General features: G+C 39.3%; 1 protein-coding gene across 5 annotated transcripts; it reads left to right on the forward strand.

The window, feature by feature from the left end:
* The first annotated feature begins 41,268 nt into the window (after positions 1-41,268).
* On the forward strand, positions 41,269-243,374 carry CHN1 (chimerin 1). 5 transcript variants are annotated; one of them, XM_070803164.1, is made up of 14 exons: positions 41,269-41,430; positions 41,561-41,756; positions 89,973-90,011; positions 96,970-97,025; positions 112,670-112,701; positions 115,070-115,183; positions 159,507-159,795; positions 195,767-195,844; positions 220,727-220,811; positions 230,509-230,682; positions 231,406-231,483; positions 234,293-234,430; positions 240,837-240,942; positions 242,585-243,374. In XM_070803164.1, exons 2-14 carry the CDS (start codon positions 41,738-41,740, stop codon positions 242,754-242,756), a joined length of 1,380 nt encoding a protein of 459 aa, XP_070659265.1. In that variant the 5' UTR covers positions 41,269-41,430; positions 41,561-41,737; the 3' UTR covers positions 242,757-243,374. The 5 variants fall into 5 exon arrangements, with proteins under 5 accessions (XP_070659265.1, XP_070659263.1, XP_070659266.1 ...); XM_070803162.1 differs by having other exon boundaries at positions 41,269-41,426; XM_070803165.1 differs by lacking the exons at positions 112,670-112,701; positions 115,070-115,183; positions 159,507-159,795 and having other exon boundaries at positions 41,271-41,426.
* Positions 243,375-263,745: the final 20,371 nt, after the last annotated feature.

The following is a 263,745-nucleotide window of genomic DNA, read 5'->3' on the forward strand; positions in this document are numbered from 1 at the left end:
TGAGCGACTGAGCACACACGCATGCACACATACTCCAATATACAATAAAATAGTTGTTTTCTTAAAAGACATATACTAATCAGACAAAAATTAAATACAGAGGAAAAAATGTAAAAGCAACAACATACAAGGAAATTCCCATAGGATTATCAGCTGATTTTTCAGCAGAAACTCTGCAGGCAAGAAGAGAGTGGCATGATAGCTTTAGAGTGATGAAAGGGGAAACCTACAACCAAGAATACTACCTCGGTAGGCTCGCATTCTGGAGAAGGCAATGGCACCCCACTCCAATACTCTTGCCTGGAAAGTCCCATGGACAGAGGAGCCTGGTAGTCTGCAGTCCAGGGGGTCACTGAGGGTCGGACAACTGAGCGACTTCACTTTCACTTTTCACTTTCATGCATTGGAGAAGGAAATGGCAACCCACTCCAGTATTCTTGCCTGGAGAATCCCAGGGACGGGGGAGCCTGGTGGGCTGCCGTCTATGGGGTCGCACAGAGTTGGACATGACTGAAGTGACTCAGCAGCAGCAGCAGGCTCTCATTCAGATTCAACAGAGAAATCAAGAGCTAAGAGAATTCAGCACTACCAAACCAGCTTCACAACAAACTCAAGGAATTTCTCTAGGAGAGTGGGAGGGAGGGAAGGCCACAACTAGAAATAAAATTACAAGTGGGAAGATCATCAGTAAAGAAAAACATACAGTAATATAGGAAATTATCCATACACAAAAATGATAAAACCAAAGACTAGGAGAAGAGAGTACAAACACCAGAAATGGGAATTGCATTTTAAATTAAGAGACCAGCAACTTAACCTTCAGGCAGACTGAATATCAAATAGCTCATGCAATTCAATATTTTAAATAAGAGTCAAAAAATGGGTGGAAGACCTAAATGACATTTCTCCAAAGAAGACATATAGATAGCCAAGAGACACATGAAAAGATGCTTAACATCACTAATTATTAGAGAAATGCATATCAAAGCAAAATGAGGTATCACTTCATACTGGTCATAATGGCCATCAAAAAATCTACAAACAATAAATGCTGGAGAGGATGTGGAAAAAAGAGAACCCTCTTGCACTGTTCCTGGGAATGTAAATTGATACAGCTACTATGGAGAACACTGGTGATTCCTTAAAAAAGTGACTAAAAATAGAACTACCATATCACCCAGCAATCCCCCTACTGGGCATATACCCTGAAAAAAAACCATCCTCTGAAAAGACACATGCCACCCTAGTGTTCACTGCAGCACTATTACAAGAGCTAGAACATGGAAGCCACCTAAATGTCCATCAGCAGGTGAATGGATAAAGAAGTTGTGGTACATATATATAATGGAGTATTATTCATATAAAAGAACAAAATTGGGTCATTTGTAGAGACATGAATGCACCTAGAGCCTGTCATACAAAGTAAGTCAGAAAGAGAAAAATAAATATCCTATATTAACACATATATGTGGAATCTAGTAAAATGGTAGAGATGCAGGCATAGAAACAGATGGGTGGACGTGGTGGGGCAGGGGCAGGCTGGAAGGGTGGGATGAATTGGGAGATTGGGGTCAGCATGTGTACACTGTATGTAAAATAGATGGCTAGTAGGAACCTGCTGTGTAGTTCAGGGGGTGCAGCTTGATGCTCTGTGGTGACCTAGATGGGTGGGATGACGTGGGCTGGGAGGGAGGTCCAAGAGGGAGGGGATGTACGTATACATACAGTCGATTCACTGTGTTGGACAGCAGAAACCAACACAACTACATCACATTAAAAAAAAAAACCTTATGGGAACTGCGAACCAAAAAACTACATTAGATAACACACAAAAAAAGTAAAAACAACCTAAACACAACACTAAAAGAGAGTCATCAAATCACAAAAGAACGAAAGAGGGGAGGGAGAAAAAAACACCTGCAAAAAACAAATCCAAAACAAAATGGTAATAGGAACAAAAACCGCTATAAGAGACAAGGAAGGGCACTATAGAATGAACAAGGGATCAGTACCAGAAGACGATGTAACAATTTTAAATACACATGCACTTAACACAGGAGCACCTTAATACATAAGGCAAACACTAACAGCCATAAAAGGAGAAATCGAAAGTAACACAGTAATAGTGGGGACTTCAACACCTCACTTACACCAATGGACAGGTTACTGTATGGTCTTGGCACAAAACAGAGATCAATAGAACAGGAAAGTCCAGAGATAAAACCATGCACCTATGGTCAACTAATCTATGTCAAAGGAGGCAAGACTATACAACAGAAAAGATAGTCTCTTCAGTAAGTGGTGCTGGGAAAACTGGACAGCTACATGTAAAAGAATGAAATTAGAACTCTTAACACCATGCACAAGTGACTGTGTCAAAATGGATTAAAGACCTAAATATAAGGCTGGATAATATAAAACTCCTAGAGGAAAATATGGACAGCCCACTCTGACATTTATTCTAGCAATATCTTTTTTAATCCACCTCCTAAAGGAATTAAAAAGAAACAATTGGGACCTAATTAAATGTAAAAGCTTTTGCACAGCCAAGGAAACCATAAACAAAATGAAAAGACAACCTACAGAATGGGAGAAAATATTTGCAAAGTGACCGAAAAGAGGTTAACCTCCAAAATATACAAACAGCTCATGCAGCTCAATAACAACAACAAAAAGGGCAAAAGACCTAAATAGACATTTCTCCAAAAAAGACAGACAGACGGCCAACAGGCACATTTACGATGCTCAGGATCACCAATACAATAAGGTATCACCTCACACGGTCAGAATGTGTGCATGCTAAGTCACTTCAGTCATGTCTGACTCTGCGACCCTATGGACTGTAGCCTGTGAGGTTCCTCTGTCCATGGGATTCTCCAGGCAAGAATACTGGAGTGAGTTGCCATTTCCTCCTCCAGGGATCTTCCTGACCCAGCGATTGAACCCGCGTCTCTTACATTTCCTGCATTGGCAGGCAAGTTCTTCACCACTAGGGCCACCAGAATGGCCACCATCAAAAACTCTACAAACAATAAATGATGAAGAGGATGTGCAGAAAGGGGAACCCTCCTACACTGTTGGTGGGAATGTAAATTGGTACAACCATTATGGAGAACAATAATGGACAGTCTTCCTTAAAAAAATAAATATGATCTAGCAATCCTACTCCTGTGCATATGGAGAAAACCTTAACTCAAAAAGATACACACACCCCAATATTTATTGCAACACTTTACAATAGCGAAGACATGGATGAAATCTAAATGTCCATCAACAGAGAAACAGATAAAGAAGATGTGATACATATACACAATGGATTTTAGCCATAAAAAAGAATGAAATAATGCCATTTACAGCAACATGGATGGACCTAGAGGTTATCATACTAAGTGAAGTAAGTCAGACAGAGGAAATCAAACATCACATGGTATTGCTTGTATATATATGGAATCTTAAAAATGGTACAAATGAGCTGATTTACAAAACAGAAATAGAGTCACAGATGCAAAAAACAAACGTGGTTACCAGAGGGGAAAGGGCGGAGGGGGCTATATTAGGAGATCAGGACTGAAAAATACACACTGCTATATACAAAATAGATAACTAATGAGGACCTATTGTATAGCACAGGAAACTACTCAATATTCTGTAATAACCTATATGGGAAAAGAATCTAAAAAGAATGGCTATATGCATATGCATAACTGATTCACTTGGCTGTACACCTGAAACTAACACAGCACTGTAAATCAACCATACACCAATAATTTTTTTTTTTAAAAAAAGAACATAAAATGGAGAAAGAACAATCTCTTCAATAAACAGTGTTGACAAACTGGACAGCCATATGCAAAAGAATGAAGCTGGACCACCATCTTCTACCATACACAGAGACTAACTCAAAGTTGATTCAAGACTTGAACATAAGCCCTGAAACCATAAAACTCGAAAACAGGAGGTAAACACCATGAAGTTGGTATTGGAAACAATTTTTTGGATTTGATACCAAAAGGCAACAAAAGCAAAGATAAATAAGTAGGACTACATCAGACGAAAAAGGTTCTCCACAGCAAAAGAAATCAACAAAATGAAAAGGAAATGTACCAAATGGGGGGAAATGTTTGAAAGTCATATATCTGATATGGGATTAATATCCATACTATACAAAGAACGCACGCAACTCAACAGAAAAAATAAATAATAAAGCCTATCAATTGAAAAATTACATACAGAAGAAAATGGTAAGTTTCACCACAGATTTCTTATCCAAATAAGCAAGTCTCCTTTGTGTCTCCTTCAAATGGCTGGAGAAGACTGATGAATCTAGATTTCTATATTCAGTGAAAATACTTTTCAAAGATGAAAGACAAATAAGGATTTGTTAGACAAGCAAATACTGAAAGAATTTATTATCTTCAGAATTGAACGGCAAGAAATGTCAAAAGTCAAGCAGTGTTAACAGACAGAAACTTAGATTGACAAAAAGGAAATTTTCTTGAAATGGCTAAAATGGAAGTAAATACAAAAGAGTTTTTATGTCTAATCACATTTTTTCTAATGTCTAATCAGATTTACAATGTTGTATTAGTTCCAGGTATATGGCAAAGTGAATCATTAACTGTCTAAAGCAAAAATAATAGCAATGTATTGTTATAGCATATGCAAAAGTTATATATATCTCCACAGTAGCATAAAACGTGGAAGGAGAGATTGAAATAATACTGTTGTAAGATTCTTATACTGTATGTGAAGTATATGATACCATTTAAAGATACAGTATGATTAAGATAAATGTTGTAAATCCTAGGTCTACTACTAAGAAAAATGTATAAATAATATCCTCTTTGAATTATATAAACCACAAATTAATATGAAAAAACAATGATACAAAAATTTCTCATCAGATTAGAAAAATAAATCAGATGTGACCAGGTATTGGGGGAGCATGTGAGAACATTAGACCAAGGTAGAAGCATATATTGGTACCATGATTTCAAAGAGCAACTTGATAACACTTTATAAAGCTGATGACAGTTTCTCTTCTCTTGTCTAATTTTCTATAAATGTTTCATAATTAAAATTTAAAAATAAAATATTACATTAAACAAATAATTTTACTAAAATTACACTAAGTTTTTCAGAGTAGCACATTGCCAGTTTTTCATGCATAACATCATGCATCCATGTGTGTTTAGTCGCATCCAGCCCTTTGGGACCCCACGGACTGCAGCCTGCCAGGCTCCTCTGTTCATGGAATTTTTCAGGCAAGAATACTGCAGTTAGTTGCCATTTCCTTCTCCAGAGGATCCTCCTGACCCAGGGATTGAACCTGCATCTCCTACACTGGCAGGCAGACTCTTTACCAGTGAGCCACTTCAGAGGTTAAGTTCAGTTTCTCAGTCGTGTCCAACTCTTTGTGACCCCATGGACTGCAGCACCCCAGGCCTCCCTGTCCATCACCAACTCCCGGAACTTACTCAAGCTCATGTCCATCGAGTCGGTGATGCCATCGAACCATCTCATTCTCTGTCGTCCCCTTCTCTTCCCACCTTCAATCTTTCCCAGCGTCAGGGTCTTTTCCCATGAGTCAGTTCTTCACATCAGGTGGCCAAAGTATTGGAGTTTCAGCTTCAGCATTAGTCCTTTCAATGAATATTCAGGACTGATTTCCTTTAGGATTGACTGGTTTTATCTCCTTGCAGTCCAAGGGACTCTCAAGAGTCTTCTCCAACACCACAGTTCAAAAGCATCAGTTCTTTGGCGCTCAGCTTTCTTTATGGTCCAACTCTCACAACTGCACATGACTACTGGAAAAACCATAACTTTGACTAAATGGACCTTTGTTGGCAAAGTAATGCCTCTGCTTTTTAATATGCTGTCTAGGTTGGTCATAACTTTCCTTCCAAGGAGCAAGCGTCTTTTAATTTCATGGCTGCAGTCATCATCTACAAGTGATTCTGGAGCCCAAGAAAATAAAGTATCTCACTGTTTCCATTGTTTCCCCATCTCTTTGCCATGAAGTGATGCCATGATCTTAGTTTTCTGAATGTGTTACCTGCGAGGTAAAACTTGCTTTTTAAAACGCCATGATCAAATCCCAATTCCTACATGTTGATTCTTTTGAGGGTATTCAAAATCTTAAATATAGGCAAATATTTACAACAAGAGCAGTAAATTTGAAACAAGTAGCCAGTGATTTTTTTACCGTAAAATGCCACTGCTGATCAGCTTTTGATATATTCAATATGCTTCAGAGATTTTCTGTCCTACATTTGTGTGAAATACTCTTTTGGACAGAGAAAAGATGTTGATATAGCACTAGGTCATATTCCTTCAAGACAAAGCAAAATGGACCCAATTTAAGCAATGCATCTTCAATATATACCAGAACCTCTTTCTGAAACTAAAAGAACAAATGTTGTATCTTCCCAAATGGAAAGTCTATTAGCAAAATTACATTTAGAAGGAAAGTAAATAGTTAGGAGTTTTTTATAAAGCTTTTTTTTTCCCCCTGATCTTAAGATCAGACGTGAGGGTGAAGGAGAGGGAGGGATGAATTGAGAGAGCAGCATTGAAAATACACATTACCAAATGCAAAATTAGATAGCCAATGGAAATTTACTGTATGATGCAGACAGCTCAAATTCAGTGCCCAGTGATGACCTAGAGGGGTGGGAGATTGAAGAGAGAGGGGACATGCATATGCCTGTGGCTGATTCATGTTGCTGTATGGCAGAAACCAACACAATATTGTAAAGCAATTGTCCTTCAATCAAAATTAAGTGAAAAAAAACTATACTTCAATAAATTTTTTAAAAATGTATCTAAATGTAAACTGGTATATTTATGTTGTACTTAATGACTAGCAAGCAGAAGCCACTAAGAAATTCACTACAAAAATACTGTATGGAACCTGATAAATATTATGAAAATATTAAAATCATGATTTACATGCTAATTACAACTGTGCAAAGAGATGCATAGGATAAGATGAAGTAAACATTTTAAAAGGAAAATGTTTCTGTTTTCCCAGTGATTTAACTTTTATTTATTTTTTTTTTTTTGGAATTTTGCATTTTCTTTTTGGATGTTTGCTGTTTTGGGAGAACTTAAGGATGGAGATAATGCGGAATGTAACCCTACCTCCTCCAAACACATAAAAATGCTATATATAATATTTGAAATATTTCAATGTACAGCTGAGCTATAAAGCAAGAGGAGTGCCATAAATAAGGAGGACACCCACAGCAGAGAGTTGGATTTGAAGTTAGGTGTCCTTCGCAGTGAGAGACTGCCCTGGGCTCCCATTGTAAAGCCAGAGCCAGGAAAACATGACACCAATAAAACTAATCCCCGGCAGAAGAACTGATTATATGTCTTTCCAGCAATGTCTCTACACTATAGGGAAGAGCACAGTTTTCAGTGGAAGACGGTGATGTCTACAGCAATCTACTCCTTTGCTTTGGCTACTTTTTTTTTTTTTCCCAAACAAGCAAGGGTTCTATTTGGGGAAACGCCTGTGAGAGAAAAGGTGAAGGAGCCTGATAAAGCTGACCCCTCGTAAAATAGAGAAGGAGGGAAAGTAGAGAGGAGGCTCAAGAAGGGTCATCAGGGCCATGGGATTGGGGATATCCTTGAGCCAAAGTTCACTATCAGAGGGGCCCCAATATCCCAGCCACATCCAGGCTTTGGTTAGAAGCAGCTGGTGGGAAGAGGGCGATGTGGCCATAGAGTAAACGTGGCCATGGATTTCAGAGTCAGCAGCTGGGGGGGCCCTTCGTCAGTGATGCTCCCTGTACTTGAAGGTCTGTCTCCCGCTCCCTCACTGGGCTATTGCAAAGATCCAAAGAAAAAATGACATGCAAGGACACCGAGAAGAGGCTAAGGTGATTGCTAAAATCGGAATCCAGCCTTCCTGCTTGAGTCTTGATTGCATTTCCCCCCTTCTCTGGCTATCAAATAGTGAGCATACTCTTCTTCCCATACTGAACATACTCTCATCTTCCAAAGGAAGAAAACCAAAAGTCCCATCAAGTTACTACATCCAGTTCAAAGTCCAAGGCTGATGCAGCACACCCGTATCTCTGAGATCTGGATTTGGCTCTGTGTGACCTCACAACACATGAACTAGTGGACATGCTATCTTCCCTCAGACCCCCCAGTACTCTTACTGCTACTGCTGCTAAGTTGCTTCAGTCGTGTCCGACTCTGTGCGACCCCAGAGACGGCAGCCCATCAGGCTCCTTCGTCCCTGGGATTCTCCAGGCAAGAAGACTGGAGTGGGTTGCCATTTCCTTCTCCAATGCAGGAAAGTGAAAAGTGAAAGGGAAGTCGTGTCTGACTCTTCGAGACCCCATGGACTGCAGCCTACCAGGCTCCTCTGTCCATGGGATTTTCCAGGCAAGAGTACTGGAGTGGGTTTAGTACTCTTACTAAACCACTGCAAATTCAGGAGAGGACAACTACTACAGATACTTCCCTCCAGAAAAAGGACCACTGGAGAATACACAGCAATCACTGGTCCGCAGCAACTACAGAGTCTGATGGGACAGGCATTGTGAGGATTTTTTTTGCTGGCAGTTGGGGAATTTCCTGGATGAGGCCTGATGCCACTTGTTGATGGAATTTCCCTTTTTTCTGTGGCCCCAGATCACCTTTCTGGAGGTTCTTCCATGTTCTGTATCCTCTTTGGCCACATCATGGTGGGTGTTGTTGATTTCACAGCCTACTTCCTGCCTCTGCAAGTTTTGGGGCCAGAGAGTGTTTCAATCTGTTAAAAGCTTTTTAGTCTAGGCTCAGAGATTCTTCTGCAATATAACTTTCTCAAAATCTCAACTGGCTTATGATCTTTTTGTTTCAAGTTAGTGTCATGAGCCAGTAGGCACACCCAACTTTCATTCCAATTCTTAGCTTTCCAAAAACATCACTTTACTACATTACTGTCTCACTCCCAGGCCTCTCTCTCTCTCTAATCACTGGCAGTTTGATGCCATCAGACTTCAGTGAGAAGACTCAATCCTTTGTTGCTGGGTTTATTACTGATTGGCCTTTGATATTCAAACTTTTTCTTCAGGTCTCTTATTCTTTGGAGTTTAGGAGTAGGTAGTACTCTTGCCTGGAAAATCCCATGGATGGAGGAGCCTGGTAGGCTGCACTCCATGGGGTCGCTAGGAGTCAGACACGACTGAGCGACTTCACTTTCACTTTTCACTTTCTTCTTTCCTGCATTAGAAAAGGAAATGGCAACCCACTCCAGTGTTCTTGCCTGGAGAATCCCAGGGACAGGGGAGCCTGGTGGGCTGCCGTCTCTGGGGTCGCACAGAGTTGGACACGACTGAAGCGACTTAGCAGCAGCAGCAGCAGCTTCTCAATCTGCCACTCTGTCCCCTCAGACCTAGACAAGAGGGACTACTGCCCTCGGCTCCATACTTCAGCGAGTCTCTGTGTCACTCAAGATCTGACAGTCAGCCCTGGCACAGCACCAACAGCTGTTCACAACTTACACCATTCAGGCCCCACGAATACACTTCTCTACATCTCTTTCATGTATCATCAAAACAAAGTAACTACATCAGAGTGACATGTACCTTTGTGGGCTGTCACTGCTGATATCAGAGATGAACACTAATTTGTAGTGGATGAAGATTCAAGTTATGGAAGTGAAAGAAAAAAGACTAATTTGTCAAATCTCTTCTCTGAACATGAATGCAATAAATTCATGCACAAAGTACGACTTCCCAGTAATGTCAAATGCTCATTTTCTTTTCCTGTTCCAATCTGTAGTATTGTCAAAAGATGTACATAGTGCCAGAGAAACATTGTGCAATATTAATAATTCATGTTACTCTTTTTTTTTTCATGTTACTCTTAAATTTGTAAATATCAGATCTAGATGCATGCATAAAGTGATGCCAGTTTCCTTTATATTGGCAACTGGATAGACACTGAACACTAAAATTGCAATAAAAATTATAAAATAGCAATAAGATTAACATTTCAAAATATTAAAGTTATTTACACTTATTAACTTGATTTATAAGCTTAATATCCATATATTACAATAAAATTATATATTATTTTACCTTTTCATAGATTGAAAATTTTGCTATTTATGGGAGAAAATGTTTTTGAAAACAAAATAATTTTAATTTTTGATTTTGACTTTGCATCTATATAATTTTCCATTTTGATAAAATTCTACTTAAACTTTTATACTTTGAATAATTACTTTGCTTTTAACCCTTTATATCACTACTGTCAAAAGAACAGGAATATAAAATCTTACTATATCTATAATTAGTGATTTCATAAAAGAATTATATCAAATGTCATAAATTTTATTTCTTAATATTCTTGCTCATGTAATATTATTGACCCAACAAAGACCACCTAAAATATGTGCAATAATTATCTGTGACATTTTGTTGACTCTCAGTCATAAAAAATAGATTTAAACTAGTTTTTATTTTTTCATTATGGAACTATATTTGTTAAGGCAGGAAGGTGGAACATATTTTATTTAATATTTTATCTCCATTTATAACTTTCACATATCTAGACAACTGAATATAAATTTTTGTGCTCTGGCCTCAGACCTCAAAAATGTTATGGGCAAGCCTACCTACAAGGCCTCAAATTCCAAGATTCTCTTTATTCCCTTTCATTTGTGTGTGCAAACTGGGCAATTCTTACCATCTTAAACATGGCTTATCACCATGCCAAAATTGCGGGGAGGGGACTCTTGAAAGTCTCAAATCAACAATTCCATGGATCACAAATGTCATTTCTACTCACAACCAACGATTAGTCACACAGCTTAACCCACCACAAGGGGACTCGAAAGATTTGGTCAGGACAGATGATGTGTTATTTTCCTATTTTACAGATGAGGCAATGAAAGTCTAAGAAACCCGGGTCACGTGGTTACCCGAGCAACAGAGTCAGAATTTAAACACAGGCACTTTTGGTTATGAACCTTTTTTTTTTTTTTTTTTTAACCACTATGCTACACAAATCCCCTGGGAATATGAAGAACTCTTGGGTACTGCTCTGAACATGTACAAAATGTGAAGTCACGGTTCAAGTGGATCTCACACAGTTCTCAAGGATTCAAGAAAGCCACACTAATATCTAAGAGTAATTTTCTTACAGTGTTCTGACCCTAGAACTGCATACCCAGCCAAATTATCTTTTATATGTATCAGTATCAACATTACTGAGGAGATAAACATCCAAGAGCCTCTTGATGAGGGTGAAAGAGGAGAGCGAAAAAGCTGGCTTGGAACTCAACTTAATAAAACTAAGCTCATGGAATCCAGTCTCATCAGTTCATGCAAATAAAAGGGGGAAAACTGAAGGCAGTGACAGATTTTATCTTCTTGGGCTCCAAAATCACTGCAGATGGTGACCACAGCCATGAAACTAAAGCTATGACAAACTACACAGTGTGTTAAAAAGCAGAGACATCACTTTGCCCACAAAGATCCATACAGTCAAAGCTATGATTTTTCCAGTAGTCATGTACAGATGTGAGAGCTGGACCATAAAGAAGGCTGAGCACCGAAAAATTGATGCTTTTGAACTGTGGTGCTGGAGAAGACTCTTGAGAGTTCTTTGGACTGCAAGGAGCTCAAACTAGTCAATCCTAAAGGAAATCAACCCTGAATATTCATTGGAAGGACGGATACTGAAGCTTAAGCTCCAATACTTCGGCCATCTAATGTGAAGAGCTGACTCTTTGAAAAAGACTCTGATGCTGGGAAAGAATGAAGGCAAAAGGAGAAGAGGGTGGCAGAGGATGAGATAGTTAGATACCATCACCAACTCAATGGACATGAATTTGAGCAAATTCCAAGAGATGGAGAACAGAGGAGCCTGGTGTGCTGAAGTCCATGGCGTCGCAAAAAGTCAGAAATGACTTAGTGACTGAACAGCAACTATACATCCAAAGGCGCTGGAGGTTCATTTTCTCACCTCTCTCAGTAGCTTAACAAGAAGCCCATTTAGCAGGTTTAAATGAGCCCAGTAGAAGAACAGGTTAAAACCAAAGGCTGAGCTCTGGAGGCTCTTTATTAGCCTCCTGAACCAGGAAACCCCACTGTTATATCCACTAAGTGTTCCTCCATCTTCCCTATAATTATATAAAGTGCTTTGGAGGCCTCATTTCCTGGCAGCCATTCCACATGCATGCAGTCCACGTAGGTCATACCAAGATCAGCCTTCTGTGGAGTAATGGGAGCTCAGGGCACTGATGCCTTGTGCTACTACTCTGTTTTTTCCCCCAAATAATCTAAGTCAATATTACATGACACTATAGACATGTACAGCATTCACGACCAGACACATTTTCAAAATCTAGGAATCCAGAATGTATGCAACATACTCCCAGCTCATTTTTTCCCTAAAGAAAAAAAACCCAGGGGAGGAAAAAGAATAAGAATAACTTATAAAATAAGAAGATCTGTTATATCAAAGAGTTATGAAAATAAAACCAATAAAATGTTAAGTCCAAATAATTATTGTGAATTTAAGTAGAACTGTTTAAGAAAGTCTTTAAATGTTATAGGCATAAAAAAATTAATCATCTGGAACAAAAGCTTAACATGGTTTCAACAAATCTTGAAAGATATGGTGGGGTTATGCCCCCAACAGAATGAAATTGACTAGAATTCTTGATCTGTTTTGAAGATAGCAGTTCTCAATATCCATTTTCCCCATCCTAAACAGCACTGGAATCTTTAGTGCCATTTGGCCATCCAGCTACAGATTAATGTGCTGGGCAGGGTCCATTCAGGAAAGCTGAAACCATACTAATTAAATAATAAGAATTTAATATAAGAAATTAGTTTAACAGCTGTTAGAGGACTTCCCCGTTAGTTCAGTGGTTAGGGATCCACCTGCCAATGCAGGTGACACGGTCCCTGGTCTGGGAGGATCCCACATGGCGCTGAGCAACTAAGTCTGTGAGCTACAACTAACGAACCCACGCATCGCAACTACTGAAGCCTGTGTGCCTTGGGGCCCACGCTCCCCAGCAAGAGAAACCACCGCAGTGAGAAGCCTGCGCACCGCGACGAGTAGCCCCACTCACTGCAACTAAATAAAGCTTAATCACAGCAACAAAGATCCCATGCAGCCAAAAAAAAACAAAACAGATGTTGGAAGACTGAAGAATGTGGCGGTAAAACAGAGGTAAATAACTTCAGGAAGAAGCTACAACTCCTAGGGCTTTGGGAACAAAGAGAAGAAATTAAAGTTGTAGAACCTAAAGGTTCAGAGAAAGGGTCTCCCAGAGCTGTGATTCAGACTTCTGAGGTCTGGTTCTAGGAGAGCCAAAGAAGTTGGAGACTGAAACCAATTGGTGCCACTGGGACGTACAACCATTCCCGGCATGACATGAAAACGACAGCCAGCAAATAAAGAAGTACTCCCCTGTCCCCTTCTGTCTTCCAGCTTGTCCTACCTCCACCGCATTCTCTTCGTGGAATTTATCACAAAGTCAGCTGACACAGAAGAAACATAGTTTGCAGAGTCCCAGTTCCAGCATCAAAAACCAGAATTTAGGAGGGTGGAAATAGATCTGAGAGACAAGCATTCAACAGCCGCCCCTCTGCTTTTTCCCAGCGTCCCTTGCTACGGGGAGGCCGTTTCTTGTTCATTGAACGAATGGGAATCACCTAAGCAATTGCTGGGTCATGCCCTGCCCTTGTTCTCTTTCCTTGGGCTATGATGTCCACGTGGAGGCGAGCCATGATGGCCACACAAGTGAGTCAACACCTGATGGTGAAGTAATACAATTTAAAGGAAATTGTGGAGCCACCGTACATGAATGCAGAAAACGTTAATTCAGCAGAAATTGTGACATTGAGTGAAAAGGTAACAAAACAATACTATATAACATAATAAACAGAAAGTTAGGTGAAAGAGCAACCAGCCCCCAACTATACTCTCTGTACAAGAGATGCATATAAAGCAAAAAGAGAGAAGGTTGAAAATGAAGAGATGGGAAAAAAGATATGGTAGGAAAATGCAAACTAATAAAATTAGGGGTGGAGGAACACTCAAAGTCTAATGTATTACATGAGACAAAAAACATTTAAAATAGTAAAAATGTATCAAAAATATGAATAAGCCTTCTATTCTGAACAACACATCACCAAAACACGTTGTAACCAAGTGAACCATGGATAAACTGGATTCCAAGAATTTTGATTTCTTGATGAGAGACCGCAAAGGAATTGGACTTAGATTATCACACAACCCAAATTCAATTCAGCTTTTTTTGTTCCAAACATATTCTTATATTAGGTAAAACAGCCCAGAATTTGAGAAACATACTTGTAATTATTGAGTAATTATAGGAAGCTTTTGTGAGGAGACTGGGTTTTCCCTTGACGGGGTGGATACTTTCACTGTCAGTCATTCTGGGAATAGCTCAGACCACACAGAAGGACATTTTGCGCTGGAGTGCAAAGTGTCCCGGGAATGAGAGCCATGATCTGGAGCATGGAGATGTCTGGTGTGAGCTACTCCTTGCTCCGGTGGGCTGGGAGTGAGGAATGGGCGTCAGGTCAGGAGCCCTGGGAAGGTCTGGCCTATTCGGAAGTTTTTGTTCTTGTGTTGTTCCTTTGTGGGTCCCGCCTCCACCACCCCGTATGATACTTTCTCCACAATTGCTATAGACCTTTGGGAAAATCTCAGTAAGTTTTTTCAAATGTTCGCACCTGACCCCAGTTTTCACTGTGGGTGATGGAGGCAAAGCTGGTGCAAGGAGACGCAGCTGAAAGCTCAGTGCAGCCCCAGCAGGCTGGTGGCCAGGGACATCAGTGTCCTTTTGGCCTTGCAGCTCCCCCACCATCTCAGGCCTCTTCAGACTCCCTAACCAGAGGCCGGTTGCCGCTGGCAGCTCGCTGGGCCCACGTGCTCTGCGTCTGCAATGTCCTACCATCACCCTGGCCAGTGAGGCTTCAGGCCTAGGACCTCATCACCAGCCCACCTCCTACTCCAAGAGGAAAGGCCCTCCGGCTAAGTGCCCACAGTTCTGGGCCAGCACTACTCTTATAGCCAGATTTTATTCTTTATTTGTGTGTGTGTATGGGGGTGATCTTTTGAGATGGTTTTGAGCTGTCATAGGTGCTTCACTCAAAGAAATACGGAGCAAGTGAGGAGAGCAATAATGAGGGTTCATTTGGGAGTGGATCAGGTGTTGGGAGGCAGTGAAGGTGGCTGAAATCTGGATGGGATGCCACAAGGTCCCTACTGTGTCGCTCTCACTACTCAGCAACGTTAAAGAGCATCACACAACGTTGAGCATTTTGGAGTTCTTAGGTCAGTGCAGAAGGGCTGGAGCTTCACCCTGGGTCTGATCCACACTCAAACCAAGGAGACTGGGACTCAGGAGCACAGAAGGCAGTGGAAGAACACAGCGGAAGTAGTGGGGAGGCTTTCAAATTCAACTCCTGGAATTTGGGTTCTGTCCAAGTTTCATCAAGATTTCCAGAGAAACACAGAGGCCCCAAGCAATGAAGAGTCCAAGGACATTTCTTGTAGTGGCCTCCAAAATTAGCAGAAGTCTTGGATCACAGAGACCCAGCAGGAAAAAGACAGTACACTTGGGTTATGTGAGGAGCGTTTAATAAAGAGACTATGTAATAATACAAAGAGCAGCACGGAGATCCTACAAGTTCAGTAACGGGTGAGAGTTGCTGCGAGAGCAAGGACAGTGAGAAGTTGCTAAAACTCAGAGAAATAGAGAGAGCTGTGTCACGGTGAGGCTACCTGGGGGAACCTGGGAAATTCAGTTGAGAGCTGCAGCCAGCCCCCAGTGACCCCACAGGAAGGGAGCTAGACGAACAAATATCCCAACCTTTCTCCACCCTCCCTCCAATCTCCTGTCCACTGTCCAAACTCAGCGAGAAGCCAGAGGATAAAGAAACCTGTCCATCCAGTCAACACAAGTCAACCCCCTGGGGCACAATACAAGATGAAGACTTGTATTCTTCTTGGGTGGACACTGGGCCTCGGGGGGAGGAAGAGAGAGCGGAAGATGTGCTACACAACTCTAGCACATTGGTTTTCAGGCAGAAATAACAATGAATCGGAAAGGATGCACTTGTACTTAATCTCTCCTATTTATCAAGCATTCTGTACCCCAAACTTCACAAAATTTTTTTAAAAAAGCTTCTGTTCACCATAACAACTCTAGCGGTGGGGGCGGGGCAGATATTGGTATTACAGAGTGAAAAAGCCAAGGTTCAGAGAGGTTAAGAGGCTGGCCCAAAGTCACAGAGCTGGTAAGCATCAAGTTTAGTGTTCAAACCCAGAATGCACACAGAGGGAAAGGGAGGCTTTGGGTTGATACATAAAATCCTATTTTACCACTTCTGATGAGAAAGAAAAAAATGTACTTCTTTTACTTAAATAGTTGTTCTACTGGCTTAGAGTACCTTCATAAGAGATTAACCATTTCAGTTTTCAACAGAGCGCTTTTAGTAATGAATTTACAGAAGACCCGGTATGTCTAGCATAGAAGTGACAGGCACTATTAAATGGAACTACAAGGGCCACTAAGCATCTTTGGTTTAAAAGGCAATGTGATTTTTTTTAATATGAAATTTTATTTCTTTTTTTGGCCACACCCTCTGCAGTGGAAGCACAGTCTTCACCACTGGACCACCAGGGAAGTCCCAAAATTTTAATTTTTTTAAAAGGTTTAAGAATTGCAAATACAAAGTGATTTCTCAATCACGCATACATTCATATTTCTTTCTCAGATGAGACCTGCCTCCTGCATCACTCCCTTCACCAGGTCCTTTGAAGGGGACAAAAAGAAGGACCCCCTCATCTCCATTTCCTTTAAAGACAAGCAGGACCGTGCGTAACACTTGAGAAAAGCAAAGTTCTCCTTTATACTACAGCTGGTCTAGAAAACTGGAATGAGTTGGAAAGTAAATATTAGCACTGAACTGCAGCTGGCAGCGTGTTTACTTTTCAGTGCATTTCCTTCTGAATCAAAAGAAATTTTACTTTTGAATGAATTGAACAAAGCACCACCTAGTGGTAGTCGGAAATATTTAAAAGTGAAGAGTTCAGGGAACACAAGAAAATACGGAACGAATTCACTATCGGTTTACTTTACCAGGTAACTTTCAATATTAAAATATTGAAGGGTTTACATAGTTGGGGTTGGGGTGGGGGGCTATAACTGTAAAAAGTCAGGCAGATAAACTCCTGTTGAACCAAGTATCCCTGAATACTCCTTTCTTAATGCACATGCTGTGTCATGTACACAGCCAATGGCACACAGATTCTACTTGTGTAGAGAAATACACCCTCCCCACATTTCAAAATTTTCATTTCAAAACTAGCAGGCTACCTGAATGGGAAGGAAGTCCAAAAGGGAGGGGATATACGTCTATGTATGGCCAATTCATTTCGTTGTACAGTACAAACTTACACACAGTTGTAAAGCAACTATACTCCAATAAAAATTAATTTAAAAAGAAAAACTAGCAGGCTATGATCGCTTGCTTCACTAGATGTGTCAATAAGCCTGGCAGTGTCCCTTCTGTGCGTAGCCTCCAGTCACCTCCACTCTTCTCAAATCTTGATCCATTCACCCGTCTCTCTGAAGGAGCTGCTGTGCCTGTGACTTCACACAGAAGAGGGGAGCCGTCACAGAGAAACTCTCACCTTCCTGCTACTGAAGTGACACACTTCCCTCCTGAGAGGACAGAGAGGTGTCTTTTTTCCATCTGAGCTCAAGCCTACTACTTCCATCCGAATATCGGCATCTCTCTTGGAATGTTCCTCTTTCTGCCATCTCCAGGCACCTCCCTGCAGACTCATCCCCAGCTTCCTTACAGTGGGCTGTCTCTCCCATCCTGGCAGCGGCGGTGGTGGTTTAGTTACTAAGTCGTGTCTGATCCCTGCGACCCCATAGACTGTAGCCCTGCAGGCTCCTCTGTCCATGGGATTCTCCAGGCAAGAACACTAGAGTGGGCTGCCATTTCCTTCTCCCTCTCCCATCCTCCAAGCAGACAAACCTCACATTTATTCAGTGACCGCTTCTATCTATCCTTAGTCCTGTTTCCCTTCTTTACAGGTTATCTGCCTTTTCTGTCCCCAGTTCTTAATCTGCCATTTGTTCCTTAACCAAATGGATTCTGGGAACTTAAGGCCTCTCCGCAGCATTGACCTCAGCGGTCATTCCTTCCTTCCTGAAGTGATCTTTGTCCCTTGATTTCTATGGCACTCTCCTGCTTTCTCCCACCACCCTCACCTCCTTGGCTTGTAGATGGCCACCTTCTGTCTCGCTGTGTTCACACAGGTCTCTCCCTGTGTCTTCTTCATGCTGGCTTCCCTCTGTGTCCAAATGTTCCCTTTCTACAAGTGACAGAAAAAGAGAAGATGTAGAGACACAGAGAGGGAGGGCACGTGAAGCTGAGCCAAAGTAGAGTGATGCAGCTACAAGCCCAGGAAAGCCAAAGAAGGCAGTGATACCCAAAGCCAGGACAGTAGCATGGAACAGATCCCCATGAAGAGCTTCCAGCAAGAACCAACCCTGCTCACACCTTGTTTAAGTGCTGGCCCCCAGAACTGTGACAGAAGACACTTACTGGGTCTTACCCAGTCTGTGGTAATTTGTTATTGTTACTGTTCAGTCACTCAGTCATGTCTGACTTTTTGAGACCCCATGGACTGCAGCATACCAGGCTTCCCTGTCCTTCACCATCTCCTGGAGCTCACTCAAACTCATGTCCATTGAGTTGGTGATGCCATCCAACCATCTCATCCTCTGTTGTCCCCTTCTCCCACCTTCAATCTTTCCCAGTATCAGGGTCTTTTCTCATGAGTCAGCTCTTTGCATCAGGTGGCCAAAGTATTGGAGCTTCAGCTTCAACATCAGTCCTTTCAATGAATATTCAGGGTTGATTTCCTTGGGACTGACTGGTTTGATCTCCTTGCTGTCCAAGGGACTCTCAAGAGTCTTCTCCAATACCATAGTTCAAAAGCATCAATTCTTGGGTGCTTAGCCTTCTTTAGGATCCAACTCTCACATCCATACATGACAACTGGAAAAACCATAGCTGTGACTAGATGGACCTTTGTCAGCAAAGTAATGTCTCTGCTTTTTAATACGCTGTCTAGGTTATTTGTTAGAGTAGCCCTATTGCACAACCTTTGTGGCCAGAAGTGCCACATTTACACAAAGAGAAGCTCCTCTGAACTGGCTGAAAACTGTCATACGTGGAATAAAACCTCCAAAAGCTCAGCTGAACGCTGGCTTTAGCAGACAAGCAGCAGGCAGGCAGGAGTTACCAGGCAAGCTGGCCCCTGATACCCTGACAACCAGGATCAGCCACCCACAGCAGGGTGGAGGTGCTGGGCGCAGAGCCTGCAGAGGTAGTGATGACTGCTGACCTGGGATCCGGGGAAAGGAGACCAAGTCTCCCAAAAAGGGAGAGCTGACTACAAGCCAGAGGAGATGGAGAACAGAAACTAGCCTGGGCTAGTCAGCTGACAAGATCACACTTTAGGACAATGGAACCAGGTAGCTGCCACTGGTTCCGCTACCCCTGGACACTCAAACTGCACTGCTGTCCCACTGAAGAACTCCTCAGTGGTCCCTTCCTCTTGGCATTGTTGCTCAAGAGTTAAAGCCACAGGTGGTAGCTAGCATCTGACTACCCGAGCTCAGGTCCCCAGCTGCCCATGCTAACTTCCAGGAGATGGAAAGAGGTTACCTGTCTGCTTCTGCCTCTGCCATGAGAGGGAGGCCTTTCTCCGCCCAGCCTTATGCAATGGAAGACTCACCCAACACAGAAACAAAGTTTGGATGCTGAGTAGGCAAAGGAACTAACAAGCACCCCCCAGAGTGAAACTATGCAATCGAAGCATCAGAAAAAAACCCAAGTAGGACCTGAAACCAGAAAAGCAGAAGCCTGCATCTCACCTTACGGAGAAGGCAATGGCACCCCACTCCAGTACTCTTGCCTGGAAAATCCCATGGATGGAGGAGCCTGGTAGGCTGCAGTCCATGGGGTCGCTAAGAGTCAGACAGACTGAGAGAAGACTGAGAGACTTCACTTTCACTTTTCACTTTCATGCTTTGGAGAAGGAAATGGCAACCCACTCCAGTGTTCTTGCCTGGAGAATCCCAGGGACAGCGGAGCCTGGTGGGCTGCCGTCTATGGGGTCACACAGAGTCGGGCACGACTGAAGTGACTTAGCAGCAGCAGCAGCATCTCACCTTAAATGGTCTGGGAAATGAAGGGAAACTTCATTGATTGAGATAGGAATGGTTGTAAATGTGTTTTCATTTCACTGGGCTAGGGCGGACGGAACAATACCTTGTAGGGAGCATTTGAAGGGAAAACTCCAGGTTTGGCGTAATTCCCGAGTCCCGGACCGCAGACGCAACTCTCGAGGAGTCGCAGGGGCGAGCAGCGGCGGGTGACTGCGCATGCGCAGCGCGAGGCGTGGGCTCGGGGTCCACCTGCTGGAGTAGTTTTTCTCCAACTTTTCTTTCGTTGAGCCTTCACTGTGCAGGGCTGTCACTGCCCAGCACTGTGGAGATTAACAGAAGTGGGCCCAGCTGCATAGTCTAGGATGAGTTCCCCAAATAAGAGCAAAGGAGGGCCGGTTCATCAAGAAGACAGTTCGTGATGGGGACTGGAAGCTGGGTTTTTTTTTCATTTCAGGATTCACAAGACACGTTGGCCCTGGAGCAGAGGATTTCTGTGGTTCTGAGACTGGGTGCAGGGCTCTCTGTGGCTCTCAGGGGTCTGCACCTCACCCTGATGACCAGGGCAGGGAACAGATGCCTGTTAGAAGCTTCAGGGCCCTTCCTGGCCCATCTCCTTCCTCCCCCTTTCTCATGCTGCTCCAGAATCTATCAGCAGAAGAGAGGCTGTTCTCAGCAGGTCTGTTCTCGCTGTTTGTGTGACTCATGGCTTTTTGGCCAGAACTTCTCTCTTGCCCAAGACTTGTCTGTATACACACAGCCCAGATCAGCTGAGTTTTATCACTGCTCCCTAGATTTCTCCAGCTTCCCTTTTCCTGCTGGAAAGACCAGTACTTCCTCCCACCTGCTCCCACGTGTCACCTTAGGGCTTCCTGGGTCTGTGCCCCACATTTTGGAGACATACCCAGGATGCTATAGAACAAGTTTAGATTGTTGCTGGGGGACTAATTCACTGCTAAACAATGTCGATAAATACCTTTGGGGATAGACCAAGGAGGTTCTTGTTACCGTGGAATGCCCACCTAGTGATCACTGATTAGAAGACAGTATTTCTGGGGCCACCATCCTTGGGTCTGACACCTTAATTCATAGGGACAAGCCCAGCCCCAACCAGCCTTCTTAAAAATACAGTTTGACTGTGATTAAAAATAGAACAAGACAAAAAGCCCCCCAAAATACAAAACAAAGTAGGCCTGATTAAATCCACTGATAGTAAGTGTAGAGCTTGAAGAGTTTTTATGAACTGATGTCCCTGTGAAACTGCCACACAGTTCCAGATATGTATGTGATTGGGCTTGAGAGTCTGAGTCAATTGGAGCCAGTTCCCTACTGCGGGATGGGAGCACCCCAGACAGTGGTTCTCACACATCAGAATCACCTGGAGGGCTTGTTATAACACGGATTGCTGGCCCCCACCGCAGAGTTTCTGATTCAGTAGGTGTGAGGTGGGCTGAGAATCTGCATCTCTTAACAAGTTCCCAGAAGATGCTTATGCTGTTCTTCAAGACCACACTTAGAGAACACCTCCCCAACCCGGGCTCAGAGATTGCCAGTAAGTGTTAGTTAACCATACAAAGAAGGAAGGTGTTTTTTTTTTTTTTTTTAAGAAGGAAGTTTTAACCACAACAGTTTTGATGAAAATGAATCAGCCAGGTACTTCGCTGGTGGTCTTTCCATTCTGGCCTTCAGGTGCCTGGCCCAGAGAACCCTTTGATGCAGTCTGTTTCCAGCAGATATAAGCATAGATTGCATCAGCGCATCACCTCTTGAGACTGCTTACCAGGGAATGAATTAGTCCAAAGAGCTCCAAAGGATCAGTATGATTTTAAAGTCTAGAAGATTCACCATACCCTTTTATGGTCAGAGAAGGGATACTGACAAATTTGTTTGAGATCCTCAGAGGGAGATTAACCAGTCAGTACTTACGTTAGGACATTTTAAACATTTTAAAATAGAGCCCTGTGGCATAACAAGAAATACATATATTTAGTCTTTGTTCCCAGTTCCTGACACACAGTTCCTAAAACCGTTGGAAATTCTGGGGAGTGATAAGTGTCCTTTGTATGCGCATGTGATGACTGGTACCTGGAGGCACGTAGATGGCTTCTGGATGGAGCCGGTCTCCAAGGCATGAGTAGAAGGGTGGAACTTTCCATTCCACCAAATTTCCCACCCCTGACTGGAGACTGAGCTCAATCACCAATGACTAATGATTTCACCAGTCTTGCCTAAGTAATCAAACCTCCATAAAACCCCTTAACCATGGGTTTGGAGAGCTTCCTGGTGGATGAGAACAATGAAGTGCTAGGAGGGTGGCCTGCCTAGAGAAGGCAGGTCATGCTTTGCCCTATACATTTCTTCTGTTTGGCTGTTCTTGAGTTGTAGCCTTACAATAAACCAGTAATAGTAAGTGAAGTGCTTTCCTGTGTTCTGTGAACCATTCTACCAAATTATTGAATGAGGAGGGAGATCATGAGAACTCTTATTAATAGCCAGTTGGTTAGTCAAAAATACAGGTGACAGATAGTCTGAGACTTTTGACTGGGTAGTCCTATAGAATCTGCAAAATAACTCTGGGTAGTTAGGGTTAGAATTGAATTGTAGGACACCCAGTTGGTGTCTGGAAAATAAGAAGAATAGGTTAGTGTAAAAAAAAGCATCAACACATCTGGTGTCAAAAGTGCTGTGATTAAGGACAGCTAAGCACATTTTATGTGACCCCAATCACCTAAAATGTGCATTTTTGTTTTTGTATTCATTTTTCTGAACCTAGAAATTTTTTCATAATTTTCCATATATTCCATATTTTTAAACAATTATTATATATTCCTTTTATAATCAGAAAAGAAACAAACTCCTGTTGAAAATTCAATTAACTATCAGGAATAAAAAAGAATTTTATTCAAACCAAATGGAGGATTATAACCCTAGAAACAGATTCTCAGAAAGCTACAAGAACTGTCCCAACTGTTAGAAGGCACAGTCATATACATTTTTGAGACAAAGGTCATATATCAAAATGACACACTGATATTTTACATAAAGGTCACCAAGGATACATAGTCCAGGTAAGCTTGTACTAAGTGAGCAGCAAGTCACCGTGACCCCTATGGTGCTGGAAAAGAGCACTATTATTTTAAGAAGTTACATTGCTAGCCTCAGAACAAAGAAAAAAATTGGTTTTTATGGTTGAGCAGGCACTCCCATCTTTGAGGAGCTCTGGTTAATGTGTAATGCACATTACGGAGGGAGAAGGCCCAAACAGAGAGAATTCTGTGTTTAATTGTTTTCTTTTCCTGTCTTAAAATATAAATTTTATTTTCCAGGGAAAGCAGCAATAGGGATTCAAGGAGTTTAAATGATTCACTGATTGACACCTCTTGCTGCCTCTAGCAGCTGGAGTTAAGAGTTTCTGTATAAGATATTTACATTTCTTCCTATACATACACACACACATATCAAACACATAAATATCAAAGTGTCCCTGGGCTGTTTCTCAGTGCTGTTTGAATCTACAGTGTACAAGAAATAGATTTTTAAACAATAGTATTTCTATAGTTTTTTTTTCTTTCTTTCTTTCTTTCTTAAAAAGAAGCATGGAGGTAGAGCAGTGTTTGGATATGGAGGGAAGGTGTTTTTTGTTTTTTGAAGAAAAAGTAAACCATCCACGTTTAGTGTGGAATGATTCTGCCCCTCATGATTCATTTTAATCCCCTGTGATTATTTAGTGTGAGTTCTGCTAGCCAGTGGCTGTTCTGTGAGCAAACATTCTGGCAACTCTTTCTTTAGAAAGAAATGCACTTGCAAACAGGATTTGCACTATCAACTCTCTTCCAAGCCTCCTGGGCTGAGGGGGAAGTGATCAAAATGACATATTACACCCAGATGGATTCATAAGGCTTCATCTTATCATCACACTGGGGTGGGACTTCCTCTGGGTCATTCCAAGGCTGTGGGCATAAGTGTCAGCAGTAGTGAAAGCAGATTCAATGCTAACCACTTGGCATGATCCTGAAGACAGGCCCAGCTGGGCCATTCTGCCCTGGGAGACAATCATGACTCTTTCCACTCCCAATAGGGCAAAAGGCAACCCTTATATGCAGCTGCTCCTACTTTTCAAAAGTTGCAACCCATCAGTCAAGTGTTTAGTTTACCTCTTTTAAATCTAAAAAACAAAAATAAAGGAATGTTTTTTCAGAATGCGAAATGAAACAGAGAAGTCATGAATGACCCATCCTTCCTACATTTCATGTTCTTTGTTAATATGTCCCTAAGCTCAGGTTCTGGAGAAGGAAATGGCAACCCACTCCAGTATTCTTGCCTGGAGAATTCCATGGACGGAGGAGCCTGGGAGGCTACAGTCCATGGGCACACAACTGGTCAGCTAACATACTCACACACAAACTCGGGTTCACCCAGTTCCTCTCAGGGTCAGGGGCTTGTGGCTTTTCAACGCAGCCCTCTCCATCATTAAACAGCTCTAGTTGGTAAAGAGCTGCTGCTGCTGCTAAGTCGCTTCAGTCGTGTCCAACTCTGTGCAACCCCATAGACGGCAGCCCACCAGGCTCCCCTGTCCCTGGGATTCTCCAGGCAAGAACACTGGAGTGAGTTGCCATTTCCTTCTCCAATGCAGGAAAGTGAAAAGTGAAAGTGAAGTCGCTCAGTCGTGTCCAACTCTTTGCGACCCCATGGACTGCAGCCTACCAGGCTCCTCCGTCCATGGGATTTTCCAGGCAAGAGTACTGAAGTGGGGTGCCATTGCCTTCTCCGTGGTAAAGAGCACATACTCACGTTGAGCTGGGGTCTGCCAAGAAGGCCTTCCCCCCAGGGCTTCTGGAGAATGTCAGGTAAAGTGCCATCCCTCCGCCACAGGACAACGTTTTGAGTACCTTTTATTTCATTTTCTCTTCAACTCTTGTTATTCAGAACAAGCATTTTAAAGGCTCTCAATTGTTCTTCAAATTACCTGATTGAAATATCCCTCACTCTGTCTAGCTCTCTACCAGACACTCTGCAGCCTATCGAAGTGCTGAATCTGTACTTGAACGCTGTGTGGAGACCCAAGCATTGTAATCTTTATTAATTGACACTACTGTTTCAACCTGTCTGACTTCTGAAAAGTTTTAAAACAGCCTTGACATTGTATTAGCTCAAAATGAGCTTGTGGTCAGCTAACCCCATGCCTCTCCCCAAACTCAAGGTCCTTATTACATGAACTTCTATTAAACCACCTGTGTTTCATTATTTGAGCCACAATATAGGACTTTATGGGGCTTCCTTGGTGGCTCAGACAGTAAAGAATCTGCCTGCAATGCAGGAGACCGGGGTTCGATCCTTGGTTAGGAAGATCCCCTAGAGGAGGAAATGGCAACTCCAGTATTCTTGCCTGGAGAATTCATGGACAGAGGAGCCAGGTGGGCTACAGTCCATGAGGTTGCAAAGAGTCATACATGACTGAAGCAAGTTAGCTCACACACGCACATAGGACTTTATATGTGCCAGTTTAATAGTGAAAAAATGGATTCTCAGGTAAAGTAGGCATTTCATCTAAGACTCTGCAACTAGTAACCAAGATTTGAGCATACTAATCCTTGAGAGTACATTGAAATCTTTTTCATTCCTGACCCTATCATTCAAAAAATGATCAGCATCAAAGCAAAACCATTTTTAGAACAGTTGCATGTATCAGGCATTGTTTAAATGCTTTTTGTAAATTAATGAACTCAATCCTCATAACCACTTTATTGTTGTGGTTGTGTTAGTCACTCAATCGTGTCCGACTCTTTGCAACCTCATGGACTGTAGCCCACCAGGCTCCTCTGTCCATGGGATTCTCCAGGCAAGAATACTGGAGTGGGTTGCCATTCCCTTCCCCAGTGGGTCATACTGGCACAGGTATTGAACCCAGGTCTCCTGCATTGTAGACAGATTCTTTACTGTCTAGTCCACCAGGGAAGTCCAACCACTTTATGAGATATATCCTATTATCATCCACATTTTAGGATTGAAGAAGCTAAGACACAGAGACATTAATAACTTGCCCAAGATCACAGAGTTGATATTCATATACAGAGCTGGGATTCACAGCCAGGTAGTCTGACTTCAGGAGAACTAGGCTTAACCACTATCCTGCTTCAAGCAACGTTTCCACTTCTCTGTTATCTACAGATTTAGAAAAATGTCTTTGATTTTAAGAGCATAGTAGTTTATTTATTGACCAGTATTTGCTGCCTTCCAAGTCTTATGCTTGGCACTTGATACACATATACAGCCAGATGAGAGGGGCTTGGGCACAGGGTGATTTCAGATGTAAATGACAGAAACCTGGCTCAGGCCAGCCAAAAAGGAGGGGTCTATTATATCCAAAGTGTAAGAGGAGTAGATCTTGATTTAGAGGCGTTAGGATCTAGAGGCCAAGTGGTTAGACGATGGGAGGGATTTGTTTTCTATAGAAGATTGGGAGTGGCCCACCAGGCAGAGGTAAACAGGAGCCACCTTTAGAAGATGAAGGTCTTTGGTTACAAGCAATAAGATGCCCCTCCTGGCTACCTCAAAGGCAAAGGAAATGGCCTAGACGGCATGGGGTGGCTTTTAGAATCGTAAAGTGAATGGAGGAATGAGGCTCACCAGCAAGAAGAGCTAGGGCACCTTCAGGGATCCCAGCAGCATGAGATTAACTGACAAGCATCTTCCCTATCACTTCCCACTATAACTGCTTCTCTGTGGTGAATTCAACTGTCTTTCCACCAAGATCTATAAAAGAATTCCTCAAACATGGTGGGCTGGTGGTGACTCTCATCTTTCTTGTGTCATTCAACCATAAGGTAATCATGTTGGTCTGATTCTATTCTTTGGCTTTTTTTTTAATTGGTAAAGAACAACAACAACAAACAAACATATAAAGGGCTTTCCTGATGGCTCAGCAGGTTGAGCTCTGCAGGCTCAAGAATCTGCCCGCAATGCAGGGGACATAGGAGACACGGGTTCAATCCCTGGGTTGGGAAGATCCCTGGGAGAAGGAAATGGGAACCCACTCCAGTATTCTTGCCTGATAAATCCCATCAACAGAGGAGCCTGGCAGGTTACAGTCCATGGGGTCACAGAGTTGGACACAACTGAGCACAAAGCACATACTGAGGCATAATTGACACTGATATACCAAGAGGAATTTCAAACAATTAGATAAATAATATTTAAATAGCAATAATCAAATTACTTTAAGCAATTCAAGATATAAGACATCTGGCTCATATCAATAGCGTTTCTGACACAAATTCAACTTTTCTATCAAAATTTGGGGACAACTGGCTAATCTTTTGCAACAAAATATAAAATAAAGTGATATTTCTAAAGTATATCTTCCATAAAAATTGATTTTGGATGTATGGAAAATTTTAAACCATGAAAGTAGGAGAATGAAATTTGGATGAATGTGGATTATACTTCTTTCGTGGTGTGCTCCATGCATGTGCCTCTATTCCCATTTGAGAATGCCCTTTCTCCATGTGCCCACCTCAGGATAAGCCCCATATAGCTGGTGACTCCACCACTCCCTGGACATAGCTTATTTGTCATTCGGCAGTAGGGGTAGGGAGATAGACCAATCTACTACTGAATGGACTGTGTGAATTAGCTTCTCTTTCCTATGAGTTGAAACTGGAGCACAGAGATACTAGTCTATATGTCAGTGGTGCTCAAACTTGGGTGGCCACAGTGTGGATAAACCATTTCTCAGAGAAGAATGAAGCACATTCTTAGAGATAGGCAGAGAGCAGAGAACAGGAAAACTCAGAGAAATGGAAATGACGCTTTGGTGACAGGTAAGGTTTTAGTTTCCAGTTCTAGAATCTCATGTAGCCTTGTTAAATCTCCTACCTCCAGGTTCCAGTTTAAATCACAAATATTGCATTGAGTTTTCCTTCAATTAAGCCAGCTCCCTGTGCTTTCAAATAAAAAAGCCTGAAGCAATAATCTTGGCCAAATACTTCTAATATTATATCACAAGCAAAGTTCCTAAAAGAAAAGTTATTTTAAAATCTGTCCTCATAAAAATTAAAAAACACAAACAGGATTAAAGAAAAGAATAACTCTGGACCGAGAACTACACATATATGCAAAGAGCTACATTCTCAATATCACTGAAAACCATAACAAAAGGTACAATGCTAATAGAAGCATCAGCAAAGTTCTTTAAAATAGGCCATTTCCAATAAAAGAAATAGAAACAATCACCTTATATATAAAATCTTCAAGTGCAAAAGAAACCGCAATGAAATACTGTTTTTGGTCCAGCAGTTAGACAAAGTCTCCTGACTGGCCTCCCATTTTCTTTAAGTGAAAAGGTGAAAGTTCTCAACTTAAAAGAAAGAAAAAAGTTGTACTGAGGTAAGAAGGAAAAAGAGAATTATGCTAGTTTTGCATAAGTCTCACCTCAAACTGCAGAATTACAGCCACAGTGCACGATCAGTGCTTGTTAAGATGGGAAAGGCATTGAATTCATTCTTGTGGTAAGATATTTGGGGATGTGGACCTCATTTACATAACTTCAATAGAGTACATTTTTATCATTGTTCTAGTTTACGATTGGTATTGTTAATCTCTGAGTATGCCTAATTTATGAATTAAATTTTATCCTAGGTATGTATGGATAGAAGAAGACACAGTACATTTAGGATTCAGTACTATCCACAGTTTTAGGCGTTCACTGGGGGTCCTGTACCATATTCCCTGAGGATGGTGGGTTGAGGGGGCTGCTGGAGTCTTTCTTTAACACAGCAGCCAGAAGGTGCCTTTTCTAAAAAATATTTTATTTATTTTTGGCTGCACTGGGTCTTAGTTGCGACACTAGGGATCTTCCATTGTGGTACGCAGACTTCCCTTTAGTGTGGTACAGAAGGCATCTTTTGAATTATAAGTTGGAATATGTCACTCCTGTGCTCCAATCTCTCCATCTTGTCTAGAGAAAGCCACAATCCCTGGGACAATGTAGCAGCCCCCATTTCCTCAGTAACCACCTCTCTTCTCACTCTTCCCTTTGCATCCCCCACTTCCCTACTCCAGTCTCTGGCCTGGTTGATGCTGTTTGAATGTACGTGCGTTATCCAACCTCCAGAACTTGGTGCTCCCTCTGCCAAAAATGCTCTTTCCCTAGATATCTCCATGGCTGCTCCTTCACCTCCTCCAAGCCTTTGCTGAAAAGTCACCATCTCATTGGATGGCTTCCCTGGCCACTGTGCTTGAAATGGACACCCTGCCTCTTCCTCCTGTTTTATATGTCTCTATAGTATTTAACCACTTTGTGGAATAAAGCTTTCTCACTTAATTGTTAATTGGCTATCTTTTCATACCAAGAATGCAAGCTTCATGAAGGCAGTGATTTATCCCCAGCCTTCAGTACATAGGCAGGCACACAGCAGCCACTCAATAAACAAATGTTGAATAAATGAATAAAAAGAGAATAATATCAGTGTTGTGCAGCATCTGGGAAGATTGCTTCCATGAACTACTGATGAGAATGTAAAGTGGTACGAGTTTCTGAAGGATGATGTGGCAATAAGAATCAAAATTCTTACAAATCTGTATCTCTGGTGTAACATTGACTTTACTTCCAGAAAATTATCATAAGGAAATAATATACTAGTTAGAACCTTTTTGGTTGCAAAAACCAAGAAACCACATGTTCTAGGCCAGAAAATAATGGTGGAAGGACTTATAACAAGGGTAAAAGGGAGAATGCATTATGTGGAATGTTTAGGTATCTCTGCCACTCCCACTGTCTTTAGTCTGGCTCCCCAGGAAACATGGAGATAGGGATTTGCATGCAGAAAGTTTAACAGATGACCCTCTTTAAATCAATAAGTGTAAGAGAGTGAAGAAAGGAGAATTGGACAGAGGGCAAGGTTAAATTGAGATGTTATAATCAATGCCACGGAGAGCTTTGGAGTCGCCCAAATATTGAGGCCAGGAGCCCAGGCCTTTATACCCACATATCAACCAATCATTGGATGTAGGCTGCCCCTATGTGGAGAAGGTGTGTGACATTAGTCCAAACAGCTCTTTCGGTCCAAGGGCAGGTCCTGGGATCAACTCAGCTGTGAGCCATCAGCAACAGACATTCCTGGCCTCCAGGGGAATGGATACTTCACTCCTGATGGGGAGGATATGGGTAGGACACCCCAACATCTACTCTACTTACAGAACTTAAAGTGTGTGTTCTTCTAAGACAAAGAATAATTGGGCTAGATTCTTTAATGCTGTCAGGGCTTCTCTCTTATTTTTTAATTCAACTCGTTCACACTAGATTGTTTTCTGTTTCTTGTTCCTCACAGTCAAAGATGATTTCCAACAGCCCCTAATTTAAACATTTTAGCTTCATCCTCAGAGACAGAGAAATTCTGAATGACCCAGCTTGGGTCAGTGTTCATCCACAGATCTACCAAATAACTATGGTAGAGGGTAAAATCTCACAGTACTAACATGTTATAACCATTGGGATTCAAGGACAGAGAAAGGGGAAAATCCATGCTTGCATGTGCCACATCTATAAATGAAAGTGAAAGCCTCTCAATCATGTCTGACTCTGCAACCCCATAGAATTCTTCAGGCCAGAATGCTGGAGTGGGTAGCCTATCCCTTCTCCAGGGGATCTTCCCAGCTCAGGGATCAAACCCAGATCTCCCACATTGCAGGCGGATTCTTTATCAGCTGAACCACAAGGGAAGCCCAAGGATACTGGAGTGGGTAGCCTATCCCTTCTCTAGCAAATCTTCCCGACCTAGGAATCGAACTGGGGTCTCCTGCATTGCAGGCAGATTCTTTACCAACTGAGCTATCAGGGAAGCCCGCCACATCTGTAAAGCCAGAGAAAAAATTATTCAAAGGATATAAACTAAAATGTTAACTGTAGCTATTCTTTGCTAGTGGAATTAAGAATGGTTTCTCTTTACTCTTTTTCTTTTTGCATATATATCTTTGTAATTGTTATGTGTAGAAAAATAATATTTTTGTAATTGGAATATTTTTTAAAAGGAAAACATAGGCATCTGGCTCTGGTCCTCTGTACAAAAAGGGCCACCAGGTATAGCGCATAGAAAGACTTCATATAAGGTGAGATTTTCTGAGAACTGGTGTGAAAGACCAGCTTGACTTTGCAAAGCTTATTGCACTGAATTGCACAGAAATGAAACATGGAAAGGCCAAATATTCAGCAGTTACAAGTAATCTTCTGACATCCTGGTGCTCCCTAACCCTCTATGATGAGTCCAAGTTGTAAGTGCAAACTTTAAACAAGACCTTCCACTTGCTTTTGCCAAAATACAGGGTGGAGCAGGGCAATGTAAACCATCAGCCAGAAGGTTATCAATATCCTAGCATGCTCCACACTGGGCGGTTCATCATGGAGACAGACTATTTGAAATCACCGAATTAGCTTTTATATTTACATTAATATATGCAACTGACTTTTGCTGAGCATCTATGTGCTGGGAAATATAAAGAAAAACACAACAGAACCCTACTTTAAGCTAAGGATCCAGTGGGTAGAGAGGTAGAATATGTGTGTCTGTCTGTGTATTACTTACAAATATATATATATATGTATATATATATATATATATACACACACACACACAAGTACATATTTAATGGGGCTTCCCTGGTGGCTCAGTGGTGAAGAATCTGCCTGCAATGTAGGAGACCTGTGCTCAATCCCTGGGTCAGGAAGATACCCTGGAGAAAGGCATGGCAACCCATTCCAGTATTCTTGCCTGGAGAATTACATGGACAGAGGAGCCTGGTGGGCTACAGTCCATGCAGTCACAAAGAGTTGGACCTGACTGAGTGACTAACACCTCACCCTACCTCACATATTTTATATATTTGCATATATATATACTCAAATAATTATAAAAAATGTAGAGTGATTTTAGACCCATACTTGAACTTAAAGCACAAGTTCTCTGGGAGTTAAAGAATTATTACTTCTAGTTGGGATGACTTCATAAAGAATTTCAGTTTAAATGACTGTTTTGGGGTTTCAGCTGAACGATTTCATTGTATGTCTATGTTGTATCAATATATCATTATATGTATTACTATTATGTATTTAACATATCATTATATATTTTAACACTATATATAACGCATATATGTCTGCTGCTGCTGCTAAGTCGCTTCAGTAGCGTCCGACTCTGTGCGACCCCATAGACGGCAGCCCACCAGGCTCCCCCGTCCCTGGGATTCTCCAGGCAAGAACACTGGAGCGGGTTGCCATTTCCTTCTCCATATATAATACATATATGTCTATATATATCAATACATGTATATGTGTGTATATATATATACACAGGTTCTGCTTTAACCAAGTATCTGTATTAGCATATCCCTATACTGCCACGGGATGCACAGGCTTGAAAACTAATGGGAGGGCCTAAAGAAGAACTGGCATTAAATATTTTCAATTAAACTAAATTCTAACTCCCAACTTTGGGGGAAGAAAAAGAAGGGGACAGATTCTAGGTCCTGAGGGTCTACACCGTGGGGAATGTGCACACCATCCAACCTGACCCCCTCACTCTAAGAGATGTCTGACCCTGATTACAGTAAGACAGCAAACATCACTATTCCCTGAAGGAGATTATATTGTTAAAATAAAAAAAAAGGAAAAAGCACCTGGAGAAATCAATTAGTCATTTTGTCACATTAAGTAATGGGATAAAATGCAGGTTGAATGGTACGAAATCTAATGTTTCCCATCATAGTTTTGGGAGGAAAGGCTTTTGGGACTCAAGGGAGACTTTGATTGAAATTAGAGGGATGAACTAATCTTAGTGCTGGAGACTGGAAAGGGGTGGAGAACACAGAGGCAGGGCCAGGCTGAGTGAAGACCGGATATGAGAGCTCTTGCACTTTCTGGATGTTTTCTTCTCTTTGTTAAAACTAGCACTTTATTTTACCCTGTCTCTGGAGGTTATCTCTCTCCAATTTGCATTGTTCCTCAGAAGAAACACAGGAAACACAGGAAGACATACCCTAAGACAGCCGGTTTCCCTTAACAGCTTAAAAGGTACTGGGCACTTCCAGTGTTTTTAAAGCCTAGGAATCAGCTAACCCAAGCCCAGAACATGGGGAGTATTAACAAAGTCACTCATTGCTACAATCTACACTCAACAGGAAGTTAGTTATTCCATCTCAGGTTGGAATTTTTAAATCTTGTCAGTAAAATAAATTTTAGCCTGGTACTCATCTACTGAAGAACTTATTATATTTTGACCCCTTGCAATTCCTGGGTGAGCACTGTCTGGGCACTGATGGTGGGCCTAATGGTCCCATGACAGGCAAGTTCTAAGGACCTCTTCCCCTTCCTCTCTCTCCTGCTTAGCCAGCTGTCTCCCCTCTAGTCACCATTATCCTGAGAGATGTGATGGCAAGAGCTACAAGACCAATCACCTCCAGCATTTAAAAAAAATTTAACCCCACTTGGCTCAGAGGGTAAAGAATCTTCCTGCAATGTAGAAGACCTGGGTTCAATTCCTGGTTGGGGAAGACCCCCCGGAGAAGAACATGGCAACCCACTCTAGTATTCTTGCCTGGAGAATCCCAGGGACAGAGGAGCCTGGTGGGCTGCAGTCCGTGGGGTCACAAAGAGTCGGACACGACTGAAGTGAACTTGGCACACCCACACTTGTTCAATGATATTGCTTTCATTTGGTCTGCCGCAAGCACATTATAAACATTTCTATCAAAAACACTGCAAAATATTGAGTTCATAATAGGTGTTTCGTAAATACTTGTAGTTTCCTTCATCAATTGGATTCCAACTCTGTATATCTGAGCTCCTGGTGTATGTGTGTCTGCTTAGTTGCTCAGTCATGTCTGACTCTTTGTGACCCTTTGGACTGTAGCCCATCAGACTCCTCTGTCCATGGGATTTTTTCAGGCAAGAATACTGGAGTGGGGTGCCATTTCCTTCTCCAGGGGAATCTTCCAGACCCAGGGATTTGAATCCTCATCTCTTGCATCTCCTGCATTGGCAATGTACATTAATATACCAATGATCAAAATATGTCTGTGGCTAAACCTTTTTATAGAGAGAGGTGCTCCAGTTACCCAGCACTGGAGTTCTGAATCGGGAGTCCTGGATTCCAAGATTCTATCCCATGTGGTTTCTGTGAGGTTTAAATGAGAAAATGTACATTAAAAGTATTTCACACAGTTGCTGGTATACTCATTTTAAGCACTGGACAAAATTTATTAGAATTTTGTCTTACTGTCTCATCTTCTAATGAAAAGGCCAGATTTATATGCTTTTTCTTTAATTTTTTAAATTTATTTATTGGCTGTGCTGGGTCTTTGTTGCTGCATGGGCTTTTCTCTAGTTGCAGTCAGTCCGGGCTTCTCATTGCGGTGGCTCTAAGAGCATGGGCTCTAAGGGCATGCGGGCTTCAGTAGTTGCGGTTCCCTGGCTCTATAATAATGGCACACCGCATTAGTTGCTCTGTGGCATGTGGAATCTTCCTGGAGCAGGGATTGAACCCACATCTCCTACACTGGCAGGCAGTTCTTTACCACTGAGTCACCAAGGAAGCCCTTCTATGCTTTTTTTGTGTGTGTGTGTGGTGCAGAATTGAGATGAAGCGCAGAGAAAGACTAGAACTGAAAGGCAAGAAGGCAGTGATGTAGATTATTTGCGTGCTGGGCCAGTTTCTGAATTCCCTGTATAATGAAGAATTTAGGTACCAGTCAAAAGTTAAGGAAAATAAACAGAAGCCAGAGAGATCAATTTGCATAACAGAAAATAGGGGTGGGGAGAGCACAGAAAGGCCATTAAGGCTGAGGTAGGGGAGAGAATTTGGGAGGTATGAAGGTGCTTGGCTGCAGAATAGCTGTGGGCTCAGACCGGAAGAGAGGAAAGGGAGTTTTAAGAAGTGTTCCTGTGTAGTATAAGGTGGATATCCTATAACATATGTCCCCCACCAGCATGTCCAGCCTCTTCTCCCCTGAGTCCTTGCTGAAGCTAAACTGCCCTGCCTGCCATTCTTCTTTTACAATTGCCTACCTCTTTCCTCTTATCTAATCCTCACCTCTCCCTTTCTCTTTTCTGGTTGCCTAATTCCCATCCATACCTCAAAGCTTCATTCCTCATGAAGCCTTCATGCATTTCATGAGCTGGAAATAATCTTTCTTCTGAATTCCCAGGGTATTTAATCTGTGCCCCTCTTGTGGCTCTTTCATTGTTCCATTTATAAGTCTTATCCCCAGGAGCTGCAGATTTTCAAAGATCTGGATACATGTTTGATACATCATTGCCCTTTGCCAGCATCTAGCACAATGCCTGTTATATCACAGGTACTCAGTAAATATTTGTTGATTGGATGAAGGATGGATGGATAAATTCCAAATGGCACATTGTCCTAAATGTCCGATACAAGTTCTATTTTACAACAATATACAAAGGAATTTTATGAAAAATCCATCACAGGGATAGATAAAATTTAAACCCAGATTGTTTTCAATCATGGAAATACACTTCCCTGTGTTTCAGCTCTGTTGCTTAATTAGAGACTGGGTAATTCTCACCCAGAGTTCATAGCTATTTTGCTGATTTATAACTTACAATGTATTCAGCTTGAGTAAGTCATCTTATTGTAGACACCCACATTAACTGGAAAACCATGGCCATGTTAGGGAGAATTGATTTGTAGCCAAACCTTCTTATACCCTCTTGGAAACAAAATCTGGCAGCAATCCAACTGCTCAAGTCAAATAGACATTTAGCTACACTCTGCATTAGATATGCCTGGTGACCTCAGAAAAATACACACAAATGGAAATGTTGGCTTAAAGTACTATAACATGATTATAGTTCAGAACAAAAACTTTTACTTGAGAGCAGCCATAATCGCTGTACTTTTGTCTTGCGTGTATTTGAAAATGTATTTGATTTTTAAACCTACAAAAAAATTTCCAGAAGATCTGCTATACTATTTACCAGGAAATAAGTATTATTTTAAACGTGTATTCAAAACAAATTAAAAACAGAACTCTTTTACCCTTTTTCCCTGATCACTCAAAACCAGTGGTCATTTTGACTTGTCAAAATAAATTATACCACAAAATTTTACAAATAGGACGTATGACATTCAGAAGATTCTGACCTAGAGTTCATAGTAATACCTGTGATCCCATCATGTACTGCACTAAAACTTCCTCTTCAAGCTGAGCAATTAACAAGAAATCCATTATCTTGGGTCAGGGATAGAAAACCTTTTCATTCTGCTTTTGAATTTCAATTTCCTCTCTCTTTATACCTCTACACTCACACACACACACAGCCCTTCTATAACTTTGGAGGTGATATGATAAAAACTAAGCAAGAACTGCTCAGAAATGTCCAGTTTGTCAGTAATATGCAATTACAAATTGGTGCCCAACCAGCCAACAGCCACCTCTCCTTTTAGTATAATTTTGGTGGGATTTATCTTCTGCTACTATAAGAAGCACTATGAAGGAGAACAGTTCTTAAGGATTTTAATGTGTTTTTCAAATTTGATTTCTAAGATCCAAAATTGGTCCTATGGATATAATTTAGGCACCCTCTGGTGGTCAATAGAATACAATTAACTCCCCTAAACATTAATATGAATAATCTAAGCTTGAAGGCCAATTTAACAGCTGATGACATAAATATTCTTTTCTTCCCCCCGCTAAATAGTTTCATGGTCTAAATCCCTAAGTTCAAAGTAAATGCTGCCTCCATTATAAAGCAAACGGCTTTGTCCAGTGAAAGTGCTATTTATGAATCATAAAATGCCACACAAACATCAGGTAAGCCTCAGAGAAAAGGAGGGTGGGGAGACTCATCTAGATTAAGTATTTAGGAAAACATTATTAAAAACAGACCAAATATACTTGAAGTAAATTCACACTGTGGAAAAAAATACTTCAACTGGTAACGAACATAGGAGAGAATGTTACATATTGTGAATATTTTAAATAAATAATTTGAACCTTTATCAGTATAACTGAAGAATCGAATTTTCTATCACATTCGCAGAAATACACCCTGTGATATTTTTGTTCAACGGCAAACATTCTGCACTATTTTGGGAACTGTGCTAATACCACTGGTACTCCTAGTGTTTAGAGCTGTGCTGACATGATAAAGTGCTATAATTTTAACTTGTGATTGTGAGGCAGAAACTGCCTCATTAATTTCTGCTTCATTCAAACTGAGAAACGAATCAATGTTTACCAATGGGAATGAAGCTAAATGAGTAACAAAATGAAAACCCAAAACACTTGTGATAAGTCATTAGTTTAAAACGTAGGAAAAAAACTCAAAGGGTTTTCTAAGTTTTGTTTAGTCAACAGAACAAATAAAAATGAGAAAACGGTTTTTAGTACAGTTGAAATGGATTGTTCAGTGCACTCTTAATTTCAGTCTTGTTAAATCTGAAAAAAAGGTTGCTCTCTATACAATAAATACACCAGTATAGCATACTGCAGATGAAATCACATATCAATGCTTTAACCAAGTATGACTTCTTAGTCACACTAGATATTTATGAAGCTGTAACATAAGATACTTAAATTTACTAGATATACCAACACTTTGAATATATCGAACATTCAAATAAAAGTCGTCTTCTGTTTTATCCATAATCCAGTTGATTTAAATATTTTAAAATATCACAGAATGACAACCAAACCTAGAAGGAACATTAGGGATAACTTAGTCCCATTCCTTTATTTTACAAATGAGAAAGGTAAGAACCAGAAAGAGTAGAATATTGGTCTAAAAATCGAACAACTATTTAGTAACAGAACAAACAAATCTGGCCCTTCTAGGTGCTTATGTGTTAAGCACAAAATTAAATCTTTGAATGAAAACATAAATGTTCTCAAAAGTCAATTCATTTTTGCCCTTTTAATAAACAATCTAAGTCCCCACCCATAATAATCACCCCAAGTGGTTAACGCCCTTCCTTACATTGAATTTGTAGCAGAAAGGCTATTGCTTAGTTTCCAGCTAAGTGAGAAAAGAAACATACTCTATTCCTTATCAGATAATAGGACATTATAAAAATGAATACTATTTTCAAGACATAACACTTGGATAAAGTATAGAGAGCATTTTGTTAGAGCATCAAACCATTAGGAAGTCAAAGGACTTATGGAAAGCTAGATGCTTAAAAAGGGAAACACGGCAACACTCAGCTGTATTGTTTAAAGTAGTACAATATCCTAAAAACATCTTGTGGTGCGTGTCTGTTTTGGGTCGGGGGGGCGGGGGGGTAGGCGCTAAGACCTGTATGGAAAAGAGGAAGGGGAGGGGAAGATAGTTTTCACCTGAGTCAAGCTGTCTGTCACTAAGATTCAGCTGTGATCAGCCATCCTTAGTGAGTACAAAGCTGGTCCAGTAACCAAGGCTTGTCTATACAATGGGAGGGTTAAGTCTGAGCACAGGACAGTTAATTTCTGACTCACCCCTAGGATATCACTCCAAAGCATGGAGAGAATTACCAACAAGCTGAGCTGTAGCATCAAAACCTTGATGCTCTGTTACCTCTCAAAGAGAGCTTAACAAAGAGGAGAAAAAAACAAAACAAAACAAAACACGTTTACTCTCGGCCTTATTGGACGCACAGTTCTGAGCTGAAGAGCTTGTGAAGAAAGATTCTTTTGAATAGAATTCAGCTTCCCAAACTACAAGAAGACTCAAACATACAATATGGCTAAGGACAAAACACACCCGCCTTGCAACTCTGCTTCTAATACTAAACAGGTTTTTCTTTTTAAACTCAAACCACGTACCATTTAAATTGGTGGGGGAATGGAGAGTGAGGGAGGTGGTCAGGGAGAAGAGCAGATGTCTAAGATTTTTCCAATTAATTCTGCCACAATACAAGTGTATCAATTTGGACACCTTGTGACCAGTGCACCCTCAGATTCCTTATCTGTGTATTGGGGGATCTTGGTCCTTCTCTGTTCAATATTCCATGCTTCTATGTGAAAGGGACATTTTAAAACAGTTTAATTATAAAGGCAAAAACTTTCCTAGATTACAAAATATATCTGGAGTTAACCTTAGTTCCCTCAACAGTCTGTAATCCCCCTGGTGCGTTGGTCGCTCAGTCGTGTCCGACTCTTCGCAACCCTATGGACTGCAGCCCGCCAGGGTCCTCTCTCCCGGAATTCTCCAGGCAGGAATACTGGAGTGGGTTGCTGTTTCCTCCTCCAAAGGATCTTCCTGACCTAGGGATCAAACCCAGGTCTCCTGCATTGCAGGCAGATTCTTTGCCGTTTGAACCACCAGGGAAGCCTTCGTAATCTCCCCGAAATTGTGTGAAAAAATTCTGGTGAGTGTTTGTATGTACATAAATATTTTTCTAGGGAGACAGTATTTCTATTAGAGACTCAAAAGGAAATTAGGACCCCCAAAGTTTGGGGACTTCTGATTGAGAGAGTAAAAGGTGTCTTTAGATCCTGCTTTATCCAGTTGTGTGAGCAGGTTCACAGCAATCTTTACCCAGTTCTAAAATCTGTCCCACAAAGCCTTCTTGAGTTTCTCATTTATCTTCATGAACTGTGTGCTTGTAATTTTTCATGAGCAGAAAGCCTGTTCAAAATCGAGTCCTTTTCATTAAAGATTTAAAATTCTGGAGATTTCAAGATTTATGTTAATATTAGTGGCTAAAGGAGAGCCATTTGATTACATCAGAAAATTTTAAGCCTATAGCATCTTAAATATTTGCCCACTGATGGTGGATTATTTTACAATTTCTTTTTTCTTGAGTTAACTGATACGAAACAAAAGGCTGGCTCCTCCTCCCAACCTGCTTTTCTTTTTCTTCTGATCTTTGAGTCTGCTGTGAAAGGATGATGAATTAACTGTGGTTCTATTTGAAGGAGTAATTTTCATTTTTATAATGATTTTGATCCTCAGGATAAATTAAAAATATTTATATAATATTCTTAAAATAATTAGTTCTAAAGTAAAAAGGAAAATGATATTAGGGAATCTGAGGAACTGGGAACTGAAAGCCAGGAAGAAATGAGAACCAAAGAGAAAATCTTACATGATTAGATATTGAAATAGTATCAAATCCCTAAGCAGAGAAGCAAGAAAAAAGGAGGATTAAAACAAAAAAGAAACAAGTATAGCAACTAGAGACTACTGAATTCTTGAATACATTACATGAAAACGACAAAAAGCCATCATAACTCAGCTTTTCACGAACATCTTTTGGCTGATAATCTCAAGGCGTTATATGGCTTCTCCTTAATTAAGGCAAAGACAGAGGCGATCAGAGAATATCACAGAAGGATGTTGCCAGTGATTATCAGATAAATGCAAAAAGCTCAGGGGAAGAATCTTTTGTGGTAAAGAAGTGCCAGTCGGTGAGAAATGTTGATTCCCACCCCACCCCCACCCCAGACAATATCAAAGAGGTGTAAAGTAAAAAGAAGAAAATTAGGTTTAAACGCTTATAGCAAACTATTTTATGTATTCCCAGATGCTTTTTAACCGACTCCTGTTTCCTCACATATGATAATCTGACCAGAACTACTTAGTGCCTCCTAAATCCAAATGGAGGGGAAAGCAACATTTAGTGCCACCGTTTTGACTCCAGGCTCCTTTCCTGGGTCCTGCAGCTTCAGGTCAAGGGCTCCAGGGGAAAGGAATATCCTCACACGAACCCGATCCTCAGATGACCCTGGCTGGGTCCTTGTATTCATGGAGCATCCTTCAGGGACTTCTTTCGAGTAACAGCTTTTTTCTGCGTCTCCACAAATCCCATTCAAGGAAAAACCTGGGATTTCAGCTAAAACGCACCCCGCCCCTGCTGCTGCCAGGCTCTGGGAGGCCGCCTCCCGGGGGCAAGCAGCTCGGGCGGCTCCTCGCGGCCCGGGGCAGGAGGGGCGGGCGCCCGCGGCCCCCGCGCGCGCCCGTTGCCATGGGAACGCACGGGGCTCCGCCGCCCAAGGGGAAAAAGGGAGGAGGCGCGCCGGCGGATCCAGTGGGAGACGCTATCGCAAGATGGCGTCTGCGAGGCCGCGGGATGCAGAGTGAGCGCACCCCGCCGGGGGTTCTGCGAGGCTGCTCCTCTCCCCGCCGTCGCCGCCACTGCGGCGCCGCCTCTCCGCCTGCCATTGCGCCGCGGCCAAGCCTCCCCACCTCGTAGGTACCGGCGCCCGCGCGCGCTACGCTTTTGCACAGATGGCAGCGACAAGTGCCAGCTCGCCGAGGGCTAGCGGGTTCCCCCGTGTCAGGGTGCGCTTGACAATAACGCATGAATAACTTTTTTCTTGCAGCGGCCCCCTGCCTCTCGGCCTGCAGCCTCCCCGCGCCCGCGTCCCCACCACGCCCCTCCGATTCCTTGCTCCCTCCAAGGTGTGAGCGCGTCGGGCCGATGAGGTGATCTCCGGCCAGCCTGGGAGGAGCGCGTTGGACCGGCGGGCGGCGGCGAGCAGTTGGCGAGCGCCTTTACAATGGCCCTGACCCTGTTTGGTAAGTGCAGCCCTTTGCCCGCGCCGCTGCAGGTGGGCCGCGCCCCGGGGCTCAGAGGTGGGGCACCTGGGGAAGGGACCCGCGGGCGGTGTCAGGCGCGGGCTGTGGCAGGGGAGTTGGGGCGCCCGGGGCGCCGGGCTAGCTCCTTCGCGCCTCTCCCATTGTTTCCTCTCCAGGCAGGGCCGATGGGCGTGTGCTCCCCTGGCCAATTCTGGGCTGGGAGGCTCTGAGGTCCCTGTGTGTTTTGTAAACGGAGGGTTCTCTAAGATGCCAAGTTGGGAACGAAGTTAGCTGGCTGTTTCCAAGCCTATGTTTCTCAAGTCGGTAAATAAAGATCCTGGAAAGTTTATTTATTTTGACCAAGATGTCTGTGCATCCCAACCTTCTTACAATTGCCAAATGCGTGTGTTGATTCCTGTTGGATTTGGGGGGAATTTTTTGCCCTCGGTATATTCCGTTGAAAACAAGAATAAGTGGTGAACTTATTTTAATATTTGCTAAAATTGAAAATGTTTGCTCTAATGCGTTTGAGAGCAGACAGAAGGAAGTTGGTATTGAAGATAATCTCAGCAGTATATCTCTGAACATTTTACGAAAGTAGTAGTATTTCTGTGATGTAGTTTCTGTGACACTATTGTTTCAGCAGTTAATTAAAGGTGTTTTGCTTTCCCCCCTCTCCCAAGAAGTCTGTAATGACAATGGATTGGAAAGGAGGACCAAAAATACTTTATTTTCTTTTGCAAAAACAGATTGTGTTACATATGTATTTTCCTTTAAGAAAACTCAGTATGTGAAAATTTAGATGATCAAAGTATTCAGTTTTTCAAAAAAGAAAAGTACAATGAGAGGTACCTGATGGCTACCAGGATAGTAAGTTAATCACAACGTCAAGTTTCCAGTTACATTTTAACAATGTCATTTGATCAAGCACGTTACAGGCATCACATGACACAATGCTTTTTCATGTAAATACGTCAGAGTTTATTAATTTACTGGAATCAAGGAGTTACTTTTATTTTTAAAATTAAATTCAGACCCAGAGAGGTTGTTTAGACTCAGAGGGCTCCTGGCTTTTTTGTGGCAAAACTGAGTCTAGAATATAGTTTGCCATCTTCAGTCTAGGACTGTATGTACTTTGCTCAAATACCTATGGTACTAAAAATGACATTTTTTATTTGGTGTTTGTTGGTTGTCCATGAGTGCTTTAAAAAATGTTCCTCCTTTCTCTGAAAGGGATAATAAAAATCTCCTGTTTTACAATCTCTCGTATCAAATACGCATTACTTAGAAGAAGTATTTCCTTAAGTGTGAACTTTTTTGGTATAGAGTTAAACTTTAATGGAACACTTTACTCACAGTTGATACTTTCTTTTGAAGAAGCATTTATCTTACACTGTTGTAGCTAGTACCTTGAGGTAAAACCTACTGTAGGAAATTCTCTTTAAAACTATTTTTTCCTAAATTCATTTACCTTTCTAAAGAGATAGTCTGCATTTTCAAGGTTTGTTTTCAAAGATATAATTTACAAATCAGTGATTTTTAAAAGACTGGCATTCTCAATGAATAAAATGGATAAATTGAGGAGACATGGACTATATGATGAGGCTCCTTTGAATGAATTCCTAAATTATTAAATCTTTACTGAAGGGGAGGCGAGAAAAGGAAGAGCATGGAATTTGACCTCTTGAGGAAGGTGAAACCACTCCCACCTCTCAGGATGAATAAAGTGTCTTTAAAGTTTTAAAGTCATCTTGTGGGAAAATAGAATTTGGTTTAAAAATCCAATTTGGTTACAATTTTTAAGACTATTTCTCTGTTGTAAAGCAAAGTATATCTCTGTGCAGAGGCTATTTTCTAAGTAATGATAGAGCAACCGTTGATCTCAAGTGCAGTTGCACACCACTCATCAGTCATCTGAGATGTCTGTTTAAAATGTAGATTCCTTTGTCCAGAGACCCACAGAATCTGCATTTTTAGAGGAACTCCCTTGTGATTCTTACACGTTAAAGTTTGAGAACTTTTACATTAATGATAAATAGTAGATTGGCTCAAACTTGCTCAGTTCAAAATAGTTCTTTGAATATGCTAAGAGCGGTCTCCAAGGGTTAGAAGAAATGGATTTTACTTTAGATATTACTACTTTTTAATTAATTGGCCTTAGAAGTGCCTCATATCTCTTCTTAATAACCAACTTAGAACTGAGGAACAATGAAATAAAGTTCTATGAGATGAGGTAGGAACAAAACACTAGACGAGTGTGACCTTCTAATCATCATGATCAGAGTTCCATAGAGTTTCTACCTAAGCTTCCTGGAAGTAACCACTGCCAGGACACTGTCTTGTGTATGTTGGGTGTGTTAGTTGGTTAAGCAGTTAAGGCTGGTTGGGCTGCTGTAGTAAAATAGCAAAACCTGGGTGGCTTACTCAACAGCCATTTATTTCTCACAGTGTTGGAAGCTGGGAAGTCTGAGACCAAGGTGTCATTTGGTTTACTTCCTCATGAGGGCCCCCTTTCTGGCTTGCATATATCCATCTTCTTGCTTTGTCCTTACATGATGGAGAGAGACGGAAAGCAGCTTTCTGGTCTCTTCTTGCTGCTGCTACTGCTGCTAAGTCGCTTCAGTCGTGTCCGACTGTGTGCGACCCCATAGACGGCAGCCCACCAGGCTCCCCTGTCCCTGGGATTCTCCAGGCAAGAATACTGGAGTGGGTTGCCATTTCCTTCTCCAATGCATGAAGGTAAAAAGTGGAAGTGAAGTAGCTCAGTCCTGTCTGACTCTGAGCGACCCCATGGACTGCAGCCTACTGGGCTCCTCCATCCACGGGATTTTCCAGGCAAGAGTACTGGAGTGGGGTGCCATTGCCTTCTCCAGTCTCTTCTTATAAGGGCACTAATCCCATCATGAGGACCTCACCTTCCTGACTTCATCTAATCCTAAATACCTTCCAAAGGTCCATCTCCAAATACCATCACATTGCAGGTTAGGGCTTCAACATATGAACTTTTGGGGAGGACACAGTTGGTGCATAGCAGCCAGCAATAGAGTCTTAGTGTTTTTGCTTTATGATTTACATTTCCATCCAGGTTTTTTTTTTTTTAATAATTGTAAAAAATGATCTTTTTATAGGAAAAACTTTTAGTGAAAGTTAGATTCATTTTTTAAAAAAGGGAGCCTCTAAAATTACCTAATACATTTTTGACATTTATATACATTTTTTTGTACATTTTTATACATTTTATAACCCGTGTGTTATAGGAACTTAGTAAAATACCTGTCAAATTAAGCTGAAGAGTGAAGACTGTTTTATATATTGTCTTCACTGTTAATCACCTTTGCTGCTTAAAAGGACATTTTTAGTGCAAATTTCCTTTTTATTCCAAGATGGAAGAACCAGATCCCAGTCCATCATGATTTCACAGTCTTATTTGGGAGTTGAAAATGAGTGCTGTTGACGGTCCAGGAATTAGCAAACTTTTTTTTTCATCTTTCAAGTGAACCAGTCATCAGCATAAATACAAATAATTTTTAAATCCTCAAATCCTAAAAACTCTCCAAATGTAGTTCATATTCTGGTCACTTGCCTTTCCTTCCTGATTTGACAAACCTCTAGCCGTGGGCAGGAAACACGGTCCCTGCGTTAGAGCCGACATTCCAGAACTACAGTGTTCGCACCTAGCTACCTAATTCCATCTGGGCTTTGTTAGAACTTCTCTGGCAGAGAAGTACATGTTGTCCAGCAGTTGCTGGGCTAGAGGGAAAGTCTCAGATCATCTAGTTTAGGATTTTGGGGCTGATGTCCCAGCCAGAATATCCTGATTTGCTGCACTAGTAGAGCCCTAGTTGATAGAACTGGGGGAAAAACATCCTGTCAGGTCATCACTTGGCAGGAATTTCTGCCATTTATAGCTAAATGGAGCTCTGGTTTATAGCCCAGGACAGCTGGTGAGATTGGGAACTCAGTTATAATTCAGCTGGGCTAAGCTAGCCAAACTTGAATAACTCTCTGGGTAGAATTGGCTCTGGCATTGCCCCTGCTCGCCCCGCCCCGCCCCCTTTTTTCTTCTTACCATGTAGTCACCATCATCACTGCCGTCGATCCCTTCTGATATTTAGGATTTCGCTGTAATTTCTTACATTCTTTCCTCAGTCTCTCCTACTCCCATGGAAGCCCTTCATTATGCTGCTTTATTTGGCATCGTTCACTATCCTGACACACCTGTCTGTGGGTATCTTTACAGAGAGACTTTGGAGCAGTTAAATAGGGATGGAGGATTCTTTGTGATACAGTTAGGAAATTTTCTGACTTCCATGGCTGTCCTGGCAGACAACTGCACATTTTCAGTATGATTTATTTGCCCAAAAGCTCATTTTATAGGAAACGTCCACTTGAATATACTCTCTGTTGCCATTTTAATTTTTCAGATATTGCTCATCAAAGAATATGAGAAGCAGCAGGGTGGTCTGATATTGAAAGCCCAGCTACTTTTCTTAGAATGCGTCATCTTTTTAACTGTCATTAAAATCACCATCCTTACTTAAATGCTTGTCCATATTCTTTCTTTTACTGGTGTCAGAAGCCTAAAGTCTCAGCTTAAAATGTTTTCTTTTAATGTTTGGAGACTTGACTATGTAAGAGAGAGAAAAAAATTATAGTTGTTATAACTCTGATAGTCACCATCTGTGTACAGTGTAAGGGGAATATTGGTGGTTGCCATCTTGAGTCACATCTGTCCCTGAAATAACCATCCTGTAAGCATTCTAATCTTAGAAGATAGTGATAAGTGTAATGACAAAGTTTTAATGTATTTATTAAGAGTTTTAGTTTCTTTGAGATCAGTATTTCTCAACTGTTTTTTTAAGTCACCTTCTGTAAGAAGTCTTTTACGCATTTTTTTGTAATTGATCTCTCCGTGAAACTTTAATACCAAGATTCTGTTTATGGACTGTATGTATATTTGCTTTATGTGTAAAGAGAGTAATTTTTCTTTGACCCCTGGAAGCCAAGTTTTGCTCCCTTGAGGGCAGGCTTACCTCTGTTGAGAATACATGTTTGAGACTAATCTAAAGCAATCATAAGAGAATTAGAAAAATATTGTTTTAATGTCACATAATTCTGAAGGAGTGACATAGATATAATAAGTTATGCATTTTTTCACCAGATTGGTTTAACCTAAGTTTTAACAGTGTGCTTCATCTTGAAAGCAGCTATAACACAGAGTTCCTTGATTGGTCTGGGGTATGCGTAGCTTTTCTCAAAGTCCATCCAGTAATAATAATATCCCCTGATATGGGGAATTGGTGTTTTCTCAGTTTTATATAAAGATCAGTAACAGTACCTTTAAAACACTTTTTTTTATCTGTAATATATAAACTAAAGGGGCTTCCCTGGTGGCTCAGATGGTAAAGAATCTGCCTGCACTGCAGGAGACCCAGGTTCCATCCCTGGGTCAGGAAGATGCCCTAGAGAAGGAAATGGCTACCCACTCCAGTATTCTTGCCTGGAGAATTCCATGCACTGAAGAGCTGGGAGGCTACAGTCTATAGGGTTGCAAAGAGTTGGACATAACTGAGCAACTTTTACACTCAGAATAAACTAAATGAAATCACTGTACTTAATTTCTAACCCAATGCAAGACAAATTTTCAAGCCTGGCCTTACAACCTATTACTGGTCATAAATCATTCTTACATAGGAAATGATTCCTGCAAACTTTGATTTTTTAATATATTAATATAATCCTGCTGTACTTAAAATAGCAAAGTAGGAAAACTAAGAAAGCAGAACGATGTGACCATATTTTACATTGGAAAGTGATATTAAAAAAAGAATCATGTCTGACAAAATAAAGTTACAAATATACATTCCTAATTTAGCTCCTTACATTTAAAAAGAAGGATGAGTACTTTGTGAATGTCCTGAAAAGCATTGCTTTGTATAGTCTAAAAGGGTGAATTTTATGATATGTGGATTATATCTCAACGTAAGATTGTATTAATAAAATTGTGGGAGGAGGGTAGGAAATCAGAATGAATGGAAGGAAAATTCACTTCAGTTAAACTGTAAAAGCCAGAAATCTGAGACTGTTTTTAAAAGAGTGGTTTTATATTCAGGAACCTTTAGAACTGTCCATGTTTTTAGAAAGTCTTTTTTTCCTTTTTTTCCCCAAGGAACAAAAAACCAACAACTGATAGGTTAAACTACCCCTACCTGTTTTGAATGGTTGTTTTAAATTTAGAAAAGCAGGCAGTTCTTGGAAAGAGTTACTGCTGACAGTGAAGCAGTTTGTGGGAGAAGGGAAGATGAGTCAGGCCCGGCCTGCTGCCAGCTAATGGTGGTGTGGGGCCACCTCATTGTGTTACACCCAGCTGCTCTGAAAGTGGCTCCTTTCCCTTTCCACTCTGACCTTTTACCTTATATATTTCATGGTGTAAAGCAAACAGAAAAAGGGTGTTGTTCAAGAAATATATTATCTTGCTGGCATAGATAGATCTTTCTGACCACAAACTTGACATTTCAAAAACAGAACGGATCCTCTTCTTTAAACTGCTACACTTGCCTGATTTTCCCATTTCTGCAATTAGCACATAGCTTCAGCCCTTATTCTTTCTATCTTGTACCTCTTCTACAGAACTTTGTTTTTCACGTCCTTAATGGGTGTGACATTACTTTGTCAGAGATGCTTTTTAGGATTTGAAATTGCTTGTACTAGGTGGGACAGACAGCAGATAGGTGGTAGCTGTGCATTTAAGGGATGTATAAATATCTGCCTGATTGAAATACTTTTCCCTGCAGGCCTTTTATGGTGAATGAATTTTACACCATTATATTAAAATTAAAGCATGATTTTTTTTTAGTATATTACCTGTTAAGGAATAGCATGCTAAATATAGGCGCTTATCATCATATGCATGGAAGAATGATTTTAATTTATGGACTGAAGATCTTAAAGTAGTAAGACAAGCAAGCATTTTGACTGAGGGAACTACACTGTAAGAGAAAAGAAAGTGCAGAAGTGTTTGTTGTTGTAGGTGGTGGTGTGAATAAAAGCTCAGGACATCTGGCATGAGGGAGAAGGAGTGGACAGTAGAGTGGGAGAAGGAAGCAGAAACAGGAATGTACTCTTTCATAATTTTCCTGAGGAGTAGCTCTGAGGCCTGGGGTGTGTTTTCCTGTTCAGTGATTTGTTTACTCATGTTTGATGAATCGAGAGCCTAATATATGCCAGGTATTTATTAGTTCCTATCCTCAAAGAAATTATATTTGCAGTTGAGGGCGCAGAGGAAAATGTATAATGTGCCAGAGGGCTCAGGCTGTGAAGAAAAATGAAGCAGGGTGCAGAGGATGGGGCAAGCTGTGGTCAGGGAAAGCCTCACGGCAAAGGTGGATTTTGAGCAGAGATCTGAAGGAAGTAAGGGAAAGAGTTACATGAAGATGGGGAATCGCCTCATGGAACAGGCTTTAAGCCAGGGGTGTGCTTAGCCATTCTGAGAAACAGGAAGAAGGGCAGCGTGGCTGGAGCAGAGTGAGCCAGCTAAAGTGCTGGCAGGTCAGGGCAGAGAGGTGTCTGGTGGCTGAGGGGTGCTGGGGTCAAAGACTATGAGGGCCCTGTCAGTACACCTCAGTGAGGACTTCAGATTTCACTCTGAGTGAAATCAAAAGCCTGTAGTGGCTACTTCCATAGCATGTGGTGTGGAGGAAAAGGCTTAGATTTTGAAGTAAGAGCTGCCTTGAATCCTTTCTCTGCCAGGTGTCAGCTAGATGTTCTAGTCTCATTTTCCGTATATCTCATCAGGAGCTGTTAATTTCCTTCAGAAATAAATGAGATCATGTATCTAAGATTCTTAATATAGTCATTGAAGATACATAGTAGCTAATTTTGACACTTACTGTAAATACTAGCAAAGATCCAAGATATCAGCAGAGTTTCTCCATTTGTTTATTTCACAAGTCTGTCAACCCACTTGAAAAAGTGGTTCTGCAATATTTCTGCTTGTATGTGTGGTTAAATACTTGCCACAGGCCACTGTAGACTTTGAGAATGCTTGAGACCTGGTTCAGTGACCAGATAGACTTCTGATAGTGCTGGACGCTTGGTACTTTTTCATACGCTCTGAAAATGTAAAACAAAACAAAAACAAAAACAGAACACTGGCCAACCGGCAATGCTTCTCCTTTGGGAGGTCATCCAGAATATAAGCAGATCTAGCCTCAGTCCTCATGGCACTTAAAAGTATTAAGGAGTGTAAACTCAATGGCTGGCACATAGTAGGTGCTCAGTCCAAATTTATTGAGTTACTAAGTGAATGAAGAACAAACATTTAATAATGGACTGTTACTCTATATACTTACCTGTGAACAACCTTGTGTGCATGAGTAGTCATGTCTGACTCTTTGCAGCCCCATGGACTGTGGCTCACTGGGCTCCTCTGTCCATGCAATTCTTCAGGCAAGAATACTAGGGTGAGTTGCCATTTCTTCCTTCAATGATCTTCCTGACCCAGGGATTGAACCCATGTCTTTTGTGTCTCCTGCATTGGCAGGTGGATTCTTTACCACTGAGCCACTCGAGAGCCTTGACTCAGTTTAAACATTTATCTTTATTCCTCGTTTATTATTTTGGGTTATTTATATTAGAGTCCATAACTGGAAACTCAGACCTGCTTTTTTTTTTTTTTTAATTTTATTTTGTTTTTAAACTTTACAAAATTGTATTAGTTTTGCCAAATATTGAAATGAATCCGCCACAAGTATACATGTGTTCCCCATCCTGAACCCTCCTCCCTCCTCCCTCCCCATACCATCCCTCTGGGTCATCCCAGTGCACCAGCCCCAACAGACCTGCTTTTTAGAAATTTATTCAGTTCAGTTGCTCAGTCTCATCCGACTGTTTATGACCCCATGAACTGCAGCACACCAGGACTCCCTGTCCATCACCAACTCCCGGAGTTTACCCAAACTCATGTCCGTTTGCTTCTTTACCTGAAATCCTCCAGTGAGCCCTCATCACCATTAAGTCCAAATGCCCTGCCTGTTTGGTTTTGTCTCTCATCCCCTCCTCAGAGGTTGTGTTTCAGGCATGCTGAACAACGGGATGTTTCCAGAAGGGATTGTACCCAGTGTGGCTGTGGCATCATTTTGCAAGCCTTTCTTTGCCTTAACTACCTTCTACACATCTTGCAAAACTCACCTTGAATAGTCATCTCTTTTAAGAGGTCTTTATGAGTTAATAACGGCTTACCTGGTGGCTCAGATGATAAAGAATCTGCCTGCAATGCAGAAGACTGGGGTTTGATTCCTGGATTGGGAAGATGCCCTGAAGAAGGGAATGGCTACCCACTCCAATATTCTTCCTTGGAGAGTTCCACGGACAGAAGAGCCTGATGGGCCACATTCCTTGGGGTCACAAACAGTCAGACACAACTGAGTGATCATCACAGCACCTTTTCTGCACAGGTGGTGCTGTATGCCCATCTGCCCTGGCATGTATCATGTGATATAATGGTTAGTTTGTATTCCCCTGTATAACCCATTAGATGAAGTTCTCTAATGGGAAAGCTGTGTATTTCTTCTGTCTTTAACAACCGCTGCATGGTTGAGGGCTTCCCCCATGGCTCGGTTGGTAAAGAATCCACCTGCAATGCAGGAGACCCCAGTTCGATTCCTGGATTGGGAAGATCCACTGGAGAAGGGATAGGTCACCCACTCCACTACTGTTGGGCTTCCCTTATGGCTCAGCTGGTAAAGAATCCACCTGCAGTGTGGGAGACCTGGGTTTGATCTCTGGGATGGGAAGATCCCCTGGAGAAGGGAAAGGCTAACCACTCCAGTATTCTGGCCTGGAGAATTCCATGGACTGTATAGTCCATGGGGTCACAAAGAGTTGGACACGACTGAGCAATTTTTACTTTCACCATCATTGATGTATCAGTTCAGTTCAGTCGCTCAGTTGTGTCCAACTCTTTGCGACCCCATGAATTGCAGCACGCCAGGCCTCCCTGTCCATCACCAACTCCCGGAGTTTACTCAAACTCATGTCCATCAAGTCGGTGATGCCATCCAGCCATCTCATCCTCTGTCGTCCCCTTTTCTTCTTGCCCCCAATCCCTCCCAGCATCAGAGTCTTTTCCAATGAGTCAACTCTGCATGAGGTGGCCAAAGTATTGGAGTTTCAGCTTTAGCATCAGTCCTTCCAATGAATACCCAGGACTGATCTCCTTTAGGATGGACTGGTTGGATCTCCTTGCAGTCCAAGGGACTCTCAAGAATCTTCTCCAACACCACAGTTCAAAAGCATCAATTCTTCAGTGCTCAGCTTTCTTCACAGTCCAACTCTCACATCCATACATGACCACTGGAAAAACCATAGCCTTGACTAGATGGACCTTTGTTGGCAAAGTAATGTCTTTGCTTTTGAATATGCTATCTAGGTTGGTCATAACTTTCCTTCCAAGGAGTAAGCATCTTTTAATTTCATGGCTGCAATCACCATCTGCAGTGATTTTTGGAGCCCCCAAAACTAAAAGTCTGGCACTGTTTCCACTGTTTGCCCATCTATTTGCCATAAAGTGATGGGACCAGATGCCAAGATCTTAGTTCTCTGAATGTTGAGCTTTAAGCCAACTTTTTCATTCTCCTTCACTTTCATCAAGAGGCTTTTTAGTTCCTCTTCACTTTCTGCCATAAGGGTGGTGTCATCTGCATATCTGAGGTTATGGATATTTCTCCCAGGAATCTCGATTCTAGCTTGTGCTTCTTCCAGCCCAGCGTTTCTCATGATGTACTCGGCATATAAGTTAAATAAGCAGGGTGACAGTATACAGCCTTGACGTACTCCTTTTCCTATTTGGAACCAGTCTGTTTTCCATGTCCAGTTCTAACTGTTGCTTCCTGACTTGCATACAGGTTTCTCAAGAGGCAGGTCAGGTGGTCTGGTATTCCCATCTCTTTCAGAATTTTCTACAGTTCCTTGTGATCCACACAGTCAAAGGCTTTGGCATAGTCAATAAAGCAGAAATAGATGTTTTTCTGGAACTCTCTTGCTTTTTCCATGATCCAGCCAGATGTTGGCAATTTGATTTCTGGTTCCTCTGCCTTTTCTAAAACCAGCTTGAACATCTGGAAGTTCACAGTTCACGTATTGCTGAAGCCTGGCTTGGAGAATTTTGAGCATTACTTTACTAGCATGTGAGATGAGTGAAATTGTGAGGTAGTTTGAGCGTTCTTTGGCATTGCCTTTCTTTGGGATTGGAATGAAAACTGACCTTTTCCAGTCCTGTGGCCACTGCTAAGTTTTCCAAATTTGCTGGCATATTGAGTGCAGCACTTTCACAGCATCATCTTCCAGGATTTGAAATAGCTCAACTGGAATTCCATCACCTCCACTAGCTTTGTTCGTAGTGATGCTTTCTAAGGCCCACTTAACTTCACATTCCAGGATGTCTGGCTCTAAGTGAGTGGTCACACCATCGTGATTATCTTGGTCGTGAAGATCTTTTTTTGTACAATTCTTCTGTGTATTCTTGCCACCTCTTCTTAATATCTTCTGCTTCTGTTAGGTCCATACCATTTCTGTCCTTTATCGAGCCCATCTTTGCATAAAATGTTCCCTTGGTCTCTCTAATTTTCTTGAAGAGATTTCTAGTCTTTCCCATTCTATTTTCCTCTATTTCTTTGCATTGATCGCTGAGGAAGGCTTTCTTATCTCTCCTTGCTATTCTTTGGAACTCTGCATTCAGATGCTTATATCTTTCCTTTTCTCCTTTGCTTTTCGCTTCTCTTCTTTTCACAGTTATTTATAAGGCCTCCTCAGACAGCCTGACTACTTAATAGCTCAGCAAGAAATGTTTGAATGCATGTTCGATGTTACAGTAGTCTACTATATTTATTATATTTGGAAGTTAATTTTCAGGCCCAAATATATATGATATACACCCTCTATTTTTCATAATTTTTTGTTCATTTGTTGATTAAAAAAAAATAAATTGTTATACCATCCCTTGATTCCACACTCTTTGTATGGAATCCCCAACTGAAAGCTCACAGAGGCTTGGATAAAATGGAAATCTCTCTAGGAGCAGATTCTTTGAGATTTAACTGTAGTATTACTAACCACCAGCAGATGTTTCTAAATTATTTGGTATAATTAGATAACAAATTCTAGTTCATTAAACTATTGTTCATTTTCATTTCAATAGTACAAAAGAGTTGTACATAATTTAGCTTGGTTTGTTCATGTTTTACCCTCACAGTAGGGAACATAATCAAATTGAATTGGAATTGAATCGAAATTCAGTATGAAAATGGCTAACAACCTTTTAGAAGTCTGAAGATAAAAATAGTATTATCTTTTTCTCATAATCATAAATTTGTGTGCTACAGGAACATTCCTGTTAGTTTTGGTGTATTTATTAGAAGAGCAGATAAAAACAACAGTTTCAGCATTCATATTTTTAAGTGGAAAGATTTTAAACTTTTGTTTATTACTTATTAATACCTCTCATTGTTCAAGAAAGAATTTGAGGTGGTTTCCAGAAGAATACAATGCAAGGGGATTGAAAATAGTGAGCGTGGGCATTCCTTTTTCTCTTGTCTTGTATCAGTTTCTTCCTCTCCCCTGAATCCTGGGTGGTTTCCTCCTGATGACCGCTGTGCTTTCCTGTTCCGTGTGAGAAAGCATTTCCTTGACGTTGGAACCCTCACATTGCAAGCAGTCCTGAGTTTTTATTGGCCTTCTTCTTACCAGAGATCTATTCAAACGGCTTTGATGTGCCCCACCTCTTCTTTCTGCACAACTGCTCTTTCACTCTCCTCTATACCCTCTCTTCCCAGCCACTGTATTTTATCATAATTGATTATCATGCATTTGTGAATGTCATTCATTCTCTAGTGAAAAAAGATTGACAACTGTGAAAGGAAAAACTGTTCTGACACTTAAAACAACAAGGAAGACTTTCATCAAGACTATTTGCAGTGGGTGTCAAGACCATGACAGTAGGCAAGAGAGATGAGGCTTAACTCTGAATATGAGAACAAGTGGGGTTTTATAAGTCAAGGAGCAGGTTGGTGGGGGTTGGTCAGTGGATGGAGAATTACTAAGAGGAACCAAGGGTAGGGGGAGTTCCTGTTAAACTGACCTAACAGGATTTTGCTGAGGGCAGGCCAGGTGGTCAGATATCAGGAGTGAGGGGCAAGGAATTTGATTAAGATATCAGGAGGGATTGGATATCAAGGGTGGGGGATTCTTTCTAAAGTGACTTAGAATTCTTGCTTAAACTGGGCAGTGCAGGCCTGATAAGGCTGGGGGTCAAGGTTAAGCCCTTAACAAATGGGCTTAGAAAGTGAAAGTGAAGTCGCTCAGTCGTGTCCAAGTCTTTGGGACCCCATGGACTGTAGCCTACCAGGCTCCTCTGTCCGCTACTCTGTCCATGGGATTTTCCAGGCAAGAGTGCTGGAGTGGGTTTCCATTTCCTTCTCCAGAGGATCTTCGCGACCCACGGATCAAACCTGGGTCTCCCGCTTTACCGTCTGAGCCACCAGGGAAGTCTTAGAGGAGCCTAACTAAAGTTTGGTCAAGAAGAGCCTCCTCTCAAAACTACCACCTTACATTCTGCTTCTGTTTGGAAGTGCTTTATCAATTCGTAGCCAGTCAACAGTGGCTTCTCCTTAGTCATCCTGTTTGATCTTTGCACCGTTTGCTGTTTTTGATTGCCTCTGTCTTCTTTAAATGTTTTTTCTCATCTTTCAAGCATTTTATTCTCCAACTATTCTTTTCTTGTCTTTCACTGTTCCTCAGCTCTCTCTCGTTTGCTCCCCGTCACGTCTTTTCAAGAATGGACCTTCGTTTCTCACTTGGGAGTATCTAGGCTTCCACAGTGCCCGTGGCTGGGTGATTCCCAACTCTCCATCTCCAACTCTGCTCTTCCATGCCCTCCAAATCTGTATCAGGATTTCCTGTAGTTACTTCCAATTTCACATGTTCCCAGCCCCAAATCCTTAGCTTTTGTCTTTCTATCCTCTCTCCCTTGTCTCGAGTGCATGTTAGCTGCTAACTCTCAGTTTGATCTTTGCAGTAGTCTCTGGTCTATTCCTTCTGTATATCCAGCTCTCTCAGTACCACAGTTCAGGCTCTCCACCTCCTGCCACCCATTCAAAAGAAATCCCTTCATCTTCTGAACTCGATCATTTTATCCATGAATCTCCTGTGACATTTGACGGTAGTTATGTATCTTTATCACATCTTTTCTAGGCTGATGGTTTCTGTAAGGGAAGAGGCATTCTCATTTCTGTCCTCCTTCCCATGCTCGGCACATTGCTTCACATGCAGTAGGTACTCAAAAAAATATTTAAGTGAATAAAAGAGTTCTTAAACCACAGTACTTATGTAGTTTAATAATATCCAGGGTAGAAACATAAAGCAGTCTCTAATTTTTTTCTATAACTTTATGATACTTTATAGTAAGCATATCTCAGAATCTCTCATATGTTTTTGTTATCTAATGGTCTTATTTTCAGTCTTTAAAGGAAGAAATATTTGTATTTCTGCAGTACTGATTATGATTGTTTGCTTTTTGTAGCATGACTTTTCCCAGAAATTTTTGGTGAAATTCTGGTCAAATTTATACTGCTTTATATTCTGTAAAAATCATCTTAATCCTGGAGAAGGGGCACTAAGCAGTAGTTTCTGCAAACACAGGGCTGGTTAATCCAGGTTGACTTGCTGGTCCTTTAATGTTGCACTGTGTCCATATTCTCCTGAAAACAGAAATGTCCTTGTGGAGAGACCATTCTCGAGTAAGAGAAGTAATGAGTTCTCCTGGTTTCATCTGTGTTCTCTGCTCTTTTAGACTTTCTCAAGCCATTAGCAAGGAGATGGTGAAGAGCCCTACTTTTTCAGGTTCCTTTTCAGACCTTGGTGCATTAGCCAGGTTCATAGGATGTTTGCGTATTGGTCTGCCATTTAAAAACTGGCTTATTAAGTATTTCTAAAGTTGCTGAATAGAAGTTGCTAAGCAGTTCAAAAGCTCACGCTACTGATTGTTTTTCAGAATGTGCCTAAACCCAGAAAGAAAGCTGAAGTCAGTGGTTTACAGGAGATTTTATGTATTGACAATAATACTTCATTTAGTTGTGAAATTTGCTTATGACATTGATTTTGCCACTCTTATCAGTTGTTTTTGGTGATCCTTCATATATAAGCCTTCAGATGACATTTGTTAATGTTCTCAGATTTTAGAAGTGCTCATTATATATGTATGCAAAATATATTGTTAAAGATGAGAGCCATAAAAGAAAAATTCCGGTGTTTTTTCTGACTCATAATGTTTAAAAGTGAACCAGAGACTTTTAAGTTCTATAATCTGAATAATAAATGATTCTCAACTTGTCAGTTCATTCTTTGAGTTGAACTTAAAAGGATAAAGAACAAGAAAAAAGAACAAGATGGATTAATAATACGGTAATAAAAAGAAAGGAAGAAACAGAGGTTGCTGTACAGTAGGGAGACTTACCAAATACTTAGAGGCAGAGGCCTGTCATCTCGAATTTTCCAGACAGATGGCTCTGTAGTTCTCTGGAGAGACAAGCCTTTCTTACGCGGCTCTCTGCCCCCACCTGCTGTTTTTCGGTGTCTCCAGACGGGGGAGCTCCTGCTCTCTTTTGTCCTCAGTCTTTTACACAACTTGGGGAAAGGTGAGAGGAAGGACCAGTGTTTGCCCCTGTGAGACTTCCTTCAGCTCCAGGTGCCTTTTGACTTCACTTCTCCAATCAAAACTTTTCTCCCTTCATCTTGTTCAAGTATCGTAATTGACCTGAGGGAAAACAGAGACGTCTGAAAACTTAAAAATGATTTTTTGAAGTAATTTTCACGTCATCAAAAGTTAGTAATAAGTCTCTACAGAAAATATACAATGTTTTCAGGTCCTATAATAAGCTATTTTCTGTTACCTGAAGAAGAAGAAACGTTATTGTATGATATGTGTATTCAGTTCAGTTGCTCAGTCGTGTCTGACTCTTTGCAGCCCCATGAATCGCAGCATGCCAGGCCTCCCTGTCCATCACCAACTCCCGGAGTTCACTGAGACTCACGTGAATCGAGTCGGTGATGCCATCCAGCCATCTCATCCTCTGTTGTCCCCTTCTCCTCCTGCCCCCAATCCCCCACAGCATCAGAGACTTTCCCAATGAGTCAGCTCTTCACCTGAGGTGGCCAAAGTACTGGAGTTTCAGCTTTAGCATCATTCCTTCCAAAGAAATCCCAGGGCTGATCTCCTTCAGAATGGACTGGTTGGATCTCCTTGCAGTCCAAGGGACTCTCAAGAGATATGTGTATTAGTGTTGGATAATTTGCAAAATATCTGTCCCAAGTAGTTTTTTTTTATTAGTAGGGTTACATTTAAAATAAATGGGTACTTTATTTTTTTCCCCAACAAGAAATGGGAGCGTTTTTACAATGCAAACTACAGCTTTTTTTTCTTTTTAAGAAGTTTTTTGAAAAAAATTTGGGGGGGTGACTTTTTTTCAATTCTTAAAAAAATTTTTTAATTGGAAAATTGCTTTACATCAATGTTTCTGCCATACAACAATGCAAACCAGTCATAATTATATATATTCCCTCTCCCCTAAGCCTCCCTCCCCTCCCATCCCACCCCTCTGGGCCATCACAGAGCTCCAGACTGGGCTCCCTGTGTTATAGCAACTTCCTACTAACTATTTTACATGTAATAGGTATATATTTGACCATGCTGTATAGCATGTGAGAACTTATATCCTCACCCAGGGATAGAATTCATGCCCCTTGCACTGGAAGGGGAGTCAACCATTGGACTGCTAGGGAAGCCCCAAACTACTAGTCTCTGATGAAATAAAATTTAAAGTATTTTTACTTTATATTGAAGTATAGTTGATTAACAATGTTGTGTTCTAGGTGTACAGCAAAGTGATTTACATATACATACACATGTGTTTTTATTTTTTTTTCAAATTCTTTCCCCCAGTTTTGTATGTGCTCAGTTGAGTCTGACTCTTTGTGAACCCATAGATTATAGCCCTCCAGGCTCCTCTATCCATGGAATTTTCCAGGCAAGAATACTGGAGCGGGTTGCCATTTCCTACTCTAGGAGGATCTTCCCGACCAAGGGATCAGATCCATGTCCCTTGCATCTCCTGTATTGGCAAGTGGACTCTTTGCCACTGCACCGCCTGGGAAGCCCATGTTGTAAATCGTCATTCATAAAACTCTTAATAAGAGAGAGTTTTGGTGGGTATAAAACTCTTAATTGTGGTGGGCCAAAGAAAATATATTTTGGGGTTGGTGGTGAGGCAACTCTAGGCCACTATGTAAGTTTACAGTGTTAATACTTCACCTTTAATGTATGGAAAAAACTATATGGTTTCTAAGTCTAAAAATAATCATATGAACATGACTCTGGGGCATTTTCCTTCACGTTAGTCTTTTGGGTTTTTTTTTCCCATGTACTTTGTACCTTAACTTCAAATTAAGCTTGTAAACTTTTGCGTATGAGACACACACACACACACATAAACACACACACACTCTCTCTCTCAATCTGTGGATGTGTTTATTTATTCCCCTAAACTTTAGAATTCTTGTTAACTTTCTCGATATTTTTATGAACAGCAAAGAGCCTCTGTTTTGCAAGGTACTATCCTAAAACTTTGTTTGCTACATTACAAAATTAGGAGAATTATTCTTATTTCTCCACTGACTAAATGCTTTTAAAATTCCTTTGGTATGTAAAATTCTCAAGTTTCATTATTGCATAATATATTAATATCTTGCCAGCCTAACTCCTAAGGATGCTCAGATCCAATGTAATGGTTTGGCTGTAAATAACTCCAAGTGCTTTAGAAGAAAGATCTTAACCTCAAATTCACAAATGCACTTCATTACAACTACCGGTATTTGGACCCTGGAAAATTAGCCTTTAGCAAATACTTTGACTTAAAGTAACATTTTGAATATTGAGAACATTTTTAATATTGTATTGAATATTTAGAATGATTTGCTTCTGTAGCTGTACTGATGAATGAGTGAGAATATTTCTTAAGGAGTCCACAAGATGGCACTTGCCAACCTGTTTCCTCAGTTTTTCCTTAAGTGAAAGAAATTTGGCAGCAATTTAAGAAGGAACATCTAAATATTTATGTATTTTGAATGTTGAAGTTCAGATTTCCAGAAAGCTTGACTCCTTAAAATTGATGAACCTCAATTTAACATTTTCCAGAATGCTCATTTCTAATATAGGAACTAAGAGTTTTTGCTGAAGGGCTTAAGGTTCTTTTGAAAACACCCTAGGATCTGTATAATACAAAGGGCTGCCTCCGTTCACTCCATTTGCCTGTATTTTTATTCACACTTATTTTTTTAAAAATACGTGATTTTTTAGTATGTGATTTATGACACATCCAGTGTGTATGCAGAGTTTCTAGATGTCTTAAACTGTTGATATCTATAAGGACCTGGCTGGCCATTAGTAATCATTCTAGAATAATTGTTCTGTTTTCTGTTTAAAAACAGGAAAGTTGTAATTGGAATATAGTTTAGAATTTCTGCTTATAAGTGAGATATAGTAAGTGGAGCAATGAAGAGCAGGAGGAATCTGCCCAGTCGTAATGTGAATTGCAGTCGACTTCATTTTTACTCCTGTGCCTTTTGTATGTTCTGTTTTACATCCTTACTGTTTACATTAATGTTGTTAGGGAAGGGATATTGAAATTATGTTGATGTTGGTAAGGCAAGTTTTATGTTTATTGTTTTGTGAAATCATGTACATAATTTCAGTGAAAAGAGCTATATTTATAAAAGACTGAGACAAGAAAGTATATCCAGTGAAATTTAGAGCAAATTAGGTTTAGGTCTTATAGCAGTCCACTGGTCTGATTTTTCTTAGCCTCATCATAAAAGTAGTCAGTAGAATCAAAAGAGTCAAAGGCGTATCATGAAATAAAAACAGTAAAAGGATTTTCTGTTGAAAATTGTCAAACTTGGAAAATCTTAATTGAAGCTTTTAATCAGATATTTTAGATGGTTAGGAAACTAGTCATTTTTTTGCCATTCAAGTGAAGGTTTGTGAAGAAAGAGTCTTTTTTATATAGAGAAAAATCACTAAGGATTTTTTAAAAACAATTATCATACGTGCTGGCTGCTAAGCTTGCATAATGAGTGTGTGCCGTGGGTAGGCTGCACATTCCTTTGTCAGCTTGGTTGCCATCATTTACATCACACTGTTTTGCACAGGATCTCCTTTAAAAACTGATTATATAACACCATCTCTTTAAAGTCCAGTAATTTTCATTGAATTTATGTAAACATTGAATTTAAGCTAAATTAGTTTAAGCTGAGGAACTTCCTGAGACACGTCGGTCAGAGAAATGTAATATGGGAACCGATGTAAGAGATGTACACACAGCACCAGGGCTGATTCATCTATTGGCATCTTTGAATACTGCGATCTTAAGATTTTATTTTTAAAGTGCTTTGATTGTTTTTTTTCATTGATGAAATGAAGATGTGATTTCATGTGTGTCTATTTCCAGTTTTTTTCCTAGAATTGAATTCTAAAGAACCTCTGAAAACGGAAAAAAAAAATCAAGCAATAAAAAATTTCTCTTTTACTGTCTTTAAATTCATAGTCTGTATTTGAGACCATGTGAAAAACAGTTCAAATTGAAATGTGTTCTCTGTGGGTCTTTCCCATCGCATCTTTAGGAGTTGTAGACGTGGATGTAATTGTCAAGGAAAGGATCTGTCTTTTCATTTGGTTGACTGACTTGTTTTTTGTTGTGTTTTTTTCTGAATGCATGAATTCTAAAGCTTTATTCCAGATTTAGATATATTTTATTCATTTCTTCTTCTAATCTCTAACAGTGGCCTGTTTAAATTTGAGATTTTTGGCCCTGAGATTTTTCTGGCCCTGAGATTTTTCTGGCCCATGACAAACACTGTTTCAGATAATTATTGCACCCTCTTATCCAGTTCTACTTGGTTTGTAGAACTACTGACATTATACTAATAGCAGTGGAACTCTAAGGAGCCATATTTATTCCTTAAGGATTTTTTTTCCATTTTAAAGTGTCATATAATACATGTATATCTAATATATATACACACAGAAAAATATACAATAATAAGCACATCTAAGTAAAATACACGAATAAAATAGTAACAGATGGATGTCATAAGCTTGATGAATTATTACAGAATGAACATACTCATGTGATGACTGCTTGGGTCAGGAAATACAGCATTGTCAACATCCTAGATAGTCTCCTTCGGAACCCTTCCCCCTCTGGCCCCTCCTGTCTCTCCAGAGTTTATCACTGTTCTAATGGCTAACACTGTAAATTTAATTTTGCCTTGTTTAGATAGCATTTTTTCTTTGTGGTGGTGGTGATGAAATGCTCTTTTACACCAAACTCTTAAGTGTAGAGTCCAGTTCAACCAGGTAAAATGCTTTTGAATCTCATAGATGGGGAAGGAATTGTATATGTGGAGAAACACTGTATTTTAAAAATATATTTTAAAGTATAAAATTGTAAAAGTAAACATGGTATTTCCTGGTATGTCACTGTCCCTTTAAAATTACTGAAAGACCTTAACGACAGGTGCAGGTAGTGCTATTGCCTGCAGAAGGGACCTGGAGCAACACAGCCTCACCCGGGGCTTTTCACACGTGGAACCAGAGGCCGAGGACAAATGGGTGGGGTTAGGGGTTGCTGGGGAATGTTTGTGACTCATAATCTGGTACAACCATAAGCATGGCATTTCTTTGAACTAAATGTTGTCTCTTAAAAATTAGTGTGAGTTTTGATATTTTGACTTTTTAATGTTATTTCAAATCGTCAGTACATGTTATTATTGTTTTCCTTTGTTAATTTGTTGTTGTTCAGTCGCTTAGTTGTGTCTGATTCTTTGTGACCCCATGGACTGCAGCATGCCAGGCTTCCCTGTCCTTCATCATCTCCCAGAGCTTGCTCAAACTCATGTCCATTGAGTCGGTGATGCCATCCAACCATCTCATCCTCTGTTGTCCCCTTCTCCTCCTGCCTTCTATCTTTCCCAGCATCAGGGTCTTTTCCAATGAGTTGGCTCTTCTCATCAGATGGCTAGAGTATTGGAGCTTCAGCATCAGTCCTTCCAATGAATATTCAGGACTGATTCCCTTTAGAATTGAGTGGTTTGATCTCCTTGCTGTCCAGGGGACTCTCAAGAGTCTTCTTCAACACCACAGTTTGAGAGCATCAGTTCTTCGGCATTCAACGTTCCTTATGGTCCAACTCTCACATCCATACATGACTACTGGAAAAACCATAGCTTTGACTATACGGACCTTTGTTGGCGAAATAATGTCTCTGCTTTTTACTTTTGAATATGCTGTCTAGGTTTGTCATAGCTTTTCTTCCAAGAAGCAATGTCTTAATTTCATGGCTGCAGTCACCGAGCACAGTGATTTCGGAGCCCAAGAAAATGAAGTCTGTCACTGTTTCCATTGTTTCCCCATCTATTTGCCATGAAGTGATGGGGCTGGATGCCATGACCTTAGTTTTTTGAATGTTTTTTGAGTTTTTAGCCAGCTTTTTCACTCTCCTCTTTCACCTTCATCAGAGGCTCTTTAGTTCCTCTTTGCTTTCTGCCATAAGGGTGGTGTCATCTTAGTTAATGGACAGATGCTAATGAACTGGCTGTCATATTTGGAATTGTCACTGCATTGAATTAAGGACTCATATATAAATTCAGACTCATATATAAATTTGTTAACACAAATGGGAGGAATTTTTTTTTTATTGCTTTGTGAGATACGTTTAGGCAGTCATAGGAGGGATGCTGAATAGCCTGGGCAATGTTTTTGTATTTAGTGGGAGTTTCGGTAGGTGTGACCTTGCTGAGAAGTTAAATTGCTTTGTCATATGAAAATGTTTGCTAAAGAGGTGTTTTCCGTGACAAAAAGATACTGCTCCTATGAATGATACAGTGGTTTCTGAAGTGCTTAATGTCCTTGATGCTGAGAATCTTCATATAATTTTACCTGTCATCTTCCAGTGTTTTGCATGTATGCCTGTGGAAGATTTTAGTTTACCTCATAACTTCTGTCTTATCATCCAACGCTTTGCAAAATGACATGTCTACTTAGATGTTATTATTATAAATACATGAACGAAGACCGAATTATCAGAATTCTTATCCAGCTTGACGTTAAAGAGCCAGATTAGTTTTTTCAGTCAGTTGCTTATATAGATCTTAGAGTACATTCAAGATATCATTTGATGGTGACACCTTTCTCCAGTTGAGTCTCTTGTCTTGTCAGAGCTGGATTAGCCTATATCCAAGGGACAAAATTTGGCCACATTTCACATCCAAGGTGACCTATATGGAAGTAGTAAGCAGTTTTCAATTTTAAAATTAGTTTCACATTGAGCTTCTTACTTTACTGTTCCCACCTAAGATGTATCTTCTGTTTAGTTGCAAAATATATTTTGGGGCTTTTCCTTCAAAATTTACTTAATTACAAATCCCTGGAAGAGTGATTAATTTCACTGCAGATATTTCTTATATAAAAAACATAAAGGCTTAGGCTCATTTGCTAGTTCACAACAGTTTGCCCATTAAAAAAATCGTTACTTTAATATATCATGTGCTTTTTGGATGATGATCGCTAACTATTACTGATTCATTAGTTGTGGTTGGAAAAAAACAGCATCCTAATCATCTCTAAGGTTAGGAAACCAGCTATTCCTCATGTGAATTCCTTTTTAAAAAATCATTTGTACTTTCCAGTGTACTTTAAGCTTAATTAGTCAACCTGTTTCTTTTTAACCAGTGATGCATGGTCCCGTTTGAAAACAGTTTTAAAATCAAAATAAATAAAGGCTGTAGCATTTCACATGCAAACAACAGGACCTCAGGAGTTTTTTATGTTATGGAGACTCATAATGTCAGAAAAATAGAACTAAATGTAGTGCTTACAAACCTGATTAAATGCAATTGCATCAGGAAATTTAACTGATATGTAGAGGGTGGCGCCTTTTTTTTTTTTTTGCATATCAAGTAAATAAGAATACCAACCAAACATTCATTCCTAAGGTGAAACCTTCTATTTCCTTCTAAATCTTGGTGTTGGGTATTTCCCTCTTGGTGAAATGATGATGGCAGAAGTTGTGTTGGTCAGTGTTGCTAGCCTGTCTTTCTCAGAGCATTAGTTTCATTAAGTTACTTAGACTTGACAGTAAGAATAATCCCCTAATAACATAAAAGTGCCAACAGTTCCAGTTTGTTTTGTTTTTGTATAGAAGCATTTCTGCTCTAAGGACTTTCATAACTTCTGTGTCCCCCAGGAAAAAGCAAGAATCAGCTGGTAATGCAAAAATCTCAGAATTTTAAATCTTGGCATACAATTGCTGTGAAAAGGTATGCCATGTTAATCCTGCGTGTATCCTAAATGTTGCTTTTACCCCCTTGGGCTACAGGTAATCAGAGCCTGCCACTAGACAGATTTCCTGGGTCGAATGTAGGAAAAAAGGAATGGAGGACTGAGATCCTGGCTTGAGTGATATTATTAAGTTGATCTCACCTTCTTTTAACATGAATACTTAGTTTATAATCCACAAAATCTCCTATTGCTCTTGAATATTTTAATGAATGAAATAACTACTCTGTGTATCAAGATTAAGTTATTATGGTTTATAATAATACCTCTTTTTCTACATCACTTAATAATTTTGTTTCTTTCATTGTAACTCCACTGAATCCTCTGTGAAATGTACTGTGGGTGTTCGTAAAATTTAGTACATGGCAAAGTCTGGGCTTGAAATTGGCTTTCCTCGTATCCATTAGCAACTCTATTCTAGCATTTCTTATACAGCTTTATGATTTTTTAAACTTTCTTTAGACATAAACAATGGAATTCTCAAATACAGGGACAGTGTCTTACTCCTATTTATTTCTATAAAGTATAGACCAAGGTCCCATCAGTAGTTGGTACTTGATACATGTTTGGTGGGTGAATGGAGAGATGAAATTTTATCTGATGGTAATATAAATTTTCATCTCTGGAGTCACTAAAGTTTACATACCATTTTGATTTCCAGGGTATTTTGAGAACATTTTATTGTTGTAGCCAGTCTAACAGGATAGGAGATAGTATGCTTATGCTATGAATAGTTTCAAATTACTGTATGTCATTAACTACATTTCCAACTAGCTAGAATTTATTTGAGATGTATTTAAAATCTAGACTCTTTTACTACATTTTGACAAATACAGTGCAAGAAGAACCAGAATGATAATGATAAACTGGCACTGTTTAGAGATGTATTCGAAGCTTAGAATTAGCATTTACAAAATGGATGTGTGTCTTAATGGGACGCAGTGGGAAGTATGAATCATCACCTGTGTTCGGTTCAGTTCAGTTGCTCAGCTGTGTCTGACTCTTTGCAACCCCATGGACTGCAGCAGCACACCATGCTTCCCTGTCCATCCCCAGCTCCCAGAGCTTGCTCAAACTCATGTCCATTGAGTTGATGATGCTATCCAATCATCTCATTCTCTGTTGTCCTCTTCTCCTCCTGCCTTCAATTTTTCCCAGCATCCAGGTCTTTTCCAGTGAGTCAGTTCTTCACATCAGGTGGCTAAAGTATTGGAATTTCAGCTTCAGCATCAGTCTTTTCAATGAATATACAGGACTGATCTCCTTTAGGATTGACTGGTTTGATCTCCTTGCACTCCAAGGGACTCTCAAAAGTCTTCTCCAACACCACAGTTCAAAAGCATCAATTCTTCGGTGTTCAGCTTTTTTTATAGTCCAACTCTCACATCTGTACATGACTACTGGAAAAACCACAGCTTTGACTAGACAGACCTTTGTTTTTCTTGGCATCCTTTGGTTTTCTTATTGCATTGTCCAAAGCATTAAAACTGAGCAGGACCTTGTTTGGGCCCTCTTGGGTACAAAAGCCCCTCTTTGTTCCCCATTTCTTATTTGTAGAAAAAGACTTTAGTCTCCTAGGCCTTCCCAGAGTTCCAAAGAGCAGACCAAAGCAGTTACTAATTAGAGAAGTGATGGAATGCAGAAACAAAGGAAAGCAGAGTCCCAGTTACTTCTCATAGGGTATACATAGCAGTCTGACACATAGCTATGAGTTGTTCTGCAGAATTTGCACTCGCACCCAGGTGGAGGCGGATGACTACATGCTGACCACAAGCACCAGACCCCAGACTGACTGGATGGGTGGATGATTGCAGTTCTAGAAACATCAACTTGTAACCTCGCCACCAGCCAGTCGGAAAAAGTCCACATACTGCAACCCTCATCCCAAATATTGCCTTCTGAAAAAACCTTCTCTGAAAGCCATTGGGGAGTTGAGGCCTTTAGACCACTAGCTGCCTGTTCTCCCTGACTGGTCCCCTGACGTACATGCTGTACTTTCCTTCACCACAACCCAGTGTCGGTAGACTGGCTTTTGCCTGTGGCAGGCGAGTGGACCCAAGTTTGGTGAGGTAGCAGTGTTGCATCATCTTTCAAGGAAGTATAAAAGAAGTTCGGTGACACTATCTTTGTGGTGTGTTTTGTTAAAATTTCATTGTGCACATTTCACTGAACACCATTGAAAGTTTAGAATTTTTATTTTCATCTTACTATGGCAAAGATATTTCAAAATGTTTTGACAGAGGACAACTTATCACAGTTATTAGATAAATCAGATAAATAAAAGCACTCGACTCTAATGATGATGGTTAAACTTATCATACAGAAGAAATCTCAGTATAAATGACTCAATGATAATAGCCAACGTCCAAGGTCAGAGAGCTGGCCTACCATCTTTTTTTATTAGTGAAGTATTACTGAAAGCCATGCCCATTGTTTACACGTTGTCGATGGCTACTTTTCCACTATAATGGTTGAGACAGAGTTGATTTGGCTTGTAAAGCCAAACATACTGACTCCTTACAGAAAAACTTTGCCAACTAATGTGTTAGGTGAATTTTTTTCAACCTTTAAAGTTGACAATGATCAATGTGTCTAAAGGAGAAAAGGGAATACTGTATTTAAATTCAGTTAGTCATTTGATAGGAAGGATTTCGTTGCGTCATATTTTGCAGCAAGACTCTGGACCATCCCTTGATATTTGGCAAAGCTAATACCATTATGTAAAGTTTAAAAATAAAATAAAATAAAACCACTTAAAATACAAAGTTTGAAAACAAAAAATAAATAAAATAAAAATAATTGACATTATTTTTTTTAATTTAATTTTATTTAACTTTATAATATTGTATTGGTTTTTCCATATATCAAAATGAATCTGCCACAGGTATACATGTGTTCCCCATCCTGAACCCTCCTCTCTCCTCCCTCCCCGTACCATCCCTCTGGGTCATGCCAGTGCACCAGTCCCAAGCATCCAGTATCGTGCATCGAACCTGGACTGGTGACTCATTTCATATATGATATTATACATATTGCAATGTCATTCTCCTACCCTCTCCCTCTCCCACAGAGTCCAAAAGACTGTTCTATACATCAGTGTCTCTTTTGCTGTCTTGTATACAGGGTTATTGTTACCATCTTTCTAAATTCCATATCTATGCGTTAGTATACTGTATTGGTGTTTTTCTTTCTGGCTTACTTCACTCTGTATAATAGGCTCCAGTTTCATCCACTTCATTAGAACTGATCCAAATGTATTCTTTTTAATGGCTGAGTAATACTCCATTGTGTATATGTACACAGCTTTCTTATCTATTCATCTGCTGATGGACATCTAGGTTGCTTCCATGTCCTGGCTGTTACAAACAGTGCTGCGATGAACATTGGGGTGCACGTGTCTCTTTCCCTTCTGGTTTCCTCAGTATGTATGCCCAGCAGTGGGATTGCTGGATCATAAGGCAGTTCTATTTCCAGTTTTTTAAGGAATCTCCACACTGTTCTCCACTAGTTTGCATTCCCACCAACAGTGTAAGAGGGTTCCCTTTTCTTCACACCCTCTCCAGCATTTATTGCTTGTAGACTTTTGGATCGCAGCCATTCTGACTGGTGTGAAATGGTACCTCATAGTGGTTTTGATTTGCATTTCTCTGATAATGAGTGATGTTGAGCATCTTTTCATGTGTTTGTTAGCCATCTCTATGGATAATTGACATTATTTTTTCATCTTGCATGATATTTTTGAACCAGAGTATACCTGATACAGTTCTTAAGTGGACAGATACCTAAGGCAGGTGTGTTCATAAAAGTGACTGGAAGGAAATAAGTGATGTAGAAGTGAACACATTTATTGGCTTGGCCATTTTAATTAGTTTCTGTAAACCTAAATAGGAAAATGTTTTGCTGTCATGGAGCAAAGAAGATGGCTGTCTTCTCTTTGACAAAATGTTTGAGCTGTCCAGGTTTTCAAAAGTGTTACGTTTTGAATATGCAAGTGCAAGAGGAAAAACCAGAAATATAATAAGCTAGGACATTAGCAAAATGCTTCTGAAATGTGAAATCTTTATTGCACTTTGGCAGTGTAAGTGCAAGAAGAACCAGAGCTGTGGTAAGCTGTAATCCATTAGACACGAAACCTGGAATCGGTACTTACAAAGTGGGTATGTCACAGGTTCACGCACAACAGTTGGTGAGCAGTTGGCTGCATTGAAAGAATGCTGCCTATTTTGGCCATATTATTTTCAAAAGAGAAAAGATGGAATAAAATGTGGGCTTGCATGTTTAAATGTTTATTAAACTTCCAATATGTTGTTTTTCTACCATCCTTTTTATGTCTATAAATTTTTCATACAATGACTTAAATGTAGAAAAGTAAAGTTTCATGAACCTGGATAGTAAAGTGTTGACTTTTTTCTGGCTCACAGAGGGTTAATTTATTTTATGTGACAATGATATTGTGGTTGGGTAGGAGAATTTTTTTATTTTTAAGAGATACATGCTGTGAAGTTTTGTGATCCTCGCAGCTTACTCTGAAGTTGCTTTGGGGGGGTACATATAGAGAGAAGAGGGAGAAGGAGGTAACCGAGGGGCAGAATGTTTGACAATTAGTCAATTTAAATGAAAGATGCAATACTGTTCCCATACCATTCTTTCAGCTTTTTTGTAGGTTTGGATATTTTCAAAGTTAAAAAAAAATAGAGGAAATAAATCACAGAAATGAAAATTTGGCTCCCAAAGAGGTGAAAAAAGAACCATTTCCCCCTCAATACGCTTTCCTTTTAGTGAGGACACTTGCATTTATACTATACATACGTATTCTTAAATTATTAGTTTAGCTTGCTTCTGACTGTATCAGCATTTTACTGCTGAGCATAGAGTAATAAAATGGTGAATTTAATAACATGCATTTGTTTATCATCAGGGTTTTTTTTTTTTTTTCAGAACTCATCATGCTTTCAGAAAATATTACATTTACCAATAAAATTGAGAAATTATTTTTGTTATGTATTAGGTGAGTTTGTTTTAATAGTTAACCTCAGTGGGCGATCCAGCTTGTGTCAATATGTTCTGTGTCATTTTTATCATTTCTTACAGCCTGTTTACATAGAAAACCAAGAACATTTTCTGTAAAATTACAGGCATATGTTTTGTATGAGAACTCAAGTTTCCTGAAATTGTTTCCAGTCCAGTTCGGTCACTCAGTCATGTCCAACTCTTTGAGACCCTATGGACTGCAACACACCAGGCTTCCCTGTCCATCAGCAACTCCTGGAGCTTGCTCAAACTCATGTCCATCGAGTCGGTGATGCCATCAAACCATCTCATCCTCTGTCATCACCTTCTCCTCCTGCCTTCAATCTTTCTCAGCATCAGGGTCTTTTCCAATAAGTCAGTTCTTCACATCAGGTGGCCAAAGTATTGGAGCTTGAGCATCAGTCCTTCCAATATATATTCAGGACTGATTTCCTTTAAGATTGACTGGTTTGATCTCCTTGCAGTCCAAGGAACTCTCAAGAGTCTTCTCCAACACTACAGTTCAAAAGCATCAATTCTTTGGGGCTCAGCTTTCCTTATGGTCCAACTCTCACACCTGTACATGACTGCTGGAAAAACCATAGCTTTGAGTAGACAAACCTTTTTCTGCAAATTAATGTCTCTACTTTTTAATATGCTGTCTAGGTTTGTCATAGGTTTTCTTCCAAGGAGCAATCTTTTTAATTTCATGGCTGCAGTCACCATCTACAGTTATTTTGGAGCCCAAGAAAATAAAGTCTGTCACTGTTTCCATTGTTTCCCCATCTGTTTGCCATGAAGTGATGGGACCAGATGCCATGATCTTAGTTTTTTGAATGTTGAGTTTTAAGCCAGCTTTTTGACTTTTCCTGTTTCTCCTTCATCAAGAGGCTGTTTAGTTCCTCTTCACCATAAGAGTGGTGTCATCTGCGTATCTGAAGTTATTGATATTTCTCCCAGCAGTCTTGATTCCAGCCTGTGCTTCATCCAGTCTGGCATTTCGCATGATGTTTACTTCCCATATATATATATTATATACATGAAAGAAGCCAGTCTCATGTATTATGTGTAGATGTTAATGATATGAGTGAGATTTATATTACTTTACCGCTATTTTTGGCATTTCATGGTTGCTGGGAAATCATTTACTACTTGCATATTTGCATTGACTTTTCAGAGTGTGCTAAATATTTAAAAATTTATGAGAAGACAGTTTGATTTGTCACTTGTGAACTGTAAAAATTCATATATTTTTGTTATGATATAAGAATTTAAAGTCTGGTTAGAGATAAGTAATTACAGACTGATAAAGGCACATGAAAATGTTATCCATTGCTGTCATTTCTCTATGTAGATGCTGGTTTGAATCTGATAAGTCTTCTGTCATTTTCCAGTGACAATGACCTTTTGTTCTCCAATTCCTAGTATTCGGCATCCTTGAGGGCATCCTAACAATGTTAGTGCATTAAAGCATACAGACAGTACTTTAAACAAAATGCTTGTTCACAGCTGCATGACATAAATCACTCAGTCTGCTTTTTGAATAACATGATATTGCTTATTAGAGAGTGCATCAAGTCTGGAGTTACAAAAGAGAATTCTATTTAGATATCTTAAATAAACTGATCATCTCCTTTTTCATTTTGGTAGAACTTGGACTATAACATTTCATGTCCGAAGTATGTTGGACATTAACACAGCATTCTTTCTGAGTTCTGATGTATAATTGGGGAAAAAAAGAATTGATGTCTTTTAAATAAGGACATTTTGGAACATTCTTTAAAGTAGGGTAGTTTGAGAGACTTCTAGGTATTAGCATGGTGGTCCTCACTTCCCAGTAGAGCTGGTTGGACTTCTCTGAGCTCTAGCTATTTTCATATAAGAAATCTCTTGTACTGCTTTTAACTCATATTTCTTCTTAAGGTTTTACCCAGTACCTATTTTCCCACTGTTCCCTGTCTCGTGCTTGATGTTTTATATATACATGTATGTATGTACATTTGTATAGATATGTACAGTTGTTGGATATGCCATATATTTTTTATATATGCCTTATACATTGTCATATGCATGAGGGTTGAAATCCTATCAGATAAATGTTGACTGAAATCGAATTAGACAGCTTTGACTACGTCAAATAGTCCCTTTTATTAAACTGTTTGCCATTATTTCTACAGAAAATGCTTAGTAGTGTGAGAAATGCTCATTGTGGAATGACAAAAAAAGAATGTTACTCTGTAATGGCTTAGATTAAGGCATATAACATGTTCTGAAGAATGTCTTTAAGATGTCTTAACTAGTGATATCTATATTTCTGTCTCTGGAAATTTCTTTACTATCAAGTACCTAAGGAATCAAGTTAAAACTTTTTTGCTAATAATAATAATGACTAATTTATCCAGTTGACTTGCCCGAGATTCACAGTTAGTAAGTGCTACTAGAGGCAGGTTTCCAAACCCCCAGAGCCCACACTTGGAACAAGTACCCTGCACTGCCATACCTGGGAGCAAAGAGTGGGGCTGGTCCTCACAGTCATCCTGAAACTCAGGCCGGCCTGGCACACAGTGTGCCATTCATCTTCTCCTAAGAACCCAATGGTAAAGACTTGGGCATCCTTGTTTGATATGTTTATAAAGACATATCCCAGAACACTGTTTCTGTCATTAATTTTTTTGACCTTGTTGGATGTATAGTCAGCATCTACTCCAGGTTTTTGGCCTCCTTAAGAAATTTGTGTTCTGTGACTGGCTTTGAGTGGCCCAAGTTGGTGTATTACTGTCATGCAAGAGGGCTTCCCTTGTGGCTCAATTGGTAAAGAAGTTGCTTGCAATGCAGGAGACCTAAGTTCGCTCCCTGGGTTGGAAAGGTTCCTTGGAGGAGGGAATGGCTACCCACTCCAGTATTGTGGCCTGGAGAGTTCCATGGACTACAGTCCATGGGGTCGCAAAGAGTCAGACATGACTGAGCAACTTTCACTTTTTCACTTTCACTGTCATTCAAGAAGACTGCAGAACACTGAGGAATCTAAAGCACAAATAAATGTGTATCATATACATGTTTTCTGTCTTACGATCTAGCAAAATGTGAGTCACCGTAGTTGCATATGTCATGTGTCAGAGCATGGGCTGTGGTGGACAGGAGGCATGGTGATAGGCTGATAGCCCTCTCAGCCCTGGAAAATACCAGTGAGCATAATCATCTTCACCTAGCATTCTCTTTCTAAAACTTAGATTTTTGTTGATAACTTTGATGACCGCATGTAGAAGAATTTGTGGTTGAGGAACTGAAAGGTTCCAGGCAAAAATAGTGTTAGGGTAATTCTGGTCACTAGTGAAGCTATGAAATGCCTTCATAATTTTCTTTTTATATTCACTGATACAAAAAGAAAACAAGACTCGAGAAAGAGAATGTCAGTCATCATTTATCATTCCTTGTATATTAGATCTTTTCAGAATCTTCTTTGTTCAAAGTTTTGAGGCTATACTTATAAATTCATTGTTTCCATTACTGCGGATATTATACATATCAAGAGGTTATATTTTCCATTTCTGGCCTTCTATATGCATAGCCGAGTCAGAATTTTTTCCTGATAGGGTTATACAGCCTAATTCCTGACAGTCTCAGCAGTGAACACATTACATGTCGGTGAACCACTCTGGCCTGACATTTGGCCTCCCTCTCAATAGAGTGAGAATGGTTCCGAGATCTCACTTTACTTCCTGCACTGTAACTTCCAGTATTTGTCTGAATGGTGCTTTGCTAAAACTAGGCTTACTGCTCTGCCACCCACTTCATCTCCTTCCTCCCTCCCTGCCCAGCCAGTGAATCATGGTTTAAATATTACAAGATGTAGAAGCTTCAAGACTGTAGAACGTATATCTGCATATTCTACCAGGAATTTTTAGCTTAGGACAATTTGAAGTTGGAAAGGAATTACGGTTCTTGACCTTACAGGACACCTATGTAAAATGCAGACATTAAATGCCCTTCTTGTCACTAACCCAGTCAGAATGATGAAGCCTCAGGATATTACCCTACGGTGGGTAGCAGAGGAGGCATTTCTTGAGGTGGGTAGATTTAATGAGTATCTGAAACATTAATGAGTATCTGAAACATTTCATTGAAAGTTATAGTCAAGCTTGAGATAACAAGGAGCTCAACCACAGCAAGAAGACTTCAACAGCATCACGAATGAACCTGACCATAGGGGATATCAGCTTGTCTGTACCATCCTTGGAAGCTGGTCTCAAAGGTGAATAGACATCTTGAGGGTTTTTATCGTCTGTTCTTCAGCCTAGTGGTGGTGATTGTAATCTTGTGAGCTATACTTGAAATACTTGCTCAAACATCTGATTTCTGCCTCTGAAAAGTTATTCTGGTCTTCCTTCTACTCATATGAACCTCCTTGGATTGCCTTTCTTCAGTCCCCACACATTTGGCTGTGTATTTTGGCTGCTGCTTATGCTTTGATATTTTTAAAGTCGTCAGCGGGCTTTGCACTGTTTGCCTTGTTTCTAACCCAGCGTGCCTTTATTTCAGTGTCAGTAATGGTTAGGAACGTGAAATCTGAAGTCACCTAATAGTGACTGCTACTTGTGACTTTAAACAACTGCCTTGATCTTTTTCAAGTACTGGTTTTCTCACCTATCAAATGGCGATAGCAATAGTACTTATTTTATAAGGTTGTTGGGAGGCATAAATAAATGTAAAAGTATTTAACAAGAGCCCAGCACGTCGTTAAGTATTCAGGGCAACAAAACTTACTGCTTTTACTAGTCATAGTTTTAGCCAGTGGTTCTCAGACTTTTTAATCTCAGGACCCATTTACATACTTAAACATTATTGAAGAACATTTGTTTATGTGGGTTATATATATTTCCATTTACTGTATTTGAAAATAAAACATTAAAAAATTATCTTTTGGTTTAAAAATAAGAGTATATTACATGTTAGCATAAATAAAATTTTACGAAAAAGACTTTTTAAGATAGTGAGAAAAATGGCATTCTTTCACATTTTTACAGTTTTTTGAAGTCTAGCTTAAAAGTAGAAAGCCCATAGCTGCTATCATCTGTTGTAATATGTTTTGATTGGAGTATATTAAGAAAATCTGGCCTCATAACAGGTAAATAATTGAAAAAGGGAGTATTTTAATCATCTTTTCAAATAGGTATAGATATTCTTTGATATGACTATAAAACCTAATGAGTGATAGTTTCTAAGTAAAGGTAGGTTGTAACATAGACTTGGAAACCATGTCAGTGAACATTATGTATTCTTGTTACATTAGAATCTGCTGTCCTGTCTTGTGCTTTGATTGGATCTTTTACCTGTGTGAGATCTTGAAAAGACACGCATTTGTCTTTTCAAAAATATTTGCTCATTGAGTTATACAGATCTTCCAAAAGTTAACCCATTTCATTGTGAGTGAGTGAGTGATGGTCACTCAGTTGTGTCCGACTCTTTGCGACCGCATGGACTATAGCCTGCCAGGCTCCTCTGTCTTGGGATTCTCCTGGCAAGAATACTGGAGTGGGTTGCCATTTCCTTCTCCAGGGGATCTTCCCGACCCAGGGATTGAACACGGGTCTTCTGCATTGCAGGCAGATTCTTTACCATCTGAGCCACCAGGTAAGCCTACTATTAAAAGACATTTCTAAGTATAAAGACAAACAACTTAAAAAGTATCAGCGGATACATGCTTGATTTCATTGTACAATGTATTAACAAATCACAGTCTTTACTATCTCTTGAGATCATCACAGAAGTCTTTAAATATTAACGCCAATTTTCCCCAAACTCATTTTCATTTGAAGGCTTGGATTTTTATGACTCTTTTGTGTTATTTTCCTCAAAGTGACAAGCTCACATTGTTCATTTTGAAGAAAATAGATGCCTGATACCCAAGTCTGAATAGTTTGTTAGTCATTCTTTCCAGTGAAACAGTGTCTGTGAAAATTACAGCTAGTCCAGCTCACAACTTGTATGATCTCACGTGTACTTTTCCTCAAGACAGCGTCACACTGCAGTGAGCAGCAGGTATACCCTATGCGTACTTCCTGTTTCATCACAAAGGCGTGTACACAGGGGTCAAGATTGAAGAAGCAAGTGTTCAGGGACATTCCCAAGTGAAACTGAATTCTTTCTAAAGACTGTGATGTGGCTTGGTGCCCCTGCATTGTTCTTTGCTGCAGCACCAGCTCTTTTACCCACCAGAGCTTTGGCACTACCAGTGTGAACGTCAGTGCAGTGAAAAAGGCACCTTTCTTGGTGTAATTATGAAAACAGTCTTGACCTTGTGTACCCCCGAAAAGAGCCTCAGTGATCCACAGAGGTCTACAGACCACACCAGGAATTGCTGTTCTAGGCATTAAGGATAAAACAGTGTGAAAAACAGGCAAAAGAATCCCTGCCTTCTCGAAGTTTACATTCTAGTGGAAAGAGACAAAAACCAATACAATTTGGCAAAATGTTACTGTTGTAGGTATTGATATGGACTAAAGAGAAAGAATACAATGACAATCAATGAAAAGAGAATATAAATTGTCAGGGGGATTTGAGTGTTTTAGTTAGGGTGACAGGGAAGGCATCACTTAGAAGGTGACTTGAGGAAAGAACTGAAGCAGGTAAAGGAGCAAGTCAACAGAGATTCTTTTGGGGAGTGCATTCCAGTCCCATGGAACAGCTAGGTGGGAGTTTCCTTGTGTGTTTGATGAATGGCAAGGAAACCAGAGAGACTGTCCAAGAGTGGGTGAGGGGGAGAGAAGTAGGAGATGAACTCTATCAAATAAGGAGGACAAATCAGCTAGGGTCTTAGAGGTCAGTGCTTCTGGGCATTCAGGTGCATGCACATCACCTGGGGATCTTGTGAAACTGCAGATTCTGATTCAGAGATGAGAGTTGGGTCATGCGGTTCTGCATTTGTAGTGGCTTACCAGGTGATGTCAGTGTTGGGGTCTTCTTTGCATAGCAGTTTTGTAGACCAGGGGTCCCCAACCTCTGAGATCTGATGGCTGGTGACCTGAGGTGGAACTGGTGTAATAGTAATAGAAATAAAGTGCGCAGTAAATGTAATGCACTTGAACCATCCCCCTCATCCCTAGTCCATGGAGAAACGGTCTTCCCTGAAACCAGTCCCTGGCGCCAAAATGGTCGGGGACTGCTGTCGTAGGCTATTGTGAAGACAGAAAACCATTGGAGAGAATCTAGCTGGAGAGTATCAAATTCTGACTTCGCGTTGTAACATGATTAGCTGTGATGTTAATAATGGATCTGGAATCCTTTATCCAAAACTCTTGGTAACAAATGTATGTTAGAATTCAGAATTTTTCAGATTTTAGAAAGGTAATGCATTTTATACTTTTACATACATACAACACCCTAGTAATGTCTGAGCCACCAGTCTCTAATCACACAGTAGTATTTCTTCAGTGAAACAAGTGGAGTCACACTCCATCTAGTAAATAAGGACTAAATATTCTCACATCCATTCAGGTGAGGCTTTTGCCATCAAATCAGTTATAAAGAGCTATTAAAACACTCTTAGGTTCAGGTTGGATTAGAGTTTGCAACCAAATGAGTTATAAAAATATTTTCACTCTTTAAAGAATTCAGATTTTGGGACTTGAGAAAGGTGGATCTTTGTTCCTATGGTACTTCCAATTAGTTGCTCCTCATGTCCCCACATAGAAGGAGCTTCTTTGAGACAGAGAGATCCAGTACATGTTCATTTTGGGGCTTGCTGGCTGCAGCTGTTGGCAAGAGAGACCACAGCCCCAGATCTTTCATGCCCTGAGTTCTGCTCTCAAAGGAAGAAGCATAGATAACCTATCAATTTGAAGCACAAGTTCTTGTTTCCATAGAGTTTTTGCATCTTGGCATGTGCACAGTCAGAGCACTGTTGATTAAAACATGCTGAGCGTTTTAATATACCTTGGGACAGCTAAGCATGTGCTTAAAATTATCCAACTATGCTCATTTGTGGCTTACACATTATTAGTTCCATATCTGACTGTTTCCTCCCTACAGCTGTGAACTGCCTTTTCCCACATTTGGCTCCACATCCTGTGATCTCAAGCAAACTTTTCTGTATTCTTCAGAATCTGTTTTGTGTGTGTGTGTTTGAGAAAGAGACAGAGATAGACTCTGATCGGTTTTCCCAGAGAAGTCCGGTTTAAAAGAAGCACATTTGGAAATTATCAGTGATAAGATGAGGGAAGAAGTGACCTTTTCCACCTTTACTTATCCATGATATCAAAATACTGGTAATAAACATTACCTGTCTTTCCCCCATAGAGTTAAATTTAAGGGTTAATGTACCCTGTTTTCTGAGTGACTGTCCTCTTGATAAAACTTGAAAACAGTAATTAATTCTAAGGCAAGACTTTGAAAGATTGCTTGCTGGCATTGTGGAATCCTGACTATTCTGTCAGTCTGTGTTAAAAAATAATGTACATTCTAAGGCTAAGAATATGGTGATAGATTCCTTTCCCAAGGCCAAGGATCCTAGTGAGCTATTGCTACAAAACTGTATATTTAAAGCAATGGGAAATCCTGACCTATGGGTCAGGAATGATTTGTCCCAAAGTATGAATAGCAAAGAGAAGAAATGTTGTTTGTAACTTTTCCATTAAGAAAAGAACGAGGGTATTGAAGGAATCGAGGGCATTTGAGACAACTGAGTTATACTTCTTAGTATAACTAAGATCTCCACTAAAAGTGTTTTCTAGAACTTGTATTTATAAAAATAAAAATTCAGTGAAGAGTTTTCATGGTTATATTTTTAATATCTGTGATTTCAAGTCCTCTGGGTAGTTAAAAGTCTTAAATTGTTGAATTTGGAAAAAGTATTCCCCAGGTGTATTCTTCGTGTGTTTGGTAAAATGTATATATCATATGGTATATACTCTCTTACAAATGTAGAATTACAAGGGTTTCTTGAACGATTTATTGCAGTTTAATTTTAGATATGTGGGATGCAAAGAAATCAAGTAGAAGAGTATATACTCTATCACATTCGTTGAGTTTTGTGTATTCTGCGTTTTGTGGTAGAGGGTTTTAGGAACTATATCATGTTAGTAAAGGTGAATTTTTTTACTTATCTAACAAAATCCAAATGGGAGCCATTTGGGCACCTTGAGAGCTAGATAGGAGTTAAGTCTCTTCTTGAAGTTCTTGTTAGAAACCTTGTGTTGAGTGAGCCTGAGGACTTTCTGTTAATATGCCAATATGTTAGGTTAACATGATGAGAAATGATCAAACCTTTTAAAGAGAAAACTTCAGAGAGAGATGCCTTGTCTAGAAGGAGAAATAGTAGGTTGGGAAATGACAGCCCTTATTACCTTTCAATTAAGCTGAATGACCTAGTTCCTGTGTATAGATTTTTGTTCCAAGAACGCTGTAGAGTGAAAAGATGGGAGTAAGCAGAAGGCTTTGTTTGTGTAGTTTGTTTGCTAGGTCTGCCAAGTTGGTGAGAGGAAACATTGCTTAGATCTTTAATTAAAGGCCAAGCTTGAGTTTTCAAAAGAGATTTCCAAGTTTGGCTCACATTTAATGTAGGAGGCTTTGTTGGCCCAAGCTGTGGGTCCATGGTTGAAGAGTTGAGCGCTGCACTTGCAGAGTATTTGTTTTTGGAGATCTTTGATGAAGCATATCACCACTCTAGTTGCACAGTCTCAGAGGTTTGTTTTTTTTTTTTTTCTTTCCCATGTACTAACAGTTCTGGGTCATTATTCTCTGAAGAATTAAAAACAATTATCTTTGGTTTTAAAAATAGTTTATTTCTGTCAGAATTTTATCATGACACATCACTTTTCAACTTGGAGCAGTTTTAAAGGACTTTATTTCTTCTGAGGGTGAATTTAACTGACCTGATTTCGCCATGACTTTGCAGAGTGAATATTAATTGTTTTAGTTAAAATGCTTACTCACTGTGTTTAGACGCATCTTCTAGGAAAGACATTTAGTCGGTATGAGTTACCTAGAAACCTAGCAGAGCTCTTTTTTATTTGTTTTCTCCTTAGAATTGTGAATGTTGAATGTTGTTATAAGCCTTTAAATTTTTGCTGTGAACTTTTGTTTTCCAAGAAATATGTTTCTTTTATAATTTAGTTTTCTTTAAGACTCTTGCAAATATTAACTGTAGTAATTACTTGGTATTTATTGTGAATTTTATGCCCTTGTTCTTTTAGAAGATCACTTTATTAGTAAAATAGTTTTATGGTCACAAGCACCTCACTATTTTGGTATGCCAAAATTTGGTAGACAACAGGTGTGGGTTAGTCATTAATGCATTGTATTTTCTGGTGAAAACAGGATAGGAAATCTCTTGCCAGTAGATTGAAAGTTGAGTCTTCATTTCAAGGGAAAAATGGCTCTTTTTCTTATCCATAGTGTCATTTTTTTAAACAGAATTCTACATTGTTAATTTTCAAACCAAAGGCAATCTGAAACATGCTTTAAAACATTAATCACATAGTTTTTGAGTGTGAATATGTCATTAGTCTAAACCTCATTTAAAATGCAACATAGTCTTTGTTGAGAAAATTCAACATAGTATTAAAAAGTTGTAAAAGCCTTTTTGCTTTGAGCCTAAAACAGTAAACAGCTTAAATTTATAGTATCAGAATGAACTATATATATTTTAAAATAAAAAGTTAAGCAGGTTTAAACTTCATCAGTGGAATATTATTCTAAGCCAAAGAATTCATAAGACATAACTATTATATAATGATTCACAAAACTGTGTAATAGATTAAATACATTTTTTTTACATTTTCAAAGGTCAGTCAGTTTCAGTGACATCGTAGATGTACGAGGCCTAAATAGGATCTAATTGGAAAGAGTATAAATATTTAATTCAGTTGTACAGTGTTTTAAGTTAATCTAAAAATTCAGAACATCAGGGTATTTATAAGCACATTTAACCTTGTGACTCAGTAAATGGTATTCCATGGTGTTCCTCTCAGACATCTGAGTATTTAGTACACAAAGCAGAGGAAAACACGTGGTCATTACTTATGGATGCCCTCCTGGACCACACAATGCAAATTCCCTCCAGTGCCTGTTTCAAGCTTTTCCCAATGTGTCTTTTATTTTAGCCGCTCTGCATTTTCACAGTTTCTCAAAAACTATCTAAATTGTCTTGCTTCTGTGCCCTATTCAGTGTGTTCCCTCTGATTAGAATGTTACGCTCTCTTTTATTTCCAGTCTCTTTCCCTTGGTCCCTATATTTTAAAAATCTGTCCTCAGAGCCATTGTCAGATGATGTCACCTCTGGTTTGTCTTTCTTGACACTCTGGCCAAAAGTGATTCTTATATCTCTTTCATTCTTTCATAGGTCAGCAAATACTTATTGGAACCTAGTCTTGTCAAGCATTTTGACAAGATGATGGTTTATAAAACTGTAATTATGTATAAGTATTATGTATTACTCTTATTATATTACTTTATTAGTAACTAATCATATCCATCCTGTTTTTCTTATTGCCTTTAAAGACATAAACTACATCTGGACCTACCCTGTTACCGACATTCTTACTCATAGAAGCTCTTTAATATGTATTTACTGAATGAATTAAACTTTCTGATTATTTTAACATTTCTGCCATAAACTTTATAATTTAACATTTTAACAAAAATCAATAATTTGATATTTATATAAAATTGTCTTTTATGTAGTGAATGAAAAGTATTACTGACACTTAAAGGCAGTGGGAAAAATGAATTTTGTGGGTATGTACTTAATTTAAGCTCTCATCTATACCATGCTAAGATTATTTTAAGCAGCTGTCCCTGAATTTTTTAAGGTGGTTTTAAAATTAGCTGTCACTGAGTCATAGGTTGTCTGGCTGTCATTCTCAGTCATGCTCTAGAGATGAAGTCTGTCCTGTTAAAATGCTTGGTCTGGGTGGATTTTCTGACAATAAAAAGAGGTGATGGGAGCTCTTGAAACCTGTAGCTGAAGGCTCTTGATAACTTCCTTTGAATAAGCTGAAAGAACTTTGATCCATTAAAGGAATTAATGATTTCCTCTTTTTCTGTCTTAGTTAACTTTTATATTTCTTCTATTAGATAAGATGTATCTTATCCTACCTTCGGAGAAGGCAATGGCACCCCACTCCAGTACTCTTGCCTGGAAAATCCCATGGATGGAGGAGCCTGGTAGGCTGCAGTCCATGGGGTTGCTAGGAGTCGGACACGACTGGGCGACTTCACTTTCACTTTTCACTTTCATGCATTGGAGAAGGAAATGGCAACCCACTCCAGTGTTCTTGCCTGGAGAATCCCAGGGACAGGGGAGCCTGGTGGGCTGCCGTCTCTGGGGTTGCACAGAGTCAGACACGACTGAAGTGACTTAGCAGCAGCAGCAGCAGCAGCATCCTACCTTACCCCATGTCCTAAATATGCCAAGGAAATCATCATTTGAAATAGTTGTTCTCAAAGCATAGTTCTAGGGGCTCCTACAAATCTCCAAGTTTTTTCAGTTTTCACAAGGTCAAAACTATTTTAAATAATAGTAATAATGCATTATTTGCCTTTTTCATTCTCCTCTCTCACAAGCGGCTAGTTGGATATTCCAACTGTACGTGGCATGTGATGTCGCAACAGATTGAATACAGAAGCAGACAGGAGAAACCATCTGTCTTCACTTATACCAGATAGTAGAGAGATGTGCAAAATGTAAAACAAATTTTTGTTCTGAAAACTAAAGTTTTTTTCATAAAAATGTTTAGTATATAACCAATTTATTATTTTTAATAAATTACCAAATATATGCTATTAAAATTTGTTTTAACTTCTAATATGGTTAATATCAATAGAAATTGAAAGGTCCTTAGAATCCACATTTTGAAATCAAAAAGTCTGAGAGCCACTGGTTTAAAAGATAAAAAATATTTAAAATATCTGTCAGACTTTTAACAGATTAAAGGTGAAATCTTCTTGATGTAGTCAAAGTATCTTCAGACTATAATCTATCATCATTGATTTCATCAGTCTCTAATTGTTAAGCATTTAGGTTGAATCCAGTTTTTTTAGTTTTAAAAGAAATATTTCAGTGATATTCCTCTGTATTAATATTTGCCTAGCATACGTAATTATTTTATAATAAATTCCTGGAAATAGAACTGCTGGGTCAAAAGTGTGCAGAAGGAACAAATATACTCCCATATTTTTTCCTCATTTCCTCAGTTAGCAGGAAATTTAGTATCTTCCTCTTTAGGCAGTCTCCTCCCCCAGGTTTGAACTTCATGAGGCTTACTCAGTCCCAAAGTAGTACTATTCTCTTACAAATACCCAGAAGAAAAGTTCAGTAAGTATAGTTCTACACTGTTTAACACTGACAGAAAGTGATAAAGAGAAGGAAGGTTAAGTCCAGCCTTTGGTAGATAGTTGCTTGTCTTGACTGCTACTAGGATATCCATTTTAGTCAGATTTGGCCCAAGTCACTAAGTATGAACCCACCTGGAGGTCAAGATTGCAGTTCGTTTGTTCACACTCTTACTGAACGTTCCATGTGTCAAGGAGGCTGAGGTCAGAGACACTTCTGGCCTTGGCCTCATGCTGGGCCAGTATCTGTTCTTCCTAATAAACCTGTGAGCCCATGTTGTGACTCTAGATCACCAGTTTCAATTAATTCATCTTCAAAGTCATTTTTCTTTCAGAAGAGTTTCTGCCTTTTCCTGCCATTAGAACTTGGTTTGGGCTCTAAGTTTCTTCTATGACAGAACTTCTTAAATTTGAATCTGAGGAATCAAAGATGAGGGTAATGTTTCTTCCCTTCCAGAAGGATTTAGGATGTTAGAAAATTGGTCTCAGCAACTCTAGCAATTAATTTGTTAAGAATCTAAGGTATGTTTTTCTAAACCATGCAACTTTCCCATCCCAATGAGCCCCTTTCCCCTGAGTCCTGAGGATGGTGGTACCTACCCTTTGCCTTACTTGTTTAACAAATGGTCCATACCACAGTGAACTAGTATCTCCACCCCTAGACATAAGAAAGACTGTCATAATTTTTAAATGTTCTTTTTCAAAGAGCAGCTCATTTACTCTGCCTTACAGATGCTTATTACACACTTTTAAAGGCTCATGATATGTATTGCCAGTTCTTTAGAGATCTTGCACCAGTTTACACTTCCACTGGAAAAAAAGATTGCTAGGAAAAGACTTTTTTAAATAAAATTAATTTATTTGTTTTAATTGGAGGCTAATTACAATATTGTGGTGGTTTTTGCCATACACTGACATGAATCAGCCATGGGTGTGCATGTGTACCCCCTCCCGAATCCCCCTCTCATCTCCCTCCCCATCCGATCCCTCTGTGTTGTCCCAGTGCACTGGCTTTGAGTGCCCTGTCTCATGCATCGAACTTGGACTGGTCATCTATTTCACATATGGTAATACACATGTTTCAGTGCTATTCTCTCAAGTCATCCCACCCTTGCCTTCTCCCACAGAGTCCTTATATCTGTGTCTCTTTTGCTGTCTTGCATATAGGGTCGTCGTTACCATGTTTCTAAATTCTATATATATGCGTTAATATACCGTATTGCTATTTTTCTTTCGGACTTACTTCACTCTATATAATAGGCTCCAGTTTCATCCACCTCATTAGAACTGATTCAAATGTGTTCTTTTTAATAGCTGTGTAATATTCCATTGTGTATATGTATCACAACTTTCTTATCCATTTGTCTGCTGATGGACATCTAGGTTGCTTCCATGTCCTGGCTATTATAAACAGTGCTGCATGGGATACACATATCTCTTTCAGTTCTGGTTTCCTCGGTGTGTATGCCCAGCAGTGGGATTGCTGGGTTGTATGGCAGTTCTATTTTCATTTTTTTTTTTTTTTTCATTTTTTTAAGGAATCTCCGCACTCTTCTCCATAGTGGCTGAACTAGTTTGCATTCCCACCAACAGTGTAAGAGGGTTCCCTTTTCTCCACACCCTCTCCAGCATTTATTGCTTGTAGACTTTTTGATAGCAGCCATTGTAACCGGCGTGAGATGGTACCTCATTGTGATTTTGATTTGCAGTTCTCTGATAATGAGTGATGTTGAGCGTATTTTCATGTGTTTGTTAGCCATCTGTATGTCTTCTTTGGAGAAATGTCTGTTTAGTTCTTTGGCCCATTTTTTGACTGGGTCGTTTATTTTTCTGGTATTGAGCTGCATGAGCTGTTTGTATATTTTTGAGATTAATTCTTTGTCAGTTGTTTCGTTTGCTATTACTTTCTCCCACTCTGAAGGCTGTCTTTTCACCTTGCTTATACGGAAAAGACTTTCAAAACCCACATTCTGTTTTTAAATGTCACTAATGATTAGACTTCTTTTAGCATTAAAGGAAACACAAACTTAAATCCCAGTATTTCTTGGTTATTTGCCAAATACTCATTTCATTTGGCCACAAAACTGTGATCTGTAGCATCTTGAATAATGTCTTCTGTAATACAGTAGGTGTACAGGCAAGATCAAAATAATAAGAATGCATAGGTGAAATCATTGACAATGCCCTGAGGCAAATATGGTAACATCATCATGTTTTTAACTTCACTTTTGGTGAAGGCCGGAGAGGATTCTCATTTACTAAAGTTCTCCTGAGTGCAAGATGCTTAATGTATGATACCTAATTTTATCCTCCAACAAACCTGTGTTATTACTATTCCCATTTTAGATGATATTATTACTCTATACATAAAGAAAAAAGAGGTAGTAAGTTTCTTAAAGTCACACAGCAAGCTAAGGTTCATATTCCCCTCCAGAAATCCTATCTAGGACCAGGTAAGCAATCCCCCAGAGACAGAAATTTGAATATTAGCCTCTTTTTCTCTCACCATCTCCAAAGTGGAAGTGATCTCCAGGGTCGCCTGCTCATCTGCACAACCGTGTACAGGGTTTTCAAGGAGTTAGGGCCAATGACAAAGTAAGAGGGCACAGTCCCAAACACTTCTCTCACTTCTGACTCTAAGTGCAAGTGGGAGGTGGTTCCCTCAAATCACCTTTGGGTTTGATAATTATCCAGAAGGACTCATAGGACTCACTAAACACTATTATACTGAGAGTCATGATTTATTACAAGGAAAAGATACAGATTATAATCCACCAAAGGAAGAAGCACCTAAATCAGGGTCCAGGAGGAGGACTGAATGCAAGCGTCTCTTGTCCTCTGTGGAGTCAGGATGCATTGTCTTCCAGCACTGATGTATAATGAGACACATGGAGGATTTCCAATCAAGGACACTCTCTCAGTCCTTGAGTTCAGAGTTTTTAATGAGGGCTTTATGATTGATGGCCCACCCACAGGGTAGAACTTGGTCTCCAAGTTGACTGACACTGTGTGACCTAAAACCCCACCCTAAGTCACATTGTTACTCTCTGCCTAGCCCAAGGATCCCAGGCAAATAAAATTACTTCCTAGGAGCTGAAGGTGAAAGTTAGACCTCTTCTTCAGTTCAGTTCAGTTCAGTCGCTCAGTCGTGTCCAACTCTTTGCGACCCCATGAATCGCAGCATGCCAGGCCTCCCTGTCCATCACCCAACTCCTGGAGTTCACTCAAACCCACGTCCATCGAGTCGGGGATGCCATCCAGCCATCTCATCCTCTGTCGTCCCCTTTTCCTCCTGCCCCCAATCCCTCCCAGCATCAGAGTCTTTTCCAATGAGTCAACTCTTCGCATGAGGTGGCCAAAGTATTGGAGTTTCAGCTTCAACATCAGTCCTTCCAAAGAACACCCAGGGCTGATCTCCTTCAGAATGGACTGGTTGGATCTCCTTGCAGTCCAAGGGACTCTCAAGAGTCTCCTCCAACACCACAGTTCAAAAGCATCAATTCTTCGGCGCTCAGCTTTCTTCACAGTCCAACTCTCACATCCATACATGACCACTGGAAAAACCATAGTCTTGACTAGACGGACCTTTGTTGGCAAAGTAACGTCTCTGCTTTTGAATATGCTATCTAGGTTGGTCATAACTTTCCTTCCAAGGAGTAAGCATCTTTTAATTTCATGGCTGCAGTCACCATCTGCAGTGATTAGGTGCAAAGTTAAATTCTTTACTACCCTGCGTCTCAGCCTCGTTGAGTGCCTTTTTTCTTTTCTTCCTGGCTGCGTGTGTGTCTTCCACCAGTGGGTTGGGAGGTGCCTCATCACTGCAGTATATGCTGTTTGGATGCTGGCAAGAAGGCTGAGACACACACATGAATATTTCAGGCCAAATGCTAGGAGAGTGAACATCCACTCTCCTATTAAACCAAAAACTGGCTTAGGATTGAATGGCAATTTAACAGGATCCATATGGCATCGATGAAATCATTAAATGACTTGAATGCTTAGAGGCAAATTTTTCCTCTTATAAAAAATACAATTCAATTAATTATAATTTATTTTTTAAGACCAACATCAGTACAATTAACCTTCCAAACATACACACCCACATGCCCACCCCCACCGCCACCCTCTCGCTAGGTAAATATGTATATATCTATATATTACTGTGCTAAGGTCATATTTCATCCTAATGTTATATCATTGAGTTTATCAGTGAGTTTACCTGAGATGGTAGTTTTCCTAAATAACTACTCATTCATACACAGATAATCCTCCTTATTCTTGATTCTGTATTTGCAAATTTGCTTACTTGCTAACATTTATTTGTAACCCTTTTAAAATAAATACTTGTGACACTTTCATGGTAATTTGCCAACATTTATAAAGTGGCACATTGAGTTGCCTGACCTGTATATTCCCAGCTGAGGCTGAGCAAGGCAACTCTGCCTTCTGTGTTTCAGCTCTCATACTGTAAACAAGTGTTCTTATCAGGACCTAGTTAATGCCACTTTTCTTTTTTTTTGGTATTTTTGTGGCTTTTTATTGGTGATTTTATTTTTTTTAATGGCCCCTAGTGTCAAAATTCTGTCTGGTGTTCCAAAGTGCAAAAAGGCAATGATTTGTCTTATGGAGAAAATACATGTCAGATAAGCTTCTTTGAAGCATAAGTTAAAGTGTAGTTGGCTGTGAGTTAAGTGTTTATGAACCAACAATATATGCTAATAAGGTATCTTTAAACAGAAATACACAGAAAGAAAAGTTATATATTGACTGGTTGATGAAAATATTATGACCAGAGGTTCACAGGAACCTAACTTGTTTCCCCAGGAGCAGTGGTTCAGTGTTGGTTAATTCATTGTGTATGGTGATGTAGGATGTAACTTATGTGAATAATGAGAGTCAACTCTATTTGCTGCATTACTTCATTCATTTATTCATGTCATCTTTTATTCATTCTTTGAGAAAACATACATGAAAACTTCTCCTGGTGCCAAGTAATTTCTACATGATGTAGAATTTCCCTCTTATGTCCTTTTGCCCATCACTGGTAGTCTTACTGTAGCCCTCTGATTCATGTGGTGGTTTATGATAACACATAAAAAATGAAGTGTAAGATTGCATTTTAAAGGTTGGGATTTGGGGGCTGAATGTGTTCAGTCTGTGACAATTTTAATATGAGCTACATATGCAAGATTCACCCTTCTCAGTAGACTTCCTGTGAATTTCCTTGTTTCCTTGGAGACCACGATTTTTAGGATCAGATTCCTCAATGGGTTTATGTTGGATTCCAGCAGAGCCAGGTGATGTGTCTGGCCACACCTCCCGACACCAAAATGCTGTCTGCTGGTTTGGCTGCACGGCCTTGCAGGCATGACTTCATGCTGGCAAGATGATTCCTCAGCTGTGCTTTACAGATGAGAATGCCAGGCTGTGTGGTCCCCTCTCCTTTCTCCCTCATCACTTTCCACTGCGTCTTCACACTCTCCTAATCCACATTCAAGCAGAGGGAGGTGAATGTGTCTGGGGAGCACATGTTCACCTCATGTTCTTAATAGCTCCCTAGATACACTCACCTTCACTGAAGTGTTTCTCATTTCCTGGTTTTGATTGTCCAGGATGTATGAGGACTAAGGTCCATACAGTGGTCATGTATGGATGTGACAGTTGGACTGTGAAGAAAGCTGAGTGCTGAAGAATTGATGCTTTTGAACTGTGGTGTTAGAGAAAACTCTTGAGAGTCCCTTGGACTGCAAGGAGATCCAACCAGTCCATTCTAAAGGAGATCAGCCCTGGGTGTTCATTGGAAGGACTGATGTTGAAGCTGAAACTCCAATACTTTGGCCACCTCATGCAAAGAGTTGACTCATTGGAAACGACTGATGCTGGGAGGGATTGGGGGCAGGAGGAAAAGGGGACAACAGAGGATGAGATGGCTGGATGGCATCCCCGACTCGATGGACGTGAGTTTGAGTGGACTTTGGGAGTTGGTGATGGACAGGGAGGCCTGGTGTGCTGTGAGCAACTGAACTGAACTGAAGGTCCATACCTTGCTGTTCTTTTCTCCTAATGTTAATATGCTGGCATCCTCCCAAAGTGAAAAATTCCAATGAGTTCAGGAATCTTGCAGTGGAATGAAAGTTAAGCCCAGAGACATTATTGACTGTTACCTCAGTGATAATAAAACAGTAAAAGTTAAGCTTGGTGTTCTCAAGTGATAAGCAGTTGAATAAATAACAATAATTTTCTTCAAACATCTCTGTGAAATTTTATTCCAAGGAAGGGGGGACCAAGACTAAAAATCTTTGAATACCCTTTAGTGCCTAGCACAATGCCTAGGACAAATAGACCTCAACAAATATATATTAAATGAAATAATGGTTAAAATAACTCATTTAAAATACAAATATTCAGTAACATTAATTTGTTTTTTCTTTCAGACACAGATGAATATAGACCTCCTGTTTGGAAATCTTACTGTAAGTGTACAAATAATTTTGAATTGGATGGGTTATAGTGCTTTATAAGTAACAAAAATATTAAGATATTTTTAATATTTTAAGATTATAGAATCTAATCTTCAATAGATATGAAGATTGACTCAATTTTGTGCCCACTGTTGAAAAATTAATTTACAACAGGATTTGTGACTAGCACAGGAAAAGAAACTGGGGAAACAGGAACATTTCCACGAAGCCTGTACATGGTTTGCATGTTAGGAATGCATCCCCGAGTTCACATGGAACTCCGTATTACGGAACTTGAGACTGCTTGCTGACAATGGCTGGAGAAACTAATGCAAGGAGAACTAACTGAGAATTCAAGGAGTCTTTTCTCAGATCCTGACTTTATATCGAAAAGGAATGAATAAATGATGATAAGTCAAGAGGCTAAATTGCTAGAAAGAATGGGTAAAAAGAGGCAAAAGTTTTTTTTTTTAGGAATTGCCTTCCCAAATATAAGAGAGAGACATTTGAATTCTATATTGTTCTTTAAACTTTGCATTAGAATACAATTTTTTTCTGATGAGTCTATATTCTTAGTCCTTTATTTTCCCTTCCTTGTTTTCTAGAGAATATTGTTGCATCAAATAAAAGCTATTTCAGATTTTTAAAACATGGAAATAAGGTTAATACAATAGTTGTTTTTTAAAAATCCACGGATGCACTATTGTAGAAACCAGTACTGTAAACTTCTGTATGCTGTATAGAGTCGAATAAGCAACCTAAAAAAGTTTAAATATAGATTATTAGCATCTTTGTAAATATCGAGTTATTCTCTATTTTGATATTTGTAAGTTGTTGAAATTTGCTAACTGAAAGAGCAGTAATTCATATTCTTATTTGTTTTGTGTTCCCAGAACAATATATTGTTTAATAGATTTCCACTTTGGGCTAATTATAGTAAGCACAAAATGTTCAAAAATGAACAGTCTCTAAAAATATTTCCATGGATATATTTTCCCCCACCCCTGCTGCTTTCTTTTTGATTCTGGGGGGTATAGTTCAAAGAATGAATAAAAATGACTAATGTTCTTTACCTTGCAAAGATTTTGTCATATAATCTCATTGGCGGGAGGCCTATTAAAATTTTTTCCCTGCATTTTCTGGTTTTCAATTTATCTTTATTCCCTTTGCTCTGACTTGTGCCTTGCGCATTTTAATGTAAGAGCATTTATAAAACCTCAGACTGTTATTTAATCTTGGTGGTGATTTTTCACCCTGCAGAATATTGACTGCTAAATGTGGTATATGCAATTTGTATTTTCTGTATCTCCATATGTCTTAGAGTAGCAACCATTTGTCTTAAAAATGGCATATTTCCTCTTTTATTTTGGTGATAATACTGAGTTTTTATAGTTTCTTTTAGTGACTTCAAGCCTGAAGAACACTGTCACCCCCTTATCATTTTAATAGTAGAACAAGGAGGAGATTATTAGAATAGACTTTGTTTTCTGACCATCAAATGCAAAAACTTCCAATTCAAGGAAATTTTGTGATTAAACTGTTAAAGCTAAGCTGAAAGGCCCATCCCATATTTAAAATGAGTCATGTGAAATTACTTTATGAAATCATGATGTTGTCTAAGAATTTGTGTATGTGCACATTTTAACTAATGAGAAACATAAAAATTACATTCTCACATAGAAGTAATTGGTATGATGATTGTTTAGATTGTTAAATGTGTTTGTCAAATTTCTGATTCTAGGAAGAAATTGAGATGTGGGTTGAATTCTTTTGTTTTCTTTTGCCTTTGCCACTCACAGTCACTTTTACAGTTTTATGTCCAGGTAACTGTAAATAATCCCCAGTAAGGTATTTAATAATAATACTGTAAGAAGTTCACATGTCCTAGAGTCTGTGCATTTTAATAGGAAAAGGTTTTTTTAGAACTAACAAGTCTCTGACACCCTTATTTCATCATCATGAGTGGTTGAAGTTTTAAGTTACTGGGGTAAAAGGCCCTGCCCAGTACCCTCAATAATTGAGCTGTGACATTTTGTTTAATTTCTATATATGCCTTATTCAGAGTTGATGAGTAACAAATTCTGTTTGATCATCTTTGGGACTGACAAACCTTAATGCATATGTTACCTTCTTTGTATTGTGACTTAAAATTTTTATAATTACAGTAAGTCTCAAAATGGTGTGGTAAAATCTAAATGGATTGAGACTTTAAAAAAATCACGCACGTCTGTCCACATAAGGAGATATAAGCAGAATGAAAGCTATTCAGAATGTTTTGATTGTTCACGTCTATTCTGTACTACATCTATAAAACTGCAGGGGACAGTTACATTCTCATGTCAAAAGTTGCAGCATGTTAAGGATTTTTCTTCTGTTTTTAGCTTGGTGGGGTCCGAGCAGCTTTTCATAATGTGATTCTATAAGAAACATTTAACCTGTATCTATTTTGTGCATTCTGATTTTGGTTCAGTTGAGCTTGTGAGAACATAATTCTAATACCTTACAAATTCAAATCAATAATTAAGTAGGAGTTAGCAAGATGTCCAAGTTGAGAACTCTTAAAACAAATGCAGTTTTGTTGCTTTTCAATATGTCTGTCTTGAAATCAACCAGGGGCCTAACAGTTTCAAGAGGAGCTGGAATTCTCTTTTGCTTTTATTTTTGTTGCTAAATTTCTTAATTGCTAAATGTTAAAAACAGACTTTAATTTAAAAAACAGATGCTGAAAAACACATGTAAGCCAATTTTGGCCTCAAGATGCCAGCTTGTGGACTCTGAACGTGATTCACAATGTATTGCCTCTAGGTACTAAGAATTTCCGTAAGAAGTACATAAACATTGACACTTTTGAGGTGACTGAAAAATGTTGAGTACTTTAATCACATATCTTCTCATCTAGAATTTGGCTATTAATTTTTGGTGAATTATTACACAATTGTGCAATTTAAGTTTCAGCTGACTTTCAGCTTAAATTATAAAAAAAAATACTTTCTAAATTTCAGTTCAGTTCAGTTGCTCAGTTGTGTCCAACTCTTTGCGACCCCCTGAATTGCAGCACGCCAGGCCTCCCTGTCCATCATCAACTCCTGGAGTTCACTCAGACTCACGTCCATTGAGTCTGTGATGCCATCCAGCCATCTCATCCTCTGTCATCCCCTTCTCCTCCGGCCCACAATCCCTCCCAGCATCAGAGTCTTTTCCAATGAGTCAACTCTCCGCATGAGGTGGCCAAAGTACTGGAGTTTCAGCCCCAGCATCAGTCCTTCCAGTGACACCCAGGGCTGATCTCCTTCAGAATGGACTGGTTGGATCTCCTTGCAGTCCGAGGGACTCTCAAGAGTTTTCTCCAACACCACAGTTCAAAAGCATCAGTTCTTCGGTGCTCAGCTTTCTTCACAGTCCAACTCTCACATCCATACATGACCACTGGAAAAACCATAGCCTTGACTAGACAGACCTTTGTAGGCATGTAATGTCTCTGCTTTTGAATATGCTATCTAGGTTGGTCATAAGGAAGCATCTTTTAATTTCATGGCTGCAGTTACGATCTGCAGTGATTTTGGAGCCCAAAAAAATAAAGTCTGACACTGTTTTCACTGTTTCCCCATCTATTTCTCATGAAGTAAGTGATTGGACCAGATGCCATGATCTTAGTCTTCTGAATGTTGAGCTTTAAGCCAACTTTTTCACTCTCCACTTTCACCTTCATCAAGAGTCTTTTTAGTTCCTCTTCACTTTCTGCCATAAGGGTGGTCTCATCTGCATATCTGAGGTTATTGATATTTCTCCCGGCAGTCTTGATTCCAGCTTGTGTTTCTTCCAGCCCAGTGTTTCTCATGATGTACTCTGCATATAAGTTAAATAAGCAGGGTGACAATATACTGCCTTGATGTAGTCCTTTTACTATTTGAAGCCAGTCTGTTGTTCCATGTCCAGTTCTAACTGTTGCTTCCTAACCTGATATAGGTTTCTCAAGAGGCAGGTCTGAATTAATTAATCTTTATTAATTACAGTTTATGATTTTTTATGATCCTTTTGATGAACATTCCCTGAATTCATGTTATATTCAGTTTATCCAGTATTCAAAGATCCTCCCTTTATATGTATTTTTATTAAAGATGAGTCATAGAGCTAGATTAACCCTTGGTACCAAGCCAATAGGGGAGGTGTTTGTCTAAAAATTACTCTTCTCAATCAAACAGAACTATACCCTTTGAAACTCTGATGGAAGCAAAGAGTAAAATTCTTGTGAGGTTATCACTCTTTTTCATACTGGCTTATCTTAACATTTGCTTACTGAAAAGGTAAATGCATCACTGATGATAACAGATGCTACAATATTTTTGTGCTTTTACTCAAAATCAACACTTTACTTTCTCTAATAACTTGTAATGTCCTCCTTGGGCACTACTCAGTTCTCATAATTGAGTTTCCATAGGTGACCCTACTTTCTAAACCATTTTCTTGACAAAGGAAAACTACTGCTCAAAACAGAAATGTGAACTGAATTTTCACGTCTTAGTTACAAACAGGGAGAAATGGACCTGAAGAATGGACCTTTTTGCAAATTATGTTTTGGTCCTCTTGGGAGGATGGAGATTTACAATTATCACTGGGCTTCACACATGTCTCCAGTGGTAAAGAACCTGCCTGCCATTGTGGGAAACCCAGGAGATGCAGATTCCATCCCTGGGTTGGGAAGATCCCCTGGAGGAGGGCATGGCACCCCACCCCAGTATTCTTGCCTGAAGAATCCCATGGACAGAGGAGCCTATGGTCCATAGGGTCGCAAAGTTGGACACGATTGAAGTGACGCAACACGTACCCACTGGTGATGTACACATGCTCTCGCTAAGTGGGCCACACAAATTTATTGTCACTGCTTTCTCTCTTCCCTTCCCATCTCAGAATTATTCCCTTCATATCATCTCTTTAATCCATAAAACACATATTCATGGGAATATTTTTGAAAAACCAACTTTCACAGTAAAATATGGTTATCTAAACTATTTTAATATATTTTGTCTCTTAGGGATTTTTGCAACAAGGAGAATAAGGCAAAGGAATACATTTCTATCAGTAGATGTCAAACATTATTAACTGAGGAAGTGTTTTGTTTATTTTTTGATTCTTAACAGTAAAGCTCCATCTTCTTAGCACTTTTTAAATCATAGCATTACCGTGTTGTTATGTTTTGGTGATGACCTGAAGATGCATTGTGATAATCAAATATTTATTGTAAAGAATCTTCTGTATTAGTATCAGTCACCTACATATAAAAATAGCTAATCTTTATTATTTATCATATGCTGGGGACTGTTTTAAGTCTTTCACATGTAGTATTTAATCTTTTTAGTAATCTGTAAAGTAGAAACTATTGTTATCCGCATTTTCAAATGATGAAAGCTGATGCTCAGTATGCAGGGTTAGTGGCAGAGCACCAGCATTCAAATTCCAGGTGGTCTGGTTCAGCAGTTCAGATTTGCAATTTCGGTACTTTGTTGCCTTTATATAGCCCTACAGAACAGTGATGTGTGTCTGTGTATGTTCTTAGTATATTTACTGTATGTATACACACACAGGCTCCTCTGGTGGCTCTGATGGTAAAGAATCCACATGCAGTGCAGGGTTGGGAAGATCTGGGTTGGGAAGATCCCCTGGAGAAGGGAAAGGTTATCCACTCCAGTATTCTGGCCTAGAGAATCCCATGAACTGTATATAATCCATGGGGTTGCAAATAGTCCATGGGGTCGCAAAGAGTCGGAAATGACTGAGCGGCTTTCACTTTCATATACACACATATGCATAGTCTAACTGTATATATTTAAATATGTCTCTGCACTATATGTGAATATCATCAGAGGCAGAGTCTATATAATATGTCCACTTGAAATGTGAGCCTTGTATTATTTGACAATCCCAGATGCTGTCCCAGATATTACATTGACCAAATGTCTATGTATATAAATACACTATTAAATTCAGTTATATGTTGATTATATGTGTAGAAATAGAAAACAGATGTTCTCCAAGAGATAAACTTAGACCTACATAAACACACTTTCTCTGATAACCATACATTCTTTTGATTTTTTCTTTGTTTCAAGTCAAAAAGCCTGAAGTGAGGCTTAGAGGACGTGTGTGTGTGTGCTCAGTCTTGTCTGACTCATTGCAACCCCATGGACTACAGCCGGTCAGGTTCCTCTATCCATGGGATTATCCTGGCAAGAACACGAGTGGGTTGCCTTTCCTTCTCCAGGGGATCTTCCTGACCCACGGATTGAACCTGCACCTCCTGCATTGGCAGGCAGATTCTTTACCATTGAGACACCTGGGAAGCCCTTAGAAGGTCATGGTATTGATAAAGTTTTTCATGAGTCCATTTTCAGATGTCCAGAAAATTATCCTCTGGCTAGCTATTTGGTGTTGGAATTCTCTCTTGCTGCATTTACCTTAGTTAAATAAGTGGTGGTAACTTTGGCTTAGAAACTGTTTCTAGGAGAGATTATCTTTGAAGATATATGTTCACAAGATAAATGGGGGGGGGGAACAGTGTATGTGTTACATCTAGCCTATAAATCCTAATTTTAGTTTCAAGTTTGACACTTAATAATGTGCTGTTAAAATACACAAATATTATTTGTTTATAACAGAGACATTCTTTATGTAATATATCCATAAAAATTGAGGAAAATAAATGACCAGATTATGGAGAGCAGAGCCAAATATCCAGTATTGAGTTGTTGTAACACTCTGTGGCTTATAATTTTTTTATTTGTTTGCTTCTGGGCTTTCACTAAATATACTTTGGCTTACTTTATTTTTTTCATAACAAAATTTAATTTAATAGCAAATAGGACTGTACCACAGTTTTCTTATGAAAGTTAAAAAGCAGGCAGGTTTTGATTCCTAATATATTCAGATGTTCTGCATAAGGGAAACTGACATCTTTTATTTTCTAACTTCCCAGTATATCAACTGCAACAAGAAGCCCCTCATCCTCGGAGAATTACCTGTACTAATGAGGTGGGTGCAATGAAACCATTATGAAATGTCTCTCAATCATTTGTTTCCCAAACTTTGAACTTTTTCAGTGGTGTGGTTGTTTGTGGGATTAACTGTTAATGCTACTTAACATCATAAAATTGTAACTTGAATGCATTTTTCTTAACATTCTTCTCACTTTTTAATAGGCTGTTTGGAACAGGATAGAATAAGACAATATAGCTTTAAGTGATGTTAGTATTCTTTTCAGTGAATTTATACATTCTTCCATTTCTTATTGTTTTATTCTTTACTTCTTAAAACAAAGTTTGAAGGCATCATTGTAACATTATTGAAGTAATTTTTCCATTAATAGAAGATTTAAATCATGATTTTAAAAAGCAAAAGTCATAGTTCACCAAAAGAGATACATATATATGACATGATAATATATGAAAAGATGTTCAACTTCATAATAAGAGAAATGCAAATTAAAATATACAGTGAAAATTTTCACTTTTCAGATTGGCTAACGTCCAGCAGCTGAGAATATACTCTTAGTTGGTAAACCTGTGAGGAAATAGGCACTCATATATTGCTGATGGGAATGTGAAATGCTACAACTTTATATGGTAGTTTTGTAATGTCTGACATCTACATTTATCATTTGACCTAGCAGTCCAAGTTCTACTCTAACTCTGATGAATTGCCTGTACAAATATGAAATAGCGTATACTCAAAAGTTTTTCACTGTAGGATTATTTGTAATGGCAGAATGTTGAAAAAAATCTAAATGTTCCTAGGCAACTGATTGAATAAATTATAATACTAAAAAGAATAAGGAAGAATTCTATGAGTTGATATGAATTATGTCCACATACAGAATGTATATGTAGTAATTATGGTCCCTATTTAGTAATAAAGAAGGGAAAATAAGGGAGAAATCTTTTGCAAAAGAGAAACACAGGAAGGTTAACCCAGGTAATAGTGAAATAGTTTTCCATAAGGAGTGGGTGAGGAGCAGTGTAGAGGGGATAAGGGTGGAAGTGAGACTTCTCTGAGGGTGTGTTACTTCTGAACTATGCAAGTGTCTCACATATTTAAATAACCAAATTAAATAAAAAGGATTAAAAACACTCTAAAACTGAATACAAATAGAAACAAGTGAATATAACAAATCCATAACGTTATATCACCCCTTTGCTGACAAAGGTCCATATAGTCAAAGCTACAGTTTTTCCAGTAGTCACGTATGGATGTGAGAGTTGGACTGTAAGGAAGGCTGAGTGCTGAAGAATTGATGCCTTCCAACAGTGGTGTTGAAGAAGACTCTTGAGAGTCCCTTGGACTGCAAGGAGATCAAACCAGTCAGTCCTAAAGGAAAGCAATCCTGAATATTCACTGGAAGGACTGATACTGAAACTGAAGCCCCAGTACTTTGGCCAACCGATGTGAAGCATCAGCTCATTGGAAAAGACCCTGATGCTGGAACAGATTGAAGGCAGGAGAAGAGGATGACAGAGGATGAGATGGTTGGGTGGCATCACCGACTCGATGGACATGGGTTTGAGCAAGCTCCAGGAAATAGTGAAGGACAGGAAAGCCTGGCATGCTAAAGTCCGTGGGGTCACGGAGTCACACTACTGAGCGACTGAATGACAACAAATCATCCAAATTAAGTAGCTTTTAAACATATTGTTTTGGCTATACAGATGTAGAAGGAAATATTCTAAGATCTGAAACATATGAAAAGATCTTTTAGCTATAGTTAGTTTGTTGTTGTTATTGGTACTTGTTCAGAAATTCTGCAGTTATCTTATTGTAACATAGGATAGAGCAAAGGAGTAATTATATTGGATTTTGGGGAACCAAAGTTTTAGGAGATACAAATATGGGATGGAAGGAAAATGACAAATACACTGTGGAATTGAATTTGAATTGGAGGTATCAATATGACCTTACAGATTTTTTAAAATGTATTTTCCATCTCAGTTCATGGAAAGGTCTTAGAAGAAATGTCCCAGTAAGAATGAATAAAACCAGTGCTCAGATTTTAGTTTCCAAGTACTCTTTCCTACTAAAAGGAGTCAGTGCTCCTTAGAGAAATTTCCTGATTCTAGAATATAGGGGTGGGAGGTCTGGGAGCATCTTATGTCAGAAAGCAGGTGGATGAGGATGTGTCAAAAATACATAGGATCCCATTTGAAGAGTTCCTACAAGCAAAATGTGGGACAATTTGACATCAGAAAGAATCATAGTAATGAATTACAATGCATTGAATGAAAAGAGAATTTGTAAGTCTATAATGTTACTTAAAGAAAAACCTTCCCCAATACAAAGAGGAAAACAAAGGGGAGAAGATTGTTCTTTCCAGTAGACTAGTAGCTAAAAATGCAGAAAGAATGGTAATGATTTTTTCACTAATAATTGAGCCAAGGAGGGATTTATCATTGGACATTAAAACATTGAATAAAAAGTTATATGTGAATAGAATAATCACACGGTCTTGATTATATTTCTAGTCCAGTTCACTCTCCCCAAATTCCAGACTGTATACCCAGCGTCTGTTCTACCTCCTCCTCCAGTTATCTAGTGGGCATCCCAAATATAACACATCCAACGGAGAACTGACCTTTATCCTCTTTCCCAAACCTGCTTTACCAGAGCCTTGCACATCTCAGTTACTGGCAGTTCCTTACTTACAGTTGAACCAATCCAAACCATGCATCATCCTTGATTGCTTTTTATTTTTTTCTCTCTCATCTCCCCACAATTATTCCATCAGGAAGTCCTATTGGGTCTGTCTTCAGAATAAGTCCAGAACATGTCTAGAATTCTACCACTTCTTACTATCTCCATAGCTACCATTCAGGTATGTACTTTGGAAACTGCTAGATTCCCACCCAAATCCATTCTTTCTTTGGAAATAAGGTTACTCTAAATTTCATCAGCTTTTTTTTGTTTTCAATAGTCCTGTCCATGTGACAATTTTCTCTTGTGGAATAGAAGTGAAGGTTAATGTTGGGTCCATTAAAACTTTCCACCCAAGTCCTTCTGAATTATTTTTACCTTCTGCTTGGATTCAGATAAAAACTAGGAACTCTCAACAAGGAGATGGTGGAGCTACAAGATGGAAGATATCTGGATGTAGGACAGTTGTGTTCTGGACCTGAATACTTACCTAGAAATTATATACAGGGCATACTTAGTTTTTGCTTCCTTGATAGCTGAGTTGGTAAAGAATCCGCCTGCAATGCAGGAGACCCCAGTTTGATCCCTGGGTCAGGAAGATCTGCTGGAGAAGGGATAGGCTACCCACTCCAGTATTCTTAAGCTTCCCTTGTGGCTAAACTGGTAATCCGCCTGCTATGCGGGAGACCTGGGTTCAATCCCTGAGTTGGGAAGATCCCCTGGAGAAGGGAATGGCTACCCACTCCAGTATTCTGCCTGGAGAATTCCATGGACTGAACAGTCCATGGGATTGCAGAGAGTCGGACACAACTGAGCGACTTTCACTTTCATACTTAGTTTTGTTGTGCTTTGCAGATAATACATTAACAAATTGAAGGTTTGTGGTAATCCTGCATTTCACACAAGTCTGTCAGAGCCATTTTTCCATTAGCGTTTGCTCACTTTGTGTCTCTGTGTCACATTTTGAGAATTCCCACAGTATTTCAAATTTTGCATTGTTGACATTTTGTTCTGGTGATCTGTGATCAGTGTTACTACTGTGATTGTTTTGGGGCACCATTAACCACCTCCACATAAGATGGCAGAATCAATAAATGTGGGTTTTCTGACTGCTCCATCGACTGGCCATTCCCCCTGTCTCTCTCCTTCTCCTCAGGCCTCCCTATTCCCTGAGACAGAACAATATTGAAATTAGGCCAATTGATAGTCCTTGCAATAGCTTCTTAAGTGTTTATGTGAAAGAAAGAATTGCACATCTCTCACTGAATCAGAAGCTAGGCATGATTAAGCTTAGTAGGAAAGGCTGGTTGAAAGCTGAGATAGACCAAAAAGCTAGGCCTCTTGTGCTAAACAGTTAGCCAGGTTGTGAATGCAAAGGAAAAGTTCCTGAAAAGTGCCACTCCAGTGAACACACAGATGATAAGCAAGTGAAATAGTTAATAGCTGATGTGGAGAGAGTTTCCATGGTCTGGATAGAAGATCAAACCAACCACCACATTCCCTTAAGCCAAAGCCTGATCCAGAGCCAAGTCCTAACTCTCTTCAATTCTATGAAGACTGAGAGAGGTGAGGAAACTGCAGAAGAAAAGTCCGAAGCTAGCAAAGATTGGATCCTGAGGTTTAAGCAAAGAAGCCATCTTGTAACATCAGAGTGCAAGTACAAGTGCTGATACACAAGCTACAGCAAGTATCCAGAAGATCTTGCTAAGATAATTAACAAAGGTCGTTACACAAAACAACAGATTTTCAGTGTGAATAAAATTGGAATTCGTATCTTTACATGGGAAGAATAGTCATCTAGGTCTTTCATGGCTCGAGAGGAGAAGTCAATGCTTGGCTTCAGAGGACAGGGTTAGGGGTCTTGTTAGGTCTCTAATGCAGATGGTCACTTTTGAGTTGAAGCCAGTGCTCATTTACCATTCTGAAAATCCTAGGGCCCTGAAGAGTTATGCTAAATCTACTCTGCCTGTGCTCTATAAATGGAACAAAAAAACTTGGATGACAGCTCATCTGTTTACAATGTAGTTTACTATTTTAAGCCCACTGTTGAGACCTACTGCTCAGAAAAAGCTATTCCTTTCAAAATATTGCTGCTCATTGGCAGTGCACCTGATCACCCAAGGACTCTGATGGAGATACATGAGATTAATGTTTTTTTCATGTCTGTGGGCTTCCCTGGAAGCTCAGGTGGTAAAGAGTCTGCCTGCAAGGTAGGAGATGTGAGTTTGATCCCTGGTTTGGGAAGACCCCCTGGAGAAGGAAATGGCAACCCACCCCACTACTTTTGCCTGGAGAATCCCATGGACAGAGGAGCTTGGCACTGGGCTACAGTCGATGGGTTCGCAAAGAGTCGGACACAACTGAGCAACTGACACTTCCGCTTTTAATGCAGCATCCATCCTGCAGCTTGGATTGGGAGTAATTTTGACTTCTAGGTCTTTATTATTTAAGAAATGTGTTTTATATCTGTAGATGGATCTGAGCAAAGCCAATGAAAACTTTCTGGAATGGAATCACCTTTTTCTAGATGCCATGAAGAAAATTCATGATTCACAGGAAGAGGTCAAAATATCAACATTAACAGGAGTTTGGAAGAAGTTGATTTCAATCCTCATGGATGCCTTTGAGGGGTTCTTGACTTCAGTGGAGGGAGTAACTGCAGATGTGGTAGAAATATCAAGAGAACTAGGATTAGAAGTGAAGCCTGAAGATGTGACTGAATTGCTGCAATCTCATGTAAAACTTCAATAGATGAGGACTTACTTCTTATGGATGAGCAAAGAAAGGGATTTCTTGAGGTGGAGTCAAGTGCTGGGGAATGTGCTGTGAAGATTGTCGAAATGACAAGAAAGGTTTTAGAATATTACATAAACTTAGTTGATAAAGCAGAATTTGAGAGGATTGGCTCCCTTTGAAAGTTTTACTCTGGGTAAAATACTACCAAATAGTATTTGCATGCTGCAGGGAAATTGTTCATGAAAAGAAGAGTCCATGGGTGAGGCAGACATCATTGTCTTTTTTTAAGAAATGGCCGCAGCTTCCCAACCTTCAGCAGCCACCACTCTTAATCAGTCAGCAGCCATCAACATTAGATAAGACCTTGCACCAGATTATGACTCACTGAAGGCTCAGGTGATGGTTAACATTTTTTAGCAAAGAATATTTTAAAATAAAGATATGTATATTATTTTTTAGTTGTAATGCTATTACACAGTAGCATGCATGCAAATATTAACTTACATGCACTGGGAAACCAAATAATTTGTGAGACTCACTTTATTGCAATATTTGCATTATTGTGGTGTTCTGGAACCAAACCTACAATATCTCTGAGGTCTGCCTATGTTAGCAAGAAATAGACTTCTATATATTGAAATCAATTTGTCATACTAAATTATTCTACCCTCTTATTGTGTAACAGAAATGATTCTTAACTGATCTTTCCCCTCCTGGTCTGAATTCTCATCATAGGATGTTCTTTTTGAAACTACAGTCAGATCATGTCACTCTTCTCTGAACTGTGCATTGGTTTCCTCTTTCAGAGTAAAAGCCAAGTCTTACCATGACTTATAAGGCCCTGTATAATCACCACATCTGCTTTGTTTTGCTGTGCTCGTCTACTGTTTCTCTGTCACTCATTTTCTCTCCTGTCCTGCTTTGGCCACACCAACCTTCATGGTATTCCTCAAATGCTCTTGAGCTCTTACTAGAAGTTTTCTCTATCCACATGGCTAATTTTTTCATATCCTTCAAGTCTCCTCATCTCAGTGAGGCCCATCCTGACCATTGTGTTTAAAATTATACTTTATCACCCCCAGCATTTCCAGTCCTCACCGATCTTTGTGTCCATAACACTTCTCAATCTGTAACATATTGTATAATTTCGTTACCTATTATGTTTATTGCCCTCTTCCTTTTCTTGAATATAGCTCCGTGAAAGTAGAGAGATTACTCTATTTTGTTTACTAGTATTTCCCAGGTGCCTTGAACATTGCTTGGCACAGAAGTATAGGTGCTTAATAAAGACCTGTTAAGTAAACGAACGGGAGACACAGAGCTCATGTTTAACATTATTCTGTTTCAGAGGACATGCTCTGCTAGGTGAGAGTGTGAGTTTGGTACAGGAGTGGGAGGAAAGCAGTTTAACTGAAATCATACTCTTCAGTTCTGATTACCTCTGTGCTGACACAGCCTATAGCTTAACTTCTGACTCTATAAAAAAATATTATCATGCTCATATGTCTCTTGGGTATTATGATGATCCCTTATTTAACACTTATATTATGTGCTGTATCTGGAAAGCACTTTTTGAATGTTCAGTAATAGTATTGAGTTATTAAACCAACTATTTAAAAATCAACCTATCCATTCAAAAACCTGCTTTCACCTTATTTTAATGTCATCTTTATGCTTCTGTGTAAAAAAATTAATGATGCCTTGATGTAGAAGTACATTTAAAAAGGGATCACATCCACAATTCCAGAAAAATGCCTTTACTGTTGAACTGTTAACGTAAACAGATTGATAGTTTCCACCTCTTTAGCCCTACTACTAGAAGTTACTTGAATCTAAGGTGGGAAAATAGTGGGAAAAGAAGTTTATTTTTACAAATTTACCTATTCACCTTTCTAATATAGTCTACTAATAAAAAAATAACTAATATCAAGAAGCTGAATACCTGGCTTTCAGCAAGTCCCTATATAGTAATTGCAGAGCTTTAAAAAATATAAATATTCTTTATTGAATTTGTAAAATCCAACAGCACATAGAGAGCTATCCTGCTTGGCATGCTGAAGGTTAGTGTTTTCTTGGAAAAAGTATAAAACACAATGGAAAGCATCCTGTATTCTTAATACTTCAAATTTTGATCTAAATATTGTGATTGAGTACCATCCACCCCGACCTGTGCTAACTGAACATGGATCAACCAGAATCAGATAACTAAAATTACTGTTGTTGATAAAATCATTAATGTCCTGAAATTGCTATTATAAATATCATCATTAATGTACAAATTAGGTTGTTTATCCAAGGCAAGATGAGCTAACAGACCCCTGAGCCATGGACTACCACCGAGAGAATCATAACCTGAGACATCTCGACTCCGGAAACTGTGATTAAGAGACATCACAAGACCATGATTAATCCTAGCCACTTTCTCCTATTTGAAAAAACGTGCTAACTCAAAGACCAAGTGGGAATCTGAGGCTTGTCTCCTATTCCCTTGCTAGGAGCCCTGACATATACCCTAACTTTACTGTAAACACCTACTGTCAGGGTTTAGCTTTCTACACTGTAGGCATACAAGCCCTTGCTCAGTTACAATACCACCAAGAATGTTACGGAATTGAGGAGGAAGGTAGGAGCCCAGAAGTTTATTTTACTATTCAGTTCATTCACTCAGTTGTGTCTGACTCTTTGCGACCCCATGAACTGCAGCGCGCCAGGCCTCCCTGTCCATCACTAACCCCAGAGTTCACCCAAACTCATGTCCTTTAAGTCGGTGATGCCATCCAACCACCTCATCCTCTGTCGTCCCTTTCTCCTCCTGCCCTCAATCTTTCCCGGCATCAGGGTCTTTTCAAATGAGTCAGCTCTTCGCATCAAGTATTGGAGTTTCAGCTTTAGCATCAGTCCTTCCAATGAACACCCAGGACTGATCTCCTTTAGGATGCACTGGTTTGATCTCCTTGCAGTCCAAGGGACTCTCAAGAGTCTTCTCCAACACCACAGTTCAAAAGCATCAATTCTTCTGTGCTCAGCTTTCTTTATAGTCCAACTCTCACATCCATACATGACTACTGGAGAAACCATAGCCTTGACTAGATGGACCTTTGTGGACAAAGTAATGTCTCTGTTTTTGAATATGCTGTCTAGGTTGGTCATAACTTTCCTTCCAAGGAGTAAGCATCTTTTAATTTCATGGCTGCAGTCACCATCTGCAGTGATTTTGGAGCCCAAAAAAATAGTCAGCCACGGTTTCCACTGTTTCCCCATCTGTTTGCCATGAAGTGATGGGACTGGATGCCATGATCTTAGTTTTCTGAATGTTGAACTTTAAGCCAACTTTTCCACTCTCCTCTTTCACTTTCATCAAAAGGCTCTTTACTTCTTCTTCACCTTCTGCTATAAGAGTGGTGTCATCTGCATATCTGAGGTTATTGATATTTCTCCCAGCAATCTTGATTCCAGCTTGTGCTTCCTCCAGCCCAGCATTTCTCATGATGTACTCTACATATAAGTTAAATAAGCAGGGTGACAATATACAGCCTTGACATACTCCTTTTCCTATTTGGATTTTACTATTAATGGAGGGTAAATGTTAGACAGCCTTTGTAAATTCCATGACACTTCTTGATCTTGTTTTCTTGGTCACCTTTTCCCTACATGTCATTTGTTAATATGTAGTTCTTTGACAGGTACCCACTCCTTCACTGTGCTGGCACTGCTTTTTCTTGTGGTTTTTATTTATTTATTTTTTTGGTTTGTTGAAGTCTGTTATCCACATTATTGGCTTCCCTGGTGGCATAGTAGTAAAGAGTTCACCTGCCAATGCAGGAGACATGGGTTTGATCCCTGGGTCAGAAAGATCCCCTGGAGAAGGAAATGGCAACCCACTCTAGTATTCTTGCCTGGGAAATCCCATGGACAGAGGAGCCTGGTGAGCTACAGTCCAAGGGGGTGGCAAAAGAGTTGGACACAGCTTAGCGACAAAACAACAATAATATTGTCCATGTTGATTTTTTTTGTGGTGTAAAATGCATGAGAAGAAACAATAATTTTGAAAATGTAGTGGAAAATGTGTTCTTCACTGGAAAACTGTGTTGTCTACATGCTGCACATCCTTACAGAGTATCTGATTTTAGTCTTCATTGTCTTTGAGCTGTTTTAAATTAGCTCCTCCTCCTCTTCCTAGTCTTCCTTTTCCTCTTTCTCCTCCTCCTCCTCCTCCCTTTCCTCTTCCTCCCCTTTAATCCTCTCCTCATTCTCTGTCCTCCTCCCCTGCACTTTTACATAGGAAGTAAAAATAGATCCAAAGCTCGATTTGAGTATTTACTGACTTATAAGTCTTTAATTAAATATCTACCATTGTGGGAAGCAAGCACCAAGTGCAGCTTTTTTCCTCCCTCTTCCCTCTTTCATGCCTCCAGATAACTGAGCCATTTTGAAAAACAGTACAAAATAAAATTTTGACAGTTGAAAGCATTTTTATTTTTGTATATAGGCTTTATGTACATCCTCTAGGTTGCTGCTGCTGCTGCTGCTAAGTCGCTTCAGTCGTGTCCAACTCTATGCGACCCCAGAGACGGCAGCCCTCCAGGCTCCCCTGTTCCTGGTTGCTACCTGAAAAATTAATAATATTTGGCCAAGGTCATATTCCTTAACATTTCATGTATTTATACCCTTTCAGAAAGCATCCTATAGAATTCCAGACTAAGTTTAAAGAGGCTGCCTCTATGTACCATTGTTCAAATATAAACAAAAAGGAAGTATTGATGTCTGACTAGGTCAGTACCACTGTTAGGAAGGAACAGCACTGAACATTTTGGAAGTGTTCTGTTTTAGTTCATTATTCTAGTGGTTTTGTCTTCAGAATTATATATTTTTTAAAATTGAATTTAAATTAGAAAAAACATTTTTTTAGAACTACTGTTTTGAACTATGGCCATGAATAGGGTTTCATTAAAGAAGTAATCCAAAACATGAATCTATATTATTGTGGGAGAGGAAGGGAGAGGATTAACAATTATTATGTATATATATATTTTAATTTCTGCTGTTTTTAGTTTTTCTTTGGAGAGCAAAATACTTCTATATGAAATAAGTCCTTTTTATTTTTGTGGAAAATAAAATATAAGAATTAAGACTTTAGTTTGGAAGAGTGTGGTTTGATGAATTTGATTAAAATGTTTTATGTATGAAGAAAGTAGGTCATTACTTACAAAGTTCTACAATAAATGTTAATTTGATGGATTCCATTGACATTTAAAATATTGTAGAATGGCATCTGTTTAGCTATCAAATTCTTATATTATGCACTTTATGTTATATTCAATAATGGTAGATTAAGTTTTCTTTCTGTGGTGGAAGGACATACAACATTTATGCAGACCAAGCTACAAAACCTTTTATGAGCACCTTTTATTTTTAGTTAGGAATTTTTTGTTCTCCTCATTTCTCATTTTATCTACCCACTATATGCTATCATAAAAAAAATGTTACCTACTAAATACAGAAAATTAGAGAAAGCAAAGCATATAATTCAGCACAAGTGCTAATTTAAAATCACGTCTTAGCCACATTGACTTCAACCAGTTCTTGTCTGAAAAAAGGTCCTTGACTATTATTATGAACTTCAAAAACTTAGAAATAAGCATACAAATGTTTATATACACACAAACATTTTTATATTGCATATAACATTTAAATTCCCAGTTTGATCTACTTGCAAGTAAACTAGTTTTAGGATTATATATAATCATTTGTACGATTTCATTTGAATCCATTTCAAATTGATTGTAAGGTGGTTATATTACCAACTAATCCTTTAATTTGATTATCAGGGTAATGCTATAGTGTCTGTGAGTTTGAAAAGACTATCCCAAGTCACTGCTTAAATAATGATACCTTAGACATCCCCTAAACATGTAGGGGAGGAAAAACCTCTATCCTCTTAAATTCAGTGTCTGGGCCTACAAATTAAACTTAACAAAAGAGAGATTAACAGAAAAGATTTATTTCATATGCACTTAGGTGAGGAGGGGCTCAAAGCAGGTAAATGAAAACCCTAAGAGGCAGTTACACCCAAGGGCTTATATGCTATTTTAACAAGGAATATTCAAGTGTGTAAAAGAGACAAAGGAATCAGGAGTCTGGGCTTCCGAGAGAGGTGGGAAGTTGTGGGAAGGTGATTAGGAACTGTACAGTAAGTAAGGGCTACTTAGTAAGGGTTAATTATGCAGATTCAAGTCATCTTGGGTGATCATTGTCTCTGAAGTTAGGTTCTTCTGCTCCTGTTTCAGGAGAAGATGCCTTTACAAAGGGAAGTTAAATCTATGCCCTAGTTTTAGACAGAAATGGGGAGGGCAGGTGTCTCTTCCTGTGTTTGCTCTTTCTTAATTCCCTTCAGCTCAAAATAATCCTTATGCTAAAGTGGCATGATCTGATCCTCTTCACTACCTAAATAAGAGAAAAAAAGAATTAGTTTGTATTTAAGTTTTATTTGACAGTTCCATTATAAAAATGCAAAGAAGATGTAAATTGGTGTGTGAATATTGTTTTGAACTTACTGTTTAGGTAATCAGTGTTTACCTAAAACATTGACAGTTCCATTATAAAAATGCAAAGAAGATGTAAATTGGTGTGTGAATATTGTTTTGAACTTACTATTAGGTAATCAATGTTTACCTAATTTCTTTTAATTCAAGATGTTTTGGGTAAAGGAAAAAAATTATTCAGCAATATAAGGCCAAAATTAATTGTCTTATGAAGATGGTTGCTTAGGCAATCAGTGGAAGCATATAGTAAGTAGACCAATGCAGAACTATCAAATAAGTAATCACTATTTGTATTTGTCTTGGGTTGTAACTCTGTTACTGAACCAAACTTGCCTCCACACTTGCAACATAGCTAAGTCAATTTACTGACACTGGGTTTGGCGAAGGAAAGTACAATACCTATTGCCTAGCTAAGCAGAGAATGGGCAGCTCCTGATGAAAAGAACCGAACTCTTCAATGGCTTTCATGGAAGGCTTTTTTAAGGCAACATTGGGCTGAGGGCTGCAGGGGAAATGACTTTGTTCTCATTGGTTGATGGTGAGGTCATGGGGTGGTGTTTAAGAATCCTAATCGTTAACTCTCGGTCAGCACATAGTCACTGGCCTCTGCCTGGTATGGGCCTTAGTTCCTGCAGAGTAACTCAAAAATACATGTCAGATTGTTGTGTATATCCCTTGAGGGGGAACTTGGGTGCTTTTATTGCTGAGCTACTGTTTCTTGACTGCTTTTGTTTCTACTACTTGAGAAACTGCTTGATTCTTCCCTGATTAGTACCTACTTGAGTTTCCTCTTTGGAACTCAGGAAAGGCCTAGGAGACTAAAACCTTTTTTTACATACAAGAAATAGGGGACAAGGAGAGGCTGTTGTACCTGGGAGGGCCCTGCAGTAAATATGGCAAGTTTGCTGAACACAGAGTCCTGCTCAGTTTCAGTGCCACTGACTGCCACACCATTTGGGGCCAGCAGTTCCTTAGTCTTCACTACTACTTGTACTTGTCCCAGATTTTCATTAATGAGTAGAGTATATTCAAGACCTTTCCTCTGTTTTTACCTCGGTCACATATGTCTAATAAGGTAATTTATCTTTAGCCACCTACAAAGATACCACAATTTGAGGGAAATGCCAAATTAGAATGGGGGACCCATTCTAATGTGTCTGAGACTCCACTATTAGTTTGTACAAAAGTTGTTCATGATTTCTGGTTTTTTATGGTGATATTCTTTGTTAAAAGATTATTTTACAGGCAGTCCTAAGGTCCTATTTTGCCTTTCCCAGGGGCCTCTCAGTTTAATTATCTCTCAGCTTCCTCAAGGTATCATTTGAATTTGGTATATATTTTTCCAGATCTCTCTCTATGCTGTAGATATATATTATTGCATGCACAAGTGATTTTCCTAAATGGTACCATACTGTATCACTATTACAGCTTATGTTTGTATTCAGTTATTTATCTTGGTGACCTCTTCATGTTAGTTCCTTTAGAGCTACATTATTCCTTCAAGCCATGCATATCATTTATACTGTAAAGCAGTTTAGTTATTCCTCTGTTGGTGTATATTTATTTCCATTTTTAAAATGACTGTGAACTGTGCTTCATTCTTATACATATCTTCATATATACATTTGCAAGTGTTCCTCTATAGTCAAGTACCAGGGATTTACATATTTTTAATTTGAATAAACACTGCACAGTTGTTCTGGAAAACATTTCATCATATAATACTATAGAACCTTAAATTAGTTATTTAAGACCTAAAGATTAAATTTTTCTCTCAAAAGCAAAGGTTTGCTCTTAAACAAAAATAGTTTTGTGGCCCTGCTCTTCCTCTGTAGCTGTGGGGACCAGCTGGCATATTTTTAGCACACTGAGGTTTATGAGCAGAGAAATTATGCAACAAGACCAAATCAGGTGGAATTTACTTTTGAGAATTTGAATGACTTGACTACAATTTCAACAGACAACAGAAGATTCCTAAAGGGTAAAGTGTTACATAAATACAATTTTCAGTAAATGGTAACATTGTGTCTCTCCTACAGAAATGAAGATGAACATGTGTTTAAAATGTATTTTCTCATAGAAGAAAACCAGGCAAATGTTAATAATCAGTTCTAAAGGAAAAGTCAAAATAGCATATATTTATAGAGATTCAAGGAATGTTGAGATAAATTGCACTTAAAGACAAAGCCTGTTTTTCCCCTGAGGAGGGCTAAGGAAGAAGTCAATTAAACCACTGCCACACAGGAAGAGTGTATGTGTGTGTGTATCAGTTACCTGCATTTTAGAGAATTCAAAAATAGCTCAAAGACAATGATCTGGGCTAGATAAGCCAGCAGCATATGCTAGAGATCATACATTTCATTGAACTGCAAAATTTATTTCTCAAATATGAATAAATACCTCAAGCTTGCTGAAAACAGTACCAGACCTTGATGACCCATGGGTAGGTCGCCTAAACTTGGTGGTCAGGCTCTGTGTGGAGGTGAAGGGAGATAGTCCCCAAAAGGATAGACTGAGATGCTTTGGGAAACTGCCATATTTAATTTAGATGAATCAGTGTCAAATAGACAAAGGGTTTGGGCCCTTCTTGCTACTTCAGAGTAAGAATCCCAGTTTCACCTTGGGTTCTACCAGGTCACCTTGATCAAGTTCCCTAAGCATGCTGAGTCTCAGTTTTCTTCAGCAGCGTAATGAGAATGATAATACTATCTTATGAGGATGAAGTAGAATACTTTATCTCATTGTGAGCATTAAATAATTCAGAAATGTAATTATAACACCTAGCATGAACTCAGTGAATGTAGTGCACGGTGCCTACAATGGACCACTGCGATAAGCTACCCCCTTGTTCCACTTCTGTCAAGACCCAGTTTAAGTGTCATCTCAGAGCAGTCTCCTGATCGCCCAACCTAAACACCTCATCAGTCCCCCCTTTGCTGTTACTCATTCTCCTTTTCATTATAGCACTTATTACTGCTTCCGATTCTCTTGTTCGTTTTGTTTCTTCAAACCTCCTTATTGTCTGTCTCTCATCATCAGAATGTAAATCTCAAGAGTAACGACTGGTTTGTCATATTACAGTTATGATGATGCCTACCAGTTATTTGCCACTAAATAAATGTCTCTTGAATGAACAGGTCTAATATTCTAAGTCTACCTCAGGAAAATTCCTTAGAATCTATTCTACTGGACCTTTCTTTAGATACAGTGAGCACACAGACCAGGAAAAGCTCTTGGAGAGGTAGACTGTGGTGAAGGAAGAGCTGAAGGGGCAAACAAAGGGGCAAGATTATATGGAGATGTTAACAGAATGGGGAATATGGTGCAACAGGAAGGGAGTGGATGGGAGAGAAAGCCACAGTCTGTTCTGACACAACCATGGCATTAAGGTTTTGGATGTTTTATTTTACTTTTTGAATAAAGCGATGTAAATTTTTCTTTTTCAGATTCATAAAGTCCTAGAAATGAAAGATAATTTAGTCTAACTGTTTTTACAAGCACAATTTTATAGATAAGAAAAAGGCCTGGGAGATGAAGTGACCAGTCCAAATGAAAGAGTTGATCTGCTGACAGCATTGGGACTGCAGGCTCTGATTTTTCTAATCTTATTCTAATTCTTTCTCTTAATATATGCTTTAGTTTGTCACGTGTTCAAAATGTTGAGTTGTATTCTGAACATTTCCATTTCATAAATATCCTTCTTCTCTTTCCCAATAGGTAGAAAATAGACCAAAGTATTACGGAAGAGAGTAAGTATGGATTATCAGAAAACATTTTATAGATTGGAATATGTAAGAGAAACAGGTAAATGGATACTTTTAGTAAAAAATAAAACCAGGAGGAGAGAAGTGTTGAAGTTTGATTGAGTTAAATTATTTTTCTGACTATAAATGTAATTATAGTTGGTGAAAATATAGAACATAAAGATAAGTATTGCAAAAAATAACTGAGGAAAAATGTGCACACAATGCTAACATATAGATGCAAGCCATGTAGAGTAAATAAATAATACTAGATGTGTATGAGGGAATGTATATATTTGTATGTATGCATATATTAAACATATAGATACATATACACATATATGTAAAGATATGGGTGGTTTATTCTACATTTATACTTTTATTTTCCAATTTTCTATAAGTCATTTTCTGCCTAGAAATAACTAATGTTAAAAAGTTGAAGTATTATCTTCTGAAGATCTATTTTCTTAATGGTTTTTCCAAATTGAGTTATTATACATAGAATTTTTGTAGCCTGATTTAATATTAATAATGAGCATTTTTCTATTTTATGAAAAAATGTAACGATTTTTAAAGTCCTTGATTCTTCTAATTATTAAAAAAAAATAGAAATATAGCCCTTTGGGGAAGAGAACAAAAATCACCTATAATCCTATCATTCCTCAAATTCATTTATCTTTCAGATAAACAATAATGTCTAAAACAAGTATTTTTGTCTAAAGCTCTGTTTACATTTTCAGGACTCTTGTAAGTAAAACCTGGGCGCTTATGAGTTGTGGGGAGCCAGTGGTGTTCTTTACGTTATACTATAGTCATTTCTATGCTTTTGGCTGGTAGGCTGAATTTAAACTATAGTATTAAAGGTAATACTATAAGAAATATCTTAGCGCATAAAGGTTTTACTGGGAGGGAAATTTTGGGTCAACTGGTACGAATAGTTTTAAGAGTCTTTAAATACCATCATCAAGTTTTGTCCCCAAATTAGTTTCCTTGAATGAGATTTCCTTTTAAATTAATTGCGCCTTTAAAAGCAAGGAGATATTAAATTCTCTCAATTAACTGATGTCATGTAAACTTAAAATGGAGAAGGAAATGGCAGCCCACTCCAGTGTTCTTGCCTGGAGAATCCCAGGGACAGAGGAGCCTGCTGTCTATGGGGTAGGCTGCTGTCTACGGGGTCGTACAGGGTCGGACACAACTGAAGCGATTTAGCAGTAGCAAACTTAAAATTTATCAATCTGATAATCTAATATATGTGTTATTACCAGGGATAGGCTACCATCTTCTTGTTCCAACAGAATCAGAGTGGATCTGGTTCTGAACGATTGAGGAAATTTATGGAGATAAGAAATACCGGGAGCCATCATTAAACATTGCTATTCTAATTGTCATGTTGTCTAAAACATGTTCTAATTGAGCATAGTTACACGAGCTACTTTAAGACTTAAATTGAGAAAGACCAACTTGAACTCTCATAAAGTTCTTAAATTATTATTATACCATTTCAGGGCCTTTTCAATGTATCATTCCAAATTCAAGGGACTGTTGGGGTTTTTGTACCTTTAAAAGCTATAGTCTCACTTGAGCATTTGCTCAATTCAATTTTCTTTGAGTTAATAAAAGGATATATAATATATGTGTAGGTTCTTTGTAAATTGTGCATCACCATACGAATACAAGGTGATTTTATATTTTTAATACTAATGGTTAGTTACATTGATGTTTCTAAATTTTCCAGTGTTTTATGTCAGAATGTTATAGGTGAACCTACCATGTTTTATATAAGGAATGTGTTATTTGTGTTTATTCTTACTCCTTTTTTTCTGTTAATCAAAAATAGTGTTTTAGCAGGGAGTGAAAGCAAGTGTTACAGTTGTTGGCTCTTGGCTTGAGTATGCACTGATGCAGATTATGCACATTATTGGGCAATCATGCCAATTAAGGGCAACCCAGGGTCCTGGAAAATTGCCAACCATAGACTCTGAGCCAAAAGTTTGAAACAATGCCACTGGTGTGAAGAAAGGAAGTAGGACACGTTTCTTTGTATTTTTTTAGCATGTCCATATGGTCAGGCAACTACATAAGAAGGGAATTGTCCTCTTGAGAGAGGTGGTTGATCTTCCCGGAGATGGAAGTGAATTTTGTCTCCGTGATTGTTAAATGGATTGAAGAGCTACTTCGGTGCTGTTCTTGTCACTACAGAGAAGCCGGCCCAGGGCCAGGCCCTGGGAAACACAAGCACAGTTAAACCCAACTGCTCCCCTCCGATTATATGGCAGTACTTTGTCCAGAAAACTACAGGAGAAGGTGGGAGGTTTTGTTTTATCAAAAAAGGTGGAAAGCTTGCAGTTTCTGAATTGACTTTGTTTCTTAGGTTTCACGGCATGATCTCCCGAGAAGCCGCAGACCAGCTCTTGAGTGTAGCTGAGGGGAGCTACCTCATTCGGGAGAGCCAGCGTCAGCCAGGAACCTACACTTTGGCTTTAAGGTTGGTCGTGGACCTGTAATTATAACTGTGCCTCGTTCAAAACCCTCTTAATAGAGGGCTTTAAATTTTGAAAGCATCCAGCATGTAATTGAATTGGTTCTTGTTTTCTTGGGACCTAATTACCATTTTAATAGCTTTGAGACTCTTAAAAATTCCTCATGAATGGTAGCACTCAGTAATTAAGAACTTTTAAGGCATTTTTATTGTAGCTGCTTCCTTATATTTCTTTTTTCTTTTTTTTGCTTCCTTATATTTCATCTTACCCGTTCCCTCCCATCTGTCCTGCTGTGTCAGCGCCCATCTATTTTTTGAATAAGGAAAGGAACTAAAGAGAAAAGATCTTTGTAACTTCTAAAATTAAAGCCAATGTCATTTCTCTTAAATTGGCTTTTGGTTCAGGCAGCTTTCTTTGGGAACTCCTGGCTCTTTCCTACCTATTGAACTTGGCCTGGCATTTTGTCTGTTCTTCGCTTACAGCACAGTGGCCAGAAACAAATATATCCATTAACCCTGCAGTAATAACAGAACAATAATGCAATAGCATGCTTACCTGTTGGGCCTGCCTCCTGCCAGGCCTCTAACCTCATTTAATCTTCCTAACAGTTCTAGGATGTATGTACAATTACTGTCTCCACTTTATAAATAAGGAAACAGAGGACCTAGAGGTTGAGGAGCTTGGCCAGGGTCATACACTTAAAAATTCACGTAGCTGGGATTTGAACCTAGGCAGTTGGGTTTCAGGGAGAAGGCAATGGCATCCCACTCCAGTACTCTTGCCTGGAAAATCCCATGGACGGAGGAGCCTGGTAGGCTGCAGTCCATGGGGTCACTAAGAGTCGGACACGACTGAGTGACTTCACTTTCACTCTACACTTTCATGCATTGGAGAAGGAAATGGCAACTCACTCCAGTGTTCTTGCCTTGAGAATCCCAGGGACAGGGGAGCCTGATGGGGCTGCCGTCTGTGGAGTCACACAGAGTTGGACACGACTGAAGCGACTTAGCAGCAGCAGCAGCACTTGGGTTTCAGAGTCTATGCTCTTAATCGCTCCACATTGTTGCCTCTCCAGAGGCTTAGAATAATTATCAATTGTCTTTGTTCACTCCTTTGTTTGTTCATGTGTGCATTCACTTATACGTTGCTTGGAAAAGATTTAAAAGTAGAAACTTCATTTAAGAAAGAAGTCAAAGAAATAGCATTTCTCTTGGTAACCACAGAGAGATGATAGAAAGATGATAATGTAGCTTAGGACTCTGGTATGATCGTATTTAACTCCTCCAATCACTTATGCTTGGTAAGTGAGCAGGGACTGCTCTTACTCCCAGCCACCAGATTTATTATTCATCTTTCTGGCAAAAGAATGATATAATACAGTATTTCTTCATGCTGAATTTGGAATCAATGGCATACTTGGAGAACAGAGGTTGTTAATAGGAATTCATGGAAATTTGCTCTTTATGGAAAATTATAAAATGTAAATCCCTCTTCAATTAATTAATTATATATTTTCCAGGTTTAACTTGTGACATAGAGGGGAGAAACATCTGGGCTGGGAACCCAAATACCTATTCCTGTTGCCACTAAATAAACTAAAAGATTGATCTGGGGCAAATCACCTATATTCTTGAAGCCGCCATCTTCATCTTTCTGCTCTTACCATTTTATAATTCTAGGATTCTGTGACATCATGTATCCAAATAGATAGTCGTCTGAGTGCCTGGGGCAGATAAGCCTCTAACTACAGGCTCATGGGCCAAACGAAGGAAGAAGGAGGTGGGGTGAGAGGAAAGAAAGAAGTCTGTATACTCTTCCTTTTCCATTTGTTGCCATCTCCCCACCTTCTGAGATCCCGTAGCAAGTTCGAGAGCTAGAATTGGAATTCAGTTTTGCCACACTGCAAAGTTCAGATACTTTCCATTATACCACGTTGCCTCTCATAATGTGGTCATAATGCTGATTTTACTGAATGACTCCCCTGGGGTGAAGCAGCACCCCAGTCTTCCCAGCTCCTCCTCGTTCCTGCCCTCTCACCCTCGCTACTGCTACTCGAGACTTTATTTGTAATCACTCACTGTTCACTCTGGCCCAGAAATCCTAGAATTGGATTGAGGAATAGATCAACATGAGTTTGATGTATAGGCCTTGGGCAACATGCAGCTTTCCTTTTGTTTTGGAACAATCATCATAAAGTTTTTACATGGCAAAGAGATAGTAAAAGGGGTTGTAGTGGAGGTGGGCAATTTGTGAATATGCTTTGTGAGCAATTTAAATGCTGAAATATGATTCTCTTAGTTTTGAACTAGATGTATGGCACGGAAGATAAACAGAATGTGAAATAGTTGTATTGATTTATCTATTAATCTTATCTGATACTCCCCATTTCAACTAATGATTCTCCCAACTAACAGTTTGTTTTAACACCATGTGTGATCCACTGAAGTAGGGGGGCAGTTTGAATTTATAGCCATCAGTGTTCATTATGTTGTTGTCATTGTTCATCATGTGTTTTCTGTATTAAACAGGCCCTAAAATTAGGAATAAGTTGTTGAACTCAAGTTGTTCCGTAGGCACCTCAACCTCAGTATGTCCAAAACCAAGCTCATCAGTTTTCCTACCAGATACGCTTGTATTCCCTTTAATAGCTGGTGACACTGTTATTTAGCCATTTCATAAGACCAAAAGCAAGACACCATTTTCTTTTCTCTTAGTTCTGTTTTAAGATGTCTGTAGGCTTGGCCTTACTCATTTAGAGGCTTCCATCTTATACTGTTATCAAATACTATATCCCATATCAAATGTTTATTTTTTTGCTGTTGGTTGTGTTTTGAAATATAAATTGCTTTTGGAATTAACTTTAGTTTTGTAGTTTTACTTTTATGTTTTGGAACCGTATCTTTTTTATATATATATTTTATACCTTTTCATAGACTCTGAAAAACCTAAAGTACTTGTACCTGTATTATCTAATGATTAAAAGAACTTTTTCATCTTGCTCATTTCACACAGCCATACCCAACAATCATTTATTTCTTAAGTATTTCTCACATTTCCCCCTCCTTTTCAATCGCGCCACCATGGGTTAGTTCCATGAGAAATTTCTCTATATCCAGCCTTATTCCCTCTAATGAGTGATCAGTTGTAAAATCTGATGCAGTGATCAGCGAAGTTGTAGTGTTGACTGGGACACAAGGTTTCAAAGGCCACACCGTGCTCTTACATTGGCATCTTCCCCATACCTGGGAAGCCTAAGCTTTACTGATGATCTTTGTGTACAGTGTAAGTTACTAGTCCAGGAAGTACATGTGGTATGTGTGCTGTCTCAGTATCAACTTACTGCAGCCAGGAAAGAGATTCTCATTGCATGACATGAAAGGTTGTCTGCGGTTGACATCTCACTTTCCCCTTCACTGCCATCTTCTCCTGCACTCCTGTTTCAGCCTGAATCTCCAGCCAGGCCTTGTCCTGCTTTTCTGCCTTTGCTGTTGTGGACCGGTTGGTTAAGGAAAAATGATTGTTGCTCAGTCAGAGTCTTTTTATCCAGTGAAGCATGGGACATACATCCACGTGGTTAGAGACTGCAGCTGAAGATAAGATGCTCTTTATACCCTATAAAAAAAAAAGATGTTCTCCCACACACTAGGTTACACCTCATGAAACATGAAGTGATTCCTGTCACTTTGGAACTTTTTGTGTTGATTTTGACAGCATTTGTATTAGTTATAGTTTAATGAGGTATCATGGTATATATCAGCTGCAACTAACCTAAAATAATTTAAGAAGTTTTGTTGAAGACATTTTTCTTTATATGATTTTCATAGTTTTAGAATGACTTAAAAAAATTTATGAGTCATTCTATAACTTTTCTCACTAGAAGGAAAACTTATTGAGTTCAGTATTGTGGTATATATGGAATAGCAAGTGAAAAAGATAGGACTGTCCTTGCTTTGTATTATCCTGTTTATTAGATGTTAGATATATACAAAGAACACTTATAAGAAATATAAAATTATTAAATGTCATGTTACTATAACTTTAGAGCTGTTCATTATAAATTATTTTCTGACTTTTCTAAGTTTTTTTTCCCCCTCTGGACTTGTAATTTCCTGACTTTCATCTCTCTGAACTTCAGTTTGGACATTTTCTGTTGACCTGTCTTCCAGTCCACTAGACCTTTATTCTACTCTTTTCTGCTCTTTTTGGTCAGCTGTAAATCCATTCGTTGAGTTCCTGTTTTCATGTGCTGTGTTACTTAGTTCCAGAATTTTCATTTGCTTTTTTTTTAAGATTTTAATCCTCTGATGAAATATTTTTCTTCTTTTTTTCCCATCTTTCCCTATATATTCTTGAACCATAACCTATCAAAACAGTTGTTCTCTATAAGTAACTGTTAAAATTACATAAGCACTGTACCTTGAATTCTTGGAAATGTGAAATAAGAAAGTAAAAAGACTAGTGGAGAGCTAGTGTAAATGATCATGTGAAATGGCCTTTTAAATATTTGCTGTCTATTTTCTCATTCTCATCACTGTTTCTAATAAGAATCTGGTTCTTGCCACATAAAAGTCTGGTTTTCTTTACTGTTTTAAAAGCAGGAAGAAGATTGAAATGGATACAAGTTACACAGTGTAGCATAGTGGTGGTGGTTTAGTAGCTAAGTTGTGTCCAATTCTTGCGACCCCATGGACTGTAGCCCGCCAGATTCCTCCCTCCATGGGATTCTCCAGGCAAGAACACTGGAGTGGGTTGCCATGTCCTTCTCCAGGGTGTAGCATAGTAGATATTCATTAAAGTCATTTCCTTATTAGATAGTGAGGATCAGTCCATGATATAATCCTTCAAATGTTTTAGTCCTGACCAACTTCTTATTAAAGTAGTGTATTCGGTTTTAGCTTTGGTAAATAGTAAGAAAATCTAGTATGAGTTCCACAGAAAGTTTTAGGCAAGGCCAGGCACCAAAGTTATATAAATTCTATTTTGATAAAATTCTTTTGCTATAATATTTTCAACTTGATTTAAAGTATTTTCCAAACTGACTTTAAAATAATTTAATATTTTAAAGATTATATAAAAACCTGCATCATCAAAAATAGCAGCACATCATCCCAAAGTATTTTATAACTATGAAAATAGGAATTTTCTTCACAGAGTAGAAACCATAGCAAAATGAAATAATGTTATAAAGATTCTTCTGTGCTGATTGCAAACATCAGTAAGAAATAATGTTATATATGATTTAGGATCTTTTATTGAGTTTTTTAATTCTATCAGATATTATCCAAAGGAAAGACATTTAAGCTGCCTCTTAACGGTAAAATGTAAGTTTGCCAGGTAGAAGGATAGGATGTGATTAATTAAAAAAAAAAAAAAAGTATTTTGGGAAGAAGAAAAAGTCAAGGAAGGAATATTTAGAACAGTGTGGAACATTTGGTGTATGGCATGCTTCTGGGACTCGGGGGTGCAGGAAGTTAGCAATAGGATTGCCAGGAAAGGCTGGTATTTCATGCTTAAGAATTTGAATTTTATTTGTAGGAAATAGGAGTCATTGAAGACTTTTAATAGAAGAGAGTAATGGTTATTTGTAATATTAGTAATGTTAAAAATCATTGTGGGAGCAATAAGAATAAATAAATGGATAGGGTGGTGGAAATTAAGTTTTACCAGAATTACTTGATAATTAATTTAGTAAATGATTTTCCTTGGGCAATGGAAAACTGATCTTTAAAAGAGTTTCTAGTTACTTTATAGATTTTAAAGGGTTCCTTATGAGGAGAAATGTTAACTCCAAATTTGGCAACTCTAGAGACATTCCTGTTGAGTCAGATTCATTTTAGTTTCTCTGTATTGGGTAGTGAGCAGGGTGACGCATGTGCAAGAGTCCTGATGATCCCCGAACCCTGTGTCTAGATGTTCCAGAACAGATTTTGGAAATACTCCAGAGACTGTTTTATACCCACAGTCCTTGGTGCTTCCTGTTGATTTTATACTGACCATCAAAATAAGAATTATTTGTAAAAATTTTAGATACTGGAAAGCAATGAGAATTAAAAAACTAAGGAAGTAAAATGTTTGGGCATATTTATTATATTTTCTTTTAAAAATATTCATTTGATAAGTTCTGAAGTATACCCTATGTTATCCTAAAAACTAAAATTCACTATCAGGATAGTGTGTATAGTATCATACCACTTAACGTGTGTGTGTGTCTGTTAAGGATGTATAGGTAAGTAGACAGCTGTCTAAAAGAGTGATTGCCGCTATTCACAGTGTTATCTCTTGAATAATGAACTTAAAGGTGATTTTTATTAATACTTCTCTGTACCTTTCTGATTTGCCTGATATTTTTAACAATGTCTTATGTATCATTTTTTACAATCGGACAAATAAATCAATAGGATTATTTTCATTTTGAGAAAAATCAAAGACACTAGCTGGAACCTTGGGTCAAAATGGAAGATAGTACCTTCTAAATCATTGAAGATTTGACTGTAAGTGAAATGTATCATCATATTTAAATCACTGATCAGAAGAATTGGTCAGCCTTGAGGGAAACAGGCGAGTCATAGAAGTGTGTTCTGGAGTCCAGGAAGTATGGGAGAGGGTAGTCTTGGATAGCATTGTCTTGGCAGCGCTGTCTCTAGTATGGAGATGCTCCTAAAGGAACAGCGTGCGTTTCCCTGCCACTAAACATAAGCAGTTGGGTTGTTTGATGCAGTATTGGTCAGAGCCTGTGAGTGTTAATAGAACTATACTGCATTTCCCAAACTCACTTGATCATGATACCCTCTTTTTGTGGAATCTCTCTGTGGAACACTCTGAGAAATAATCTCATAAACGTGATTCACTTCGTTCCTCTTACTGTGGACTCCATGATCACTGAGTTTTTTTTTGAGGGATTTTTTAAAACCTTTTTCAAAATTGACATTTAGTTCATTTACAGTGTTGTGTTAGTTTCAGGTATATAGCAAAATGAGTGAGTTTTTTATATGTATATAGTCATATGTATATATATACATGGGCTTCCCAGGTGCCACTAGTGGTAAAGAACCTGTCTGCCAGTGCAGGTAGATGTTAAGAGACATGCGTGTGATCCCTGGGTCAGGAAGATCCCCTAGAGGAGGGCACGGCAGCCCACTCCAGTATTCTTGCCTGGAGAATATCATGGACAGAGGATCCTGGAAGGCTGCAGTTCATAGGGTCTCACAGGGTCGGACACAATTGAAGCAACTTAGCACACACACATATATATACACATATGTTTATGTATCTGCCTGCAGTGTTTATAAATCTGCCTGCAATGCAGGAGACATGGTTTGATCTGTGGTCGGGAAGATCCCCTAGAGAAGGAAATGGCCACCCACTCCAGTATTCTTGACTGGAGAATTCCATGGACAGAGTAGCCTGGCAGGCTACTGTCCATGGGGTTGCAAAGAGTCAGACATGACTGAGCAACTAACATTTATTACATTATTTTTATATATATATATGTATGTATATACACATATGAGTATATATATAAATTATATAGCATTATATATATAACAGCCCTGGTGGCTCATTGGTAAAGAATCCATCTGCAATGCAGGAGACACAGGTTCAATCCCTAGGTTGGGAAGATCCCCTGGACAAGGAAATGGCAACCCACTCCAGTATTCTTGGCTGAGAAATCCTATGGATAGAGGAGACCAGGCTACAGTCCATGGGATCACAAAAGAGTTGCATAAGACTTAGTTACTTAAAACAATAAAAAAAAAATATATTTAGATTCTTTTTCAATATAAGATATTACAGGGTGTATAGTTCCTTGTTCTGTATGGTAGGTCTTTGTCATTTATCTGTTTTCTATGTAGGAGTGTGTATATGTTAATCCTAAACTCCTAATTTATCTCTACCCGCAGCCCCACCATTGGTAAATCGTAAGTTTGTTTTCTCTATGTTGGTGAGTCTCTTTTGTAAGTAATTTCATTTGTATCATTTTTTTAGATTCCACATATGTGATATTAGTCTTACTCTGTCTGACTGACTTCAGATTTATCCTGTTCTATTACACATGTCTGTTTTTATCCCAGTACCATTCTGTGTCGATTGCTATAGCTTTGTTGTATAAAGTCAGGGAGCAGGCATGATTCCTCCAGGTCTGTTCTTTCTCAAGATTGTTTTGGATATTCGGGACCTTTTTTGTGTTTCTGTACAAATTTTAAAATTTTCTGTTATAGTTCTGTGAAAAATGCCATTGGTAATTTGATGGGAATTGCACTGAATCTGTAGATTCTTGCATAGTATGGTCATTTTAACCATGTTGATTCTTCTAGTCCAAGAACACAGTATACCTTTTTATCTGTTTGTGTCGTCTTTAGTTTATTTCATTGCATTTTATAGTTTTCAGAGTATAGGACTTGGCTTCCTTAGGTAGGTTTATTCCTTGGTATTTTATTCTTTTTAATACAATGGTAAATGAGATTGTTTCCCTAATTTCTTTTTCTGATATTTTGTCATTAGTGTATAGATGCAAGATTTCCATGTATTACTTTTGTGTCCAGCAACTTTACCACGTTCATTGATGAGCTCTAATAGTTTTCTGGTAGCATATTTAGGATTTTCTATGTGAAAATCTATGAAAGGGAACAGTTTTATTGCTTCCTTTCCAATTTGGATTCCTCATCTTTCTTTTTCTTCTCTGATTGCTGTCGCTGCTGCTGCTGCTGCTGCTAAGTCGCTTCAGTTGTGTCCGACTCTGTGCGACCTCATAGATGGCAGCCCACCAGGTTCCCCCGTCCCTGGGATTCTCCAGGCAAGAACACTGGAGTGGGTTGCCATTTCCTTCTCCAATGCAGGAAAGTGAAAAGTGAAAGTGAAGCTGCTCAGTCATGCGGACTCTTAGCGACCCCATGGACTGCAGCCTACCTGGCTCCTCTGTCCATGGGATTTTCCAGGCAAGAGTACTGGAGTGGGTTGCTATTGCCTTCTCTGGATTGCTGTGGCTAGGACTTCTAAAACTGTGTTGAATAAAAATGGCAAGAGTAGGCCTCCTTGTGTTGTTCCTGATCTTAGAGGAAATGCTTTCCACTTTTCACCATTGAGTATGATGTTAGCTTTGGCTTTGTCATATATGCAGGTTTGCCATGCATGGTCTTTTGAGTGGGTTTGTCCTATCTGTCCTGTTGAGATGTGTTCCCTCTGTGCCCACTTTCTAAAGAGTTTTTTAAAAATCACAAATTAATGTTGAATTTTATCAAAAGCTTTTTCTCATCTATTGAGATGATCATATGGTTTTTATTCTTCAGTTTGTTGATATGGTCTATCACATCAATCGATTTGTGGATACTGAAGAATCCTTGCATCCCTGGGATAAATCCAACTTGATCATGGTGTATGATCCTTTCACTATATTGTTGGAATTGGTTTGTTAGTATTTTGTTGAGGATTTTTGCCTATAGAGGGCCATCAGTGATATTGGTCTGTAATTTTCTCTTTTGGTGGTATCCTTGTCAGCTTTTAGTATCAGTGTGTTGGTGGCCTAATAGAATGTAATTTTCTGATTAATGGCTTTCAGTGTGGTTCATTTACGGAAAGAAAAAACTTAAAAATGGATAGGCTGTTTGAGCTTTTGAGTTATTTCTCATTTTCAGTTAATAAGTTAGAATTAAATGTTGGGAGTAAGGGGAGAAAAGAAGGAAAAAATGTATCAGATTTCTTCTGTTTAGTAAGTCAGATATACAGCTTCCTAATTTTTTCTTTTTTTCCACTCTCCTCCTTGATTAATGAACTTAAAAGATTCCTTGTTGAAGTGTTGAATTGACAGAGGGAAAAAAATTTAAGAGCTAATTGCCTCACCAATTTTTTTCTTCCTGTTTTCTGATTTTTTCCCTGGACCAAAAAAGATTTACCTCCTATATCCTAAGAGTGTTCTGAAACATCTACTTACGGCAGCCAAGCACTGTTTCTATGTATTACAAAAATTCAACCTTTTTCTTACTTTTTAACTATATCCCAAAGCTTGCCTTTTACATGTACTGTATCTTAGTCTTAAACTTTTCTCTTCTTTTAGTTACAAATAACCTACCAGTTCACCCACTTAAAGTGTGCAATTCAGTGATTTTTAGTGCATTCACAAAGTTATGCAACATAATCAATCTTAGAGCATTAATCACTCTAAAAAGAAACTCCATAACCCATTTGCAGTCACTTCGCATTTCTGCCCAGCCCTCCCAGCCCCAGGGAACCATTAGCCTACTTTTTTGTCTCTGTAGATTTATACATCCTGGATGTTTCATAAAAGTGGAATTGTGTACAATATGTGTTCTTTTGTGGTGACTTCTTTCTCTTAGCATATTTCCAGGGTTCATCCATGCTGCTGCACGTATCACTACATTATATCTTTTTATTAATAAATAATATTTGAATACTGGTCCACTGTTTGGATAAATATCATATTTTGCTTATCCATTCAGCAATTGATGGACATTTGAGTTGTTTCCATTTTTTGGCATTCCAAATAATGCAGTTACTATGAATAATGCTGTATACAAGGCTTCGTGTGGGCATATGTTTCTATCTCTCTTGGGTATATACCTAGGAGTGAAATTGCTGGATCATATGAACTGCCAGATTTTTCTTTCCAAAGTGGTTTTACCATTTTATAACCCCACAAGCAATGTGTGAGTGTTCTAGTCCCCACTCTTTGCTAATAACTGTTATTATGTCTCTGATTTAAACAGTGGGTGTGACATCCTAGTGAGTATGAAGTGCTATCTCATGATTTTGATTTGCACTTTACTTCTGAATGGTACTTAATTTTTCATATTTTATTCACAGTATATTTTTTGTTCATTGATGTTCTATTCAAAACTTCAGTTTCCTCTCAAAAGTATGCATCCATAGCAATGGGTTTAAAGCAGAAGGTAGAGAAGTCAAAAAAGAGATTTCAAGATGTTTTTGGTTTTTGTATTTTTAAGGCACAGATAAGGCATATTCCACTGAGTAATTCTTTTAGGGTGGAATTGAGTTTCTACATTTTGTGGCTAATGAACAATAACTGATACAAGAGGGAGAATTCTGACTCTTTGGCTGTCTACTCTGAAAGAGAAACTAGAATATAACTTGTGTATCTACTTTAAGAGGCAGTAGGAAACATACCAGATTCTTTTAAATTTAAGAGCTGTTTCTTGGTAACCAGAAACACCTCCATAATGTGTTGATAATGTGCCTCCTTTCCTGTGAATGATTTGCATACCCAAATATTTTATTAATGGGCCTACTGGTTTTTTACATATAATAGTTAATGTTTACTGAATATTGACTGTATCAATATTCAGTATGATATATGGGAGTATGGTAAATACCTTTTATGAATTATCATTCAGTATTTTCTAGTACTGTTTCATGTTGTGGCACCCACTGAAAATTATGCTGTTACATGATACCCTAAGAGTAAATGCAGGGGGCTGACTCAGCAGATGTGCACAGCCCAAGGACTTGAGCTACATCAGACCTCCTGGCCCTTGAAAGGGCCAACAGGTTTGATGTCTTGTAACTCTGACCTCTAACTCTGATATACAAGCTGGAAAACTCAGTTTTATTTACAAAGAAGTCCATTGGTTAGATGCTGTATTTCTGCATTTTACAGATAAGAAAAGTGAGGCTTAACTTCCTCAAGAACAAAAGCTAAGAAATAGAAAACATAACTTATGAAAAACAACATCCAAAATAATAAAACATGCAGCACTTATGTAAATTGAAAAGGGGTGTGACACAAGAGTAAACCCTTAGCTTTTTAAGTCAATGAGTTTTTAATAAAGATTTTTAAGTTACAATACAGTACCATTTTTATAAAGTGGATAAACCTTTGTTTAAAGCCTTCAAGGATGAAATTTATTCCAACTAATTCACAAGAGTTAACTTCCCATCCCTCTCCCCTAAAAAAGAGAAAAGTCAAATTAAGTATGTATCAAGTTTAGTTATGTAAGGTAAATTTCCATTATAAAATCATTTCATAATCATATGTGCTTGTAAGAATAATTTTGTAGAGAGTTTGGAATCCTTTTCAGAGAAAAACAGCAATAATAATCTTAAAAATAATAGTATTCTTGAATTCATGTCACTTATAACATCTCTTTTGATTATGAAAACAATATATGACTGGTAAAGAAAAATTTTTTTTCAAACAAGAGAATGGTATATAATTGTATTGTACCTTACTTTCCCTCCACATACTTTTAGTTCTAATCTGTAGAGACAATGCTATTCACAATCATTTGTCTATCCTTCTAGAAGTTGGTCAAGTATAAAGTATATGTGCATTTTTATGTCATGTATATATATTGTATTTTAAGTGTTAGTTATTAGGTAGAGGCTAATTATAGAAGCAGAGATCCTCTCTAGTCTTTCCAGATCTTTGTCCTATTGTCCGCTTGACTGTATAGTTATGTAACTAATAGACAATGCCTTTAAAAAGTTATCAATACCTTGTTTAGTCTTAGCTAATAGTTGGTAACCATTTAAGAACATTTTGAGCTAAAGTCTGTGGGTTTAGCTTTAGTTCTTATGATAGGGGTTGATGATTGGTAATAGAATGGGCAACAAGGTGATAAGATGGGCTCCTCTCATAATGCACCTATTACAAATGCATTTCCATTTGTAATTTAATTCATTGTGTCTTTCAGTTTAGAATGCTGGTAAGATTCTTGACTCACCTGGTAAACAGTCACCTTGCAGTGTGGGAGACCTGGGTTTGATCCCTGGGTTGGGAAGATCCCCTAGAGAAGGGAAAGGGTATCCACTCCAGTATCCTGGCCTGGAGAATTCCATGGACTATATAGTCCGTGGAGTCGCAAAGAGTTGGACATGACAGAGCGACTTTGACTTTGGGCTTCCCTCATAGCTCAGCTGGTAAAGAATCTGCCTGCAATGCAGGAGACCCTGGCTTGATTCCTGAGTCAGGAAGATCCACTGGAGAAGGGGTAGGCTACCCACTCCAGTATTCTTGGGCTTCCCTTGTAGCCCAGCTGGTAAAGAATCCACCTGCAATGCGGGATACCTGGGTTTGATCCCGGGTTGGGAAGATCCCCTGGAGAAGGGAAAGGCTACCCACTCCAGTATTCTGGCCTGGACAATTCCAGGGACTATACAGTCCATGGGATCGCAAAGAGTTGGACACGACTGAGCAACTTTAACTTTTCACTAAGATTCTGTTAACTCCTCTGGTAGCTCAATGGTAGAGAATCTGCCTACCAATGCAGGAGCTGCTGCTAAGTCGCTGCAGTCGTGTCCAACTCTATGTGACCCCATAGATGGCAGCCCACCAGGCTCCCCCGTCCCTGGGATTCTCCAGGCAAGAACACTGGAGTGGGTTGCCATTTCCTTCTCCAATGCACGAAAGTGAAAAGTGAAAGTGAAGTCGCTCGGTCGTGTCTGACTCTTAGCGACCCCATGGACTGCAGCCTACCAGTCTCCTCCGTCCATGGGATTTTCTAGGCAAGAGTACTGGAGTGGGGTGCCATTGTGGGCTTAATCCCTATGTCAGGAAAATCCCCTGGAGAAGGAAATGGCAACCCACTCAGTATTCTTGCCTGGGGAAATCCCATGGACAGAGAAGCTTGACAGACTACACTCCATTGGGTCGCAAAGAGTTGGACACAACTGAGTGCCTAGACAACAAACAACAAAGATCTATTAAGGAAGGAATTCCTAAGAGAATGGTAATCCTTACAACTCTGTGATTCAGTATGAAGAAACTATTGCTACTGTATTAGAAAATGGTAAAATGCATTGAAGTAAAAAAATACAATTTCGCTAACTATTGAAAAAAAATTTCTAATTGAATCTCAGATCATTTAGTTGACTTTTAAAGTGAACCCAGCCAAAGAGTTCCTAGGTAAAGTCATAGATTATAGTAGATACTGGTACAGGGGCTTTCACATTTTTCAAATATGAAAATTGGTTGGAAGCTTTTTCATATTTAGGAAGAAGGATCAAAAGGAACCAGAGAAGGATTATGTGGCTGGTGGGCGTTGACGTGTAATGTACTGTGTGTTCTCTTGATCTGATAGCTCATGATAGGTTTAGTCAGTTACCATGGTTTCACTTCATTTCCTGCAAACCTCCTTGTTATGCTATTTGGAATAAGTGAAAAATAGTGTTCTGCAGAATAATTTTTCAAAAATGTTTTTCTGCTCTTAGTTAAGCTTATGAATCACTTTTGGGGGAAATTTTCTGGATGTAAGAATATGTGATAAAACACATGACAACAATAGGATTTAGTGGTCCTGCGAAGTCAAAAAATTAAAATTGATAAAGAGGATAGCATAGTTTACTTTAAAATGTAATACCATGTTGTCAGTGCCATAAGCTCTAAAAAATATTGGCATAATAATTCTTATGGAGGCCCCTCTGGTCAAGTATGCTTTAATAAAACAAACCATAGAAAGTAGTTTTGATATGGCACAGTAGGGAACGGGTAGCTTAAGATAAGGCATCCCTTACTTGAAAAAATATAGATGTATTCCTAAAAATGGGTTCCAAATTGAACTGTCTTGTAAATCCACGAGAGTGCATAGCTGTTTAGAGAGATTAGCTTTTTCCTAATTTGAAAAAAATACAGAGAACACTATTTGGGGGAAAAAAAAAAACAGTAAAAAAAGTAGAAAGAAAAGCAAAAACAAAAAACAAAAAAAATCACCCCTAATCTCACTGGTCACAGATAATCACTTTTAAAATTGTATGAAATTCTAGTACTTTCCTGGGTTGAATAGAAATGGTTTCATGTACGTTTTCTTTGTATCTTGAACATCTTCCATGTCAATAAATATGTAAGAACTTTGTTACTTGAATTCTTCATAAAGTCTGGTTTCATCTTTCAGTTGTTTTTTTTAAGCTGTTGTCACTTTTTGTATGTATTTATTTAACTTTAGGTCCATTGTACACTTCTGTTTATTAAACGTGCACTAGAAAAAATATGTAAAATACAGAAAAGTAGGAAAAGGGCCTCCCAATAAATAATGTTTTTGGCATTTTTTTAAAAAAGTATTTTGTTATTGTTTTGTTTCTAAAAAAAATTTGTAATGATATTCTCTGGGTGCTGGGGATACAAGGATCAACAGGATAGTCAAGAAATAACCCTCACCTTAAGAAGTCTGTCAGTGAGAGGGTTAGACTTTAATGAAATTGTCCTGCAAACATAGAATTAAAAGCTGAGAGGCGAATGCTGTGGATGGAAAGCACAGGTGCTGTCATCGTACAAAGGAGAATCTGATATAAATTCGAGAAATCACAGTGAGGAAAGCTACTCTGAAGAAGTGAAGTCTGATTTGGGAACTGAAGAACGTTTGAGAGTGAGAGGGTGAGGGGGAGAGCGGCCCAAGACCAGCATGAGCCAGGCCTCTAACGCTGAAGCAGCCTCCTGCTAAGCTGAACAAAGCTAAAGAGGGTACAGCTGGGGGCAGAGAGAGAGCTGGAGAGTGAAGGGGTGAGGTGTACCATCTGCCTCCTGTGGGCCATGTTAAGGACTTTTCTCTTAGGGAACCATAGCCAGGTTTCAAGCTGGATTGTGATTGGAACCAAGTTTGAATTTCTTTTTGGTTTCAGTAGGAAAATAACAAAAGGAGGGCAATAGTGAACACACAAGAAAGTTAACTTGTTGAATTTTTCTCTTAGTGACTTGTTCGTGTTCATTGCCCAGGCTTCCCTGGTGGCTCAGACAGTAAAGAATCTGCCTGCAATGCTGGAGACCCCGGTTTGAGTCAGGAAGACGCCCTGGAGAAGGGAATGGCAATCCACTCCAGTATTCTTGCCTGGAGAATTTCATGGACAGAGGAGCCCGCAGTCTCCAGTCCATGGTTCACAAAGAGTCTGACTCGGCTGCGCAACTAGTACTTTGACTTTCATGTTCATTGCCCTGTAAATTTTTTGCATGTTATATATGCAGCCATTTATCATGTTTACTGGGCATGTCTTCTCTTTTGTTAGTTTTGACATAAACTATTTTATGTGGTTACATTTTCAGTGAATCTTTTTCTTCTGTTCTTCTTTAGCCTGGAAAGCACCACCTCCACAAGAGGTTTGATTAGTTAAATTAGTTCTCTTCTAGTTTAAGATGTATTATATACATTTAACCTTTTAATCCCCACTAACTTATTTTGATGTCATATGAGGTAAGTATTTCCCCAATTATACCAAAGAAAGTATTATTTTGGGGGGTTCTTTCTTCCAGATATTTGGTGTCATAGAAGTAAGGTAAAATGAATTTTGGATTTGGTGCATACGGCATCTTATTCTGGAGATTTTTTTTTTAAACTCTGAGAATCTTACAGTAAAACAAGAAGAGCATACATAAAAGATAATAATTTGTTCAGCTTTCTGTATCTCCCTAACTTTTTGACTACAAATAGTGCTTATTAGTACCTCATATCATAAAATTTATTTCCAAGTAGATTTATTTGCTAATTGAGAACCAGTGGTTCACATTCAAATTCTAAGTAATCCTTTCTTTCCCAATTGTTAAAGGTCATTTTTAACATCATAATGCTGTCAACTATACTGTGGACTTCGCCAGACTTCTCCAAATTGAAGTTATGTTTATTTTTCCTTTCTTTAAACCTCAGTTTAAAAGACATGGTTAGTCATGTAGATCAGGTATTGCCAAACTTTTTCTGTTAAAATTTCAGTAGCAAATATTAGAGATTTTGCAGGCCAATTGAGAATATTATGTTATGTAGGTACTTACACAGCTATTTAAAATATAACCATTGAAAAATACAGAATCCATTTTTAGCTCCTTGGCCTTACAAAACCAGATAGTGGCCTGGATTTGGCTGGTGAGGTATGGTGTGCCAACCCCTGATGTAGGCACTATCTGTGTTCCTACTACTGCAGTGGGCAAATCTTTGACTTCCTCGTGCATTCTAGAGTAATGTATACACTGCATCATAGCCACAAGGAAAAGAATATATTTACAGAATGGTTTTACAACTTCATTTTGCTTCTGTTGTTCAAATATAATTCTTATTATTTTTATCAGTGAATTTTAGAAATCTATACCATGCATGGTGGGGCTTCCTTGGTGGCTCAGACGGTAAAGAATCGGCCTGCAGTGCGGGAAGATCCCTTGGAGAAGGGAGTGTCCACCCACTCCAGTATTCTTGCCTGGAGAATTTCATGGACAGAGAAGCCTGGCGGGCTACAGTCTGTGAGGCTGCAGAGAGTCGAACATAACTGAGCAACTAACACATATGTTGACTCTTTCTGATTTGTATTTGCTCTGTATGTCCTCTCCTGAGGGCCCTTACCTTTTTAATTTCTAAAACTTTTTCTGCTCTTTTTTTAATTAAAAAAGATTCTACTCTCTTAAATGAACATTTAAAAGGAAATGAAGAAAGTGGCAATGCGGGTGTTGGGAGCCTTGGAGGCAATGGAGCCTGTCCCACTGGTAAAGAAGACGTTTAAAGGTCTGGATTTTTCCAGGAACTTTCCAAGCAAATCCAATCGCCATCAAACTTAAATTCTGCTCTTGATTTTCACTGTATTGTTACAACAGACAAATGAAAACATCTTTGAGGGTGGTAATATCTAGATAATGGAAAATAATTTAGAGCCTTTTGTTTGCACATAATTTAGCTCTTATTTTGTTACTGTCATAGAATTCTTAGGGTAGCTGGTGGCACATGGTGACAGAAAGTCATTCATACTATTACTTTAAAAAAATTTTATGTTATACTCAGAAAGACATGACCTCATAAAGGAAAATCCCCAAGTAAAAGAAACAGAAGTGGACTATCTTTTGTGGTAAGTAATAAGAATTGGGATTCAGTTCAGTTGTCGCTCAGTCGTGTCTGACTCTTTACAACCCCATGAACCACAGCACACCAGGCCTCCCTGTCCGTCACCAACTCCTGGAGTTTACCCAAACTCATGTCCATTGAGTCGGTGATGCCATCTAACCATCTCATCCTCTGTTGTCCCCTTCTTCTTCTGCCTTTAATCTTTCCCAACATCAGAGTCTTTTCAAATGAGTCAACTCTTCGCATGAGTTGGTCAAAATATTGGCGTTTCAGCTTCAGTCCTTCCAATGAACACCCAGGACTGATCTCCTTTAGGATGGACTGGTTGGATCTTCTTGCAGTCCAAGGAACTCTCAAGAGTCTTCTCCAACACCACAGTTCAAAAGCATCAGTTCTTCGGTGCTCAGCTTTCTTTGTAGTCCAACTCTCACATCCATACATGACTACTGGAAAAACCATAGCCTTGACTAGACGGACCTTTGTTGGCAAAGTAATGTCTCTGCTTTTTAATATACTCTCTAGGTTGGTCATAACTTTCCTTCCAAGGAGTAAGCGTCTTTTAATTTCATGGCTACAGTCACCATCCATAGTGATTTTGGAGCCCCCCAAAATAAAGTCTGTGACTGTTTCCATTGTTTCCCCATCTATTTGCCATGAAGTGATGGGACAAGATGCCATGATCTTAGTTTTCTGAATGTTGAGCTTTAAGCCAACTTTTTCACTCTCCTCTTTCACTTTCATCAAGAGGCTCTTTAGTTCTTCTTCACTTTCTGCTGTAAGGGTGGTATCATTTGCATATCTGAGGTTATTGATGTTTCTCCTGGCAATCTTGATTCCAGCTTGTACTTCCTCCAGCCCAGCGTTTCTCCTGATGCACTCTGCGTAGAAGTTAAATAAGCAGGGTGACAATATACAGCCTTTGACGTACTCCTTTTCCTATTTGGAACCAGTCTGTTGTTCCATGTCCAGTTCTAACTGTTGCTTCCTGACCTGCATACAGGTTTCTCAAGAGGCAGGTCAGGTGGTCTGGTATTCCCATCTCTTTCAGAATTTCCCACAGTTTCTTGTGATCCACAGAGTCAGAGGCTTTGGCATAGTCAATAAAGCACAAATAGATATTTTTCTGGAACTCTCTTGCTTTTTCAGTGATCCAGCAAATGTTGGCAATTTGATCTCTGGTTCCTCTGCCTTTTCTAAAACCAGCTTGAACATCTGGAAGTTCACAGTTCATGTATTCCTGAAGCCTGGCTTGGAGAATTTTGAGCATGAATTGGGATTAGGTTTGACTAAAAGTAACTGAGTAAGCATCAGTTTCTAATACAAAATAGGTGTTTATTTTTCTGCCACATTCGAGAAATCTGGAAGTATTTCAAGGCCAATAGCTCTCTCCAAGGTGGCAGATCCAGACTGGTCCCGTCTTAGCATTGTCCTGTGTGTGGCTTACAGTTTATTTCAGGTGGCTGCTGGAGTGCCAGACTGTGTCCACATTTCAGCTAGTAAGTAGACAGAAAGGGCGAAGACCCCTGTCACGTTCACTTAGATCCCATTGGCTATTCCAACAGCAAAGCAGAGCAGACTGAGAAATGTGGTCCTCAGTTTAGGGAGCCAGATTTGCACCAGAAAATCAGGTTTTTTTTTGCGGAGGAACTCTGACACAAAAGTAAATGATGGGTTACTGTCAGACTTTGTCTTATCTAGAGGCAGGTCATTCATTGTGGGAAATACTAAAAGCTGGTACTTCTTTCCTTTTCCTTTTTCACCACTTACCTTTTTGTTGATAGGCCCAAAAGAGAACAGACTGTAATCAGTTCAGGGGAGCCTTGTCTCTCTAGGGTTGTCAGAGCTACCTTGTTTAGCAAGCTTTCCAAATTCCATGGTAATTATTTTTGTGTTGTTTTAATTGTTATGTGTTTCTTTGTTTCCAAAATAGAAGTGCATGTATTTGTATCAATAGCTCAGATCACCACCTGATAGGTTGGTGAAACTGTTATGAACTAGGAAGAGAAAGGATACTTTTTATTCTATACAGCTTAACTTTGGAGTGTTTTTTTTTTAATTATCTTGACAATAGGTAAAATCTATCTTAGAAATGTCTAAAAAATACATTTATGTATATTTGTATTTATAGCTCATACATGCGTGCGCGTACACACACGCGCGCACACACACACACACACACACACACACGCACCCACCCCTCCCTCCACACACACACAGATTTCTTTGAAGATAGTTTTGTCATGATCCTGAGGCAAATATTGATCTTTTGTCATTGATGTTGCAAGGATAGTCTTCTGCCATGTCAAAATATAAAAGAATGAATATACTTTCTCTTAGATTATAATGTATAAAATAATAAAAATGTAGTAAGCGTACAGAGTGATTCAGATTTTACTTATTTGGGGAAAAATCATCTTTCCATTCTCTAAATTTCAGTGGATTTCACAAAGTGGAATATCCATTTTAAATAAGAAAAAGCATGAGGTTCCAAATAATTAGCCAACTTTTTTTCTAGTCACATTTTGCCAGAACAGATTGAGAATACAGCAATTTTAGAATTTGCCAGAATATATCAATAGAAAATGGGGAAAGCAACTCTTCTCTTTCTTTGCTTCTCTCCTCCTTCCCCGTTTTTTCATATTTATAAGTTGTTTCACTAAAGCATATATGATATGAATGTTGATATGACATTTAGAGTGTAGATAAAAGTATAATTTATGCCATTATATGATAGGTGCATATTATATATATGGCTAGTGATATACATTAAAATTTAACTAGTTGAGTCTGGCATTTGTCCCCAAAATACAAATTTCGAAGATTTATTGATAAGCAGAATTAAGTACACTGATGTTGGAAACAGATATGTATTATATTCATGCACCTACCTAATTAAACTGCCCTGCCAGATATCACCAAATACTTTGCAGAAAACTGACTTAATTGTTCTTTAGTGTTTAAAGAACTAAAGATTAGGAAAAGGTGACAGGTAGGTGACATTATATCTTAAAAACAGAAGGAAATCAAGTGTGTACTTAAGATTGGAAAGAGGGAAGAGATCACAGATTAAGATGTAATGAAAGAGGTTTGTAGTTTTCTCTGCTACAGACTTAACCTTGTTGTTCAGTTGCTCAGTCATGTCTGACTCTTTGGGACCCCATGGACTCCAACACTCCAGGCTTCCCTGTCCTTCACCATCTCCCAGAGTTTGCTCAAACTCATGTCTGTTGAGTCAATGATACCATCCAACTATCTCATCCTCTGGTGCCCCATTCTCCTTCTGGCCCTCAATCTTTCCCAGCATCAGGGTCTTTTCCAGTGAGTTGGCTCTTTGCATCAGATGGCCAAAGTATTGGAGCTTCAGCATCAGTACTTCCAATGAATATTGAAAGTTAGTTTTTTGAATGTTGAGTTTTAAGCCAGCCTTTTCACTCCACTTGTACCATCATCAAGAGGGTATTTAGTTCCTCTTCACTTTCTGCCATTAGAATGGTATCATCTGCATATCTGGGGTTGTTAATATTTCTCCCGGCAATCTTGATTCCAGTTTGTGAGCCCAGCATTTTGCATGATGTTCTCTGCATGTAAGTTAAATAAGCAGGGTGACAATATATAGCCTTGACTGCTCCTTTCCCAATTTGAAACTAGTCTGTTGCTCCACGTCCGGTTTTAACTGATCTTTCTTGTCCTGCATACATGTTTCTCAGGAGACAAGTGTGGTGGTCTGGTACTCCTGTCTCTTTAAGATTTTTCCACAGTTTGTTGTGATCCACACAGTTGCAAGCTTTCTCGTAGTCAGTGAAACAGATTATTATTTTTTTTTTTAATTCTGTTGCTTTTTCTTTTTTTTTTTCCAATTTCATTTTATTTTTAAACTTTACATAATTGTATTAGTTTTGCTAAATATCAAAATGAATCCACCACAGGTATACATGTGTTCCCCATCCTGAACCCTCCTCCCTCCTCCCTCCCCATACCATCCCTCTGGGTCGTCCCAGTGCACTAGCCCCAAGCATCCAGTATCGTGCATCGAACCTGGACTGGCAACTCGTTTCTTACATGATATTTTGCATGTTTCAATGCCATTCTCCCAAATCTTCCCACCCTCTCCCTCTCCCATAGAGTCCATAAGACTGTTCTATACATCAGTGTCTCTTTTGCTGTCTCATACACTGGGTTATTGTTACCTTCTTTCTAAATTCCATATATATGCGTTAGTATACTGTATTTATGTTTTTCCTTCTGGCTTACTTCACTCCGTATAATAGGCTCCAGTTTCATCCACCTCATTAGAACTGATTCAAATGTATTCTTTTTAATGGCTGAGTAATACTCCATTGTGTATATGTACCACAGCTTTCTTATCCATTCATCTGCTGATGGCCATCTAGGTTGCTTCCATGTCCTGGCTATTATAAACAGTGCTGCGATGAACATTGGGGTACACGTGTCTCTTTCCCTTCTGGTTTCCTCAGTGTGTATGCCCAGCAGTGGGATTGCTGGATCATAAGGCAGTTCTATTTCCAGTTTTTTAAGGAATCTCCACACTGTTCTCCATAGTGGCTGTACTAGTTTGCATTCCCACCAACAGTGTAAGAGGGTTCCCTTTTCTCCACACCCTCTCCAGCATTTGTTATTTGTAGACTTTTGGATGGCAGCCATTCTGACTGGTGTGAAATGGTACCTCATAGTGGTTTTGATTTGCATTTCTCTGATAATGAGTGATGTTGAGCATCTTTTCATGTGTTTGTTAGCCATCTGTATGTCTTCTTTGGAGAAATGTCTATTTAGTTCTTTGGCCCATTTTTTGATTGGGTCGTTTATTTTTCTGGAGTTGAGCTGTAGGAGTTGCTTGTATATTTTTGAGATTAGTTGTTTGTCAGTTGCTTCTTTTGCTATTATTTTCTCCCATTCTGAAGGCTGTCTTTTCACCTTGCTAATAGTTTCCTTTGATGTGCAGAAGCTTTTAAGGTTAATTAGGTCCCATTTGTTTATTTTTGCTTTTATTTCCAATATTCTGGGAGGTGGGTCATAGAGAATCCTGCTGTGATGTATGTCGGAGAGTGTTTTGCCTATGTTCTCCTCTAGGAGTTTTACAGTTTCTAGTCTTACGTTTAGATCTTTAATCCATTTTGAGTTTATTTTTGTGTATGGTGTTAGAAAGTGTTCTAGTTTCATTCTTTTACAAGTGGTTGACCAGATTTCCCAGCACCACTTGTTAAAGAGATTGTCTTTGATCCAGTGGATGTTAGCAATTTGATCTCTGGTTCCTCTGTCATTTTTAAATCTAGCTTGTTCATCTGTAAGTTCTTGGTTCACAGACTGTTGAAGCCTAGTTTGAAGGATTTTGAGCAATACCTTGCTACCATGTGTAGTGAGCACAATTGTGCAGTAATTTGAACATTCCTTGGCATTGCTTTTCTTGGAATCAGAGTGAAAACTGACCTTTTCCATTCCTGTGACCACTGCTGAGTTTTCCAAATTTGCTGGCATATTGTTTGTAGTACTTGAACAACATCATCTCTTAGGATTTGAAATACCTCAGCTGGAATTCCGTCACCTCCACTAGCTTTGGTCGTAGGAATGCTTCCTAAGACCCACTTGACTTCACACTCCAGGATGTCTGGCTCTGGGTGAGTGAGCACACCATTGTGGTTATCTGGGCTAGTTTGTGGTTTTCTGTTTTAACAAACTTAACCTTTGTTATACTCAATACATAGAGAAGTTAATGAGTTATATATATAGCAGTGTCCTTTTCTCTCTCAGGAATATAAACTGGCTCTTTATACTCTTTTGTGGCTATAATAAATATATATATAGGTCTCATATATAAAGTTTTTTTTTTTTTTTTAATTCTAGGCTTAACCTTTGTGACATCCTTTTTCAGCTTATGTGAGTAAAACATATTGAAGCTGGAAATAGTCAAGGACTTCATAAATACCACGTAAATATTCGTAGGTCTGGCTTTAAGAGTTCAGTATAGGTGCTGTCCTTAAATAATTAGTAAGCCTTTCATTTTTTCCTTGCACTAGAAATGTTTCAATGTCTAGATTTCAGTCACATTTATGTCTGTCTTCTACTGACTGAAAATATTAATCATCCTTCAATTCTTCTCTGTCAGTAAAGATAAGTAATTCCTATTAGTTGAGCTGAGGGAAAATGGAAACTTTGCATATATATAATAAAAATAAATGTAATAAATTCTTTCAGATTTCAGAAACCTCCTCTGCCATGGACAAGGATAACTTTGCAAAGAGCATCATGGACATTGTATAGGTTAAGGATAACAACTTGTTTTATGTGAAGAGATGCATTTGGATTTGCTGGGGAAGAGCAGTTATTAATTTGTCTCAGTGGAGTATCCCTTTGGTACTCCTAATCAATACCCTCATTTTTCTGAACTACATGTATACATATACACATATATCTTTTTACTCTTAATACTTTTTAAGTATAGATTATACTGTTGCTTACTCTGTTCACGTTGTTGTAGAGTGCATCTCTAGAACTTTGTCATCTTTCATGGCCAAACTGCAGCCACTGAACAACAATTCTCATTTCTTTTTTCCCCCACCCCTGACAACCACCATTCTCTTTTCTGTTTCTGTGAGTTTGGTTATTGTAATGTCTCATGTAAATAGAAGTGTGTGGTATTTATCTTTTTGTAATTGGCTCACATTTCTGTATCCATTCATCCTTCGGTGAGCATTTAGGTTGCTTACACATCTTAGCCTGTTTTGAATAATGCTGCAGTGTATATGGATCTGCAAATCTCTCTTCAAGGTCCGTTTTTAGTTTTATATATATGTGTATATGTATCCTAAAGTGGGATTGCTGGGTCGTATGGTAGCTCTGTTTTTACTTTTTTGAGGAACCTGCATACTGTTTACTGTGAAGGCTATACCATTTACAATCCCACTAACAGTGCATAAGGGTTCCGATTTCTCCACGTCTTCTCCAGTCCTTGTTGTTTTTGTCTTTTTGATGGTGGCCATACTGTTGGCGATGAGGCAGTACCTCACTCTGGTTGTGATTTCTATCTCCCCGGTGACTAGTGATGTTGGGCATCTTTTCACAAGCTTATTGACCATTTGTATACCTTCTTGGAGAAATGTTATATTCAAGTCCTTTGTCCATTAAAAAAATTTTTTTTAGTTGTATGAGTTCTTCTTATATCTCCTTATCTGATACTGGTTTGTAAATACTTTCTCCCATTCTGTAGGTTACCTTTTCACTCTCTTGATTGTTTCCTTTGCTGTGCAAGATTTTTTGAGTTTGATGTAGTCCTATTTGTTTGTTTTTGTTACTTGTGCTTTTGACGTTTTATATAAGAAATCATTACTCGTTCCATTGTCTTGAAGCTTTCCCCCTGTCTTCTTCTTGGAGTATTATAGTTTCAGGTCTTACATGTAGGTCTGCAATAGATTTTGAGTTAATTTTTGTTTATGGTATCTTCATCCCCTTTCTTTTGGATACCAGTTTCGCCAGCATCATTTGTTGAAGAGACTATTCTTTTGGCCATAGTCAATATTTGTAATAACCGATATGGTTAAATAATTCTGAAAAAGAAAATTATATTTTTTATATATATATGAGTGTGTCTATAAAAACTGAATCACTTTGCTGTATACTGGAAATGAAAACAACATTGTAAATAAACTGTACTTCAATAAAACGAATTAAAAAAACTTAAGAAACAAAGATCTCTTTAACATCTACATGAGTGTTTATTTTTGGGCTCTCCATTCTGTTTTGTTTTAGTTTTGTTGACCTTTATTTATTTTACTGTTTTTCTATTTTCTATTTTATTTCTTTTCTAATTTTTATTTCCTTTCTTCTGTTAACTTTGATTTTAGTTTGTTATTCTTTTTTAGTTTCTTGAGGTGTGAAGTTAGGTTGTTGATTTGAAATTCCTTTTTTAATGTAGAGGTTTATTGCCATAAAATTCCTTCTCAGTATGTTATGTTTTTATTTGTCTCAAGATATTTTCTAATTTCCCTTGTGATCTCTTCTTTGATCCCCTTGGTCATTCAAGAGTGTTGTGTAATTTACACATATTTGTGAATTTTCCAGGTTTCCTAGTGCTCTTCACTTTAGTTTTATGTTGTTGTGATTGGAAAAGACATTTGGTATGATTTAGTTTTCTTAAATTTGTTAGGACTTGATTTGTGCCAACATGTGAGACACGAACGTTCTCTGTGTGTTTGAGAAGAATAGATATCCTGGGGCTGTTGGGTGAATGTGTTGTATGTCTTTTAGGTCCAACTGATGTATAGTGTTATTCAAGTCCTCCCTTTTCTTATTGATCTGTCTGGTTCTATCCATTATTGAAAGTGGGATATTGAAATCTACTATTACTATGTAACTGTTTATGCCTTCAGTTCTATGAATGAGTTTCATATATGTGGGTGCCCTAATGTTAAGTACATAGATATTTATAATTGTAATGTGTTCCTGGTGAATTGACCCTTTATAACTTTTCCCCTGGTTTTTAAAAAAAATTTTAATTGAAGTACAGCTAATTTACAATGTTGTGTTTTTCATATACAGCAAAGTGATTCAGTTTTACACATACACATACTTTTTTTTCCATATAATTTATTTCATTATGATTTATTTCAGGATATTGAATCTAGTTCCCCAAACTTCATAGTAGGACCATGTTATTTATCTATTTTATATGTAATAGTTTGTATCTGCTAATAACTGTACATTTGTTCTCTATGTCTGTGAGTCTGTTTCTGTTTCATAAATAAGTTCATTTGTGTCATATTTTAGATCCCACATACAGCTGACACCATATGGTATTTGTCTTTATCTCTGTGACTTCACATGGTATGATGATCTCTAGGTCCATCCATGTTGCTGCAAATGGCATTATTTCATTCTTTTTATGGCTAAGTAATACTCCAGTGCCCATATATATACCACATCTTCTTTATGCATTCCTCTCTTGATAGACATTTAGATTGTTCCCGTGTCTTGGCTATTATAAACAGTGCTGCTGTGAATATTGGGGTGCATGTATCTTTTCAAATTATAATTTTCTCCATATATATGCCCAGTAGTGGGAATTCTGAATCATATGGCAACTCTGTTTTCCATTTTTTTAAGGAAACTCCATACAAGTTCTCCATAGTGACTGTACCAACTTACATTCCCACCAACATTGTAGTAGGAGTGTTCCCTTTTCTCCACACCCTTTCCAGCATTTTTCATTTGTAGACTTTTAAATAATGGCCATTCTGACCTGTGTGAAGTGATACCTCATTATAGCTTTGATTTGCGTCTCTCTAATAACTAGCAGTGCTGAGCATCCTTTCATGGGCCTGTGGATCATATGTATGTCTTCTTTTAGGTCTGTTTAGGTCTTCTGCCCATTTTTTTAAAGATTTATTTATTTTTTTGGCTGTGATGGGTCTTCGTTGCTGCATGCTGGCTTTCTCTAGTTGCCACGAGCAAGGGCTACTCTTCATTGCAGTGTGCAGGCTTCTCAGTGCGGTGGCTTCTTTGTTGTGGAGCACAGGCTCTAGGTGCACACGCTTCAGCAGTTGCGGCTTGTGGGCTCTAGAGCTCGGGCTAAGTAGTTGTGGCACACAGGCTTAATTGTTCCACAGCATGTGGAATCTTCCCGGATCAGGGATCGAACCAGTGTCCCTTTCATTGCAAGGTGAGTTCGTAACCACTGCCTTACCAGGGAAGCCCTGCTCATTTTTTAATTGGATGGTTTGTTTTAATTGTTACTGATTTATATGAGCTATTTATACATTTTAGAAATTAATCCCTGTTGGTTGCATCATTTGCAGATATTTTCTCCCAGTCTGTAAATTGTCCTTTTGTTTTGTTTACAAAAGCTTCTATTGCTGTGCAAAAGCTTGTAAGTTTGATTAGGTCCCATTTGTTTATTTTTGCTTTTATTTCTTTTACCTATGTTCTCTTCTAGGAGTTTTATGGTCTTGTGTCTTAAATTTAAGTCTTTAAACCATTTTGAGTTTACTTTTGTGTATGGCGAGAGGGTATTTTCTAACTTCATTGATGTACATGTGGCTGTCCAGCTTTCTCACCACCACTTGCTAAAGAGATTGTCTTTTTTCCATTGTATGTTCTTGCCTCCTCTGTCAAAGGTTCATTGACGGTAGGTGTGTGGGTTTATTTCTAGGCTCTCTCTTCTGTTCCATTGATCCATAGGTACGCTTTTGGGCCAATACCATGTTGTTTTGATTACTGTAGCTTTATAATACATGAACTCTGGGAGGGTTATTCCTCTAGCTTTGTTCTTTTTTCTCAGAATGGTTTTGATAATTCTGGATCTTTTCTGGTTCCATATTAATGTTGAGATTATTTATTCTAGTTCTATGAAAAATGTCATGAGTAATTTGCTAGGGATCTCATTAAATCTATAGATTGCTTTGAGTAGTGTGGCTTTTATTTTTTAATTTTATTTATTTGGGGTTGGTTTACTTGGGAGGTTTATTTTTGCTGATTGGGCTATGTTTCCCTGATTCTTCATGTAATGTATGATTTTCTTTGAGTTTTATGCATGTGTAAAGCAGCCATTTCTCTCAGACTTTAGACTGACTTCATTCAGAGGGAGCCCTTCACCAGTCTTCCCAGGTAGAGGTTATGAGGGCCTTGGACACCTTTTGAGGGTAGATGTGACTTCTTTAGGCTTGTGTGTGTGTGGTTTCCCTGTTAAAGACGCTTGTCAGTTTCTTTTTTAGGACTTTGTAATCTCTTGTGCTGTCTGGTGTCAGTCTTGATACAGCAGATTCTCTGGTATTACAGGAGCAAGTTATCCTGCTCTCTTTGTTTTCAGTAGCCCCTGGGCATCCAAAGTATGCCAGCTCCCTGTACACGCCCAAATTAGGCAAGACTAATACCAGTCCCTGTGAGTGAATATCTGAGAAACTGGAGCACAGGACACTTGCCCACTCTTCTGTCTCACCACTGAGGGCGAAGCAACAAGTTGGGCGCCTTCTCGTGTCTGTCTGGGACACCATAGGCCCTCTGATGCGGTAGCAGGCTACCCTCACTCTCCCTTGCCTTCAGCCCCACCACCCTGCCCCAGGTATCCAGACTGTACCAGTTCTGTTAGGACACAATCAGGCGAGATAGTAGCCCATCCCTTGGGCAACCCTCTGAAAAGCCAGAATGCTAGACACAGGTCCACTCTTGTCCTCTTCTCGTGCCTCCTCCTCCACCTCTAGGTGTAACCTAGACAAGCCACAAGCCAGGCTGAGCTGTGCTGACTTGGGGAAGGGGCAATCATGGATAAAATACATCATCTCTTCTTAACTCTGCTTACAGTGCAGCTCTTCTTGGTTTTGCACTCACTTGGGGCTACTGCAGTTTCTTAAACAGTTTTTAGAGTTCTCATAAAAGACTTCTGGTCCATAAATTGTTGTTAATTCTGTGTCTCTCTGAGGGAATGAGGGCTAGAACTTCCTGTTCCTCCATGTTGTTCTTGGGTACCTTTTACACACATGCTTATCTCATTAAATATGTTAAACGCTTCTTCTAGTTTGTCATCCTACCTACCCACACTTTTTACATTGTCCTGTTTTCCCTGAGCCTAGAACAACCCTCCTCTGAATGTCTCATGTTATCCCCAGATTAAAATAGTTGCCCTATGGCTCTTGTCATCCTTCTCAGTGAGCGTTTCTCTCTCCTCCTGCTCCCCATCTGCCTGTTTCAGACAATTGTGTTGGGTTTTGGCTCTGCTTCCACTATCAGTTGTGGTCATTCTCCAAGCCACAGATTGACTCCTCTTGCTAGATCTTTCGAAATTTTCCCTAAGGATTCTAATAGATGTTTGCTGCCAGGTTTTTAGGCTCACGCAGAAATCTATTTATGGCTGAGTTGTTTTTATTTTTATGAATGGTACCTAATGTTCAGGGTTATATTTCAGTCTCTAATGATTCATTGATACCTGATATTGTTGATCACATGGTTTTTAGTTTATTTTCTGAAAAGATCTTCATGTATTCCTTGAGTATTCCTAGGAACAAGGTACTATCCACAGTAATAATCTATTTACATGTCTGTTTATCTTTACAGGTGAACTGAGGTTCTCCAGGGCAATAACTCTTCTTCATGTTGGTTTCTTCAAATTTTTATTTAATTTAATAAAATTGCATTGGATAATTTTCAGACTTAGAATACTTCCCTATGATAGTTATTTATAAAAATAAGGAATTGAAGAAATCCATTTTTCGTTCTGTTTATTGCTTTATTGCTCTATTTATTGTTTGCTTAGCTGTATTACTCTTAGAAATACATTTGACCTAATTATTGGGCTTTGGACCTGTTTTTTTAAATCAGTATGTGGTCAATGGTTCAGAACATGGTTTTGCAGTCAGACAGTCCTGGAGTCAAACTCTGGTTCCAGCATTTTCTGTATGACTTTGGACAAATTATTTATCTCCTTAAAGCCCAGTTTTTTTAATCATAAAATGAGTTATAATAGTAATACCTCATATGTATTGGAAGGATTATTTGGGATAATGCATAGTGTGTGGGACTTCCCAGGTGGCTCAGTGGTAAAGAATCTGCCTCCCAGTGTAGGAGATGCAAGAGGTACAGGTTTGATCCCTGAGTCAGGAAGATCCCCTGGAGTAGGAAGTGGCAAGTCACTCCAGTATGGGATTACTGGGAAATCCCATGAACAGAGGAGCCTTGTGTGCTACGGTCCATGGCATTGCAAAGAGTTGGACACAACTGGGCAACTCAGCATGCGTGCATACATAGTGTGTTGCACATAACACTCAAATATTAAATTGTGTTATTAAAATGAATACATACAGATACATTATGTATTACATTCTAAGCTCTTACTAGCCATTAAAAGTCAACAAGTACCAACCATAACTATATTGATGATTCTTTTTTTTTTCTGGCCAGCAGGTTGATTATATCTGATGCCTAATATTGTTGGAGATATTAAAATATTTAAGAACAACTTTAGAAACAAAGCAATTACAAATTTGCTTTATTGCTTTCCATAACTAAAATCCTGGTCTAGTTGTATTTAAAATCTTATGAGAACAATATCCATCAGTTTAAAGTGAATCTTCTTGGTAGGAACTGAGACATTCAAACACAAAGGGGTTTGTGCTGTGTGATTCCATTTACATAAAACAATAGAAATTTATAGTGACCAAAAGCAAATAAGTCATTGAGTAGGACAAGAGATAGAGGTATAGGCTACAAAAGAACATGAACATACTTTTGGGGGTATTAAAAATGTTGCTGAATCTTGACTGTGGTAATAGCATCTGTCAAAACTCTTTTAATTATCCACATTAAATGGGTACAGTTTATTGTCTATAAATTATATATTAATAAATTGATTTTTAAAGCAAGGCATTTTATGATACATTTAATGTAGTCATTTGCAGATTGTTAATGACCTCTAGGTAATAAACTTAAAGCTATAAGCAAATTTAGGCCAGTCTCTGCTCATCTACAGTAGCATCCTACTTATCTGATGGTCAGACGGTTGGTAACCCCAGGTCTCCAAAGTATAGCCAAGAGACTGGGAAGTGCCTTTGAGGGGCTAAATAGTTGCACAGAGCCTGTATGTTTATAGTGAAAGAATGCTCAGGAATCCCCACTATAATCTATTTAATCTAGCTTTATATAAAATATTTTTAAACCCTTGTGTCTTTTTTCCAAGCTTACTGCAGATTAAGTAGTGAATTAAAAGATGAGCACAGGTGATAACCTGCAAAGAAGAATTTTTATTTTTTTTGTATTTATTTTTTTTATTTGGCTGCACCAGTTCTTAGTTGTGGCAAATGGGTTCTAGTTCCCTGACCAGGGATCAAATCTGGGTCTCCTGCATTGGGAGCACTCAGTCTTAGCCTCTGGATCCTCAGGGAAGTCCCAGATTTTTAAAATATAAAGTTAGATTTAAGAACTGTAAGTTCAATAATTAGGGGCCATGTAGATCAGGGTAAGGCAACTCAATACACTACAATAGCCTCTGTGATATTTCTGTATTCAGACACCAAAATTTTAGTAGTACAGTCATTGTAATAAACCTGAACCTTCAAGAAAAACATTGAATCACAGTCTGTAATACTTAGTATTGTGTAGTTTATACAGAAATGACTAAATAAAAACATTTTGTTGTTTAAAGGAATTAAATAGTAGGAAGCTGGAAAACATATATGAACATGTGAGTTTGTGTTTGTACCGCCCCCCACACTTATTAAGCATTAACACATATATATAACTCCATGCTTTTGTAAACCTTTATAGTAGTGTGACTTTATCCTGAAGTTATAGGCTCTTGGAAACAATATTTTAATAAACTTTTAGTGGGACTGGTCACCAACTCTTGAATAAGCCAAATCTGTCTTTGTTATACAAATAGACTGATGTTTCCAGATCTTCCCTGGTTTTGATAAGATTATGATGTGTGTACGATACTTTTCTGTAAGTGAAAGTGAAGTTGCTCAGTCGTGTCCGACTCTTTGCGACCCCATGGACTGTAGCCTACCAGGCTCCTCTGTCCATGGGATTTTCCAGGCAAGAGTACCTGAGTGGGTTGCCATTTCCTTCTCCAGGGGATCTTCCCAACCCAGGGATTGAACCCAGGTCTCCCACATTGTAGGCAGACGCTTTACCGTCTGAGCATTGACTAGACACAATACTTTCTCTGATTTAATAGTAAAATGAAAACTGAGGGTAACAGAAGATACTATAATTGATTTACTACATTTAGAAGATTGTATTTCATTTATTTACTCCCAGTGTTGATATGGAAAGGAGTTCTTGTTATCCACATCATTACACTGAGAGATGTGTTACACCAGACAGAACTCTAGGAATCCGCTAATATTTTGGCAATTCTGTTGTTACATGCATTTTTTAGTATACTTTTTTTTTTTTACATATAGCTGGTCAACTTAAGGGAAAGTATTAATGAAGTCTTTACTCAGTCTGTTCAACTGTAATGAACCATTAACAATTTTTAAGACAGAAAGTGATGTGATAGGATCTGTCTTGGGATAAACCTTGGTAGCTGTAGGAAGAATGGGTGGAGTCTACATATATTCAAAAAGATCAATAAATAAAGTTTAAATGTAGAGGGAGTTCGAAGACTCTCAGGTAGTTATGAAAGTTTTGACAGGGTTGACTGGGTAGGTGGTGATTCTGTTAAGGGATATTAGATAGGAATGACTTTCTAAAGGTGTGGAAGAGATGAGAAAGTTGATAAGTTTGCTGGGGGAACATATTGATTCGATCATGCTTAGAGATGCTTGGGGAGAATGGCGTACATGAAATCAGGTTGGGCTTCCAGGGAGAGACTGTAAAGCAGTCTCTAAACAATGGATTGGGTTTTTTAAAAATTTGTTTTCTTTGGAATTGTTGGTTTGTGTATATTAGCCTGCCTATTTTACAGTTTTAGGAGCTTGGATCTCTTAATTGTTTCATCTATATTATGAGGGAGTTGGAGTAGACTTATCTTTCTCTTAACTTTAATCCACATAAGAATCACTTCAGAATCTTGTTAACAAGATTCTGTATCTCAAGGTCTGGGTGGGACCTGCAGGCCTTCCAGCAGCCATGTGTGGATGTGAGAGTTGGACCATCAAGAAAGCTGAGCACCAAAGAATTGATGCTTTTGAACTGTGGTCCTGGAGAAGATTCTTGAGAGTCCCTTAGACACCAAGGAGATCCAACCAGTCAAACCTAAAGGAAATCAGCCCTGAATATTCACTGGAAGGACTGATGCTGAAGCTGAAACTCCAGTATTTTGGCCACCTGATGCAAAGAGCTGACTCATTGGAAAAGACCATGATGCTGGGAAAGATTGAGGGCAGGAGGAGAAGGGGATGACAGAGGATGACATGCTTGGATGCACCGTTGACTCAATGGACATGAGTTTGAGCAAACTCCAGGAGATAGCGAAGGACAGGGAAGCTTGGTGCTACAGTCCATGGGGTCGCAAGGAGTCAGACACAACTGAGCAACTGAACAACAACAGGACAATCACAAAGATCTTTTCTGTCTCCAGAGTTTTATCTTTCAATCTTAAGGTTTTTTTTAAAGTAGGAGAAGCCGGAGTTCTTATACTTTATTCATTCAACATACATTTTTATTTTGTGATCGGCAGATGAACCAATAGGTATAGGTAAGGCTCAGTGAAAGCACATTATTAACTAATAGCTTTGCCAAGCTAATATTATAGTTCCAGAAAATTGTCACCTGGTTTTCTTTCATATATTTTTCATTGTATTATATGCATTTATTTTAACATATTCTCATTTTCAAATCTTTCATTATACTTTAGTTAGCTATCAAGTTGAACAGTTGATTGAAATTGAGACATGTTTCTGTGATGGTGCAAACTTATACATATACCTTCTTTCAGGAGTAATGATACTGACATATACCTAAGTAAATTATCTTTCCCAGTCTTACTCAGTCACTCGTCAGTATAAAACACAACATCACTGCCTCTGTTACAAGGGAAAGCAGTGTTACTTGTGCATGTTTTTGACTCTGACATCCATTGACTTACCCCTGACATTCTGTATAATGATCATTAATTAATAAGAGATTATGATAGAATGAGGAATTTGGGGGTTGGTAAGAATGAGTCAACATTCAGAAAACTAAGATCATGGTATCTGGTCCCATCACTTTATGGGAAATAGATGGGGGAACAGTAGAAAGAGTGTCAGACTTTATTTTTTGGGGCTCCAAAATCACTGCAGATGGTGACTGCAGCCATGAAATTAAAAGACACTTACTCCTTGGAAGGAAAGTTATGACCAACCTAGATAGCATATTCAAAAGCAGAGACATTACTTTGCCAACAGAGGTCCTAGGTCTAGTCAAGGCTATGATTTTTCCAGTGGTCATGTATGGATGTGAGAGTTGGACTGTGAAGAAAACTGAGCACCAAAGATTTGATGCTTTTGAACTATGGTGTTGGAGAAGACTCTTGAGAGTCCCTTGGACTGCAAGGAGATCCAACCAGTCCATTCTAAAGGAGATCAGTCCTGGGTGTTCATTGGAAGGTCTGATGCTAAAGCTGAAACTCCAGTACTTTGGCCACCTCATGCAAAGAGTTGACTCATTGGAAAAGACTCTGATGCTGGGAGGGATTGGGGGCAGGAAGAGAAGGGAATGACAGAGGATGAGATGGCTGGATGGCATCACCTACTCAATGGACATGAGTTTGGGTAAACTCCAGGAGTTGGTGATGGACAGGGAGGCCTGGCGTGCTATGATTCATGGGGTCTCAAAGAGTCGGACATGACTGAGCAACTGAACTGAACTGACTGAAGAATGAGTAGGTACAGGAGGAAGAGATGAGTAAAGAGCGATTTTACAAATTTAAGATTCAAAATACTATCACTAAAATTGTATGGTAAAGAGATTTTACCAGGGGATAAGCTTCTCCCTGCATTTAAGGAACTTTGGGGGCCTCTTGAAGACCAGTTAGTATGGTGGGACAGGTCTTCAAGACCAACCCTCCTTATCAAGTCTTCGCTTGGATTTGTTTTCATTCTAATAGTTCTGTTAACTGGTATCCTAAAGACATAGAGGAATTCATCCAGCAGTTCATAAATAAGAAAGGTTCATGGATTTCATGGAAGTGAAAATCTAATACATGTAGTTCCTTTGTGAGGGATGGTCATTTATTAATATAAGTAAAATCCTAGACATTTCTTAAAGATATCAACCTTTTACTTTAAATATTTATTTATTTGGCTGTGCCAGGTCTTGCAGCATGTGCGATCTAGTTCCCTGACCAGAGATCAAACCTGGGCCCCCTGCATTAGGAGCTCACAGTCTTAGCTACTGGACCACTAGGGAACTCTAAAAGGTATCAATATTTAAAAATACCCCAAGTTAATATTATCATTCACTGACTTATTTTTTAAAGTGTATACATATATTTTAAATTTTTATGTATTTATTTTTGGCAGTGCTGGCTCTTCATTACCATGTGGGCTTTTTTCTAGTTATAGAGAGCGAGAGCTACCAGCTAGTTGTCGTGCTCTGGCTTCTCACTGCACAGTGACTTCTCTTGTTGCAGGGCACAAGCTCTAAGGCGTATGGGCTTCCATAATTGTGCCTGCTGGGCTCTAGAGCAAGACTTAGTAGTTGTGGCACACAGACTTCATTGCTGTGCGGCATGTGGGATCTTTTTGGATCAGGGATCAAATTCATGTCTCCTGCATTGACAAGTGAATTCTTTACTGCTAAGCTACCAAGGAAGGCCCCATTCATTGACTTCTAAACATTGTTTTTGAAATGAACATATGCCTTTATTATCAGGAGTGTCTTCCTGGTGTCTTTAAAGAATGGCTTGTCTGGATAGAGTATCCTCACTGTATGGTTATCACATCTCTGTTTTTTGACATTTATTGTTACTGTAGAGAAATCTGGAAACAGTCTTCCTCCTCCTCCCCGCCAGCCCTACCCTCCACCCCTATATGGACTGTTTCCTGCCTGGTGATCTGAAAATTCTTTGTTTTTCAAATTCAGTAGCTTAAACTAGGACATATTTTAATGTTGATAATTCTTTAATAAACTTATCCATCAGACAATGTACTCTTTCTTCTTGAGATTTAGTTCTTTTCCTCCTGGAATATTTCCCAAATTATATTTCTGCCTAAGTTTTCTGTTCTGTTTGTTGCCATCTGAACCTCAGGGGCGTTTTTTAATGTTGTATTTTCTTAATCTTCTGTGTTTGTTGTTGTTTAGTGGCTTAGTTCTGTCCAACTCTTTCATGGCCCCCCTGGATTGTAGGGGGGCTCCACCAGGCTCCTCTGTCCATGGGATTTCCCAGGCAGGAATATCGGAGTGGGTTTCCATTTCCTCTCCAGGGGATCTTGCTGACCCAGGGATTGAACCCGCATCTCCTGCATTGCAGGCAGATTCTCTACTGTCTGAGCCACCTGGGAAGCCCTCTGTGTGTGTAGTCTACCCCATAATCGATGTGCTGTTTTATTTTACTACTCTCAGTATGTTTCTTCAGGTCTTACCTCCATGCCGCCATTTTTAGTCTTGTTGATTCTATGCCCTACCATTTCTAGTCATTTATTGGATTTATAGTAATAGTATTTTGATACTTAGTTTCTCTCAGCTGTATAATCTTTTTCATGTCACTATTTTAAAAGCTGAGCATTGAATTCTCTTACTAAATTTATATTCTTAGATTCCATGTAAAGCACTTATAAGGAATCTGTTTCTTGTTGCTTTCTCTTTCAAGGTAAGGTCTTTGAGTTTCGTGTGGATGCTATGTTCTATGCTTTTATTCTTTAAACAAAAAAAATATTTTTGCCAGATCATGGTGGCATGAGGGATCTTAGTTTCCCGACCAGGGATTGAGCTTGTGTCCCCTGCAGTGGAAGTGCAGAGTCCTAGCCTCTGGGCCACCAGAAAATTCCTTCTTTGTACAAATTTACTATAAAGTAAACCATATAAAAATACATAAAACTTATGTGTACAGTATTAAAATAGATTACATTTAAATATACATACACGTACATAATCCCTACCAATCAAGTATTATACTTTAACGGTAGTCCAGACTTTGGACTACCATTGGTGGCTCAGACGGCAAAGTGTCTGCCTACAATGTGGGAGACGCGGGTTCGATCCCTGGGTTGGGAAGATCCCCTGGAGAAGGAAATGGCAACCCACTCCACTATTCTCGCCTGGAAAATCCCATGGACAGAGGAGTGTCTTGGGCTGCAATCCATGGGTTCACAAAGAGTCAGACACGACTGAGCGACTTCACTTCACTTTCCAGAAGGTTCTTATGTTTTGCTTTCTTATAATTATCTCTACTTTCCTCACTGCCGTTAACCACTAGACTCACTTTATAATTATCTTTTTCATGCTTTTGTTTATAGAATTACCATCCACATACACATTCTGATATAATGCAGTTGAATTTTGCCTGCTTTTGGTCTTTGTATAATTGAATCACACTGTATGTGCTGTTTTGTGACATGTTATTTTTTTCCCAGCATATTTTTTAAATTCATTCAGATTGTTGCATATATGTTTTCCTTGTTGTATAGTATTTTATTGTATTAGTCAGGGTTCTCCTAACAGAACCAATAGGATGTGTATGTATATGGAAGGAGACTTACCTCAAGAAACCTGCTCACATGATTGTGGAGGCTGGCAAGTCTAAGTCTGCAGTGTGGGCACGCAGGCCTGAGACCCAGGAGAGCAGATGATGCAAAGTCCAGTGGCAGTCTTCTGGGGAATTCCCTCAGAAAGATTGCTTCAAGGCCAGTCATTTTGTTCTATTTAGGTCTTCAATTGACTAAGACCCACCCAATTATGGAGAGTAATCTGCTTTACTCAAAGTTCACTGATTTAAATGTGAGTCTCATCTGAAAACACCCTTCCAGTTAACCTAGAAAATTAACCACCACAGTATGTATACCACAGGATTTTTTTTGTTGTATTGGGAATTTATGTGGTTTCAAGGTTTAGGCATTTTTAGCATTGCTCCTGCTGTTTGTTTGTGTATTTCTTTCCTAGAGCACATAGTCATTTATATTGTATGGAGTATTACATAGGAATAAAATTGTTATGTCATAAGTATACATATATTCAAATTTACTGGATCATTTTAAACCATTTTGTTAAAAAGTATGCCAGGTATTGGTTTTATTAGCTGCTCTATATCCTTGCCAGTGGCTAATACGTCTGAGTTACAAAAGCTCACCATTGTGAAGATTTAATTTGTATTTACTGGACCACTCTTTGAGCATCTTTTCATGTTTACCCTTTTGATATGGGCCTATTTTTTTCCATTACGTAAACTTATTCTTCAGTTGTGATAAATTTTCCTGAATTACCTTTTAGATTTCTTCCCCTTCTATTTTCTCCATTCTCTTTTCAGAGCTCCTGTTACCTAGATGTTGGACTTCCTGGATTGATTATCTTATTTTTCTTCTATTTTTCATCTGTTTGTCATTTTGTTCTTCTTAAATATCTTCTCAACTTTATCTTTTATTTCTTCTTTAAATTTTTCATTTATGTTATATTTTCTTTTTCTGCTTATTTTTGTATTCTACATTGTTCCTTTTCTGTAGCATCCTAATACTTCTTGCTGAATCCTATTCAAGAATAGAAATATGAACTTTACTACTTTGTTTCTTTTAGCATACTGATAATTTAAAAAATATTGTCATCTTTTGGTTTGTTTCAGCTTGTTTTGATTCCATTTGTTTGCCTTTATCCTTCATCAAAGAGATTTTCCTCAGATATCAGTTGATCCTCAGCCTACTGCTCATAATTTAAGTTTATTTGGCACTAAATGAATAGAACTAGACAGGAAAGAAAAGGAAGGACTGGAACAACACTATACATCAGTTGGACCTAACAGACCTGTACAGAACACTCATCCAACAGCAGCAGAATACACGTTCTTCTCAAGCACACAGAGAACATCCATATATCACATGTTGGTCACCAGACACATCTTAAGGAATGTAAGAAAACTGAATCATACCAAAAATCTTCCAGTCACAGTGAAATGAAATTAGAAGTCAAGCAGTAGGAAAAATGGAAAATTCACAGACGTGTAAAAATTAAACAGCACACTCTTGGGTCAAAGGAGAAATCACACGGGAAATTAGAAAATATCTTGAGGCAAATAAAAACTAAAAAGTTGACTAGTAGTTCTGAGAGCTTGAGGGAAGCCTCCCAAATATAGGATGATGTCTCTATTTTATGTGTTTTCAGCTGAGCTGATAATATTTCCCAGGGAAGAATCTTCCATTCTTTTTTTAAGGAAAGAGAGATGAAGTCTCAGTCTTCAGTGTTTAAAACTCACTTAGTTTACAGGATGATATCTCTGCTTTCCAATCTGTCTGGTGTTCCTCAGTTCAAAATCTCCTTGATTTGCTATCCAGAGAACAGAGCTCAAGTCTTCCACCTGCGTGGGGAAGGGGACAAGATTGGTGAATGTGAGGGCATATCTGTTTCTTAAACAGATCTTCTGCAATAATTCTTCCATATCAGTTCCACCTTCCAGAGCTGCCTGGTGCCACCTTTGAAGGTTTAGTTAGATATACTGGTCTGCTCCTTTCCTCAAGATGATTTATTTTGCCAAGGGAATATCATCGTTGAGTTCACGTATCTTAATATTTTGTCCCATTTTGCCATCCAGAATTGTACAGCAAGATAGGAAAAAAGTAGTATCCTAACAAAAGTTTTAGATGGAGAAAATATTTTGAAATTGTGTATAGCTATGTTCTCTCTCCCTCAGCCTTTCTTAGTTAATTTAAATTCATTTTTAGTATTCAAGTGAACGCCTCCTCATATTCTTGTCTCTCTTTTAACCTTCTTCCAAGAGTATGTTTATGATTAGAAGAATTTATGAGATATTTTACTACTAGCTTCTTTGACTCTAATAAAAATATACAAATATGTATTTATGATAAATAAAATTGTTTTTGTATGTTGGTTTCTGGAAATAGTTCTAACATTTTATTGTTAACTTAGATAAATGTGTTGTATATGTTTTGTTTTCTGTTTGTTAACAGGAAACATCTGTTAGCTTAGAGCTTTCCTTTGAAGAGATACTTCCCAATACTTTGGGCTCAAATCACAACTAATTCTTTATTTCAGAAAAAAGTAAAGTAAGACCCCAAAGGTCATTCTTTGTATCTGTTTTCATCATTTTGTACCTTTAGACTGAGTTTTTCTTTTGTAAGTGCAGTTTACTTGCTAAAAAATAGAAAGGATGGTATTAAGGGTTCTGTTCACTTTTTAAAGTTCTTAGAATTATGTATTTTGAAATTCATCTGAATGTAAATGGGCACAGCATTAAAACAGTTTTTCAAAACATGAAAACCAAAACCTGAAGTCACTGGATAAAAAGGCATTCTTTCTAGAAAGTCATAATTATGTATAGCAGTAGCAGTACAGAACAGATTATTCTGGTCTTTCTTTTCTGTTAGCTGCAGTGCCACTTTGGAGAAAACAAATTTTCATCTTGTTGAACTCTATCTAGGTGAGAGTTGGACCTATACAGTTTTGAACACGTTCATCAAAAAATGAACAGCTATTTAAAAATAAGGGCAGAAGCAGAGGGTGAATATATGAAAAGATGAAAAGAATGTTTTCCTATAAACATTAAGGGAAAATGGTTTAGCATTAACAGGTTTTACAAATTAATATTCTGCTTTCAAGAGTTCAGTGTGTGTGTGTGTGTGTGTGTGTGTGTTAGTCTCTGTCATGTCTGACTCTTTGTGACCCCATGGATCAGGGCCTGCCAGGTGCCTCTGTCCATGAGATTCTCCAGGCAAGAATACTGGAGTGGGTTGCCATTCCCTTCTCCAGGGGATCTTCCCAACCCAGGGATCAAACCCAGGTCTCCTGCATTGCAGGCAGTTTCTTTTCTGTCTGAGCCACCAGAGTTATCGCTGGGTCCATTTAAAACATCCTGCTTTCAATACAAGTATATATACTGACCTCTTTTCTCTGAAATTGGAAACCTAACTCCCAAGGCCCTGTGGAAGGACTCTTCCAGCTTCTCTCCTCCCCTCTTTGTGCTCTGTTTATAGTTCCACTCAGTTAACCACATAGTATAAACCTGGGGCATCCTGAGTGAAAAAACTCACAAGGAACTCCTCTTTGCCTTTCATTGGCTGTAAAGTCAACCAGTGCAGATGTTCCTACACAACCAGTTTTACTTCAGTACCTATTATTGAATTAATTTTGTTTTACTTTATTGTTTGATAATCATTCTGTTATTCTCTGCAGAAGTCTAAGCTAGCAAAGGAGACAGGAGACTGCAGTTGAACCTACTATCTACAGTTGACCCTTGAACAGTGTCATGAATAGGGATGCCTACTCTCTGCTCAGTGAAAATCCACATATCACTTACAGTTGGCCCTCTCTATCTGTGATATCCACTATCAGATCTGCGGATTCAGCCAGCCTCAGATAATGTAGTGCTTGCTATAGGATTTACTGTTGAAAAAACCCAAGTCATCAGTGCAGTTCAAACCTGTGTTGTTCAAGGGTTAACTGTATGTAACTTTATCTTAAATATTCTTATGTAATCCTCACAGTCAAGTAATGTTACTTTGTATAGAGTAATGTTATTCCTGTATCTTGGTGCAGAATCTGAAGAATGATTTTCCCAAAATCTCCTCACTGAGTGGCAGATCCCAGGATATAAACTTAATTTGTCTGATGCAAAAGCCTGAAGTTTTTTGTTAAACACAAAGGAACCAGGACTTGCCTTCCCCTGTCCAAACCCTCTTTCAAGACTGCAAAGGTCTTTTGTACTGGGACATAAACAATAACTCAGATCTTATGTGGGTTTGAGTGTATATGTTAGATCTTGTTAAACATTGAGTTTCTTGGTTTTCATAATGTGAGGGGGATACTGGACTGACTTGGTTTCATGTATCACTGTATAGAAATGTAACTTTTCTGTATATGAATAAGGTCATATATATTATTATAATCATTTTTTAGAAAACCACCTAAAGATAAACTTGTTAAAATTCAGCATTTCGTCTTGTCTTTGTGTTGGAAGTTGGGAATCATGCACACATCTCTTAAAGTCACTAAGTTGAGAACAAACTTACTTAGACTTTTTTGCCCAATAACATAGAAGTAGCCAGGAAACCCCTCCTTGAATGGCTTGGAAAGAGCTTCATTGTAAAAGGTCAATAAGTCTAACCTTAGATTTCCACTTTTTCAGTTAACCATCCCACCCCTGTGAGGCCAGTTCAGCCATCTTCCCTTCTGCCCTCTGCTCCCATACTTAGCAGATTTCAGAAGACAGTTGAGTGACAAACACCTGCCACCGTTGCTTAGATGGTCTTTAAGTGCCATGCACATTGTGAAACTGCTTATTTGTAAAATCTTAAGCCCCTGTGGAATAAAATGGTCTAATCCCTTACTGAACTGCCTTGAATGCAAGTGAAATATAAAAGAGCTTAATGTTAAACAATACTGTGTTTATTGCTGTATGAACCTTACAAAAATTATAAAGTGGCTTTCTATGTTTATTTTGCAGTAACAATGAATATTAGTGAAGAGGAAATAATAAAAGCAGTGCATTTAACTCAAAAAAAGTGTATATTTAACTTTGGTATAGAAATTTTACCTTCCAACTTTTTAGACATACATCATAAGGGAAATTTACTTGGGAGAAATATCTCTTTAACGTTAGAGGAAAATGAGAATGGGAAGTGGAATTATATGGATCATTCACTTGAATATAAACTAAAATTTAATTGCTTTTAAAGAACCAAAAGCTAGATCAGTTTTATTTTAGAAGAAGGACCAGCATGTATAGAATATTGGGTTCTATATTAAATAACTATTAAAGTCTAATTTGAATGACAGAATCAGAGATACCTCAGGCCATTATTAAAAAAAAAAAAATGATTCATTTTGTAGGGCACATTTAAACTGAAATCTTAAGAAAATTCTCACTTCTGTCTTCTTGAAATGTAACCTATACCAGAATAGTATTGTTGCATAAGTTTGCAGTTCTATTTAAACACTTAAACAGCTATTAATTTAGTGTTTAGTTCATCTCTGTTCTGTGTATTTTTAACAGTGAAATTAAATATATCCTTTCTGATTTGTTTGGTTTTAAATTAGGCTCACCCAGGGCTATCTTCCAGAGACTGTGAGATGGCCCTTAGTGCCTTTTGGCATCAGCTTTTATTAAAGTCAGTGCATGTTCTTGTCTTTGTCATCTTGGAAGGACATTAGGCTAGTTGTGCCAACTTGGATCCATTTCTGAGGTTTACCGCAGGAAGCAAAATACTGAAATTATCATAAACCATTCTTCTTCAGTTTTTTTTTAAATGCCACTGAAATGTGACTCTGAAGTAAAAATAGAATTTCTCGAGTCCAGTAGTTTATGACTTATATGCCCTGTATGTATTCCAAGCATCTCTTGCCCAGACTCAGCATGCAGACAGAAGGATGACTATGTAAAAGAGAAGAGCGTGTCCTTAACCCACGGCTCAAAATAGCATAAGTGTGTTTCTGTGCCATCTTGCTCTACCTATGACTCAGGTTCTGGAATCAGCTCTTCTTTAAATGATTGCTGGCATCACACCTAGGTGAGCCCTTAGTGGTGCTTTCCCACTAAAAGACATGAATGCTGGGATCCGAAGTATATTGAATACTTTTACTGATCAACTTGGAAAGAACATGCTAATACAGAAATGTCATATATAGTTGACCAGTTGATTATTGACTGTGTTCTAATAGTATATGAGGTTTATTTTCCACTGTTTTTCCTAGAGTCATAATGAAGTGGCTTAAAAAGATAAATAAGAACAAAATTTACCTTCTAGGGTAGGCCTGCTTTGGTCTAATTATCCCTCATTGTTGCAAATTCATTCTTTGTGTTCAAAAGTTTAACTTTCCATATTCCAGACGATTCATAGAGATTAGTCACAGTTTATTTAAACAAACAAAGAAGACACACACAGAGCAATAGTTTTAAATTTTTTTTTCGGAAAGAATTCACTTGCTTACTTTTCTTAAAAACATCTTTCCCATTTCATTGAGGCAGATTTGGAAGTCAAACCAGAAACTTCAGGCTCTACTACGATGGAAAGCACTTTGTTGGGGAGAAGCGCTTTGAGTCCATCCACGATCTGGTGACTGATGGATTGATTACTCTCTATATTGAAACCAAGGCAGCAGAATACATTGCCAAGATGACGATAAACCCAATTTATGAGCACATAGGATACACAACCTTAAACAGAGAGCCAGCATACCAAAAACATATGCCAGTCCTGAAAGAGACACTTGATGAGAAAGATTCTACAGGCCAGGATGGGGTGTCAGAGAAAAGGGTAAGCTACCATGAAACCACACTTTATCTTCTTCTGTTTGGGGTCCTTATAAGAAAACCATTATTGCCAGAAGAGATTGACTTCTCCATGGTGCTTTGGAAAGGGTGTGCCTTTTCCTTAATGTCTAGTTTCTGTGATGCTGAGTTTTGCATATATCTGATTCTTACTCAGTTAAAATATGTCAGGTGTGTTTTTGTACTCCTGATTATTTCTTGTTTTATCAGTTTTAAAAATTTGTTGGAAAAATGGCCAACAAATTTTATAGTAAAAAAGTTTGAGTCTTAATCAGAAGCATAACTTGTACTAGCTATATTACATAAAAAAATTAAGGGGGTTACATTATCAGTTTGTTTTCTTTAAAAGTAATTTACTTTATAATTAGTTTTCTTCTTTAGAAGATTGATAGATAACATGTATTTTTAAATATACATGGTTAAATTCAGTTTTTCAATAACTGTTACACTATTTTGAGAATCAGTCTTGAGTAACAGGAGAATTTACCTCTTTATGGACTTAGAAAGTAAAGCAGGAAGATATACTTTTCTATCATTATGAAAGACAGTTTAAGGTTTTCATTTGTCTTAATTGTAATATATTTAAGGTTAACATCAGAACCTTTAATTCCTTGGCATTAAAATAATTTTACCTTGAAAATTGTCCCTAGTCTCCCTTTAATCCCCCAAGAAAAAGAATGAGAATTTCCTTATATTTAATATTGTGTGGGATTTAGTTGGGAAAGTTTTATGTTTTCTAATTGTAATTGTTTTAATGAATTCTTATATTTTTGAGTATCTTAAGTTGCCATATTAAATAAATGTATTATATAGTGATTTGAGCTTGATTCTGTCACCAAATAGATTTGTGCGTAAATTCTAAAATTTTACCAGTTGCGTGAACTTCAGCAAGTTACTTAAATTCTCTGTGCTTTAATGTTCTTTATTTGTAAAATTGTAATAATATTCAGCTTTGGAGGATTGACTGAGATAGTATGTATAAAATAATCAGACACTTTGTGTTGTGACACAAAGTAAGCACTCAACGTGAGTTTGAGGGGAATGTTACTATGACAGTCATATTACCTCAAGGCAGGATTCTAAAATATTGAATGCTTTCCATTATCTTGGAGTATTTAGGTACAGAATGGAAATTTCAAATGTGCATTGTCTAACCTAAATCTTAATTTCTGGCAGATCTTAGAGTGGCATTTTGTGGCTACAGAGAAACCAACATATTAAATTATAGACTATAGCAAATGGTTTTTATATACTTAAATTTGTTAGGAACTACAGATCTTTTTTGGAAGTAACCAGAATTTAGAATCCTAAGTGCATGCTGCATTTAATATTGTTCTTTGCACTCGAGTTCCCATTTTCTCATTTTTATTTTTCATTCATGGCATTTTTTTAGTAATGCTTGTATTTAAATATCTAGCACTGATATTATGTTATGAAGATGTGTCTAGAATATTCTAAGTTAACATCTGTAAAATATTTTTTTAAATGTCTATAAGTCTTTCAAATTGGGTCAGCCTAATGATAAACTTTGTTGATGTGTTCTGTATACATTTTTCTACATTAAGGGACTCAAGTTAAAGACACTTAGTTATTTAACATTAACATAGGGCTAGTCATTTAACCTCATAGTGCCTTGGTTGCCCCTCCTACACAGTGAAAATAATATTCACAGAGGCAAGAGACTGAGGTATAGCTAGCGCCTGAAAGAAGCTTTTAGTTCTAAGAGCCATGATGCCCTCTATATTCTGGCAATATTACCTGTATCATTACCTGGATTTTTGTGCTGAAGGCCAGTGGCATAGAGTGAAATAGCTGGCCCTGGAAAGTGTTTCTCTTCAGCAACCCTTGATTAAGAATCATCTTTTAAAAACTACCTCTTTGTTTTAAGCTGCATGCATCTTAAATCTAGTTGTCTTAAAATCTACTCACTCAAAACTAGATTTATTTTATTTACAGGTGTCATCCAACAGGGCAGGGATGATGACCTGTTCAACAGCTTGAAACATTGATTCCCTGTCACAGTGGATGACATTTGTAAGTAAAGACAATCATGTTTAAATGGTTTAAAATACCTACTGACACAAGTGCACTTTGATAAATATTTTACTGGGTCCTGAATAGCTAAATCCCCTTATCCATCACTCCTTTTTCTCAGAGGTGGAAGATGTTGGCTTTGCAGGAGCCAGTATACTGTTATGGAAAGGATACGAGTATTGGAATTAAGAGCTAGGTTCTGCTACAGGCATTGTCACTGGGGCAAGCTTTTTTCACCTCTCTTGAGACTGTGTTTCCCCCTTTAAATAAGAGGGCTCTGGACTAGATGACATCCACGGTTTGGTTTATATAGTCTATGATCCTTCTGGAGGCACAGGCTTTGTATGAGAACACAGCACAGGAAAGAGCACTAAAGTGAAGTCTAGAAAGGTGAAATCTGTTTCCAGTGTATCTACTAACTGTATGACCTTGAGACAAATCCCTAACCTGTCTGAACTTCATTTTTTCAATATATAAGACAAGGGTTTTTCTACAAAACAGTAGTTTACAGGATTTTAATAAATACTGCAGAAAGGGTTCTGTGCTCAAATAGGTTTGATAAAAATGAAGTTTTTTTTAAAAAAATAAGCTTAATCATTTCTTTTCTGTAGACTGTACAGCTTTGCTAATCCCTAATGTACATTGTGACACTCAAGAATTCTCCCAAACTTATCTGAGTCACCTTACCCCTATTCAGAACATTTTGGAGAATAATGTTTCATGAAACCCACTTTGGGAAGTTTTGAGCCAGATGATCTCTTAAGGTCTTTCTTTGTTCTAGAATTGAAGGATGAGAATTCTACATGTGTTTTTTTCAGTCCTTAAGGTATTTAAGTTGAGTGTCTGAGCTTTTGTGGAAGGTTGACAGGATGGATTTTTTTTTTAACATGTATTATTATTTGTTATTTTGGCTGTGATCGGCCTTCATTGCCACACACAAGTTTTCTCCAGTTGAAGTGAGTGAGCAGGGACCACTCTGTGTGGTGCAGCACGCACTTCTCATTGTGTTGGCTTCTCTTACTGCAGAGCACAGGCTCTAGGCACATGGGCTTCAGTAGTTGCAGTGCATGGGTTCAGTAGTTGTAGCACACAGGCTCGGTTGCTCTGTGGCATGTGAGATCTTCCTGGGCCAGGGATTGAACCAGTGTCCTTTTCATTGCGAGGCAGATGCTTAACCACTAGGCCAACAGGGAAGCCCTGGCAGGATGGCTTTATGGCCATAACATTTTTTTTCCCTAAAAGGTTGTTTTGTTTGTTTATTTTTAATTATTATTAACAATATTAATAATTAATATTTATTATAATTGGAGGCTAATTACTTTATAATATTCTGGTGGTGGTTTTTGCCATACATTGACATGAATCAGCCATGGGTGTACATGTGTCCCCCATCCCAAACCGCCCTCCCCCTCCCTCCCCATCCCATCCTTCTGGGCTGTCCCCGTGCACTGGCTTTGAGTGCCCTGTTTCATGCATCAAACTTGGACTGGTCATCTTTCACATATGGTAGTGTACATGTTTCAGTGCTATTCTCTCAAATCATCCCACCCTCGCCTTCCCTCACAGAGAACAGTTTCTTCTTCCAAGTAATGAATATAGTGCACTTGCTTCAACAGGTCCTGGACTATGGCAGAACACAGTGGTTTTGTGATGATTCTGCACTTACTAGTAATGTGGCTTTACATTCTCCAAAACCATGCTTTTGAAAATGTCTCCTGTAACTGTTAATAATGCATGTTGTCAAATAAAATACATAATTTGCATTTCAAAAACCTACAGTCAGTCAGAACTCTTGACTGTAGCCAGAACCTCTTTCCTTTTGGATTAATCCTCTAAGCTCAAAACCTGTCTCATATATAAGGATAGCCTGTGATGGCAAGAGGGGGCAAAATCAGCTTGTTGGTTTTATGGAAGTTCACCAAGCTAAATAACCTGTGTGTGTCTGTGTGTATATACATGTTTCCCTTCCCTAGAATTTTGGAATGAGTGCAATTCTTGATATGTTTATATATATAAACATATATGTAAAATATGGTATATATGGTATGTATATATGGTGTATATATAATTTAAGGAATTTCCTGTACATTAAAAATTTTTTTTTTCAAAGACTTCTTTGGGGATCCCTAGACTGCATACGTATTACAGAGCTTTGTTGAAATGAAAGCCCTACCAAAAATGCTATAACTGCTGGAATTCTTTGGTTAGCTTCGTAAAGTGACAGGAGTTTTTATCCCCTGGGAAAGCAGACGGAGCATGGACTGTCTGGTTTGCTAATTGTCTTAGTCTCCCACAAAGCCACTCTTCCCAGTGTTTTTACTTTGCTTAAAAATACATAGAGCACATTTTCTGTTTCTGTATCATCTCAATGTAGAATTCATAAGAAACCCAAACTTAAATTTAATCATTATAAAAGTAACAATATCAGAGAAGTGGGCAGCATGAAATAGTCTGAAGAAAACCATTTGATTACTGGATTTTGTGTTTTCTTGGCCTCTGGGGCCTCTTTTTCTTCCTTGCTCCTCCCCACGCTATGCTCCTCTTGTTCTCCTTTACTCTGCCTTTATCCTCATCCATCCCTCTTCCCCTTGTCAGGTGTCTCGTGTGGTTGGTTCAAGGTTAGGATCAGTTGTTCAGGGAGAACAGACCCTTAGAGAACTGCCGCATGGGCCCAGCGTCACTTATTTGTATTAAAAAATCAATTGAGTAATTTATGAGGAGACTATAACTTCCATACAGAACTTCTCATAGTGGATTTGTCCTCTTCTCAATGACCTTCTTAAGAAATCAAGTACAGTTTTTAAAAGAAAGAGCCTGCGTGATCAGTGTATATGCTAAGTCACTCAGTCGTGTCCGACTCTTTGCCACCCTAGGGACTGTAGCCCACCAGTCTCCTCTGTCCATGGGATTCTCCAGGCAAAATACTGAAGTGGGTTGCCATTTCCTCCTGGGAAAAATGGCATTTCCTCCATCTTCCCAACCCAGGGATCAAACCTGCTTCTCTTACGTCTCTTGCATGGGCAGGCGGATTCTTTACCACTAGTGCCACTTGGAAGCTGGCATGGTCAGTGTATATATATACAGATATGTGTGTTCTTAGCAAGCCCTTAATCTCCCTAGATCTCAGTCTGCTGTAGTCTTTAATACTCATAACCACCAGTGCAATGGAATCCATAGACCTTTTTTTTTTAAAGACTACAGTAGGTCTATGGATTCCATTGCACTGGTGGTTATGAGTATTAATGAGATTTTGTAAAGTGGCCTTCCTTGTACGTGACACGTTATTGCCCTCTAGGCTCAGAGTGATCACCAACCAGATGCCGATTCATGGTCTCAGTACTGTTCCCCCATCTTCACTAGAAACAGCATGTGTAGGATACTCTTCAAGATCTGTCTTTTCAGTGCTTCATCGGCCCTCTGAGTTCACAAGATAACATCCAAAGGCTCCTACTCGCTTCATCACAAAGTGGAGTCTCTTAATAAGACTGTCATTTTAGTTGTAATGTTTTTCAGGTCATGTGTTTTTAGGGAAATACGGGCTACAAAGGAATTGTTGGTATGTAGTAGTGATTGCAAAATACTATAAACTTGTTGAAGTTAAATTCTATCACTGTGGACTCTTTGCTTTCTTATCTGTAATAAGGACTAATCTGTAACAATGACAGAGAGTTCTTATGTGCAGGGAGGAAGATCTTCTCTGCCCTGCTGGAGTCTTGAACCTGAGCCAGGAGCACTGAGCCAGCCCTCTTCTGATCACCAGCTGTCTCTCTTGCCATTCCTCTATGACCTGGGCTGGGTCCCATGGCAGGTGTTAGTCACAGTCAAATTGACGGGAAAGTAGGGTGTCCCCTGCTCTCAGAATCTTTAGAATGTCTCTGTGCATCAGGGAACGCCATTCTTCATTCCACAGATATACCATCTGATATATGGTATATATATAAAATATATATTTTCTAGACAGTTTTAGAAAAATTGTCTTTGTGACATGAAGTAGCTTGTGAAGGGCGGTGGATGGAGACGCATCTTTAGGGATATGCTCAAAGAAGCCGACATGGCAGAGGGGCGTCTCCCCAAACTCACAGTACCAGTCATGTGTCAGGACAAGCTAGACCCCACCAGAAAATCTCATGCTTGAAATAATTGATGAAAATTCAAATGTGACCCAGGAAATTGTTTGTGTGAATCTCATCTGTCCTTCAATAATATCACCCACAGAAAGGATTAGTAATTGAAAGCCATTAGGGAAAACCAGATGGAAAGAGGAAGATGGAAGATAAACATCAGTTCCTCAGCTCCAAAGAACCAGGCCAACGGAAGACCAAATTATAATTTTCCAAGCCAGCTGCAGTTTTGGAAGATTTCTGTGTCTGGGCCAATTAAATAAATAAAATAACTCTTAAATCACTGGTTTGAGGGTTTGAAAAGGAAGCTACTAGAAATTCTTTCACAATTGCTATTTTAGAGCCTTTAGAATTTTGGTGAGGAAATAATCATTGGTGGCAAGATCCCCATTCATTAGCTTCATGGAACAGAAATCAACTCTGCTGACCTCGTTGGTCACAGCATTTGGGGTCCCAAGCAAGTAGAGGCTGTCATGGGATAATCTGGCCTTCCCATGTTGCTGTCTAACTTTGTGGACCCATTCTAAAAGAGTCAGCTCACTAGTTTTAGTAAATACTTATATCATACCTTATGTTCAATGATTTGGATCTGTAATTTTCATCTTCTGCTTTTTGCTCCATATTTTCCCCTTCTATTTGAAGTCATCCTCTCTCCCCCTACTTCCCTGGTGGCTCAGGTGATAAAAGTGTCTGTCTACAATGTGGGAGACGTGGGTTTGATCCCTGGGTCGGGAAGATCCCCTGGAGAAGTAAATGGCAACCCACTCCAGTTCTCTTGCCTGGAAAATTCCATGGATGGAGGAGTCTCGTAGGCTACAGTCCATAGGATCGCAAAGAGTCAGACACGACTGAGCGACTTCACTTTCACTTTCTCTCCCCCTAATATTTAGACTCTTGGAGACTGATAAGTCATAGCTATGGCTTGAGCCTTTTTGTGAGTTATGAAAACTTAATGTTTTTTATATGGCCTCCTAAGTTAGTCCTTAACTCTTCATGGTTTCCTTAAAGTTACCTTTGTTGCTCAGTCGTTTCCAACTCTGCGACCCCATGGACTGACTGTATCACGCCAGGCTACCCTGTCCTTCATTATCTCCTGGAGTTTGCTCAAATTCATGTCCATTGGATCAGTGATGCCATCCAACCATCTCATCCTCTGTCATCCCCTTTTTCTCCAATCTTTCCCAGCATCAGGGTCATTTCCAGTGAGTCAGCTCTTTGCATCAGGTGGCTAAAGTATTGGAGCTTCAGCTTCAGCATCAGTCTTTCCAATGAATATTCAGGGTTGATTTCCTTTAGGATTGACTGGTTTGATCTCCGTGCAGTCCTCGGGACTCAAGAATCTTCTCCAACACCACAGTTCAAAAGCATCAATTCTTCGGTACTCAGCCTTCTTTATGGTCCAGCTCCCACATGCATACATGACTACTGAAAAATCATAGCTTTGACTAGACAGAACTTTGTTGGCAGAGTGATGTCTCTGCTTTTTAATATGCTGTCTAGGTTTGTCATAGCTTCCAAGGAGCCAAGTGTCTTTTAATTTCATGGCTGCAGTTACCATCTGCAGTGATTTTGGAGCCCTCAAAAATAGTCTTTCACTGTTTCCATTGTTTCCCCTTCTATTTGCATGAAATAGGACTGGAGGTCATGATCTTAGTTTTCTGAATGTTGAGTTTTAAGCCAGCTTTTTGACTCTCCTCTTTCACTTTCATCAAGAGGCTTTGTAGTTCCTCTTCGCTTTCTGCCATTAGATTGGTGCCATCTGCATATCTGAGGTTTTTATATTTTCCCCACCAATCTTGATTCCAGCCTGAGATTTATCTAGCTATAACTTGAACAAGTTATCATAACTGGTCAGAAATGCTCAAACCTGAGTTTTATATTGGAGTTATTAAGATTCTTTCAATAGCAAGTTATAGATGTCTCTAATGGCTACTACTTGTACCCTTGTTTGTATATCTTTTTTAAAATTTTTGTGCTGCTACATTACAGTAACTTGAATGAATCAACCCTGTTATCTTCTATTTCCTTAGCTTCTAGAACCATCCAGTGAAAATCCACTAATGCTATAGATTTGCTGGTGACCTATTTTATATTATTTAATTTTATATCTCATACAACTTAAACATTTTCCTTGATGATTTCTAAGTTTCTGTACTTATATACCAGCAATGTTTGATGAAAGGTCACCTTTGCTGTCGAATTTCTCTCCAAAAGCAGAAGCTTTAATACAAGCTGCAGATTGTTTAGCACCTTCTTAAGAGATTTACAACTCCTTCTTCTTGCCCACTCAACAGGAAGGGACCCCTAAGTGTGGGTATATTCATAGTTTGCATCATAACTTTAGAATGACTCAGGGCTGTTGTGCAAGTTCATAGTAAGGAAACAACTGATGCCCTAGCTCTTGAGAAAGTTCTTTTTTTCTATAAATGGGGGAAACTCTACAAATGAACCCATACCTCTTTATAGGCTCATTTCCCAAGAATTCTTTATAAGTGAATTTTATTGAGTATCTTTTACATACTGTAAAATGTACTCAGTTACATGTACAATTTGGTGACCTTTGACAAATGTATGCACCTGTGTAAAGCCCCACCTGCAATCAAATATAGAACATTTCATTGCTCCAGAAAGTCCCAAGTGTCCCTTTGTAGAAAATCCCACCCCTCACCTCCTGCCTAAGGCCACTACTGATTAGATTTCCATCAGGACAAGAAATGTGTTTAATGGTTGATATGACAGGTGACGTCCTATTTAATGTTTTAGTTTTCTACATTTATAGCACTTCTGACCTCTTTTTTTTTTTTTTTTTACTTTTTACTTATTTTTAAACTTGTCATCTTATTATTTTTAAATACCTATCTTCCTGATCTCTGTTAGATACAAAATTTTTCAGGTCATGTATTTTTAGGGAAATATAAGCAACAAAAGAATTGTTGATATGTAATAGTGAGTGCAAGATACTAGAACTTGTTGAAGTTGAATCCTATCACTATGGACTCTTACTTTTTAACCCATAACAAGGAGTTTAATAATGTTGGGGGCATAGTCAGAGAGGGCTCTTAGATGCAGGGAGGAAGAATCTGCTGGCATCTTGGACCCGAGCCAGAAGCACTGAGCCAGCCCTCCTTTAACCACTGGCTGTCCCCCTTGCCATTCCTCTCTGACCTGGGCTAGGGCCCATGACAGGTGTTAGTCACGGTTAAGTTGATGGGAAAAGGTGTCCCCTGCTCTCTGTGAACTGTACTACATGGTCTGAGGTATAATAATGAGAAAAACTACCATTTCTGCTTCCTCCTCCCAGTCTACTCCAAGGAAAAAAAGGCATTCTTTGTGGCAGTGATATGCTTCCAAAATTCCCTGTGGAACACCACTAAAGCATTTTTTCCAGCTTTGTAGAGACTGCTAAAGCACTTAGATTTTTCTGTCTACAATCCTTGAAAGCATGCAGTTGTAACCCATTCAAGAGTCCTGTAGACCAGAGTTCTCTGCCCAGTCCCAGTGAAGAATGACATTCTCTTGTGTAACAAGCTTCCATGGGGAAGACTATATAGGTCACATAAAACTCCTGGAGAAATGGTTATAACTTTTCTCCCATCTCCCTCAGAAAAGCCTGTTGGAATGGGAGTGAATGAGAAAAGTGAAAAACAGTAAGAATATTAAAAATCCCAGTATATCCTGCTATTGACAGGTTAACATAACCAATAATATTCTGCTGTCTGCCCTTCAGACAGCAGCCAAACTGAGTGTTTTATATGTGAGTGTGTTTGTATATGTGAATGTGTGTGTGTGTGAGAGAGAGAAAGAGAGGGCCAAACATGTATCATTTACAGTTACCAGTTCTAAATTAACAAAGCTTTTAAGAGGAAAGGATTTCCATTAAATTCCATCTGCAGGATATACAAGAAGGACTTTTCTGAAACTGTTACTTAAACCAGAAATATATTACAGTCTTGTGGACTTAACATTCAAATTTGCCACTTATTTCAGTGTGAATAGTAAACTTCCTTCGTTTCCTTTTAGATAAAGCACCACCCCCCCTACCAATGCCTTTGCCAATGATTATGTCTGATGATTGCCTAATTAATTTGCCTAATTAATGATTATGACTTATGCTTTAGAAGCAGTGTTCATAGTTACTGCAAAAGGGCTTTGTTTTTTTTTTTTCTATTTTAGATTTTTATTTACTTCTCATTTTTTTAAGCTACCCAATTTTTATTCTTTTTGTAGTTTTTAAATTAATTTTTATTGAAGTATAGTTGCTTTACAGTGTCTTGTTAGTTTTTGCTGTACATCAAAGTGAATCAGTTATACATGTACATGTATCCACTCTTTTTAGGATTTCCTTCCCATTTAGGTCACCATAGAGCTATACAGTAGGCTCTCCTTAGTTATCAGTTTTATTTATAGTAATGTATATATACGTCAATCCTAATCTCCCAATTCATCCCACCCCCGCTCTGCACTTGGTAACCATAGTTTGTTTTCCACATCAGTGACTCTGTTTTGCTTTGCAAATAAGTTCATCTGTACCATTTTTCCAGATTCCACATATAAGCAGTATTATTTGAGTCTTGTTCTCTCTTTATGACTTCCTGCTTTTTTAAATTCATAGTGATATTGGGCTGTAAACAAGGGGTTTTCACTTTGGGTTTCATACAAGAATATTCTAAACTTTTAAGCTAATTTAATTTTTTTCACTCCAAGATTGTGTAAATAGTAATGGATTCTTAACATTTGACTTAGTGTTAACTCATAAAAGAAGTTCTGTAGCCCTGTAAGCTAATAACTTTGAAGCAGTCCACAGCATCTAGTTCAAATGCCCTGTTTCTGCTATTCCCTTTCTCCCTTAATTCCTTATTTTTTGAGATTTGTTTTCCATAAAGATCCACCTTTACTCGTCAGATAGAAGCACTTCAGAAGGAGCTTTGATTATCACATATTACCTTCTGTTTATCCAGCCCCTCCTACACACACTCCCAAAACTGTTTTTTGTTTTTTTTTTAATTGAGCATCTCCTTGGAACAGGAGATCAGGATCTTCATCTTATGACTTTGATGCTGTCACTTTAAGCATGTCATCAACTTCTCTGAGCCTCAGTTGTAAAATGAAGGACTCAGCTTCAGAGATGACATTCAAGTCCCTCTAGGTATCACTCATAAATTTTTTTTGTTAACCCTGAAGAGGTTTCTCAGACTTAAGATTCTGTACTTCTGAGAACTTATTATTTAAGAGGTAGAACAGACTAAAAACATGCAGATTTTTTAAAATTTGTATTTACTTTGGCATATAGTCAGTGTACAGTATTGTGTTAGTTTCCTGTGTACAGCACAGTAGTTTAGTCATACGTGGAGTGGGTAGCCATTCCCTTCTCCAGGGGATCTTCCCAATCCAAGGATCAAACCAGGTTTCCTGCATTGCAGGCGGATTCTTTACCGTCTGAGCTATCAGGGAAGCCCCACACGTATATTTATTCTTTATAGATTATTTTCCCATATAACTTATTGCATAGTATGCAGTAGAGTTCCCTGTGCTCTATAGTAAGTCCTGATTGATTATTTTATGTATAGTATGTGCATATGTTAATTCCAGTCTCCTAATTTATCCCTTTCTTGCTTCTTTGGTAACCGTAAGTTTGTTTTCTAAGTCTGTGCATCTGTTTCTGTTTTGTAAATCAATTCATTTGTATCATTTTTTAGATTCCACATATAAGTGATATCATATGATATTTGTCTTTCTATGTTTGGCTTCACTTTAAATGATAATCTCTAGGTCCATCCTGCAAATGGTGTTATTTCATTCTTTTCATGGCTAAGTAATATTCCATTGTATATATGTACCACTTTTTCTTTATCCATTTACCTGTTGATGGACATTTAGGTTGCTTCTGTGATTTGGCTGTTGTATACAGTGCTGTAAGAACACTGGGGTACCTGTGTCTTTTCGAAGTATGGTTTTTTCTGGATATGCCCAGGAGTAGGATTGCTGGATCTTCTAGTAGTTCTATTTTTAGTTTGAGGAGCCTCTGTACTGTTCTCCATAGTGGCTGTACCAGTTTACATTCCCACCAACAGTGTAAAAAGGTTCCCTTTTCTTCACACCCTCTCCAGCATTTGTTTGTAGATTTTTTTTTTTTTTTTGGATGATAGTCATTCTGCCCTATGTGAGGTAATACTTTATTGTAGTTTTGATTTGTCTTTCTCTAATAATTTGTAATGTGGAGCATGTTTTCAGGTGCTTTTTCACCATCTGTATGTATCCTTTGGAGAAATATCTATTTAGATCTTCTGCCCATTTTTTTTTAAATTGGGTTGTATGTTTTTTATATTGAACTGCATGAGCTGTTTGTACATTTTGAGATGAATCCCTTATTGGTTGCATTGTTTACAAATGTTTTCGCCCATTCTGTGAGTTGTCTTTTCATTTTGTTTATGGTTTCTTTTGCAGTGCAAAAGCTTTTAATTTTAAACATGCTGATTTAGGTATAGGCTTGACTCTGCTTTAAGTCTTTGAGCTGGTCATGTAATTTTTTTGTTTGTTTTTTGCTTCAGGAAATTGAAGATCTCTTCTTGCTCCTCAGTATAGATCTCCTAAAGTTATAAAACTAGGAACAGTAATAACTATCATTTATTGAGCCTGTTTATGTGAGAAAGTTGGCTAAATACTTTACGCGATTATCTCCTTTAATCTCTATAGCAATCCTTTTGAGGGTAGGTATTATAAGTATCTTTGGAGATGATAGGTTTATGGTGAGTTATCGAGGGATTGTATAGGTGTGTTTTAGTAAGGCATCCTTTGTTTTGAAATATGAAATCACAGAGGATAACCAGACCCTTCCACCAGATGCCCCTTGATGTCATTGTGGAGACTGAACATTGGACTCTGTTAGTGTCTAAGTAGATCACTGTATTTTGAATAATCGGGTTACTCAAAATAGAGAAGTTAAAACATCCTGGAACCTGTCCAAAGGAAGTTGTAGTTCAGATGGGCCCTTCACCCACTGAGGCATGTTACTGTTGAACTGGAACTCTTTATGTTGTTTTTAAAGTAAACTCTTATCAAATATTAAAAGAAGAAGATTCTGCCTTACAGAATAAGAGAGCTTATGTTCAAATTTTAAATGTAAAAAAAAAAAGCTATCCTTCTCTATAATGTAGCTTAGTTCTCTAAAAGTTGATTGTATCAAATGCTACCCTCCCTTCTTTAAGTACCACAGAAGTGTACAAATCCAAATAGTCTTATTCCTTTCATAGGAACAACAGCAACACAAATAAATAGGAAAGGATTTATACTTATGTAATGTAAATTATACGTAAATGTGCAAAGCTATCACTTCAGCATGTGTATTTTAAATTGCAGTATACTTAATAAAATGAGCTCTGGATAAATTTCTTTTAAGTTTGTATAACTGAACCATATTAAATGAGTAACATAATTTATCTATGTATTAATGAAATGTAAGATTTATAATAAAGCATGTCACATTTATTGTATTTATGATTAGTCAGCACGCTTTTACATTTTCAGTAGTTCACTTGAATTCAGGTTGACATCTAAAGGTTTTCATCATTTCAGTCTTCAAAGTGCTTATTAGCATTTCATTGTCAAAGTTGGTGCTTACTTAGCTCTTTGAAACTGACAAGAGACCTCTGAGTTGACAGTCACCTCCTAAATAAACAAGATTTTGAAGGCAGTTGAAGTGTCTTTCAAATCAGTATTCCAGAGACTATGTGTAAAACTTACTGTGGAGAGTTTATTATAATTTAGAGGCAAAAAGAAAAATAAAAACTCTCTCAGCTTTTAAACTCAATTTGAGTTTATCATTCTCGGTATCTCTTAGAAGCAAGGAAACCAATAATAAATAATAAAGATTTATCAAAGATATTATTATTGATATTAGTGCTTTTTGAGAAGTGAAACAGTGAAGAAACTTTTAAAAATTTAATGTAAAATAAATTTCTGGGAAAGTTCTAAAATATATAGTCATGAATAGTTTTTTTTTTTTTTTTTTTTTTATTAAAGTGCTAAGTCAGATCAGTGCTCTCACCAATGAAACTTAATATACAGTAGGGATACCTACAGAAATTTTGATTCAATAGAATCAACATGGGACCCAGATGTCTGTTAATATAATTGTCTCTCTCTATATTGTGTGTGATGTGTATGAGATCCTGTGTGTAGTAAAGGTTTTGCCTTATGGGTTAGGTCAGTGATTCTCAAACTTTTTGGACTTAGGATCCCTTTACACATAATATTAAGAACTGGATTCTTTTAAATGCTTCTACATTCAGTATATGGTAGTATGTTATTTTGGTTGAAGTATATGAAAAAATCTGACCTCATACAAATAAACATTTGGTACAGGAGTGTCTTAAAAGCCTTTTCAGATAATTTGGATGTTTTTCTTTGATACACCAAACTGGATAAGTGTAGTTTCTTAAAGATTACTTGCAATATAGAATCTGAAATGTTGTAAATAAGCATTTCTTATTCTGTTACACTAAAATCCATTGGTCTGTCTTGAACTCTGAATGGATCTTTCAACTTAACCACATGCATTGGTAATTTGGAAAATAATGGTTCACTGAGTTATTTAGGACTTTGAAACATTGAAACATTTCTGTGTATGATACAAAATCACATTTCTTAGTATCATCCATCATTCATTTCATCAGAAAACTCATTAAGTAGTGGGAAGCCGTCACATTCAGTGTGGCAGACACAAAGTCTACAGAGTTCTTATTTTCATTTGCATGTTTGGATTTTATCACTGACTGTCATGTTATTTTCCTTGAGGTGGCAGGCTCATTTGTTCATTTTTGAGAAAATTCCAAGTCTCAGTAATCAGCATTTATGTTAGTTGTTCTTCCCAGTTAAAAAATAGTATTCCATGGAGAAAGCCACCAACTCCGCTTGCAACTCAAACAATACTTCTCTTAGAGAAAACCATCCCCACAAAGTCCCAATTGCCTTTTACATCATTTGTTATGATGCTGACTCTCTCTTTGGGATAGTTTTTCAAATGTAGGGGTATAAAACTCTAAACATAATCCAGAGTAGAAACAACAGAAGAGACAGAGTTAGGAAAAACTGTCTAAATATGTGACCCACAGTAACTCATTTAATGTACTGATGTTCAAAAAAAAAAAACCAGTACGACTGGTGTAAAATGTTGCAGTAAAATCTATACTTAGTATCTCAAAACCAATTTCTTTTGAAAAGGAAGACAACAGAGAAAACGCTGTTCAAATGATGACATGCTTTAATATTTCCAACACTGGAAAAGGCAACTAAAGCATCCACTTAAAAATGTACAGCTGATCCTGCAGGAAGAGATATTTTAGGCAAGTTATTTTTTTAACATCATATTTCTTAATGTCTTCCTTATTAATTCATGCATTTGAAAATAGTTTCATCTTGGAATTTTCCAGCAAGTTTTGAGTTTGAGTTCATAGGAAGAAAAATAAACTTTAGGCTCATTAAAGGTAGATATTACCAAATTCCCTTTTCCATATAACATTCTTTTGGAACTCATCAGTACAGAGGGATTTTCAGTTCAGTTCAGTCGCTCAATCATGTCCAACTCTTTGTGACCCCAGGGACGTCAGCACGCTAGGCTTCCCTGTCCATCACCAACTCCCAGAGCTTATTCAAACTTATGTCCATAGAGTCAGTGATGCCATCCAACCATCTCATCCTCTGTCATCCCCTTCTCCTCCCACCTTCAATCTTTCCCATCATCAGGGTCTTTTCTAATAAATCAGTTCTTAGCATCAGGTGGCCAAAGTATTTCAGCTTCAACATCAGTCCTTCCAATGAATGAATATTCAGGACTGATTTCTTCTGGAATTGACTGGTTGGATCTCCTTGCAGTCCAAGGGACTCTCAAGAGTCTTCTCCAACACCACAGTTCAAAAGCATCAATTCTTTGACGCTTAGCTTTCTTTATAGTCCAACTCTAACATCCATACATGACTACTGGAAAAACCATAGCCTTGACTAAATGAACCTTTGTTGGTAATGTCTCTGCTTTTTAATATGCTGTCTAGGTTGGATATAACTTTTCTTCCAAGGAGCAAGCATCTTTTAATATCATGGCTGCAGTCACCATCTGCAGTGATTTTGGAGCCCCAAAAAATAGTCTGTCACTGTTTCCCCATCTATTAGCCATGAAGTGATGGGACCAGATGCCATGATCTTAGTTTTCTGAGTGTTGAGTTTTAAGCCAACTTTTTCACTCTGCTCTTTCAGTTTCAAGAGACTCTTTAATTCCTCTTCACTTTCCACCATAAAGATGGTGTTATCTGCATGTCTGAGGTTATTGATATATCTCCCGGCAATCTTGATTCCAGGTTGTGCTTCATCCAGTCCAGCATTTCTCATGATGTACTCTGCTTTTAAGTTGAATAAGCAAGGTGATAATATACACCGTTGACATACTCCTTTCCCGATTTGGAACCAGTCTGTTGTTCCATGTCCAGTTCTAACTGTTGCTTCTTGATCTGCATACAGATTTCTCAGGAGGCAGGTCAGGTGGTCTGGTATTCCCATCTCTTGAAGAATTTTCCAGTTTGTTGTGATCCACACAGTCAAAGGCTTTGTCGTAGTCAATAAAACAGAAGTAGACGTTTTTCTGGAACTCGTTTGCTTTTTCGATGATGCGTCGGATGTTGACAATTTGATGTCTGGTTCCTCTGCCTCTTCTAAATCCAGCTTGAACATCTGGAAGCCTGGCTTGAAGAATTTTGAGCATTACTTTGCTAGCGTGTGAGGTGAGTGCAATTGTGTGGTAGTTTGAACATTTTTGGCATTGCCTTTCTTTGGGATTGGAATGAAAAGTGTCCTTTTCCAGTCCCATGGCCACTGCTGAGTTTTCCAAATTTGCTGGCATATTGAGTGCAGCAATGAGGGATTTCATTCATCCATATATTTTCATGGCACTTTGCACTGTTCCTCCAATAATAGTTGTTTTGGTCCTGCATGTTAATTTAAACCATGATTCAACCATCTTTGGAATTGAAAAATGGCAGTTCATGACTCTCAGACATCCTTTGTATTTCAGGTGGCACCTGTTCTCTTAACACAACAAATGTTTTCAATTCGGTCTTATCCTGTAGTCAGCTGTGTTGCTAAGATACCTGTGTTGTCACACATTTTCTCTTTAACATGTTTCCAGTTCATATTTGCATACATTTCGGCTGTCAAATGAGGAAAAATTATTTAAGATGCTTTGCTGGTTTGCACCTCTGGTCAGCAGTTACTTTTTATTTTTAAATCAAGCCAGAAGATATTGTTTAAAATGGCCATTTTCTTTGTTTTTAAATCTATTCTGGCCATATCATAAGACCAGAAGCTGGCGCCGTTCAGATAGGCATTTCTCTATAAATCTGAAGAATTCAGCAAGGCTTGCTAATGTACTTTGACAGGGTGCTCGTTCCTTCAATATTCAGTATGTGCTTTGTTCCACGCATCGTGTTAGATGATGAGACTGATGCTAATGATGTCAGCAGTGTCCTCAACACTACCACCACCTGATCTTTGAGAGCTCTCTGCATTCTGGGAACTGAACATACAGGCTTTGCATACATTCCATATATTGTCTCATTCCGTGAGGTAGGTTATATCCTCATTCCAGTTTTACAGAGGAAGAAACTGAGACTTCTCCTAAGATCCAGTAACTAGTAAGTGAAGTTGAGATTCTTTTTACAGAGAAGCCAAGCTCCTAACTACTTAACTATAAATAACACTGAACTTTAGATTAAAATTTGTTAAATTGTTTTAAAGGGTGATGAAACAGATTGAATAGGAGAGTTTAGAAACAGCAGCTCTCTATTTTTTGAATTTATTTTTTATTGAAGTGTAGTTGATTTACAATGTTGTATTAGTTACAGGTGTACAGCACAGTGATTCAGTTATATATATATTCTTTTTCAGATTCTTTTCTATTATTATAAAATATTGAGTATAGTTGTCTGTGCTACACAGCTGGTCCTTATTGGTTATTTTATATATAGCAGTGTGTATATGTTCATCCCAACTTCCTAATTTATGCCTTTTGCCTACATGCATGCTAAGTCACTTCAGTTGTGTCTGACTCTTTTCTACCCTATGGACTGTAGCCTCCCAGGCTCCTCTGTCCATGGAATTCTCCAGGCAGGGATACTGGAGTGAGTTGCCATGCCCTCTTCCAGGGGGGTCTCCCCAACCCAGGGATCGAACCCACATCTTCTGTGGCTCCTGCATTGCAGGTAGATTCTTTACTGCTGAGCCACCGGGCAAGCCCAATTTATGCCTCTCCCATCACTTTTCGGAAAGATCCCCTGGAGAAGGAAATGACAACCCATTCCAGGATTCTTGCCTGGAAAATTCCAGGGACAGAGGAGTCTGGCAGGCTACAGTCCATGGGATTGCAAAGAGTCAAATACAACTGAGCGACTCACACACACACACATCACTTTCCCCTTCGGTAACCATAAGTTTAAGTTTGTTTTCTATTTTCTGTGTGTGTGACTCAGTTTCTCTTTCATAGGTAAGTTCATTTGTGTCGTGTTTTAGACTCCACATATGTGATATCATACGATCTTTGTGTTTCTGAGTTCAGTTCAGTTCAGTCGCTCAGTTGTGTCCAACTCTTTGCGACCCCATGAACCGCAGCACGCCAGGCCTCCCTGTCCATCACCAACTCCCAGAGTTCACCCAAACTCATGTCCATCGAATCGGTGATGCCATCCAGCCATCTCATCCTCTGTCGTCCCCTTCTCCTCCTGCCCCCAATCCCTCCCAGCATCAGGGTCTTTTCAAATGAGTCAACTCTTTGTATGAGGTGGCCAAAGTATTGGAGTTTCAGCTTCAACATCAGTCCCTCCAATAAACACCTAGGACTGATCTCCTTTAGGATGGACTGGTTGGATCTCCTTGCAGTCCAAGGGACTCTCAAGAGTCTTCTCCAGCACCACAGTTCAAAAGCATCAATTCTTCTGCACTCAGCTTTCTTTATAGTCCAACTCTCACATCCATACATGACCACTGGAAAAACCATAGCCTTGACTAGATGAACCTTTGTTGGCAAAGTAAAGTCTCTGAGTTACTTCACTTAATATGGTGATCCCTAGTTCCATCCATTTTGCAGCAAATGATATTTCTTCTTTTTAAGGCTGATTAATACTCCATTGTATGCGTGTGTGTATGTATATTTATATATACACACTTCATTTTTTTATCCATTCATCTGTCGATAGACATTTAGGTTGCTTCGGTATCTTGGCTATTATAAATAAGATAGCAGCTCTCTGTGTGCACTATTTCTGATTAAAAAACAACTATATGATGTGTTCAGCAAAATTCCCTGTTGTTTGGGCATTAGAAGGCTTAGGAAGGCACATTCATAGTGGATGGAGAGCAAGAGAGAGCTGGGATGGAGAGTTGGATTGAACCTGCATCTCCTGCATGAATGGCAGATTCTTTACCAGTGAGCCATGGGGCAAGCTGGTAATATATGCATTGACCATTTCTGTACTTTCTTTTAATGAATTTGTGGGCTATATGCAGTGTTTGCACTTTTCCAGACCTCATGTCCAGAACCCAAATTCTTCTAAAGAAAAATGCATATTATAATTACTCATGACAGTGGCCATTCTGGAATCTCTATTATAAATATAAGCCTTAGTTGATTGTTTACCCATAAGATTAGAATGGCTTTCCACCTTGTAAATTATGTATGTCTGGTGAATTTAAATGGAAAGTTTAATTACCTATTTCTAAAGACAGCTTAATTAGTTGCTCAAGAGACCCCTCTCTCAATTCCTTTGTTTGAAAGGTAGTTTTGTTGACTTGTTTTTATCTAAAACAAAAACAAAAACAACCATGAAAACCCAGTGCAAAAATAAAACTAGGCATGCTGCTCAGTAACTTCCCTTGAAGTCCTGGGAGACATTTGATGAAGGAGCTGCATATATGTCAGGAAAAGGAAATATCACTTTACCCACTACCCTCAAAATAATGAAAAAGGCTTTTTAAATGCCAGAAATTAATCACCAAGGCTGACCTTACTTCTCTGGATGTTGTAAACCATTTGTCAGGCTTAGCACTGAATTGGGGAAGGTAATTTTCAGCTGTGAATATTTCTGCTTGCTGATGGTTCTGGGTCTTTGGAGCCCAGAGCCTTACTAAAGTAAGAGTCAGTCTCCTTACATATTGAGTGATCTTATCTCCAGGTCTCAGGAAAGCAGGGGGAATAGACAGAGAATAGGTTTGAATCGGGAGGCCCCACCATTGCTGCTTTGCTTATCAATTTCTGCCCTTGATCAAGTACCTTCACATCTTTGCACTGTCATTCTGCAAGATAGGAACGTGAGGATACAGTGAAATAATGTATGTGAATACAGTGAAATAATATGTACGAAAAAAGCACTTTTAGAATCTAAAACTCTGTCTAAACAAGTGCTGCTGGTTTGGAGGCAGTGTAAGAATTGGGCCCAAATTTTTTTAAACTGAACAGGCAGAAGAATACAGTAATTGAAGTTATTGTAGAATGATGGTAGAACAGGATTATGAAGCCATTTACCTCACTGATTACTTCTTGCTGTGCACCATGGTGACAGAATCAGGCCTACTGTTGGAAGGGATTTTGTAAGGCACCCTCAGTCACCCACACCTGCTTTCCTGAAACTAGGTGATTTCTGTTTCTAGGCAGGGACATGCTAAACTTAAAGATCACTGTGACTCATCTTCCCAGAGCATCGATTTTACTCAGGAGTCATTAGTCAAAAACGTTTTTACATGGGTACGTTTGGGGAACTTGGAGAGCCACCCGTGGATCCCTGCACACCCCTGTTCAAGGTTGGTTGCTATTGGCGACTTTTTGATGGAAAAGGTAATGACGCATTAGCTGAAGCTGGCAGGAGCGCCTTAAGTAGCATTTGATCTTACCAGCCTGAGATCTTCAGTTGCTCCTTAAATTATCTCCCATTAACCCATCCTTTGTGGAGGAGGGAAACGGCAAAGTAGATCCCTCTTAGTACATTAAAATATCCCTGAAAAATAGATGTTAAATCCTTTAATCTTTCCTTCTTCCTTTTCGCAAGAAGTTGATTGTAGTCTGACTTCCTGTGTCTAATATTGTAATGTGCTGATCATTTGGGGGCCTGGTCTAGATGCCTCAAATCACTCATGAGATATCAAGGTTCATATGGAAGAATCTAATACAATTATATTTTATATATATATATCATACATTTACATATATATATATATGAAAGAATCTATCTCTTATGTGAAAAAGAACATCCAAGTTAGGGGTTGTTCTCTCTTAGTTTCATTAGGATCCTTTGAACTAACAGAAATTTCATGAGATGAAACATCATGGACCCAATATGAAATGTTTATTTTAGAAAAATGCCCAGATGCAGGTTATTTTTACTTTTCAACATCATTATCTTAATGTAAAACCTGCCATGTGGTAGTGTCATTACAAAGAAAAGACAAATTAATATCTGGCAGTGAGGTGCATGATTAACACATCTATGAATTATTCTCATACTTCTCAGGGAAATTATTTATGAAAGTTAAATCTGTTACCTTCAGGCCACTATTGCCATTTTTAAATATTAAAAATAGGCTTTCAGAAATATGTTCAATTTGAACTTCATGAATACACTTTATCCCATGAGCCCACATTTGTCTTTATTGAGGCTTAAAGTGAATATTAAAATAAATTATAATTGTAATATCCTAATCAAACTATACATATTGGGCTTCCCTGGCAGCTCAAATGGTAAAAGAATCTGCCTGCAACACAGGACACCTGGGTTCGATCCCTGGGTTGGGAAGATCCCCAGAGAAGGGAATGGCTTCACCATCAATAAATTACATTTGGAATACTCTAATCAAACTGGGCATATAGGAAATATGCTTTTATAACTCAAGTTTTAAAAAATCAGTAGCACATTTTTTTTTAATAACCAAATCACATACACTTCATCTTAATCAGTTGAAATCAGTAGAGGGATGAGAAAACTGATAATATAATGCCTAGTTTTTATTCTGATTCATTGGCTTGCTTCTGTTAAATTGGTGATTGTGAAATGTTCACTGAGCTGCAATAACATGAAATAACCCTTTATGGCAGTTTAAAATCTGAAAATACTCCTGATGTCTATCTGAGTCTGCTTTTTAGCTTTTTAATTGTACTTTCCTTATGTATATTACCACCAAAAGCTCTCTGAAAAAAAGTGGAAACAGCCATGATCCCAGAGTTTTGCACTGTATTTAAAGTCTCTAATTGTTGTCAGTTCAGTTCAGTTCAGTCGCTCAGTCATGTCCGACTCTTTGCGACCCCATGAACTGCAGCACGCCAGGCCTCCCTATCCATCACCAACTCCCAGAGTCCACCCAAACCCATGTCCATTGTGTCGATGATGCCATACAACCATCTCATCTTCTGTCATCCCCTTCTCCTCCTGCCCTCAATGCCAGCATCAGGGTCTTTTCCAGTGAGTCAACTCGTCACATGAGGTGGCCAAAGTATTGGAGTTTCAGCTTTAGCATCAGTCCTTCCAGTGAACACGCAGGACTGATCTCCTTTAGGATGGACTGGTTGGATCTCCTTGCTGTCCAAGGGACTCTCAAGAATCTTCTCCAACACCACAGTTCAAAAGTATCAATTCTTCGGCGCTCAGCTTTCTTTATAGTCCAACTCTCACTCACATCCATACATGACTACTGGAAAAATCATAGCTTTGACTAGACGGACCTTTGTGGATAAAGTAATGTCTCTGCTTTTGACTAAATATGCTGTCTAGGTTGGTCATAACTTTCCTTCCAAGCAGTAAGCATCTTTTAATTTCATGGCTGCAGTCACCGTCTGCAGTGATTTTGGAGCCCAAAAAAATAAAGTCTGACACTGTTTCCACTGTTTCCCCATCTATTTCCCATGAACTGATGGGACCAGATGCCATGATCTTCGTTTTCTGAATGTTGAGCTTTAAGCCAACTTTTTCACTCTCCTCTTTCACTTTCTTCAAGAGGCTCTTTAGTTTTTCTTCACTTTCTGCCACAAGGTGGTGTCATCTGCACATCTGAGGTTATTGATATTTCTCCTGAAAATCTTGATTCCAGCTTGTGCTTCATCCAGTCCAGCATTTCTCATGATGTACTCTGCGTATAAGTTAAATAAGCAGGGTGACACAGTCCTTTTCCTATTTGGAACCAGTCCATTGTTCCATGTCCAGTTCTAACTGTTGCTTCCTGACCTGCATACAGGTTTCTCAAGAGGAAGGTCAGGTGGTCTGGTATTCCCTTCTCCTTCAGAATTTTCCACAGTTTATTATGATCCACACAGTCAAAGGCTTTGGCATAGTCAATAAAGCAGAAATAGATGTTTTTCTGGAACTCTCTTGCTTTTTTGATGATCCAGCGGATGTTGGCAATTTGATCTCTGGTTCCTCTGCCTTTTCTTTCTTTTTTTTTCTCCTCTGCCTTTTCTAAAACCAGCTTGAACATCTGGAAGTTCCCAGTTCATGTATTGCTGAAGCCTGGCTTGGAGAATTTTGAGCATTACTTTACTAGCGTGTGAGATGAGTGCAATTGTGCGGTAGTTTGTTGTCAGAGCTTCTCTCATTTCATCTCCTCTATTGTTACAGAACAATAAAAGTGTTTCTTTAAGCTGTGCAAGTAATAGATATAAAAAATTTGGGTAAAACAAAAACCAAAATGTTAATGACATATTTCCCTAATTAGCCCTCAGGTTCATTTAGGGGGAAAATTGGGAATGAGTTCCTATGGAGGCTATTTTCAACTTTTCATTTGGAAGAACCAAGAAAAATGTTATGATCCCCATACAACTATCGTTGCCAATGGCTGAATACTGGAGACTGTTAGACTAGAATATTTTACTCTTATTATGTAATTTTATATATAATTACATGTGTATATTAACTTGTTACATGATTCCACACCAGGAAATATCTGCCATTTATTTTATCTTCCCAAAGCACCTATTATATAAAATTGTTTATCAATACACCAGGGCTACAATCTAGTGTCCATTAAGAACTTGTAAATGAAAAAAATAAGACTGTTCTATGAAAGAAATTTAAGATCACCACCTAAGGTATTTGAACAGAACTATGCAGAGTCATCATAAAGACACACCTGGAAAAAGACTCACAGAGCTAGAAGCTGCTTATGCCAATCTCAGTATTGACCTAAAATGAAGGTACCTCTCAATAAATGGGTACTGAGCATTCTAGTTCCCTGGCAGGGCCATCCTATTTATAGAAGATTCAAAGGATATCTGTGCATTCTGTATTCAGTTCATCTAACCCACTTCACTTGTCTGATTCTATTCTCTGCTTCCTAATGATTTTTTTCTTTCCAGTGTAGGTATGCTACCCAAAAGAGAGCATGTTGGTCACCCACTTTATGATCATTATATCTCATATAAACTACACAACCATCGTTCTGCTTTTACCTTCAGTTTCATGAGCTTGGCATTATGTCAGTCTGCTCTTGAGAAATAGATGTGACCTCCTTGCTGACAGATTTTAAGTTTCTGAGCCTGCAGAACTAAACCATACAAAAGCCTGTAGTACATTAGGCAGAGCTACCTTGAAGGGATGCGCTCATAGCCAGCTGGCCTTTCCCCAGTTGGACAGTCACATTTTTACATCCTTGTGTGCTGAATGAGTGTGAACCTTCCTTCTTCCTTTTGAATTTCTTTTTAAAATATGGAGAAGACCACAGAGTTCATTTAGTAGATCTGGGAGTTAGGAAAAAGTTCAGGGACTTGGCTGATATCAGTCAGAACCAGGCTTGGTAACCAGGCTGTGTGCCATTCCACCCGCTCCTCTTGGCCTGGTGTGCAAAACACTTCCTCACACTGTCGTCTGGAGAAGTTGATCATATCTGTTGTTTCTTGCAAGGATAAGGAATGCAAGGCTGTGCTTTTTTGTTTGCATTGTGTTTTTAAATGTCTTATGTTTCTGTAATTGCTTCATGTAAGTCAAAGAACATGTTAGAGTACACAGAGTTTGGTAGTGTGAATGTTAATATAGTGTAGTTTAAATTTATTATACAGTGAAATGAATGCATTGCTGTGCCTTATTGTTATCTGTTTAGAGAGAGGTTACATTAATGCTAGAGCCCTGTGTAGTGACGACTCAGTTAGAAATTACAATGTGACTCATGCCAGGAGCATAAAAATTTAGAGCCCTGGTCAGATTTAAAAGTTTCCTGTGCAACATAAAAAGTTACTTATTCCAATATAACTTCAGGAATTTATAGAGTTCTGTGTAGAAATCTCTAATGTTTGACTTAAAATGTATTTGAAAATTTTGAAGAGGTGATGAATCTGGTAGATGCTATAAATTTAAATATAAGCAGTACTAAATTGGCTAGTGATCTGAGGGATACTAGAATATAAATCATCCAGAAACTTATTCAAATGATAGCCTTTCCAAATTGCATGTTAACTATAGGTAATATGAGGGGCAGGAGAGTTTAAAGGAAAGACGGAATCTGAAGTCGCTTAGACCTGAGTTCAGCTCCTATTCTCACCACTTACTAGTTAGGTGACTTTAATCTGAGTTTCTGTTTCTTTATCTATAAAATGAAACCTGCCCTGTTGTTTTAACAACTAAGCTACTTTGTTGTTGTTCAGTCACTAAGTCATGTTCAGCTCTTTGCAACCCTGTGTCCTGCAGCCTGGCTCCTGTGCTCTCCACTATCTTCCTGAGTTTGCTCAAGTTCATGTCCATTAAGTCAGACATCTAACCATGTTGCTATCTAGCCATCTCATCCTCTGCCACCCTCTTCTCCTTTTGCCTTCAGTCTTTCCCGCTCTCAGGGTCTTTTCCAGTGTGTTACCGTTTCACATCAGGTAGCCGAAGTATTGGAGCTTTAGTGACAGTCCTTCTGATGGTATTCAAGGTTGATTTCCTTTAGGATTGACTGGTTGGATCTCCTTGCAGTCCATGGGACTATCAAGAGTCTTCTCCAGCATCACAATTTGAAAGCATCAGTTCTTCAGCACTCAGCTTTCTTTATGGGCCGACTCTCACATCTGTACACGACTACTGGAAAAATCATAGCTTTGACTAGATGGACCTTTGTCGGCCAGGTGATGTCTCTGCTTTTTAGTACATTATGTTTATCATAGTTTTCCTTCCAAGGAGCTAGCATCTTTTAATTTCATGGCTGCAGTTACTGTCCACAGTGATTGTGGAGCCCAAGAAAATAAAGCCTGTCACTGTTCCCACTTTTCCCCCTTCTGTTTGCCATGAAGTAATGAGATTGGATGACATGATCTTAGTTTTTATTGAATGTTGAGTTTCATGCCAGCCTTTTCACTCTTCTTTCACCCTCATCAAGACGCTCCTTAGCTTCTCTTCACTTTCTGCCATTAGAATGGAATCATCTGCATATCTGAAGTTGTTGATATTTCTCCCAGCAATCTTGATTCCAGCTTGTGATTCATCCAGCCCAGCATTTCACATGATGTACTCTGCATAGAAATTAAATAAGCGGGGTGACAATATACAGCCTTGACATACTCCTTTCCCAGTTTTGAACCAGTCCATTGTCCTATGTCTGGCTCTAACTATTGCTTCTTGACCTCCATACAGGTTTCTCAAGAGACAGGTAAGGTGGTTTGGTATTCCTGTCTCTTTAAGAATTTTCCACAATTTGTTGTGATCCACACAGTCAAAGACTTTAGTGTAGTCAGTGATGTAGAAATAGATGTTTTTTGGAACTCCCTTGCATTCTCCATGATCCAGTGAATGTTGGCAATTTAATCTCTGGTTCCCTGCCTTTTCTGAACCCAGCTTGTACATCTGAAAGTTCTCAGTTCATGTACTGCTAAAGCCTAGCTTGAAGGGCTGTGAGCATAGTCTTACAGGCTTGTGAAATGAGCACAGTTATATCGTGGTTTGAACACCCTTTGGCATTGCCTTTCTTTGGGATCAGAATGAAAACTGACCTTTTCCAGTCCTGTGGCCATTGCTGAGTTTTCCAAATTTGCTGGCACATTGAGTGCAGCACTTTAACAGCATCATCTTTTAGGATTTGAAATAGCTCAACTGGAATTCCATCACCTCCACTAGCTTTGTTCGTAGTGATGCTTCCTAAGGTCCACTTTACTCTGCACTTTAGGATGTGAGGCTCTAGGTGAATGACTACACCATCGTGGTTCTCCAGGTCATTAAGACCTTTCTTGTATAGTTCTTCTGTGTATTCTTGCCACCTCTTTTTAATTTCTTCTGCTTCTGTTTGGTCCTTACCGTTTCTGTCCTTTATCATGCTCATCCTTGCATAAAATGTTCCTTTGATACCTCCAAGTTTCTTGAAGTGATCTAGAGTCTTTTCTATTCTTTTTTTTCCCTCTGTGTCTTTGCATTATTCCTTTAAGAAGGTCTTCTTATCTCTCCTTGCTATTTTCTGGAACTCTGCATTCAGTTAAGTATATCTTTTCCTTTTCTCCTTTGCCTTTTGCTTCTCTTCTTTCTCCAGCTAATTGTTAGCCTCCTCAGACAACTTCTTTGCCTTCCTGCATTTCTTTGGGATGGTTTTGGTCATACCTTCTGTATAGTGTTACAAACCTCCATCCATAGTTCTTTGGTACTCTGTCCAGATCTAATCACTTGAATCTATTTGTCACCTCCACTCTATAATCATAAGGGATTTGATTTAGGTCATACCTGAATGGCCTAGTGGTTTTCCCTGCTTTGTTCAATTTGAGCTTGAATTTTGTAATAAAGAGCTCATGATATGAGCCATAGTCAACTCTAGGTCTTGATTTTACTGACTGTATGGAGCTTTTCCATCTGCAAAGAATATAATCAATCTAATTTCATTATTGATCATCTAGTGATGTTCATTTGGAGAATCATCTCTTGGGTTGTGAGAAAAGGGAGTTTGCTGTAACCAGCATGTTTTCTTGATAAATCTGTTAGCCTTTGCTCTGCTTCATTTTGTACTCCTCTCCAAATTTGCTTTTTATTCCAGGTATCTCTTGACTTCCTACTTTTGCATTCCAATCCCCTATTATGAAAAGAACATCTTTTGGATGTTAGTTCTAGAAGGTGTTGTTGTTCTGTCACGAAGTTATGTCCAACTCTTTGTGACCCCCTGGACTGCAGCACACCAGGCTCCCTGTCTTTCATTCTCTCCCAGAGTTTACTCAAACTCATGTCCATTGAGTCGGTGATGCCATCCAACCATCTCATCCTCTGTCACCCCCTTCTTCTCCTGCCCTCAATCTTTCCCAGCATCAGGGTCTTTTCTAATAAGTCAGTTCTTCGCATCAGGTGGCCAGAGTTTTGGAGCTTCAACACCAGTCCTTGTAAGGAGTATTGTGGGTTGAATTCCTTTAGGATTAAGTGGTTTGAGTGGTCTTTATAAAACTGGTTAACCGCACCTTCTTCGGCATTAGTGGTTGCAGAATAGACTTGGGTTACTCTGATGCTGAATGACTTGCCTGGGAAGGGAACTGAGGTCATTCTGTCATTTGTGACACTGCACTCAAGTACTGCTTTTCAGACTCTGGTTGCCTACGAAGGCTACTGTATTTCTTCCAAGGGATTCTTGCCCACAGTAGTAGATATAATGGTCATCTGAATTAAATTCTCCCATTCCTGTACATTTTAGTTCACTGATTCCCAATATGTCAGTGTTCATCGATGTTCATTTTTGCCGTCTCCTGCTTGACCATGTCCAATTTATCTTGATTCATGAACCTCACAGGACTTGAGCGTTTCCACTTTGACCCAGCCACTTCATTCTTTCTGGAGCTATTTCTCTGCTCTTACCATTGGACACTTTCTGACTTGGAGTCATATCTTTCAACATCATATCTTTTTTTTTTTTTGCCTTTTCATACTGTTCATAGGGTTCTCATGGCAAGAATACTGAAGTGGGTTGCCATTTCCTTCTCTGGTGGACCATGTTTTGTCAGAACTCTTCACTGTGACCCATCTGTCTTGGGTGGTGCTGCATGGCATGGCTTGTGGCTTCATTGAGTTATGCAAGCCCCTTCACCACGACAAGGCTGTGATCCATGAAGGGGAACTAAACTACGTCATACCTGTAAAGCATTTACTAGTACAGTGCCATGTAGTTGTCAGTTAATAAATGTAAGCTGACATATAATTGTTAAGTACCTTGAATATATTCCACTCTTGGCTCTAATGGAGAGAAACTAGGTTACAAATGATAATTTAAGGGACACAAGTATGAATAATCAGTATATCTAGAGTGAGCTGAATTTGCTTGGATCTACAAATTTTGATTGTGGAAGAGCTGTTGTTTATAACTCAGTTTCAACATTTTGTAGAAATTGCAGAATTTGCTAAACTTGAATTAGTGTTTTAGATCACCCAGTAGTAAGCAAATCCAGCTACTCTACACGTCCATGAGCCTTAGGGCCATGCCAGCTAGAACAATCTTTTATGGTACTTATTGGATGGAATGTTGATTTAGCTTAGTTAACTGGAGCATTGAGGTCATGAGTCCGTGATGTCATCATGATGTTACAAAGGAGGTAACTGTTTGCATGAGGTCTTTGTAGTTTTCTAGAAAACATTCTTACTGTTAGTATTTCCTGACATTCAGTAACTGGAGATTTATTCTTTTGGCTTAAGTCTTGGTCCCATACTAAAATCAGATACTCGTGGAAAAGGAAGTGTAATCAGTCATCTGCACCTTAATGTAAGCAGGATTTGAGGCAGGAAGGAGGAAAGGACAGGGGTTACTCAGTTTGAGCCCAGGGGTTCAGATTACTAGTACATGGTAAGTTTAAAAACTGCAGAACGGTGATGCCTATGAAAAGACCCTGATGCTGGGCAAGATTGAAGGCAGAAGGTAAAGGGGACGACAGAGGATGATGGTTGGATGGCATCACCAACTTGATAGACATGAGTTTGAGTAAACTCCATGAGTTGGTGATGGACAGGAAAGCCTGGAATGCTGCAGTCCATGGGGTTACAAAGAGTCAGATACAACTGAGCGACTGAACTGAACTATGATGTGTGCCTAAACCATGTGGCTACAGTTTGACCTGAAACTCACGTTGCTTAGGACAGTGGCCTTGGGCCTTTAATGTGTATCACTGTCACAGGTTAGACTAACTCTGAACTTGGACAACTGGGGTCTTGGAAGGAAAAGAGGTGAAACTTCTATTTGTTAATTACTTTCTGTGCTAGGAATAATGAAAAATGCTTATTATCTCATTTAATTCTTAGTCATTCTATAATGTAAGTACTTTTAATCCACTTAAATCAGTAGCTTGAGCAAAGACTCACCACAGCCAGTAGATGAAGGGGTTAAGGTCAGCACTTCTCTCTGACCCAAGAGCCCATGTTCCTGTTTTGCTAGGCTTGGTGAAAATGAGAGGCTAACTCAGCACAAATCCAGTATTGTTACTAGACAACAGCAGAGTGGGGTCAGTGGTAGAAATTTCTTTATTTGAAAAACAGCAAATGCATTCCTTTCCAAGGTCACCTATTTCCCCCTTACAACACTGCCAGCCCGCACTTTCCCAGTCCTCTTCTCTGAACTGCAGAGGGTATGACAAAGGTAGACACAGAGAAGTTGTGGGATCTGCTCCTTTCCCATCTCTCTCTCCAGCCTAGTCACCCTTATCTGAGCAGAATACAGAAATGATATCTGTGTTAAGGATGGACAGAGTCAGGTCCAAGACAGGCCAAAGGTTCCCAGTCAAAATACAAAGCAAAATACTGCTGGTGTTTCCAGCAAAAATGACCCGTGAGCATTTCTTCGCCTATAAAACACCCATTATGCAACATGTCTCGGGCTCTATAACCAAGAACTGGGACAAAGATATGAAGCATAACACATTGTTCCTGACATCTTAACAAATGCTGAGAATCTTCTTTCCTTTTAGCTCCATCCCATCCTGCTCCTTCAGCTAACACACATTATATGCCTTTTGAAAGATAGGATTAGAACTAGCATTGGGGCAATTTGATAGAGACCATAATATAAAGAGAAGAGCAGGAGTTTCAGGCATGCTTGTATGTATGAACCAAAGGCAGATTAATCTAACTCCTTATACAGAATGGGTTCCCTTGTGGCTCAGCTGGTAAAGAATCTGCCTACAATGTGGGAGACCTGGGTTCAATTCCTGGGTTGGGAAGATCCCCTGGAGAAGGGAAAGGCTACCCACTTCAGTATTCTGACCTGAAGAATTCCATGGACTCTACAGTCCATGGGGTCACAAAGAGTTGGACACAACTGAGTGACTTTCACTTATACAGAAACCTGTCTTATATTACACAGTGTACATACTCTGCAGCTAATATTTGGCACAGCAGCCCTGTATCATTTATTGAATGCTTGTATGGATGTGAAAGTTGGACTATAAAGAAAGCTGAGCGCAGAAGAATTGATGCTTTTGAACTGTGGTGTTGGAGAAGACTCTTGAGAGTCCCTTGGACTGCAAGGAGATCCAACCAGTCCATCCTAAAGGAGATCAGTCCTGGGTGTTCATTGGAAGGACTGATGTTGAAGCTGAAACTCCAGTACTTAGCCACCTGATGTGAAGAGTTGACTCATTTGAAAAGACCCTGATGCTGGGAGAGATTGAGGGCAGGAGGAGAAGGGGACGACAGAGGATGAGATGGCTGGATGGCATCACCGATTCGATGGATGTGAGTTTGGGTGAACTCTGGGAGTTGATGATGAACAGGGAGGCCTGGTGTGCTGCGGTTCATGGGATTGCAAAGAGTCGGACACGACTGAGCAACTGAACTGAACTGAACTCTCTGTAGTCTTTTCTTCTTTATGTATTATCCCCAAACTGTCCAGTATCCTATAAGATAAATATTACTAGCCATGAACATGAAAGTGTTTGTCGCTCAGTTATGTCCAGCTCTTTGAAATTCCATGGACTGTAGCCTGCCAGGCTCTTCTATCCTTGGAATTCTCCAGGTAAGAATACTGGAGTGAGTAGCCATTCCCTTCTCCAGGATTATTATCCATGGTATGTAATAACCAAGGCAACAAATAAATCTCCCAAGGTCAGGATTCAAACTTCAGTGTCTCTGATTTTAAATCACATTTTTTATTGTAATACACTGCCCTCCAGTAAAAAATAGCTGCCTTCATTTGATTTTTATTCATTGAATCTTTATTTGTACCAGCTACTGTGCTAGATTCAGGATTTAAACTGAGATGTGTAAGACCTAGTTCTATATAAACAGCTACATAGGCAACTGTGATATGAGGCAGAAGGTGATACGTCTCGTAATTAATGAACAAGTGAAGGACTCTGAGGTTCACAGGTGGGTAACGTCACAGCTAATGCTTCAAATGGTCAAAGGTGTCCTGAAGGAGGGGATATCTGAATGGAGCCTGAGGGCTGCATTTCCTACTGCATGTACTGTGGGCTACACTTGAGATCTAGATCTTAGAGATGATTACTTTTTCTTACCATTCGGTGTTCCTCATTGTTTGCTATGTCTTACAATCTATTGCTACTCTTCAGAACTGAAAAGAGAAAATAACTAGAGAAACACCTTGAATACCAGAGAGAAAAAAACAACTACTCTCAGACTCCATGGTTTCCTTTCATTTTCTCATTTGAGTGGATATAGCATAGTGTTTGGAGAAGGCAATGGCACCCCACTCCAGTACTCTTGCCTGGAAAATCCCACGGACGGAGGAGCCTGGTGGGCTGCAGTCCATGGGGTCACTAAGAGTCGGACACTGAGCAACTTCACTTTCACTTTTCACTTTCATGCATTGGAGAAGGAAATGGCAACCCACTCCAGTGTTCTTGCCTGGAGAATCCCAGGGATGGGGGAGTCTGGTGGACTGCCGTCTATGGGGTCGCACAGAGTCGGACACAACTGAAGTGACTTAGGAGCAGCAGCAGCAGCATAGTGTTTAAAAGCCTAACTCCTATCCATCACTTAACCTAATAGCTGTACAATTTGGGGAAGTTAACTTCTATAGGCCTCAGTTCTTCCCACTATAAAATGAGGGTAATATATGCCTCATAGATAGTTCTTCTGTGGAATTAATGGGATTCTGTATATATGAAACTGTTTAGCTGGGTGCTTAGAGCCTAAGTACCTAATAATGATAGTCATAATTAATAGATGCTCTATCCATCTAAGTAGATAGATATGGCCAGAAAACATAAGGAAGAGTGGTAGACATTTGTCTGGAATGTCAGAACATTGATACTGATTCTGAATGCAGGAGTTAGCAATTCTGACTTCAGAGCTCCTCAAAATTAATGCAGAAATGCAGTTGCAGTTATAGAAGGTGTAATAGTGACAAGACCTCCAGCCAGTTGAGAGGAGCTAAGAAGTTTTTCATCTGGAACCCTTGTTTTTTGTATTCTTAGTGCCCTGGATAGTTGCCCAAGTTGTTATTATTCCAGTATTTCTTTCATAAGTAGAACACTTACTCAGGAAAGACAGTGACTGCAGAGTCTTAGTAGACCTTACCTCTCAGTGACAGAAATATTCAGTTTTACTCAGCCATGAATTTTCTGGAGAACTCTACTATGAATATTTTTATACTGTGGTTGAATTTTAGTTACTACAGCTGAAGGACTGGGATGATCTATAATAAAGTATTTCCTCATCAGAAATACTCAGGAAAAAAAGTTTCTTGGGTTACATGAGGTAACTGTTGTCTCTAAATTAGTAATTTAAACATTCATTGTTAAATAATGTGGAGAAAAAAATTACTGTCAAATTTGCCTTTAGAGTCTGTGTTTTTCAGGCCCACTGAGAAAAACATAAACTTGCTATAGGTTGTGTGTAACTAAAGAATTGGCTGGCCTTTCTATTTTTAGTCATCACATGACAAACTAGGTCTAAGCTAAAGAGCAATGTAGGTTAGGCAAGGAAGTTCTTTCCATTGTATTTCTACTTGGAAAAAAATTTTTTGTCTCCTATTAATCAGGTAAGGGTATAAATTTGTGGAAATGAAACATCTGTAGATCTAAATGTTAATGTTTGCCTTTTTATTTACTTAGAAGTGTTTTTTAAAAAAGAAATCATTTTAAAAGATGGAACTATAGACTCAAATTAAAAAATATTGGGGTATGTTTCTAAATCAGTCATTCAGTATTATCAATATCTGCCATGGTTTAAGGACCACTTCATGCCCTAATTAAATTAGAATCTGCAGGAGCCCCATAGTCCTTACAGACTATGAAATCTGAAATAAATTGTTTGCACTTATCTAAGCAGATGGACTGAATTCATTTGAATATAGCATTTTTGATTCTTTAAATACAATGTAACTTTAGAATCAGAATGGGTTACACTTAATTACTATAGCATGATGAAACAGATGGGAGGTGTTGAGGGACCCAATATGAGAAAACCTAAGTTTACAGCCCCTTGGCTTTAAAGAAATGAACTGTGTAGGTATTGCTCTTAAATGGAGCTGGGTTTGAGGCTCTTGCCCAGCACTTGCCTCTCTGTATCAGGAAACGGACAGCTCAGGGTCCAACACTACATCTGGGGCCTGTGTACATGAGGGACTGCTCCCAACCAGCTTGCACCGTGACCTGGCCTGGAGCTCTTTGAATGAAGAATGTTGAGATTAAGATTTAAAATAATGGTTGGACCTATTTAAAATTACAGATGCGCAATAAAACTACTCACGGTAGAGAGATTGAACTGACTGTTCCAGGCTGTCAGTGCAGACAAGGGTGTGCTCCTAGCTCTTCATGAAAATAGTATGATACCTAGTTAAACTCCTTTTGTTTTTCATCAAAATGCTTTTCAGCTTTTGCTCATGTTTAATAAAATTGGGTTTTAGTTAACTAACTGTAGTCCATATGCACAAAGGCAAATTATAGATCAGCTTTTCATAATTTACCTGGCAGGTGGTACCTTCTTTTTAAAACCTAGTGCGTGTGTGTTAATTTTCCTTTGCTTTTAATAGGTTAAAAAAAAATCCATTTTGTAATGATGCATGACTCATTCAGTGCTCATTGTCTTCCCACTGATTTTTTTTTTTTTTTTGCCTTGAGCCAGCAAGAAAAATCTTACATGAGAGGAGGGAGATACAGAGTTGAGGAATACAGTACTTAAATACTGTTGCTTGATTCTCATTGGTTCTCTCCTTTCTTACGGTGACCAGTCTAATCAGCCTTCCTTGCCAAGTCCCTCCCCTCCCCCACCCTCTGCCAGGGGCTTCCCAGGGTGTCAGTTGCTTGAAACTGACTGCAGGCAGGATGTAGGCATCTCTCCTTCAGAATGGACATTAATACATTGACTAGAAAAGAAAGCTTTTAGAAATGTATCATTTGTCAAATTGCATGGCTCTTTAAAAAGGAAAGAGAAATGCTGAATGTTTTGTATGTTGGCATCGACTCTTTATTTCTGTTCAGACTTTTAAGTTTTCAGAAGCTTAAATATAGAGCCCTTTAAAAAAAAAAAAAGGAAGAAAGAAGAATTTTTCTGGCTAGTGGACCTCTTTTTAAGAAGTGCTTCATCACCCTCCTCCACCTCTCCGTGCTGTTTCTCTGCAGCTCTCTGTAGGGTAGGGCTCTGTGCTGGCTGGAAGAATGCTCATTTGTTAGCTGAATAGAGTTCATCGACAGACATAGATCAATATAGGTTTGCTTTATTTCCTGTGAATTCCAAAATGCCATCCAAAGAGTCTTGGTCGGGTAGGAAAACTAATAGAGCTACAGTTCACAAATCAAAACAAGAGGGCCGTCAACAAGATTTATTGATAGCAGCCTTGGGAATGAAACTGGGTTCTCAAAAGTCGTCTGTGACAATCTGGCAACCTCTGAAACTCTTTGCTTATTCGCAGTTGACATCACTTGTTAGAAGAGCAACTCTGAAAGAAAACGAACAAATTCCAAAATATGAAAAGGTCCACAATTTCAAGGTAAGAATATTTATTTTTAACCTTTTCTTATAAGAAAGGAAATGCACATTACTTGAAATATACAATATTAAAAGTATGTCTTTTTAAAAGTAGGATGACTGGACTAAACTGTTCTTGCTATTCAGGGAATGAAGATGTTTTAAGCATGATTTTTTTTTTTTTTAAGGAATAGCTGAGTAAAGCTGATAGAATCCAACCCCATTTTCTCTAGTGCTGATTTAGTATTCTGTTTGATCAGTGTATACTCAATGGTAAAAGTCTTGACTGATATTTAAAAGGTCTCAACTAATAATGATCTTGGCATTATTATTTGTGATGCAAATATGTCTAACCACCTTTGTGGGATGTTTTGTGAAAGGATTAGACCTTATCTCCTTTCGTTTCTGGTAAAAAAGCTTTGGCTCTAAGAAGCATGTGCTGTTGCATCTGGATTGAGCAGATGGTGTCCATTTCCCATAGTTTCTGTCTTTTCTCCTCTGCTAATGAATTGACCATGATGAAAGGAGGATGGCTACCATGGGACTCTTATGCTGCTGACACTTAGCAGCTTCTCTTCACTTTTTTTGAGTATTTTCTTTCACCTTGTGTATGTGTATATATGTATAGTTTTTAATTATTATGTTACTGTGTTTTACCAACTGTACTTTAATCATTTTTCATCAAAATGTGTGTGTAGATTCAAAGTATGTGTAGACCTTGCCTGCATTTATAGCATGATACAAGACCTTGAAGTTCAGTCCTTTGCAACCTAATTCAGAGAACATATGTGAGATTGTATGTGGGAGACCCAATTACACTTCATGGGTAAATGCACTAGCATTTCTATAGTAACTGCCCAATAGTTATACAACTTTATGATGAAGTTCCTGAGATAAGAATACTGTTAGTGTAGACAAAATGGCATTAGTTTTGATGTTAGGGGGTATCTGTTTTCAGAAGATGATAAGGCTGGATACCCTGCTCCTCCATTTGTTTATTAATTTATTTAGTAGATAGAATGCACCAAGCTCTGTAGTAAGACAGTTCTTTCCAAATTTGCAATTTTTCCTGATTGTTAACACTAGCATTAATTTTACTAAAATGCCAAATACCGAGCCTCCAATATGCTCAGCTTTTTCCATAGGGAAAAAGATTTTTATGAACTTCAGATTATCTGGGGATAAAGGATACATCCCAGAATGCATGGGCTGTGTAATGATTGCCAATATTTCAAGGTAAACCAAGTAGTGTTTTCTCTCTTTCAACATTATTAAAGACTTGACCTTTTCAACCAGTCTTTGATGTAAAGTGAAATTGAGACCACTGATGTAAGTCCTAACTACCTCTTCCGTTTATGACCTAAACAGTCCCTCTAGGTCCTAGGCCTCAGTGTCTTGCATGATGTGCCACCTGGTCTTACAGGATTTTTATCAGGAAAATGATCCCAAATATATCCTTTTGCAAATACCAAGTTATATACATGTTTGGTCTCAAAAATAGCCATTTAGGTTCCTAAGCAGGAAATTATGTGAACTCTTTCAAAATGGTGAGATTTTAAAATATATCCCTCTGGTATGTTAAGCAGAAACAGATTGACCTGTTAAGGATGCCATTTTAGTGCTAAGTTCATTGTACATGCTTTCTGTCAATATTGATAAAAAGCAAAGGGTAGGTCTGTTCAAGAATTTCATAAACAAACACATTCTTTCATTTTTGGGGTTCTGTCTTCCAGTAATGTCTAAGTTTTAATTTAACATGTGACTTTAATGAGCAGATTTTGTATAACCACAAAGTGCTGACTGTGGGACCAATTGTGACTCATAGCTCAGTACCAATACTGTTTTAAAATTCTAGGTGTTTTTTGTTGTTGTTGTTTGTAAAGAGCATATTAAAAAGTAGAAGTCTGCTTCCCTTTTTGGAGATAAAAAATTAAAATGAGCTTGGACTCACTGTTTTTTTAAAAAAGTATTTATGCTCAGGAAGAGCTCATGTTGGACAGTGGATTGCATTACATATTTTTTAGAGTTGCTAATAAGGTCAAAAGTCTCAAAATTTGACTCTTTCCATTGAAATTACTCTTTGTTTCTTAAAAAATGTTTCTGCGGGGTCGTGTTATAAAAAGGAGAGAGGGGGGCATACTTGACTTCCAGGGAAATCCCTAAAAGAATTCAGAGTCTGTGGCTGGAGCAGTGCTCTCCCACACAAATGCTCACTTAGAAGGTCACTGCCTGTGATATATAAGTATGTCCAGCTCAGAGATTTATTGTCGGGAAAGTCCTGAGCATTTACATACTGATAATCATTCATGTGGCCTTGCCATTGACTGTTTTTTGGTTGCTGAAAGTGCACTCTGCTGAACCACCAACCCACTCACCAAAGCCTCACTTCAGTGTGGTTTTCTTTTTTTGCCTCTTGCACTGCCTTGTTATATAACATTGCTCTGTGGTGTGGAACAGCTGTCAGATCTCATTTCAGAAGGTGAAGCCACGAGTATGTTGTACCTTTGGTGAAACCTGCCCGCCCCCCACCCCGCCAAAATTCAACTGGGCCTAACTCCATTGTTCTAGGCAGGTGTTTGGTTTTTTGTTATTGTGTTATTTATAATAAAAGAGAAAAAAACAGGAAGGCTTCCCATTTTGCTGTGTTATATAACACAGTCCCCCTCCATTATTACTTACAAGGAAGGATTTGATAAAGAATCTACCACAAGAAAGATAGGTGTCTTTCTTAGGGAGGTCATCATTTAAAAATAAATATACCACATCCTTTAAAAATGATTATCCTGTAAAGTTGTCAGCATATATTAGAGTGAAAATAATTTTAACTGTCTCCTGGGTCAACCTCTCATTTTAAGAACTGCCCCTATCCTATCGCAACAGAGAGAGCAAGTGCACAAGTGCAAATTTCTTAAACCGACTTAAAAACTAAGCAAAACAAAACCACCTCTGCCATTAAAAGTCAGACACAGGCACCCCACCAGCAGTGACTGTATCCTACATCTGAGGCTCTCCGGATTGAGTGATAACTCAGATCCAGTCCTTGCCCTTAGGAACTTGCTTGCTATTTGTGTGACCTTGGGCAGGTTGCTTCATCTTTCTAAACCTCTGGTTCTACATGAGAAAAGTTGAATTCCTGATATGTGTAGGTACATGATAACCACTATTCCTGTTATTACAAATTACCCCTAAGTGGATATTTTTTCTGAATCCATACCAAGACTGTTTCTTGCCCAGTAGCAGAGATCCTGATGCAGTTGAGAACCCTGGCATGATTGTGGTGCTAAAGAAAGCTCTTGCTTCTTTCTTAGCTCCCAGGCATAGTTATGTAAGAGCAGTGCATTTTCACACACCACAGAATACAGTGACATCTTGTGTATTTCTTTTACTTCCTTCAAATCATTCAATGTTCCATTTGGTATGTTTAATTCAAATAGCTCTTTAAGACAAAATCAAGATTACATATAATGTAATAATAATAACAGAGAACTGGCTAGTTGGGCAAATTAATTAAAAGCAAACATGAAGGATTATAGATACTTTTTTAATTTTTATTTTATATTGGAATATAGTTGATTAACACTGTTGTGTTGGTTTCCAGTATACAGCAAAGTGATTCAGTTATACATATACATGAATCTATTCTTTTTCAAATTCTTTTTTCGTTTGGGTTATTGCAGAGTATTAAGCAGAGTTCCCTGTGCTATATAGTAGGTCCTTGTTGGTTATCTATTTTAAATATAGTAGTGTGTACATGTCAATCCCAAACTTCCAATCTATCCCTCCCACACCCCATAACCATAAATTTGCTCTTTGTCTGAATGAGTTTGTTTTGTAAATTAGTTCATTTGTATCATTTTTCTTAGATTCCACATATAAATGATATCATATGATAATTGCCTTTTTCTGTCTGACTCACTTCACATAGTATTATAATCTCCAGGACCATTCGTGTTGCTGCAAATGACAGTATTTCCTTCTTTCTAATGGTTGAGTATTAATTCCGTTGTGTATATGTACCACGTCTTCTTTATCCATTCATCTATTGATGGACATCTAGGTTGCTTCCATGTCTTGGTTATTGTATACAATGCTGCAGTGAATATTGGGGTGCATGTATCCTTGCAAACCAGGTTTTTCTCTAGATATATGCTGAGGAGTGGGATTGCAGGATCATATGGTAGTTCTATTTTAGTTTCTTAAGGAACCTCCATACTGTTCTCCAGTGTCTGTACCAGTTTACGTTCCTACCAACGGTGTACGCAAGGGTTCCCTTTTCTACACACTCTTTCCATTTATTGTTTGTAGACTTTTTTGATGATGGTCATTCTGAATGGTATGAGGTGATAGCTCATTGTAGTTTTGATTTGCATCTCTCTAATAAATTACCAGTGTTGAGCATTTTCAACATAGCATTTTCAGTGTTGTTTCATGAGCGTCTTGACCATCTGTATGTCTTCTTTGGAGAAATGTCTATTTAGGTCTTCTGCCCATTTTTTAAATTAAATTACTTATTTTTTTATATTGAGCTATATGAGCTATTTGTATATTTTGGAAATTAATGCCCCAGTCGCATCATTTGCAAATATTTTCTCCTATTCTGTGGGTTATCTTTTTGTTTATGGTTTCCTTTGGTTTGCAAAAGCTTTTGAGTTTAATTAGGTCCCTTTTGTCTATTTTTGTTTTTCCATTAACCTAGGAGATGGATCAAAAAAAGGTACTGCTTCATTTCATATCAAAGAGTGTTCTGCCTATATTTTCCTCTAAGAACGTGGTATATTTTCCATCTGTTTGTGTCATCTTCAGTTTCTTTCATCAGTGGCTTACAGTTTATGGAGTATAGGTCTTTTGCCTCCTTATAGTTTTCAGAATACAGTTAGATTTATTCCTAGGTATTTTATTCTATTTGATGTGATATTAAATGGGATTTCTTTATTTCCTTCTGATCTTTCATTGTTAGTATATAGAAATGCAACAGATTTCTGTGTATTTATTTTCTATCCTGCAACTTTACCAAATTCATTGATGAGTTCTGGTAATTTTCTGGTAGCATCTTTAGGATTTTCTGTATATAGTACCATGTCATCGGCAAACAGTGACAGTTTTACTTCTTTTTTCCAGTTTGGATTCCCTTTATTTTTCTTCTTTGTTTGTCATGCATAGGACTTTCAAAATTATGTTGAAAAGTGGTGACAGCCGATATCCTTGTTTTTTACTAATCTTACAGGAAATGCTTTCAGCTGTTCACCACTGAGAATGATATTAGCTGTAGGTTTGTCATATATAGCCTTTATTATTTTGAGGTATGTTCCCTCTGTGCCCACTTTCTGGAGAGCTTTTATAAATGGGTGTTGACTTTTGTCAAAAGCCTTTTCTGCATCTATTGATTTTATCATATCGTTTTCTTCAGTTTGTTGACGTGGTGTTATCACATTGATTTGCGGTTATGGAAGCATCCTTGTACACCTGGGCTAAATCTCACTTGATCATGCTGTGTGATCCTTTTAATGTATTGTTGGACTTGGATTGCTAGTATTATATTGAGGATTTTTGCATGTATGTTCATCAGTGATATTGGCCTATAAGTTTCTTTTTTGAGTGTTATTTTTGTCTGGTTTTGATATCAGGCTGATGGTGGCCTCATAGAATGAGGTTTGGAATATTCCTCTGCAGTTTCTTGGAATATCTGAGAAGGATAGCTGTTAACTCTTTAAGTGTTTGATAGAATTCACCTGTGAAGCCATCTCATCCTGGACTTTTGTTTCTTGGGATCTTTTAAATCACAGTTTCAGTATTTGTGATTGGTCTGTTCATATTTTCTGTTTCTTCCTGAGTCAGTCTTAGGAGATTATATCTGTCTAAAAATTTGTTCTTCTAGGTTGTCCGTTTTATTGGCATATAGTTGCTTGTAGTAGTCTCTTATGATCCTTTGTATTTCTGTGATGTCCATTGAAACTTTTTTTTTTCATTTCTAATTTTATTGATTTGATCCCTCTCCCTTTTTTTTTCTTGGTGAGTCTGGCTAAAGGTTTATCGATTTTATCTTTTCAAAGAACTAGCTTTTAATTTCATTGATCTTTTATTTCTTTATAATTTTCTTCTACTAACTTTAGTTGGGGGGGGGGGTGTTCTTTTTTCTCTCATTGCTCCAAGTGTAAGGTTAGGTTGTGTATTTGTGATTTTCCTTGTTTCCTGAGGTGGGATTGTATTGCTGTTATACACTTCCCTCTTAGAACTGCTTTCGCTGTGTCCCATAGGTTTTGGATGGTATGCTTTTGTTTTCATGTCTCTAGGCACTTTTTTCATTTCCTCTTTGATTTCTTCAGTGATCCACTGATTGTTTAGTAGCATATTGTTTAGCCTCCACATGTTTGTGTTTTTTACTTCTTTTCCCCTTTCCGTTGATTTCTAATCTCATAGTGTTGTGGTAGGAAAAGATGCTTGATATGATCTTAAATTTATCAAGGCTCACTTTGTGGTCCAGCGTGTGATCTGTCCAGAATATTCCATGTGCACTTCAGAATGTGTATTCTGCTGCTTTTGGATAGAATGCCCTATAAATATCGAGTCCATCTGGTCTAATGTGTCATTTAAAGCCTGTGTTTTCTTACTGATTTTCTGTCTGGATGATCTGTCCATTGATGAAATTGAGGTGTTAAAGTCCTCCACTATTATTGTGTTAACGTCGATTTCTCCTTTTATGGTTGTTAGCATTTGCCTTATATATTGAGGTGCTCCTGAGTGCATATATATTTAAAATTGTTATACCTTCTTCTTGGATTGATCCCTTGATCTTTATAGTGTCCTTCCCTGTCTCTTGTAACAACCTTTAAAGTCTGTTTTGTCTGAGTATTGCTACTCCAGCTTTCTTTTGATTTCTATTTGCATGGAATACCTTTTCCATCCCCTCACTTTCAGTCTCTATGTGTCCCTATATCTGAAATGGTTCTCTCATAGACTATATATATGGGTTCTGTTTTTGTATCCATTTAGCCAGCCTATGTCTTTGGTTGGAGCATTTAATCCATTTACATTTAAGGTAGTTACTGAAATGTATTGGGTTGGCCAAAAAGTTCATTCTGAGTTTCCATAAGATCTTATGGAAAAGCATGAGCAAAATTTTAGGCCAACTCATATGTTCCTTTTGTCATTCTTTTTTTTTTTAATCAAAGGATAATTGCTTTACAGAATTGTGCTGGTTTCTGCCAGACTTCAACATGAATCAGCCATAAGTATACATATGTCTCCTCCCTCTTAAACCGTCCGCCTGCTCCCCTCCCAAGTCCCAGCCCTCTAGATTGTTGCAGAGCTCAACTCAGGTTTGAGTTCCAAGTCATGCAACAAATTCCCATTGCCTATTGCCATTCTTAATTATTTTGGATTTGGTTTTGTAGATGTTTTCTCTTCCTTTCTTCTTTTGCTCTCTCATGACTTGATGGCTAACTTTAGTGTGTTTGGATTCCTTTTTTGTTTTTGTGTATCTAGTGTAGATTTTCAGTTTGCAGTTACCATGAGGTTTTGATACAGCAGTCTGTATAGAAACAAGATTGTTTTACGTTGCTGGTCTTCTAATTTCAAATGCATTTCCAATGTCCTGCATTTGTGCTCTCCTCTCCTCACAGTTGCTGGTTTTGATATATTTGTGTGCAGATAATTTCTTTCCCTTACGGTGTGTTTGCCTTTACCAGTGAGCTTTTCCATTTATAATTTTTCATTTCTAGCTGTGGCCTTTTCTGCCTAGAAAAGTAGTAAGTTCCTTTAGCATTTGTTGAAAAGCTGGTCTGGTGGTGCTGAATTCTCTTATCTTTTGCTTGTCTGTAAAGTTTTTGATTTCTCCATCAAATCTGAACAAGAGCCTTGCTGGATAGAGTATTCTTGGTTGTAGCTTCTTTCCTTTCATCACTTTAGATATCTCATGCCACTCCCTTCTGGCCTCCAGAGTTTCTGCTGAGAAATCAGCTGATAACTTACAAGGGAACTCCCATAAGGTTATTTGTTGCTTTTCCCTTGTTACTTTTAATGTTCTCTGTCTTTTTGTCAATTTGATTACTGTGTGTCTTGGTGTGTTCTTCCTTGGATTTATCCTGTATGGAACTCTGTACTTCTTGGACTCAGCCGGTCTCACAGCATTTATTAAAAAACTGTTTCATATTAAAGACTTAGATATAAGCCCTGAAACCAAAAATCTAGAAGATGAAAACATAGAGGAAAATGTTTTTGACATTGATCTTGGCATTGATTATTTACATATAGCCCCAAAAGCATAGGAAGCAAAAGCAAAAGATAGGTAAGTAGAAACTTTTGCACAGTAAAGGTAACAGTCAAGAGTGAAAAGGCAACCTATGGATTAAGAAAACATTGACATTTGCAAATCGTGTATCTGGTAAGAGGTTAATATCCAAAATATATAGGGATGTCATACCAAAACACTCATTTCAGAAATGAGCAAAGGACCTAAATAGACCTTTCTCAGAAGATAAGACAGATGGTCAACAGCTGTATGAAGAGGTGCTCACATCACCAGTCATCAGGGAAATACAAACCAAAACAAGGTATATCATCTCACACCTGTTAGAATGTCTGTTGTCAGAAAGACAAATAACCAGTGTAGGAGAGGGTGTAAAGGAAACCCTCATGCACTGTTGATGGGAATGTAAATTGGTACAGCCACTAAGGAAAAGATTATAGAGGTTCCTCAAAAAATTGAAACTAAAACTGTTGGTGACCCAGCAGCAGGTCACCTTTCACTCTGTTGATTTCTTTTGCTGTGCAGAAGATCGTTAGATATAGTCTCACTTGCCCATTTTTTGCTCTTGTTCTTTTCAAATTTGGAGAGAGATTTGGAAGTTTGTCTTTCTTGGGGACTATTAGTGGGATTTCTTAGGAGTCCTATTTCTTTTATGGGATTAAAAAACAAAGTATTAGAGAGTAATTTAGCATTTGGGGGAAACTTTGCAAGTTTGTTTTCAAGGTGTACTGTGTCTTTTATGAAATTAAAAACCAAATAATTTAAAAACAAAACAAGCTTTTAAGATGTTAAGGTTGCCACTTTTAAACACCTTGAGGACGAGCCTGGCACTCCGTCACCAGAACCGATCCTAGTTCTTATTTTCAACCAGTGTCCTAATTTGAGACCCTCTGTCAGAGAGCTGCATCTAATGCAGTATTGATTATTTCCATCATGTCTGTCTGTGCTGTTGACAATGTTTTAGAAAATGTGGTTTCTCCAAAATGTTTCCTAAAGTGGAGAATCAGCCTGGCATATGACTCTCAACACAGTAACAAGTTAAGGATGTAAATCCTCAGAAAGAACACACAATTTTGAAAAGTCACCTCCTCTACAATTCTTTTCTCTTAGTATTTTAGTTTTTGTCCACACAGTAATCTGATCTTCAAGAATTTGGGACATGTTCATGCTTTATAGGCAACTTTTTATAGTCGTTTGTATCATATATCCATCCCCCCTCGCCCCCAGAGTTAATTTAGGATTAAGTCTTAATTCTGTTCATGTGTAATATTTCATATCTCTGTTTTCTACAACCTTGACACATTATACTTTTCTTCATTTTCTTTGTGGCCCATTATATCAACATTCCTTGGGAGACAGTCTAAAAGTGAAGCCTGTTGTGGCTTTAATAAAATAATCAAAGTTTATGCTTGAGGAATATGTACATGTCATAACATCTTCTCTATATCTCAGTACAATTATTACCCTTATTAGTTAGCATTCAGTTTTCTTATGTAACAGTAGATACGGAGAAGGCAATGGCACCCCACTCCAGTACTCTTGCCTGGAAAATCCCATGGATGGAGAAGCCTGGTAGGCTGCAGTCCATGGGGTCTTGAAGAGTCAGACACGACTGAGCGACTTCACTTTCACTTTTCACTTTCCTGCATTGGAGAAGGAAATGGCAACCCACTCCAGTGTTCTTGCCTGGAGAATCCTAGGGACGGTGGAGCCTGGTGGACTGCCATCTATGGGGTCGCACAGAGTCGGACACGACTGAAGTGACTTAGCAACAGTAGATAGCCCAAAATATCATTGCCCAAAGGGCAGAGAGAACAGACACATAGACACCAAAAGAAATGGAATATAAATCTAGGAAAGATCTTTTTAAGTGAAGAGAGCACATGCAGATATTGATTTTTCTTGCTTAGATATTTTATCACAGCACTACTGATAGCTGAGAAACCACTACAGATTATTTTCCAATAAATAACATACCAATAGCTCTTTTTTTTTTTTCAGGCTTACTAACCTCTCATCTTAAATTACATTAATATTCTTTCTGCTGCTAGAATAGGAAAGATAGAAAAGGGGAAATAGCCCAGTGGCGGTACACTCCTGAAGAAAATAATCAACTGCTTATTTTCTATATGTGTGTATTTTGTAGGGAGCAAAAGTAGAACCGGGTGTGTTTTTAAAGTGTTATCCAGACATAGAAGTTGAAAAGAATACATTCATTTTTAGGTCGTGGGAGCCAGAGGATTCTTGAATCTCCTCCAGTCTGTTGCAGTGGAGATGACATTTTTGGCTATGTGAATGGATTTGCCCAAATCAGGCCTGAATGTGAAGTTCATTCTCTCTCTTTTGTAGAACTCCCTATGTTTGGAGTCCTAGCCCTTACGTGTTCCACACCCTGATGGCTGCTTGTGGCTCTGCCCTGCAAGCTCGCACAGTGTGTTCATAAAGTGAAGATCCACCTCTCAGAGGCCTGTAATTTTGCTTTCACGGTTTGCTATTACAGCTCATTACTCCACCATTGTATGATGTTGATTCAGTGTGTCTTTTTAGAAATCCACTTGGAACCCAAACTGATATTTACCATTTGAAAGAACAGATGGGAGACTTTCCATCCAAGTGTCCGAAAGACCAACCCATGCTCTCTGAGGCAAAGTGGGAAATTACTGGCTCGAATAGTAGGAAGAGTCCAGTGTTACTTGAAGGCATCCCTTGGCCCAGGGCTTAAAATGCTACCAGAACTCTGCCACCCAGTTCTGTCTTCATTTGTAGGCTCCCTCTGGTGACAGGATGGCTGGCAGAGGTTCCTGTTCTGTATATGAGCAGATTCTAGTCAGCTGCTTAAAGACTATTTGAGCAAAGGGCTTGGCAGGCATTCATCCAATTATCTTATATGCCCATCTCTGAACCAGTAGCTCTGGTTCAAGGGAATGGAATGTGCCGATTGGCTTGGATCTAGGTCACATACCTTCCACTGGAGCTGGGGATAGGGTCAGCTACATACAGTTCACATGGGTTGAAAACTGTTAGCCAAAGACAAGACATTTATTCTGTATGGCTGAAAAATAAGAAATGCCCATTACAACATTAAATGACAAATGAAATCACCAGTTACAAAATCCTAGTGTACAGCTCACTGAATATAATGTTAATGTAACACTTGGCTGAGAGAAGTGCACATGTAGAGCAGGAGGGTAAAAGAATCCAGAAGCAGTTCAGCCTGTAGAAAGGGCAGTGAGGACTTCTGATTAGGTTAATGCCATTTGACGTGTGTTGAAATGGATGCCCAGAAAAGTCACAGGTTCAAGCTCACATGAAAGATCAGTTTTAGAATCAAGAACATAATCTCAACTCCCACTTTCAGCCGTGATGGAAGAAATAGATATACCTTCCCATCTTACACAACTAGCAAACCATAAAAAGTATACAAAACAACAGCCAGACATTGAACAACAGGTATTACAGTTCTGTGATACCTAAAGAAGGAACACAAGCAAGGTGAGTCTTAAGATTGCTCTCACTCATTGCGTGAAGGCAGTGTCCAGGCCACAGCACATGGAGGGGGAATCCTCTGGTCTAACCAAGTTGAGGACACAGATTGGAGTTTGGTAAGACAAAGAAGCTAAAATTTGGGGGGCAGAGTACCTGGGGGACAGAGCTGTGCACAGAGCTCTGGAGTTCTGCATAGGCGTCTTCATGAGTCTTTTGAGTGAGTGCTTATCTACACCTGCATGAGAAAAAACTATCAGAAAACCACCAGAAAGCAACAGGCTGAATAATTACTGAAATTCACCCTAGGCTGAGCATAGTTTTGCCCACCTGAGAGTAGAAGTGGAAAGACATCATAATAGATGAGGCATTGTTTTACAAGTTGTCAGGATGGTATCATCTTAGGAGTATGATTACATTACCAGTAGACTAAAGGCTGCAGTGAGGAAAGAAAGGGAAGCTGTTTAAAACAATCCAAATGGAATCTCTAGAGATAAAAAAACATGCCTGAAATTTAGAATACACTGGATGGTGTTAATAGCATACTAGGTAGCAGAGAAGACGAAGATTATTGAACCAGAAGACTCAGTAATAAAAATATCCAAAATGGAGGACAGAGACCCGGGGCAGGGGGTGGGGGCCCAGCATCAGAGACCAGTGGGACAGTATCCATCTACCTTAGGTGCAACTGGAGTCAGAAGACGCAATGGTGGGAGGTCATGGGGTAAAACAATTATTTGAAGCTGTAATTACCAAGAATTGTGTACATTTGATGAAAACCCACAGATCCAAGAAGTGCTATGAGCACCAAATAGAAAAAACATGAAAACACCACTAGGCACATCATAATCAAATTGCTGAAAACCAGTGCTAAAGAGAAAATTGTAAGAGCAGCAGAGAAACAAAGAGAACACCAGGTTATGGGTAAGAAATTTTCTTCCTAAAGTGGTACTCTGCTTCAGCCTGAGAGGTGAAGTTTTAATCCCTTACATATGGTAAAATATGTACAAGATGTCTCTAGGCTCTGGAAATTAAACGTGTATTTGGTTTCTCTTGAATTTTATTTTCACACTCCATTTTCATTATGTATTTGTAGTTTTATGGTTTTATAGGACCTTAAATGTGCACACTCACAACTAGAAATAGGATGTACATTTTTTTAGAAGAAGAGGTTAACATCTTTAAAGATTATTTCAGTGTAGGAAAAATATGTCAACAGAAGAAGCGTATTTTGCTCTGTCACTAGTACTGCATAGATGGAGGAGCCTGGTAGGCTATAGTCCATGGGGTCTCAGAGAGTCCGACACGACTGAGCAACTTCACTTTCACTTCACTAGTTCTGTTGGGAAGTGGGGAGAATACATACAGATGCTGAAAGACAGCAAAATTCTCATCAGTAATTATGCAAAACAAGGGAATAACATCTTTACTCAACAATAATAATAAAACTATATTCTAGAATAACTGTATTCTGCAAAAAATCTTTCAAATATGAAGACACAATATTTTTTAAACAACAACAAAAAAATACCCTGAGTGATTCCATCACCAAGAGACCTATAAAAAAGAAAAATAATACCAGATGGAAATTTAGGTCTGTACAAAACAATAAAGAATGCCAGAAATACTAAACATGTAGGTAAGTGTAAAAATATGTTTTTCCATCATTTTAGTGTTTTTTTTTTTAATTAATTTACTGTTTAAAGCAAAAATAGTAATATGTAGTTTGCCCAAGTAACACAAATTACAATAGCATAAAGTATAGGGTCGGAAAGTGGAAATGTACTGTTGTAAGATACACTATACATGAGGTGGTATAATATTGTTTGAAGGTAGACTATAATATTGTTAAAGATGTATATGGTAAACCTTAGAACAAACTCTAAAGATTAAAAGTTATAAGCTAATAGTGTAGACAGAATGGATTCATAAAAAGTATGCAAGAAAAAAATGCAAATGAAATATATAGAAAACAAAAGCGAGATGACAATTTAAAGCCAATTATATTGAGAGCTACACTAAATGGAACTAAACTACACAGTCCGTTAAAAGAGAGAGGTTGTTGTCAGATTGGATTTAAAAACCAAGATGCAACTATATTCTGTCCACAAGAAACCCACTTTAAAGAGACAGAGAAATAAAAAGATTTATCATATAAACAGTAATTCAAAGAAAGTTCAAATGGCTATACTTAAACATAGTAGTTTTCAGAACTAGAAGTATTATTGGCAGTAAAAAGGGTAAAATTCATCAGGAGGACATAGTTTAAAATTTATATGCACCTAATATCACAGATTCAAAATACATAAAGCAGCAACTGAAAAGTGAAATGGGCAGGTCCACAATTACAGATGGAGATCTCTGCACTTATCTCACAGTGATAGGACAGACAGACAAATAGAACAGACGTGAAATCAGTAAGGATTTAGAAGGCTTGAACAACAGTATCAAACGTGGTATTTGCAGAGGATTCTACTTGGCAACAGAGAAGGCAATGGCACCCTACTCCAGTACTCTTGCCTGGAAAATCCCATGGACGGAGGAGCCTGGTAGGCTGCCGTCCATGGGGTCGCTAAGAGTCAGACATGACTGAGCGACTTCACTTTCACTTTTCACTTTCATGCATTGGAGAAGGCAATGGCAACCCACTCCAGTGTTCTTGCCTGGAGAATCCCAGGGACGGGGGAGCCTGGTGGGCTGCCGTCTGTGGGGTTGCACAGAGTCAGACATGACTGAAGAGACTTAGTAGTAGTAGTAGTAGTAGTAGCTACTTGGCAACAGCAGAATACACAGACTATTCAAATGAACATGAAAGGTTTACACCAAGATAGACAATATTCTGGGCCATAAAAAAGTGTCAATAAATATAAAAGGATTGAAATCATATAAAGCATATCCTCTTACCACAACAGAATTAAATTCAAAATCTGAAAATGTTTCCACATGTTTAGAAATTAAACAACTTACTATTAAATAACTCATGAATTAAAGAAGTGATCATAGGAACATTAGAAAATATTTTAGCCTGAATAAGAGGAAAACTACAACATACCAAAATTCTTTGGAATGTGGCTAAAATAGTGCTTAAATTTAACTTTGTACCATTAAATGCCTATTTTGGGGGGGAAAGGTCAAATTAATTAGCTAAACTTTGACCTTAGGAAACTAGAAAAAGAAGACCCAATTAACCTGATAGAAAAACAGTAGAGAAAATTTGGATCTCTTTTACTAGAGCTTTAAAAAGAGTTTGACCTACATAGAATTTTTTGTGCATTTTAGTGAAACCTTTTCCAGGTGATTAGAGGAATATTCATAATAAAACAACAAACTGCTTCAGGTGACATTTTTACAACTATAAGCCAAAGAGAGATTGAAACCTGGCTTTGAGGAACTGTGACTATTATTAGTACAGACTTGGCTTTGAGAAATTGCAGATCATAAGATAATGTGGATTAGTCTGAGCTTTTTTGTCTCTTAGTGTTGAGTTTACATCCTATAACGTGGTATAGAGATTATCTGTCACTCAGCTGTGGATGGTACAGTGGTTTTTATTGCACAACCTAGTTGATTCATTTATTGTATTTTCCTATTATCCTTTGATAATACGACTTTAGGAGATTGATATTTTGAAGTGTTGATTTTTCCCTACTGATATTTAAATGCAACATTAGTCCAAGTAATGAATCTAAACTTTCAAAGTAGAAGTGTTTTAGGTACGGTGTTCGACATTTTAAAACTTTTTAACCATAGTTCAGTTTAGAGACAAAGCTCTCATTAGAGCTCCTATAAAAAGAAATTAAAAGAAATTTGCTTCTGAAACTTGAAAAACGGCTGAACATTAAATTATAGGTTCTATAATGCTTTAAACACCCATATTTTAGAATGGAAAGTTTTTAAATTACTGGGTGATATTTATTGTTACATCATTTATTACGCAAACTTCACCTTGTAATGTGATAAATAAATGCCTTGAGTAGTTTGGTGTTTCCACTGCCTGATTCCTGGATTTCAAGTTGATGGCTCTGTGTAAGGGGCCAGTCTGGCAGCTTAGAACATTGACACCAGAAACTGTGTTTTAGCACTGATGAAGTTGTATATGAGCCTAAGCTAGAGAAGGCAATGGCACCCCACTCCAGTACTCTTGCCTGGAAAATCCCATGGACGGAGGAGCCTGGTAGGCTGCAGTCCATGGGGTCGTGAAGAGTCGGGCGCGACTGAGCGACTTCACTTTCACGTTTCACTTTGATGCACAGGAGAAGGAAATGGTAACCCACTCCAGTATTCTTTCCTGGAGAATCCCAGGGACAGAGTAGCCTGGTGGACTGCCGTCTATGGGGTCACACAGAGTTGGACACGACTGAAGCAACTTAGCAGCATGAACCTAAGCAAGTTCACTTGTCTGTACCACATTAACTCAGCTGTAATTTTAGAGATATTTCTCCCTCACTGGGATAGTGTTGATGTGGAAAGATAGATCATGAAGGAAGCCATAAAGAAATTTAAACTTTGTTAACAAGGCCCAAGAGGGTGACAGAGGATGAGATGGTTAAATAGCATCACCAACTCAATTGACATGAATTTGAGCAAACTCTAGGAGATGGTGAAGGACAGGGAAGCCTGGTGTGCTGCAGTCCATGGCGTCGCAAAGAGTTGGACATGACTTAGCAACTGAACAACAAGACCTTGTATAGGATTGTGGTGAATGGACTGTGTGACTAGAATTGATAATACATTATTTTTTCTGTACATGCTTATGTTTAAAGAATTGTTTTATATACCTTTTAATAAAAATCATTTGTATGTTTTACATGTGGAATCAGAACTAAATTATTAATAGTGTCCTGATAATTGTCTTAATAGTAAAGCATGGCTAGTGTTGTAGTCTGACCATGTTACGATAGCTTTTGCCTATAGTTATTTCTCATATTTAGGGGGATACCACTGATGGGTGATATGACCAAGGTATGACCAGGAGTCTCACGATACCTCCCTCAATTCTGAACAGTTTTCTCACTCTTGAAACCTAAGGTTACTGAGTTTTCTGTCCTTTGTCCTCCTTTCACAGAGATACATACCTCTGACGGTATTAACTGCTTGTGTGGTGAAGTGAGTACCTCACAGCCCCTGCACGATCGTGGGTAGTAGCCAGGTGTGGACGCTGTTAGCACCTGGACACCTGGCAAAAGGGACATTTGCCCAGTGCTTCCATGCACACAGAACCCCCTTGAGGTTGGCCAGAGGCTGTGCCCCTCCTCCTACACCAGGCATCCTCCAGCCCCAAGCATTGCTTGAGGCCACATTTCAGCATGTGCTCCAGGCACTCCTCCTGCCTTTCCTGCCCTGGGCACCACCTTACAGTAGAACAAGTCGGGAGGCACGGCCAGTGCCATGTCAGTGCTGCTGGCTTAACCATACCCAAACCTTACTGTTTGGTATAGACTTTTCCTGAAGAACGTTAAGACCACTCATAGTTTAAATAACAAGGCAAGAAGTACTGCTCTGATACTAAAAGAAAAAAAGTGTTAGTCGCTCAGTTGTGTTCCATTCTTTGTGACCCCATGGACTGTAGCCTGCCAGGCTTCTCTGTCCATGGGATTCTTCTCCAGGCAAGAATACTGGAGTAGGTAGCTATTCCTTTCTCCAGGGGATCTTCCTGACCCAGGGATCAAACCCAGGTCTCCTGCATTGAAGGCAGATTCTTTACCACTAAGCCACCAGGAAGCTATAATACTAAAGATACTCCTATTTTTAAGTTCCCCCTCCCTCCCATTTTTTTTTCCCCCTGCAGGGTACCTCTGTACAGTTTTAAGTGTTTGTTGCTAATGATAATAGCCAATGTTCTGCAGTCTCGTCTCATTATTTAGTATCAATCAAAATATACCTTAACCACAAAGAAGTCAAATTAGGACCAAAATTCTAAATCCCAGACCTTTGGGATCAAAATTAAGCCATCTCAGGAAGACTAAAATTGGCTACTTAAAAGAGTACATTCAGGTGCCCTAAAGATAAAAATGAAAAGAAAAAAAAAAAGCCTTTCGTGCCCAGCTGCCTGCCTACCTACATTCCTTTCGTTTTGATTTTGATCATCTGTTCTCTCCCTTCGTTGCCTAATATCACACTGGAGAACTGACTCATCAGAGCCTCCCAAATGAAGAGCGGCAGCTGAAATGTCATTCCCACCTTTCCAGGCAAAATTTCATTTCCCCTAATGTTCTTATCGCCTCCAACATAGTTTATATTTGCAGCAGGCTTTGCAGGCACTCTCCTTGGCTGTTTGCATTCATGCTTATTTCTAGAGGTAGTGTTACGGCTTGGGAGGAATAATGAAGATGTGATTTTTTCTTTCTGTTGCCATAGCATAGAATTCTTTTCTGCTGTTTCTGTTACTGACATTCAAACTGGAGATGTGAACGTCAGAAACCTGAGAAGCAGACGTGCTGGTTTTCTTATGGAAACCAGGGTTCGTGTTAATGTGACGGTAGGCCCAGTTAAAAACCGCTTCAGATTATCTAGATTGATACCCAGGAGACACAGGGCCCTTGGCCTGTGCCATGTGGACCCCGCAGGAGCCCACCCATCTCACTCCCTGTCTCCTTTTCAGCCTGTTTCTGCCCGTTACCCACCCTGTGACAGACATGTTAGGTCCTCTAGTTAATACAGTCTCTCATCTTCGTTTTTAAGGTGATTGATGTGACAGGAGGTATTCACAGGTGAGAGCAGTCTCAGATGCCATGTAATACAGTTGTCTTTTTTCCAGTTGCAAGAGAAGAGGTCCTTAAAGCAAGTTGCTCTGCCCTTTGTTCATGGCAGTATAATTCATGCCATGTACTGCGTCACTTTCATTTGTCAAGATGTACCAAAGGCTTTTGGCCTAGGAAAAAATACCTGTGGCCAGGTTAAAAGGTAGCTTTCCTCAGGACCATCTCTGACCTCACTAACACCGTTACATGCTGACACTGATTGGGATCAAAACATTCCCCCAAGGAATCCCTTTTTTACAAATTAATCAAGTGATTGGTTTAAATAACCAAAAGGAAGAAACAGTGCCATTTATAAAGGAATTGGTTATTTTCCCACCTTATAAAGCCAGCATATGTCATTAAGGTCATACAGTGCACAACAGAAGCTGAGGTGCCCTCTGCTTATAAGAAATAGTAAATAGAGACTAAAGAATGTTACAGAATAAAGCATGATGCTACTAACACATTCTTTTTCACAGGACCAGTATCCCTCAGCCTTAGCTATAAGAAGCACAGACAAGGAGCCAGAAGTTTGGTGGGTTTGGTTTGATTTGGTTTGATTTGTTAATGCCTTCAAGAGGAAGATAGGTGATACATTTTCTTGATCTACATCCAGCGCTAGCAAAGTTACCTTATCAGATTTCCCGGTTTACAACTAAGAATTAGTGGTTGGAAAAGGGAAAAGGGTTAGGAAGAGAGAAAAAGAGCTGACAGCCTTGGAGAATAAGAAGAAACAGGAAAACTAAAACACAGACTTATATAAACATAAAAATCTGGGACAATTTACAAAAATTCCCTAAAAAATTACACATGGAAAATGTCACTTAATGAGTGTCTGTTCGTTGTGTTATGAAGACGTCAGTAATCTTGATTCCCTGAGTGCTGACCTGTGCGGATGTCTAAGACTGTTTGCTGTATACGACAGGGCATCTCAGGCACAAGCCATTCTCTTTTATAACCTAGCGCTTGCCTGAGCTCCTTGTGAACCACTCAGGCCTCCTTTCTTCCAGATTCCAGCCTAGCTCTCTCTTAGCATACTCCTAAGCAGAAAGAACCTCCAAGATGCAACTTTTGACCTTTTAATTATTGTATTTTGAATGTCCATTACATTTCTGATTAAATCATTCTGAGACGGGTAGTCAGAATACAACCGTGTCTAGTAAGCAGAATTATCTGCAGGTGTCAGTGCCCTGGAGCTTCGTCTGCAGGCGTAACGAGGGCCCTGTTTCTGTGGTGCCAGATAGAGCAGAACAACTGGAAATCATACAGCTATTCTAAGTTGTACAGTTTGTACAATTGTTAAAGGTATCTTTTTTTGAATCAGTAAAATATGTGATATAAACATCATTGCTAATGTAAAACTGCATATAAAATAAAACATTCAGATAAAGCTCAAATGTAACACAATCACCCTTTTTAAAAGAAAGTGTGGGACTCTGTGGGAGAGGGAGAGGGTGGGAAGATTTGGGAGAATGGCATTGAAACATGTATACTATCATGTATGAAACGAGTCGCCAGTCCAGGTTCAATGCACGATGCTGGATGCTTGGGGCTGGTGCACTGGGACGACCCAGAGGGATGGTATGGGGAGGGAGGAGGGAGGAGGGCTCAGGATGGGGAACACATGTATACCTGTGGCAGATTCATTTTGATATTTGGCAAAACCAATACAATATTGTAAAGTTTAAAAATAAAATTAAAAAACAACAACAAAAAAAACAAATGACAAGAAAAAGAATTTTGCCAAGAAGGGGGAAAAAAAAAAAAAAAGTGTGCATCACTTTTTCTTTAATGCACTTTACACTGTTACAGCAGTGATATGATTATAATGCCATCCAGGAAAGAGACTTGCTTTCAAGTACAGCAGCCCTTCTCCGAATTTCTGACCAGTTCCAGTTCCTATTCCCCACTTTTTCTAAACTTCATTTGCTTCATGACTGAACTTCCTTCCTAACACAACAGCAGCTAAACTGTCAAGTATGCACTCCCTTAGCCTTCTGGGTCCTGGGCTCCCACTGCTGCTCTGCAGAGCCATCCTCTCCCCTTACCCTTGGCCCTCCCACCTCGGGGAAGAGGAAGAGTCATCTGCTCTTACTCAGAGCTAGTCCCTCTGCCCTGGTCCCATCTCCACTAGGTGCCCACAGGAAACTTACTCCACGAGCTACCTCCTCTGTCTCCATCCTTTCCGCTCTTCCCCCTCCCACCTTACTCCCAGACCTGTTCCTCTGCTTCTGTTCCCCTGTTAATGCCATTTTTCCTCATCAGCAGGCCCCAAAGCCTAAGACTTGGCCCCCGTCCTCCTCCTCTCCCTTGCCTGTGACTCAATCCGTTACCAAGTCCTACTGACCCTGCCTCCGCGCTCTCAGTCAGCACTGCCTGAGTTCAGGTCCACATCATCCAGCACCTGAACCACTGCTGTAGCAGCCTGCCTGGTCTGTCTTCCTCCAGCCTTGATCCCTTAACTGTGTCACTTTCCTTAAAAATCTTCAGTGGCCCTGCATTGCTGACTGAACAAAGTATACGTTTGCATGTATGGAAGAGGCCCCATGTGCCCCTCTCCACTCCTGCCACGCCAGTCACTCCCACCCCACCCACACTGAACTGCCTCACAGTCCTCTAAACATCCAGTTGTTTCGCTCCTGGTGTGTCTCTGATTTCCTTGGAGCAGCCTTTCCTAATGCATCCTCTGACACACACAACCCCATTTAAGCCTGATTGTGCTCACCCGGAAGCCTCAACTCATTCATCTTAACCAAGCAACGCCCCTCCCCAGCTGCCCTTATACTTTGCAGACACTTTCAGAAGAGGCTTTTCATGTTGTATTTAGCAGGAGAAACCTATGGTGAATTCCTTGAGCCAACATTTCAAAAAAATTTTGTATGTCATCACTTAATGTTTGTAAATGATTAATTCATGAATGATGTCCATTTGTTTTGATAACCTTTAGGAGGATCAAAGAGACACAAAGACTACAATATTCAATTTTTACAAGTACAATCCAGTGTCATTAGGAAAGTCAAAAAATTTAAGAAATAATAATTTTTAGATACAAAAATTCAAAAGGAAATTCATTTAAATCCTGTTACACAAATACTAGTTTAGCAAGCTTCTGGTGCTTCAAGACCTACTTCTAGAACTATTTCCTTGAGAGCTATACAACCTGCCTTACAAGTGGTTTAAGAAAACAAAATTAAAACCACCACCACCACTAAAACCATCCCCAGGTGGCAAGATGCCTTTATAAAAACCTGTCCGAGAAGGAACTGAATCAAGAACAATTTCCTAAAGGTTGCTTTCTGAGATGCATGTGTGATCCTGATTAGAGAACACTGGGCCATGGGTCAGTGAAACTGTTTCTTCAGCATATGTGATATGAAGAGACGGCACACGGCTTTCAGAAGGCCACATTCACTACCGCTTTGTGAAGGCGAAGCAGGGAATTGGGTCTGTAACATCTCAGTACCCAGCGCCGTTTGCCAAGAGCCCTTCTTTGTTCCAGTGATTTACACACCAGTGGAACTTAAACACCTTTTGTTGTGAATAACGGCAGGGACAAACCCAGGACTTCTGCACTCTTCTAGTCCAGTTTATTAACCTTACCAAGTTAAGTGAAACTGGATTATCCTGAGATTGCCTCTAAAAATAACTTCACAGTTCTATAGCTATTTTGTGACTATATAATTTTTAAAATATGAGTCAGTGCTATTTCACTCATATGCCTCAGATTAAAAGCAAGATTGCATACTTTATCCAGTTTTATTCACTCAGAGGAACATAGGAAAAAACAAAGACATCAGACACTATCTGGATGTTAATCTTGGGCTCAGCTTCAGGAACTCCAGGAAATGCTTTCAGTTTGCAGGCTCTGAACATCATTAACAACCCAGAAGCAACTGTGTCTGCATTCCTGACACTTCCATAAAAAACATAGACAGGATTATGGCCGCCTTTTTTTTTACCCCCCCCCCCCCAAAATCAACACAAAGTTTTGTATTTGAGCTCACTTGGCAGCTACCAGAGCCACAAGTACATACCTGCTTGGAATGAACCCTGGTTTATCCACTGTTGCCTTATATGGATATTTTGGCCAGCAGTAGTATTTTGAATTTTAATATACCATATTTCATTGATTCTACTACATGTTTTTGTTTTTTGTTTTTTTCAACATCTCTGAAATTGGGATGAAGCTTATAATCAGTGGCATGCCTTAAGTTAATTGGTGATTTCTCTACATGGAATATATGTATCTTACATTCAGGTTAAGTCTTATGTTCAGTGGCATCTTAAGTTTGAAGTTTATATATATATTTGTATCAGTCTTAAAAATCACTTACCAGTAAACAAGTGAGACCTAATTAAACTTAAAAGCTTTTCCACAGCAAACAAAACCATAAACAAAATTAAAAAACAACATACATGAGAGGAGAAAATATCTGCAAATGAAGTGACCAGCAAAGAATTAATTTCCAAAACATACCAACAGCTCGTACAGCTCTATCAAAAACAAACAATCCAATCAAGAACTAGGCAGAGGACCTAAATAGACCTTTCTGCAAAGAAGAAATACAGATAGCCAAAACACATATGAAAAGATGCTCAATATTGCTAATTATTAGAGAAATGCCAATCAAAGCTACAGTGAGGTACCACCTCACTCGGGTCAAAATGGCATCCTTAAAATGCCTATAAACAATAAATGCTGGAGAGGGGTTAGAGAAAAGGCAACCATCCTATACTGTTGGTGGGAATGTAAATTGGTGCAGCCACTATAAAGAATAGTATGGAGGGTCCTTAAAAATCTACAAATAGAGCTACCATGTGACCCAGCAGTCCCACTCCTGGGCATATATCCAGAGAAAGCCATAATTCAAAAAGATACAAGAATCCCAATGTTCATTGCAGTAGTATATATACAATATCCAAGACATGGAAGCAAGTTAAATGTCCATTGACAGAGGAATGGATAAAGAAGATGCAGTACATACTTATAGTGGGATACTACTCGGTCATAAAGAATGAAATAATGCCACTTGCAACAACATGGATGAACCTAGAGATTATCGTACTGAGTGAAGCCAGACAAATGTATGATACCCTTTATATGTGAAATCTAAAAGAAAAAAAAAAAGACACAAATGAATTTATTTCCGAAACAGAAACTCACAGACACAGAATACAATTTTATGGTTACCAAAGCGGAAAGGGGGCCAGGGGAGGGATAAATCAGGAGGCTGGGATTAACATGTACACACCACTATGTATAAAATAGGTAAACAACAAAAAGCAAAAACAAAGCAAAAAAAAAAAAAATCACTTGGTTTCTAAGACCAATTCAGTACATAAACAGAACAGCAGTAAAAGTGACAATATTAGCTGTAATTTCATTGTTTCATTATAGTGTCATTGTTTGCAAATCATATTGTCACATTATGGTTTTGACTCTTGTATTACTATTGTCTGCTGGAGGAAATCATATATATAAGAAATTATCTCAAGTAAATGTAATTGATGCAGATCAGTAACTTCCTTGTTCCCTCTCCCTTTTCTTCTAACCTGTTTCTTGAATACATTTTCAGCCAATATTTGCTCAGAAGTCTTAAAGTGTTAATATTCAAGATATTTTTTCCTTTATTCTTTAATGTTCAGGATTTGGATGTATTGTTTTTCTATTCTACCAGTGTTTTTCATCTGGCTTAAGCTAAAATGGCTTCTCTTTCCTATGCATAAAGTCTATAGGTATCTTAGTGTTTGAATTCTTTGGGGGTTCCTTTCTTAGGGATAAAAGAATCTACTGCAGTAAAATTTTTATGAGCTGGGAAGATGAGTGAGTAATTACTGTACTCAAACAGGGATTCTGATTAACTGTAACTTCTGTAGTTTCTAAAATATATTTTCTTTGCTAACATAGTAAGTATCAAAATAGTTTTGAACAGAAATTGGTCCTTTTTGATTATTCTGTTGTGACCAGTCACTAAATATCACCTTCAACACCCATGGCCCCAACTGTGATCACAGAGAACAGAAGGAGGATCATCCAACAAAATCCTTACAGGATCCAGACAGACTTTACATCACTCCTCCTCCTCCTCCTCCTCCTCCTCCTCCGTGCTGTAGCGCTCAGAATACGCCAGTGCTTGTATAACATGTAGATGAAACTGCTTACAGCTGGAGGGAACCAGTTGGAAAGTTCCACTGTAAAAACTGTTTTCAAAAGTAAATCACAGGATATTGGCTTGATTTATCACCATTTCTAAAACAAAGAGAAAATCAAGCTCTGAAAGAAACTTTAAATGCTTAGTTCCACTCAACCAAGGTTTTTGTAAATGTAACCGTACTGTGCCTCTTCACACTAACCGTGACTTGCGTATGAGTGCTTTGAAGGGAAATAATCTCATGTATGGTTTCCCCCGGCCACTGTGTCACTACTCTTTTTCAGGTCCACACATTCAGAGGGCCACACTGGTGTGAATACTGTGCCAACTTCATGTGGGGGCTCATTGCTCAGGGAGTGAAATGTGCAGGTAAGAGCTCGTCCCCTTTCTCTTTATTGAGTAAGACATGAAGTTATAAGGAATAACTTAGGAGGAGACTGGCTGTTAGGCGCATAAAATGGGCTGAATCCCTATTTGCTCTTAACATGCAATAGGCCATTGACATCTCAGGCATCCCCTTTGGATATTGATATTTTATCTGCCTTTAACCTTCCTGTACTTAATGGGCAGCAGTCTGGTCCATTAAAAAGAGGGAAGTCATCTTGTTCAGAAAGTCTGATAAAAGGAGGTAAAAGTAAGGCAGTTAAATTTGCCTTGCCTTTGATGTTGCAGTAACTAAATTTGTAAAAATGATTTTTTTTTAAAAGCAATGTACAGGGACCTATGATTGTTGCCTTAGAAACTGAATTTTAAAAAGCTTGTTAAGCTGAATTGTCCTTACTAAATTTTGTGAAATCAAATTGAAGCTTTAAAAACCTGTGAATTTATCTTCAAAGATGATTATCATATTTTGAAAAACCACTTAGTCACTGATACTTTGTTTTTGATATTTTGAAAGCTTGAATTTGCCAAATCCTTTTTATAACATATGACCATAGTATTTTAGATTTAAATTTAGAAACTTGTAAGATTTCCACATAAATAACCAACTCAGGGATTTATTGAAATGCTTTATGAAATAAGTGTTACTGAAATCATGTGAACTTCATTTGTATATAACAACTATACTGAGTACTGGCCATTTACTCAACTGCTCTAAATTCTGGCACAGACTTAAAAATTATTATTTGTTTCAAGTGTGTGATATTAGGTCATAGAAGTTTCTGCTATTTAAATTTTAAAGCTAAAAAATATGTTCTTACATGTTTTTTGCATGAAGTTTAACTGTAAATATGTATATGAAGAGTAAAGTATTTTGAAGGTAACTGAAGTAATTGTCAAACTTAGCACTGTAAAAATCCACATTTCTTTTGTGGCATGATTCTTAATGGAATATTTTTGTTGTCCATTATGTGCAGAAACTTCTAGAGTCTGATTTTTTTATTTCTCAATTGCATTTTCTTTGAATAGCTAGATAAGTATGCATTGCATGTGAGCATTCCAAGTTACCCTCCCCCCCACAACCTTCGACTTCCTTAGCACCACTAAGGCATGATAAGGTTCCAGGCTTATGTCACTAGCCAGATCCATTCATGGACTTCTCTGCCACATGGAGCGGTAAGAATTCCCCACGCCTTGACTTTGAACTGTGCAAAGGTGTCCTTCAAGGAGAGCCTCAGCTCAGCCAGTCTAATTCCTCCATCATCCTAGAGGACTGACAGCCCCATTTGCAGGTTTCTGCCCAGAGAGTAAATGAGAACATTAGCTTTCTGGCTGGTGGTTGCCCAGAGTCATTATGAGGAAGCATCACTGGGAAGGCTATGGTTGAGCCTCGAACTGGAAGGGACCACAGTGGAACATAGTGGTGTAGTTAAGATCAACCACATTGTCATGGTGTTTCAAAGGCAAATGACATACACTTCCCAAAGCACAGATCACCTGTTCAAAGAATGATGGTCTCGATAAGCTTGGTTTGCCTTTATGACATAACCTTGACCAGCTAAGACTACAATGGTTTTCAAACACTTTATGACTATCACTAACTCAAAAGCTTTTCTTTGACTAGAGTGATGGTGTGTATCATATATGTTTTGAAAGAGTGAAGGCCATCTACATGAGAATTCTGAGTTAGCTATTGGCAGAAAACTAGCACCACACATATGAATAATTTTTGGCAGTATGCTACAGTCCAAAATCATATTTGAAAGAAATGTTTTGGAATGTTTATGATAGTAATAATGTCAAGGAAAAGAAATAAAATGATTCATCCCATCCCATAGGCACTGACTTGAATAGCCTTTTGTTTTTATTGTGAGTAAAGGTATGTAAAGAATGTATGTGAGTAAAGGTATGTGAGTAAAGGTATGTGAGTAAAGAATGTAAAGAAAAGCTTATTGGTTTTATGTTATATCTTGCCTTCAAAAGCATTATATTCTGTGTGACTGGAACTGTATTACTGAGCTGTATAAAACAGGTCAACCCAGTTTTTAAATGTGGAAGGTTGGGATTTGAATTATTCTATGACTAATTACATTTAGATTGACAGTGAGATTCTTTCATCTAAAATGGCTCATCCTGATTTTTGAGCCATCTACTTTATTTAAAACAAAATGCAAAGAATTAATAATTTAAAGAGAGAAAGAACTATGGTAGGGTGAACACTGGCTGCCCGAAAATGTCTGCTTCCTAATCACCAGAACCTGTGCCCATGGCATAGGTCTTGCCTTTCATGGCAAAGGAGACTCTGTGACCAAGTTAAGGAATTTGAGATGGAGATGGGGAGAGTCCTGTGGATTGTCAGAATGGGCCCAATGTAGTCATAATTGCAAGAGTCCCTAGAAGAGCGATGCAGTAGAGGCTGATTCAGAGAAAAGATACAAGCACAGAAGCAGAGGTCAGGAAAGAGCAAAGATGCTATACAGCTGGCTTTGAAGGGGGCCACGAGCCAATGAATGCAGGTGGCCTCTGGAAGCTGGAAAAAGCTAGAAAAGAAACAGATTCTTCCCTGGAGCCTCCAGAGGGAACACAGGCTAGCTAAGGCCTTGATTTCAGTCCAGTGAAACTGATTTTGTACTTCCGACTTCTAGAACTGTTAGATGATACGCTTGTATTGTTTTAAACCCCTGAGTTTATGGTAATTTGTTACAGCAGCAATAGTAAACTAATACACTAGCCACTGAACATTAAAGCTGGTACTTCCAAAGAAAAATGGCTTGCTTACAACTTGTCAGAAAAGAGATGTATTTTTCTGCTTTTGACAGCTTGCTTTCTTTTCTTCAAAATCCACCAAGGCAGAAGAGAGCTTGTCAGGAACTTTTAAAGAATGTTTGGCAAGAGCAGCAATTTTGTATCCCACCACCCCTTTTTTTTAAAACATTATATAAAGTGTTGGGTGGTGTTCCAGTCACCAGGCTGGCAGCCAATAGCAAGCAAGCTGTCCCTTCAGGACCCAACGCTCTAGGCTTGCTCAGCAGCCCACACAGACAAGGACAACCGAGGGAACAGCGAGGGTAGGCATGGGCCTGCAGTCACTGCAGATGTGCTCTCCAAAGCCCCACAGTCTGCGTTAAACATCCCCGCTACGACAGTCTGCCTTACTCTCGCTTCTTTAAAGTGAGTAAAACGACATTGCAAGGGACCATCTAACTGCAGCTTGGGAGCACTGCTCCTCCTACTAAAATATTTATGAGCAAAGTAAGTAGCGTTCAAAAGTAAAGGGCAAAGGATCATTGTCGTTCAGATAGAATAATATTACGAGACCATTTTTCCTTTATGCAATGTAAGCTTATAGGTTAAAGTAATCTATTATTATTATATAATCACTGAGATCATCAAACATCCCTCTCATTAAAAAGACCATTATTCCACCAGCATTCCTGAATTGTTTTCATTTAGCCTGCCCAGAATATTCTAAGAAGTTAAGCCGGATGATAATTGTAAATCAGACATATCAGCTTAGTGTTTGTTATTTAGGAAAGTGACTTCATTTTTCCAGTGTATCATTGTCATTGCTGCCAGCCCTCAAAAGGAAATAGCAGCAGTTTTTTCCTAATAATAAAATGTATTTATTGCTTTGTGTATAAAGCACTTAACTCTTAGGTTAGAGAAAGGGAAGTAATGTCTTTTCATTACTGCTTTGATTGTATCTAAAAAGTTACAGTTGTCCTTGTAATCCAATGAGAAATTGGTCAGACTTGCCTAAGACTTTCATATAGCTCCTTTTATACATGAAAGCAGTATTTTCATAAATATTCCCAAAAGCAAAATATTCTCAATTTTGCTTGTGAAAATAAGGCCTTCTAATGCATGTTAAAAATGAGCTAGTCCCACTATTCTGGGGTGGTAGTGGGATCAACTACGAGACATGTTTAAAAACTTCTATTTGCAGTTATTTAAAATGGGAACACTCATAGAAAAGAATGAATAATTACCTTTCTTTTCAAAACACATATTAATATTACCCCTTAATCCTCTCAGTAGAATATAAATATCAGCTGTGTATTTCAAAAAATAGGTTTCTGTGCTTTTTAGATATAAAACACATTTTTTTGGGAGAACTCAAGCCCAGAAAATCTGACAGTAACTTCAAGTTAGTAGTCTAACAGAAATACTTTATAAGGATAGGTTATGTTTTGAATTTCTCATTCCTCCTTTCTTGTGTTTATTCTGTGCTTATTAACTTGAAGAATTGGGAGGGGACAATGTGGTTTAATTGTAACATAAAAATAACCTGCCAAGCCAAGAGATGCAACAAATGAAATAATCTTTTATGGATTTTTTTTTTTTTAATTTATAGTGTAGAGCTTCCCTGGGAGAAATGGAACTATATAGGAGTTATATGACTTTAATAAATAAGTATGAAAACCAAATAAAGTCTTAATGGCAAACTGAAATATTGATATACTGCTAGTCCCTGAAGCAGCAATTTTCAGAGCACGCTCAGAGCTGGTATATTGCACTGTGAACTTAAGGGTATAAAGATGCTGTATTTTAATGACTTTGCCCTATCCTTTGGTCCTCTGAAGGACTTCATATCCAATCCTGCCAAAAATTTGGCCTTTGAAATTCTAAAATTGAGCATAATATATTGTCCCATAGTTTAATCTTATTCAAATAGAAGAAAGAATATCAGAAAGCATTTCCATCCTCATTAAATACCTAAATCTGACCATAGTCATCACTTTATCCAGTTTTCAGTGAATCACAAATAAATTAGGCATTTGCTGATGTTTAAAATGAGAGAGAACTGCAAACACTCAAAGGAAAAAAAGTTAGTATCAGACCATTAGTGCCATTCAGATATTTTGATATTCTGTGGATACATTCAAATTTTACTGTTTCCTTTCTACTGGATTTCCATTTAGAGTTTATAGTTAGGAAAGAATGTGACAAAATAAGATATAATGGGTAGGTTTTATCACTGCTTTTTAAACGTCCTTGCCAAATCATGTATCGATACCTATATAACAGTAAAATACAGCCGTGTCTTTTAAACTTAAGTATATACAACAAATAATAGAAACCACACACATTATTGAATAAAAGGTTGAAAATAGCAAATTCATCTTCAGCCCTGAAAATAATAACTCAGCATACATGGTGTACTGCTAGTGAAAAGTGATATGTATCACTGAGTGGGAAGAGCACAGTCTAGGAATTAAGAAGCCAAGGTTAAAATCTCCTTTCTACCACTTCCTGGCGGAGTAACTTTCGAACAAATCCTTTAGCCTCTCTGAGCTTCACTGTCTTTGTGAAATGAAGACAGTGGGATAGGTTATTAATACCAGCCCTTTCCAGCTGGTTCTGTGACTTCTGTGCACACACTTAAAGCATTAAAGTAACTTAAAGTACCTCAGCATTATTTTTAGATAATGAAGCTCTGCCGACTTTTATACTTCTAAAATACTACGTAAGTTTTTCCAGTGCTAGACGAGATGAATAAATAGGCTTTGTTTTATTCCTCACAATGATGATAACAAAAGAATATGTATGTCAACTATCAGAAGACTGTGAAAGTTGGGTATGAGAAGGAAGGCTGGGACTTCCCTGGTTGTCCAGTGGTTAAGACTTCTTGCCTTCCAACACAGGGGGTGCAGGTTTGATCCCTGGTCAGGGAGCTAAGTTACCATGTGCCTTGGGCTCAAAAGACCAAAACATAAAAAACAGAAGCAAGATTGTAACAAACTAATAAAAGTCTTTAAAAAATGGTCCACATTAAAAAAAAGCAGGGGGCGGCGGCTGATTAGGGACCTCAGGACTCAGAGAACTCAGAAGTCAGTTGCCTGGTGGTATTTTGGATTTTTTTTTAACGCTTGTGTATCCCAGCCTGAGCACTAGAGACACCCACGAGTCATAAATGCCAGCAGACACAAAAAATAATCCCGAGAGAACCAGCTCTCCTAGGCAAAGTCTTGGGGAAAGGGCAGCTGAGCCAGATAGAAACCTTTTAGTGCATCTGCATTCTCCAGGTGGACACCATGACAAAGCCACATTGCCCCCCGCCCCCGTGGATACTGCGGCAGAAGCCTGTGGGTAGATACCTGTTTTCCACCCCACTCTGCAGTAACAGGGTTGTACTTCTCTCCTGTGAGTCTTCCCCCCACCATCCTGCAGGAAGAAAGTGGTACCCTTCCTTGGCTGAGCCTGTGGGTGGAATCCTGACTTTCATCCTCACTCTCAAGTAGAAGTAGCACCCATTCAGCCTAAATCTACGGGCAGAGCCCTGTCTCCACCCCTGCCCTGCAGTAATGAGGCAGCTGAGACCACGATCAGAACTCTGTCTTTAGTACCCACCCTGCAGTTCATGCAGCACAATACTTCTCCCCAACCAGGCATGGAGGCAAACCAAGACTTCTCCGCCCTGCCGTAATGACTAGGACCTCTTCCCTGCCCAGAATGTGGGGTAGAGTCCTGCCATTTGAATAACATACAAGTTTGGTGGGCAAAATAACACTGCAAAAGCATTACAAAGGCTTTGTAAACTAGGTTGACATTTGAAACACAGCCTATATAGTGTGCCAGGATGTGCATTCTAAATCTAAACAGGTTAACTACCTGCTAAAGTTGAAGATTTCAGGAGGGACCACACAGTCTTATAACACTCAAAATATCCAGGATGCAGTTCAAAATTATACTTCATTACCAGCAACCAGGAAAATCTCAACTCAGATGAAAGAAGACAGTCAATAGTCACCAATATTGAGATGATATAGATAGATGTTGGAATTATCTTATAAGGAAAACAGCATTCATAAAAATGTTCCAAGAAGCAATTAGAAAGACTCTTGAAACAAATGAAAAATAGGAAATATCAGAAAGAAATAAAGATATAAGAAAGAATTAAGTGGACGTTTTAGAACTGAGAAATTTATGAACAAAATACCCACCGGATGGGCTCAGAAGTATTGATAGATTGGATATGTCAGAGGCAGGAATCCATGAACCTGAAAAATAGATCAATAGAAATTATCCAACTTAAATGAGAGGGGAAAATAGATTTTAAAAAGTGAACTGAGCCTCAAAGACCTGTAGGACAGTAACAAGATATAACATTTGTGTTGTTGGAATCCCAGGAGAGGAATAATAAGTGGGAAGGGTAAAGATATTTGAGAAATCAGTGGCTGCAACTCCCCAGATTTGGTAAAGCAGTCAGAGAAAAATGATGTGCCTGCTTGGAGGTACTTTTCTGTAAATGAAATGTACTAAAAACTGTGTAGATGAGGAAGCAGCTATAACCCCAACATCCCAGTCCTTTTCTGGACCTGGCATTCACATCTGACAAACAGAATTGGCCTAGAGGTCAGCCTAGCTCCTGACCCTAAGCTGGGCAAGGAACCCTGGGGCACTGCCTAGGAAAGGCCCCTCAGAGTTACTTCCTTCTTCTGAATAACAACAGAGAAATGTACAGCCTCTCATTAACATAATAATAGAACCTAATAGTAGATCCAATATTAATGGATAAATACTATTATTATTCCCATTCTGTATAAGTCACAGAAAATTTTAAGTAACTCACTCAAAAGCACACATCAATAGATCTAGCTCTAAATTATAGAAGCTGTCCAAAACATTAAAATGTTCAGGGGAAGTGAGGTCTTTTAAGTGGACATTTTACCACCAATTTGCCTTATGATTGAATCAGAAATTTTATTTATATCTAATATAGAATAAAGAGAAATTTAGGATTTGGGTCCTGGACTCATTTGGACATTATTTGACTATGTAGAACAATGTTGGGTCATTTCTTGAGATGGCACACTAGAGCTCCTATCCCTGGCAGCCTTTCCGTACTCGAAGCAGCAGCTGTTGTTCTTTAGTGATGGTCATGTTGGGACACTATCAGCACTGCCATGCCATCTCCGGTGCTGTTCACTTACAGACCCACCCCTGCAAAGACCCAAACCTGTCTTTTCACTTGGGCGATGCTCAGAACATAAGAGTCACCACAAGCTTTAAGTTCTTTTGTCAGATTGGCAGTGTCTACATATTTGATGAAATAACAATTTTATTTTTAAGCCATGGCTAATTTTCCTTGTCTCTGTTAACTGTTACTGTCAAATATAACTCGATTGCAACTTTACCAAAGGTCATGATGATGATCATTGTCGGTATTTGTCTAACATTTTACAATATGCAAATCACCTTGACTACATTGGCTCCTTAATTCTCATAACAATTCTGTGAGGTGAATGTTATGCTCCCCTTTCTGCCCAAACAGTAAGCAAAACTGAAGCTTACCCAAGGACCACAGACAGGTCACAGACCACAGACAATCACATTGTATGATTTTCAAATGCATTGTGTGCTGAGTCGCTTCAGTCGTGTCCGACTTTTTGCGACCCCATGGATTGCAGCCCGCCAGGCTCCTCAGTTCATAGGATTCTCCAGGCAACAATACTGAAGTGGGTTGCCATGCCCTCCTTCAGGGGATCTTACCGACCCAGAGATCACACCTGCATCTCTTGAATCTCCTGAATTGGCAGGAGGGTTCTTTACCACTACCGCCACCTGGGAAGCCCCTAATCCATTAAGACCTGGCTGTAAACTATGTGTACCCCACTTGAATTTGATTTACAAGAGGTCAGTGTCAAGTTTTCATGAGCTTAAAAACAAACGGGTAACATTTACCAAGAAACCAGAAAGACAAAATTTAGTTAAATTATTCAGGTACAGTCCATGTCTCCTAAGTCTAATTTAGCAAAATATTTGTATTTCTGTCTGCTTCTTCTAAAATGCCATTGTGCTCTTCTTCTTGAAAATAAAATGTCTCAAAATGTTAACTAGAAAATATTTGGACTCTGGCATTTTAGAATTTATAACCCAATAAAATGACAAAGCAAAGGAATAATTTCAGTAGAGGCAGTATGGTATAGGTGTTAAAATCGTGGACATTACAATCTTTGTAGGCTTGAATCTTGGCTCCACAATGTACTAAATGCTGTAGGTAAGTTACTTAACACCTGTGTGCTTGGTTTCATCACATTTATAAAAGAGAATAAAACCTGTTTTATAGAAATTTGTGAGTTTAAATAATGTAAAGCACTTGAAATAGTGTGCTTGGCATTAGTAAGCTGTTGATGATAGCAGTAACAAATAATAACTATAGCTACTTTTAGCTATCTAGATGTATTCTATATCATTATCATATGCATATATTTAAAGAGCTATGAGTATATATAAATATGATCAGCATCATTTTAAGAGGGCCCTTGGATACTCTTTACTTTTGGGGGTTCACTTCCACCTCATATTAGATTTGTTAAAATGCAGTTATATCCCACATTGAATATAATTTTTATGTAACTTTAAAGAAATGGATAAGTTTTTAATTGGCATAATATTACATTTTGTAGACATTTAATTGAACACTTATTAACTTTGGTCTGGGTTGGTATTCTCTTGAGATCATACAGTGAGTAAATGATGGAACATGAGCTGGAATTCTAGTCTTCTAACTTAAAATCAAAATTTTCCAAAAGAGAGAATGAGAGGAATATTCCCCTCACTCTGCTGGCTGAAAGCTAGTCTTTAAACCTAATTCAGGTTGAAGTGTCTTGCCAAAATAAACACTCCAGAACACTCAAAATTCTGAAAATAATAATGAATTTTTCCTTTTTAAATTCTTCAGATTGTGGTTTGAATGTTCATAAGCAGTGTTCCAAGATGGTCCCAAATGACTGTAAGCCAGACTTGAAACATGTCAAGAAGGTGTACAGCTGTGACCTGACGACGCTCGTGAAAGCCCGCACCACCAAGCGGCCCATGGTGGTGGACATGTGCATCAGGGAGATCGAAGCTCGAGGTGAGGCGCTTCCAGCAGCTCAGAGCAGCCACAGCCCCCTGCACAGCCAGGCTTCCTTCTGCAGGTTAGGGGGAATGGTTCCAGATACTAATCTGGAAGTCTGAAAGCAGTTAACAAGTAATTACCAACATGATTTCAAGGTACACTTAACCAGTTATAAGAAATATGCTTAAAAATATATTTATGGATGATTCTCCCAGTCTGTAAAATTTGATATATAAATGCCAGTTTTTTTTTCAGTTTTTATACTTTGCTTAGGTCCAAAAAGCAAAGAAATAAATGCTCTGTTTAAAACAGGCCAAACAACCAAAATCCAGAACTACGCCCTAATTAGTCTCTGCCACTTTGGAGATAATTGCTACGGGCCTATTAATATAGTTTATCTCAGTCTTCTCTTATGTAAAAGAATTTATGGTATGGCAGTGGTGGTGAAATTATTTCCCTTAAGACTTAAGGCATTTGATCTAGTTAGACACAATGATGAGCCAAATTACAGATATTCAGGCGAGAGTACGTCAGAATTAAAGAACTGTGAGTAAAACGATTTTATTTTAGGAGAAAAGTATGAAGAGGTTTCTAAACATACATATTTCTAAACATATATGTTTCATCATTCTTCCTGACACATTGCTTCCCTAACCTTAAGTATGAGAAAAAGTTAAAATCTGAGGAAAGGACATTACCCCAAAGAGACTAATTAGCTCCTCTGCTCTATTTTTACAGGTCTTAATTCTGAAGGACTGTACCGAGTCTCAGGATTTAGTGACCTAATTGAAGATGTCAAGATGGCTTTTGACAGAGGTGTGTTTTCCAGCAGGTTCATTACCTTAGGACAATAATACTCTACCCAAAGAGACATAATTTCTTATTTTATTCTTTCCATTGTTTTTCTAAATCACTAATTATTATTATGCCAAATAAAATAACTTAGCTTATAATTTTTATAATTTCTGTATTAGTTGTAAGTATTAACCTATTAAATTTCAGGATGAGAAGGAAGTGTAAAATTTAACTATATTACCAATATTGGAGTCTCCAAGGCTGGTCCATGTTCACCAAAATATATACAGAGCAATTAAATTTACCAGAAACCATGGAAAAAACAGTGGAGGTAGGTGGGAGAGGAAGGAATCTAAGTCATTACAGAGCTCAGATTTCCCAGGTCTGTGGTGGCTGACCTAACTCTGCCTGCTGTGCATGCCTCCCCAGCATCTTGTCATCCAAGTTCAAGCTCATTAATTTTCATTTAAGAAATGTAGGGTTTTGACCACATGTGCTAATTAACTTACTTCCTGAAAGCTTTACTTCTGAGTTGATATGATCTATTTGGTAAAAAAGGAGAAGCTTTGTGAATTTTCCTGTAAGTTGGCATGCATGCTTAGCACTTCCCAGCTAATTGACTGTTGGAATGGTATTACATGGTCAAAGTAGTCTTCTCTCCAACATTGTTATGCTGAAATATTGTGTTAAATCTCCAGTATCACAAAACTGCCAAAATATGTGGATTTGAAAGACCAACCAGGAAAAAAAAAAATCAATCTCATGTGTTGGGGCAAGAATCTGAGAGGACCTAAAGACCTTCTGGCATCAGACCCCTCTGTGGGAGGAGGGGCCCAGCCAGAGAAAAGCTCAGCGCAGCTTATTTTCTTTTAACATTTAAATTAAGGTTTTGTTCCCATGGTTCTCCGATTTGTCTTTGTGTTGAGCACTGGAATAAATGGTACCAAAGAGTGTAAGCTTGAATATAGGAAGTAAAAAGAACGGGAGTTGTGATGGTGAAGAGACCCTTTTCTTTGCAAGTACGCACTTCTGGTTCCATCACACTCCTCTCCCATCACAGACCTCTAATAGCCAACAGAGGTAGAAGACAAAATAAATGAGATATTATCATCAACACAGAAGAAATCTAGGTCAGCCCACATATTTGACAAGATTGAAGATGAGGTGAAGAAATGACATCGGGAACAACCCTGAATCTAAACAAGATTGAATGTTAAGAGGCATTTCTTTTTCTCTGGAAGGTAACAACTGATCAAGTCCATTCCCAGCCACTGGCAGTGGGAGATTTGCCATATAACCCCTCCTTTCTTGCTCCTGCCCACAGTTTCCTCTATTAACATCTCTCATTCATATAATACAGTCTGTTATAATTGTGAGCCAATATTGATGTCAATACATTATTACTGACTACAGTCAGTAGTTTACATTAAAGTTCATCTTTATGTTGTACAGTTCTATGGTTTTGGGCAAATGCGTAACGTCACGTATCCACCATTACAGTGCCGTACAGAACTTTCACTGCTGTAACAATCCTTGCACTCCATCTGTTCTTCTTCTTCCCCTTCCTCCCCGAATGCCGCTGATCTTACTGACTCCATAGCTTTGCCTTTTCCAGATTGTCAAATAGTTGGAATCATTCAGTATGTAACTTTTTCAGACCGGCCTCTGTTACTTGGCAATGTGCATATAAAGTTCCCCCATGTCTTTTCATGGCTTGAGAGCTCATTTATTTTTATCACTGAATAATATTGTTTTTGTCTGGGTATACCACAGTTTATCAGTTCACTTATTGAAAGCCACCTTGGTTGCTTCCATGCTTTTGGCAATTGCAAATATAGCTGCTAGAAACATTTATGTGCAGGTTTTTGTGTGGACAAAAGTTTTCAGTTCCTTTGGGTAAATACCAAGGAGTATGATTGCTGGATTATATGGTAAGTGTTTGTTTAGCTTTGCAAGCACCTGCCTGCTTTCTGAAGTGCCAGCTCCTCTTTGTATTTCTGCCAGCAACCAGAGAGAGTTCCGGGGCTCTACATCCTTGTCAGCATTTGGGTTGTCGGTGTTCCGGGTTCTAGCCATTCTAATAGCTCTGTGGGGAAGAGGCTGCTTTTTCATCCTTAGAAATCTTTCATAAGCCAAATGGAATAAAAGAAATTAGTATAAGGTCTAGCTCAGAGTAGAAACTAATTAAATCTTTAGTAGATGAAAATTGAGCTGTTTTAACAGAGTACTAAGTGCAGGGGAGGGCAGAAGGGGTCACCCTGAAGGAAGGCCAGCTTTCCTTCAGGGTTAAGGCCCAGCAAGTTTAAAACATTCCTGTGTTTTATAATTTCTTCTCTTGTTATCGCAACACTCTAGAGTTTTGTTTTGCCTTTCCTTCTCACTAATTCTCCTATCCCCAGGGCTCAGGCAAGAGCGAACATTATGTATGAGAACCCAGGGTGAATCGAAGGCGGCCTTTTGTGCTGGGTCTTTTATAAGTTGGGAGGACCTCAGTTGTTATTTTTCACATTCTCTATGTTTATTTTAAAAAGAAAGAAAAAGTTACCCCACAATATTCCTCTAGGAATTCTCACGAAATTTTAAAATATTTTTGTTAACCTCAGTCATCTTCTACTATCCCCCTCCATCATAAATCGTGGAAGAATAAATAACTTTAGAATAAAAAATTCAGGTTGTCTTCCACAGAAAAAAAATACACATGTATCAGCACAGTGAATTTGATGTTTAAAACTGAAGCATTATGAATCTTTAACAGTGTACAAAAATGTTATTTGTTAAAAGTGCTATGAATCCAGATATTTACTTCTGTTTCTTTTAATATCCTTCAAAGATGGTGAGAAAGCAGATATTTCTGTGAACATGTATGAAGATATCAACATTATCACTGGTGCACTGAAACTGTACTTCAGGGATTTGCCGATTCCACTCATCACATATGACGCCTACCCTAAGTTTATAGAGTCCGCCAGTAAGTATGTAGGCATGCGCTTGTAACCTGAAAAACCGTCTCTTCTAGGTAATCACATCTCCTGTTTTTTTCTGCTGAGTATCTTGAATGCATTTTATGAAATGTTTCTCCCTGGCCTCTCTCCATGGCTAATGTACTCACAAGAATTTTGAACTCTTCTCTAACATAGGTTATTTATGACTTCTACCATCAGAAGCATCTTTGTAATTTGTAACCTTTACTTTCCACAGTAAGGCTTAACACCAGTTCTCCTAGACATGAACAGTAGTTTTGTAAAGTAAAATAAAAATAACTAGAAAAACAAATTGAAAAAATACCAACTATCTGTTGTTAGATTGAGCAAACACAAAGATGACTCTGTCAGACGGCTATAAAATATATAAATTCTTACTTTCAGTTTCTGTCCTTATCCTGTGACACGCCAGTAACAGTTTGCAGACTGGCTCAGGTTCATAGATTATACTTTAAGAAGCTCTGTTTTAGATCAAATGTTAAGAAATAAAAGTTTTAAAAAGTTAACTTTTTAAAAAGTTAAAAAATAAGCTCTAGTTAAGATGAAAATGAGAAAAAGCAAAGGCTCATTTGCCAAATTTTATTTATGGTGCAAAAATCATACCTGTAGTTCACACCTTTTTTTTTAAAGAAGGGACTTCTTAACAGATTTTAAGTGTTGGCATTACCTTTTTTTTTTTTTTTCTGAAAAGATAGGCTATTTCCGTCGTTTGCTCTCTCTCTTAAAAACCATATGTTGTCTTGATCTTTAAATAATAACATCACTTCCTTAGTAACACTGATTTGCTTTCTGATTTTGGAATTTCATGAAGTACAAACTTTCTTTGTTCTAATTTTCAGTTTCCCTTCAGAGCTCATGTTGAGAATTTTTGTGGTTAGTTCCATGGAGCCCTGATTCCTCGTGGGTCAGTTCAAGCTCTCATGTAGAGAACAGCTGTGAGAATTGCACTGATTTTTTACAAGCATTCATGTTAGAAGCCACAAGACTCTATCTCTTCCATGGGAATTCAGGATGCGTTCAGGGCAGATCATGAAAATTGTCTGAAGGCGCTTACGGGTTCTTGTTTGGTGGGGCACAGGTTTCCTCCCAGAGAGAGAAATCACATAACTGCTAATCTGGAACGCACTTGACACACACCTGTGCCATGAAGGGCTGCTCAGACCTCGGTTTACCCCAGTCCCCAGGACAGCACGGGGCTCCACTGCACAGTGTTTCTGTCCCCATGTGGCTCGGGAGTAACAGTGAAATGTGACTGGCCTGTGGGCATCCAGTTAGCAAAGGACAGAGCCGGGATTCAAACCCCAGTTCTGAATGCTGCATAACCTTTATCTACTTAGAAGAAAAATCTAAGCTCTCCTTATGGATCTTAAGGCCTTTCACCCCTCACTCCCAAATTACCTCACTGCCTTTCCCCATATCCACCCAAGCTGCTGAGGACAATCTCCCCTCTTTATTATCCTTCCAAAGCATTTGTCACCATTCTTGGTTTGTGTCTGAAACAGCCCTCCTGTTCAGCGAAGTCAGCAAGCTCCCTATGTCACCCCTCAGAGAGCTCTTGAAAGCACATCGTAAGAAACTTCCCTTAAGGTAGAAATTCCATTTCCCTCTAAGATTGATGTGTGACACCAAAAACCCTGGCATAATGTTTACGCACAATATACGTGTTTACTGTACGGGTTTGATACTGGTATCCAAGAGTTTGTGGAACAGTGTGTCCTTATAACATGTCTTTCCTGGTAGTAGAATCTGTTTCATTCTTCAGACCCATAGAAACAGCCTTTCTTTTTCTGTATTGATAGATAAGGAAAATGAGAGAAGCTAAGATTTATAGAACATACTCAGCGCCAGAAATGGTGCTGGGCACTTTACGCCCATGATGCTGTTTTAGAAGAAATGAGATGTTATAGGTGTAATTGTCCATGGTCACATGGCAAGAGGGGGTGGCCCTGGCATTCAGATTCACATCTGTGACATCAAAGCCCTGGCCCTCTCCCCTCTGCATGCTGCATGGCTTCCTTCATGGGACAGGGAACAGAAGGATTAAAAGGAGGAAGACAAGAGGGAAGGGGTGGGACCCCTTTCAAACAGAGCACAGAGCTAACTCACCCTTCGCAATGAGCTTTTTAGTATCTCAGCCATTGAAACAACCGGGGACCATGTTCTTCAGGTCTCAGGTATCTCTGGCATTTACTAGAAGCCCTTGCAAATAGCAACCACAACAATAAAGTCAGAGTTCTTGTTAAAGCTTTCCCCTGCAACAGCTGTTTGAACGCTGCTCTGGCAGCCTTCCCTGGAGAGGCTGCTGGTTGAAAGCTGGAAGGGAGTGGTTGCAGAAAATGAGAAAAGGATTCAAGGATGGAGAAGGCCAGGGCATCCCAACCAAAGGCTTGAAGAGCTTCATAACCCTTCATTCATAATCCCCTGGAAAGTCTCTTATGAACCAACTTGAAGCCTTGGTCTCCCTGGTGAAGAAATCAGTGCCCTACAAAACAGAGGCCATGCTCAGTAACTCAGCATGCATCACAGTGAAAAGAGCACTGCCACAGCTGAGCTCTGGGTCGGGCTGAATGGAGAAACCATCTTCCGGCCAAGGAGTCTAAGAGCTCTTCCCAGAAGATCTCAGAAAAGTTACATGACTCAGTTAGTATGTAACTGTGAGTGAGTCAGATAAATTCAGAGAGAAAACCCAGGGTTCTTTGTCCTCACAATTTAAAATGTGCTGAAGAGAAGTCTGGAAAGAGAGCTTGCTGAGTTTTCCCGTCAGCTGTGCCACTGATTCACCCCTTTTGCTTGCCTAAGTTTTATTCTTCTTGGATTTGAATTTCTCTGAAGAATCAGACAGTACTTTCATTCAGAGAGCTTGTAACTAGGCCTGATACATGTCCAGAGTGCTCACTACCTGCCCCCACAATGTCCACACCCACATTCCCGAATCCTCCAGACTTTTCCAGGACCTCTCAGCTGCAGGCCACCTTTCTCTCTCAGAGTTGCCTCACACACAGATGGGCCTCGTTCACAGCCTCATTCCTTCCTGCCAAGGTTATAGTTATATCTGGTCTTCCCTACTAGACTGTAACTCCCTCAGGTGCAGGGGTCCTCTCCTGTCTGTATCACCGCAGCACCCAGTTACGTAATGGTTTAGTTGCTAAGTCATGTCTGACTCTTGTGACCCTGTGGACTGTGGCCCACCAGGCTCCTCTGTCCATGGAATTTTCCAGGCAAGAAGCATACTGGAGTGGGTTGCCATTTCCTTCTCCAGGGGATCTTCCTGACCCAGGGATCAAACTCGAGTCTCCTGCATTGCGAGCCATCTCCTCCATTGCAGGCAGATTCTTTACCAACTGAGCCACCAGGGGAAGCCCAAAATAATAGTGCTGAAAAACATTTGTTGAATGAGGAAACATAATTTTATACTAAGAACCATAGTATCTTAGCATTTTTGGATAATCTAAGGGGTTGTGTAACTGGCCTTCTTTCTCCAACACATTCTTTTTTGTTGTTGTTGGGGGTTTGTTTGTTTTTTTCAACTTTTTATTTTGTATTGAGGTATAGCCAATCAACAGTGTTGTGATAATTTCAGGTAAACAGCGAAGGGACTTAGCCATACATATATATGTATCCATTCTCCCCCAAACTCCCCTCCCATCCAGGCTGTCACATGATACTGAGGAGAATTCCATGTGCTATAGAGTAGGTCCTTGTTGGCTATCCATTTTAAATACAGCAGCACCAACACATTGTTTTTTAAATACCCTGTAACTACAGGAACGACTTCCCTGGTGGCTTAGTGGTAAAGAATCTGCCTGCCAAGCGGTAGACAATTAAACAACAACAAAAAGCTACGATCACTACTTCTCCAGGCGGCCCGTCCACTGGTAGACAGATGTCCGCTGACAGAGGCGCCAGGAACCCGCCTGCTTTTAACTCCGCACCGTGGGTGGTGATCCCAGTGTCCCCCTCTCCCACATGCAAGTCTTTCATACACTTCAGCAACTACTGGTGACCTTCCGCCTCTGCGTACATTCCGCTGTATCTGTCGTACTCTTAAATTATGCTGTGGTTTTCTTGGGGCTAAAGGTTTGCATTCTCTGAAAAACTGATCATGGGTAAGACTTTAGGGAAAAAAGGGAAATTAATTCTAGAGAAGAATCTTGGTCAATTTAATATCAGTATACTCAATTGCATTTTGCCATTTGTTCCCAAATTTATAATTCCGGTCTGGCCCTCTCTCTAAACCCCAGAGCAGTCTATAGTCAGCACGTTCACTTGGATATCTGATGACATCTCAAAAGCAGCTCTTGATCTTCCCCCCAAACCTCATCCACCTGTGATCTTCCCCATCTCAGTTAATTGAGGCTCCACCCTTCCAGTTGCCTAAGCCCAAATTTTGGCCCATTCTTGATTCTCCTCTTTTTCATACATCCCTCATCAGAAAATCCTCTGGACTCTGCCCTCAAAATATGCCCAGAATTCGGCAACTTCTTATCACCTTCACTGCACCACCTGGTCATTCTTCACCTGGGTGTGTGTAATTAGGACCCGAGCCATCTTTCCGGTTTTACTCTTGCCCTTCCATAGCCTGTTCCCTACATGGCAGCCAGAGGAGTGACGTGAAAAATGTATGTCAGATTATGACCCTCCCTCGTGTAGAACCTTCCCATTTCTCTCTGTAAATGCTGTGCTCTTAAACTAGCCACAGCCCATGCCGCGATGAAGCGCCCTCTTACCTCTCTGACCTCACCCCCTTCTCCCCTCCTTGCTTGGGCTCCTGCAGCCACACTTGGTTCCTGGCTTTTCCTCAAACATCACAGGCACACTGTCCCCCTCAGGCCCTTTGCACGGCTGTTTCTTTGCAAGGCTTCTCTCTGCATGGAACCATCTTCACCCAGATCTCCATGGAGTTCATTCCCTCGCTCCCTCCAAGTCTGTACTCAAGATCTTTTTCTCATTAAGGCCTATCCTGACCGTCCCATGTAATACTGCACCCTCTCAGCCCTCCCAGTGTTTCTTATCCTGCTGATTTTTTCCATAGGAATCATTCTGATCTCGCAAAAAGTCTAAGATAGGCTGTTCATTGTTTATCGTCTGTTGCCTCCAGTAGAAAGTAAGCTGTCTGTGAGCAGGGAATTTTGCTTGTTTGCTAGGCCACCAACACTGTCCTTAATTTCATACTATCTCAGGATTCTCCTTATAAAGATTAGCTGTAGAAGTTAAAAGGAAACTGTTACTCTTTTTTTCAATTTCCAGAATACTATAGTTTCAAATAGTCCAATCATAAAATCTATAGCCAAGTAAAAACTAGTAGTTTTCTATAGTAAATGGAATTTTCTTTTCTTAGTTTTAGAAATTAGATGATTGAATTTCAGTATCTGAGGTGTGACAGCTGTTACGTATTGGCACTTTGAACCTTGACGTCCCAAGGTTCAAAGGCTGTGCGTTATTTATTATAGCAAAAGGCAAACAGCACATCCTTTATTGCTGAGAAATAAACCAAGAACTCTGAGGAAACTTTGGGCAGAAATTGTAAAATGGCTAAAGTTTCTTTGAATTAAAAAACTTTAATCAGTGTAAAATTTACCACATCTGCTCTGCCAATCCTAGAAACTTTTCACACTGATCTTATTTTAGTTTTTACCTGACTCCAGTACATTGCCATTAAATTAGTTTTATAAATTAGAAAGGATTCTTGGGCTTGTGTCTTAAACGTTATATTCTGGTTAGATGTGGACTTCCAGCATTTCAAGGCTGCTAGCCAACATTTCAAGGCAGTTGCCCTGACACCCAACATTTAAAGGCGCCCCATCTTCCTCATGTTTGGGTTGAAGCAGGAATGTGCTGTGGTTCTCTTTCTGAGAACACAAAATTCCAAAGATATCTATTGTTTCTGAATATGGAAGTAACTGATGGATTAAATGCACTCTGTGACCTGAAAGGAATGTGACTTTTTGGCCAACAGAGAACTAAAATATCTAAATGAAGATGCTGAAAGGAGATTTTCAAAATATTTTGAACAGTGCAGCATGGCTTCAGTATGTCTGTAGTGTTCGAAGATGACCTCATTTGCATATATGTTTTTATCCTTCCATACGTGTGTCTGAGTTTTTTAAAGTTACATCCTATACATCCAATACCCAGTTTTCATAGTTAACAGACCCCAGGACCCTCAAGTTGAAAACACTGGGTACCCTCCCCAGAAGTCCAAGGAAGTGGACTTGCCACATGGACACTAACCTTTTGGAAGTCTGAGACTTGAACCTTAAAAATTATTTTCCAAAGCCATGAACAGTGACCTTGTCAGTTTCAGAAGATCACCATAATAATAGAATTAAATGAGCCATTTGTACCAGTTGTCTGTTAAAGTTTCTCTCCTTGGTATTCCTCTTGCTGTTACAGAAATTATGGATCCTGATGAGCAATTAGAAACCCTTCACGAAGCACTGAAACTGCTGCCGCCTGCTCACTGCGAAACCCTCCGGTACCTCATGGCGCATCTGAAGAGGCAAGTTTCCAACTTGGAATATACTTGTACCACATCCAGATGTTAAGAATCAAATGAAAGCAAAGGTGAAAGAGAGGTCAGGTGATCTGTTGAAGAATGAATAAATGCATAGCTATCTTGTCCCCTGGTGTGAAATCACACATTGAGAAGGAAGGCTAAAAATATTCTGTAGTATAATATGGTATGCAGACTTGATTCTTTCATAAATGGATTTGCAGTTCCAGTATATGTTTGCAGACATGTTAGAAATACCAATATTCTGCCAAGGACATGCATTAATTTTTGTGGAAAGGGAAAAGGTTGCAGCTATATAAAGACACTAGCATTAATAGAATAAAGCAAGAATGAAGCAACTTGCAAGAAAGCTCACTTTTCTTATGTCTTGCTCCAAAATAGGCACTTCAGACTTACTATTTTAGATTATTGAGTTAATGTTGCCAACACTGAAACCTGCTGTAAAAAGTGATGGAGTAAAGAAAGGGGTAAAGAGAGGAATGGAAAATAAAATATTTCAGTTACTTCTGGTTTAATGTTTTAAAGTGATGGATGGTGAGGTAGCTTTATTTCCCGGCTCGGTCACCCTCCATCTCTCCCAGTTGAAGCAAAGTTTCCAAAATTATATGACCAAATTTTAGTAGTTTTAGGGTCCCATGGACGGAGGAGCATGTTAGGCTGCAGTCCATGGGGTCGCTAAGAGTCGGACACGACTGAGCGACTTCACTTTCACTTTTCACTTTCATGCATTGGAGAAGGAAATGGCAGCCCACTCCAGTGTTCTTGCCTGGAGAATCCCAGGGACGGGGGAGCCTGGTGGGCTGCCGTCTGTGGGGTTGCACAGAGTCAGACACGACTGAAATGAGTTAGCATAGCATAGCATAGCATAGGGTTCCCAGATGTAAGACCAATCAGAAGTAAACAAAAAAACAGAACTTGACATCTACTTTGTACACCTTTAGGTCCAAGTTACCCAAAAGTGAATATGTAACTCATGGTGCTTTCAGAGACTCTACATGCTCTCCATCTTTAGAAGCACCCTAAGTTAAGACTTTTAATATGCTTATAACTTCACTTATAAATTCAAGTTTGCTGCATATGTGGATGCAGTTAAGAACTCCACACTAAAACAAAGGAGTAACTCTCAAATTATAGTCTCTGTGCCTTTGCTGTAGCAATAAAAATCATAAAAATACTTAACACTCCCTGATGAGGTTGCTTACTCCTAGCCGTTTCCTATTAATATCACTGCCACTCTCCCCCTAGATACTCAATAAACTATTCAGCTTGCAAAAACTCTCTATAGGAAACAAGATCTCACCAAAGTGGAGGGAGACCTGATGGGTCATCAAGATGACCCAGCCCCTTCCCTGCAGCTCTGGGCCGTGGCAGGAGAATCCACAAATAGAACAGAACCCACTCAGGCCAGCACATCAGCTCTGGCTTCAGCTCCAGTGGTCACCAGAAGTTTAAATTATTCCTATCATTTACTCTAAGGAGAGTCAGTACTTTGAAGTTGAGAAATAACCCAGCAGAAGGGTTGATCAGTGGACACAACCCACTTTGAATCTTGTTTTTGTTTTAGCGCTCCAGCACGACAAAGACCCCCATGCCCTACATGAAGTCACCCTCCCTTGTATTTTTTCAGAGTCACCCTCCATGAAAAGGAGAATCTGATGAATGCAGAGAACCTTGGGATTGTTTTCGGCCCGACACTCATGAGATCTCCAGAGCTAGACGCCATGGCTGCCCTGAACGATATACGATATCAGAGACTGGTGGTGGAGCTGCTTATCAAAAATGAAGACATTTTATTTTAAATTTTTAGTTTGAAGGAAAAAAGAAGTGTTTTACAGATGAAGGAATGTTTTATAGTAATTTAATTGGCTCTTATAGCTGAATTATTTCTTGGTTAGAAGTTTGGGCATATAACCAGATTAAAATGAAGGAACCTCCCATTGTTTTCATAGCACCGCTCAGCTGTCCTTGTAAAACAGTGAACACACGCTTTCCAGTTCTAGTAATCCTGGGTGTTTATCATGTTCAGAGAAACTCAAGCTATTGCATGATTAGCCCCCTGTTTGGCAAGGGAACCCCATACAAAGGAGACACCAAGCCTGCACCGCCCCTCATCCTGGGTCGCCTGTGGTTGTAATTCAGCATGTTTCGCAGAGTAAATCTGTCGTGACTTTGCTTTTGGGTCCTATGTCATTGATTTCTGATGCTTCTATAAACATGCACACAAATGGAGAAAACAGTACCTCTGGCTGCTGCATTGCCATAGACTATAACATATGCCTACTTTTCTCAAATGCTTCCTTTCTGGTTTCTCTTAGTTCTTCTCTAACATAGTACTTTCTTTCCAGCAAAAGCAAAATGTGTTTTCAGATTTGTTACTTTAGTAAATTATCTCTACCAATAAAAAAAAGTACAACAGAGCATTTTGTTAAATTATTATTGGTCTTCAGTTGTAATTTTGTGTTTTTATCTGGCATGCATTTATTAATTTATTAAATTTGGCTTTTAGAAATAAAAAATATTGATAGCTTACTGTTTTCTCATGACTGATCCTATGTGGGAAAATGTGTTTGACCATTTATTTAATACTGAGTATTCCGTGCCACCTCTCTTGTTTACCGTTGAAAGTTTTGCATTGAATGCTCCTTAAAAAAGTAATTTAAAACTGCTTAGAAATAGAATACCCACTCATGGATTTATTTCTCTTACATACTCTGGCAGAAATCTAGAATATTATCTCAACTTTTTGGGGGAGTGGGGAGGGCAGGTAGGAGTTCATTCTAGAGCCATCACAAAAAGGGTAAAACAAAAACAACAAAAAAAAACCCTGACTTTCTAAACACTTGGTTCGTCAGCGATGCATGCTGCTGACGCCGTTGAGCTGACACTACCTGAGGGGAGTCTCGGGTAAGCAGCCTGAATGGGGAGCGGGGGTCTACACCACCCAGCACTGGGAAGCCCAGGAACAGGCCTGCTGCCGTCACTAGGCACTCACGTGCCTTTGAGCAAATGACCTTCCACATTCTGTTTCCTCGTCTGTCAAATGAGCGCCCTTCCAGAACTGAAGCTCTGTCCTCCTTTAAAAACTGAAAAAGTAATACAAGACACATTTCCATTTTTGCCATTTCAATCCGTAATGCTTTTAAGACTATCTCAATGATAATGGGAACTGACAGAAGTATGTTGTTTTCCACATTTTTACCCTTAGGCTATAGTAGAAAGTTGATCCTATGTTTTATTAATGTTTATGCTCAGCAAAGTGTAGTTACGCAGTCCTTCACAACTATCTCAACCACAGTTACCCATGAAAAATGTCACTGCACTAAGCAGCATGGGGTCCCTAGATTAATGAAGTTCAGAGACTAGTTTTCTATAGCATAGATGCTGTCTAAAATGAGGTCACTGCAAGGCACTGAACACTAAGGTGTTCTGACTTATGAAACACGTTTGTCGGAGAAAGCTGATCGTGTCTGGCTGTCCCAGCGTTAGGCACACCTGAGCTGCCGCTACATCCTAGGGACTGAAGTCCGTGTTGCACTAAGTCCTTTTACAGGAGACTTCAGTTTTAAAGAAATATGCCTTTTAGAATATAATCACCCTTTTTTTGCCCTGAAAGTAACAGATACACTTGACTTTAGAGCAGGCACTTTCTGGAATGAGAGGTGGATCTGGACCAGGAGCAGTGCCTGATCACAGTAACTATGAAGCAGATGTTCAGATAAAGTTGTGAGTATGTCTGCAGACAAGGTTACTGTTTACCAGGTTTCTGAACAGTGCACTGAACATGTTCTGAAGTAGATGGATGTGTGGTTCCTTCCCCTGAGATGTGCAGGTACAAATCACAGCCACATCATCTGTGAGCACCCTGGTACCATCGGGTGACACTTCTTGAACTGAAAGAACAAATCTCAGTCACTTAGGGAAGCTCTTATTCAATAATTCAGAGTCTTTTATACATGTCTTTCTAAAACTACTTGGAGATTTTTTAAAAGCATGACTGTCTATAAAAAGAGGCAGCAGCTTCAATTTCCATCCCATTGGGAGTGGGAGGAGAGGCCAGTGAACCTCTCTACCATCTCCCACGGATCTGGCAGTACTGCAGATACTCTGCCCTGAGCATCAAGCCCAGTTCTTCTCAATTTTCTATATATAGTTTTAAAGAAATTATTGAGAAGTGAAAGATTTCCCTTCTCTACATTTTTTGTTAGTTTTAAAATGCCAGTTAGTTATACCAATCGGTCAGAGGAGGTAGTTCTTCACTGAATTGAGATGAAAAAATGTGTCCTTAAGTGGAAGAATGGATATATATCAAAATATTTCTGGTTACCTAATGAGCTCAATTAGAAGGCCTCTGAATAAATTAGCTTCAGGGCTCCAACACTTCATTTTTAACAGAATATTTTCGAGTTTATGGTCCCAAAGCTGATTAGGTAATATTCCTAATCCACTTACAGAGCCAAAAGTGTTTTTTATTTAATGCACAACGGAAAAGAAGTAACCAAACTCTTCCCAACTATGTTTTAGCCATCGGGAGAGCCCATGGCAAGTCTGTATAACACTCACATCTGTCTCCTGGTGTTAACGAGAGGCTTTCCTCTTATGAACGAAAGTAACCATGCTCTCTACACACATCATTACCACACATCACCCCTCCACTGGACGCGGGGAAGCTCTGGCCCTTGGTTGCCGAGTGTCGTGGGGGTAGAGAAGGCTGAGGAGTAGAGCACTGTCCGGGTTCAGTCAGCATCTCCAGTTTTTAGCGATCTAGTTTCCGCTTGCACTGTCTCAACAAGCGGAGCCCGACCTGCATCCCCTGGTGCGTCTGCACTTACTCCACACCTGGTTCCTGCCTGCCCCCTCCCCACGGGCCATGCACTGTGCTATCCTGGAAACAACATGAGCTCCAGTCCTCAAGGAATGCACCAGATCACCCTGGCCTAGGGAAATCTGAGTCCTGCTCTCTCTCCCTGTCTTTCCTATGGGCCTCAGTACTAGCTGCCTGTCCCCGTGGTGAGGTGTGTTCTCTGGAAAGGGCCAGCAGAGCGCGAAGAGGCCCCGTCAACCATCTTCTGCTGTAGAGTCAATCCCCTAATCCCCCGACATCTCATGAGGCTCAGGGGTGATGGAATCAGTCAGTGTACTGCAGCCGAGTGCACTTTTAGCTCATTTTGGCTAATTCCACACATAGTTGGTGGTCTTTCTGGAAAAAGACATGATCTCAACCTGACAGCTCAAAGTCTTACCATTTATCTAAAACAGACTGTGACAGCCCGCACAGTTCCCTAATAATAATGAAGGGGGGGAAAAACCAGGTTGCTTTCTCTAGATTTTTATGGTCAAGGACTTAGATTATAACTAATACACCAGATCTTATTTAAGACCAATTAGCAATTTCATTAATAAACATTATATTCGTAACATTACAGATTCAAACATCTGCTGGTTTCCACACATTCTTCTACCTTATCAAAGTCATTGTGGCCTCTCAGCAAATCCTTAAATAACTTTTAAAGTAAAATTTTTTCACTAGTCCTGTGTATCACACAAGGCATCTCACGTCAATTGATATTTCAGGTATTGAAACCAAAACGCGAGACAGAGCTAAGCTAACATCAACACATAGTGTAAGGAAGCCCCTGATTTGTGAGGTTTTGTTCTCTGCTGAAGACAGAATATTTTAATACGGTCAGTAATAGCATATTTCACAATGTAAACGTTTTCTGTTATTGCTTATTCCAAGGATATCATAAAACAACGAGAAGTGTAAGCATGTTGCTGACCTAGTTTGGGGAGCTCTGAAAGTGTCAGGGGGTTTATTGTTCTGATGCAGTCGTGATTGATTGTAGCAGGTGACGTCACCATGTGAAGCTGGATCTGTATCTGGTTCTGGAACATAAGTACTTAACTGCCCATGTTACTGTGGCAATACCGAAAGCAGAGGAGGCAATGTTCAGAGATTAAAATGACTCACTGAGGGAAATTAGCAAGAGGGGCCTCTCAGAGGTAAAATGTTGTAAACCTGGAATACTCGAGAAAACATCAAAATCTTTTCATTTTCATTATGTGGATCTCAGAGCAGTGAGTCTCCTCTGATGTGTCTATGGGTAAAATGCGGGCACAGGCTGGGGCTTGTCTGTGCCAAAAGTCAAGGCCTGGCCTACTATCTGGATGCCTTTCCGTGGCAATGAACATTACCCTAAGGCAGTTTTTATTCTTACCAAAGAAAATTTGTAATTTTGAGGAATAACTTGCTCAGGTTTTTTTTTTTTAATCGTATCCAAACTATAAAGAGAGGAGATGGGCATACAAAGGTTAAGTTCAACTACATCAGTGCCAGCTCTGTCCAGGATTCCAGGAACACTGTGATATCCAAAGCATAAAACGTGGAGGTGGAGGGAGGAAAAATGTAGAGCTTTAGAATGCGCTCAAACTTGTTATCATCTTAAAATAGACTGTTACAAATATAAGTTGTTTTATGTAAGCTTCATGGTAACCACAGAGCAAAAACCTGCAGTAAATACACAAAAGATAAAGAGAAAGGAATCTAAGCATACCACTGCAGAAAATCATCAAATCACAAAAGAACAGAACCGGAGTAGAAGAAAGGAACAGGAACTACAAAACAGCCAGAAAACAATTACTAATAACAAAATGGCGATACGTATACAATTATCAATAATTACTTTAAATATATGGAGAAGGCACTGGCACCCCACTCCAGTACTCTTGCCTGGAAAATTCCATGGGCGGAGGAGCCCGGTAGGCTGCAGTCCATGGGGTCACTAAGAGTCGGACATGACTGAGCGACTTCACTTTCACTGTTCACTTTCCTGCATTGGAGAAGGAAATGGCACCCCACTCCAGTGTTCTTGCCTGGAGAATCCCAGGGACGGGGGAGCCTGGTGGGCTGCCGTCTATGGGGTCACACAGAGTCGGACACGACTGAAGTGACTTAGCAGCAGCAGCATTTTAAATATAAATGGACTAACTTCTCCAATCATAGACATAAAGTAGCCAAATGAATAAAAACTACAAGACCCATCAATATGCTGCCTACAAGTGACTCATATCAGAAGTAAGGACACACACAGGCTCAAAGTGAGGAGATGGAAAAAGACATTTCATGCAAATAGAAACCAAAAGAAAGCTGAGATCGCTATACTTATATCAGACAAAATAAGACATAGACTATAATAAGAGACAAAGAAAGCCATTACATAACAGTAAAGAGGTCAGTCTAACAAGAGCTTATAACATTTATAAATATTTATGTTCCTAATCTAAGAACACCTAAATATATAAAGCAAATATTAACAGACCTGAAAGGAGAATAGCAATGCAATAATAGGAGGGGACTTTAACTCATCCATGGATAGACTCCAGACAAAATCAATGAGGAAACATGGGCCTTAAATGACAGGTTAGGCCAAACTGATTTAACAGATATGTGTAGAACATTCCACCCAAAAGTAGCAGAATACATATTCTTCTCAAGCACACATGAGACAGTCTTCAGGATAGATCATCTTAAGCCACAAGTCAATATGTTTAAGAAAACTGAAATCATATCAAGCATCTTTCCTGGTATAAAACTAGAAATCAATTGTAAGAATAAAACAGGAAAATTCACAAATGTGTGGAGACTAAACAACATGCTACCGAGCAATCAATGGGTCAAAGGGGAAATCAGGAGACATGAAAAAATAACTTGAGACACACAAAAATGGAAATGCAACATACCAGAATTAATGGAGGGCACCAAGATTCCAGGAGGAGAAGAAGCTGTTGCTCAGCACCAGGAGATGGCATTAAACACGTGGCCAGAAATGTAAGGGCTCCAGGCCCTCGGCCCACGGGTGGCCTGCCTCTCTGACTCTGCTCTGCTTTAGCCCAGCACAGTGGTTTGCAAACTTCAGAGACTTAAGACCTTACTGCCAGAGGTTCTGAATTAGGAGATGTGGGTGGAGCCCCCAAATCTGTATTCCTAACAAGCCCCCAGGGGATACTGATGCTGCTGGTCCCAGGATCACACTTTGAGAACCACTGGCTGAGTGTGTCTCAGCCCTGGCTACACATTATCACCTGAGGCCCTTGTGCAGGCCAATTAAATGAAAGCTCTGTGCACAAGCGCTGGGCAGACAGCTCCTTGGGTGACTGCAATGTGTCCCTGGCGTGCAGACTGTTGCATTTCCTATTGGTATGTTAAAATGTGCCCAGGATTTGTTTTAATCAGGTGTAAGACACCCAGACATGGAAATGACGACCCCTAGAAACAGGAGGCGAGCAGGGCAACGTGGGGATGGACCAGGGTCAGTCAGGAGCGGAAGGGAAGCAAGCAGAGCATGGCCCAGAGCCTTTATTGGGAAGGAGTGGATGAGGCAGGGTGGGTTCCCTGAGTCGGTTTAGGTTGGAGAGTTTCAGTAATTTCAATGAGTCCTGGGCTAGAGGAGTAGCCCCTCATTGTCCAGGACCCCACTCTGAGGTGACTTAAGGCCAGGGGTATGTGGGCTTAGTCTGTGAGAGTTTAATGAAGGAGACAGTTGGGGATGTGGGCTCTGGATTGGTTGGTTTGTGTATCAGACATCTCATAAGAGTCCTTTGCAATCTCTTTGTAGCTGTTTAGTTGCTAAGTCATGTCCAACTCTTTGCAACCCCATAGGCTGTAACGCTGCACACTCCTCTGTCCTCTGCTACCTCCTGGAGTTTTCTCAGATTTATGTCCATTGAGTTGGTGATGCTATCTAACCATCTTATCCTCTGCCACCCCCTGCTTCCATAGTGGCTCAGTGGTAAAGAATCCACCTGCTGAGCAGCAGGCACGGGTTCAATCCCTGGGTTGGGAAGATCCCCTGGAGAAGGAAATGGCAACCCATTCAGTATGCTTGCCTAAGAAAACCCATGGCGGGCTACAGTCCATGGGGTCACAAAAGAGTCGGACACTTCTTAGCGACAGACTATTTTGCAATCTCTAGGAGTTAGCTAACCCTAGGAGGGGCGGTCTATCCAGGAAGAAGGCCTCAGATGCCTGAACATCAAGAATATAGAAAATAAGAAAGTATAGTCCATAGAGTCGGCTACATGTGCTTCCTGTCAGTGTCTCATCTCCTGATTCTGTCCTCAAAACTTTTCTTTCTTATTCAAATTTCATTCAAAATCCCATTGCATAACTGAACTTAGATATTAAGTCAGAAGAAGATGGGTTCTAATAGGAAGCAGCATGTTAAATCACTTCAGGAAGGATTCCACATTTCCCAGATCACATTTAATGAGACTAACATTCCACAAAATGTAAGAAATATGAATTATTCTGACAACTACACCACCTGCACCAGCCTCACGCAGCTAGAAGGCCTAACAGCCGAGGCCACTTCTGTTAACATTATTTAGCTCTTTGTTTCAAGAGACCTTTCCAGGGGAAGATAAGACTTTGCTTCAGAAGCGAAGTCACTCGGTTGTGTCCGACTCTTCGCGACCCCATGAACTGTAGCCTACCACGCTCCTCTGAATTTCCATGAGGAAATTCCTGCAGATCACTTAACCTGAGATAATGGACCCCTCACCTGGGCAAACAGCTTATCAAACTACAGCCTACCTCTCAAGATCCTTGCTATGTTCACCAGTCTTAAACAACTCTATTTCCCCACCTTGATTCCATCCATCATGTGTTCAGTCTTGTCTGACTCTTTGTGACCCCATGGACTGCAGCCCACCAGGCTCCTCTGTCCATGGGATTTTCCAGGCAAGAATACTTAAGCGGGTTGCCATTTCCTCCTTCAGGGTTAGAGATCCCCACCTTGAAAAATACATCATAAATACTTGAGCCCAGGCCCCTGAAACCCTGCAAAGCCCCGCTCTGACATCCCCCTTCTGCAACACTGCTTGGCCACTGTATTGTTCTGCTCACTACCTTCAGTTCCAGCTACCTTAGTTGTGCTTTATTAGCAGACAGTCTAATAATACACTGGGAAGCAAAGGGTTCTAGAATCAAAACAATTGGGGCAATACTATACAGGTGACCCTCGAACCACAGGGGTCTGGATGGCACAGCTCACTTATGTGTGGATTTTTTTTCCAATAAATATGTACTACAGGATTCACAGTTGGTTGAATTCACAGAAGCAGAACCATGAAAATGGAAGACCCACAGATACAGCCACCTATGAGTTACACTGTTTAGAGGGTTGGTGCCCCCAATTTCTGCTTTATTCAAGGGTCAACTGTTCAAGCGTCAATGACACCTATGTTAATATTACAGTGTTAGCATAATAAGTCTGAAAAATTCTGCATTTAAAACAAACAAACAAACTTGAGACTTCCCTGGTGGTCCAGTGGCTAAGACTCTGCTCCCAGTGCAGAGGGCTTGGGTTCAATGCCTGGTCAGGGAACTAGATCCCACATGTGACAACTGAGTTCACATACCACAACTAAAAAAGATCCCACATGAAGCAGTTAAGGCCTGGCACAGCCAAATAAATAAATAGATATTAAAAAAAAAAAAAAAAAAACAAAGCGAACTGGAAACTTGTACATGGAAAGTATTGTTTTTCTGCAAACGTACCAACTTCTCTAAGAACATTTTTCCCCCTTAATATCAGTTTTCAAAACACTGATTTAGGTAGTCATGAGCGACTGGAGGGAAATTAAGACATACTAGGCATGTAACCCCCACTCCAGTACTCCTGCCTGGAAAATCCCATGGACGGAGGAGCCTGGTGGGCCGCAGTCCACGAGGTCGCTAGAGTCGGACAAGACTCAGCGACTTCACTTTCACTTTTCACTTTCCTGCAATGGAGAAGGAAATGGCAACCCACTCCAGTGTTCTTGCCTGGAGAATCCCAGGGACGGGGGAGCCTCGTGGGCTGCCGTCTATGGGGTCGCTCAGAGTCGGACACGACTGAAGCGACTTAGCAGCAGCAGCAGCAGGCATGTAACTGGCTTTCCTGGTAGCTCCACTGGTAAAGAATCCATCTGCAATGCAGAAGACCCTCGATTCCTGGGTCGGGAAGATGCCCTGCAGGAGGGCATAGCAGCCCACTCCGTATTCTTGCCTGGAAAATCCCCACGGACAGAGGAGCCTCGGGGGCTACAGTTCATGGGGTCGCAAAGAGTCGGACATGACTGAGCGACCAACACAGCACAGGCATGTAACATATAACCCTGACATCCTAAAGCTACTGGTGAGGGAGCTGACACCAGGCTTCCCCACCTAGGAGAGTCCCCACCCACCATCAGCGCCTCTGGGCTGGGCTGGCTATGGGTGGGAGGGGTTTGCACATCATAAATGGTTTCTCCCTGACTAGTGAGGGAGGGATCACCCACATCCAGCAGTCTGTCTCCAGAGGACCATGCCCTAAGGCTTGCGAACAAGGCAAGCACCTACTTTGCCAGAGAAGGAGGAACCAGGACACCTCCTGGATCTGGATTTCTAAAGCCACTTGACTTTGCACCATGCTTTGTGCATAATGAGCCTCAGAGCCTGCTCAAAGTGAAAGTGAAGTCAGAGAGTGCTCACTAGGTAACAATTCCTGTTCCTGGTGGCACTGCTGAAAGATCATAGGAGCTCCCCACCTGGTCCCTCAGCCTTCTCCTCAGAGGTGGGAGGAGAAATCAGTCAGGGCAGTTCACTTCCCCACCATTTCTACCCTGGAAACACCAGATATGTAGGAGGAGAAATGAATACATTATCAGAGAATTCCAGGATCCAGTGCTTTGTCTGTGAAACAAGTGGCCAAGCCAAAAAGGACGCTGGCCTCACAATAGCAAGGTTATTCCAGTTACCAATGAGCAGTTCTGCCAGTGTGTTCCATGATATGTCCTCATTAAAAATTAACCACCATTAATATTAATTACAGTGATTAAAAGGAAACATCTGTGAAGACAGACTTGAATCCTTAGAGCTCTGGCTGGGTGTAGCAAGATAAAACAGCTGCCAAAGGGAAGAAGCTTTATCATGTCAAGAGAGAGGAAGGGAGGGGAAAGTGCTTGAGCTGGGCAGCAGGCCTGGGGTCCTAGAGACTCTGGGCCCCTCTCTGCCTCTTGTCCTCTCTCTCTTCCCTCTCCCCACCCCTCCCCTCCATGCTTTCTTCTTGCTGTTAGCTTCCATTTACTAGCTGTCTATCTACAGAGGAAAGCCAGAGCTTTTCATTCTGCAAAATCACATACTTTTCCCTTACAGGTTATTAAAAAATACTGAGTATAGTTCCTCATGCTATACAGCAGGTCCTTATTGGTTATCTATTTTATATATAGTAGTTTATGTTAATACAGCAAAGTGATTCAGTTATACATTTCTTTTCAGATTCTCATTCTGCAAAATCCATACCACTCCATGTCAACTGAGGTGAATATGGATTATACCAAAGGCTTTTTTTTCTTGTCTGTACTCTATGAACCACTGTTCCTCTTTTTCCAGCTCTGTGGGGGGCAGGGGGCGGGAAGTAAAGGGTTTGGTCACTCTGATGGAGAACTAGAAACATTGCCCAGGGAACACCTGCCCAGTGCCCGCCTCCAGAGTGGGTGCTGAGAAGCCTCAGGGAAGGCCCAGCAGAGGGCTAGCCCAGCCCAGCTTTAGCCGGTGTGTGTTATTCACTCAGACATATCCAACTCTGCAACCCCATGGACTGTAGCCCGCCAGGCTCCTCTGTCCATAGAATTCTCCAGGTAAGAATACTGAACTGGGTTGCCATTCTCTTCTCCAAGGGTTCTTCCTGACCCAGGCATTGAACTTGCACCTCCAGCACTGCAGGCGGATACTTCACCATCTGAACCACCTGAGACCCAGCAAAACTCCACCTGTGAGGAAGCGCTGCCCCTCCCCTACTTTGTACTTGCTCAAAGGTAAGGAAAATCAGTCCAGTTCAGTTCAGTCACTCAGTCGTGTCCAATTCTTTGCGACCCCATTGACTGCAGCATGCCAGTCTCCCCTGTCCATCACCAACTCCCAGAGTTTACTCAAACTCATGTCCATCGAGTCGGTGATGCCATCCAGCCATCTCATCCTCTGTCGTCCCCTTCTCCTCCTGCCTTCAATCTTGTCCAGCATCAGGGTCTTTTCCAATGAATCCATTCTTCAATGACCAAAGTATTGGAGTTTCAGCTTTAGCAGCAGTCCTTCCAATGAATATTCAGGACTGATTTCCTTTAGGATAGACTGGTTGGATCTCCTTGCACTCCAAGGAACTCTCAAGAGTGTTCTCCAACACCACAGTTCAAAAGCATCAATTCTTCAGTGCTCAGCTTTCTTTATGGTCCATTTCTCACATCATACATGACTACTGGAAAAACCATAGCTTTGACTAGATGGACCTTTGTCGGCAAAGTAATGTCTCTGCTTTTTAATATTCTGTCTAGGTTGGTCATAGCTTTTCTTCCAAGGAGCAAGCATCTTTTAATTTCATGGCTGCAGTCACCATCTTGCAGTGATTTGGGGGGGAGTTTTCCTCAAACAGAAACTATTGTTTCTCCATCTATTTGCCATGAAGTGATGGGACCAAATGCCATGATCTTAGTTTTCTGAATGTTGAGTTTTAAGCCAACTTTTTCACTCCCCTCTTTCACTTTCATCCAGAGGCTCTTTAGTTCTTCTTTGCTTTCTGCCATAGGGCGGTATCATCTGCATACCTGAGGTTATTGATATTTCTCCCAGAAATCTTGATTCCAGCTTGTGATTCATCCAGCCCGGCATTTCACATGATGTACTCTGCATATAAGTTAAATAAGCAGGGTGACAATATACAGCCTTGATGTACTTCTTTCCCAATTTGATTTGGAACCAGTCTGTTGTTCCATATCCAGCTCTAACTGTTGCTTCTTGATCTGCCTACAGATTTCTCAGGAGGCAGATAAGGTGTTCTGGTATTCCAATCTCTTGAAAAATTTTCCACAGTTTGTTGTGATCCACACAGTCAAAGGCTTTGGCATAGTCAATAAAGCAGAAGTAGATGTTTTTTCTGGAAGTCTCTTGCTTTTCTGATGATCCAACGGATGTTGGCAATTTGATCTCTGGTTCCTCTGCCTTTTCTAAATCCAGCTTGAACATCTGGAAGTTCACAGTTCACGTACTGCTGAAGCCTGGCTTGGAGAATTTTGAGGATTACTTTGCTAGCATGTGCTGCTGCTGCTAAGTTGCTTCAGTCATGTCTGACTCTGTGCGACCCCATAGACGGCAGCCCAGCAGGCTCCCTCGTTCCTGGGATTCTCCAGGCAAGAACACTGGAGTGGGTTGCCATTTCCTTCTCCAATGCATGAAAGTGAAAAGTGAAAGTGAAGTCATTCAGTAGTGTCTGACTCTTAGTGACCCCATGGACTGCCGCCTACCAGGCTCCTCTGTCCATGGGATTTTCCAGGCAAGAGTACTGGAGTGGGGTGCCTTTGCCTTCTCCATGCTAGCATGTGAGATGAGTGCAATTGTGCAGTAGTTTGAGCATTCTTTGGCATTGCCTTTCTTTGGGATTGGAATGAATAGTGACCTTTTCCAGTCCCATGGTCACTGCTGAGTTTTCCAAATTTGCTGGCATATTGAGTGAAGCACTTTCACAGCATCATCTTCCAGGATTTGAAATAGCTCAACTGGAATTCCATCACCTCCAGTAGCTTTGTTCATAGTGATGCTTCCCAAGGTCCACTTGACTTCACACTCCAGGATGTCTGGCTCTAGTTGAGTGATCACACCATTGTGGTTGTCTGGGTCATGAAGATCTTTTTTGTACAGTTATTCTGTGTATCCTTGCCTCCTCTTCTTAATATCTTCTGTTCCTGTTGGGTTCATACCATTTCTGTCCTTTATTGAGCCCATCTTTGCATGAAATGTTCCCCTGGTATCTCTAATTTTGTTGAAATGATCTCTAGTCTTTACCATTCTTTTGTTTTCCTCTATTTTTTTGCACTGATCACTGAGGAAGGCTTTCTTATTTCTCCTTGCTATTCTTTGGAACTCTGCATTCAGATGGGTATATCTTTCCTTTTCTCCTTTGCTTTTAGCTTCTCTTCTTTTCTCAGCTATTTGTAAGGCCTTCTCAGACAACCATTTTGCCTTTTTGCACTTCTTTTTCTTGGGGATGGTCTTGATCACTGGCTCCTGTACAATGTCATGAACCTCCATCCATAGTTCTTCAGGCAGTCTGTCTATCAGATCTCATCCTTTGAATCTATTTGTCACTTCCACTGTGTAGTTGTAACAAATCAAAATGGGAACAAATCAAGATGGCAGAGTAGAAGGACGGGCCCTCATCTTCTTCTATGAGAACTCCAAAATTAAAACTCGTTGCTGAACAACCATCGACAGGAGAATGTTGGATCCCACCAAAAAAAGACAGCCCATGTCCAAGGGCAAAGGAGAAGCCCCCAGCAAGACAGTAGGAGGGGCAAAATCACATTTAGAATCAAACCCCATACCCGCCAGAGATGCTTGGAGGGCTCAATCAAACCCTTGTGCACACCAGGAGACCCCACAGAGACTGAGGCAGACCTGCCTGTGAGTGTTTGTCTCCTGTGGAGGTACAGGTCAGCAGTGGCCTGCTGCAGGGGCAGGGCCTCTGAGTGCAGCAGACCTGGGTATGGCATACACCCTCTTGGAGGAGGTTGCCATTAACCCTACCACAGAGCTGCCAGAACTTACACAGGACTGGGGAAACAGACTCTTGGAGGGCACAAACAAAAACTTGTGGGCACCAGGACCCAGGACAAAGGAGCCGTGACCCCACAAGAGACTGACCCAGACTTGCCCGTGAGTGTCCAGGAGTCTCTGGCAGAGGCGTGGGTTGGCGGTGGTCTGCTGCAGGGCTGGGGGCACTGAGTGTAGCAATGCATGCATGGGACCTTTTGAAGGAGGCTGCCATTAACTTCATTACCTCCACCATAGTTTGGTCTCAGGTCAAACAACAGGGAGGGAACACAGCCCTGCCCATCAACAGAAACTGGATTAAAGATTTACTAAGCATGGATGGCCCTGCCCAACAGAACAAGACCCAGTTTCCCCCACAGTCAGTCTCTCCCATCAGGAAGCTTCCATAAGCCTCTTATCCTTATCCCTCAGAGAACAGATAGAATGATAAGCACAATCATAGAAAACTGATCAAACTGAGCACATGGACCACAGCCTTGTCTAATTCAATGAAACTATGAGCCATGCTGTGTAGGGCCACCTAAGATGGACCAGTCATGGTAGAGAGTTCTGACAAAACATGGTCCACTGGAGAAGGGAATGGCAAACCACTTCAGCATTCTTGCCTTGAGAACCCCATGAACCGTAAGGAAAACAGTAAATGAAGAAAGATCCAACATGGACAGTTGCTTTTTTCCATGTATGTCTTCCTTATACTGGAAGCCTGACCCAATCAAATATAATCAATAGGGCAAACACACCAAATCAGCTCTCATAGGGACCCAGGCTTTCTGCAATGTTGTGGGAAAAGAGACTTCAGGCCTGGAATCTAAAAACAGAACTTGCTGATTATAAAAACTGAGACATGAGGGGAATGCTGGCCATTCAGGGGCTGGAGACCCCGAAACATCAAAATTGCAGGCTTTCATTTCTTCCCATAACCCTCTGCAAAGCTTTCCTTGTGTCATCAGGGGAGAGTGGCAGCAGGAGAGGGTGGCCTCATAACATAAATGAAATGTTATTTGAAAGTGGTACTGAGAACTTACATTTGAAATTAGTACTTGTTCTGAAAGATCAAAGGGAAGATGACATGGAGACCCTATACAGGGGTCATGATTTCTGTTCAAGGGAATAAAACACTGAGGATCTAATTATCATCCAAGCCTTTACTGAATGTGGGACTTGCAGTTCCCGTGATTACCAAGGGGCTGATTTTCTGGTTGTGGCATACCCCCACATCAGTTCAGTTCAGTTCAGTTCAGTCGCTCAGTCGGGTCCAACTCTTTGCAACCCCATGAATCGCAGCACGCCAGGCCTCCCTGTCCATCACCAACTCCTGGAGTTCACTCAAACTCATGTCCAAGTTGGTAATGCCATCCAGCCATCTCATCCTCTGTCATCCCCTTCTCCTCCTGCCCCCAATCCCTCCAGCATCAGAGTCTTTTCCAATGAGTCAACTCTTCGCATGAGGTGGCCTAAGTACTGGAGTTTCAGCTTTAGCATCATTCCTTCCAATGAACACCCAGGACTGATCTCCTTTAGGATGGACTGGTTGGATGTCCTTGCAGTCCAGGGGACTCTCAAGAGTCTTCTCCAACACCACAGTTCAAAAGCATCAATTCTTTGGCACTCAGCTTTCTTCACAGTCCAACTCTCACATCCATACATGACCACTGGAAAAACCATAGCCTTGACTAGGATGGACCTTGGTTGGCAAAGTAATGTCTCTGCTTTTGAATATGCTATCTAGGTTGGTCATAACTTTCCTTTCAAGGAGTAAGCATCTTTTAATTTCATGGCTGTAATCACCATCTGCAGTGATTTTGGAGCCCAAAAAAATAAAGTCTGACACTGTTTCCACTGTTTCCCCATCTATTTCCCATGAAGTGATGGGACCAGATGCCATGATCTTAGTTTTCTGAATGCTGAGCTTTAAGCCAACTTTTTCACTCTCCTCTTTCACCCCACATCCCAGCGCTCCAAACCCTGAGTAGGCAGCAGGGGCCTTGTGTTTCCACAGGGCGCCCGCTTGCCCCCGAGTCCTCTGCCTCCTAGTGGCTTCTAGGAAAAGCCAGTCCCCTGCCCTGGATTAGATCCAGGGTCTCCAGGAATGCCCCTTACAGACTAGAACAAGCCCTCAGCAGCAACCCTGGAGGCACGGAACTGCCACAATGCATAGTATCATCTGGGCCCCAGGTGTCTGACAGGAGGGGCTGAAGAGCTGAGGCTTACAAATGGACGGGTGACCCCGGCAGAGATGCATGATCACAGTGGAATCTGGTTGCCATGGGGATGTGAGGTTTTCTGCTCAAGCTGTTTGAGAAGCAAAATTTCCATTGTGTATATATAAACATCCTGTGGCATCTGCCAATTCATTTTCTTAGGGTGGGCTTATGCAGTAAAAGAAGAATTCTAAAAGGTAGTTTTCCAAGGGACAGCTCCTTGAAGCGTGGTGGGGTCGGCCTTTGTTTAGGCATGAATGCACGAGGGAGACAGTGGGGCTACTTTTCAAGGAACAGTCAAGCCTACCTGGTCATTAGTCATTCCAGTCGTCTCCGATGTTGACAGGAGGGGCTCCAGAAACCCACCAAGGACAGTGATTTCTTTTCCTTTTTCAGTCTTCAATGAGGAAAGTTCACTTAGTTTTCTATTGTTCCTGCTATTCAGAAATGATTCCATAGCCTCGGTCTCTATCTCAGTACCCAGGAACAATTTTTTGAGCCTATCTGAGTCAGTTGGGGTTGCTAATACAATTTACCACAGGCACATGGCTCAAACAGCACATGTTTATCCTTCACAGTTCTGGAGGCTGGGAGTCCAAGATCAAGGTGCCCGAAGATCTGGTGTCTGGTGAGGGCCTGCTTCTGAGTGGACAGATGGCTGCCCTCACATAGCTCACAGCAGAGAGAGGAAACAAGTTCTCTTGTCCCATCCTGTAAGAGCTTGAGTCCCATTCAGGAAGGTTTCATCCTCTTGACCTAATTACCTCCCAAAGGTCCCATCTACTAATAGCATCACGTGGTTGGTTAGGATATTAACATATGAATTTGGGGGGACGCATTCAAGCCACAACAGGCCCTGTTGACTTTTTTTTTCAAGTGCATGGTAAAATATACATAACCATTTAAGGGGTTTAATCCCTAAATATTAAATATATTTTTAATCTCCTAATAATTTAGTGGCATTAAGAACATTCACTGCTTGTACAAGCATCACCAAGCTCTGTTTTTTTTTAGTTTGTGGCTGTGCTGCGTCTTCATTGCTGTGTGGGTTTTCTCTGTTCCTCGTTGCTGTGTGTGGGCTTCTCGTTGCAGTGACTCCTCTTGTTGCAGAGAATAGGCTCTAGGTCTGGCAGGCTCTAGAGCACAGACTCAGTAGCTGTGGTACACAGGCTTGGCTGCTCCAAGGCATGCGGGATCTTCCTGGACGTGGGATCCAACCCGTGTCTCCTGCATTGGCAGGCGGATTCTTTACCACTGAGCCACCAGGGTAGCCCCAGCACACTCTATTTCCAGAATGATTTCCACCATGCCAAGCAGGAACTCTGTACCCATTAAACAATGACATATAAGTGGAATCGTACAGCGTTTGTCCTTCTGTGTCTGCCTGCAATGCAGGAGACCAGGGTTCAATCCCTGGGTTGGGAAGATCCCCCGGAGAAGGAAATGGCAACCCACTCCAGTTCTCTTGCCTGGAAAATTCCATGGACGGAGGAGGTTAGTAGGCCACAGTCCATGGGACCACAAAGAGTCGAACACGACTGAGCAACTTCACTGGTTCACTATCTCACTTAACATCATATGATCAAGGTTCATGTAAGTTAGAGCATGCATCAGTACCTCATTCGTTTTGTGAGGCGGAATTATATTCTGTTGCAGTATACACCACACTTCATCTTTCCAGTCATCTAGATAGGCTCTTGGGCTGTTTCCACATTTTGGCTGTTGTGACTGATGCTGCTATGAATATGGGTGTATAAGTATCTGTTTGAGTCTCTGTTTTCAATTCTTTTGGGTACATACCCCAAAATAAAATTGTGAACCATATATAACTCTATGTGTAACTTTCTGAAGAAGTATCATTTTCTTTCCAGCCCCATGGACTTTCGATCGGTCTATTTCCTGGGGCACGTGAGAATTTTTTCCTATTGGAATTTGGCAACGAACATCATTGTCTTTTTTTAATCCTCTCACATTCAGTCATCTATTTTTCTCTGAAAGTTTCTTACTCTGAGTTCACTTCTCTTCTACTGGTTGTTTAGACTATAACGTGCCTGGGGGCAGCAGATTGATGATCTGTTGATTGACTGACACACCTCGACGAGCAATAAGGTGGGGATGTGAGGGAAATTCATTTTCCTGTTTTCTAAACTGTCCTGAGCTGCCCTGTCAATCCAGCAAAACTTGGCCTCCACTACACACCCAAGGGGACCTGGGCATCCAGTCAGGCGTGGCTCCTTGGCCTTCAGGACCCTCCACGGCTGCCTGCACCTTTCACGGCATCCTTTCCTTCATCACAACACCCTCTCCCATTCCCCACCCTCCCCACAGCCACCGCTGCCTCCACCCAGCCCACCCTCCGGACCAGCAGAAACGGACAGGTACCACACAAGCCTTCACAGAGTTCCTTCTCTTGAGAACTTCCCCAGCACTGGAAGTTGTTATATCTTGGTCTGGTGTTTTCACTGTTATTTCTAATGGTTTGTCCTCTTAGAAGCAGCACATTCCCCACCCTGATCCCCACCAGGATCTGGTCCAAGGCTGAGCTAGTAGAAGAACTTGGTAAACAAGAGCATGCTCATGTCTGACCCTGGTCAGAGACTTGGATAAAGACGCTGCCTGAGGTTCTTGCAATAAAGGAGGCCTCCAGGTAAAAAAAGAGACTGTTTTGAGACATGGAGGCCAGGAGATCCCTTTGCTACCTTTTGCTTTTTTTTCTTCCTAGTATTTTTGTTGGAAATATGTATTCAAAGAAGCACATGAGATGTAACTGATTTGTTTATGGATAATTATAAAGCAAGCATCCTTGTCCCCAGCACCTAAGTTAAGAAGAACATTGCTAGGCACCCCAGGAGTCCCCTCCACCCTGGAAAACCCTGGCGATGCTGACTCTTCCCTTCCCACGGGGGTAATCCTATTTTAACTTCTATAATAATTTTTCTGAATTTTTTTCATGTGTTCACTACCTTTATATGCAATCCCTAAAAAGATGGTTTAGTTTTGCTTGTTTTTGAATTTTTCGTTAGTGGATAATGCTGTATATATTCTTCCTGAATTTGCTCTGTTCACTCGACTTTATGCCTGTGAGTTAAATCCATGTCACTGCTCCTAGTTGCAGTTAATCTTTACAGATGTATAACCTTCCGTTGCATAAACATAGCTCAGTTTATTTAAGGCATGGATGCTATAAATGTTGATGAACAGTGGGTTGTTTCCAGTTCGGGGATATTGCATAAAACACTCCAATGATCATCCTTGTACATTTCCAGAAGCTGAGCATTCACCTAGGAGCAGGTCACAGTGTCTGTATATATTCACCTCTACAAGATAATAAATGCCAGCCTGCTTTCCTGAGTGGCTGTCATTCTCATTCTCACCCCAGGTGAGAAATGCCTGCGGCTCCTCAGCTCCCCAGTATTCAGAAAACGCTCTGCAAATCCCTATACAAGGAGCGCCCACCTGGCTCTCCCGCTGGAGCTAAAAACATTCAACAGACACATCCTTGACTTTGGCGACCTCCAAACCCAGGGACCCTTGGAGATCCCTCCACAGGATCTATGCCCATATCAGGGGAGCTGGGGAGAGAGACATCGCATGAGAATGAGATGCTGAGGGGCAGAGGGACTGGGGGCTTGTCACTGTCACCCTGGAGCTGTGAACGGCAAGCCCCCAGTTACAGACCGGGCCAGCAGTCAAAAAACATCCATCAAAGGCTCAGGATGCCTCTGGCTGTGGGTTTAAACAGAGCCCAAGTGTCACCTGCAATCTCCCTCTCGGCTCCCTCCCTGCCGAGCTGCACACCTGCCCCTCCCGGGCTTCAGCAGTTCAGTGTCACCAGGGAGCAGGGGCCTGAGATCAGAGTCTTGCTTGGCCTTACCCGCTGCCAACGTTCACTTGGGCTTGGTGGCTGGGGCCCACCCCAGGAACAGAAGAGAGATGTTCTTTTAAAAAACGTACCTCATTAAATATTTCAAACAACAGGCTAAGTATGAAGAACACAAGCAAAGGCATTTGAAATCTCACCACTCAGAAATAACCACCGCAAACATTTGGTCAACATAACTCCGGATATCTTTCTTTGCAAATATACGGATGGAAGGATGGATGGATGCATAGGTAGGTAGATAAATGGGTGGATGGACAGGTATGGACACACAATTATACATATAATTCTAAAAAACATCCTTTGAAGATAAAAATTTATTCCTTCTCTTTACAAACTAATATTTGTGGGCTTCTTGGAGCTTCCTTGGTGGCTCAGACAGTAAAGAATCTGCTTGCAATGCAGGAGACCTGGATTCGATTCCTGGGTCAGGAGAAATTTTTTCTCTCCTGGAGAAAAAATTAGCAACGCACTCCAGTATTCTTGCCTGGAGAATCCCATGGACAAAGGAACCTGGTGGGCTACAGTCCATGGGGTTGCAAAGAGTCGGACACGACTGAGCAACTAACACAGACACACTCCTCTAATTACAATAGTAAGCTATTATCAAAGCAGAAACCTGGAAATCACAGAACATAAAGAAAAAAAACTAACCTGCATTCCACCACCAGAAGATTACTTTTTTAACATGTTGTATACATGTGCATATATATATATACATAAACAATGTAACATTCATTAACTTGAGATGTCTTTATCAAAATAGCATAGCCATGTGCAGCTCTCACCCACCTCCCTTAGCTCCCTCCTAGGTTTTTATACCATCCAGTGGCCAATGACTCCCAGGCAATGCTGGCCTCCAGGTGCCAAGCTGGGTCTGCTCAAAACGAATCCCCCACCCAGTCAGGGCACGGTAACAACCAAATTATCCCACTTTCTAATAAGAAGCCATGTGTTGACCATCCTGTCCCCAATCCTTTGTTCCTCACTCATTTCAACCTTCCTGTGCCCCTTGTTATCCAAGAGTCTCAGGGACCCCTCCTTCCAGTGGCCAGGGCCACTGCATGTCCTCCCGTCCCCTTCACTAG

Source organism: Bos indicus, chromosome 2 (assembly GCF_029378745.1).
Source record: "Bos indicus isolate NIAB-ARS_2022 breed Sahiwal x Tharparkar chromosome 2, NIAB-ARS_B.indTharparkar_mat_pri_1.0, whole genome shotgun sequence".
In the NCBI taxonomy this organism is placed as follows: domain Eukaryota; kingdom Metazoa; phylum Chordata; class Mammalia; order Artiodactyla; family Bovidae; genus Bos; species Bos indicus.

What these genes read in the sequence shown, in the direction of transcription:
- CHN1 (XM_070803164.1), top strand. An exon ending in GAATTACCTGTACTAATGAG is followed by an intron (nt 97,026 to 112,669) that starts GTGGGTGCAATG and finishes CTTTCCCAATAG; the next exon opens with GTAGAAAATAGACCAAAGTA. An exon ending in AAAAGGTCCACAATTTCAAG is followed by an intron (nt 195,845 to 220,726) that starts GTAAGAATATTT and finishes ACTCTTTTTCAG; the next exon opens with GTCCACACATTCAGAGGGCC.